The sequence below is a fragment of the Ylistrum balloti genome, unplaced genomic scaffold (genome assembly GCF_031769215.1).
Source record: "Ylistrum balloti isolate Yb309-2 unplaced genomic scaffold, AGI_CSIRO_Ybal_v1 Utg369614, whole genome shotgun sequence".
NCBI classification, from domain to species: domain Eukaryota; kingdom Metazoa; phylum Mollusca; class Bivalvia; order Pectinida; family Pectinidae; genus Ylistrum; species Ylistrum balloti.
The window spans coordinates 412,396-700,753 of record NW_026781888.1 but is presented as its reverse complement, the minus strand read 5'-3'; the positions used below and the strand labels follow the sequence as shown (position 1 = coordinate 700,753).

The 288,358-nt window shown below is 33.2% G+C and overlaps 4 protein-coding genes and 2 long non-coding RNA genes across 6 annotated transcripts in view; 1 reads left to right on the top strand and 5 right to left on the bottom strand.

Annotated features, from left to right (window-relative positions):
- Positions 1–2,793, bottom strand: part of LOC132547528 (uncharacterized) — a 4,179-nt gene extending 1,386 nt beyond the window's left edge. The window contains exons 1-2 of the mRNA XM_060211294.1: positions 2,658–2,793; positions 1,483–1,838 (exon numbers count right to left, since the gene is read on the bottom strand). Coding sequence (XP_060067277.1) covers positions 1,483–1,838; positions 2,658–2,793 — 492 coding nt within the window. The remainder of the gene's footprint in view (positions 1–1,482; positions 1,839–2,657) is intronic.
- Positions 2,794–48,515: 45,722 nt separating this feature from the next.
- On the top strand, positions 48,516–170,473 carry LOC132547714 (uncharacterized). The gene is made up of 5 exons (XM_060211521.1): positions 48,516–48,544; positions 104,584–104,852; positions 145,753–145,807; positions 168,984–169,043; positions 170,442–170,473. The coding sequence occupies exons 2-5, from the start codon at positions 104,640–104,642 to the stop codon at positions 170,471–170,473; spliced, it is 360 nt and encodes a 119-aa protein (XP_060067504.1). The 5' UTR covers positions 48,516–48,544; positions 104,584–104,639.
- Positions 54,854–57,152, bottom strand: LOC132547725 (uncharacterized). Its single transcript, XR_009554129.1, has 2 exons — positions 56,834–57,152; positions 54,854–55,446 (listed from the first exon to the last, which is right to left on the bottom strand). It is a non-coding gene; the product is annotated as an uncharacterized LOC132547725 (long non-coding RNA).
- LOC132547538 (mucin-2-like) lies at positions 162,791–165,634 on the bottom strand. The gene is given in 2 exon segments (XM_060211305.1): positions 162,791–163,443; positions 163,966–165,634. Coding segments are annotated over 2 exon segments (2,322 nt in total).
- A 572-nt stretch (positions 170,474–171,045) lies between the features above and the next one.
- Positions 171,046–172,043, bottom strand: LOC132547794 (uncharacterized protein DDB_G0273453/DDB_G0273565-like). The gene is made up of 2 exons (XM_060211601.1): positions 171,746–172,043; positions 171,046–171,620 (listed from the first exon to the last, which is right to left on the bottom strand). The coding sequence occupies exons 1-2, from the start codon at positions 172,041–172,043 to the stop codon at positions 171,046–171,048; spliced, it is 873 nt and encodes a 290-aa protein (XP_060067584.1).
- Positions 172,044–219,928: 47,885 nt separating this feature from the next.
- On the bottom strand, positions 219,929–250,169 carry LOC132548007 (uncharacterized). Its single transcript, XR_009554137.1, has 2 exons — positions 250,089–250,169; positions 219,929–220,885 (listed from the first exon to the last, which is right to left on the bottom strand). It is a non-coding gene; the product is annotated as an uncharacterized LOC132548007 (long non-coding RNA).
- Between the last annotated feature and the right edge of the window lie 38,189 nt (positions 250,170–288,358).

Below are 288,358 nucleotides of genomic sequence, written 5' to 3'. Positions count from 1 at the left end.
ACTCTGGCAACATGCGGCCGAGCATTTTCTTGATTGATGACTATGTTATGACGTCTGAAAAGTGAAAGGACATGTAGTTGGAGGATCTTGTCTCTATCGAACGGCATTGAGGTTTGGATTCAGTACCACTTAGGGGATTTTACTCCATAAAAGATGTCTTCCAAAACCATTACTGAATATATCGCATTTAACCACTCAAACATCGGCGAAACGCTCACCGCGTCTGCGATATACCCTTTTTCTTCCGTCTGAGCGATACAGACAGAATCTAGACTCGTCGGTGAACATTACACGCCTCGACAAGACGCATCCCAAATCTATTCAGGACATGTCTGCGCATCCAGTCAAGACGCACTTGCCGCCTCCGTGGTGCCAGAGGTGGCCAGAAAGAATTATTCTCTCGGCACGCAAGCGGTTTCTGACAGTTTGAGCACTAATGGGTCTGTCATGACTATCTGGAGTATGCGACACAGTCTCTACAGCAGTATTGAATCTGTGCGACGATCAAATGTCTTGTCTTGACAGCAATTTGGCTATGACCATCCATCAACATCACAATCATTCTTTCCCTCTGATTTTGCCTTAAGCGTGGCATCTCGTTCCATGGCGAAATCAAAATGCAAACATGGAAAATTAATGTGGCTGAACTTAGAGTATCCGTTGAAATTAATCGTTTGAAAAAATCCGGCTTGACTTGACCACGCCGATTGATTTGGACTAAAGAAGCTCACAAAGTCAGACAATGACGGCTTCATGCTTGGCTGATTTTCGGGTAAATTGTCGGGAAGAGAGATCATTCTTGATGTAATACCCGACCAAACATATTAGTTCCTTACAGCTAAGGCGTACTGCAAGGAGAATTTGTTAATTTCTTTTTTTCTTTTTTTTTTTTTTTTTTGTTAAGTATATCTTGAAAAAAATAATTATTGCAATTTCGTAATGTCGTTTTGTATTTTTTGAAATACCTAAATGTGTCGCATATTCTTAATTTACCTGACTACTATTGTAGGATTATCCTCTCAAATGTTGGAATATATCCTTTAACTCAATCCATAACATTTGCACAAGTTCTGGTAAGTGTAGATATGTTTAAGATATTACAAACCAACTGCCTTAACTGAAATACAAGCATTGTATCTGGCTTTGGTCGAGTTCCTGCGATGATGAATCGGGTCGCTTCTGGGATCAATATAATTGCAATTTTCTGTGTGTTCATCATCAAAATTCAAAATGTTCGCTGTACTTGCTGATAACAGAAATGTTGGCTTAATACAGTGACGTCCAATCAGATGGATATAGGCATAGACCCGACTGAATGTAAAACATGGTTCATTGAGAGTATATATTAAATTTTGAAAACTTTGTGTTACTTTGTTATTTGTCGGCAATGGTTGCCATGATCGCGTTACAACGACCTAAATGCGACGTCGTGTCTTGATGTTACGTTTTCACGACGTTGTGTGACCTCTGGAGTTATCGTACCTGCTGTTCTCCCGGACAACCACTGTTCAGGTCGGAGTAGCATCCCGCCCTTGCACAGTAGTACTGCCCGTGATGACTGGTGTCGTATGTTCCGGCATCGGGAATGATACTCATCATCAGGTTAAAGCCATCTACCAGACTCAGATCGTAGAAGTCTTGCCCTCCATAAGCGTCCAGTGTAAACTCTGCCAGCGTTGCTGGGGGTCTACCTGTACGGCCATTACATTGCAGACCTCCACAATCACCGGTCTGGCACTGTCCAGATTCCGTACAGTGAGTCCTCCCCCAAATACGTCCATTCCACCGATCAATCACATTAAACGAAGTACGGTCACCTGGGCGCATTTTCCACCCACCTAAAATGGATATGAAAACAGATTATGCATAGCATACCGCAGAAGCATTTCATTTAGGCGTACGGAATCCAATTTCCCAACCATAAAAAATATACATGCTTGCTAAACCACCTTTGTTTTCTCAATTCCCAACCTATACCCGATTTCTACCTGACCTACGCCATAATCTTACACTTAACCATTACTCTGACACTATACCTGACTTATACAAAATAGATATCACTCCTCAACATGACCTGTACCTGTCATATACGTAACCTGGCATATACCGGTTCTATGATATGGCCCTATTTTACCTGACCATTACCCCGGCCATCTCAATACCGGACAATTACTTAACTTATACAAGACTTTATACCACGCCATTACCTAGCCTATACATGACACTATACCAAAACCATTACTTAATCTATTCATGATCCTACACTACAAATACCTAACAAGTCTTTCCTTTTACCAGAGCATTATCTAACATAAACAAGCCCCTATACCTAAGCATTACCTTCCCTATACATGACCCTATACCTAACTATTACCTAACTTATACATGACATTATACCGGACCTATACGCAATCTGTAAATTGCCATTCAACTGATCTTGACTTTACCAATGTCATGACTCTATGCCTGACCTGTATCGCGATTCGGATCCATAACCCTGTTCCGTAACTATACCATGATTCTGCACATGTAACGGTCAGTTATAGGGCCATGGTATGGTTCAGGTATCCAATAACTGACCTATATCATGACCTTTCTTTGACCTTTACAGTGGTGTAAAGATGTCATAGGTTGAAGCGATGAAAACGGCCCCATACCTTGTAGCGGTGTCTGACCGTTGTTTCCGAAAGCGGCGGCCCACACATCGTAGGAACAGTGGTTCTCAATGTGAAAGGTGTGTGTCGCGGAACAGACGGCCGCTATGGCCAGAAGCAGGGCAAGGGAAGCAAGCATCTGAAAAGGATACATAGTTGAACGATCGGGATCAGTAATTAACACAAATCACAATGCCACTTCTCATGCATACATGTATGTTTTATTAGAAAATATACAACATTATACAAACGAGAAACAAAGCCATATATTTTAATATATAGTAGCAATTACCAAAACAAATCAGAACACAGTAACAAAATGTAGCAAACATCAGAACACAGCTACAAAATGTAGCAAATATCAGAATACATTAACATAATGTAGCAAACATCAGAACATAGTAACAAAATGTAGCAAATATTAGAACACAGCAACAAAATGTAGCAAACATCAGAATATAGTAACAAAATGTAGCAAATATCAGAATACATAAAAAATATGTAGCAAATATAAGAATACAGTAACAAAATGTAACAAACATCAGAACATAGTAACAAAATGTAGCAAACATCAGAATACAGTTACAAAATGTAGCAAATATCAGAATACATTAAAAAAAATGTAGCAAATATCAGAACATAGTAACAAAATGTAGCAAATATAAGAATACAGTAACAAAATGTAGCAAATATCAGAACATAGTCACAAAATGTACCAAAACATAAAAGAACATAGTAACAAAATGTAGCAAATATCAGAATACAGAAACAAAATGTAGCAAACATCAGAGCACAGTAACAAAATGTAGCAAACATCAGAACATAGTAACAAAATGTAGCAAATATCAGAATACATTAAAAAAAATGTAGCAAACATCAGAATACAGTAACAAAATGAAGCAAATATCAGAATACAGTAACAAAATGTAGCAAACATCAGAGCACAGTAACAAAATGTAGCAAACATCAGAACATAGTAACAAAATGTAGCAAACATCAGAGCACAGTAACAAAATGTAGCAAATATTAGAACACAACAACAAAATGTAGCAAACATCAGAACATAGTAACAAAATGTAGCAAATATCAGAATACAGTAACAAAATGTAGCAAACATCAGGGCACAGTAACAAAATGAAGTAATTATTCGAACAAAGCAAACAGTGACGAAAGGTACCAATATATCACTACACAGCCGTATAAAGTATCACAACATCAGTGCACAACAAAAGGCAACAAACCATCAACACATATCATAATGTACCAAAATGTCAACACACAACAACATAATGATCTAAAACATCATCATAACCAAAAAAAGGAACGACGCTAACAGCACATAGCGACAAAAAATATATGTGAAATAACATTATTTAAGAAAACATCACAACAAAACAACATTATGTTCCAAAAAAAAAAAAAAAAAACTTCAACACCGCAATGTGACAAAATATCAGCATACAATAAAATGTAACAGCATGTACAGCACGAGGTATCTAAATGGTATCACAAAACAGCAAAATGGATGACGATATGGAAGCACACCATCAAAATGTACGAAAATGGCGAATAACAGCAGAATATACGAAAACATCAGCACCCAATATCAAAATGTGTAAAAATACAAAAAAATGTATCAAAATGTCAACACATAACAATAAAGTGTAGTAAAAACATCACCACAAATATCAAATCATCTCATACATCGGCACAAAACGTTATGTACTAAAACATCATCTTACAAAAAATGAACGAAACTATTGGAACAGAAAAACATGAACATGATATACAAGGAAACAAGGAAATCGCACACATAACTGCATGGTGTATCAAAACATAATAGAATGTATCAAATTATCAGCACATAAAAATATAGCAAAACACCAGCGCAAAACAGTGTATTGTATGGAAACATCAGCACACATTATCAAAATGTACCAAAGAGAAGGCGAACAACTATAAAACATGCCAAAATATCAAATCTGAAGAATGAGATGTAGTTAACAACCACCACACAAAACTTAAATGCACCAACAAAGCGTTTAGATAATAAGTCGAGCGTTTTAGATAACAGATATTAAAAAAATGTTGATAATGTTCAAATTTTACCAACTGGGGAAAAGTGACATCGGTGCAAATAATAAAAATTTCGGAAACCAAATTTTAGCAAAAACACTCCAAAGACCCAAATGAGCAGTCCGCCTCGTCTTACCTTGATTTGATGAGTGCCGGTAATGTCTGTTGTAGATAAGGACATGTCCTTTATACGATATGCTTATCTTAGTCAAGAGATAAGATGTGTTTAAACGACGTTCACTATTTTAGGTCATTTAGGATTATATATCGATAAACAGAATTTATTCTGCAATTTCCATTTTCACGATATATTTATCCCAGGCCTTATCCAATCTTTAGCATTGACTTTACACTTTAAGGTTTTTGTTTTAAATTCTTGACAATATTTAGAATAAATACGTGATACTTACTTTGATTAATTTGTCTGTCTATCTGCAATCCGTTCATTTGAACAATTATATTACCTTATATTAATAAAAGAAATATCGTTTTAAGATGCTTACAATGACTCATGCACGATTTAGAATATACACATTCACATTCTAAAAAATATCACATTTATAAAAAGTACTGAATTTATTTAAGTATGGCGATGAATTATCCTTCCATCTAAATTTTGACATTTCTTTCGGTCATTTTGGTCGCCTTTCAGGCTTTAAAATCTAGCATCACTAGTAAGTAAGTGGACGAAACGGTTGTATGGTGTAGTTCTTAACACTATTTTTTTGTATGAAAAAGGTACTAATCGTTTATGTGTATTTTGTACAATCTAGAGTACCATACCAACAAAAATACCAATTTGGAAGAACATGCATTGTATAGACTTTGAATACATATGAGCAATGTTTAACCTTTCATTTAACAGCCGCTGTACATGTATTAGTGTCATTATTAAACAAATGCCATCAAAAAAGGGACAAGCTCACGCACCACACGGTATGGACAAGGAAACCTACGGAAGCGTTATCCGGCCACGTTGTGTTTTATTTGAGATAGCAACTCATTATTGTTATTTCGAGTTAATAATCCGAAATTTTGAGATATTAACCCGAAACTACGAGATAGCAACGCGACATTTTGAGATAGCAACTCGAAATTTAGAAATAGCAAATCGAATTTCGAGTTAAAATAAAACAAACCTGGCCGGAATACGCTTCCGTAGAAACCAGATGGTTGTTAAAGCATTATTGACCACGGAGTGAAAACGGTCTTGGACTTAGATATCAAATTGTTTCAAAAGAGTTGTCTCTGTGCACTTATGGTCAGACTGTTAAATGCTGACCCGTACGATAAGAATTAAAATGTAAAGGGAATCTGATCACCTGTGCCTACTAGATCACGTAATAGCACGTGCTAAAAGATTTATGACCTTACCTATATGACCAAACTCCTTCAATGCTGGGCTTTCCAAATAGTGTTTTATGTTTGGAATATTTATGAAATGGATCCAAATTTCTAACAAGTATGAATTTAGCTTTATAGGTGAAGCGAGGTCGAAAGGTCGTGAAATAATTAATTTAAAATTTTTTTTGAGATATTCTGAAATATAAACATAACATTATAATAGGCTAGAAAGCATGTTTAAGTATTCGATTTCGTGAAAAGTTACAAAATTATATTGCATCGTCGACCTCAAAATCTGTTTGACATATATATCCTTACAACCATTTTACGCAAAACACCTTACCCATTATATGTCTATTGTTATCCAATGTATATCGGTTTAACCTGTTACTCTGTATAGCATATATGGCATTGTATATCCGGCATCCATTGTATTCTTGTCGTGACAAACAGCAAACCTGATGTTTCCCACCGTGTATCTGTTGCTACCAATTCTGTACCAGTTACCCACTATTAAGCTGCTTGACCCACTCAGTGTACCGTTTAACCCACTATATACTGTTGTTACCCACTGTGTATCTACCGAGGGGTACTAGTTGATTGTTACCCTTTGTATATCTCTTTTCCCCTTGCATATATGTACTCACAATCCGAACTCAGATTCAGTACAACTAGGGCAAAATATGAACACGGAAACGCAACATTATTGTGCATTGCACTCGAGTTACCTCCCCTTGAAATCTGAGTGAACTCGTACGCTCAATGGTGACACCAAGCACGTTTTGTAAATATTTTATTTAAATGTTGACTAATATGTAATATTATTCCCATTACAACGAGTATGTATAAGTTAGTTGACCCATGCACATATTAAACTATGTTTTGTAACTATTACACAGTTAAAATACCGTAAAACAATTTCACAAAGCCAGGAATAGGCGTCTTTATATATTGCCTCACAGCAAGCAGTCGTGATGCGTGGCGTAAAAACCCCGATTTCAGTTGCATGAAACTTGACCAATCATCTATTACAACTAGCAACACGTCATCAAATAGTACATGATTTTATCCAATAAAATCGATTCAATTTTAAAATCGGTTTCACCCGTATTTTAGGAGTTTCCTTATGTAGTTTTCTAACCGGTGTAAACGGAATTAAGCACCAACGAAATTGGACCGGCTTGAAAAAAGTGAACAACGCATTACTTTCATTTCATTGCATTTAATACTGATAAAACGAATACCTTTCAAAAAATAAAATAAATAAAATGAAAATAATCAATAATAAAAAACATACATATAACAAATGAAAAATTAAACGTAAAAAATACAGACATTTGTAAGTTAGATATATGTAAATTGAGAACTTTTTCAAGCTCTTGTATCTAACATACATTTTTTGCAAATAATTTATTTAATACATCTAGATTTCAAACATTTTTTCAAAATACCCTAAGCTTTCAGAGTTATATTGCTTGAGGAAAGCAAAAGCAAACATGTGTTTCACCTTTTTATAATTTCATTTAAGGAGAGAAAAGGGGTCTTTTCTAAATAAATGATCACAATATTATGAACCATAAATGTGTACACTGGTAAATGAATGGATATTTCAATTACATGTATACACCAACGATATTTAAATGTGCATGATACAATTAATGCAATTTAAATTGGATTATCCAATCAATATCTAGAAAGCAATACCATTTTGAATGGATATCTATATCTTATGTAAAATACCATTTTGAATGGAGATGCACCATGCACATTTCCTGCCTAGAACCAGATTCAAAATGCAAAAACAAATTTGATCTCCTGACAACAAACGTTTTGTATAAATTCAATATTCATTTGGCATAACAGGTTTTGGAGTCATGGTCAGTGGCCATACATTTCCTACGCATTCTCCTTTACTCTCTTTTTATGTGAGAGAATTATGAGTCTGTTTTGCTTTTCTAACACTTGTTTAATTGAACACGTACCTTCGTGAGACGTGCCTCTGAAAAACTGCTTTGTCCCAATGTCGTTTAGCTTTGCTAAGCTCTGCTGGCTGTATCTGACAATAGCACCATGCTTTCTGATGAGTTCACTTACATATGAATGTACGTGGTGACATCTTTGGATTGATAACAACTTATGTACAAGTCACACCTCTACTTTGCTTTGTATTCTATGTCATCAGCATCTAATAAACATTAATAAACATGTTCAGCTCTCTAAACCCATCCCACAACTTCTGAATCTGAACAGCTTTATTTCGGTCATAACAAAACTTAGCTGCATCAAAACGTTCAAGCAGAAAAAGTTTCTCTGGACCAGTGAGCTCACGATACTCTATGTTTTTACTATCAACGTTTACACCAAGTTCAAAATGTATTCCCAACATTTGCAATACATTTTCGAGCTTCAAGACATTCTTTAACTTATCTTTATCTTGCACTGTAGAGGTAAAAGTAGAATTTTCTGTTATGTTTTCCATGCACCAAAGATCAGCAGCAAGAAGATTAAATAATTTGCCAGCAATGTGTAAAAACACGTGAAGGTGATCAATCACAACACGGTGGGGTGAAATTGTAGGGAATAAAGGTTTGTTTGACACAGAGAAACAATTATTGGCATTTTTTCTCCCTTTTTCCCTTGGACATATTTTGCCCTTGTACCTCATTGTACTTCTATTCAAGCCTAGCCCCTTGTGTAGTATCATCCATAGACCAAGTTTTTGACAGATCTAATTTCTCAGTTTTGCTACATTGCAGTAAAGGCAAAAGTATTGGCAAGCAATTGAAGGTATTCCACAAACTACAAAAAGAATTTTGTAATCACCCCCAAACCTTATTTCAACTTCGAAATTTCTTTCATTGATTGTCAGTGTAGTCCCCAGTAACTGGCCTACGTCTTTTCTGAGGTCATCTAGACCAATATCAAGGTCTTGATATTTCTCTTTTGTTCTTATAATAGCTAATGGGTAGTAACCCTGCGCAGAAGCACTCTTGTTCTCATTGATAATGGTAAAAGTCACATTTACCACATGAACTCTCTTTCCCACATTAGTGTCATCCCAAGAAATTTTTATTTTGATGTCTTCATCTGGTGTAAAGTTTTTGCTCATATAAAATATATTAGACAACAAGTGTTTTTTCAGAGATTGTTGAACACCAATGCCATCTGGAGTAATTTCAATATTGAACTTAGAATTTAATTCCGCCACAATCTTACTGATAGCATAATTTCTTGGAAGTGCTTTAAGTAACATACTCAATTTATAGTATGCTTCATTACTAATATTGAAAGTATACAAGATGTATATGAGGGAATTTATGTCATCAACATTTTGATTCAACTCTGAATTTTCTTTAGATTCGTAACCAAAAAGTTTCAAAACCTCTTCTTTGTTATTTCTCATAACTGTAACTGAAATAGGAGTAACCACATTTTCTGTCAGAAAACTCATTGCTGTTCTACACTTATCTGTGTCTCGTTTCCTAAGTTTTTATTGATACCCAGGCGTATATTCTGTGAATGGTTTGTGCTTCAAATTTTTCATTTCTCGAGTTTCTGTTGCTAAACTAAACTTTTTTCTTAAGTCATTGTTTTCTTTTTCCTTTTCTTCTAACTGCCTCTGACTGACTGCCTTTATTGTCTCAACTATTAACTGTGTCTCTTCCTTGTCAACCATGACATCCCAACCATATTTTGAAAACCTGAGTCCCTCCTTAAACTTCTTGATCTGATTCCCACCCTTTACTTTAGCTTTCAAAGCATTTGTCTTTAATCTGAAAAGCTCCGCTCTTAAATATTTAAGACTAAGGTTATTTTTAATATTGGACAAAACGTCTGCCCTTTCCAGCAGACTAATGAGGTTAAGTTCAAATATTGTTCGATTTTTATGACATTTAGTTTCTATCTTACTTGGACAATGTATACATTAATTGCAAGTTTGGGGTTGTTTGGGTGGGATATGTATCAGTTACAATAACTACTTGTTTGTAATGAATTTGTTTCGTGCATGTATTTCTTATTCTGAACTTATGATCATTCTGTTATAGTTCAGATATTCAGCTGCAGGAGAGGATATCAAAGAGAACGGTATAAACAGTTTTTTATATCATGTATATCATGTCACCTGTAAGTTGTGTTATACCTCAATATAACGATCTTACACGATACCAACAATATTACATCGCTCACCATTAGCGACATGGTACATAATACACTCTACGTACTTTAAAACTTATTCAGTCCTAAAAATGACAGTTTTACTACTAACCTCCAAATAAGAGTTTTAATGTTTCAACTAATTTTGATTTTTCTCTGCCGTCTTTAACCTTTGAAAATTTAGGCCTTTAGAATCACTCACTTAATGTACGAAGCAGCTGTGTGATGTAGTATTAGTACATTGTGTGAGAATTACTATAATATGTATTAAAGGTGTTGTTCGCTAGTAGATATTTTCCTCCAAGACTGCAGTAGTGTTTAGTCCATTATCATAAACATCAACAAACATAATCGTGCAAGAGTTAACATAGGTAAAACGAATAATGTTTATTTTATTTCTATATCGGTACTTCGTTCACAAACGGCCACAACATCGTCAACCCAAGTTACTTTACTCTGTCCAGCAATCTCATGGGTTTCCGACGATGGATCGTCCAGGGTTCGATACAATTATAAAATCGTTGATTATCCAATAGAAAGCTCAAACAAGGAAATTTGAGTTGCCTCCCTTGTAGTATCGTCATGGAGTGATGATGCATATGCGTTCAATAGGTAGACTATTATGCACTAAAGGGAGGCTACTCGTCTGACCATACTTCTATTGCGTTCATACTTTGGTAACTCCCTACAACATGAGTGGATTGGACACTTTGGTTACACTATACTACATAGTATGAGTTGACTAGACAATTATGTTACATCATATACCATACAATCCAACATAAGAGCGAACATTGCTGTTTGGTAACCCGATACAGCATAAAATGATAGAACTAGACACTTCTGTTACGTCATACAGCATTGCTTGAGTGGATTTGACTCATTTGTTACATCACATAGAGTATGTGTGAACTAGACACTTTGTTTGCTACACACGTCAAATTATGGGTAAATTGGACACTTTAGTTACTAATACAACATAGTATAAGTGGACTACACACTTTGGTTACATCCTTCAACATAGATTGACACTTACTTGCTACATAAAACAAAGTATGAGTGGATTGGACACTTTGGTTACTCCCTACAACATATTATGAGGAAACTATATCATATATCATACAGTTTGGTGACTATAAACACAGTAACTCTATCATGGGGGTAGTTTGGTGTATATATACAACGAAATTCTTATCATATGGACAGTTAATGTCTATACCAAACTCTATCATGTGGACAGTTTGTTGTCTATACCAAACTCTATCATGTGGACAGTTTGTTGTCTATACCAAACTCTATCATGTGGACAGTTTTTGTCTATACCAAACTCTATCATGTGGACAGTTTGTTGTCTATACCAAACTCTATCATGTGGACAGTTTGTTGTCTATACCAAACTCTATCATATGGACAGTTTGTTGTCTATACCAAACTCTATCATATGGACAGTTTGTTGTCTACATCAAACTCTACCATATGGACAGTTTGTTGTCTACATCAAACTCTACCATATGGACAGTTTGTTGTCTACATCCAACTCTATCAGATGCAGTTTGTTGTCTTCATCAAACTTTATCATATGGACAGTCCGTGCCTATACCTAACTCTATCATATGGACAGTTTGTTGTCTACATCAAACTCTACCATATGGACAGTTTGTTGTCTATACCAAACTCTACCATATGGACAGTTCGTGTCTATACCAAACTCTACCATATGGACAGTTTGTTGTCTATACCAAACTCTATCATATGGACAGTTCGTGTCTATACCAAACTCTACCATATGGACAGTTTGTTGTCTATACCAAACTCTACCATATGGACAGTTTGTTGTCTACATCAAACTCTACCATATGGACAGTTTGTTGTCTATACCAAACTCTATCATATGCACAATTCGTGTCTATACCAAACTCTACCATATGGACAGTTTGTTGTCTATATCAAACTCTATCATATGGACAGTTCGTGTCTATACCAAACTCTACCATATGGACAGTTTGTTGTCTACATCAAACTCTATCATATGCACAGTTTGTTGTCTACATCAAACTCTACCATATGGACAGTTTGTTGTCTACATCAAACTCTATCATATGGACAGTTTGTTGTCTATATCAAACTCTATCATATGGACAGTTTGTTGTCTACATCAAACTCTACCATATGGACAGTTTGTTGTCTACATCAAACTCTACCATATGGACAGTTTGTTGTCTACATCAAACTCTACCATATGGACAGTTTGTTTTCTATACCAATCTCTACTATATATGGACAGTTTGTTGTCTACATCAAACTCTACATCAAACTCTATCATATGGACAGTTTGTTGTCTAAATCATACTCTACCGTATGGACAGTTTGTTGTCTACATCAAACTCTATCATATGCACAGTTTTTTGTCTACATCAAACTCTATCCTATGCACAGTTTGTTGTCTACATCAAACTCTACCATATGGACAGTTTGTTGTCTACATCAAACTCTACCATATGGACAGTTTGTTGTCTACATCATACTCTACCATATAGACAGTTTGTTGTCTACATCAAACTCTACCATATGGACAGTTTGTTGTCTACATCAAACTCTACCATATGGACAGTTTGTTGTCTACAACAAACTCTATCATATGTACAGTTTGTGTCTATACCAAACTTTACCATATGGACAGTGTGTTGACTACGTCAAACTCTACCATATGGACAGTTTGTTGTCTATACCAAACTCTACCATATGGACAGTTTGTTGTCTACATCAAACTCTACCATATGGACAGTTTGTTGTCTATATCAAACTCTACCATATGGACAGTTTGTTGTCTACATCAAACTCTATCATATGGACAGTTTGTTGTCTATATCAAACTCTACAATATGGACAGTTTGTTGTCTACATCAAACTCTACCATATGGACAGTTTGTTGTCTACATCAAACTCTACCATATGGACAGTTTGTTGTCTACATCAAACTCTACCATATGGACAGTTTGTTGTCTATATCAAACTCTACCATATGGACAGTTTGTTGTCTATATCAAACTCTACCATATGGACAGTTTGTTGTCTACATCAAACTCTACCATATGGACAGTTTGTTGTCTACATCAAACTCTACCATATGGACAGTTTGTTGTCTATACCAAACTCTATCATATGGACAGTTTGTTGTCTACATCAAACTCTACCATATGGACAGTTTGTTGTCTATAACAAACTCTACCATATGGACAGTTTGTTGTCTATATCAAACTCTACCATATAGACAGTTTGTTGTCTACATCAGACTCTATCATATGGACAGTTTGTTGTCTACAACAAACTCTACCATATGGACAGTTTGTTGTCTATACCAAACTCTACCAAACTCTACCATATGGACAGTTTGTTGTCTACATCAAACTCTATCAGATGCAGTTTGTTGTCTTCATCAAACTCTATCATATGGACAGTCCGTGCCTATACCAAACTCTATCATATGCACAGTTTGTTGTCTACATCAAACTCTACCATATGGACAGTTTGTTGTCTGCATCAATCTCTATCATATGCCCAGTTTGCTGTCTACATCAAACTCTACCATATGGACAGTTTGTTGTCTACATCAAACTCTACCATATGGACAGTTTGTTGTCTACATCAAACTCTACCATATGGACAGTTTGTTGTCTACATCAAACTCTACCATATGGACAGTTTGTTGTCTACATCAAACTCTACCATATGGACAGTTTGTTGTCTACATCAAACTCTATCATATGCACAGTTTGTTGTCTACATCAAACTCTACCATATGGACAGTTTGTTGTCTACATCAAACTCTACCATATGGACAGTTTGTTGTCTACATCAAACTCTATCATATGCACAGTTTGTTGTCTACATCAAACTCTACCATATGGACAGTTTGTTGTCTACATCAAACTCTACCATATGGACAGTTTGTTGTCTACATCAAACTCTACCATATGGACAGTTTGTTGTCTATACCAAACTCTTATCATATACACAGTTTGTTGTCTACATCAAACTCTACCATATGGACAGTTTGTTGTCTATACCAAACTCTTATCATATACACAGTTTGTTGTCTACATCAAACTCTACCATATGGACAGTTTGTTGTCTACATCAAACTCTACCATATGGACAGTTTGTTGTCTATATCAAACTCTACCATATGGACAGTTTGTTGTCTACATCAAACTCTATCATATGCACAATTCGTGTCTATACCAAACTCTACCATATGGACAGTTTGTTGTCTATATCAAACTCTACCATATGGACAGTTTGTTGTCTATATCAAACTCTACCATATGTGTCTACAGTTTGTTTGTCTATATGGACAGTTTGTTGTCTACATCAAACTCTATGGACAGTTTGTTGTCTACATCCAAACTCTACCATATGGACAGTTTGTTGTCTATATCAAACTCTACCATATGGACAGTTTGTTGTCTACATCAAACTCTACCATATGGACAGTTTGTTGTCTACATCAAACTCTACCATATGGACAGTTTGTTGTCTACATCAAACTCTACCATATAGACAGTTTGTTGTCTACATCAAACTCTACCATATGGACAGTTTGTTGTCTACATCAAACTCTACCATATGGACAGTTTGTTGTACAGTTTGTTGTCTACATCAAACTCTACCATATGGACAGTTTGTTGTCTACATCAAACTCTATCATATGCACAGTTTGTTGTCTACATCAAACTCTACCATATGGACAGTTTGTTGTCTACATCAAACTCTACCATATGGACAGTTTGTTGTCTACAGTTCTATCATGCACAGTTTGTGTCTATATCAAACTCTACCATATGGACAGTTTGTCTACATCAAACTCTAATGGACTTTGTTGTCTACCATATATGGACAGTTTGTTGTCTATATCAAACTCTACCATATGGACAGTTTGTTGTCTACATCAAACTCTACCATATGGACAGTTTGTTGTCTACATCAAACTCTACCATATGGACAGTTTGTTGTCTACATCAAACTCTATCATATGCACAGTTTGTTGTCTACATCAAACTCTATCATATGGACAGTTTGTTGTCTATACCAAACTCTACCATATGGACAGTTTGTTGTCTACATCAAACTCTATCATATGGACAGTTTGTTGTCTATATCAAACTCTACCATATAGACAGTTTGTTGTCTACATCAGACTCTATCATATGGACAGTTTGTTGTCTACAACAAACTCTACCATATGGACAGTTTGTTGTCTATACCAAACTCTACCATATGGACAGTTTGTTGTCTACATCAAACTCTATCATATGGACAGTTTGTTGTCTACATCAAACTCTATCATATGGACAGTTTGTTGTCTACATCAAACTCTATCATATGGACAGTTTGTTGTCTACATCAAACTCTACCATATGGACAGTTTGTTGTCTACATCAAACTCTATCATATGCACAGTTTGCTGTCTACATCAAACTCTACCATATGGACAGTTTGTTGTCTACATCAAACTCTACCATATGGACAGTTTGTTGTCTACATCAAACTCTATCATATGCACAGTTTGTTGTCTACATCAAACTCTACCATATGGACAGTTTGTTGTCTACATCAAACTCTACCATATGGACAGTTTGTTGTCTACATCAAACTCTACCATATGGACAGTTTGTTGTCTACATCAATCTCTATCAGATGCACAGTTCGTGTCTATATCATACTCTACCAGATGGGCAGTTTGTAGTCCACATGAAACTCTATCATATGGACAGTCCGTGTCTATACCAAACTCTACCATATGGACAGTTTGTTGTCTACATCAAACTCTATCATATGTGCAGTTTGTTGTCTATATCAAACTCTATCATATGGACAGTCCGTGTCTATACCAAACTCTATCATATGCCCAGTTCGTGTCTATACCAAACTCTATCATATGGACAGTTTGATGTCTACATCAAACACTACCATATGGACAGTTTGTTGTCTATATCAAACTCTATCATATGGACAGTTTGTTGTCTACATCAAACTCTACCATATGGACAGTTTGTTGTCTATACCAAACTCTATCATATGGACAGTTTGTTGTCTATACCAAAATCTATCATATGGACAGTTTTTTGGCGATATCAAAGTCTATCATATGGACAGTTTTTTGGCGATATCAAAGTCTATCATATCGACAGTGTGTTGTCTCCATACAAACTCTTTCATATAAACACTTTGTTGTCTACATCAAACTCTGTTATATGGACAGTGTGTTGTCTATATAAAACTTCATCAAGGTTAAGGGGAAGTCACTCTGTTACAGCTCCGTTTTGAAAAGAGACAAATCAACAATAGAAGACATCTGGAATGAAAGAGATAATTTTTTTATTGATATTACAAATATTAAAGCATAATGTATGTCAAGAAAATGCGTTATATATAGATAATAACTTGTTTTTAGTCATTAAAAATAATACCAAGAATAGAAAAAAAAGTATCGTACAATTTACATAAATAAAAATTTATACAAAAGATTCTGATCCCAGACTGTAAACCCTTAGCAGAAATCAAATGGGAAGAATATTTTCAAAACAAAGGAGTTGAAGTAAAAGACTGGGGACAAATTTGGGAAAAATCAAAATTCATAGCAATATGCCAAAAGTTGAAAAAAAATTGAATGGAACTTCTTACAGAGAATAATCAATTCAGAAGCAAAATTGCAAGTCATTAACAGATCTGATGGGAAATGTCATTTCTGTAGGAATATTGAACCACTGTACATTTATTTTACCACTGCAATTATGTACAGCTGTTCTTTTTGAAAATTAAATACAGAATGTCAGACAACTCTCCATGGAAAGATGAACTTCTTGATGTCATTAGGACTGAAGATAAATTTCATCTTGGTAATTCTGAATACTATTGATGGGGAAACATCTCATTCTCTTACAGCCATGAAATATGTTGGTGAATGCAGAATTGCAATATTTATGTAAAGGAAAGTTAAATATTCTACCATGAAAAAAATGTTGATAATGCAAGTATCTATTTTATTGATATGCTAACAACACTAACAACGTCTATTGTTTTGACAGTGTCCGGTTTGGTAGGGCTCCTCCCATCCACTGGACATTGACACAGCAGAGTGTTTGTTTTTGTAAATTTTATATTTATATCAGACTTGGAGGTTGACAGTTTTTTTTTATGTTCCCAAGGGAGGTAACTCTAACAAGGAATGAAAGGAGAGTGTAAGAGGATGAAAGTAAACGTAAGTCGAGTGGAAGCCCTCTTGTATGAGGACACATAATGTTAACTTTTCATTTGCCTTTGCTTCAATAAATATTTTTTCTCTGAAAAAAAAACTATCGTATACACAGTTTGTTGTCTACATGCAACTCTATCATATGGACAGTGTGTTGTCTTTGTAAAACTTTATCATATTTACAGTTTGATGTCTATATACAAATATATCATATACACAGTTTGCTGTCTACATCAAATTCAATCATATGTACAGTTTGGTACTTATATTGTATGTAACTCAATTATATGCACAGTTTGTTGTCTATATAAACCTCCATCATTTTCATATTTCATATTCAGGCTTTTGTCTATACCAAACTCTATCATATTCACAGTTCATGTCTATACCAAACTCTATCATTTGCACAGTCCGTGTCTATGCCAAACTCCATCATGTGCACAGTTAGTGTCTATACCAAACTCTATCATATTCACAGTTCATGTCTATACCAAATTCTATCATATTCACAGTCCGTGTCTATACCAAACTCTATCATATGCACAGTTCGTGTCTATACCAAACTCTATCATATGGACAGTTCGTGTCTATACCAAACTCTACCATATGGACAGTTTGTTGTCTATATCAAACTCTATCATATGGACAGTGTGTTGTCTTTATAAAACTCTACCATATGCACAGTTTGATGTCTATATACAAATATATCATATGCACAGTTTGCTGTCTACATCAAATTCAATCATATGTACAGTTTGGTATTTATATTGTATGTAACTCAATTATATGCACAGTTTGTTGTCTATATAAACCTCCATCATTTTCATATTTCATATTCAGGCTTTTGTCTATACCAAACTCTATCATATTCACAGTTCGTGTCTATACCAAACTCTATCATATGCACAGTCCGTGTCTATACCAAACTCCATCATGTGCACAGTTCGTGTCTATACCAAACTCTATCATATGGACAGTTCGTGTCTATACCAAATTCTATCATATTCACAGTCCATGTCTATACCAAACTCCATCATGTGCACAGTTCGTGTCTATACCAAACTCTATCATATGGACAGTTAGTGTCTATACCAAACTCTACCATATGGACAGTTTGATGTCTATACCAAACTCTACCATATGGACAGTTTATTGTCTATACCAAACTCTACCATATGGACAGTTTGTTGTCTATACCAAACTCTTATCATATACACAGTTTGTTGTCTACATCAAACTCTACCATATGGACAGTTTGTTGTCTATACCAAACTCTACAATATGGACAGTTTGTTGTCTATATCAAACTCTACCATATGGACAGTTTGTTGTCTATACCAAACTCTACCATATGGACAGTTTGATGTCTATACCAAACTCTACCATATACACAGTTTGTTGTCTACATGCAACTCTACCATATGCACAGTTTGTTGTTTATACCAAACTCTATAATATGCACAGTTTGGTATTGATATTGTATGTGACTCCATTATATGCACAGTTTGTTGTAAATATTAAACAATATATTATAGCATATGCACAGTTTGTTGTAAATATTAAACAATATATTATATCATATGCACAGTTTGTTGTAAATATTAAACAATATATTATATCATATGCACAGTTTGTTGTAAATATTAAACAATATCTTATATCATATGCACAGTTTGTTGTAAATATTAAACAATATATCATATCATATGCACAGTTTGTAAATGTTTAAGCTGTTATGCTTCATTATTTGCACAGTCTATGTTACTGTACACCATCATGACAGATTGTTTTTTCTCGGTGACATCCTAACCCATGATTATTCTCCATACAAACTGGCGAGTTTTATAATAAACTCCATCATCATTATTACTAAAATCCTTCTATACAGTGATCTACTGTATCTTAGATAATGTGTGCCTTATCTCTTACACACAAACATTGTGTAGGACAGTTCTGTTATGTGACTATTTCACGTTTTATATAAAACTGCTTGATGAGGGAAAGAATATCTACAGTATATCATATCATGATGGGTCTGAAGTGGTAAGATGAACTTTAGATCTTGGTATTAGACAAACATACAAACCTTGTGGTTTTGAGGATGATTTATGTGATGTTGTATATCACGTGAGTGATTATTACATGCGAACGTGTGAACGTGTGTAAGTGTGTGTTTGTCCATGTACATCCGTGTTTGAGTCTGTATGTATGTGTGTGTTCGTCCATGTACATCCGTGTATGAGTCTGTATGTATGTATGTGTGTTTGTCCTTGTAAATCCGTGTATGAGTCTGTATGTAAGTATGTGTTCGTCCATATACATTCGTGTATGAGTCTGTATGTAAGTATGTGTTCGTCCATATACATTCGTGTATGAGTCTGTATGTAAGTATGTGTTCGTCCATATACATTCGTGTATGAGTCTGTATGTAAGTATGTGTTTGGCCATGTACATCCGTGTATGAGTCTGTATGTAAGTGTGTGTTTGTCCATGTACATCCGTATATGAGTCTGTATGTATGTGTGTGTTTGTCCATGTAAATCCGTGTATGAGTCTGTATGTAAGTGTGTGTTTGTCCATGTACATCCGTGTATGAGTCTGTATGTAAGTATGTGTTCGTCCATATACATTCGTGTATGAGTCTGTATGTAAGTATGTGTTCGTCCATATACATTCGTGTATGAGTCTGTATGTAAGTATGTGTTTGGCCATGTAAATCCGTGTATGAGTCTGTATGTAAGTGTGTGTTTGTCCATGTACATCCGTGTATGAGTCTGTATGTAAATATGTGTTTGTCCATATACATTCGTGTGTGAGTCTGTATGTATGTGTGTGTTTGTCCATGTAAATCCGTGTGTGAGTCTGTATGTAAGTATGTGTTTGTCCATGTGGAGCCGTGTGTGTGTGTCTGTAAGTAAGTATGGGTTTGTCCATGTGCATCCGTGTGTGTGTCTGTATGTAAGTGTGTTTGTCCATGTACATCCGTGTATGAGTCTGTATGTAAGTCTGTATGTATGTGTGTGTTTGTTCATGTGCATCTCTATGTGAGTCTGTATGTAAGTAGTATGTGTTTGTACATGTACATCCGTGTGTGAATCTGTATGTGTGTGTTTGTCAATGTACATCTCTGTGTGAGTCTGTATGTAAGTGTGTGTTTGTCCATATACATTCGTGTGTGAGTCTGTATGTATGTGTGTGTTTGTCCATGTAAATCCGTGTGTGAGTCTGTATGTAAGTATGTGTTTGTCCATGTGGAGCCGTGTGTGTGTGTCTGTAAGTAAGTATGGGTTTGTCCATGTGCATCCGTGTGTGTGTCTGTATGTAAGTGTGTTTGTCCATGTACATCCGTGTATGAGTCTGTATGTAAGTCTGTATGTATGTGTGTGTTTGTTCATGTGCATCTCTATGTGAGTCTGTATGTAAGTAGTATGTGTTTGTACATGTACATCCGTGTGTGAGTCTGTATGTAAGTCTCTATGTATGTGTGTGTTTGTTCATGTACATCCGTGAGTGAGTCTGTATGTAAATCTGTATGTATGTATGGGTTCGTCCATGTACATCCGTGTGTGTGTCTGTATGTAAGTCTGTATGCAAGTGAGTGTTTGTGTATGTACATATATATGTGTGAGTCTGTATGTATGTGTGTGTTTGTTCATGTACATCCGTGAGTGAGTCTGTATGTAAGTCTGTATATATGTTTGTCCAAGTACATCCGTGTGGTGTGAATCCGTATCCAAGTGTGTGTTTGTCTACGTACATATACATGTGTGAGTCTGTATGTAAGTGTGTGTATGTCCATGTACATCCGTGTGTGAGTCTGTATGTAAGTGTGTGTTTGTCAATGTACATCTCTGTGTGTGAGTCTTATGTAAGTGTGTGTTTGCCAATGTACATATGTTTGTGAGTCTGTATGAAGGTTTGTGTTTTTCCATGTTCATCCCTTTGTGAGTATGTATGTAAGTGTTTGTTTGTCAATGTACATTTGTGTGTGTGTCTGTACGTAAGTCTGTATGTAGCTTTGTGTTTGTACATGTACATCCGTGTGTGAGTCTGTATGTAAGTGTGTGTATGTCCATGTACATCTCTGTGTGAGTCTGTATGTAAGTGTGTGTTTGTCCATGTACATCTCTGTATGAGTCTGTATGTAAGTGTGTGTTTGTCCATGTACATCTCTGTATGAGTCTGTATGTAAGTGTGTGTTTGTCCATGTACATCTCTGTGTGAGTCTGTATGTAAGTGTGTGTATGTCAATGTACATCTCTGTGTGAGTCTGTATGTAAGTGTGTGTATGTCAATGTACATCTCTGTATGAGTCTGTATGTAAGTGTGTGTATGTCAATGTACATCCGTGTGTGAGTCTGTATGTAAGTGTGTGTTTGTCTATTAACATCTCTGTGTGAGTCTGTATGTAAGTGTGTGTTTGTCCATATACATTCGTGTGTGAGTCTGTATGTATGTGTGTGTTTGTCCATGTAAATCCGTGTGTGAGTCTGTATGTAAGTATGTGTTTGTCCATGTGGAGCCGTGTGTGTGTGTCTGTAAGTAAGTATGGGTTTGTCCATGTGCATCCGTGTGTGTGTCTGTATGTAAGTGTGTTTGTCCATGTACATCCGTGTATGAGTCTGTATGTAAGTCTGTATGTATGTGTGTGTTTGTTCATGTGCATCTCTATGTGAGTCTGTATGTAAGTAGTATGTGTTTGTACATGTACATCCGTGTGTGAGTCTGTATGTAAGTCTCTATGTATGTGTGTGTTTGTTCATGTACATCCGTGAGTGAGTCTGTATGTAAATCTGTATGTATGTATGGGTTCGTCCATGTACATCCGTGTGTGTGTCTGTATGTAAGTCTGTATGCAAGTGAGTGTTTGTGTATGTACATATATATGTGTGAGTCTGTATGTATGTGTGTGTTTGTTCATGTACATCCGTGAGTGAGTCTGTATGTAAGTCTGTATATATGTTTGTCCAAGTACATCCGTGTGGTGTGAATCCGTATCCAAGTGTGTGTTTGTCTACGTACATATACATGTGTGAGTCTGTATGTAAGTATGTATATGTCAATGTACATCCGTGTGTGAGTCTGTATGTAAGTGTGTGTTTGTCAATGTACATCTCTGTGTGTGAGTCTTATGTAAGTGTGTGTTTGCCAATGTACATATGTTTGTGAGTCTGTATGAAGGTTTGTGTTTTTCCATGTTCATCCCTTTGTGAGTATGTATGTAAGTGTTTGTTTGTCAATGTACATTTGTGTGTGTGTCTGTACGTAAGTCTGTATGTAGCTTTGTGTTTGTACATGTACATCTCTGTGTGAGTCTGTATGTAAGTGTGTGTATGTCAATGTACATCTCTGTGTGAGTCTGTATGTATGTGTGTGTTTGTCCATGTACATCCCGGTATGAGTCTGTATGTAAGTGTGTGTTTGTCCATGTACATCTCTGTGTGAGTCTGTATGTAAGTGTGTGTTTGTCAATGTACATCTCTGTGTGAGTCTGTATGTAAGTGTGTGTATGTCAATGTACATCTCTGTGTGAGTCTGTATGTAAGTGTGTGTATGTCAATGTACATCTCTGTGTGAGTCTGTATGTAAGTGTGTGTATGTCAATGTACATCCGTGTGTGAGTCTGTATGTAAGTGTGTGTTTGTCTATTAACATCTCTGTGTGAGTCTGTATGTAAGTGTGTGTTTGTCTATTTACATCTCTGTGTGAGTCTGTATGTAAGTGTGTGTTTGTCTATTTACATCTCTGTGTGAATCTGTATGTAAGATTGCGTTTGTCTATTTACATCTCTGTGTGAGTCTGTATGTAAGTGTGTGTTTGTCTATTTACATCTCTGTGTGAATCTGTATGTAAGTGTGTGTTTGTCTATTTACATCTCTGTGTGAATCTGTATGTAAGTGTGTGTTTGTCTATTTACATCTCTGTGTGAATCTGTATGTAAGATTGTGATTGTCCATGAATATCCGTGTGTGAGTCTGTATGTAAGTGTGTGTATGTCAATGTACATCTCTGTATGAGTCTGTATGTAAGTGTGTGTTTGTCTATTTACATCTCTGTGTGAATCTGTATGTAAGTGTGTGTTTGTCCATGTACATCTATGTATGAGTCTGTATGTAAGTGTGTGTTTGTCCATGTACATCTCTGTGTGAGTCTGTATGTAAGTGTGTGTTTGTCCATTTACATCTCTGTGTGAGTCTGTATGTAAGTGTGTGTTTGTCCATGTACATCTCTGTATGAGTCTGTATGTAAGTGTGTGTTTGTCCATTTACATCTCTGTGTGAGTCTGTATGTAGGTGTGTGTATGTCAATGTACATCTCTGTGTGAGTCTGTATGTAAGTGTGTGTTTGTCTATTTACATCTCTGTGTGAATCTGTATGTAAGATCTCTCTGTGTGAGTCTGTATGTAAGTGTGTGTATGTCAATGTACATCTCTGTATGAGTCTGTATGTAAGTGTGTGTATGTCAATGTACATCTCTGTGTGAGTCTGTATGTAAGTGTGTGTTTGTCTATTTACATCTCTGTGTGAATCTGTATGTAAGATTGTGTTTGTCCATGAATATCCGTGTGTGAGTCTGTATGTAAGTGTGTGTATGTCAATGTACATCTCTGTGTGAGTCTGTATGTAAGTGTGTGTATGTCCATGTACATCCGTGAGTGAGTCTGTATGTAAGTCTGTATATAAGTATGGGTTCGTCCATGTACATCCGTATGTGTGTCTGTATGTAAGTCTGTATGCATGTGAGTGTTTGTGTACGTACATATATATGTGTGAGTCTGTATGTATGTATGTGTTTGTTTATATACATCCGTGAGTGAATCTGTATGTAAGTGTGTGTTTGTCCATTTACATCTCTGTGTGAGTCTGTATGTAAGTGTGTGTTTGTCCATCTCTGTGTGAGTCTGTATGTAAGTGTGTGTTTGTCTATTTACATCTCTGTGTGAATCTGTATGTAAGTGTGTGTATGTCAATGTACATCTCTGTGTGAGTCTGTATGTAAGTGTGTGTTTGTCTATTTACATCTCTGTATGAGTCTGTATGTAAGTGTGTGTATGTCAATGTACATCCGTGTGTGAATCTGTATGTGTGTGTTTGTCAATGTACATCTCTGTGTGAGTCTGTATGTAAGTTTGTGTATGTCCATGTACATCCGTGTATGAGTCTGTATGTAATTGTGTATGTCAATGTACATCTCTGTGTGAGTCTGTATGTAAGTGTGTGTATGTCCATGTACATCCGTGTGTGAATCTGTATGTGTGTGTTTGTCAATGTACATCTCTCTGTGTGAGTCTGTATGTAAGTGTGTGTATGTCAGTGTACATCCGTTTGTGAGTCTGTATGTAAGTGTGTGTATGTCAATGTACATCTCTGTATGAGTCTGTATGTAAGTGTGTGTATGTCAATGTACATCCGTGTGTGAGTCTGTATGTATGTTTGTGTATGTCCATGTACATCTCTGTATGTAAGTGTGTGTATGTCCATGTACATCCGTGTGTGAATCTGTATGTGTGTTTTTGTCAATGTACATCTCTCTGTGTGAGTCTGTATGTAAGTGTGTATATGTCCATGTACATCCGTGTGTGAATCTGTATGTGTGTGTTTGTCAATGTACATCTCAGTGTGAGTCTGTATGTATGTGTGTGTTTGTCCATGAATATCCGTGTGTGAGTCTGTATGTAAGTGTGTGTTTATCAATGTACATCTCTGTGTGAGTCTGTATGTAAGAGTGTGTATGTCCATGTACATCCGTGTGTGAATCTGTATGTGTGTGTTTGTCAATGTACATCTCTGTGTGAGTCTGTATGTAAGTGTGTGTATGTCAATGTACATCTCTGTGTGAGTCTGTATGTAAGTGTGTGTTTGTCAATGTACATCTCTGTGTGAGTCTGTATGTAAGTGTGTGTATGTCAATGTACATCTCTGTGTTAGTGTTTAAGTACATGTGCATGCTTGTTTTTTCTTTCAATATTGATCTATTTTTGTGATAGTTTTCTCTCTATTTCTGTAACTCTTCAGCATTTGAAAAAAATAAAGGAAATAACAATTACACATTACAGTTTTATGAAGTTGAAATTACACAGAACTTTGATTCATTATATACTCTGTGTGACAGCACAAAAATGTCTATTGCTTATCTGATAATGTATATGTCATTTCTTACTTACAAGTCTATGCTATAATGTTTTATATATAACATAACGATAAAGCGGTGTATTTTATAGTGTTTTTTTATGTAATGTAGATATATTCATTCTTTGTTATATTGATATTTTATCTTACGAACTATCTAACAGTTTAACAGTATATCGAACCTACCACTAGACGTTTGATGGTTTTATCAAACCAAATAGTTCTATATTAACTATAGTAAGCTATTTCTTTCTATACTTTTTAAATGAAAAAAAAATGTATATATTTATATATGGATAATGAAATATATATATATAATTGATTCATACTAAGTTAAGGTAATTATTTTTCTCAAATAATAATTGGTAATGAAATAATGATGGATGTGATTCCTTTCTACGTATTTATTATAGTAATATTACTTTCAATATCCTGATTTTACGGCAAATATGCAATTGTCATAAGAACTGCATTTTTTTGTTATAGTTTTTGTAGATGCAAATCTGTTTTGTCAAATGCAATAGGATGTTAATAGGTTTCGTAAGCCAGTCTGTAAAACAGTCGCCCTGGTGCAGGCTGACTAGCTATGTAGCACTGTAAGTAGATGGCTGATGATATCACGTTCTCATACGTTATAATGTATACGAACACCTGCGATAACCAGGATCTTATTGTACATATAAAAGGGACAGATGACTGTTTCACGGTTCACTGACGAGTAAGATAACTCCTGTTATTTATCAACCAAACTATTTCCCTCCTTCATTGATTACGACCGAATCACCACCAAGCTCGATAACTGCCGGTCGCCCCGCCTTTTTGTTATACCACCACAAACATGTGATGTATTCCTACGCGTGGGTGACTCTGTAACCCTTTGTCTGACCTCCGGGTTTGGAACGTCTGGACCACGCCCCCTTTATCTCGCCCTCTTGCCGCGGTCGTGATATGTGTCAGGCGAGAGGCCCGTAACGGGGACAGAATAAATTCAATCCCACATGTACCATAGTTTGATATGTATACAACACTGAATATATTTTAAAATATTATTCAAGTAACATGCAAGTGTAGAAAAGTTATAGCTTTTCATTTTTCCAGACGGTTGCACGAAAAGAACACCTACTTAAAATACCAGACGCCGAGTTGTATCAACGCATGCGCAAAAATACACCAACTCCGGTCAACAGATTGGGAATCGAGACTAAAGAACCACAAGCCACTATCACCTGAGTATTCAGTTGATGAATATCGCTTCATGGTAATTTTCTTTCAGAATTCTTTTTTTTTTTTTAGCAATTGGTGATGTTTTGCATTATTTTCGATATCCCGCTTGTAACTTGTGACATAAGAGAGGCTGACAGATTAAACTGTACGGTAAAATTAGACATAGGCGTAAAGCTGTTGATATATATACACATATGTAATTTATTCGGCATTTTTCGTTACTGACAACTTCTATGATCTTGAGATATGTGTAACTGTACTACACAGCTTCAGTGAACTATTGTCTGATACCTATTGCCTTAAAATAGCCCAATGTGCGTGTTACAAAGGCCTTGAATTGTGTTAAATTTGTTCGGGATAATTTAACATTTTGACTTATCAGCATACTTATACAATATATAGAGGGTATTTACACGTTTTCAGTCATTTAATATCATATACATAATAACAGTAGGACATAAATATTATTTCTTTAACGCTTACCACGCATGATAAATATCTTTATATTTTGTTATACGAGTAGAATATATTTGATATTAATTATGGTTTTCAAAAAGAAACAAAACAAAAAAAAAAATATTGCAGCTTATCAACTACTATAAATCCCAACCTATCAGATGGAAAACATCCTAAATCAAGTAACAAGTTTTATCATATGAAAAAGGTTAAAAATATTGACAATGTATTATTTGACATATTCAATGATAAAGAAATGATGTGTAAATGTAGATACACAAAAACTATAATTGTCTTTCATAATTATATTTTCCCTATCAAATTGTAAGATATGAATGTGTGTGATTTTCAAGTGCTGGTGTTTGAAATGATTGTTTCATAATTTGTGCGTATTAAACAAACAGATAGTGAACCAAATAGTTACCACTCGACATAAATTTGATAAAACAATACAACGTCTGACAAAATGACACAGTTACAGCAAGCTTCTACAGACAATACTGATCGTGTTAACTTTTTACATTGGAAGCTGAAATGGTATAAAATTTAAAAAGAGTGATATGGAGACATGTGATGAAACGTTTTAAACAGTGGAAACAAATGTAAACTCAAATTTCTTTTATCAAGGCAGTAAAATAAAGACAACTATTTAAATCGTATATGTATTCATATTAATGTGATACAAGTAGATAAAAAGTTTTGGAGAAATCAACCAAAGGGAAATTAATACGGCGTTGACAAGACAGAAAGGAATTCTGAGTTTTCCTTGTTTATGACAATTTTGGTAACACAAAACCTTCACATATATGGCATATAGGACCTTATATGATTTTCATATGAGATTGATGAAACAAGTCTTTCCATTTCATTAGACGCTCGGTAACTATCCAGCTTCTGTGAGGTAACCGGTGTTCCTGGAAGAGTCTGTTTATTACATAATCATGAGTGCAAAATTTGTCAAAACAGAATTTTATCACACGGATGTAAAATCTAGATTTACAATATCGTCACTTCATTCTCTGACTTTGGTTACGTCACAATACAAATAACGACATTAAGTTTTGGTAACATGATAGAATCAATAAGAACGTTCAGCCAATCACAGCTCCGTTAGTTCATATAATGCACGTGTAACAATATAAAATATGTAAAGAGTGTTATTAAACAACAGAATACCATTTAGTACCATTATCAGAGTCCACATGGTGAAGAATTTGTATTGTTTAGCATGACGCCTGCAAGGTTGAACTGTTAATGAATTATCTCCCGTGTTTCACGACGAAGGTGATCATAACACAGATAGCAGAAAATAAAACATTTTGTTTCTTCATCCTAACACTTTCCCTCCTAAGGAGCTTGGTATGTAGTTTCTTTCCTCGTGAGATTCACAAGGTGAGATTATCGCAGCTTCTGAATCTTTCGCACAGCTTCATGGAGTCATTTTTATGATGATTTCTGATTTATAACTTATTGCTTTATAGTAATTGATGTATATTGTTATTATTGATGTATGTTGATATCTGCAGTATAAGCTTATTATTATTGTCATCTGAATGATATATGTGTATATATATACATTCCATCGGAATATCACGTGGAAATTAATTGCAGCGTCACAAACAATCAATTGAATTGTCTGATTAAAAATTGCAGTTCATTAATGATGTGTCATTGCGATGTTTCTGCTGACCTCTGACTGTTAATCCAATCGAACGGAAGTATTTGGCACCTGTGCATCTACTGATATCAGTGTAGCTAAGCGATTAAGACAACTTTCTAAATTTCTAAGTCTTTTTTAAAATGGCATATTGAATTTGTACTGATATCACCATAAGCAGATGATATGCTGATTTTTTGAAAATGTCTTCCATTTAATTATACAATTGTATTCTTTACTAATTAATAATACCTAATTGTTTTCGATATATTGCGATATGTTTGTCTACATAAATTATACGATAGAAAGTTGCTCAATTCAGTTATTTCTAAAGGGAACTGAAGGTTATCGGTTATTATAATTGTTAGAAAATCAAGAAAACGAACACTTGGAGGACATCAGTGCACTAGAAAAACAGCAAATATCACAAAACCCATCAACACCAAAGCATTACAAATATTAACCAGAAGAAAGTTGTGGTAATGACGACAAAAACACCAGAGAAAAGACAATAAAACAGAGTTAGAAAATTGAAACATAAGAGATATGACAATGATTATACGTAAGGTAAATAAACCTCCAGAGAAATGAAAACCACAAAAATGGGAACCTATAACCCGAAAAGTCAAGAGAAACATAATATGAAAGCACCAGGGAAAGACAACAGGACCTCAGAGGACGAACTGATAGACTAGGAGTTTAGGAGGCAAGGAAATTGACAGGAGACAATGAAAGAAGTTCAGAGGACATACTATCAAAACAATATGAACTCGGAGGATTAGAAAAAGACAGTCGGAGAATGTCTTGGAGACACAAAGGTAACAGAAAAAAACTAAATTAGGAACTCGGGAGACACCGACCATAGGCTAAAACGCCAGAATGATAATGTTGGAAGGGAGTGATATCAAGTACATTGGTGTCCGATTCTCCTTCAAAGTTCGTTCCGCTGATCAGAAACTGACCGCTAACAAACGCGTTCTAAAACGGCCATGGTATTAACAGTTCCATTTTCAAATGCTACCTTATGCTTCTTCAACGTTTATAACACTGGTGATTCCATGTCCTGGTTTGACACGGGAATCCAAAACATTATACAAACATTAATCTGGAATACTACTGATAACGCTCCGTATCACTAAAGGATTGATTAGATGTCGCTATTTGAGGAATTACTTACACTAATATTCATAGATCCCAAACACAATATCATCATAGTTATTACAAATATTAGACACCTGTAATAATTATTTTCGGTATAGCAATTTTTCAACATACACCGCTGTTTCAGAATTTGGAATAATTGCAAAACACTGTAGTAGTTTTCATGATACATTCTGCTTGTTGGTCAGGAAAGAATACATTATTTCGAACTGAGACATTATTATTGATACTAAGAAATATTTTGTGGTGCTTTCGTGTAGTTTTATTTCCTATACCTTGAGGTACTTCAACGGGAACTCTGAAGACTGTGTTACTTCTTCACTTTAAAGGTTAATCGTATTTCGCTTTGACCTTCTTTTTTATAACCAGGCCATATTATTGTTTGTGATTTAGTTCTAAGTCCTGATTTCTCAAATCATCGAAGCTGTACATTTTTTCTTCATACGCGAATCGGATGAACTGGAATTGACTGAAACTGAGCTGCTCAATTTTGATTTATTGAAAGGAACGGTAACTAAGCTGCTCAATTTTGATTTATTGAAAGGAACGGTAACTAAGCTGCTCAATTTTGATTTATTGAAAGGAACGGTATACTAAGCTGCTCAATTTTGAGCAATGATCATTTGGAAGGGACTGTAAATGAGCTGCCCAATTTTATGTATTGGATGGGATTGTAGCTGAGCTGCTAAATTGTATTGTATTGGAAGGAACTGTTACTGAGTTGCTTCATTTTGACCTATTGGAAGAGACTGTAACAGCGTGCTCAATTTTGATGAATTGGACGGAACGTTAAATGAGCAGATTCAATTTGAAGGAACGGTAACTGAGCTGTTTCATTTTGATCAATTGGAAGAAAAGGTTACTGATCTGCTCAATTTTGATCAATGAGCAATTGGAAGGGAATGTAAATGAGCAGCTCAATTTTATGTATTGGAAGGGATTGTAGCTGAGCTGCTCAATGTTGATGTATTGGACGGAACGGTAACTGCACTGCTTCATTTTAATCAATTTGAAGGAACGGTAAAGTATTACTTCAGTTTGATGTGTTGGAAGTTGATTGTAACGGAGCTACTCCATTTTGAGCAATTAGAAGGAACGGTAACTGAGCTACTCCATTTTGATCAAATGGAAGGAACGGTAACTGTGTTATGCAAAACATACAGATCTATAAATATTTGTGTAAAAATACACGGATTAGTTTTTGGGAAAAACATTTTAAAATCATAGATTTAACCTCGTTTAATGGATTGCTATGTGTGTACAACCCATGATTAGTACACATGCAACACCACGTACAGTGTCTCAAGGTTTTCCTTAGAGATCATTGTATATAGATCTGGCAATAATACATTTTGGTAAACAACGCTATGTCAAGAGTTTTTTTTCTCTCTAGCTATTTAGTTGATTTTAATTTTGTTAGAAATGACTCTCTTAAAATACTTACGTTGTTTCTTAAGTTTTATAATATTCAAAATATCATTTGAATTAAATATTGCAGGAACACAAGTTGTTGGTCAAGAGCAGAAAAAATAAAGCTTTATAGGTATTTTCACCGGAAGTAGATTACCTTCTAGTATGTAGGAAACTTAGATACATAGTACGTTTAATCGCAGACATCTTTTATCTACTTACACCGGAAGTAGATTACTTGTGAGTATGTAAGAGACACAGACACACAGTACGCTTAATCACAAATATTAACTTTACAGCGGTCAATGTCTGATTCATATAAACTTGTTCCGAGCTAGATTTTACTATTATCTACCATATGATATCACAACAATTGATGACTCATAATTGAGGAAGAATACATTGACCTTTACGATAAGGTCAGACAGCATGTAGTGCTCAACAATTACTGCAAGTGCATACTCATACATTTTCTTTTACAAAACGTGATTATCATGACCTGAAACTTGGCTTCATTCCAAACTCAAAAGAATCTTGACACACACACACGCAAACACGCATTTACAAACATTGCCGTCTATATACAGATTATGGTAACCTAGAATGTGTCACTTCCGACAGTGAAGAGAAAATAGCATTTCCAGCCAAGTTTGAACAACTAGTTATATAATTACCTTCGTCATAACTACAATGCACATCAAACCGTATCCATGACCAGAATATGCGATGGCATGTGATGCCTGTCTCCCACGTTTAACGCATTTTCAGTGGATTATCTCTCTTTGATTATCTATTGCCTCGAATATGTTCTTGCTTTACAATAATTAATCTACAATAATGAATACTACGTTATCATCTAATAATTCATAATGCCGTGTACAGTGTGAAGATGGCATTTTCCGATTATTCTTACGTCACAGTGCTACCATCTTAAATCTTAATCTACTGTCGGTCAGTGAAGCTACACATCTTGACATCATTTGCCAAATTGCACGTACTACACTTTGAAGACAGTTGGCGATAGAAAATATCCACTAGAGTATTTCAAGTGTATGGAGGGATCCACAAAATCTACAAAACATTATATAACATGACCACGGAAAACTGGTTTTTGAAGTAATTTGTCACTTTGTCATTACATAAATTAGCTTATTTAAAATATTTGTGTAAACATTTGTCTATTGAAAGTCACTGGCATTGCCACAAACGTACTAAACATTATTCTAATATTGAATTAAAACGTGTTTCAATCATTATTAATACATTTCTACACACCTTTTTTAGTTTCAGCGCAAGGAATATCCTGGAAACATCCTATTCTGAATCATCAATATCTTTATCATGCTTTCTCGCTTTTTTTCGATATTGTAGCTTAAATTTTCACCTATTGTATTTTACAAGTTGGACTAGGTTCTCAGAGAATACCAAATACACTTACATTTTGCCCTTTGCAACTGGTAATCCTGACCAAATCACCTCATGTTATACACGGTGTCATTAAACAATGTATTGATATTAAATGACCTTATTGAGACGTTTGGTCGTTATAAAAGATATACAACAAAACAGAGTTCAGATACAATATCAAACATCAGTGACTCAAAATTCCTATTTCAGATCTCACGTTAATCTTGTTTTGTTATAATAATGATAATGATTTATCTGGATGTCACAAGTGAGGCATATTTCTTTGTGTCATATCAGCGTTAACGGAACAGAAAACATTGTTTGGGAATGATACAGTATTTTTGTTTTGAGGAAATAAATATTCAAATCAAATTTAGAACAAATAAATTTTATTGTTCATTCAAAGTATTTATTGATTATCATATCATACACATCGTCAAAAAACATTATCCTTCAAAATAGAATAAATACACTTACGATTAAATATTAGTAAGATTAAAATAAAATAAGAAATATAAGTATAATTTTAGGCCCATCATCTGCGTTTTAGCACGAAATGTACAAACAATTTTCAAAAGTGAAAACAAAACACATAAATAATACATGTTTCTCATGACAATATTATATCCCCGGTAACATAACTTTGTAAGGTTCGCATATGATGGTATAGTTTTGTAGTATGCGTTGAGTGAAGACACTGATGGAAAAATTATTGAAATAAGTAAAATGGTCGGTGACTTGAACAATGGATTAAACATACGTTATAACGAAGATCTACAGAGTACATTACCAAGATTTATTTAAAGCAATGTTATGAAGATTATTATTTCTTTGTATTTTGATGTTCCGTTTATGACTAGATAAAGTGAAAATGTTTTGAAAATTAAATTTTATTTACTAATACGTTAATGTTCTATATAAAGTGATTCTCAATGTTTGAATACGGTAGCTCAGTGTATTATAGTGGATAAGACTTAAAACATTAATTTGAATTGATACTCCCGTCGAGGTAACGAACTACGTCTTCTAATGAACATTTTTGCGGTGTTTTGAATGAGAGACATTTTCGTGTGATGAACTGTCTGTGTCTACTCACTTTAAGGACGTAAACCGTTCGTCTTTAACAGGGCCAGAATTTATATAAATTATATCTTAACTTTTTAACTTAATACTTATTTGTTTTTGTTTTTTTGTTTTTTTGTTTTGTTTTTGTTTTTGTTTTTAGATCTTTCAACAACCAGAAATAAGACACTCGGGTTTCATTGCCGATAGTTACACATCATAATTGTACAAGCAACGTTTTAACTTCTTTATGAACATAATCCGGATTTAAATCAGAAGACCTCATATGCTAGACCGTTCGTAATAATCATCTGACACATCTATTAGCTAGGCTGAGCTACAGAAGCAAAATGCCCCAAATTATATAACAATTGTGTCGACACCATATCTAATCATATTCAAAGTAATGCTTCGTCTTTGTGTGGCCGTTCAGCATTATAGTAGGTAGTGCTCAAATGAGGTTCTACACGAGTGTTTTTTTATTCCAAAAAAACGTTAATTTGTGGGCCATCTTTATAAATAGTAGGTAAGAAAAATTGAGAAACAACATGTTTGATAAACAAATTGGCACAAACTGTTGGTAGCGTGAGTTGTATCTAATTAACATTTTAGACCCTGTGTTTTCTGCAGCAGTGACGAAAGCAGTAGAAGACACCATTGGAAGATATAGCATTATAAGGTATCTGAATTGTCGAATGCATCGAATTTTATTCTCCATGTCAAAATTTCGTAATTTTCTGATGGATTCAAACCCGAAGCAGTCCAAGGTCCTCTTTAAGAATCAAATGAATATCTTTATAAAAAACATAAAAGTCAAGGAGCCCAAATTTCTAGAAAATAAAATAAATTTAAAAAACACAAAAACAAATAAATCAAACTAAAAAAAAACGAACCAAGAAATAACTATTAATGATAATTTGTGAGTTTTGAAAGAAATTCTAAAAAAGAAGAAAATAATACGTTGCCGAGCTTTGCCTTTTACCACAGCCATCAGAATCTGTTTAATAGGACACAAATTATTTTTGTTTATTTCATGATTAATAGACATTCGTTCTCATTATCGGGATGATATTTTCCTTACGTAAATTATTTCTTTCTTTGAATTGTAACCGAATGATACTGAGACAATTGCAAAATTATACAGTAAACGTTGAGGTTTTCATTAGATAAATGTTACATGTTACATGTTAAATGCACATTGGTGTTAAAATTAGAAATTGGTTTGGTTCTTAGCTTTCCAATAAACAATATTTCGAAATCTACTTTTGGAAAGAATTTCTGTTTAATTGTGATAAATAAGAAACTTTTTATCGTCGATAAAGTGAAGGTTGATGTACTTTTACGTTTCTTTTTTTTTCAACTTCATCAAAAAATTATATTTTTCGACCAATCAAAATCGAATTTAAATTTGTTGACGGTACCTCAGATTCTCCAAACTAAGACGTCACATACGCAGTTACAAAATAAGATAAAAATACAAAATAATACCGAAAGAGAATTTCTACTGAACGTCCTATTGGCACAATAGATAAAACTTACATTGTATTAATAAAACTACGCTGGAATTTATTATTGCATTCAGTTCTGCTTTACTTTCATTTATTCTCACACTATACACTTTTAGCCAAATGATAATCGATATATATATATATATATTCGTTATTGTTATTAAATTTTCAAGTATTAACTGTCATCATTTGCAGGTAAGTTGATTATCTCAACGGTGTCAACACAAAAGGTCAAAACATTTATGTTTATATCAGGTGACATTAATTTAGTGTTGAGATATGCCGATCTTTAAATTACAAAGTTTTGTATTTGACTAGGTTAATCAAATGTTATACACAGTACGCATTACAGCGTTTTGTATTTGACTAGGTTCATCAAATAATATACACAGTACAAATTACAGCGTCTTGTATTTGACTAGGGTCATCAAATTATACACATAGTACAAATTACAGTTTCGTATTTGACTAGGGTCATCAAATAATATACACAGTACAAATCACAGCGTTTTGTATTTGACTAGGTTCATCAAATAATATACACAGTACAAATTACAAAGTTTTGTATTTGACCAGGGTCATCAAATAATCTACACAGTACAAATTACAAAGTTTCGTATTTGTCTAGGTTCATTAAATACTATACAAAAGTACAAATTACAGCGTTTCGTATTTGACTACGTTCATTATATACTATACAAAGGTACAAATTACAGCGTTTTGTATTTGACTAGGTTCATCAAATAATATACACAGTACAAATCACAGCGTTTTGTATTTGACTAGGTTCATCAAATAATATACACAGTACAGTTTACAACGTTTTGTTTTTGACTAGGGTCATCAAATTATACACAGTACAAATTACTAAGTTTTGTATTTGACTTGGTTCATCAAGTAATATACACAGTACACAATTCACATCAGTCGCATACTTATATCTTTCATTATAAGGTAATACCAATAATCTGTATGTTAATCAGGATCATTTTCCCATCTATGAATTAGTCAACTCTGCATTGCAACATTCCTGTTTTCCAAAGATTGGCAATTAATATGCTGTATGTTGTCTTTGATATTGAATAGTTTGTTCTATTACTACCATGTCTCTTCATTCAGAAATGGTTTTGAGAGATACAGATTGATAAAAACCTGTAATTTAAAATACAGTCGTCAGTTACAGATCAAATATGCTTACCCTTCTAGAGTACCTGGTTCTACTGTCCTTGTGTCTATTTAATGTGTTTAATTTTGCTGTCTTTGTGATCGTACTAATATGTCTATTTAGTGGTTCAGCTCTGTAAGATTTTTGGTTTATACGCCCACATTTCATTTTTGTATTTAATATATAAAATTTTTATCGAAGATCTTATATGATGTGTAATATAGAATTTAATGAGTTCGATAGGTTGATATGTCACTGGCCTTAAGATGAATGCTATCAGTTTACAAGTTCAATAATTCCGTGATTTGAATTACAAGAGGAATATTATACAGTGAATCTGTCTAAACGAAACACCTTTGGAACCAAATAAATTGGCCGGTTAGTAAAGAGTTCCAAATTATAGGGAATCCCTTGTTACAATATTGATAGAATTGGGACTTAATTATTTGACCGAATTATGTAGATATCTGGATTGCATAGAGTCCGGTTTAGATAAAGTCCACTGTATTTCTGGAAAATTAGTGAAAGTAAGTAAAACTCTTACACTGATATCTCTGTCAGACAAATATATTTTAGCGCAGACAGTGCATTTATGTGACTTATCTATGAAATTCATAATAGTGTTATTACACGTGTCTTATGATATTTATGACAATGCACAACAGACAAGTGTTCCTGAAAAAAGTGTAGTTGTCTACGAATCTTAAAAGTCAATGTGGCCATTGCGATTATTACAGAACATTAACCATAATGAGATACATAGACAGTATAATAACATAAACAAGATACTAATTGTTGTATTAACCAGAATTATCGCCTACACGTAGCGAATTCTAAACGTTGTATTAAAAAAGTAAGTAGAAAATAAGTGTATAACACCAATATCAATATATTTTGGAGACATAAAGTGCTTTCGATTAAAATATTATGATTATGTTACACAATGATCAATTAAGATAATTAATTATATAACGAATTATGTTAGTTGTGAGGCATAACATGATGACCACAAAAAGCTATGAACCATTAGAACAAATAGTTCTTTATCAGGCACATATTTCATGTAAACCTTAGGGATGTACTAATAAAGTTTAAAACATTGATACGTTCTATTCTGCTCTCAGGATCCTCCATTTTACAGAGATCCAAAGTGTCAGAATACAATGATTACACATTGTATAGTATCACTATATTGTCACTTCACTGAATTGTTTTACATATATAATATATAAACTATGATGTCATAAGTGTCCCTTCTCACTCTTCTGTCCAATATCACTTTACAACGTCTATCTAAACTAGAGTGACGTCACAATCTCACTTTACAATGTCTATCTAAACTAGAGTGACGTCACCATCTCACTTTACAACGTCTATCTAAATTAGTGTCACGTCACAATCTCACTTCACAACGTCTATCTAAATTAGTGTCACGTCACAATCTCACTTCACAATGTCTATCTAAATTAGTGTCACGTCACAATCTCACTTCACAATGTCTATCTAAATTAGTGTCACGTCACAATCTCACTTCACAACGTCTATCTAAATTAGTGTCACGTCACAATCTCACTTCACAATGTCACGTCACAATCTCACTTCACAATGTCTATCTAAATTAGTCTCATCTCACTTTACAACGTCTATCTAAATTAGTGTCACGTCACAATCTCACTTCACAATGTCTATCTAAATTAGTGTCATGTCACAATCTCACTTTACAACGTCTATCTAAATTAGTGTCACGTCACAATCTCACTTTACAATGTCTATCTAAATTAGTGTCACGTCACAATCTCACTTCACAATGTCTATCTGAACTAGTGTCATGTCACAATATCACTTCCCAATGTCTATCTGAACTAGTGTCACGTCACAATCTCACTTCACAACGTCTATCTAAATTAGTGTCATGTCACAATCTCACTTTACAACGTCTATCTAAATTAGTGTCATGTCACAATCTCACTTCACAATGTCTATCTAAATTAGTGTCATGTCACAATCTCACTTCCCAATGTCTATCTAAATTAGTGTCATGTCACAATCTCACTTCCCAATGTCTATCTGAACTAGTGTCACGTCACAATCTCACTTCCCAATGTCTATCTGAACTAGTGTCACGTCACAATCTCACTTTACAACGTCTATCTAAATTAGTGTCACGTCACAATCTCACTTCACAACGTCTATCTGAACTAGTGTCACGTCACAATCTCACTTCCCAATGTCTATCTAAATTAGTGTCATGTCACAATCTCACTTCACAATGTCTATCTGAACTAGTGTCACGTCACAATCTCACTTCACAACGTCTATCTGAACCAGTGTCACGTCACAATATCACTTCCCAATGTCTATCTGAACTAGTGTCACGTCACAATCTCACTTCACAACGTCTATCTGAACCAGTGTCACGTTACAATCTCACTTCACAACGTCTATCTAAACTAGAGTGACGTCACAATCTCACTTCACAACGTCTATCTGAACCAGTGTCACGTTACAATCTCACTTCACAACGTCTATCTAAATTAAAGTCACGTCACAATCTCACTTCACAACATCAAGATATTCTGAAACTTGAAAACACCAATATATATACTACAGTATTAATCAACAACATCAATTTATTTTACAGTATCACTTCCCAACTTCTATATAAGAAAGTTAAAATTCGCAGTGTCCGATACATATATAAAAAAACATAGAAGTTGGAAACATGTCTAAGCTGTAAAGCAAAAGAGATTTCATATCTAATCTTCAGACGCTTTACAATTAGTTTCTTTATCTCAGCAGATTTACTTGGTTGGCTACATAGTTACACAATATGACGTCATCAATAATGACCTTATTGTCTATCATGACGTCATAGAATTTGGAGGTAATAGTATATATGTATACTTTTCAATTTTGGTTTTGATGTGAATTTTTTTTTCTTTTTTCCTCCTTTTCGATAGATTTTCAGAAAATATTTTATGAAAAGGAAACATCTTAAAAGTTGTTTGTTCACAAATATCCAAATGTTACTTAAGCTATTGCTTTTTTGCGTATTTTGGTACAGTTGTTGTTTATGTACTTGAACCAGGGCGCTAAGATTGTTACCACTTTCTCCAATGAAGACTATATTGCTTCCAGAGAATAACATTACATAGATTAAGTTTTTTTCGATTCTCAAGACGTATTCTACATAATACTATAAAGTCATTCCACATCGTAAAAAATATTAAACAAGGGTGGTCGGCTGGCCTAACAGTAATGAGCTAGCCTTTCGAGTATATGACCGAAGCGAACATGAAACGTATTTCCCTAATATCCCGGTATCCTCTCCCAGTAGTACCACTCTCGCGCTCTTCCATATGGGCTAACAATTGTCGTGGTAATCAGTTGAAAAAAAAAAAAACTTGTTCTTCAATTCTTGTAAAATAAAGAGGGTTATTTTATTATCATTCCTTATATATACTACATTGTCACTTCACATGAGTCATGATATGTCACAGCATTATTTAACAGTCTCGGTATATATTAAAGTGGCAATACATACATTCTGTCTATATGATAGCCTCACTTAACAGTGTCAATGTATTATAGAGTGCAACTTCATATTGTCAATATATAATACAGTTTTCACATCACAATTATTAGATAATACAGAGCCATTATTTTTATGACATTACTTTGGTGTCACTTTCTGACGTCAACATGTGTTCCATTATTGCTTGACATTGTTCATAGATACTACAATGTACCTTAATTCCTTCAACATATGCACCAATGTCACTTTACAACGTCGATATATACTATTTGCAGTTTAGTTTTGTTTTCACTTTGACGACTGGTACTTGGTTCCCCTAACAGTGGTGAAGAGGTATTTGATAATCTGTCCTGCAACATGTGTTTCCAATGATTCTATGGTTTGATGAGATTCCTCGTTCCATACCGGTCAACATAAATGATTGATATAACTTGGAAAAACTCAATATATCATATAGTGATATTACTCAGTATCAAAGCATAGTGCAGTGTCACTTCATAGATTTCAATATATATGTTACACATTGTCAACAGATAGCGTAATGTCAGCGTTAATATACAACAAGGATATTTGTAGACTGATGTAATCATACTTACATAAAAAATATGTAATCATACTTACAGACTTACAGAAGAAATGTTGTAATCACACTTACAGACGAAATGTTGTAATCACACTTACAGAAGAAATGTTGTAATCACACTTACAGAAGAAATGATGTAATCACACTTACAGAAGAAATGTTGTAATCACACTTACAGAAGAAATGATGTAATCACACTTACAGAAGAAATGTTGTAATCGCACTTACAGAAGAAATGATGTAATCACACTTACAGAAGAAATGATGTAATCACACTTACAGAAGAAATGATGTAATCACACTTACAGAAGAAATGATGTAATCACACTTACAGAAGAAATGATGTAATCACACTTACAGAAGAAATGATGTAATCACACTTACAGAAGAAGCATTGTAATCACACTTACAGACGAAATGATGTAATCACACTTACAGAAGAAATGTTGTAATCTCATTTACAGAAGAAGCATTGTAATCACACTTACAGACGAAATGATGTAATCTCACTTACAGAAGAAATGTTGTAATCTCATTTACAGAAGAAATGATGTAATCACACTTACAGAAGAAATGATGTAATCACACTTACAGGCGAAATGTAACTACATTTATAGACAATAGGTTGTAATCACACTTACAGATGGCAGGTTCGATTTATACTTACAGACTACGTGATGAAGACACACTTACGAAAGTTTGGGATCACACTGAAGATCAACAGGTTGGCCTCATACTTGAAGACGACAAGTTGGAATCACGATCTGGAATCATACTTATAGATGATAGGTTAGGATCGTTCAGAAAAACGACACATTGAAATCACGCTTACAGAAGACTTTGTAAATGACTCATATATATTTGAAATCATACTTAAAGACGACATAAGGATTCACAACTCTCAAAGGAATATGTTTCTTTTCGAAAAAAAAAATCACTAGAAACATTATAAGATTGCAAAGAGAGGGATTTAACGTTGTTGTTTATAGCAAATTGATTCTATAAGAACGACAATCCGTTTTGGAAGCATTCTGTTCACATTTATGCATATGTAGCGTTTCCGTCTGTTTCAATATATTACAGGAACTAACATAGCTCTAACCTTTGACCTGTGGATGTCCTATGTAGCAATTCATCCCTAGTTTCGAAGACTTGAATATGGTATATATGGATTTACAATGTTAAGATATTCATGTGATTTATTGAAGCAATCTTATGTATGCGAAAAAGATTCATAATCAGTTTCTGACTTTTCTGTAATTTAGATTCCAAGACACGTTGAAACATTTCCAAATAAGGCTATGTCCTCAGTGCTTTTACCATATTTGGTAACGCAGTTTTTGGGTGTTTAACGTATAGCCTGCCGATTGGTCCAATGCATGGTAAAGGCAAAAATTACCAAAACAGGTTTTTTTCATTTTTCTTTGTAATTTTTTTTCAAATATTGCTCATTCAGTAAAGTTCTTGTTTTAAAAAGGAAAAAAGAAACTATCTAACTTGTGCTAATATGATATTATTTAATATGATATGGATATACAAATAACTAAAAGTTGTTAAACGAGTCAGAATGGTTGAAACCATTTGTTTGTAATATAAAGGAGATCACGAAAGGAAACATTTTATTGACATCTAGATTACAAATTATACAGGCAATTTCTTAACCTCAAACCCCTTTGAATTTAGTAAAAACCAAAACCAACGTTATGTCTTAAGAATCTATTTGTTATTTATAGCTGAAGCGTATCATGTAAATCGTGTGACATATAATTCCAATAAAGCAATTAGAAGTGAATAAGTAGTATGTTGAAATCAAGAAATGATAAGCTTTTGATTTTAACTGCATGCCACATTATGAAAATTACATAAACAGACATACATCGCTTTACATTTCAAAATTATAAAACAAATAAATATGAAAAATAATCAGGATTCAAATCTAAATCAGATTTAATGATAACTTTCCAAATACGCGTATGCTAAAAATCATTTACTGACTTTATATGTCATCAGCTAGTTACTTTTGTATGATGATTGTTCGTAGTATGTCTAATGCATAGTTTAATGATCGACAAAATAATATGTAAAATGAGTCCCTAAAAGACAAAATATTTGTTACTTATCAAAATAAGCGACATGGTAATACATGATCATACACAATGTCGTGTTTGCTATTAGAAATATCATTTCAATGGACAATTTAAGAGTTGATTTTTTTTAAAACTAAACGATTGAATAAAAATAAACAAAACAAAAAACAAAAATGATGACTCTGTTCCACAATTGTAATAAATGCATGTTTTTACAGAAACAATAAAATAGACACTTGAACTGCCAAACAAAGCTTAATTAAGGGAGAAACCTGATTCGCATCGTAACTGAAAATATTCTGATACTATAACGAAACGCAAATTTATTTCAAAAATTCATCGAAGAAACATTCTGATTAAAATCCGGTAAAAATATCAGTTATAAAACAATTATCCCTAATGCAGAATCCAAGCTTTTATGTCATTTTTGGGTTGGATATAATATAATTCTCTCTTGATCTTATTTGTTCAAATTTAAGGGGAAAAAATTGAAACTTATTTAAATCGTACAAATAAACTATTGTCAAAATTGTACATCATCATCAGATCGATTTCAATTAAGAATCAATATTTTATCGAGTTACTAGAGCTGTCCCCACACCCATTATTTTTTTCAAACACAGCGCTACTATTTGAGAATAAACATACTACATGTTTAAATTACAACAAAGGAATCGTCAATAGAATTTTGAGGTTTGAAGTGTATTAGATTTTCTAACCTAATGAAGGGTTTCCTTCACGATACCCATTTGATTTTGATGTCACCTTATTAATAATTACTCTGTATTTAATAATCATAATTAGTGTGGACACGTGATAGATGTGCGAATTGCTTTTTGCATAATCAAAAATAATCCTTAATTCTCCAAATTGAATTTAATGATTTGACAACTCATTGTTAAGATGTACCAAGTTACAGTACTTTGTGTATTTCTTCTTTTTTTCATCTTTTTGTCTTTAAGGTATTTTATTATAAAACAAAATGAGCTGTAAGCATATTTTGCGAAGATGAGGATTTTTTCTTTGCATTTTGCATCTTGATGATAGAAATTGATATTAAGCGTTCGAGATATGTGTATTTTCATCACAATCGTTTTGTTTTATATACTTATACAGGTTATAAATCAATTGAAAGATATAAGCTGAGATAGCACCATGGCAGAAGAAATCATGCTGGGAATACACTACAGAACTATGATTAATAAGCATATACAAGATATCAAAATTCCTAACGAATGTTTGTTGGAAGAATGCGTACGCATAATATATCAATCAGATATTTAACGTTTGTCAAAGCATTGAAAATATAAATGACAAAACATATCACTACACTCTGGAAGAAAACACTTTTATTGCAGAGCAACAAGACGTGATATTTTGTGTTTATTCGGATGTAATGACCTGAGGTTTTGACTATAGTTGTGATGAGATCCAAATAAGTAATGCTTTACATATGTGTAATAACGATATCTTATGACGACCTCAGATTGGTAAAGTTGTATAAATTATTACATTTATTGCATTTCTTGTTAAATATGTTTGTGGCAAATTCCATATATGATATCCTAATACTGAGGATATATACATTTAGATATGTAGAATATCATGTGGATATATCTATCTTAAAAGAAAACCTCAACCGTCATTTATTGATACATGAACCAAATGATATTAATTGTTGCTCTGCATATCCAGTTATTACAAATATGAAATGATGTAAATATTTAGAGTGTCTCATAAGTTTATTTCTTTTTTCTCTACTGTTCCTTATCCAAATTTGTATTAAGTATTAAATTGTGCTATACACCTGTGTGCCTTCTATACAGTCCTCTCTAATAAAGCTGAACATATTTTATATATCATATGATATGTATCTTGTTGCTGGTCATTTTTATGTTTTAAATATATGACGACAGTATTATAAAACATGTCTTTCATTATGTTATTATTGTATTAAATGTTAGATTTATGATATATTAATCTGATGGTGGTAATATGTTTATACTTGTGATTACTTCACGAAAACAATCCACTGGCATGACGTGGAAGTCATCATGTCTTGCTTGGCAGCTATTTACAAAACAACGCGTGTGATATTTGAATAGAAAAAATTGTTTGGATGTGGTTTTCATGACTAATTCGAACTTGAAATAAAAGCATAAAGGATTTCTCATTTTCATGGGTAGATATTTTTGTTTAATCAATTCTTTTCAATTTATCGCCTTCAACATTTTAGACAAATACTTAGTTTTCATTGAATTTTTGCAATATACACTTAGATATAGTGTTTCATGCAGTCTGTTTTGTCTTCTTTCCGCTGACACAGGGTACCTCCCTACTCCTTTCCCTTGCACCCCATCAACCTTCATATGTTTCTCATCCTTGTGACATACCTCCAATTAAAGTTACTGAATTGATTACATTCCTTCTATGAATGTATATATATATCAGATCTGGTTAGAGGTGTCCAAATGTCTGTGTGTTTTATTTTGTTGGTTAGTTGATTCAATAAGAATTGTTTTAAAGATTGAGAGATGTGTATCTGGAGCACGACAACAATGATGATATTCATTGTATGTCTCTCATGTTATAAAACACACTACATTTTATCCTAATCATTGATATAAAGACTACTGAATTGCTTCAGATAGAATCAGTTTCATATTCCTTAATATATACTCAGAATATAAGTCTAAAATTCCTGAAAGTTGTAAATAAATATAAAATACCATTTTGAAATCTTAATATTAATGACTAAATAAGACGCCGACAAACGCTATAATTATATATATATATATATATATATACAATTATCTTATTACAGATTGCAGAAATAACTTTAATCCGTCAGTTAACAACAATATCAATAGAAGAGTTCTTAATTTTGAAAAAGGAGGGCTCATAAATGGTCAGTGGTAAGACAAATGATTGGTGTCGATTTCTTTCTCTTAACCCGTTACTTTATGGTTGAGATATACAAGTTATAGTTTTGATTTTACAATTAATGTCTGATGTAGTGTTATCATCGAAGAAATCCTATGACGTCATATTTTCAACTGATATTATTAAAAGATATAAGTTTGCTTTGCTAAACAAATATTGGTTCTTCCATGGCCATTTTTAAAAACAGTATATGATTGTTGGTCTTTAATATATACGTTTGATATATGGTTTGCTGTATCGACTGTCGGAATTTAGAATAAATGCATTTTAAATTTGTCATTTTTCATTAATACGTGATATTGTGAAATTTCTGTTAAATATTTTCCAACTTTCCTTTCCTATATGCATACTTAAGATATGACAAATTTGTTTTTAAAATCATGAAAAACTTTTTTTCAAAGGATATTACTTCAACGCCTATTTTTTAAAAAAGATATTATTTTATCTATTTATTTTATTTCTAAAAAATAAAAGATGACGCTTCTTTTAATTCTTATACTTCATTTACGAAGTGAAAAATAAACAAACTTACCTGTTCATCGATTGATACGGTTGACTTCCAAAATAAAGATATGCTATAGCTCAAGCAAAATATGTGTTAATAACATATCATATCAACAGTTATGTCTATCATTATAATCACTCACGGATAATATCAAATACGAGAACGTAGAAATGTTTTTAAAAATTGATTATGTATGGTAAATATCTTATCAAAATAACAATATGATTTCATTAAAATGGTTATTTTGAGCAATTTAAGTCAATACCAAATAATGATATTTTTTCAATATCTTCAATATATTTTCGTTATATAATACGATGAAATAATGAAATGTATCTTGGTGTGAAATTTAATGGCACATGTATAACACTTATCTAGATAAGATAGTTTACGAAACACTTTTTTGTTGTTGTCATGTAATGCATACAAACAAGTGCCTTTTTATCAAAATAAATTAACATGTGAAACACAAATTTTGCATCCTGAAAATTGAGAAACAGACCAGGTATGGTGATGTTTTGATAACCAGAAAATGTTTTTAATTTAGAACGCGGAATATCCAAATGTTTTATTCTAATAGGAATTTTAAGTCACGTAAATTGTATTTATCAAATCAAATGCCTTAAATTTTGATGATCTTGCAAAGAGTATCTTTGCTTGCTCCTAGTTTTTTTGATAATCGATGGTTATAATCCAAGGCAAAATGTGGATGTCCGAACTTTTGGGATGAGTTTATCTGCGCCTTAATCACATGGTCTATCTTTTACTTTTATATATAAATTACAAAATTCACAGGAAAGTAATAAAATATCTATTCCATGGATATTCAATGACGCAAATATACAATTAAACATTTCAATGTTTTAAAACAAAGCGATCATATTTGCGATAAGAACGTAGAAATATCTTTCAAAGTTCGACGTAATTGTAACGTAAGGAGTAAACGCCCAATCAAAGCAATAGCTTAGTGTCATTGGAATGATTATTTTGGACAGCTTTTAAAACATAGTCAATGCCAAATTATGGAAGCTTCTTTCTTTTCAAAACAATTGAAACATAGAACAAAAAAGTTTCGTTGTATAATGAACTGAAAGCATCAAACCCATCTTGTGATGTAAAATTGAAAACGGAGGTTTATTTTCTTCTTAGTACATAGTTCCAAAATGTATATTCTTACATAAAAGGTGCATTAACTGAACAATAACAGATAAATAATTTGAAATGATGTGTGTAGCGGCTTGGTGATTATTGAAAAGCAGTTGTATAGATCGAGCCTGTTTCTGTTTCTGTTATGTTTGTCTTAGAAAACGCAAGACAAGGATATAATAATCCAAATGATTAAGTTTGCTTCACATTTTTGGAGTTGTAATGTAATGGCATACAATTAAATATCTGTAACTATAATGACAAGAGTAACACAAATCTAACCTCTAGAAAATTGAGAATCAGAATAATGATTATTTTCATTATAATTAAAAAGAAATTAATGGAAAATCAAAGGTATCATAATTATGAAGAAGATATTAAGTCAAATAAATTGTACTAATCAAATAATATGCCCTTGGTTTTGATAATCATGCAAAGAAATTACTTATTTCATCATTTTGTTTTGTTGGTTAGTGATAGACATAATCCAAAATTAAATATGATAGTCCGAACATTAGTAATCAGTTAATCAGCATTTCAAAATGCAGATCAATCTTTGTTAATCCCGAAATCTTGTGATAAAGAACACAAAATTTACGGTAGAATGATCCATTTAAAAAAAATCAAAACCACAAAACACCACATAAGATATGTATTCAATAAAGCATACTTACAATCAAACATTCCCAAACAGAATCGTCTCATTACGATATTAACGAAATCATTAAATTTGGATACGTCACTAAGATTTTATTAAAAAGGATTTTTATAGAATTAAATGAAGGAGAGGAATTTAGATTAACTTTCACACGGTGCAAGTAAAGCCGTTTGCTGAACTTTGACTGGTAGCCAATGATGGAACAACTTGATACGGTCTCCATCACCATTGTCCGTTGGTTGCTCACAGTAACTGTCCTCCCATCCAATGAAAAGCATTTCTATGAATCTATTAATATCTTGAATCTTAATTTAACTGCAGACGTTTTCAGCTCACACGGTCTTTTGCAGACAAGCACAAATATCGTCTCATCGGCGTTGCGAAAACTGAGATATTGTCAGCTGCGGCTGCTGCAGTAAGGAGGTAAGATTATCTTTTTTCGTGTATATATAGTTGAGGATATCAACTTTTAGACATCATCATAATCTTGCGTGTCTACACACGAGTCCTGCTCCAAATGAATTTGTCTATATGTCTATATGTATTCCCAATCACAACTTAAACAATCACCCAGTCCGTTTAGCTATATTCAGATTCCTCATCATTTACATACCGGAATTTAACTCAAAACTATTTATTTTTATTTCATATTATTCTTATAGTTTATCAGAGCTCGAGGAGACCAATCGTGCTAAGGTGTACTTTACTCTCAGGGAATCTTATGTACCGAAATGTCTGTAGACAATCATTTAATCAATATTCAATCAAATTAATCCAAATTGGTTCATTCCAATTCACATTTACTGAATTTATATTCATAGTTATCATATATTAACTAGACGTTATTTTTTTGCTCAGTTGGCATAGATATTCAACGTTTGTCTAGAAATTCTTTGATAGAAATAGGCAAGATGCCAATGACGCCCACAATCAAAGTATTGTATATTATTAAATGATGAAAAGTTATCATTTATTGTGTTTCCAATTGTTCTATGAGCACGAAATCGCCGAAAATTGGAGTCAATATCTAAATTAAGTTATTGTAGCTTTACCTCTGTTATTAATTATCTTAATATTTCTACAATGATAGTCTATTGACGTTTGCTCTAGCGAGCAGTTGTAGCAAATATACATTATATTGGCAGTAAATAAACTAGCATCAACTAGAAAAATAATTTCATCTTCAGATTTTGTATAGTTGTTTTGGTTAGAATATTGGTGTATGTTTTTCCGTGTTGGGGTATTTTTTTCTTCCTGCTAGAGAAATAAGACAAAATAAAAAAAATAAAAGTTATTATACAGATGGTAGTTAAAATACTTTCTATTACAGGCAGTTTTGATACGTTCTTGTACAGGTATTTCTCGTGTGTACTCGTTAGTGTAGTTTTTTTTTCTCTTGTACAGGTCGTTTTTATATCGCACAGTTTGTCGTAAAAACGTCTCCTTCTTATAACTTATCGTTTTGGTTGTCTTTATTAGTTCCTATACAGTTCCTACTAAGGTACTACGTTGATAAGTTCTTATGTAGGTGGTACTGAAACGAATCCTTCGTCGTCACTAAAAATGTCGTAGACATCAATTAGTCCGTAAGTATGCCTTGTTATGGACTAACTAGTTATCCGGCTGATATCATTATTTCTGCATTTTCTGGTATCAGGTGTTGTGCACGTTTTAACCTGAGACATTCATCAGTATTAGAATTAACTTTCCTCTTTCGCGTCTCCACGATCCGTTTGGTATAAGTTACGATTTACACAAGTTGGAGACATGACCAGGGCGTTTGTGGTGTGGTACCAAGGTTTTAGCTATACAAAGTACACTTCCTAATAAATAAAACCCAACCCGGATTAAAGTATAAAAATTCTTTACCATGTATTAAATGATGCCAACCTTGTAGTATTTAAAACAATACGTCAGAGAAATAAACCATATTTTTTGGCAAATCTAACATTGTTTGCAATGATTTTTTATAACGATAATTTTATTACCTTGAATCAGGGAGCAGGTGATTACTAGATGACATATAAGTTACAGTACAAAGTAATTGTTTTCATATATAATTAATATAGTATACATTGAAAGTGTCCGTTAACTGGCAGGATAAGTTCTGAGCTCATATTCCAAGGCATACTGACTATTTTGATTAAAGAAAACTATGAACATTGTTGGTATATATTTATATATACCAGCAAAGTTGCAGTTGGCAAGAAACATTCACATCGAATATCACTTTCATTTATCATATAAAGTCAATCAACGAAAAGTATTTCTTTGAGTTCTTTACGAATTATTTCATTCAGTTGTTTATATCAAGTATGACTGTACTAACTTGTTTTCTTTTTTAAGATTTACAGTAGAGTATGTGAAACAGCATTTGTTTTGCATTGTATCTATCATTTTTAATCATTTCCATAGTTCTTCTCGAACTGATAATAAAGTTCCTATCAAAAAGACAAATTATCAAGCATTCAGTTTTATAACATCAAACGTGGAAAAAGAGTAATCTTAAACCATACTAATATATAAGATATTTGGATGACTGACCAATACCTGAGGATATGTTGAAAGTGCCCACCAGGTTTTTTGCTATCTGGTGACAATTATATTACAACCACACAAAATATTCTCTACAAGTAGATGTTACAATTAACGATATAACGCTTTTATTGACACTAAGTCAAAACAGCAGTAAGACGAAAAATTCTTGACAGTCCAAAATTATATCAAATTAAGTAATCTTTTAAGACAATATTCTTGTACCAATTTTGTTAAAATGTGAATATTGTTTTGCAGTTTTAAATACTTGTATTTAGCAATGTCATGTAATTTGTATTTGTAATAAAACATTTAAGTCGTCAAAATGCACCAGTTTATATGATGTTAAAGTATTGTCAATCATTCATTATTAGATTGACGTTTCCGAAAATGTATTGCTTTTACATAATAATAATAATAATAATAATAATAATAATAATAATAATAATGATAACTGGATTGATCATTCCGTCATCAGTGACTATTTCGTTTATGTAAGAGGAGACTTAGTATGTTTTAAAAATGTTGTTTACCTCATATGTGTGATCATTTTTTTTGTATTGAAGTCTCATAAAAATTCTTATGATGAACGAAAATTTCGAACATTTTTCTATAGTGGTTTGTCATCAAAATCATAATCCACGGCGAGGACTGCTTCAATATAGATATATTAAACAACAAAAGCAAAGAAATATGTTTTTATTTTTAGTAATCGTCTTGCATCACCACTGCGAAAATTAGTCCGGTATAGATATTACTTTAAAGTTTAACCAAACTTTCATTCAGTATTAAAAATGTAACACACACACACACATGTATTTAACGGATGTGAAAATAGGCGTAAACGTTATATTAATTCATTTTCCGAGTACATGTACTCGGTTGTTTCCAAATTCAGCAAAGGTTTAGGATTACTCTAGCGAATTCACCATTTTTACCAATAGAAGGCCACTTGAAATTTTACAATGGTTGTGTTTTTTCCTCATTAACTGTGATATAGTCCGGTCTGGAAGTACAGTAAATTCTCTAGACAAAATGTCAAAAGCACAAAAGTGTACTGCCAGATTGATGTTAGTGAAAGTATGAAAGTCTTATAATTATATGGTGAACAATCATGTATTTTAACGTTGACCATGTTTTTCTAACAAGAGAATCCTGTGGAACATTATTTTTCTGTTGACAGGTTCTTCAATCCTCACGAAATATATTATCATTTTATTGTATTGTGGGAAGACATTATTCCTTCCAATAAGGTACAGAAAAGTATCTACTATATTTACTACGGTTTGATTGCAAATGATTAGGCCCTTAACATCACTGACGAGTCTTACAGAGCTGTTTATTTCATAATTAAGTTCTATGTATTAATCTTGATTTTGAATTTTAAAACAATCTTGATGGAATTGGTGTTTATAGTATTGATACGAAAGAGTCAATTTTGTTAAGACATTATTTTTCATTGATTTAATCCTAAGACACGTAGCAGATATCGGAAATTAATATATACATTCAAATCATGTACGAAGGTATACACCATGTTTATCTTTTATCAACTTTGTATTGACAGATCTTCAAAAAATGTACACAATAATCTATGCTTCATGCAATACTCAAACAATCTTTAATAATATATCTGTTATTGATGTGTACAACGCAACGTTACATTTAAAAAAAAGCAAAAAAAAATGAAAGGCAACCTTGTGGTATATTCCATTTTTTGATACATAGTAAGCATGGTTATATTTTTACTACAACAATACATGTCATCAAAAATTAACCAATGTGTTCAAAACTAGCATCAGGACATCATATGGAATGCGACAGATAGAATGTAAAATAGTCGTGAAATCAAAGTGGTTATGTCTGTAAAGTAAATTTTGGCAGCAATCATGAAAATATGTGTAAGTGACTCCCAAGATTATACAACAGACACACAAGTGATTAGCACTTTATAATAATAATATACTGCTTATTGTCGAAATAAATACAACATACATTTTGTCTATAGTCTGTAAAATAAATGTATCTACTGTTATATCTCATGTTAAAGCGATTAGAATATTTCTTTAGTATTTCTTAAAACCCATAAATAATTACTTGCGACCTAAAGTATTAAAGATTTAAGTGTTATAATGATTTCGGACTGCGATTAGATATAATATAAGCTTTCAAAATATAAATGCTATTTTTAATAAGTATCAAAACGAAAATTATTGCAAAAATAAATATACCTTACATTACAAAACCAATTTCAATTTATAAACGCTTGAACAGAATTGAAACTATCGCGACTGGTGATTATGTAAGTTCAGATAGGTGATAGCTGCCATGTCTAGTCCACAATACACATTGGGTCTGAAATGTCAAAACCAAATGGTATCAAGATTATCAGAGATGATTATCATAATTTTCTTTTTTTAAAACGTTTTGACAATTATGTGTTTCGGTTAGAACAAATCTAATGTCACCTGATTATATCAGTTTGTCATTCATATCCTCGATATTAGATGACAACATTTTTATAATGAATCACTTTTATCTGATATGATAATAACGTGCTTGTATATTATCTGTTTTCGATAGGTTTTTTTTGCGAGAAAATACTATTTGCAAAGCAAAATTGTTTTTAAAAAACGACATGTTCAAAATACATTTATACTTGTGTACTTATGAAAAGTATTGATGCACAATAGAAATCTTAGAAACATCTGCATACCCAAATCTGCCTTTTGCCATGCTTGGATATCTTTACTTAAAGATACCATCACTTTGTAACACATGTATTCTTGTTTGATAAAACCGAAACGTATTTCAACATGCGGTTCTTACAGTATAGGAATTTAGTAGCATACTTGTTTTGTAGACATATCATCACCAAATAAGCCATAAGGATCATTTTCAGATTATGACAACATATTGTGTGATATTGTTCTCAACAATGAATTGCAATAAGGAATGGTTATGACTGGAAAAATATCTGTTTCATTGGTTCAGTATAAAAGCTTAATCTTTATAGTAATAAAAATAATATTTTGTAGGTAGACATCAGTTCATATGATCGTCATTAAAAAGGAAGAAAAAACACCGATATATGCATCGTATTCATTCAAAAGACCTACTACTTTCTTATTCGTTACGTCTTAGGTATAACAACCACGTCGGAAATGTAACTGAGACAAGTTTTCAAGATTGCTTATATTTTAGAACCAGTGTTATTTAGAGTTTATGTTTACAGTCTTTTATACTGGTCAAGAACCATACACGTAAAAGAACAAATATATTTCATACAGATGATACATCCTAATTACTATTAAAGAATAAACTCCTTTTCTATAATCACTATTTGATTCTATATGTGTAATAGACCTCCTATTTCAGATATTGTGTTCAATAATGATTCAATCGCAGTAGTATCGGTACCTCCAGAGGTCGCTGCAATCACACACAGTGGTGCTGCACGTGCTTCTGTTCTAGCTTCTCAGACTGCTTACGTCATCAACTGTCTCTAGCCCTGTCTTCTTTATGTCAATGTGTTTCTACATATAGCAACATTACGTCATACCATCATTGTGTTGATGCAATCCCGAATATAAGACGCAACATTTCACTGAGTGATAGTACATCATAAGAGAGCATATTGAAATAATGCAAATGATAACGAATGATGGTGTATTTTAGCCGAGGTTTCAAATATTCCAAACTCATAATCCAGATGAATTAAAAAGGAAATTCTCTTAAATATGCAAAGATGATTGTTATGTGTACAGCATCCAGAATTTATCGTTTTTGATGTGAGAACGTACAAATTGTGTTTTCATTTTGTGTTTTAGCAGTTTTCTGTGTTTCTCAACCCTGGTTTTGTTTTCTATATTGTTATTTGTTCATGTTATGGGTATAATCTAATATATATATATATATATATTGTTGCTATAACAACGCTCAAACTGTATTAATTTTTGTCTTCTGTATTCTTCCCCGACCAGCCACCCTATTTTCCCCCCAAAATGTATTTATGATGATGCTAGGGGTAAAACATCTAAGATTTATTGCTTTTGCTAAAGACTGTGTTTCCAATTTGCGTTTTTCGATGTTTTCCCCTCATCCGTAACCAAGTATGTTTATCGATCTATTTTCTCCCAATGCTAATATACTTAAATCGGTTTATCAGCAATGCAATACTATATGTTTCCAAATATCTTAAACTGGGGTGAGTTGTTTAATTTCTTATTGTTATTTTTTTTAACAAAAACAAAGAAAATACCAACATGTCGATATAGACGTAATCCAAACACAAATTCAGTCACCCGTGCCAGGTAAACCTAGATTAATCCAAATAAATAATGTCAGGTTTCTAAATGAAAACAGAACCATAAATCAACCTAATTGGTATCAAACACGTCCAGTTTCATAACATACAGAGAAAAAAAATGTCAATGAAATCACTATCATGACTATAAAACTTCCCAATAATTTTCATCAAACTGCATCGATTGAAACTCTTTATGGTTAGTTTGTCAGTTGTCGACATCTTGAACAAAAATGATTATTTTAGGAAAAGGCCCTTCAATATCGAATCAACTGTTTCATGTTAACACCATCATTGGAGGAAGCAGTTATGCTGCTATCCAAAAATGGATAATTCACAATAGGGAAATCGAAATCATCACGTTTATCGTACAGCTTCGACGAAAGTTGTCCATTATGTCACTGACTTTCATTTCTGTTGGGTATATACGATGGGCGTGGTCAATGAATTTCTTGTTGTTTAAAGACAAGATGTCATCATAGATCTGAAAATGAAATTGAATGATGCAATGTAAATTCATTAATATGCTGTATACGTGAACGATTTTTTTCAGGTTGGTTAGTATTTTTATGACTGAAATTCATCAAAGCAGTAAGAAATTGACGTGTGGTGTTTTGCTGATTAAAGTCACGCTCTTCAGACAAAAGATCAGCAGTGAAAATGAAAATGAATGTGACAGCGTATTCACCGAAACGTCACACACGAATTCCTGACTGGTTGTGATTTAAGAACTTCAATTCTACACTACAAGCAATTGTCTAGCATCATAGACATTCGTTGTATTTTTGGCAAATTTTGATTAGATTGATTTTCAAACATTAATTATACCAAATATTTATGTTGTATGTAGATTACCGACAAATTTTGCATAGAAACTTGGAATATAAACATGCCATATAATTCACGATACTTTAAGATTTATGCAGAAACAAAGTGTGTAGTCTGAACATCAATTCCATATCGCTATGGTTTTGGAGCAACCATTTTGCAAAGCCGAAATACGTGAGTTATTGACCCACAGGGCATTGCGATGTGGCGGGATTATAATGTTATGTGAAAGAGAGCGGAACAGGCATTGTTTTTGTTATTTCCTGGATAGATAGACGTATGTTTTTTCTTTGAATGTCATATACATTTCATCCATCTGGTAGAAAATCACGTTGGTGAAATATATCTTTATTTTGCCTCACACGTGAAATATGTCTTTTATTCTCTCTTACTCGTGAAACATGTCTTTATTCTGTTTTAGTCGTAAAACAAATCTTTATTCTATCTCAATCATGAAATATATCTTTATTCTATCTAACTCGTGAATATATATTATTATTCTACCTGGATTGTAAAATACATCTTTATTTGTCTAACTCGAGAAATATATTATTATCTTTATTCGTATAAGTGAATAGTACCATTTATAATTCAGAATTAGATCTGTAGAGCCAGGCAACTACCGGTTCTGCCTTTCCTGATAACAACAATAGTTTCTCCCTCCTATATTTCTCACATATACCACAATTGTAATGATATGCAATAAATTGCTATAAAAAAACATTTTTGGTTTCCTGCCGGTCATTTAGGCACGTTACAGGTAGCAGTTATAGTAGTATATTATAGCCCAAAATATTGAGTTATTATTAGCGTTAAGATGTATTACGGCTTACATTTCGAAATTTTAAAGTTAACATTAAGGTGTGTTGTGAACATTAACGCCCTATAAATCTTACTGACACGGTATTGCTCTAGATATACATAAATCGTTATAAAATATTCTGCATGTTAAAAAAATATTATTAATATCTGAATTGATGATGAATAATCTTTAAAACCACATTCTAAGTGATAGTAATTATTGCGTATTAGATGTATGTTACCTCGTTCCTGCTGCTGTCCATTCAGATCTGTTCTCGTTGGTACGATTGCACATTGAGGTAAAGGTTAAATGTTATCTCAAGTGTTTTGCAACTATCTCACCATGTTTAAGTGGTTGTGGTTAACCAAATTAACCACCATAACTATATAAAGCTATTGGTAAAGATATCAATGATTTACCAGTTGTTCAGCTTTCTCCACAGATGAAAATTTTGGTTAGCGGTTCTGGCAAAGTCAACTGAACAAAGTGAACGTTGCTATCTTAAGAATTCTGATAATTAACCATTTACCACGAGCACAAATTGCCAAATAATAGGACTCGAGTTTGTAAGAATACTAACAGCATCTCCGTATAAAAAAATTCTCGCTCTAGTTTTGCTGTGACTGTCTTTAAGTAATACCACAGCATGAAATATACACTACCACGAGTATTCCTTGTACATAAATACCTAGACCACATCTTCAGCTAGTTTCTTATGATCCTTATATAATGGGGTTGCAAGGTTGCATCTCGTATGCTTCAGTCTGATGTGATGAAGAATACATCTTGATAATTATCCTCTCAAACTAATGTCACCATTGGGATGATTTTCTATCTATTTTGGAGTCTTCCTCTTGTATTTCATGTGTTGTGAATTCGTATTGTTTTTATATTACTCTATATTTTTTCTGACCTAGCTGTTTAATTAACAGCTTTGTAGGGCAATATATGTATATATATGTGTGTATGTGTTTGTTTGTGTGTGTGTGTGTGTGTGTGTGTGTGTGTGTGTGTGTGTGTGTGTGTGTGTGTGTGTGTGTGTGTGTGTGTGTGTGTGTGTGTGTGTGTGTGTGTGTGTGTGTGTGTGTGTGTGTGTGTGTGTGTGTGTGTGTGTGTGTGTGTGTGTGTGTGTGTCAAATTGCTATTGTTTGCTTGAAGCCATGTACACTGTAGATTAATGAAATGGATTAAGATGTTATTTGTTATTATCAAAATACCCACGTGAATCTGTAATCATTATATATAGACAGTTTATTTGCAGATACATTTGATTTGAATATAATTAAATATTAATCAATATAAAACAACTGGATAATAAGCAAACAGAAACGTTTCGACACTTCCTGATATTTTATCTTATCTAAAGATTCTGATGGTCTAATGCACTTACAACACAGGGTTCCGAAATGCATGCTGACGAAGATCATAGAGATGTTTTATGGTTGTCATGAGGATCTCTGCTGATGGTTTTGGTTGTGGTTAAAAACGCGATTCTCAATTAGCGAAAACTTAACTTCGTTTACTTGGATTGACAAGGGTAATATTGTCGATGTCTTCCGTGTAACAGAAGATCATTACTCTTACTGAACAGCTGAGAATGTTCTTTTCGTCAATATGTCAATATCGTTTTAGCGTAGTGATTGTCATAAGATGCCAAGAATCATTAACCGATTATCTCTATCATTTCCTACCACGAAACCAACATGGACAGATTTCCCTTGTGTAAATTTTCCATCTAGGGATAGTAACGTACCTGCATTCCCGACTTATTGTGCTTACTTGTCGAAGTCAAATCGATATTCAACGGCTTGTTCCATTTATCACTTATTTTTTTATTTTTGTGCAAGAAGTCGTCAACTGACGGACAAACTCGTAACACATGGTTTCAAATGATGCAAGTTGATAAAAACTATATGAACGTCATATTGATATTATACAGAAATATTCCTTATCTTTGTACGATATGAAGTCGGACGTGTTTGACACTCGTTAGTTTCCATGTTTGGTTCCGTTGTGGTATACCTTGTTCTGATATGAGAATGTGTTTGACCTGAATGTACATGGTGATGAAGCAGAAGACGCCTACTCTCCCGGATCATCTGGTCTTATTTACCTTATATTTTTAAGAAATCGCTGTGTAAATCTAGTTGAATGAATTTCAGCTTGGATTATGATAAGATGGACATCATAACCTTTTCTTTTTTCTTATTTTTTTTTTTTTTTTTTATTTTCATTGACTAAATTACTAACACCAGTGTAGGATTTCATTGGTAAGCTTAGCATTACCAATTCAAGTTGTAGATACCTTTGTAGCTGAGATGCAAATAATGACATATAGAAAGCGATAAGTTTTCTGTTTATAACTTCGAGAACGTCTCATATGATTTGTTTTGTTTAGAAGGTTGACAAGCATGACGGCACACGACGGATCATATCAACTGACATTGGCGTGAGTGGTAGAATATCTTCGTAACTGAATCGGGCAGGTGAGCGTATGTATCCTAAATTACAGATTCCGTAATATTTTAATTATATCACAAAATGAATGTATATATGGTTTCGTCGGCAAAATAGACTGATTTATAACATAAATTAGACTTACTTTGAAATTTTAATCCATTGCCCCTTTTCAAGAAACAATCCTCTTTAACACTTGCGGCATAATGCTCTCTTTACTTTTTGCTTCTTTTCCAAATGGAACACCAAAAATTGAGATATGTTGTCAAGCCAGGTGTCCTTTGTTCATATAATCTCAGTATAAACAACTCTTTCATGATGTATTTGTATTGCGCAAGTCTAGTCTTTTTTATAAATGACTCATCACACATTTTTCAAAGCACTTTATTTCATTAGTGTTGTATGATATGCTTATAAAGATGCATCTTTCGGTATTCACTGAAAATGATTTACAATTAATCTTACTGTAGACTTACGTAGTTACATCCATATATGTACATTGAAGCTGTACTGGTTCAGAGTCAATAGTCCTAAAATAGGTTCACAATTCATCACAATTAAAATTACATTATTATTCACAAGTTCATATTGGCTCTCGTAAACATAATCTTTGCGTTGTATGTTGCGCCATAGGGGAAATCGTAGAATAGGGAGTAGAATTCATCACATAACAGCCTATTGGCGCCATGGATATCTCTTTTTCAGACTAAATAATAAAATCCTACGACTTCCAAAACTGTAAACCATGTCCGTGGTATTCGTGCAAGGCGGTGTCAGACGGAGGGATCTGTCCTGCAATTAAAACAAAATAGATGTAAGCATTCGCTGAACATCTCAAGAGAAAATGCCTAGATCTATATCATGATTTTTTTTTTAAAATCAATTTTGAATGTAGAAAGTACGCCTCTTAATTCCTTATTGGTTTCTAGTCATTTATGGAAAGCGTATCTGTATTCTGTATCAGATCAATAACTTCGACTCTGATACTTTCCTATCTGTTAACCCTTAATGCTACATCTGTTCTGTAATATTGATCATACATAAGTCATCTAGCAACAGTTTAGACTTACGTCAGTAAGCTGCTTAACAAAGATATTAATTCTTTATCAACGTATAGTTCATGTAAGCAAACTTTTACTCTGTTTTTGCCAGGCGGAACATAGCTACTACGTACTGATGGTAATCTACCGAATGATCGATAAAGATACCGTGCCGAAGGTTATCTTCTTGCAAATTAATATAAATAAAGGTTGTGTTTTACCTGTTAAACACTTTGATACGGATTGAGTATTATCTGCCTGATAGTATAGATATTCATTTCACTGAACCTGGTACACAATACATTACGTATTGAGAGTTATTTACCTGTTGATCGATGTATGTTTTGGTGTTTGTGTATCTGATTAACATTATACTACAAACTGAAGGTACTAACTTTACTGTACCTGGTGACTATATATTACGTGCTGAGTGTAGTCTACTGGTCAGCCTGCCATGTATTGAATTAAATCTATTCGTTGATCTATATACTACATATTGAGGTTCACCACCTGGTGATCAGGATAATTATCCATTACAAATTACATGATTAACAATATACTACTTAATAAAGGTAATATTTGTAGTATACTTGGTGAAATCTATCTGTTGATACGTATACTATGTATTGAGTGTAACTTAGATGCTGGTAAATTCAATATCTGATGACTGTAATGTACCTGTTTATCAGTTTATTACTGTTGAGGGTGCTTCATCTGGACGTTTACATACTGCTTATTGTGAGTGCGCCATCTTGTTATCTGTGTTCTGAGTATTGATAGTACTCCATCTTGTTATCTACGTACTGAGTATTGATGGTACTCCATCTTGTAAACTAAGTACTGAGTATTGCTGGTATCCATCTTCTTATCTATGTAGTAGGTGTTGATGGTACTCCATCTTGCTATCTATGTGTTGAGTATTGCTGGTATTCCATCTTGTTATCTATATACTAGGTGTGGATGGTACTCCATCTTTTTAGCTATGTACTGAGTATTGCTGGTACTCGATCTTGCTATCTATGTTCTGGGTGTTGATGGTACTCCATCTTGTTATCTATGTACTGGGTAATGCTGGTACTCCATCTTGGTATCTATGTATTGAGTATTGCTGGCACTCCATCTTGATATCTATGTACTAGGTATTGCTGGTACTCCATCTTGTTATCTATGTACTGGGTATTGAAAGTACCCCATCTTGTTATCTATGTACTGGGTATAGCTGGTACTCCATCTTGTTATCTATGTACTAGGTATTGCTGATACTCCATCTTGTTATCTATGTACTGAGTATCGATAGTACTTCATCTTGTTATCTACGTACTGGACATTGACAGTACTCCATCTTGTTATCTATGTACTGGGTATTGCTGATAATCCATCTTGTTATCTATGTACTGGGTATTGCTGATACTCCATCTTGTTATCTATGTACTGAGTATCGATAGTACTCCATCTTGTTATCTATGTACTGGATATTGCTGATAATCCACCTTGTTATCTATGTACTGGGTATTGCTGATACTCCATCTTGTTATCTATGTACTGAATATTGTTGGTATCCATCTTGTTATCTATGTACTAGGTATTGCTGATACTCCATCTTCTTATCTATGTACTGGGCATTGACAGTACTTCATCTTGTTATCTATGTACTGAGTATTGCTGGTACTCCATCTTGTTATCTATGTACTAGGTATTGCTGGTACTCCATCTTGTTATCTATGTACTAGGTTGTGCTGATACCCCATCTTGTTATCTATGTATTGAGTACTGTTGTTATCCATCTTGATGTCTATGTACTTTATATCCTTTATATCCACGTCTGAGTGTTGATGATACTCCATCCTGTTATCTATGTTCTGAGTATGGATGGTACTCCATCTGCTGAGCTATATACTGGGTATTGCTGGTATTTTATGTTGTTATGTATGTACTGAATAGATGCTACTCGATATTGTTATCTACATCTGGGTGTTGATGGTACTCCTTCTTGTTATCTATGTACCGAGTATTGCTATTACTCCATCTTGTTATTTAAGTACTAGGTATTGCTGGTAATCCATCTTGTTATCTATTTACTAGGTATTGCTGATACTCCATCTTGTTATCTATGTACTAGGTATTGCTGATAATCCATCTTGTTATCTATGTACTAGGTATTGCTGATAATCCATCTTGTTATCTATGTACTGGGTATTGCTGATAATCCATCTTGTTATCTATGTACTGGGTATTGCTGATAATCCATCTTGTTATCTATGTACTAGGTATTGCTGATAATCCATCTTGTTATCTATGTACTGGGTATTGCTGATATTCCATCTTGTTATCTATGTACTGGGTATTGCTGATAATCCATCTTGTTATCTATGTACTAGGTATTGCTGATAATCCATCTTGTTATCTATGTACTGGGTATTGCTGGTAATCCATCTTGTTATCTATGTACTAGGTATTGCTGATAATCCATCTTGTTATCTATGTACTGGGTATTGCTGGTAATCCATCTTGTTATGTATTTACTAGGTATTGCTGATACTCCATCTTGTTATCTATGTACTGAGTATCGATAGTACTCCATCTTGTTATCTAGGTACTGAATATTGTTGGTATCCATCTTGATATCTATGTACTAGGTATTGCTGATACTCCATCTTCTTATCTATGTACTGGGTATTGATCGTACTTCATCTTGTTATCTATGTACTGGGCATTGACAGTACTACATCTTGTTATCTATATACTGGGCATTGACAGTACCTCATCTTGTTATCTATGTACTGGGTATTGCTGATAATCCATCTTGTTATCTATGTACTGGGTATTGCTGATACTCCATCTTGTTATCTATGTACTGAGTATCGATAGTACTCCATCTTGTTATCTATGTACTGGATATTGCTGATAATCCACCTTATTATCTATGTACTGGGTATTGCTGATACTCCATCTTGTTATCTATGTACTGAGTATCGATAGTACTCCATCTTGTTATATATGTACTGAATATTGTTGGTATCCATCTTGTTATCTATGTATTGAGTATTGCTGGTACTCCATCTTGTTATCTATGTACTAGGTATTGCTGATAATCCATCTTGTAATCTATGTACTAGGTTGTGCTGATAATCCATCTTGTTATCTATGTACTGGGTATTGCTGGTAATCCATCTTGTTATCTATGTACTAGGTATTGCTGTTACTCCATCTTGTTATCTATGTACTGGGTATTGCTAATACTCCATCTTGTTATCTATGTTCTCAGTATTGATGGTGCTCATTCATCTAAGCTATATACTGGGTATTGCTGATACTCCATCTTGTTATCTACGTCTGGGTGTTGATGGTAATCCATCTTTTTATCTATGTACTGAGTATTACTGGTACTCCATCTTCTAATATATGTTCTGAGTATCGATAGTACTCCATCTTGTAATATATGTACTGATTATTGCTGGTACAACATCTTGTTATCTATGAACTAGGTATTGCTGGTACTCTATCTTGTTATTTATATATTAGGTGTTAATGGTGCTCAATCTTTTTCTCTATGTATTGAATATTGCTGGTACTTCATCTTGTTATCTATATTCTGAGTATTAATGGTACTCCATCTTGTTATGTATGTATTGAGTTTTGCCGGTATCCATCTTGATATCTATATGCTAGGTGTTGATGATACTCCATCTTTTCATCTACGTACTGAGTACTGATGGTACTCCATCTTGTTATCTATGTACTAGATATTGCTGGTACTCCATCTTTTTATCTATGTCTGCGTGTTGATAGTACTCCATCCTGTTATCTTTGTACTAGATATTGCTGGTACTCAATCTTTTCATCTATGTACTGAGTACTGATGGTACTCCATCTTGTTATCTATGTACTAAATATTGCTGGTACTCCATCTTTTTATCTATGTCTGCGTGTTGATTGTACTCCATCCTGTTATCTATGTTCTGAGTATTGATGATACTCCATCTGCTAAGCTATATACTGGGTATTGCTGGTATTTCATGTCGTTATGTATGTACTGAATAGATGCTACTTAATCTTGTAATATACCTCTGGGTGTTGATGGTACTCATTCTTGTTATCTATGTATTGAGTATTGATGGTACTCCATCTTGTTATCAATGTACTGAGTATTGCTAGTACCCCATCTTGTAATATATGTACTGAGTATTGTTGGTACTCAATCTTGTTATCCATGTACTGAGTATTGCTGGTACTCCATCTTTTTATCTATGTACTAGGTATTGATCGTACTCCATCTTTTTATCTATATTCTGAGTATTAATGGTACTCCATCTTGTTATCTATATACTAGGTGTTGATGTTACTCCATCTTTTCATCTACGTCTGCTTGTTGATGGTACTCATTCTTGTTATCTATGTATTGAGTATTGATGGTACTCATTCTTGTTATCTATGTACTGAGTATTGAAAGTAATCCATTTGTTTATCTATGAACTAGGTATTGATCATACTTCATCTTTTTATCAACTTATTGAGTATTGATGGTACTCCATCTTGTTATCTATGTACTGAGTATTGCTATTACTCCATCTAGTTATCTATCTTCTGGGTGTTTATGGTACTCCATCTTTTTATCTACGTCTGCGTGTTGATGGTACTCCATCCTGTTATCTATATTCTGAGCATTGATGGTACTCCATCTGCTAAGCTATATACTGGGTATTTCTGGTATTTCATGTTGTTATGTATGTACTAAATAGATGTTACTCGATCTTGTTATATATATACTGGGCATTGAGAGTACTGCATCTTGTTATCTATGTGCTGAGTATTGAAAGTAATCCATCTTGTTATCTATGTACTGAGTATTGCTTGTACTCTATCTTTTTATCTATGTACTGAGTATTGCTTTTGCTCCATCTTCTAATATATGTTCTGAGTATCGATAGTATTCCATCTTGTTATTTAAGTACTGAGTGTTGATGGTACTTCATCTTGTTATCTATGTACTGAGTATTGCTTGTTCTTCATCTTCTAATATATGTTCTGAGTATCGATATTCACTCCATCTTGTAATCTATATACTGGTACTCCTTGTTGTTATGTATATACTGAATAGATGGTACTCCATCTTGTTATCTACGTCTGAGTATTGTTAGTACCCGATCTTGTTATCTATGTACTGAGTTTGACTGGTACTCCGTCTTCTTATCGATTTACTGAGTATTGATGGTACTCCATCTTGTTATCAATGTACTGAGTAATGCTGGTACTCCATCTTGTTATCTATATACCAGGTGTTGATGGTACTCCATCTTTTTATCTATGTACTAGGTGTTGCTGGTACTCCATCTTGTTATCTATATATTGAGTATTGCTGGTACTCCATCTTGTTATCTATATATTGAGTATTGCTGGTACTCCATCTTGTTATCAATGTACTGAGTAATGCTGGTACTCCATCTTGTTATCTATATACCAGGTGTTGATGGTACTCCATCTTGTTATCTATGTATTGGGTATTGATCGTACTTCATCTTTTTATTGATGTACTGAGTATTGATGGTACTCCATCTTGGTATCAATGTACTGAGTATTGCTGGTACTATATCTTGTTAACTATGTGCTGGGAATTGCTGATACTCCATCTTGTTATCTATGTACTGAATATACCTGGTACTCAATATTGTTATCTATGTACTGAATATTGATGGTACTCCATCTTTTTATCTACGTTTGGGTGTTGATGGTACTCCATCGTATTATCTATGCACTCTGTGTTGATGATACTATCATCTTGTTATCTATGTACTGGTTGTTCATGGTACTCAATCGTGTTATCTATGAACTGAGTATTGATGGTACTCCATTTTTTTATCTACGTCTGGGTGTTGATGGTACTCAATCTTATTATCTATATAATGAGTATTACTGGTACTCCGTCGTCTTATCTGTATCCTGTATATTGAGGGTTATTTATCTCACACTGAGTAGTGAAGTTGATTGGATTTTGATCAAACTTCAAATGCTTGTATCAACATAAGTCACTTTCTCCCCTAAATTATCCATCCTAGTGTTCTTGTAAGCTCCGTTCTGAAAATTTACTTCTTCCCATCGATATGGATGGAAATAGGATTTTGTTTGTATTTCAGCAATCCTTGTTTATTTAAGGGCATAAGCAACAACTTACACAGAAATATTTATAATTACCGTTGACTCCTGACTTTGTAAAGGCATTATCATTATACATGGAATATTCAAAATTCTCTCTTGCGCACTTAATGATATTACGGACTCCGGCGTAGCTCCTGCGTAAAGTTATCATATCACACACTAAAGTCCATTTGAAATATGGTTCTTATGCCAATTTTCGTCAAACTAAAGTCAGGGTTTGGCGAAATATCATGTTTATGTTATTGTTCTGATAAGTCAGGGCTAGTCTGAATATCGTGTTTATGTTATCGTTCTGATAAGTCAGGGCTAGTCTGAATATCGTGTTTGAGTTATTGTTCTGATAAGTCAGGGCTAGTCTGAATATCGTGTTTGAGTTATTGTTCTGATAAGTCAGGGCTAGGCTGAACATTGTGTTAATGTTATTGTTCTGATAAGTCAGGGCTAGTCTGAATATCGTGTTTGAGTTATTGTTCTGATAAGTCAGGGCTAGGGTGAATATCGTGTTTATGTTATTGTTCTGATAAGTCAGGGCTAGGGTGAATATCGTGTTTGAGTTATTGTTCTGATAAGTCAGGGCTAGGCTGAATATCGTGTTTGAGTTATTGTTCTGATGAAGTCAGGGCTTGGCTGAATATCGTGTTTATGTTATTGTTCTGATAAGTCAGGGCTTGGCTGAATATCGTGTTTGAGTTATTGTTCTGATAAGTCAGGGCTAGGCTGAATATCGTGTTTATGTTATTGTTCTGATAAGTCAGGGCTAGACTGAATATCGTGTTTATGTTATTGTTCTGATAAGTCAGGGCTAGGCTGAATATCGTGTTTATGTTATTGTTCTGTTAAAGCCAGGGCTAGGCTGAATATCATTTTTATTTTATTGTTTTGATAAAGCCAGGGCTAGGCTGAATATTGTGTTTATTTTAATGTTTTGATAAAGCCAGGGCTGGGGTGAATATCGTGTTTATGTTATTGTTCTGATAAGTCAGGGCTAGGCTGAATATCGTGTTTATGTTATTGTTCTGTTAAAGCCAGGGCTAGGCTGAATATCATTTTTATTTTATTGTTTTGATAAAGCCAGGGCTAGGCTGAACCTTGTGTTTATTTTAATGTTTTGATAAAGCCAGGGCTAGGCTGAATATTGTGTTATTGTTCTGATGAAGACAGGGCTTGGCTGAACCTTGTGTTAATTGTTCTGATGAAGACAGGGCTAAGCTGAATATCGTGTTTATTGTTCTGATGAAGCCAGGGCTAGGCTGAATATCATGTTTATGTTATTGATCTGATGAAGCCAGGGCTAGGCTGAACTCTGTGTTTATTGTTCTGATGAAGCCAGGGCTTGGCTGAATATCGTGTTTATTGTTCTGATGAAGCCAGGGCTAGGCTAAATATTGTGTTTATTTTAATGTTTTGATACATCCGGGGCTAGGGTGAATATCGTGTTTATGTTATTGTTCTGATGAAGACAGGGCTTGGCTGAACCTTGTGTTAATTGTTCTGATGAAGACAGGGCTAAGCTGAATATCGTGTTTATTGTTCTGATGAAGCCAGGGCTAGGCTGAATATCGCGTTTATGTTATTGTTCTGGTGAAGCCAGGGCTAGGCTGAACCTTGTGTTTATTGTTCTGATGAAGACAGGGCTAGGCTGAACCTTGTGTTTATTGTTCTGATGAAGCCAGGGCTAGGCTGAATATCGTGTTCTGATAAAGCCAGGAGGGCTAGGGTGAATATCGTGTTTATGTTATTGTTCTGATAAAGCCAGGGCTAGGGTGAATATCGTGTTTATGTTATTGTTCTGATAAAGCCAGGGCTAGGGTGAATATCGTGTTTATGTTATTGTTCTGATAAAGCCAGGGCTAGGGTGAATATCGTGTTTATGTTATTGTTCTGATAAAGCCAGGGCTAGGCTGAATTATGACACATGATATCGAAGCAATGAAGTTTTAATATCTGATTTCTTGTGGCTTGAAAGGTCGTGCATAAAAATGATATTAATATTTCTCTCATCTTTCTAGCTAGCAACTAGCATTTGTAAACTATTTCAGGAGCGGAAAAAAGAGAATGATTTTTCAACTTCTAGGTCTAAAATTGAAAAGTGGAAAGGTCATTCATATATGTTATAAAAAACATGTTTGGTAAATATCTAAGTTCTAATAATATGTTTATTTATTTATTTTTTATTTTTTTATTATTATTTTTTTTTTTTTTTTGTCCAATTTGGGTTTGGAATGTTTCGTTTTAGTATAACCTCGTAAAGGAATAATTGGATGTTATATCAAAAACATCCACGGTAATATAACTTTGGTATTTTTACTTGAATTAAAAACCTTTTCTGAGAGATTCGTGGTAAATTCTTAAAAATATCCTTAATGACAGGTAGATCCAACATGACTTAAATGTAGTATGCAGTTTTTTTATCAATATCATAGTAAATCTTAATTTACGTACTTAGGGATCACGTGATCGACATGCGTTTTAAACAATTTATAGCATACCAAAGCTAAAACTCAAAACGTCTATACAGAAAAAACAAACCTTTTTCATTATAGGTCTAATTCATCGCTAAAGAAGAGAGGCATGAAAAGTTTTAATTGTTCCTATTTTTACAGCGGAAAACAGCAAAAAGGGCGTTAACAGGTTAAATGTCTTAAACATTGAACGTAATACTTGTTTCATTTTTTTGTCTCATACAATTTGTATAGGAATAAATTATATATGTTGTGTTAAAGCAATAATGCCAAACCGACTACTAATTATTAATAATTAGATCGTCAATATACAATGATCACAAAATCATATTCCAAATAACACGCATCAATTCTGAGGGTATTTGAGTGATTTCGTCTGTTATGAAAAAAAGAATACGAAAGGTTAGGACATAAGACGAATTTATTTCAATTAATGAAAAATGTCATCATTTCAACTCATGAATTAAAACGAAAATATTTATTTGATAATGAATAAATCCTGTTATCGCTCGGCACAGAGACTTCGGAGTTTTCTCCCCTCTTTTTCAAATCTACCTTTATTTTGAGCTGGTGTTGATTATAAAATATTATTGCGATTGGCGTGTGGTATGACCACAATAAGTAGCCAGTGCTTATTTCTCTTCGGATTACCGCTATTCAAATTAGCGTCTGTCGACAAATCGATTTCCGTATATATTGCACATTATAACAATTATTATCATTGCAACAAGTTAACCGGAAATACGTTTTTTTTTATATAGCTCTTTATTGGTGTCCTGTGACACATGCTACTGTGGTCGGGGTGAAACATTTTATTAACAAAATGCATATATAAAATTATGAGCCAAGAACCTATTTTGGTACATATGATTTATTTGTGTGTTTTTATCGGTTTTATTTGAAAATATATAAAGAGAGAATGAGAGATGTATATAAAGATGTCACAACTGAGCTTTGAACGCATGAGTCACACAACCGATCATCTCGGCCATGTTATTTCAGAGCTACTACTGTCTCAATTATGCCTTTATTTCGCTATAACCTTACCTTGTCAATGAGGAACGTCCAATACAATTCATTCCTATGGGCTATATAACACATCTTTAAGTTCTATAAATCGAAGATATCCATGGTCAACAATTGTGTATTGCCTACTTACCATTCTACATGTTCTTATCACGAGTCAGGAAGTAGATGACGTTTTAAAGTGATTTCAGAACTAAAACTTTATTTTCCCTAAAAAGTGTTTTTAAATGAAAATGAAAATTGTAGATATTTTATTTTTATTGAATAAAGTGATATAGAGAAAAAAAAGTATTAAAAATCGATATGTTATGTTAGAGAGATTATATTCTGAACAGTATCGTTTTGAAGCCTTGCAATACTGACTCCTGGATTAAAGGAAGCGACCGACATATGAATTGGATATTACATAAAGTATACTTCGACACAAAAACTTTTTACGATGTCCCCCTGTGATCAGATAATTTAGCCATGATGTATTCAGATCAGATGTTGTTAAGCCGCTACGGTCACTAACATAAAACTAGCATTATTATATACCTATATGAATTCTAACCTGCTGATGCCGCAGCCATGACCATCAACCCTAAGGTGAAGAGATCGATTTTATATGTTTGTTTTTCTTTTCTTTTCCGTCGCCTAATGCAAAAAAAGTAATTAAGCTGACAACAAATAAAACTTCAATTTTTGTTTTCGGATAACTGGATTATTTGTTCATTGAAGGATAATGACCAAGAGAAGCATATTTGAAAAAAGCGAATAAAAATAATGGGTTTATTTCAATCAATGACTGTAACGTGATTCATACTTATTACAACCAGTAATTAAAATACCATTCTCACTTGAAAAAGTACTTAATACATTAAATACATAGTCCGTAAGTAAGGAAATAAAACTATTATACTAATATACCTTAACAATCAGGATTCTACGTTAAAAGACCTGACACTAACTAACTTGGACGATCAGGACTTCTATTTTACAGAAATAAACTTGATAGGTTACAAGCAGAAAAGACAAAAAAAATGATATAGAACAAACCTTATCAACCAGCTTGAGGTAAGTGAACATGATAACTATTTTGCTTTTGTTATGCTGATGAAGAACATAACTTCACAACCAGGACCTTACTTTACATTAATCATGTCTTCACAACCAGGACTTTACCTAACATTAAACATATCTTCACAACCAGGACCTTACTTTACATTAATCATGTCTTCACAACCAGGGCTTTTCCTAACATTAAACATATCTTCACAACCAGGACCTTACTTTACATTAATCATGTCTTCACAACCAGGACTTTACCTAACATTAAACATATCTTCACAACCAGGACCTTACTTTACATTAATCATGTCTTCACAACCAGGACTTTACCTAACATTAAACATATCTTCACAACCAGGACTTTACCTAACATTAAACATATCTTCACAACCAGGACTTTACCTAACATTAAACATATCTTCACAACCAGGACCTTACTTTACATTAAACATATCTTCACAACCAGGACTTTACCTTAAATTAAACACACCTAAACAACCAGGATTTTACCTTAAATTAAACACACCTCAACAACCAGTACTTTACCTGAAATTAAACACACCTTAACAACCAGGACTTAACCTTAAATTAAACATACCTTATCAACCAGGACTTTACCTTAAATTAAACACACCTAAACAACCAGGATTTTACCTTCAATTAAACACACCTTAACAACCAGGACTTAACCTTAAATTAAACACACTATAACAACCAGGACTTTACCTAACATTAAACATACCTTATCAACCAATATTTTACCTTATATATAACATATCTTATCAACCAGGATTTTACCTTACATTAAACATATCTTAACAACCAGGATTTTACCTTACATTAAACATATCTTAACAACCAGGATTTTACCTAACATTAAACATACCTTATCAACACAATACTTTACCTTATATATAACATATCTTTACCTTATATATAACATATCTTAACAACCAGGATTTTACCTTACATTAAACACACCTTAACAATCAGGACTTTACCTAACATTAAACATACCTTATCAACCAATACTTTACCTTATATATAACACACCTTATCAACCAATATTTTACCTAACAATAAACATACCTTATCAACCAGGACTTTACCTAACATTAAACATACCTTATCAACCAGGACTTTACCTAACATTAAACATACCTTATCAACCAGGACTTTACCTAACATTAAACATACCTTATCAACCAATACTTTACCTTATATATAACATATCTTAACAACCAGGATTTTACCTTACATTAAACACACCTTAACAATCAGGACTTTCGTTCAAGTGAAATAAATCTGATGAAGAGCATACCTTATCAACCTGAGCATATATTTTACGTCACTGAAACTAAATTAGAAAAAGCCTTAAACTGTTTTCTGGTGATGATTTTTTTAAAGGTTTGCTGTTAAAAAGTAGATTAAAAGCAAAACCATGAAGATGTTGCTTCACTACTTTGTACGTTACATGCATTAGAATACGTATAAGGTGAAAAACTAGTCCATATACTATTTGTAGTTCCGAAATAAGAGCTACTTCCTGGTATTTTATCGGCAGTCTTTCTTAAAAGTAAATTTTCGCATTTCATTGCAAAATACGGGTATGATATTTGGTTTTGCGAAAAACTTCGTGTGAAATGCTAAATTTTCATTTGATAAATTGAGTTTTTAACTGCAAATCAACCAAAAATGAAAATTTTCCAAAATGTCATAAATCTTTTATTTCCCCATTTCCTAGTATTTAACTTTTTTTCAAGATTTTGTGTTTTGATAGAGAAATTTTTGAGGATACTTGTTTTCAGGATGATTAAAAAAGAGGGAATCTGTGTTTTACTTTTTACAATTTTCATCGAAATAGCGAGTTAGTCCAAAATCAAGAAACCAGTTGAAAGATGAATTATGGGTGTTTAAAATCTGGAAAAGTGGTCACCAAGTCGGAATCCATGAATTTGGAAACTGTGTTTTGTAGGAATAATTTCTCAAAAATTTAGTTGAAATTTACCGAAGACTTCCAAATTTATACTCAAATGAGGTATCTTGGCAACCAAAGAACGTTGAAATTAGTGACTTTAATAACCGAATTAAGCCCTCAACCGTCAAAAATGTAGACAAGAAGCGAAATTTCTTTAAAACATCATTTAAATCGCCCGTTTTCAACTTATATTTTTACGTCTGTAAATCAAGTATAGAACATACCTTAGCCAGCAGGACTTCACGTATATAATAGTGATATTGAACCCTTCAACCATAACTTAACCTAAGTAAAACTGATGTTGAATATACCTTGACATATAAAACTGATAGTGACAAAAATATGTTCTCTACCATACAACGAAGTCCTTACATAATTAAAACCGACTCAGCACATACCTGAACAACCCTGTCTTTACATCAGTAAAACAGATAGAGAACATACATTTACAAACATGACTTGACATAAATAAAACAGATAGAGAACATACATTTACAAACATGACTTGACATAGATTAAACAGACAGAGAAAGTACCTGAACGGTCCTGTCTTTACGTAAATATAACAAATATATAACATACCTGAACAGACAGGTTTTACGTAAGTAACATTATATAAAACATACATAAACATAACACTGATTACTGTTTTCTCCAGTGAGATAAAGGAACTCAGTAATCATCAATCAATTAAGTATTGTATCATTACCATAATTGTAGATCGTCGATATATTATTTTTGACCAATCGGAGCGCTGCTTTCTAGATACTTCATTAAATTTCGGCGATTTTTCAGTCCGGATGCGGATGACTGAAAGACAGCATAAGTTCGTTTACTCTTAATCTATACTTAAAACATTTTTCTAAGCAATTCTTAATACACAAGAACATAAAATTATTAATTGCCATGTAAAGCATTCAGAACAAAGCAATGTGAAAAAACGCGCTAATAATTTCCGGATATTTGTGATCACCGTTTTATTTAATGTTGGAAGTTTTTTTTTTTTTTTTTGCGGTGTCGTGAAAAATGAAGATACACTGTGATATAAGTGAAATATACATGATATCAAAACATCTAAGTATACGCTACACATTTTACGTAACTGTAACTGATTCACGAGATACCACAACAGAACCACAATTTTACGGAAGAACAACTCACAAAGGTCATGCTTAATCATAATCAATGTATTTTAGGTACATTAAAAAAAAAGATTTATTTTACATAAATAAAATTGGTATATACCACGCCTAAACAGAATATTTGATTTATATAAATAAAGCTGTTATAGACCACGCCTAAACAGAATATGTATTTTACATAAATTAATCTGATAGAGTGCATACCCAAAAAAGAGCCTATATTTTAGATTAACGTAATATAGAACATACCTAATATGACCCTACAATCGAGGAAAAATGTATATAGACCAAGCTTAAACAGAATTTATATTTCAAATAAAAACCTATCTTTAAAACATACCAAAATAGAAATGATATTTATCACAAGTAAACCTGGTACAGAACTTTCCAAAACAGAACTTACATTTCACTTAAGTAAAGCCGATTTAACACAAACCTGAATAGAACCTCTATTTCTCGTAAAATCGATATAGACTTTGTCTAAACAGAACAAACAGTTTTACGTTAATGAAAAAAGATGAAATACACACCAAAACGGAATTTAGATTTTATATAAGTAAATCAGGTATAGAACATATCTAAACATTAACTACTGTTTATGTAAAACTGGTACAGAACGCACTTAAACAAAACCTACATTTTACGAAAAACTCATATAGACCTTGCCTTAACAGAATCTACATGCTACATAAGTACAACGGATATAGACCATACATTTACAGAACTTGTTTTATGTAAAACTGATATAGATCACACTTAAACAGAATTTGTTTTTATGTAAAACTGATATAGATCACGCTTAAACAGAATTTGTTTTTATGTAGAACTGAAATAGAATTTGTATTTTACATAAGTGAACTTGATGCAGACCATACCTAAAAATCTACATTTTACGTAAAACTGATATGAAACATACTTAAATAAAACATATTTCTGACGTAAAACCAATACAGAACAGACCTAAGCAGACCTTATCTTTTACATAGAACTGGTATCTTACGTTAAGGTACGTTCTACAAAACGTAAATCAATTTTACGTAAATTACAGAATCAGTTTAGTTAAAAAATTAACACAGGACATACATAAACTTATTGTGTATTATACATAAAACAAAACCTTTATTTCAAGTAAGTGAACCTGATTTAGAACAAAAATGTACAAAACTTTATTGAAAACTGTTTTACTTTTGGATGAACGCATCTCAACAGAACGTACATATTTCGTAAATATTATGTATATTCAACGTAGCGATTGTGATTATAGGCATATAAAAACATTACTTACATGCTGGTGTACAATTTTAATTTAAAAATATTCATGCTACTGTCATCTTTTCTAACAAATAAATATTCAATGTAAACTTTCAAAAATGTTCGCTATATTTTTTACATTTAACGACATTTATGAAACGGTTATCAATTCAGATTAATTAAAATTGCGCAAGGTTTGCGATACAAGTATCACTCTTATCAATTTTTTGTCGGTGAAATTTATCAATTAAACTAGAGAAAAAAAATATCATTATTGATGATACAACAATCAAACAGGTACTTTCTAGTCACTAGGCTGAATTTCAGCTATTTTCCCTATGGGACGAAAAGGTAGCAAACTGCGCCGGATGTTGAATAAATTGGTTTTCCTATGATTTTTTTTTCTGTGTACATTCCGGAATTTCTCTAATTTGCACTTTTCTCTAATTTGCATTCCAAGCAGTTTTGTAATCGATTCTTACCAAATTACAGTAGAAAATGGTAGCACACCACATAAAGCGGCTAATTCAAAGGTATGGTATCTTCTCGTAAAACGTAACGTTAAACTTCCCGATGTCATAATACGTGCTGATATTTTCTTGTGTTTGAATGTCGGTTTAATTTGTTGTTTGATCGTTTTTTTCTTTATTTATGTAAAAATGTATAAAAAGAAAGGTTATTAGTTTCCCATCAGATACATAATGTCACTCACATAAAAGACTATAATTTAAAGATCTATATGTTTAACATCCATAAAAATATAAATGATATTTCATACTCAATCGATATAAATGGTATTATAAGGGACGTCATTTAATATTACTTATTTATCACTGACATGGAAAAATTAAAATATATGTTATAGACTAGTTTCGCCAAATTGGAAAATCATCTCTATCTCTCGGGCGTCAATATCAGACGACATATATATATACTAAAGTCGATTTTCGAATATTTCTAATAAAATGATACCATAGTTTTTTTCCACAACCTACATATTCATCCTTATCCATCATTGGTATCTGCTGATGAAATGTTGGTACTTTGTGGAAAATGACGGCAGTCGCTGTCTGTTTAGTATATCATATTAGACTATAGAAGATACTAGGATACATACATATTTACTCATTTACTCATCCGTGTCCAGAATAACAAAATAAGATATTCTACTAAATAGGCAGTCAGTCACCCATGTCTAGATTTAACAATGTAAGTTATCATCATACATAGGCGGTCAGTCATCCGTGTCTGGATTTAACAATATAAGATATCATAATACATAGACAGTCAGTCATCCGTGTCCAGATTAACAATATAATATACCATAATACATAAACAGTCAGTCATCCGTGTCTAGATTTAGCAATATAAGATACCATAATACATAGGTAGTCAGTCATCCGTGTCTAGATTAAACGATATAAGATACCAGATTATATAGGTAGTCAGTCATCCGTGTCTAGATTTAACAATATAAGATATCATAATACATAGGCAGTCAGTCAGCCGTGTCCAGATTAACAATATAACATACCATAACACATAGACAGTCAGTCATCCGTGTCTAGATTTAGCAATATAAGATACCATAATACATAGGTAGTCAGTCATCCGTGTCTAGATTAAACGATATAAGATACCAGATTATATAGGTAGTCAGTCATCCGTGTCTAGATTTAACAATATAAGATATCATAATACATAGGCAGTCAGTCAGCCGTGTCCAGATTAACAATATAACATACCATAACACATAGACAGTCAGTCATCCGTGTCTAGATTTAGCAATATAAGATACCATAATACATAGGTAGTCAGTCATCCGTGTCTAGATTTAACGATATAAGATACCAGATTATATAGGTAGTCAGTCATCCGTGTCTAGATTTAACAATATAAGATATCATAATACATAGGTAGTCAGTCATCCGTGTCTAGATTTAACGATATAAGATATCATAATACATAGGCAGCCAGTCATCCGTGTCTAGATTTAACAATATAAGATATCATAATACATAGGTAGTCAGTCATCCGTGTCTAGATTTAACGATATAAGATATCATAATACATAGGCAGCCAGTCATCCGTGTGTAGACTTAACAATATAAGATACCATAATACATAGGTAGTCAGTCATCCGTGTCTAGATTTAACGATATAAGATATCATAATACATAGGCAGCCAGTCATCCGTGTGTAGACTTAACAATATAAGATACCATAATACATAGGTAGTCAGTCATCCGTGTCTAGATTTAACTATATAAGATACCACAATACATAGGCAGTCACTCATTCGTGTCTAGATTAACAATATAATAAACCATAATACATAGGCAGTCACTCATCCGTGTCGAGATTTAACAATATAAGATACCAGATTACATAGGCACTCAGTCATCCGTGTCTAGATTAACAATATAAAATACCATAATACATAGGCAGTCACTCATTCGTGTCTAGATTTGATAATCTTGATAGCCTTCAATATACGAACGGAGTAGCTATATATGTAATCAGTCTTTAATTCCGTCATCAAATCATGAATTATATTGGAAGACTCAGTGTTTGAAAAAGGAAACGATACTTATGATGATTTAGACCGGGAGCTATAAGGGGCCATTTAAGGAATAAAACGGAAAACCCCACGTATCCATAGGCGTTGCAGAATAACATTACTTAATAGTCTAATTGATCACCTTATGTTATTACGAAGTGGGCAACAAAATAAGATTATTTCCAAAAGAGGAAAACATATCCTGTTGTTAATCTAGGTCTTAAATATTAATTTCATGGTTTTCACTTGCTATCGTTGAAATGTCCTCACTTATATAATGTAGTAATATCAATCTTCTGTCTCGTTTTGCTGAATTCAAAATATATATGACTTCCTATCATCTTTGAGATTAATACTAAATAGATTACCTTAACTTCTGGTTTGTTACATTTGAAATACAAGTGGATTAAACCAATGAACCAGCCTTCATAATTGAAATGGTTTCCTGAATTTGGTGATATCGAAAACGATTTTAATTTTAAAATGAAATCGATTGATATATGGACAAAAAGAATCACATTAAGAGCTATATTTTATGCTAATACTGCGTTCATAGATATTTGTCATCTTAGATATAATTACGGCTGATACGTATCACAATTCTGTCATCAAAGATTTTATCTGTATCAATAAAATATGAAATGAAACACTTAACTTATTAAGATGATGTGGTTATTTTCAATATCAACTGAAAATATGTAACGATTAAATTATACAATAAATTATTAATTGTAACATAGTAAGTCAATTAATATTTATTTTGTCTGTCATTTAATGCAAAATGATTAATTTAACAAAATCAAAAATCCAATGAATATATTTGCATTTCAACACAATATTTCTTTAAAGCTCAGATGAAAATTTGTACTGTTACTAGGTTATTAAAAATATCTACTGATTAAGAACACATCGTGTCAGAGCAAATATTTTGTTTCATTGAAAACTTGGGTCCACTTCTGTTGGCTTTCCTATATGAATAACTTCTATAAGTTGAAGTTCTCCAAAATTATAAATTGTGGTATATATATTCTCACGATATAAGTAACTATATTCTGCACATAGACTGTTATGTCAATCACCTTTCAGAGTTATTTTATTACTTACCTATCACAGAAGATATAAGTATAGTTGAGCAGTACAACATTTATTAAGGTTTAGTGTTTTTTTTAATTTGATTTTGTTTGGATTTTTTTTTTCAAACAGCTAAAGGAATATCAACTTTCATTTTTTCATACACAATGCCTTTAAAACTGGGATGATAAAGTGCTTGTACTAAGAGCAGTGACACCTAGTATTATGTACTAGACTAAAAGACTGAAAAAAACTATGTTATTTTGTTCTAATAATGTAAAAGAGAGTCAACTACTCCATTCAGAAATACTGAATATATTTTTTCAACAAAACTTTTAAGAAAAATATTTTGAGATAATTTTTTAGGTAATTGATTATCAATAGTTATTCAAATTTCACTAAAGGAGAAAATTTTCATTAGAGTCTACAAATGTACAAACAGATATGTCAAAGTGATCTGTTTAAGATATCAAAAATATTGCCTGTAGTAAAATTGATATACATCATTTTTGATGTAGTTTTAAGATAATTACCAGATAAATTTTTAAAGGATTCATCATTCGCTCCATTTTTTTATCGTCACCAAGTTTATTCAATAAAGATCATATATATATCTAAAAGGAATATTGACCAAAAGAAGCCTTACACTTTAGAAAATGCAGCTGGTTTGAAGTACCAAGATACTAGAGTTTCGTCATTATGGATTTTTTAAGTATGTCCAAACAATATAAGAAACACTCCCAAATTTTCAAAGGTACATTGTGTAATGATGTTTTGATACATTTGTATTGGACGTACTAACCTCCTCATCTCACACCCCTTTCTTTCTACTTTAATTATTATTTCTTTAATCGTTTGAACTTGTCTCCTGAAGGGATGCATTTTACGGGACACTTCTTGTCAAGAAAAAAATATATGGTCACGCTACTGTTGTACGCGCGCAATTTGGGAATAGTGCTTTTGACATAAACTTTCTCATAAATTATAAGACTCCAATTTTTAAAAATTTTCTCTCATAAAAAACCATTGAAGTCATTGATAAGATAAACAACCACAATACATACCAATTAAAATGGCATTTTGACAATAAAACCTCTACAAACTTACATGTGAGAGACCCGAAGATGAAATTTAGCATACAATCTCATTTTAACTAAAATCATGACTTAAAAGACTATAGACAATTATTGATTACGTTTCACCAATGATTGCGTAAATAAAATTGACATTGTAATTGCAACACTATCGAAATAAAACTTACAACAGAATCTGAAGTAAGGTATAAGATTGGGAGATTGTGAGTTTTATCTAGTTCGATAGGTTGACTAAATGTTATAAAAATATCTTTCAGTCACATTAGTTAAATTCGGATATCGAGTATTCCGATTTACAAGAACCAGGAAGTAACATAATTCAGCGTTAACTTTAGAAACTGTACCCAGAATAATGCTTTTTTATTTCTGGTAATATAACAAAATTACTGTTGCGACCTGTGCTGTGATATAAAGAGCATTTTAACGCTTTCCTGTTTTTATCATATGTATTTCACAAGTCTGACAGAATATCTATACTTTTGAACCAGTTTTAAAAAATATAGTTATATTTTGTCATACGCGTTAATTCCGTATATTATTTTACTGAAAGCATTTAGTTTTTTTACGTTTTAATTTTAAAAGAAAAAGGAAATAAAAAAAGACGATACAAAAATACGATAAATCGTTGTCCATGTCCTAGCAATTTCGGGAAATGACTTTTGACGTTGGATAACTCGAAGTTAAAGCGAACAACCAGATGACGCATTTTGAAATGACCACATCGTGTGGCATTTTAAAATTTTATGTTGTTATCTGGAGAAGAATCGCTCACAGAACTGTTTTGAGTACATATGAGAAAAAAAAAATCTGAAAGGGGGAATTTCGCCGAATTATAATGCAGTGAATAGAAAGCGCCACTTTGATTGGTCAAATTTTCTATAATATTCGCTGGCAAATATATATTAAAGAAACTTTCAATTTTACTTTAATCTGATCCTAATTTAACATAAACTTATAAATTTTTATCCTCACTTTTTACATGTTATCTACATTTTTATATGAAATACACGAAATTCACATATTCCGTAAAAAATTACACTCGTTTGTCTTTATACTTATGAATTTGTAAGTATGAGATTATCAATAATGAAAATTAATGTAATTTTCCTATGTAGAAATAGTTTAATGTCAACAGTAAGTAGTTTTTGTATTTTCTTCCTTTGCGACAACACCATTTAATATGTCCGTGATATCATAGTTCAAAACTTACGTTCGAAAACATAAAGAAAGTACAATTCCGATTAACCAAGCAAAGCATTAAGTATATTATACATTAACTAATATATCCGAGATTTAACATATAACATATATGGTTTACCGTATATATCCATGTAAGATTTCCATCGCTCTTTCATAACAAAAATGAAATCCTAAATTTCATAATGAGATTTTACAAAACGAGTTCTGTAAATCTTCATATGAAACAGAAGTTACATTTTGACAGGATTTATAGTAAATTGTATTGGGCCGTTTTCAGTAAATGACGTCTATGACATTACAATCGATTTATCACTAGAGCAACCAATGACAAACGTTCTATGGTAAATAACAATAGTGATATAACTGCAAAAATATTCCGCCGGGAATTCAATTGATAACAGGTGGATCATGTTATTGCCGTATATCTCAACAAGAAATGTATACGTATGGTTCTCAATGGATTGTCAGGGCCTTCTTTCTTTTACTGCATTTTACAGTAGACAACATGTCCTGAACCATTTAATGTACAGCTCACCATTTGGGTCACCAGTAAGAAACATTTAAAATGGAATTATCGTCCATCCTAGCCAGGATTTGGTTTTTTTTTAAATACATATACTTACTTGTGTTTCCACTTTTAGCATTTAATTTGTCTATAGCGTCAATGACATTTTCAATTAAGGAAAACTTCAATCGTTTTCAAACAAAATGATAAAGACCAAATATAAGTAAATAAGATATATATTTTTTTTATATAAACGAGCTTATCACTTATTATGATAAGATAGTATTGTTTATATCTTATTACAGACATTAACTTAGTTCAGTCACATTTTATAGGAGACAAATATTCCATAACACAAGCCTATTTATTTCTTACTTTACCGCGTACATGATGCCATATAAAAGAGTACATTTCATTGCCTCGTTTCAAACTATTACAAGTATGTGATGCTTAATGACACTTATGCGAGAGCGAACAGGAAGTACAGAAATTACCCCAATTACAATATAGCTTTAATAGGTAGGGATTGCCTATTACTGATAACAAAAAAAAAACAGTACACAGAAATTAAATCAAAATATCTACTCGTCCAGTGCAATATGATAAACTAATACACTATATTATTGTCCGTCTACATAGGAACTGTAATTGAATTTTCTTTTATAATAAGAAAAATGGAGTTAAATATTCAAGAAGTGTCAAGAAAATGATAAAATATGTAATCTGTTATAAAACAGAGAAAACAGTTTAAATATTTTGATTAAATATGATGCCTGCAACAACGATTTAACTAGTATTTTAGTATAATGCGTGATATTTTGAATTATCATAACACTTAATCAGCCGATAAATCTGGAGAAGTCTTTTTTTTTAATCTTATTGTGATTTTTTATCAGACATTAATTTTAACGTCACCAAACTTTATTAAATGTGTTGTGTTAATACTATCATAATATCAGTTGTGTTATTTTCCATTATTTTAATACTCCCGTTGACTAACCTATATTAGGTTTACATTCACTTCTGATATTTCATATTTGTCTGACAAATTGCTGGATTCATAATTACAGAAATGTCCGATTTAATTGGCAAATCGAAACTTACTTTCATTACATCGCATCAGGCTTGGAAAAACAGAAATGTTGTTAACATTTATTAAATTTCCGATATCATTGCTCGACCAGAGTTGTCGTTCCTTACAGTCACAATACATGTAGGGTACCGCAATGCACTCTGGGAAAGATTGGTTCGATGGATTTAATTAAGTAATGGAACCGGAAGGAACAAGTATCAGCCGGCAAGAACAATGTTACCTCATAGTACAACGGCACCAGTTATACATTAATAAAGTTAATTGTGAGTCTTTTTATATACCACTCCGCCCATTTTACCAAACTATTGCTTCATAATAGCTACAAAGAATGACAAAGAAATAGAAATTTTGTAAATGTGCAAGGGCCAAATACATCAACAAACATCAAAATAAGTATATGATACAACGTTATAAACATTCACAACAAACGCTCTACCTCTGTGCAATTAAAACTATATAGGAAGTCAGTAGGACATTTTGAATCTCTTAAAAATAATTTTATTTCGTACAAAGTTCATGCGACATATCGGTTTAGAAAACTATCGAAAGTTTTTTTTAAATTTAAACACATTACATGGTATATAGGTAATACATGCGTAATGAGTTTTGTTTTTATAAGACGACGCTGGCAGTCTGAAGTAAAAAAAAATCACGACAGATTTCACAAGTTTCAATTTTCACTAGAAAACAATATGAGTAATTTGCTGGCTACAAACTACATTCCTTTGGCTGAAATGAAATGTAAACTGGCTCAACTCCATGGACCAGAGACACTACAGAAAGTGTGTATAGTTATTAGTGTCATTAGGAAACTACCAATCACGCTCACATCTAATTGAATAAAAGGTGTAGAAAATGAAATACTGTTATTATAGATGGTATAAAAATATTGATGAAACTTGAGAATGGGTTTCATGACATGACACTGTTGTCAAGGAGGATATAATATTGGTTTCAAATCAAATCTTGGATATAGTCTTGAGGTATGTTTACCTAAGACGTGGAATGAATGGATTGTGGATTTTAATGGACTTCATAACGCTCTAACCAAATCTTGCACATCCTCTGCTGATAAAACAGAACCTTCTGTAAGATTGTTAGGTATTTCAACTACTACACTACAATACCTCATTCCAAACTGAAGGGATGTCTTCATTTTCTGGTTGTGATTTTTCTTTTCAAGGAAAGATGAATGGCGGTACACTATATAGTTGTGAACTGGGGAGTACTGTCTGTATATAGTTGTGAACTGGGGAGTACTGTCTGTATATAGTTGTGAACTGGGGAGTACTGTCTGTATATAGTTGTGAACTGGGGAGTACTGTCTGTATATAGTTGTGCACTGGGAAGTACTGTCTGTCTATAGTTGTGAGCTGGGAAGTACTGTTTGTCTATAGTTGTGAGCTGGGGAGTACTGTCTGTATATAGTTGTGAACTGGGGAGTACTATCTGTATATATTTGTGAACTGGGGAGTACTGGCTGTATATACTTGTGAGCTGGGGAGTACTGTCTGTATGTAGTTGTGAACTAGGGAGTACTGTCTGTCTATAGTTGTGGACTGGGGAGCACTGTCTGTATATAGTTGTGAACTATGGAGTACTGTCTGTATATACTTGTGAAATGAAGTGTATTGTCTGTATATAGTTGTGAACTAGGGAGTACTGTCTGTATATACTTGTGATCTGGGGAGTACTGTCTGTATATAGTTGTGAACTAGGGAGTACTGTCTGTCTATAGTTGTGAGCTGGGGAGTACTGTCTGTATATAGTTGTGAACTGGGGAGTACTGTCTGTATATAGTTGTGAACTGGGGAGTACTGTCTGTATATACTTGTGAGCTGGGGAGTACTGTCTGTATGTAGTTGTGAACTAGGGAGTACTGTCTGTCTATAGTTGTGAGCTGGGGAGTACTGTCTGTATATAGTTGTGGACTGGGGAGCACTGTCTGTATATAGTTGTGAACTATGGAGTACTGTCTGTATATACTTGTGAAATGAAGTGTATTGTCTGTATATAGTTGTGAACTAGGGAGTACTGTCTGTATATACTTGTGATCTGGGGAGTACTGTCTGTATATAGTTGTGAACTAGGGAGTACTGTCTGTCTATAGTTGTGAGCTGGGGAGTACTGTCTGTATATAGTTGTGAACTGGGGAGCACTGTCTGTATATAGTTGTGAACTATGGAGTACTGTCTGTATATACTTGTGAAATGAAGTGTATTGTCTGTATATAGTTGTGAACTGGGGAGTACTGTCTGTATATAGTTGTGAACTGGGGAGCACTGTCTGTATATAGTTGTGAACTAGGGAGTACTGTCTGTATATACTTGTGAGCTGGGAAGTACTGTCTGTATATAGTTGTGAACTAGGGAGTACTGTCTGTCTATAGTTGTGAGCTGGGGAGTACTGTCTGTATATAGTTGTGAACTGGGGAGCACTGTCTGTATATAGTTGTGAACTAGGGAGTACTGTCTGTATATACTTGTGAGCTGGGGAGTACTGTCTGTATATAGTTGTGAAATGAAGTGTATTGTCTGTATATAGTTGTGAACTGGGGAGTACTGTTTGTATATGGTTGTGAACTGGGAAGTACTGTCTGTATATAGTTGTGAGCTTGGAAGTACTGTCTGTATATAGTTGTGAACTGGGGTGTACCGTCTGTGTATAGTTGTGAACTGGAGAGTACTGTCTGTATATGATTGGTAACTGGGGTTTACCGTCTGTATATAGTTGTGAACTGGGGAGTACTGTCTGTATATAGTTGTGAACTGGGGAGTACTGTCTGTATATAGTTGTGAACTATGGAGTACTGTCTGTGTATAGTTGTGAACTGGGGAGTACTAATTGTATATGGTTGTGAACTGGGGAGAACTGTCTGTATATAGTTGTGAACTGGGGAATACTGTCTGTATATAATTATGAACTGGGGAGTACTGTCTGTATACAGTTGTGAGCTGGTTAGTACTGTCTGTATATAATTGTAAACTGGGGAGTACTGTTTGTATATAGTTGTGAACTGGGTAGTACTGTCTGTATATAGTTGTGAACTGGGGTGTACTGTTTGTATATAATTGTGAACTGGGGTGTACTGTCTGTCTATAGTTGTGAACTGGGGAGTACTGTCTGTATATAGTTGTGAACTGGGAAGTGTCTCTTTGATAAACACCCGTCTTTATTCTCCCTGTACGTTTTCAATGCTTGTCAATCAAATTGAAAATGAGATTTTGTCATGTCGGTATTTCCTGGTTGTTTCAGTGACATTTTAACAGGGTAGATTAAGTGTACATTGTCAGCAATGTATAGACTAGGTTTGACAGTTACTACAGACGGTTGACACACTTGCATAATATTTCATTAGTTGTCTTTATTAGAGTTATTGTATAATAGATTTAATGATGTCGATAACGATGTAGCGTGTACAGAACTGTATGGCACCAATAGCAAGGGTAGGTTTATGAAAAAATGTACATGAGAAACTCCTGCAGATTAACCGATGCGAGAAAAGAAACAACGTACTGGTTCACATTTACTGTGTTAGAGTTGTGGTTTGTTGTAAGTATGATCATTTTTATCATATAAATAGTATATTTAGTCTATCTCTTAACAGAACCGTTCTTAAATTCTGGCATTACTTTTCCACTTTTTTTTAAACAGAGAATCTTGAAATATCATTAACATTTCGTTGAATAATTAAGTCGGTTACATATATAATACATGATATATGACCCGGTATTATCAGTCTGACACGCACACCCTGTTAACACTTGATACAGGTATACACGGATGTCTAGATGTTGGCCTATACTGCATTCTGTCTACCAAGGGAAACAACCTCTTGACATCGCTCGTCTGGCAGTTACTATGGCGGTATGACAGCTAAAAAATCTAAATACACATATCTTCACAAGACGACTTACATATGCATGAACACAAAACAGGATTCTGTATGTACTACCTGCTTATGTTTTCACATGTTTTAAGAATAAAATATTATTTTTTAATGAAAGACGAGTTATTTATAAAGTTGCACATTTTTTTAATCTTATCGGAATTTCAAATAATGTTTGATAATCAAAAGTAACGACGTATCTCGACGTTCTCATTATGTCAAAGTACGCATATTACTTAATGTATATTTGATTACATTTTAATAAGTTTGTTGTAATTTATGTAGATTGGAAAGCAGAATTAACATTCAATCATACAATTTTATGATGATAATTTTATATACATATATATATATAAATATATATATATATATATATTTTATAAATATATTCTAAAATCTTGACATTCATAGCTTCACACTGAAATTCAAAGGTGGATTTCACATACTGCTTTCATAAAGCTTTAGTTGATACTAGACATAAATGTCTTGAAGTAGATTTAGGTGGAAATCCGTGTATACATTATAACTGATACATAATACTGATACATACTGAACATTATCGCCCATTATATCTGATCTCGTTTTGGATTTACCAACCACTAAACGCTGTTCAAATGTGACATTATATTTAGTGTTGTAATTAATGTACAGTCTTACTAATTCTTCTAAAACACTCTTATTCGTTGGATGAATTACGACTATATCTTTTTCAATAATTAAACCGCATTCGTTATATCAAAGAAAATGAGTTGAAGCATAATATCATCGACTAGCAATCGTCAACGATCTTTACCTTAAAGTTTTTTTTTACAAAAATATTAGTAATTGTTATTTTACCTACACGTACACCGTCTATGTACGTTTTCTGTCAGGATGGTGTCTTCGTGTGTTTTCAATCACGACAAATTAAGCAGTCGTACAGAAGTCACGTAAATGAGGGAAAACATTTTGAATTTAATACAATTTAGCCGATATCTGAATTATACTGTATCGTACAGTTCGTTCTTCTGAGAATGATGACGTTCAGGGACTAAAATGTTAAAAGCATGGAAATAATAGATTGAAATCAAATTTAGCCGAAAGGAACGTCAGTCTCCATTCTCATGGCGCGTTCGTTTTTATATATTTACCTACCTTTATCTAAGTATCATACTGATTTTTGCAGGATTGGTTTCGATATATTCAAAACTGTCTACAACTAATTTGGAACTAATGTATAAGTTCTAGTACATTGTAATGTTTCAATATTCACACTGTTATAATGTTTTACTTTTTGAATGGTCTTCTTATAATTGTGGATGGTATACTTTTCAAAATATCAATTGATGCTAAAATATCTTTTATACAAGTGAGATAACTTCAATTATATATCTCGATCTGATAAAATGTAGAATTCAATACTGAAAAATTGAAATAAACATTTAACTTAAGTCAATTTTACAGGGGCGACGGATGACACTACTATTTTTGAGAAATTGAGTACTTATCAAACGTCGTTGTTGATAATCGTGGTTTTATAGGAAAATATCCGCCTCGAGGTTATAACAATAAAAAGGATATTGTTTTATAACTTTACTCAACATTTAACTGCATTTTAGTGATAATTCAATAAGCGGTACATCTGAACATTAGAAGAAATGTTGGGAAAGCAATTCAAATTCTGATGGGAGTTATTTTAGCTTTTTTCTTTTCTTGATTACTTCCTTAAAAGAATTATTGCAATAAATTTGAAATATCTCAGCACTTTGGCAATACTGAGTGGTATATAGATCTACAGTATATTACTTATCGTTTATTATAGTTCTCTATAATATTGTAAATGGTGCGTTCGACTCATTACAAGGCGTCAGTATACAAGGTATACGTCGAAAGTATCAGAGAAAAAATCGAAACAAGAATATATGTATTTCCTGAACGGTGATTATGATGATAAACAGATTAACAAGATACCTCAAAATGATAGCAAAACAGCATCACTTGAAACTTTGATGGCAAACATTAAATCATTACTTATTTGGTAAATAATTATGTTAAACAACACTTAATTTCATTGGTTTGCCTAACAGAAAAACCTGACCGATAACGAAAAAAGACTCTGAAAACTAAAAACCAGAGAGATCTGACTCTCAAAGACACAGAGATATGTGACTTTGATAATTAAGACATGGAGAGACCTGACACTGACAACCAAGACAAGAGAGATCCGACGTTGACACTTAAGACACAAAGAGATATTAGACTTTGATAACCTAGACGCAGAGAAGTGTGACTTTGACAATCAGAGAGACAAAATTATGACACAGAGAAATCTTTTCTTTGATGAATAAGACGCAGAGAGATCTGACTCTGATAACTTAGACACAGAGAAGCCTGACCCTGAAAGCTAAGACATACAGAGGCCTGACCCGAACAACTAAGGCACCCAGAGGCCTGACCCTGAAAGCTAAGACACACAGAGGCCTGACCCGAACAACTAAGACACACAGAGGCCTGACCCTAACAACTAAGACACACAGAGGCCTGACCCTAACAACTAAGACACACAGAGGCCTGACCCTAACAACTTAGACATACAGAGGCCTGACCTTAACAACTTAGACACACAGAGGCCTGACCCTAACAACTAAGACACCCAGAGGCCTGACCCTAACAACTAAGACACCCAGAGGCCTGACCCTAACAACTAAGACACCCAGAGGCCTGACCCGAACAACTAAGACACACAGAGGCCTGACCCTAACAACTTAGACATACAGAGGCCTGACCTTAACAATTAAGACACACAGAGGTCTGACCTTAACAATTAAGACACACAGAGGTCTGACCCTAAGAACTAAGGCACACTGAAATTTGTGGCTTTGATAACTTAGATACAGAGGAACCTGATTCTGAAATCTAAGCCACAGAGAAGTCTGACTCTGATAATGAAGACACAGATTTATCTGATAATTAAGAAATGGAGAGATCTGACTATGATAGCTTAAACATAGAAAAGCCTGACTCTGATAATTAAGACATAGAGATCTGACTTTGACAACTAAGACAAAGGAAAAGCCTGACTCTCACAACTAAGACAAACAGAGAGACCTGACTCTAAAAGCTAAGACATAGACTTGGTGACTATTAAAGCTTAAACACACAAATCTGACTCTGTTAATTACGTCACACTGAAATTTTTGTCTCCGATCCCTTAGACACAGAGAAACCTGACTCTGAAAGCTAAGACACACATGTTGACTTTGAAAGCTTGAACACACTGACTTTGATAAATAAGACACAGAAATGCCTGACTCTGAAAACTAAGACACAAAGAGTGATGACTCATGGATAATTCTGTCTCTGACAAATAAGACACATAGAGTCTTGAAGCTAAGTCATAGACATAGTGACTATGAAAGGTAAGACACACAGAGATCTTAGTCTGATAATTAAGACACACTGAGATATTTGACTATGAATACTTTAACACAAAATTACCTAACTCTGCCAACTAAGACACAGGGAAGCCTGACTCTGACAACTAAGACACAGGGAGGCCTAACTCTGACAACTAAAACACAGGAAGGCCTGACTCTGACAACTAAGACACAGGAAGGCGTGACTCTGACAACTAAAACACAGGAAGGCCTGACTCTGACAACTAAGACACAGGGAGGCCTAACTCTGACAACTAAAACACAGGAAGGCCTGACTCTGACAACTAAAACACAGGAAGGCCTGACTCTGACAACTAAGACACAGGAAGGCCTGACTCTGACAACTAAGACACAGGAAGGCCTGACTCTGACAACTAAGACACAGGAAGACCTGACTCTGACAACTAAGACACAGGAAGGCCTGACTCTGACAACTAAGACACAGGAAGGCCTGACTCTGACAACTAAGGCACAGGAAGGCCTGACTCTGACAACTAAGACACAGGGAAGCCTGACTCTGACAACTAAGACACAGAGAAGCCTGACTCTGACAACTAAGACACAGGGAAGCCTGACTCTGACAACTAAAACACAGAGAAGCCTGACTCTGATGATTAAGACACAGATGGATGTTACTTTGATAACTAAGACACAGAAAGGCTAGACTCTGATAGTTATCAGATAGAGAGGTACCTCACGCTAATAGCAAAGACACAAAGAGGCTAGACTCTGTTAATGAAGTCACGGAGAGATCTAACTTTGATAAGAAGGATACAGAAAGACATGACTCTAAAAGCTAAAAGGCCTGACCCTGACAACTAAAACACACTGAGATCTGACTCTGATGATTAATACAAGGAAAGGCCCGACACTGACAACTAACATACTAAGACGCCTGATCGTTAAGACACAGAGTTCTGACTCTGATATTGAGACACATAGAGATCATTTCTCTGATAGCTTAAGACACAGAACTGAATCTGATAATTTAGATATAGAGAGATCTGATTCTGATAATTAAGAAACAAATATACCTTACCCTGATTATCAAGACACACAGAGATTTGAATCTGATTATTAAGACATAGAAAGACTCTGACAACTAAGACACAAAGCGTGATGACTTATGGAGAAAGCTGACTCTGACAAATAAGACATATAACATCCTGAGTCTTGAAGCTAAGACAGAGACATGGTGACTATGAAAGGTAAGACACACAGAGATCTGAATATGACAACTTAGACACAGAGACATCTGACTCTGATTATTAAGACACAAAAAGGCCTGACTCTGACAACTAAGACACAAAGATATCTTAGTCTTATGATTGATAAGCAGATAGATTTCACTCTGATAACTAAGACACAGAAAAGCCTGACTCTGTAAACTAAATCCCATATAGGCTGGACTCTGACAATTATGGAGACACATAAATGCCTGACTCTGACAACTAAGACACAAAGCGTAATGACTCATGGAGAATTCTGACTCTGACAAATAAGACACATGCTATCCAGAGTCTTGAAGCTAAGACACAGACATGGTGACTATGAAAGGTAAGACACACTGAGATCTGAGTCTGATAATTAAGACACACTGAGATATTTGACTCCGATGACTTAGACACAGCGAGACCTGATTCTGACAACTAAAACACAGAGATATGACTTTATTTAATACGACACAGACAGGTTTTACTCTGAAAACTAAGACACACAAAGATCTGACTCTTAAAGCTAAGATACACTGAGACATTTGACTCCGATGACTTAGACACAGAGAGACCTGATTCTGAAAACTATGGCACAGAAAGGACCTACCCTAAATTAAGACGCAGAAAGACTTGACCCTGAAACTAAGACACAGACAGGCCTGACTCTGATTACTAAGACGCAACGAGATCTTACTGCTGATAGATAAGACACAGAGAGACCTGACTCTCACAACTCTCTCCTGACTTTACTCACGCAAACACATAAATCATAGATGTGAATCTTTTACTTAACACACAGAGATCTGACTCCGAAACAGGTAAGTAAAAACAGATATATGACTTTTATAGTTGTCTCATAGAGATACGACCAACAAGTAACACACAGAGAGATATAATACATTTATACGTTGTACTCAAAATTATATCTGTGGCCGATAATCTAACCATATTTCACTGAAAACTACCCAATACAGAGACGCTGGCCTGATATTTCGTTTTGTTCAACTATCAGTGCTACGTAAATTATACATAATGTATCCCAGAAGTCTGTGGTAAAATGAGAAACAATTCGTATACAAAGTATAATTAAATTATCATTTTCTTTAATTGTACCTACCATCATCTTCAGTTTAGCGTTATTTATACCGAGCAACCAAAAGCCATACTGTATTTAATCCAAAATAATATAAAAAAAATTATAATATATAAAGTTATTGGCTAAAATGTGTAAACGTGTTTCTATTTTTTTTTTTTTTTTTTTTTTTTATTGTGTTGTTAAGTTTTTTATTTTTTTTTTTTTTTTTATCTGAGCAGAGATCGATAAAATTATCAGCAAAAATCATTTGAAAATAGATATTCCTTAATGATTTAAACTTTTATATAAAATGTCAATATAGAAAGCTATTTATAGGTTTATTGATTAGATAATGCATTGTTCTAAACAAGATGTTTGGAATTATCATTTCTTTGGATGTCATTCAAATACAATATCATCTTGATAAGTGTGCTGGTCAGTTTCACCAGTAGGACGAGTATAGCGTAATAAGAATTTACATATTTAATGACATGAAAAAGGAGCTTTAACGAAAATGTAAACATTGAATGTTTCTTTTCAACAGAGACATCAACTCTCCGGAAACAAGAAAGAACAATTAGCGATAATATTTAAGATTTAATGTGGGTACTTTAATTAAGAAGCCGATAAAGTTACTTAGAAAAGTTAAGTCATTGCTTTCTGACAACAATTATGAACTCGGGATTTTACCTTTCTCATATACACACACCAACACACATACGTCTAGCCTTGATCCTGGATGTTGAGCTATGCAGATATGTTATATATACACTGACTGATAAAGCCGAGCAATTGTGTTAACATTAATTTAGCCCATATCACTTAGATTTAGTTCGTGGTAACAACGATTGCAACTTGCGTTTATCGTTCCTGAACGAGTTATCCTCTCATATGAAATCCGAAAAAAAACGTCCACACACTATACTTATTTTACCTGTACAGTCATTCTGTATATGTCATTATTTTTTTCTCAATATGGTAATAGATGAAAGAGGACTGTGGTTTTTCTTACTTTACCACTTGCCGCCTTCGTTATTAGTATATGATCGGCTCAATAGGCATACAGTGAGCATATCTGACGGCGTACCTGTCAAAGTCACATCTGTCTACATGCTTTGTTTAGAGTTTTCAGGATAGCATTAGGGATAAACTTGTAATCTGTTAAACATTAATGTCAAATGAAACCAGCATAAGTCATTGCCAGTTCTGTTTTTATTTCGTTTTTTAATAAATCTGACATTTAGCAATTTTTACCATTCAAATACATATATGGAGTGCCGTCGTACTCATTAATATGTCATTGAAAATAATACAGCAAGTATGCGATTTTAACAAAAGGAAAATTACAGTTTGGAGCAGTAACATTCATATTTGCAGGATTTTATATAAATGTCCATATTCGAGCTTATTTTTTGAGAGTTGTAGTCTTGAAATACAAATGATGACGTATCTTAATAATAATAAAATGCATGGCGTAACATAATATATATTGTACGTTACTAGATCTTACAACTATACATATATCGGTATGTTATACATTTTCTATGGCAGGTAGGATGAACTGCATTTCATGTATTTATTGAATCAATTTGCATCGTCTGTTAATATTACAAATACTCTATATAGGATCTTTGTGTTTTGTCAATGTTGTGATACTTGCTGTAGGATTGGATCGATAATGCATTACTACGTGTGTAGCACATGCTACGTGCGATTGATGCAAATGGGTACGTTAGTGAAGTAGAGAGGAGAAATGGTGTTTAGGTGTATCAAACCAACACTAAGGTATATAGGTACAACTAAAAAAACACTCATAAATGGGAGACACTTCATGACAAGACGTCAACCATGTTAATTGGAATTAGTGCAAATAGGCTATGTAGCTATCAAAATGATTTACAGTACAATCTTTAACTGTAAAATGAAATGAAGGTAAATTCAGAGGGAATATCGACTTATATAATTGTACAAATATTTAATATCAAACCATAGTTAATTTTTAATTCAAAAAGCAGCATTAACATTATTTTCCTTCAAATATTTGAAGGACGAAATTAACTTCTTTCATTTTATCAAAATATGACAAGGTGAATGATTATGTTTCAATTTTTCAAGGAACAGTCGACATATTTTTAAAAAGTTTGATGCACGCAAATACATTAGAAGATGTTTTTCAGCGAATTTTGTACTGAATCGTTTTTACCAGTAAAAATATATCAACAGTATACCTTATATGCACCTGTACATTTTCATAAGACATTTTCTTTGTGATAAGTATCATTATAACAATGATATATGTATTGTATATAAAACATGATTCATGCATGAAATGTTGTACTGTTGTCTTCATATGCATCTTACTACTGTCATTCATAGGCCTAATAAAGCTACTTTTATAACTATGAAAACGAAGCATACACCTTCCAATATGTAAATCTCTGATATTTCAAACGTATTTTGTGACTTTAATATAGAATATAACGAAACGTCATAAACGAAATGAAAAAAAAAAAAAACGAATAGACAAAACATGAAAATAGTCGTTAACTTTTGAACAAAATATAATTTCTGAAATCTGAGTAGAGAAAGTGGATCCTTTAGAAGCTATCATCTGTTTTAAAAAATGAATAAATGGCACGTGATCTTTACTTTATTATCGTGATTAATATTTTTGATAACCGGTCAATTACAAATTGAAACTGATTGATAAGTATGCGGTTATGAATTCAATACATGATGGCACTTTTGTCTCACTGTGGACTCGTTTCCATAACTCTTCATCAAAAATGATAAACCCGCAGATTACTTTTCCTATTAGTAACAATGATCTAAATAATAATTTTGTTTCATCGCGACAGTGATTTTGACATTTTGTATAGACCAATTAAATACATGCTTTCATTTTGCTGCATTGAAATCAGACAAGTTTGCAGGTCAATTACAAATGCAACACAAGTTGAATATATTTGTTTTAAATTCAATGTTATTGATTTTATCTGACACCATATTTGGTATTTTGAATTTAAATTTCTAGACAAGAACAGAAAAATGTTCAAGCAGAAAAGTTTGCTCAAAAAGACATATATATCATTCTGCATGAAAGTATTTCACCGTTTATCACCGGTTATTTTGTGCTGAATGCGGAATTTGCTGACATCTTAAATCCGAAATTTGAACTCGCAAATATCGACCATTGTTTTTACCCTTGAATGGAGTATCATTGGGAACACAATAATACTTGTGGTATATTCAATACTTACCATCCTGTGATAGATTCAATACTTACTATCCAGTGATATATATATATAATACTTACTATCCAGTGATATATATATATAATACTTATCATCCAGTGATGTATATATAAAATACTTACCATCCAGTGATATATATATATACTTACCATCCAGTGATATATATATATAATACTTATCATCCAGTGATATATATATAATACTTACCATCCAGTGATATATATATATAATACTTATCATCCAGTGATATATATTTAATACTTACCATCCTGTGATATATATAATAGGTACTATCCTGTGATATATATAAAATACTTACCATCCAGATATATATATAATACTTACCATCCAGTGATATATATATATAATACTTACAATCCAGTGGTATATACAAACTTACCAATAGGTATGTTCATACTTACATTGTTTTATCTGAGTCAACTTAATCCTCAAAGTAAGTCTGTTGATTCAGATAATTAAATATGATAATTATTAACTTTGCCAGCTATTTCCAAAAACGCATTATATAACAATGGGCATTAACGTTGGGAATTTTTCAGATATCTGTGTATACATCAAAGTATTTGATATCAAATATCAACGTTACGTTCGGAATATATATCGTTTAAAACCTTTATTTTCATTTCTCTGGATTTTGTCTCTAGTAAAAATGAAAAATGTAAAATATATACATTTTCGTGTGTGTAATGATGAAAATGTCATAAAATGATTTTAAAATATCAATTTTATTGGCATCTTCAATCGAATTTCATCTATTTGTGTATTCAATGTTTTGTTTTCATAAATATTTGTTTGGAAAAAGGAAAGTCCAGATTCGTATGTACATGTATGTGAGAATGTATTTTCCCCGAACGTGGTGGGGTTTTTTTGCATTAAAAAAATGTGATGGTTGCAAGGAAAATGAAAGATATATAAAACAGAAGCTTTGGGTATCTATAAGCATTCTTCTATTGCAGTAATCAATGTTATTTAAACTTTATAACATATAAACAACAGTCATGTGTGATTTGATGTTAAACGGACCATCCTCAAGCAAATCGTAAATAAGATGAACAAACAATTATTTGTATAATTTACTTTCACATCTATGTAAAAATATACAGATTTATTTGCGATAGCACATGCACAAAAATCAAAATCTGGTAACCAAAAGAAAACACAAACTTCAGAACGAAGGAGGGTACACGATAAAAAATAAAAAGGAATAGAGATTGAATTTTGGAATATTAATCTTTATAATGATGAAATTTACTAAATGTCTTTAAGTTTATCATTGCTGTATTACAAACTTGGTGTGTGAAATCCGTTAGAAACCTACATATTTACTATGAAGCAATCTTCAGTAAAAACAAACCTTCATATTTACTATGAAATAATCTATAGTTTAAACAAAACTACATATTTACTATGAAGTAATCTCCAGTTAAAACAAACCTACATATTTACTATGAAGTAATCTACAGTTAAATCAAATATCCACATTTACTATGAAGTAATCTACAGTTAAAACAGACCTATATATTTACTATTTAGTAATCTACCGTAAAATCAAATATCCACATTTACTATGAAGTAATCTACAGTATAACAAACTTACATATTTACTATAGGTAATCTACAGTAAAAAGAAACCTATATATTTACTATGCAGTAATCTACAGTTAAAACAGACCTATATATTTACTATAGGTAATCTACAGTTAAAACAAACCTATATATTTACTATGAAGTAATCTACAGTTAAAACAAACCTACATATTTACTATAGGTAATCTACAGTAAAAAGAAACCTATATATTTACTATGCAGTAATCTACAGTTAAAACAGACCTATATATTTACTATGCAGTAATCTACAGTTAAAACAGACCTATATATTTACTATGCAGTAATCTACAGTTTCACAGGTTGGTGAATTCATGTTTTAGTGGAAAGCAATACTTATCATGTCCAAGGTCTTATCAATTAATACTGGAATATATACCTGGATTAGTTTATCTGAGAATTTGTGAAGTTAGAAATATCCATGGACCTTTCCATGACCTCTGATACAAAGCAGAACTATTACGAGTTGTTTTGTATTTGTTCAGTTTCACTGTTGACAGATTTACATAGTAAAACGGGGCTTAACGCCATCTACTGCAACAATTTAAGCACACCATCCCGATTGTTGTCAATATGTTAATAGGCAACAAAATAATTAACAATACTATAATGTTATGATACGAAGTTTTGTTATTCTCAAGAAAACAGTTTCATTTCTGTCGAACCTGGACAGAAATGACAGAATATATTATTATAAATTATTTATGCCTCCAAATTTGCCTAAAAGAAATGTTATGACGAATGTTTAATACACTCTTATACTGTAAGAGTTTATAGGAAAATTAGACAAGACAGTCACGCAACACCGTTGTATATTTAAATGATTAAATTTTAATCGACAATTGACTTACTCATTTTTCCATGAAAATAATAATAAATTTGTACAGGTTTATTTGAAATTTACAATAGGTAGTGTTTTGACTTTCTTCGTTTGAAATAATCAGTATTCCACATGCGTTATGGAGCAGATGCTTCACTAAGTCTGAAATAAGATACTATGCAGTTATCACGAACGTTTTTCACCATATCACTGCATCCATTCAGACGGAAAGAACTGTTAACACGTTCGCATACACATTTATAAATTATCTCATCATAAACCCCTTTTTGACTAACACTGCTCACAAAACACATTGAATGAGAATGTATGAAAAATGATATACTTGGAAAATGATTGTGATTTGGGGATATTGGACCATTAATTACTTACTATCAATATATATTTAGTCAAGACATAACTTTACACATATAATCACGAAAGCATGTAGTTAAGATTTGATGAAATGTGTATTCACAATTAGTGGTTAATATAATTTTTTTTAGTTAACTCCGTTCATGGTATGCAGTGATATAACCCTGATTGATTATCTGTAAAATGTTGTTAGATATATATCTATTTTTATCGTTATTAATACGTCTTTAGTATGAATTAACCAGTTGCAATATATGCCTACTAAGAATTCATCGGTCGCAACTTTGAATTCACCATTATCATGTGTTCAATATGAATTTTGCTCTTTTCAATATGTGTCCACCTATATTTACCGGTTTTTATACATATTTGTGGGAGGGGTACGAGTTTGTTTGTGTGTAAGGTGATGAATGTGTGTGTTGTTTTACATGTCATTTTAACATTTCATCAGCAAACATGTCTTAGTCTAATTAGTTTTGCCTACATCAGCATCAAATATGTACAAAAGAATAGGGTTAAAAATGTAGTGTGCATTCTCAATATTTTTAATTGTCAACTCGAAGTAAAATTGAAGTTATTTTTAAATACACATCCTAATTGACGAATTTTGTTTATACACTTTGTGCTTCACTGAAATACCATTGTTTAGATTAAGTATACCACAATCAACATTTGAATTAAGTATACAACAAACAACATTGGAGAGGTGGAAATATAGGTAAATATCCCTATATAAGTATCTTATTTTGGGGAGTGATGAAAAAGCGATAAGTCATTGTTAACTTTCATAAATCAAGTGAATAATTTCAAGTGCACTTTTAAAGACAAAATATTCCATAATATAAGTAAAAAACGCGTACTTTATATTTTCCAGACACCTTCTGATCACAAACAGTCAGCTTCATCTCATAATAACCTGATATCATTGTGATCAACGCTTTATCCAATCATGTGGGAATCTAGGATTTCTCACAAAAATGAAGCAACAGTTATATGATAACGAATGAAAAACGCCAAAATATTTGTGATTTAATGGCGGAATTGAACTGACAATAGCTGTATATTACATGCAATTGTAAAAACATTTATTTGTGTGGTTCCTTACAAGAATATTTTTCATTTCAATTTTATCTCAAGTTCTGTTATCTCTAGGTTTATATCTCATTTTTTATTGATCATTTCAATTTCTTAGAAAATAATTATTATTTCCCAGGTCTTAATGATAACATTGAATCTCGCTGAGTCCATTTATAATTTTAAATCTTTGTAAAATGTGGTATATATAGATCATAAGGGATAGAAATAATGCGTGCAGTTCTCACCGAATCGGCAAATACAGATGAACTAATGGAAAAGTAACATCCGTACAGATAGACATTCTTTTTTTTAATTTTTGCAATATTGCGCAGAATGATAGCAGCTTGGTTGAGTATAGCGCAACAGTCTATATACTGCTCGAGTATCTGCACATGTCTTAGAGCAAGTTGAATAATTTTCATCTTATTGTCATAGATCAGGTTCGGAAACAGGCGTAACGTAAATTAATTTGTGTAATTAAACCAACAATTTTAATTTAAACGCTCAGAAGTTTATAAGACAACACATTCTAGACGCAAGCAAATTGTCATCATTCAGGAATGTTTCTCGACTCGGCTTTATATATATAACATACTTGATAAGACTGGTAAGTTCATAGCGACACTTTCAATATGATATTTTGACGTTACAATTGATTTAAAGATTTTGACGCTACAATTGATATCAAGTAAGATTATGAATCATCATTTATGACAGTGATCTAATAGAAGGAACACAAGGAGGGAAGAAAGTGACTGACAGCCAAATAATTATATGAAGTAATTATTGAACCTTGGAGTCAAAATATGCATTTTTAACTTCTAAATTAAACTGCAGATTGGATGAATTTAATCAAAGGTATTTAAGGTTTTAAGACTGACATCACTATACAAAAATATTTTTATGTCTACCCTAATTTAAAAAATGATTTTTTATGTATATAAAACCTTAAATAAACCTTGTTCTCCTCTCCTTTTCCTGTTATAATATCGCACTCACGTATGCAAAATATCAATTTAGATCGTGGTGTTCAAAGCTATTCAACCTTTGTATCAATATCAAGATGTATACTAACATTGAAAGTAGCATATTATACTGTATGTATGCTATGTCGTAAACTTCTTAAGTTTGTTATTCCATCACATGTGACTTGGTACTATACTAAAATAGAAAACAAAAAATATATTCGAAGAAACATTGTTAACGATAAAGTTTACTCTTAAACGGTGATTAACTTTATTATAATCAATACTTTAAGTAGCATTTTGTATAGTACAATAACATATCACGTTGTGTCATCCAACAAAACTGGAAGAAACTGGGAAATTGGGGAAAACAACTAATCACTTATATTACCATGGGTTTACATATATTTGACAAAACATATCCCGTTTTTACTTTTTATGTCATCATGTTCTGTTGGTCCGATTGATTTAATCAGGCCAAATTTACATTTAATATATATTTCTAAGAGGATAATTATTATAAGAAAATGAAAAAGTATATGAACAAATTTTGTATTGTTTTCGGAATTCCATGACCAAGGTGCTTCACTTTTTCTTTTAGAGAGAGAATGACCTTTATTATAAGTTTAAATGTATAGATGATTTAGAATAAGCATCAAACATTGATAATGTCCTAATAATGTTGTACAATAGTTGCATTTTTCTCTTTTCTAACTCAGATAAAATATCTAAATAGATTTTATATTTTACACATATGGTTAGGGCATAGCCTAAGTACGTCATTTTATCACTGATATTACTGAGATTTACTTACATCACTCGTAAACAGATATATTTATAATGAAAATATTGTATGCATGAGATAAAGACAAGAACAACAGTATAAAGTACTGCTTCAACTTATCATTATAACAATACTCCCCCTCTCTCTCTCCTGAAAGCTCAAGTAGTTCAGTTTTATGTGTAGCAGTCGAAATGACATTAATGACCCATGAAATTCCAAAGTGATTACTTAAATCTGGTCAGATGATTGGCAAGCAGGGTAGTCTCGTATTTTTCATCAATAGAAAGTATAGACATCAGGATCAACTCTAATAAATATATATATTAAAAAAAAACAAGGAAACGTATCTTTCACTACAAGAAAGCGTTATGTCCTCGTTTATGAGATCAGAAAAGATAAAAGATGAAATTAGAAAAGAAAACTAGGCTGATTAAACGTACTGAATCGTGATATTTTTAAAACGTTTCGAATGAATCAGTACATTTTTTAAGAACAACAATATATTGAGAAGAATTAACATTTTGATAGTCAGTTCTGTCATTAGAGAAATGCTGACAGTTTGACGTTCACTGAGACATATCATAATAGAACTTAAACGACTTTCCTACAAACAAAAGCACTACGTTTTGAAATTTTAAATATACAAAACGCTACATCCATTTAGTTGTTGACATGGGTGTATTTGTTTTTATTTTACAACATATAAGCTAATGACATGCAGACTATATTTTATCTGAATTAGCACGGTCTTCCAACAGGTAAAATTATAAATAAATGTTAACATAATTGTTTGTCTTATAATTGCCCCCATGATACCGACATGCTATCATATTATGTACACTGTATTACACTAAGATAGTGTGTAGGAGCATGCAGCAGATACATAAGATTTGTTTCAGCACGAATCACATTGTGACCTCTGTATTGCTGAGACCACACAACAAAAAATATACAACGACTATACCATCATTCATCTGTAACACATTGATTAAATCTTGCACTGATTTCTAACAGAACTGTACATACGACTGACATGCATATGATGAATTGACTAAAAATATTGATGAGTCCGTGTACTTGTAATCATATTCTTAGAACTGAACATATTTTAGCATAAACATGCATGTTATTTCTGTCTTAATGTATTGGGTATTTGTACTCACTATTTGTGTATATCTGTATATGTGCATATAGATGCGTGTTTTGGTTACTTTATCAGTAATATATATACCAGTATGTAAAGATAGTAACTCTAACACATGCTGAAATCACTTATTTCTGTAGATCCATCTTATTAACATATCCAAACACATCCAAATTCCCCAGGATTCAAAGCCGACAACCACTATCCTTTTTCTCCGTGTTATAATCTCTTGAACATGTTTGTGACTCCTATTTTAAGGAGATATATCAAATTCATGTGACGATCGTGATTACATTTTCCCTTTACTAGAACGTGCAGTACACTGAAGGTAATTGATTAATAAATTTAATACATCGTATTTAGAAATTATATTACACATAAATTAGGTGATGTCCAGGTTTCAATTATTTTAGTTGAACATTCTTTTACTGAATAAATCTTCAGTTATGGAAGCAAAGGCACAGGAAGACTGTGTGGAAACGAGCAAATATTCGCGGAGTAAAGAGGCGTCATTTCCAATGTTATTAAATAGAAATATCTGTTTAGATTTATCTACCTTTCAAACATTATGATCCAGTATCTAAATATATTGGTTATAATGTGATAACATTCAGTTCTCATACATCCCTAAGTCAGAAGTTTGTAAAGACTTGAATCATCCACACTTTGTATGCCAGTATAAATACTAATGTATATAATTATTGTATGCAGAGGTATATTTCTAGCAGAAATTATCATGTATCAAATGTGGTATTTGTTAATGTATGTAACTTCGGCCTTTTTGTAACTTATCAGACTAAATGGAATTCAACAGGTATATATATTTGTTGAAATATTTCTATTTATAAGATTTTTATCAAAATGTGTAACATCACATTCTGTGAAAAAATTACTTTACCATACATTTGCTATCAAGACAATCAGATTCAAACTATATGGATTTTTCAGTTGTTCACGGGTGATTGTATAATTATCATAAAGTGTATACATTCTGAAATGCTAATTGATTAGAAGTAACCTATCCCCCTAATTGTATACAGAATATTTATTTCAAATCTGGTACACAAACAATTCTTTATTACAGTTAAACATTTTACGATTATAACTCATTTCAGGTACAAAAAACACAACATATTAACATTCTTTGATTTTTTGAACAAATCTCAAATACTTTATTAAAAACAACAGCATTATTGTTATGATGATTTTAATTCATTTCGTCTGTTATATTTAATTCATTTCGTCTGTTATATTTAATTCATTTTGTATTTATAAGACATATGAAAACGCGATTTATCTAAAATTTTGTTTTTCTTTGTTGAGTGTCCCTATGACCGTGGTAATATCTCAGTACATGAAATCATAACCAACTTATCAGACAAAAAGAAACCACAGAAATGTTACATAGACCTGTTACTTGATCCAAATGACTTTTCGATCAAATGCTATTGTATTGACATAAAATAAAATATATAAGCTGATAGTTCGCGCCATTTTTCCATATAAATTGATTAACTTATTTATTTATAAGTAAATTATGTGTGTATGTGTACAATTCTCAATACTACAGCATTGCTAATATTTTAGTGTTGCTCTTGTCATACTTGCTCCTCCTTAGGTAGTTTCGTGCTCTTACGTAAATGTGTTATGTGGAAAATATGACTGAAATAAAGACGTGCATGTCATTTTGTTTTCAAGTGATCTGTACAAAAACGCTATTTATACTTATTTTGTCAAAAAGAAGAAAAATAGGCTCTGAATTAAAGTGTGATTACAACATTTTACTGTGAATTCAATATCTCTTACTTACTAAATTTGTTTTGTTGATTTTTATACTGGTTAAATGAATAATCACAGAGAAATAGCGTGGAAGTATATTCTATAACACTTTCGATCAAACTGCATTACGTTAAATTATATATATGAAAAAACAGAAGCACTTTGAAACATTTACTTGATCCACTTTCTGGACATATAACTAAATATTAATCAAATTCTACAATCATGTCTATGTTCTTCGTAATGAAAAGACATTTTTTTATAAACTATCATAAAGGACACGAAATAAACATGCATAAAATCTACTGATTTAATTGTGTATGTGTGCGTGTGGGCGAGGGAGGGTGTGTGTGTATATATAGGTTTTTTTACAATTTAAAAGAATGACAAAAATAATCTGAAATTCTGTCTTAATTAGATGTACTATGTTTATTTTTTTTAAAAATCGTCTTACGACATTTTACAATATTTTCATCTTTGTTTGAAAATTGCAGTAACTAAATGGCCTTGAGGGCGATTTTGAGTTATTCGAGGTCAAAGGTGAATGTGAATGGAAGCTGTGCAGGGTTCGATACGAAAGGCACCCCAGACAAGACGAAGTCCTCGCGCTTGGCGCGCGCGCCCAGCTCGTGAAGCTAGGCATATTACCACAGTAGTGGTTCGGCTAGAACGAGGAGAAGATCTTCTAATGCTAGAGGCAGACGAAGCTTTACAGGACCAAGGACCAGAGGAGGACACAAGACAGAATTCGAGCAAACATAAGGTAAGGCATTGTTTTTTTCTTGTGGCAATTCCTCTTAAATCTCAAGAGCATCGTATTTTTTGGAAAACGCGTACCGGCATCCTGCCATCATTATATGGCATTACCATCATACCGTGTCTACTCGATATATACAAGCTTATTTATATATATAGGTTCTGTCTTTACAAAATCAGCGCAAGACAAATCTGAACATATAAGGCCCGAAGTCTTTATTTCGTAGATTTGAAGGGTTGGGACATTATCGTGTAGTGCGTAAAAATAATTGCAATAGTTAGAAAATACACGTGTATTTGGTGATCAGATTTTAGCATAAATTTATAAAGTCTAACAGAACGAAGAACACGCCTAATTTATTATGTATTACGCATTGTGATTGGCTGTTGTTTGAACCTTTCTTCTTGTCGACGTCAGAGGAATAATTTGACCTTATCAACAATGACAAAATAAAAATCAAACGAGTCCAATCTTAAAACAATATCCCTTTAGCCTTTTGTTGTATATGATGATTGATTTGCAAGAAGCCTGCCAATATCAACAGTTTATACCGTCCATAAGTCTCCTGTGTTTTATCTATTAATTAATGTCTGACAGCTTAACACTTACTGTAGCATCCCTTTCGGCATTACAATATTCTTTTCTTCGAATATTTCATATTTAAGTGACTAACTGGACACACTTTCCTTACTAAGACTAATATACGAAAATTAAAAAAAAAGGATTGATATCGTATGAAGTGAACGAATTCTTCATGTTATCACGATAAAAATAGGACTCAGACGACCTGATCACGTGGCCACTGTCTGGATACAACTATGTCGTCTGCAAAACTGATGATCAATTTTACAGACATTATACTTTTGCATGTCATAACGCTAAGTAAGCGACTTTCCCCTTCACCTGCCTAAGACACACCACACAGAGTCGTCCTGACACGTCGGATATTCGTAAAGACGTATACACAACGGCGCGATCAAGCGTGACATTGCTCCACTAATATACGCTGTACAATGACTTGTCTAATTCCAATGTCGTTGTTGTTTAGCTGGAGATAAGCATAATTTATGATGAACCAAATTATATCTATACCCCATATTGCTCACTGTCACCTTTCACACCTACCCGCTACAGACGTAGTCGTGTAGTAAAAATCCTTTACGAATACAACCACTTAATCACATAGAAAACATCCTCCCTACGATCACTGGTCACAGTTACGCAATGTCTTTCTGCACCGCAGTCTGCACACTGCACAATCTGCTGCATATCCAATGCACAATTTCTGGTGAGGTGTACACAAACGCTTCTGCTGATGCACTAATGCAAATTGTGAGAGCTAATCGTAAGCAAGGTCAAGTACGGGAAGAAAATCTTAACAAAAAATATGGATATAGTATCGTAAATTTGTCGTGTTTAATTAATGATTAGACTGGAGTTGAGTTGCCATTGGGATTTATGGATGTCGATAATACATCGAATGCTGTTTGTACTCGTGGATATATATTATATGACCTGGTTGTCTGCACAATGTGCACACCCAGTGCAGACCAGTGTGTTTGTGTGGAGTCGACATGGAGTGTTATATCAGTATAGTGGGCTCGCCATACAATTCACGTTCGTTCTTATGTGCATGATGGCTGCACCGTCTAGACACAGGGATAAAGTGCATACTGAAACGAAGTGTGGATATCGGAGATGTCTCTCATACATGAACCACATTCAAAGTGTGTCCCTGAGTGATATTGACTTATACCGGGCTGTATCGTGTAAAAATAGGCATGGTCATTGTACGTACCAGTTTAGACATTACGCCAGAGTATATGGGAGATTGGAGTGATTATACTAATCTGTCTGAGTAGCAGACTTATGAATATTTTATGTGGTTTCACTAATACTGATAAATTCAGAATACGACCGCTGTTTACAAGGGAAGATTTTATGTTACTTTTTCAAATAAAAAAAACCCAAGACATTTATGAGTATTTTGGACGATTGTAACATAAATATCTTCTTTTATTAGAATGATACTGTTTAATATAAACGAAAACATAAACCTGTTATTATCTCGAAAAAAAAGCTTATTGTAAAACTTTTGTAATAAATTGGGACACTCGTATAAGTACATTGAATATGATTTTATTTCTATTTGTTGGAAAGACACCGTTTTCTTAATTTAATATATTTTGATAACTTGAACATTGATGATATCCTTTAAAATTATACCCATTTGATATAAAAACTTTAGCTTGTATTACTTAAATTATAAAATATACTGTTGACAATATTTTAAAAATTAGAAATATAAGGAAATCTACCTTCTTTGATTTTTCCTTCAAAATTGTGATATCTTTAGGGCACTAGTTCATTTGATGATCTTACCAATATATCTTGCATCTGCTGATACTAATTACAGATATTAAAAAAACGAATAACATTTTTGCTCATTCTGTTTCTTAACAATGCTTGATTTTTGACACATGTAGAATATAATTAATAGACAAATTCATTTTGTATAAGGAAACGGTTAAAAGTAAATTCATACTTGCCAGTCTTATGTAAAAGAATGGTATACGATATGATTAGTTTACTTTATGCAAATAATATGTTACCCACTGTAAAGTACTTATTTTATTATAAACGATTGTACACACTGTTACTAGTTTATTTTATTATAAATAATGGTACACAGTGTTACTAGATTATTTTATAATAAACGATGGTACACACTGTCATTAGCTTATCTTAATATACACGATGGTACACAGTGTTACTAGATTATTTTATAAGGCACACTCTTACAAGCTTATTTCATTTGTTACGATTGTACACACTGTTACTAGTCAAGTGTTTTATGTCCTTGTTTTGTAATACTGTATCGTCTCCTTGGGTATGTTGATATGTTAATGTCCTTAAACTGACAGACAATAGTCTGATGATAACGATTCTAACATGTTTGCGGTTATATATTTTGTCATCGTTACAACCACAAACTATGTAGAAAGTAAAAGGAATGATACACGTAGGAATTTTGTGGTAAATAAAATAACATGTGGTTATAGATTGAGATATCATATATGTAATGTAGTGTCTATGACCAAGTATTTGATCTTGGATCATTTAATGGTAAACAAAGAAATCCACTCCTTAATCGCGAAAACCTAACTGTATAATGAAAATATATAGAACTAATATCAATATGTCGTTTTTTATATAAATAATATCAGGCTTTAACCTTGACGAACTATAACACATAATATATAGGATGATATATATAAGTACCATATGTATATAAGTACGTTTATATATATATATATATACGTTTCGAGCTACAGATTAGATAAAACAAGCAGATATTTTGGCATGTATGTCATATTGTGACTATAAAACTGAGTTCACGGCAAGGTCATAGGACAGGTTCGCCTGTATCAGATATCGTTACTGATCGTAACCCTTCGAATTTCGAGGAGGGAATAAGACATGTACGTTTTAGTGGTGTTCCTATATCAGTTGTTCCCTGTGACTACGTGTGTCATGACAGGTGTCACTAGATGGGATATATATGGCACCAGCCACCCCTCCTCTTTTAATGATCTTCTAGTAATACATGATTGAACGCTTTTACATGTGATATGTCCATAATTCCCCCATGTCCTTTTATATAAATACTGTGTTGATGCAGGTGACGTACCTTTATATTTTAAATATGCCATATTTTAACAACCATTTCCACAGAATTCGATTTTCCTAAGTCGACCCAAATGCAGTCTAGGTCATTAACACCACTGACGAGGGACAAAAAGGACAAAAGAACAGTGTGATGTATTTGTTAATTAATTACTGGGCTCTACTGTATCTAGTTCATAAGTTGTAATGAAAGGGGCACTTGTAGGTATTTTGTAAAATATATTTATACGATGTAAAGTAAAAATTCAGTCACAAAATCAGTCCAAGACACATATCCCTACGTTTGCATTATGAAACCCTGTCAGTGATTACAAAACCTAAATTTGTACAATTTTGATTTCATCATATGATATTATAATGAACATGGATTTTGTCCTAGCGGCGTATAGCAATAATGTTTGGCATTTCGTTTATAGGACGGCATCATACGATGTACGGGAGCTTGAACTCCTTAACATTTTATGGTTTGTGGTGAGACCTGTTTGCGCAAAAGCGAATGCGTAATTGCATAATAATCATTTTATTGCTTTTATGATTTATCTTAAAAACGTAAACCAGCTAAAAATCAACTACGCGTTGAGGCAGTTAATACAGGGTTAGATAATAATTCTGTTTTAGTAGCTCATAGATGTTTTCTGGTATGTAGAATTTAATGCACTCATCTATGAATACATTAACCTGTAAAAATTGAATAATTGGTGAAGATGTCAAATATGCGTTCCGCTATAGGAAATGTGCTCTACATCAATGTACTAATATAACATTTTGGGACATTCTTGAAGTAAATGTTTCAACTTTAAAACAAATGAAGTTGATATTTTTCCTTAATTAATCGACCAATATTAACAATTATAAATACTATACATTACACAACGTGCTAGGGACATCTTGTAGTTAGTACGGACAAATCGATATATATAGATATATCAATATGGGCTATACATGAATATCGATACAAATAGATAATAGATGGTCGTTGGTTTATTTATTTGATATCATAATACTCTTAAGTTAACATTTTGTTATGACTTAATAACATTTCCAATGACTATGTACATATCATTTTCTCAATATACACCTACTTACATATACATAATAACATATTTCCCAACTTTTTATTCTATATATAAAATTTTATTTCAACATCCATATCAACATATAAGAATTATACTCAAAAGCTTTGCAATGATAATTGTTTCTTAAAGGATAAACATATTGTGAACATGGTTTTCATCAACATAACCTCGGTCTGTTTCTTATACTGTTTAAAGAGAAAAATATTCTCTAATATATTTATTTAATTTTCAAAATATCTTATATTCTACTTATTATTATTGACTTCAACAGCATGAATATCGTCAAGTTACTGCCATCAATATACACTCTTATTCCGTTCTGTTTCAGATAGGATATATACTCTATTCTGCTTTGAATTTTATTTGTAATTCAGAATAGTATTTAAGAATTGGTGGTAGCAAGTAGAACAGATTTGATGAGTCACTTTTACTAAAATCCTATAAAATCTCTCTTTGTAAACCTCGATTGTGCTATGACATTTATTAGAGATTCAGAGATGAGGAGATGAAACCCTGATAGTGTAGACTAAAAGAATACAATTCACAACAATTTTCATAAAATTTCGTTAAATGTATACCCAGCATACACAGAACCGATATTGTTTGTAGACAGGCGATGTATATAACAACCTTGGACTATATAACATGGATTTCCGTAGCCATCTGTTGTTTTGTGTTCAGGGCAAAGTGTTGGCATTCAGCTTGATACTTCATATCATGAAAAATAACAAAATTGATGTGTACGTGTTACATATGTCATTGCCATACATATCTATTACTTCACATATCCTCAACGATATGTATAATTCAAATTATCATCTTGTGTTGATATATTATACTGCAAGAAGATTCATAGCACAGACGTATCAAGCCAGCTTTAGAAATGCGACAATATGTGGATGTATACACATTTAGCGTCTAGACATCGCCTAAAGTGCACTCGTTTTAACTTGTGAACACAAGTTCCGAATTAATCATTTTAAACGTAAATACAGTCCCGATGTGGGCACTGTAGCATACACTATATAACAGGTATTATGATATACAACAGTATAGTTAAGTAGTTACATTTGGGTTGTGATTCATTTATAATCTGAAGTTACGTTATGCTGACTGTTCTCTATCATCTCTTTGTTATGTCCTTGATAGCATAAATAAAAAAACTAATTCACAATCTTTTGTCCGAGTAGGAAGAAATATGTAATATTTCATCTTTCTTTCAGTATCATTCACATGTCTGTGTATTAATCAGATTTTGGTACATTTTTACTTCTTATATTACTATATTTTGTTAATTTGCCAGTACAAGATTTGTCATAAACACAGTTTTCGTAACTCGAGCAGATGTATGTGGTCGAATTGATGACCTGATATTGTTATAAATAGATTACCTATGGCATGAAGTAGCGTCTACATCAAGGTAAACATAAGATAGGGTTAAGTTATAGTTTTTTTTTAGTTTTTTCCTACACACCAAAACCGGACCTTTTTCATTTCAAATGGTGCGTAATTTTAATAATATACTGCGCTATGTTATGGTGTGATTTATGTTGCTATAATAACATGACTTACCTTGTTTAACAGAATCGTGTTTATTTACAATGGCTGCACTCTCGAATAAAATCATCAAAGAGCTGTTGTTAGGAAAATATTTGAAAATACGTGATTTTCTGACACGCTCTTAATGGTGTGTGTATAGTTGTTACTTCAGTCTCATTTAGATATCAATCATTAGTACAACAGAGTTGAAAAAAATGGTTCATTAATTTTGTTATAACAGTCTTGAGAAAAGCTTATCAGACAGATAAAAAAATATTGAATGTTAAGGTAATTTGCATGTTTGGTAATTATACGAAGTTACAACATAGATACATTCTATCTAGTTAACAAATTTCCTTTTATTTTTCTTTGTACTGTGGGTATCAGCAACAAGGGTGTCCTGTAAACATTAAGCAAACAATGGTTAGATGTTACAAATAACATACAACGTACTAATATGTACTGCAGAATACATTATCTTCAAAAACCTGAAGAAATGTTTTGAATTGTTACAAACATAACAAATCGTTCAGACCGTAGGAGTCAGGGTATGTTAAGTTCATCTGCCGAGTTTACCATGCATACATGATCCTATATGTGATCAACTGAATGATAAATTTATCAAAAATAATAAATTATGTGTATTATGCGGGATTATAAAATCTTTCTGACAGGAAAGTCGTATTAGAGCTGAACTACGATGCCTTGGTCTGGCATTTCAAAACTTTAGGGAGTTTTCTCATATTTAGGATGTTTATTCTTTTTCGAAATATGTTTGAATTGAAATTCACTTGTCCTATGATCAACCTAAGTCAAGTGATTTTCAAGCACTCTGTCTAAAATTTTGACGGGAGTGATTTCTACTACCTACTGCTATACAAATAAAGGCTTATCCACGGATTGTCTGCCTAATCCTGACGTCATCAGTGTAGGGTATAGAATTTCCATTTCTTTTGTATTCTTTTCAGGAAACAGACACCATTGTCGCATTTCTTATGCTTATCAGACTGTTATCATTCTGACCCACATTCGACATGCAGTATGATGCATGCCAAACACATGTTTAGGTATTTGGGGCACTAGGTATGTGTCACGGTTTCGACAACACTCATGTATTTTGTTAGGGTTACTAACACTGTCTGTCTACAAGTCTAGCAAAAAAGGTAACAGTAGAGTATGTAGTGGTTGTGAATCAGACCTAGGTAAGCTGAGCTAGGATCACAATATATCACGTGAAGTTACTGATACAAAAATCAAATATCTGTCTTGGCTACTTATATCTAACCAAGTTTGGAAAAATGCATTGTTAAGATCTCAGTTATGGTTAAAAAATGGTGATATTGATTATATATACAATATATAGACGATTTCGATAAGTAAATATATATATAGCTTACCGGGATCTCTGAGTTACGTTTCAAATGCATTAAATGTATCACTACAGTTTAGTTGTACTAAAATGCAAATGTAAGTATACATACAAGCTAAGAATAACGTATTTCAAGCAGACAATAGCTTGGAGTTTCCATCTATGTAAATGTACTGGCTAATCACATTCAGTAATGCAGGAAAATGATACCGTTAATAGGATTCTGATCATGTTTTGTAAGATTCATTTTTTTCTATATGTATGCTCAGTTTTTAACCAAAGTATTATTAGATGTTTAGCAGAAAATCTTAATTGAACATTGAACATTCAGTATAGCTATGCTCACAGGAATAATTTAATAACAGAAGGAACGTTATCCTTAAACTTATCTAGATGGCAATGGGGACAAATATGGCAATAAGTTTATTGAATACCGTAATGTGCACAGAATGATGCTTTTTCATTCTGTTCGTGAAATATTAACATATAATGTTTTAAGTCATTGCGTTCAAATCACTTGAAGTGAATAGCATTTTTTCCATAGATAAAAGTTTGTTAAAGAAACCCTGTGAATCCTTTATAAAGATAAACTTAAAACTATTGGTCTAGTGAATAAACGAAATATATTTACTTACCATGCAGCTTATCAATTAATACATTCAATATTGATATTTATCAAATATTCAGGATGTTGTTGTATAAAAAATAAAATCATTTTACAACAAGTTACCAGGTTGAAACTCGATGTATAGTTTCTTAATCAATAAGTGAATACAATGTTAAGAACAAAAATACTTCGAAACATACACCGAACAATTCATGTTCATTTGTGTTGAATACTCTACTTCTTAACATTTTAAAATGGGTTTAGTAGTGGTTTAAGTGTTTTGGTTTTTTTTAAACGTGTTCATGTGTTTTGGAAACGTTTACAGATGCGAGGGATGATCTATAAATTTAACATTTTTTCTCTGTTAATATTTATTATTTCTTATAAATAATAAAATATTGATTACCCAATGGACGAAAATACAGATATAGGAATTTCTCGAAACATTTTCAGTCTGATTATATAGAAATAGGGATAATATCATCTTTTTATTATGGGTATTATTTGATTATAACTTAAACATTAATTTATCAAAATCGATAATATCCAAACTTGTACTCAAACGCAAGTCACCCGTAAATTCAAATCGGTTATAAGAATAATATTTCCTATTTCCTGATCCTTAATCACTACATATTTAAAGAACAAAATTCTGACCAAGTTATCTTCCTTTATAATTGAACGACATCTGACTTTATTGATAAGCATTCAAAGCATAAAAAAGTTTCAAATAAAATACATTGTTATGTGATAGATATTAACTTACATAATCATACGCTGAACTCTCAAAATGCCTTGATCACAAATGAAATATTTTGATGCACATTATCATATTTCATTATTACGTCAGAGTATGTTGCTAATTAATTATGTATTCAGACACTCAACAAAAATCAAAATGGCATCAATTGTATTTGTGTTATTATTAATTTTATCAAATTCTTGGGAATGTTACAACATACTTCGACTATAATAATTCTTTGCACTGGTAGCGTTTTGGTCATTAATGGCAAATCACAAATACACAACCAAGACCAAAATGTCACCGAAAAACATTATGTGATTATTTAAGAGAAAAATATGACACTATTTACTATGAAAAAGATTAATGTACTTATATAAATACATACAGAAACATGACAAAATCGTTTGTAACAAACAGAAATATATTATGTGACCATTCACTCTAACTATAAGAGGAAAAGATGACAATGTACAATCTACCAATCGGTGTGTGTGTGGGGGGGGGGAGAGAGAGAGGGGGGTGGGGGGGGGGGGAAAGAGAGAGAGACGGTGTGTGTGTGTATTTGTGTGTGTGTGTGTGTGGGAGAGAGAGGGGGAAGAGAGAGAGGGTGTGTGGGGGGAGAGAGAGGGGGTTGGGGGAAAGAGAGAGAGACGGTGTGTGTGTGTGTATGTGTGTGTGTGTTTGTGTGTGTGGGAGAGAGAGAGGGGGAAGAGAGAGAGAGAGAGAGAGAGAGTGTGTGTGTGTGTGTGTGTGTGTGTGTGTGTGTGTGTGTGTGCGTGTGTGTGTGTGTGTGTGTATTTTACCTCGCTTTGATTGGCCTAATCAAGGCACCTTCATTTGAATATTCGACCATCGCTTATTATTAGAATATTTTGGGTTTTTCTCTTGTTATTTGTTACTTTCTTTAACAATTTAAGGCTTTCAAATGTTTCATTATTTCGTTGTTAAAGATTAAACAATATGGCATACTAACAACAACTAAAACTATAATTTTCTCTTTGTTTTTAAATGCAATATGCAAACACCGCTATTGTGTGGTCATTTTCTCTCTATTGCAACATCACTAGTCTAGGCAGCAGGTGGGATAATGGTTCCTGTCTATACCGAAAAATCACCTTTGTTGATATGACAACACCCCATTATATGTTGATGGTGATAGATGGGATGAATAAGCACAAATTTCCCAACGAAGTAAATGCATATGACGTCGTGTCCTTACAAGAGAACCGATGACGTCATGTAATCAATGTAACATATATATGACATTTTTATGATGTTCACTGATATTTCTTTCCTATAAAACATAAAAAGGCATTCTTGGGTAGAAATTGTATCCTACTGAATCAATGAGCTAACTTAACAAGTCTTTACATTTAATTTTACACCATAATGTATGACGTTATTTTAGTTAACTGTCCATTGCTATGACAAATAATGTTTGTAAGATTCTTGCACCTATTAATGTATCTGTTCTGTTTATATGGGGTATATGTCAATATTTACTTTAGAAACTAGTATAACAAATGCAATAAATTGCGTTCTTCATGTGCAGTTTGCAATATAATACAGTGAATCACAAACATCTCATTATAGTTTCAATCTTTTTAAATATTTTTTTAATGAAATATCCAATCATAGAACAGTGAAAACATACCTGCATTACTGTTGGTGCGTATCCATGAACGTGAAGATCGTGAAGATAATATTCTATTAATAATCATAACACGATTCCATGAAGAATTAAACGACATTTTATACTATGAATTGCTTTTAATAAGAATTACAAGGGTTTTTAAATGACAATGGTTTAATGTGTAATATTGTATACTCTTACTTAATCATTTTGTGATTGTGGGCGTTTCTCTGTAAATAAGTGATTGTTTTGTTATGGATAATCAGTCTCTACTTTATTGTACGTGAACATTTTATTGTGTCTTGCCATCATTGATATAAGGACTGATAAACAATAAGAAATAATAAAGAAAGATTATAGAAGACACACATGTGAAAATCACATTTCAATGGAAATTTAGAATTGGATAAGAAATCTAACTGTTCTTCTAGAGCTCCCATTCAATTAATGTCAAGGACTTCAGTGATTAAAGTCGACTATGGGTACATATATGCGGTATGAGAGTGTACTAGGTAATTTGTAAGTTCAAACATTATTGTATACCACACAATTGTGAAGTAGAGATAAGACGTCTACATAATCGATAATTTGTAAGTGCAGATGATATGACTATGTCCTAAATAATTTGTCAGTACAAATGCTATGACAGTGTACTGCATAATCGCACTATATAATTGGTAACATATGACATAATTGTGTCATTACGGATGATATTAGATTGTACTAGATAGTTTATAAGTACAGACGATATGACTTTGTACTAGGTAACTGGTAATTACTGATGATGTGACAGTGTACAGATAATTGATAAATACAGACGATACGACTTTGTACTAGGTAATTGGTAATTACAGATGATGTGGCAGTGTACAGATAATTGATAAATACAGACGATATGACTTTGTACAAGGTATTTGATAAATACAGACAATATGACTTTGTACTAGGTAACTGGTAATTACAAATGATGTGACAGTGTACAGATAATTGATAAATACAGATGGTATGACTTTGTACAAGGTATTTGATAAGTAAAGACAATATGACTTTGTACTAGGTAACTGGTAATTAAAGACAATATGACTTTGTACTAGGTAACTGGTAATTACAGATGATATGACTTTGTACTAGGTAACTGGTAATTAAAGATGATATGACTTTGTACTAGGTAACTGGTAATTAAAGATGATATGACTTTGTACTAGGTAACTGGTAATTAAAGATGATATGACTTTGTACTAGGTAACTGGTAATTAAAGATGATATGACTTTGTAATTAAAGATGATATGACTTTGTACTAGGTAACTGGTAATTAAAGATGATATGACTGTACTAGGTAACTAGTAATTACAGATTATATGACTTTGTACTTGATAACTGGTAATTACAGATGATGTGACAGTGTACGGATAATTGATAAGTATATTTGACATTTTCATAGATAGTTTTTTAAATACAGATGATATAACATGGTGCTAGATAGCTAAGTACTTATCATAAACCCAATGAAACGACAGTGTAAGAGTTGCTTTGGAAGTGCAGGTGAAGGTTTTCTTAATCATTTGCATGAGTAGATGATATGACATTATACTAAATAATTGGTTTATACATATAAACAATATGACTATGGTAAAAACAAGTAATACGACTTTTAATTGGAAAGTACGGATCACATGGCAACGCAATTGTTTAGGACATATGATATGTCTGTGTATAAGACGATTTGTGAGCACAGACCAGATGAATAAGTATATGACAATATGTAAATGAAGATGATATTGCAATGTAATGGACAGATGATATGAGTGTGTTGGAAATAATTGAGAGTTTCAGATGATGCAACTAGTACTAGATAATTGGTATGTACAAATGAAATGGCATTATATTAGAAATTTTGTAAGTAAAATTGATATGTCTTTGTATAAGATATTTTGAAATATAAATGTTTGACTAATCGATAAGTGGTAAGTACGTATACAATGACTGTGTTTCAGATAATTGATGATTTTTTTTATAATTGATACAGATAATAAGTGTACTTGATATTTGGGAACTTGAGATGATATGAAAGTGTACTAGTTAAATGGTAAGGAAATGAAATGACAGTGTAAAAAATAATTAGAAAGTTAAGATCATATGGTAATGTAATAGATAATTAGTCAGTACAGATCGTGAGAGTTGGCTGTATAATAGATAATTAGTCAGTACAGATCGTGACAGTTGACAGTGTAATAGATAATTAGTCAGTACAGATCGTGACAGTTGGCAGTGTAGTTAGTCAGTACATGTCGTGACAGTTGGCAGTGTAATAGATAATTAGTCAGTACAGATCGTGAGAGTTGACTGTGTAATAGATAATTAGTCAGTACAGATCGTGACAGTTGGCTGTATAATAGATAATTAGTCAGTACAGATCGTGACAGGTGACAGTGTAATAGATAATTAGTCAGTACAGATCGTGAGAGTTGGCTGTGTAATAGACAATTAGTCAGTACATGTCGTGACAGTTGGCAGTGTAATAGATAATTAGTCAGTACAGATCGTGACAGTTGGCAGTGTAATAGATAATTAGTCAGTACAGATCGTGACAGTTGGCAGTGTAATAGATAATTAGTCAGTACAGATCGTGACAGTTGGCAGTGTAATAGATAATTAGTCAGTACAGATCGTGAGAGTTGGCTGTATAATAGATAATTAGTCAGTACAGATCGTGACAGTTGGCTGTATAATAGATAATTAGTCAGTACAGATCGTGACAGGTGACAGTGTAATAGATAATTAGTCAGTACAGATCGTGAGAGTTGGCTGTGTAATAGACAATTAGTCAGTACATGTCGTGACAGTTGGCAGTGTAACAGATAATTAGTCAGTACAGATCGTGACAGTTGGCAGTGTAATAGATAATTAGGCAGTACAGATCGTAACAGTTGGCTGTGTAATAGATAACTAGTCAATATAGATCGTGAGAGTTGACTGTGTAATAGATAATTAGTCAGTACAGATCGTGAGAGTTGGCTGTGTAATAGATAATTAGTCAGTACAGATCGTGAGAGTTGGCTGTGTAATAGATAATTAGTCAGTACAGATCGTGAGAGTTGGCTGTGTAATAGATAATTAGTCAGTACAGATCGTGACAGGTGACAGTGTAATAGATAATTAGTCAGTACAGATCGTGACAGGTGACAGTGTAATAGATAATTAGGCAGTACAGATCGTAACAGTTGGCTGTGTAATAGATAACTAGTCAATATAGATCGTGAGAGTTGGCTGTGTAATAGATAATTAGTCAGTACAGATCGTGAGAGTTGGCTGTGTAATAGATGATTAGTCAGTACAGATCGTGAGAGTTGGCTGTGTAATAGATAATTGGTCAGTTCAGATCGTGACAGTTGACAGTGTAATAGATAATTAGTCAGTACAGATCGTGAGAGTTTGTAGTGTAATAGATAATTGGTCAGTTCAGATCGTGACAGTTGACAGTGTAATAGACAGTTAGTCAGTACAGATCGTAACAGTTGACAGTGTAACAGACAGTTAGTCACTACAAATTGACTTAAAATAATGCCTCTTTACGAGATAGTTGTTAAACACAGATGATATTGCATAGTATTTTTTTTATTGGTGAAACAATTGTAAATAGGAATTTAGTATGTGTTTGCCTTATATAATCCATGTTAATCATACACCTCAGATAATTTATTATATAGATTAATCAATATAGAATATGAAAGTTAGCATACTTACACAAACTTCCCTACGAAAGGCTACGGAGCAGTCGCTCGTGAGATAGAATTGTTGAAGGTCATACTGTACTTTTTTTTTCTTTGTGTTCTGCTGACACAAAAATATGAAGCAATAAAGATGTAAATCGCTTCAGAATCAAGAATAAAGTAGATAATAGACGTATCTTGGGACTAGAGATCACCGAAGGATATAAAATTACACGTATTTCAATATTTCTGCATACGTCCTTTTCTTTGCAACGTAAACGAACTATATTTCAAAGAAAAATGCTAAAAATAAACTGCAGATCATGCATATTGCGTTACTTGATCTGTTTTTGGTTAACGTAATATTTATATCTGGAAAAAAACACAGTCTAGGTCTTTAAACAAATATAACAGAGAAAATTATTCTTAAATGAAGCAATGAAAGACTGAACTTTGTCGAAGACCAGTTATCGATTTTATGTGTTTCTTTTAAATTTGAAGGCATGTTAACGAGCCGATCACTCCGTTCAGTACATTCAAACAGACGTATACTGTCTGTGTTACAGCTGATAAATGTACACTGGGTACACAGAATATACAGTTAGTTCGAGGTCCCAAGCAAAGTCATCAACATACAAAGTGTATGCAGCTCTGTCTGCACACTGATATAACATATTATACATCAAAAGTTCAAAAGTTACAATATCAATGAGAATCTCTATATTATAATTCAAATGATTGTTCTGGACAGTACACAAGTACATTATATATGAAATGACACTTTTCTACGAGCTACATGTGTGATGATATCATATAACATTGAATAACATATTTTATGATTACCACAGATGGACTTAGTGCCCGAGTCATATAATTGACACGGTACATGCTAACAAACTTGGAATAGAACATGTTGGGATATTTTATCATGGACAAAAGGACATATTTTATCTGCGCTGCATTTTTTTTAAAATAAATCAATAAATTTTATTTCACTATAAACTACAATTCGTATCTGCAATATCAGCTTTCTTGTTAGTTTTTTTTTTAAATTTAGAATTGTATAGAGCCTGGTTTGAAATCTATGTAAACGTTTTATTTATTTAAGACATAAGTGTAGATCCTCCGCGAAGACTTATGTATAGTTTTCAGGTTTTCATGTCCCTTAGGTAAACTGAAGGCTGTCACAGATGTATTGACAACACATAGATTTATCAAGGGGATGGATGACAATGATTCTAAGTTATTTTAATACTAAATTTTAGTTAATTTAATACAGTAACGAGGGTAATGTCCTCTTCGGTCATTCTGACTAAGTCTATGATGTCGTTTGCTTAACTCTGGCGGCACCAATATCTTTTTTCGTGTCTTCAACGTCATATTAACATTGGCAAACATTCTGAGGTGTAGATTGATAAGGGATTATATGGCTTGGTTTTGATTATTTGGTTTTCATTCTAACATTGATAAAATTACAATAAGATAAAAGAAACGACAGGGACACTAGTACATTATACAAAAGAAATGAGATTTCGAATTAATAAAAAGGATTACATTAGACTACATTTTAGTCAAATGGAGTTATCAAATTACTACTGTTGGTTAAAGAACGTGGAACAATTACTTTTTTCTGTATATGAATAACAGGAAATATTACATACATACAATTTTTCGAACTTTTTATGAAGACAGGTATTCGAATGAATTTACATTATACAATTTAAGTTGTTAAGCAATATGTTAACGTACATGTATTCAATAGAAACTGATGGAGACAATGTAATGATATTGATTGGGCATGTTTTTTTCCTTTATTTTTGTTAAGACGACCGAGCAAATATGTTAATCATTACTTTAAACTGGTACATGTCGCCGTCTTAGTACGCTATACATTGTGTTCTAATATGTAGAAGAAACCTGCATGGTAATTAGATTTTAGATAGAATATGCAGGTAATGTAGTCACTGTGCGCATCAGGGTAATAAGATCAAACTTCTCGCAGTATTACACAGGATAATGCAAAATGTTGGTACCAAGGGCATAGGGATTAGATTATGATAACGAACCTACAAAAATGCAAAGGACACAAAACATATTACGTAATTTTGACGATGTCGATATGCTAAATATTGCAGCTCTTGATAGTAACATTACTGTTTTCTCTATCTGTTGCGGTCTTAATTGATTGTATATTCTTGAAATCGCTGCTAACAATAAATCCACATGGCTGTAAAAAGAGGTTTTCGAGATGCAGGTGGAATATCACGTTAATGAGTTTATATCATAATCCTTAGCATCGTCTGTATGCTAATATCATTTTTTATGTTAATTTTCTCTAATATTCTTTATATATTCTATTTTCTAATGTACTTTTTTATCAATATTCTCTAGTGTTCTTCGTATATCGATATTCTCTAGTGTTCTTTGTATATCAATATTCTCTAGTGTTCTTAGTATATCAATATTCTCTAGTGTTCTTAGTATATCAATATTCTCTAGTGTTCTTAGTATATAAATATTCTCTAGTGTTCTTAGTATATCAATATTCTCTAGTGTTCTTTGTATATCAATATTCTCTAGTGTTCTTTGTATATCAATATTCTCTAGTGTTCTTTGTATATCAATATTCTCTAGTGTTCTTAGTATATAAATATTCTCTAGTGTTCTTAGTATATCAATATTCTCTAGTGTTCCGTCTATAACAATATTCTCTAGTGTTCTTTGTATATTATATTCTCTAGTGTTCCGTTTATAACAATATTCTCTAGTGTTCTTTGTATATCAATATTCTCTAGTGTTCTTCCTATATCGATATTCTCTAGTGTACTTTGTATATCAATATTCTCTAGTGTTCTTAGTATAAAAATATTCTCTAGTGTTCTTAGTATATTGATATTCTCTAGTGTTCTTTGTACATCAATATTCTCTAGTGTTCTTTGTATGTCAATATTCTCTAGTGTTCTTTGTATATCAATATTCTCTAGTGTTCTTTGTATATTATATTCTCTAGTGTTCTTTGTATATCAATATTCTCTAGTGTTCTTTGTATATTATGTTCTCTAGTGTTCTTTGTATATTAATATTCTCTAGTGTTCTTAGTATATCGATATTCTCTTGTGTTCTTTGTATATCAATATTCTCTAGTGTTCTTTGTATATCGATATCCTCTTGTGTTTTTGTATATCAATATTCTCTAGTGTTCTTTGTATATTATATTCTCTAGTGTTCTTTGTATATCAATATTCTCTAGTGTTCTTTGTATATTATGTTCTCTAGTGTTCTTTGTATATCAATATTCTCTAGTGTTCTTTGTATATCAATATTCTCTAGTGTTCTTTGTATATCAATATTCTCTAGTGTTCTTTGTACATCAATATTCTCTGGTGTTCTTTGTATATCGATATTCTCTTGTGTTCTTTGTATATCAATATTCTCTAGTGTTCTTTGTATATCGATATTCTCTTGTGTTTTTGTATATCAATATTCTCTAGTGTTCTTAGTATATCGATATTCTCTAGTGCTCTTTTTTATCAATATTCTCTAGTGTTCTTAGTATATCAATATTCTCTAGTGTTCTTTGTACATCAATACTCTCTAGTGTTCTTTGTATATCGATATTCTCTTGTGTTCTTTGTATATCGATATTCTCTAGTGTTCTTAGTATATCGATATTCTCTAGTGCTCTTTGTATATCAATATTCTCTTGTGGTCTTTGTATATCAATATTCTCTAGTGTTCTTAGTATATCGATATATCTCGTGTTCTTTGTATATCAATATTCCCTTGTGTTCTTTGTATATCAATATTCTCTTGTGTTCTTTGTATATCAATATTCTCTTGTGTTCTTTGTATATCAATATTGTTTGGTGTTCTCTGTATATAAATATTATCTAGTGCTCTTTGTATATCAATATTCTCTTGTGTTCTTTGTATATTATATTATCTAGTGTTCTTTGCGTTTTTATCTTCATTATTTTTTGGAAAGTGGCAGAACAGGTTTTGGAACATTTTCTTCAGGTTGTTGATATCATAGAATAGAAGTTGTTCTAACATGTGACGTTTCGATGATTACACAGTCACCTTCATATGACAAATGACCACTGTGGAGCGTACAAGCAATGACGTACGAGGGCTGATTGTTAAGTTATAAGCCTTGTATAGACGAAGTTAAGCAGGGATGTCCTTTTCCATCTTTTCTATTCCATAACTACTTGAGGCTGTGTGTCCGAAAACTGGTGTCATTTGGTCGGCTAATGTCGAAGAGGTAGCATTCATAAGTAAATAACGTTTGCAAAATGGACAAAATCGCTGAAAGAGCAGTGATTCAATATTTACATAATAAAAGGTTAGCACCTAAGGATATCCATACTGATATAGTAGAAACACCATGGAATGATGCCCCTTCATACACTACAGTGAAAGGGTGGGTGCCAGAATTCAAGGGTGGCAAGGAGAGTCTTGGGGGATGCACCATTCTTGAAAGGCCTATCACTATTACAGCCATAGAAATGGTCAATAAAGTCCATGAGATTGTTATGGCTGTCAGGCGAGTTACAGAGAGATATATAGCTAGCACTGTCGGGTTTTACAGGAAAGAGTACATTCCATTCTTGCAATGAGAAAGTTTTCATCCCCTTGGGGGCTTGGCACAACAGACAGACTTTGTCGAGTGCTAATCTGAACCTTCCTGAGGAAGATCCACCTATTGTTCTGCAGAGGTTTGTGACTATAGATGAAACGTAGGTCTATCATTAATATAACCCAAAGGCCACAACAATTTAAACAATGGAAACACCCTGGTTCATCCCCGCCAAAGACGGCAAAGACTGTTCCATCAGCTAGAAAGGTTATAGCCTCGGTTTTCTGGGATGCTGATGATATTCTGATGGTAGATTATCTGCAAAAGGGACAAACAATCAATGACATATATTATGCATCACTCCTTAGTTAAGAGAAAATATTAAATTTAAGCGCCACGGAAAACTCGGTTAAGGTGTGCTGTTCCACTAGGACAATGCCCCTGTTCACAAGTCTGCCATTGTTATGACTGCCATCAACGATTGCGGCTTTGGATCGATTGAACATCCGCCTCATTCGCCTGATCTCTCTCCATTAGGCTTTCATCTATTTTCAGAATTGAAAAAAGGGTCATTTCCGGTACCCATTTTCGGTCGGGTGATGACGTCATACATGCGGTGGCGAACTTTCAGAACGATCAAAAATGGCTTCTTTAAAAGTTGCATTGAGGACCTCAATCATCTCTGGCATAAGTGTATAGGTACTGAAGGGGTTTTTGTATTTTATATGTCCGCCAAAATACAAGCCCTTGACTATTACGCTAACATCTTATCAATCAGTCATCGTACCTAGTGTACCAGATAGTAAGGAACTGACTAACCTTTTCGACTGTACTATTATCCTATGTACATGAAGGTCGAAAATAATATTAGAGCACAACCGCAAAAGTTGGACAGTTCCTTGTCATCTCGTACACTACATACGTCAGTGCTAGTACGCTCCACACGTGTCATTTGTCCGATGAAGCTGACCGTGTAGTAATCGAAACGTACAATGTAATCCTCTGCTGGTTGTGTTATAAAAACTTCTAATCTATTGACATTTTAGCTATATTTGCTTTGCTCTATCGATGAATATCATGATATTTCTTTCCTATCTGTACAACATGTTGTCCTAGTTGGATTGGTCGTGTATACATCTTGTATGTCTTAGTTTCATTAATTTTAAGGTAAATTGTGGTTTGTAATTTGAAATTATATTGTTTCCTTTAATAACTCATTTCGATAGAAAGTTCGCAATATGCATTGATACAGAGCTTAACACCATGAGTGAGATATGATTCAGCAGATCCTCTGACATGTCACAAAATTATACATTATGCGGTGACTTTGGTACAGAATGAATACGCCTTCAAGTTTTGCATATTATATAATATTCTATTTGGAACCTGCTTTAGCAAAAATAATGAAATGACAGATAACTGAAGCTTAACTCACAAATGTCGTGAGGAAATACAGTTTCAGCGTATGACGTCAATATCCTAGGAGAAATAAGTAAAGAATAAGTCACAAACGTTGCCAGGCAACAAAACTTAAGCAAAAATGTTAATTAATGTAATTCGCGAAACTTAGTTCAAGAGGTTCTGTATCATCAAAGATGGTCAGAGAGCAGGGAATATTTGTAAAATAGTAATAATATCAAAATTGTGTACAGAATTTCATAAAAAGAACAAAACACATCAATTAAGTGGAAATGACTGTATCATCGAACCTAGTTGGTATGATGACGATTACTTTCCTGTTAATTAGGATCAGCGATATAATACAAGCTAATCAATGTATAAGCTAAAACCAGAATTACAATATTTAATATATATAATATTATTTACTTGTATGCTTTAATTATGTGTAGTCTTATGAATAAGGTGAGAATGAACTGGATTATAAATGCCAACAAAAAAAGAGCCTTTAAATCTATTGGCGTTGCAGTTATATATAAGGCTATATAGAGGCTTGCTGACAATTGCGTTTTACACGCTACGTGAGATTCATTTAGGCTTATCATCTCAAGTGTTTGATTCAACGATTCATCCATTAGCTGCTAATAAACCATTTACCATAACTACGTGTGTTTGCCCGTAGGAATAGTAAGTAAAACTCAGGAAAATCTGGACACAATTTTACCTAAGGAATTAGTGATTGCGTAGAGACAAATGTGTCTACTTAAGTACGTCGCGGAATAACCTTACTTGATCAGTTTGTGACGATGCGATCTGTTTACACGATTGGTCAGCACCGGCCTGTTTGTTTTCAGTTGTTGCGGGTTTCGTTCATACTGCTATCGATATGGCGGATGTATTATTTCTGAGACCTAGTTAAGGCTGTGTACAAATTGAAAGACAAGCTTGAGAGTCGAACTATCAGTAATGACCACAACTGTTCGATTTTTATAAGAGAAAATAAGTTTATTTTGATCATACTAAATATCCCTTCAGACAGACGGCATTAGTTTGGGTTATATATTGTCGTTGCTGTTCGATATATAAAAACACTTCAGTCAAACTTATTTTCCAAAGTAATTGTATTTGTCTTATATTCTTGTGTCGGTGTGCACAAAACATCACATTTTGTTTTCAAAAACCTAAATGAAAGTATCCAAGTCTTTTTAAAAAATACTTCTGTTGCAAGTTTATTGATTTCCTCAATATTTTCGTTCGTTTGTCGAGTTTTCGTTGTTGCTCTGGGTCATCCTGGCCAATTTTTCAAATGTCAATTGCATTTTTTATTTGGGCTTTCGAGGAATTCGGTGATCACTGATAACTAATATTATTATTTATATTAAGAAAATCACAAACATTGACAAAATTAATTCAATATCATTGTTAAAACCGATAACGAAAGGAAATATCGAAAAACATTTATTCACGGGGATTACAATGTGAGTTAAATATGGAAATGGTAAAAAAATTTCCGCACAATGGTCAGGTGGTTTGATGAGTTAAAATGCTTTACACGTCCATTTAAACTTATTCATTACACAACAACTGCGAAACATGTTATTCTAACTTGTATAATCACTCCTGTATGGTCTGTATGTAAGGGCGAGAAAGGTGTTGAAGGAGGCCGGAGTATCAGGGGAAACCCTGTCAGGCATGTAACCGCATACCCTTTCATGTCCATTCGGTGATACATGATATATATATACTTTGTATGCTGTTGTTTGTACAATAAGTTAATAGATCCGCCGTATGTGCTGCTTTTTAGTAAACTAGATAATATATACTTTGTATCCTGTTGTTTGTACAATAAGTAAATAGATCCGACGTATGTGCTGTTTTTTTTAGTAAACTAGTTAATATATACTTTCCATCCTGTTGTTTGTACAATAAGTAAATAGATCCGCCGTATGTGCTGTTTTTTTTAGTAAACTAGTTAATATATACTTTCCATCCTGTTGTTTGTACAAAAAGTAAATAGATGCGACGTATGTGCTGTTTTTTTAGTACACAAGATTATATACACTTTGTAACCTGTTGGTTGTATAGGTAGTTAGCTGATATACATTAACCTGTAGCACGGCGGTCGTATATTAAATCAATAGATACGTTATGTGTCTTGTATACTGTTGTTTCGATTTTAAGTAAATGGATGGAATTTCCGCTTTGTATCCTGTTGTTTGTATAATTAATTAATAGAATAATTCTTGAATCGCATAGTTTGTAAAACAAGTTAATGTATGTGTTATGTACCTTGTATAATGTTGTCTTATTCTATACCTGCAATCGTGTTACTTGACACCGTTTTAATGTATATGTAATTCATACATATGTATTCTGGTAAGGTTAATACCAACTATTATGTTGGTTAACCAATAACTTTTAAGATAAATCATTGTTTGCGATAACCTTATTTTTTGTGGATGTTTTTCACGAGGAAAATTGTCTTGTATATGCACTCTCTATTAGAGTGCATGCAAGGCGATAGACTTGAATATTTGTTCAGGAAAAAGTCTTGAAATGTGATTCATTATTTATACAGGAAATATTTTGTTTTCGTTATATAACAATGCAACCTTCTAATAACACACTTCTAAAATTGTGCATTATTAAAACTTTCATATCAGAAAAGTACTTACATTTTTGGCAAGGTTATTACCATTGTGTGATTGATACTGTAGGTCTATCAAATATAGAAACACAGGAGTTTACGCATAATGTTACATCTCGCTCCATTGAATGCGACCTGTTACTCCAAACTTACAAAGCAGTTAGGTCATCATTTTGGCAAGCTTATTCCAGTTGTTCAAGTCTGCCCCTTTGAACATTAAATATGGCGGATGTCCAAATGAAAGAGGTGGAATGTGTGCGTGGTTCACATCCCATTTCTATAAATCTCGGTAAAACTCCAATCTCTTCTTGGCAGGGGATCTCTTCATGTGCTTTATCTCCATGAGGTTCTTGCTGTAAAACTTCTGAGACTTTAAGTCCGCCATTTAAATCATCCTCTCCACTTCTTCTGTAAATATTTTATAACGCAGTAGAAACATACTAATATATCTAAGTAAGACCACATGTTATACAACTTTATATGTATTTCGTTATGTCTATCATTTCAGCTTTTATTTGACGTCATAACATAAACATTACATATTATAACATAATGTGCATTATAGTTATAATAATGCATATTTCACTAATCTTTTCGTTTTATAATTATATCTTTCTATATTTCTTAAATACGATTATGCGTTTAGCTTGTAGTTGCGATATTTTTCATTTCAAAAATCGTGTCAAATAGATTTGATTATTATTGCTCTTCAATTTGCATGCTTGTCTAATGCTTTATTCTGTTAAAACTTATTTTGGGACTATAATAACATTACATTTCTTACAATATGACTTTTACTTGTCTGTCTATCATTTCCTTATTTAAATGCCATTTAGCATTTTTACTTAAAAGAGTCAATTGTGCAACAGGAACGTTTCGTTTGCCTTTGCACATTGCAGTATGTGGATATTATAAAAATGTGATCAAAACTAATATAGAAAAAGTAGGAAAAAAACAGCAAAATGGCGCGAAATACCTTTAAACAATTAGCATGATCACGTGTGAAAGATGAAACGAACTTCAGTAGCTTTGATTGTATTAGTAGAGTGAACACCACATGTGACGGTGCCTGTGACGGTAGAGTCTATATTGTAAAGAACAGGGAAAGATGAAATTCAAATAAGGACATATGATATCTGAAACTTAACAAACAGATACCCTTGAACATATGCAAACAGATGTCAGGTATATCGGAGACGAAAGAGTATTGTGCTTCACTCAAGTCCGTGGCTGTAATTTCTCCCATGGCGCTCATTGGGACAGGGCATTTTATTTCCAACAAAAACAAGAACATCGTAAAGCAATTCAAATAACACTTATTACAGCTATCATTCCAGTTTCCTGTGTGAAATTCTTATATTTATGTTTTCTCTCTTGTCTTTTATGTTGAAAATTGCCTGTTTTATGTAAAGATTAACTTCAATAAACTTCATTTTTAAAATTTACACATAGATTCAATTTCTTTGTTATTGGTATATCGTTTTTGTTAATGCTTTACATCGTAGCATTTGTCAATCAAAAGTAATTTTATAATATAACATCGACTTTTTTTATATATTACTGAAATTTTTGTTCTTCAACACAAATCTTTCTTTTATCAAATTTAGGTTACTGTTTTATTGGGATGATGTTTACTCAAGAACTAGAAAAAATATTATGTGGATTTTAAAGAACTCCAAAGGTCTTTTGACCAATCCTCCACACCCTCTCCTTAAATCGTTTCTTTTATAAGAATATTTTATTTTTCCGCTCCACACACCAACACAGCCATTCTGTACTGAAAGAAAGCATTCGTTCTCGTGTTATGATAGCTGTATTTTCAAAAATGGTGAATGACGTTGCAAATATCTGGTTGTGATGTTTGCCGAAGCGTATTGCATTAAAAAGTACGTCCAAATCTAAGACGCAACATACGGATGATGAAGTTATGAAAATGATCGAGTTTCTTGTTGACAACTCTTCGTCGAGTTTGATGATAGGATCTTTTAACAGACAATTGGTTGACTTGCTTTTGCTTTCATAAGCGGCTGGTTTTATCGAAGAGCTTATCAAGACAGGTCACATAGACCTTGCGAATTCGTTTAAGCTCAATGTTAGACATATTTATGACGTCTTATTTTTACATAATAAGAAATTTATGGACCATGTCCATCGTATATACCTACCAGAATTGGAACTCAAAGACACGACAAATAGAATTTTCTGTTTTTGGATAGCAACATTCCTGCATTCCCTACCTATGGTGTTGACTTGTTGCAGCTGATAAGATATTCAAGGGCTGCTGTTCCCATTATTGAACAAGACGTCGTCAATGGCGGAAATACGCGTAACAGGGATTTTTATGCAAGATGAAAATTATGGGGAATGTTTACGGCCTTCATAGTGATGCCATTGAGAACATTAATTCTATTTCGTTCAACATGTTTGATACTCGTTAGTTTGCCTGTTGGTTCCGTTGTTGCATATTTGAAAATCAGGCATTGCTTACTTGTAGTGGCCAAGGTTTGCATGGCGGGTGCCATCGATGGTCTTATTCTCCTTGTAATTTTTCAGGAGTCCAAAATTTAGTTGGGTTTTTTTTTCATATTCTGCCCTAAATTTATTAAATTTTAGTTTGGATTATATTTATGTTGACATATTGATATTTTCTTCTTGTTGTTTGTGATATATAGATGTAGAGTTACAACATAATGACATCTGTGTATTTGCCATGCATTAACATACGATAGCTTAAGCGATCGAGCAGAAATTCCCGGTTTTTTCTACCTTCAGATGAAAGGATTTCTAATAAAGAAAACACAAAGCACAGTAAAAAAATATGTTCAATGGAAAACAATAACGTATCAATTTGAGGAGAATCCTGTTGTACTGTATTGATAACGATAATATTAAGTATACTCAAAACCTAATATTGGTCAGGAAAGACCTATTGATTCATTAAAACTTATAACAAACTAGATTTCCATTAAGTAGCAATATTCTAACTAAGAAGATATATATTATTCATATTTCTTGTTTTTACATATCATAAGTAGGTAAAGAATTTCGCTAGCTAGACATTGGGCCAAATCATGGCTTCTAGAACTCTTTATACATTGTCAGTAGTGGTTAAGCTAAATATATAGAATCTGACATCTGACAGGTACGTGGAGTAGCAGAAGTAGATTAGATGTGAAATTGTAATAGTACATTATGACTCCTAACAGTAGATTAAGACTTGTGATAGTACATAAGGACTCCTAATTGGGGATTCGGACGTATAATGGCATATATAACGACTGCTGACTATAGATTAGGACTCGCGATAGTTTATCAGGAGAACTTCTAAGAGAAGATTAAGATACATGATAGTGTATAAGTGCTAGTAACAGTGGGCTAGAGCTCGTAATAATACATACGGACTCGTGACAGTGGGCTAGAACTCGTGATAATGCATAAGGACTCGTGACAGTGGGCTAGAACTCGTAATAATACATAAGGACTCGTGACAGTGGGCTAGAACTCGTAATAATGCATAAGTACTCATGACAGTGGGCTAGAACTCGTAATAATGCATAAGTACTCATGACAGTGGGCTAAAACTCGTGATAATGCATAAGAACTCATGACTGTAGATTAGGAATCGTGTTCGTGCATTATAACTCATAACTTTGATAGTCTGATAGTACTAACGACTCCTAACTCTCTGTATTCGAACTTCTAACTGTAGATTAGGACTCCTGATAGTGCATGAGGATTCCTGTAGATTTAGAGGAATCGAGACTGTAGATCGGGACTCGCGATAGATAGTGCATTTGGTTTCTGACTGTAGATATGGACTCATAATCATGCTTTAGGACTCTTGACGGTGGAGTACGACTCGAACAATTGCATAATGACTCCTGAAAGTAGATCAGAATTTTTGATAGTGCATAAGGGCTCCTGTCTGTACTTTAGGTCTCGGATAATTACTTCAGGTCAGTGGATTACGACTCGCAATAGTTCATTTGGATTCACGACTGAATTATTAGGACACGTATAAGGAAATTAGAAATTTTGAGGGAGGATAAGGATGCGAAGAAAAGGACTAGTGACCGTGGATTTGACCTCCGGACAAAGCCCCAGGACATCCCAATAGTAGACAAGTATTTTTGTTATCACTAATTACAGCGAAGTAGATCTTATGACAGTGAATAATGGCTTATAAAGCAAATGATGACTCGAGATCATGGATTAGGATTGGAAACAGTGCATTTAGACTCATTGCAAATAGGTAAGGGGAAAATTAGGACTAATAACACTTGATTATGGGGCCCATGAAAGGAAACTTTAACACATAACAGTGGATAAGGACTAGTAGCATTAGATCAGGGCACATGACAGGTAACTTCAACTCGTAACAGATTATCAGGACTAGGTACACTGGATCTGGGCCCATTCAAAAGGGAGTTTGTGCCTCTTGACAGTGGCTAAGGACTAGTTACACGGGATCAGAGCTCATGACAGGGATCTTTGTCTCGTGGCTGTATAATAAGGCTAGTTACTCTTGGTCAGAGCACATGATAGGTAACTTCTATTCGTAACAGAGGATTAGGACTATAGTTACACTGGATCAGGGCGCATGACAGATGACTTTGAATCTTGACTCTGGTGAGGACTAGTTACAATGGATCAGAACTCATGACAGGGAATTTTGTCTCGTGATTTTATATTAAGACAAGTAACTCTTTGTCAGGGAACATGATAGGTATCTTAAATTCGTAACAGATGTAAAAAGGGGACATGACGAGGAATTTGAATCGCAACTGTGCATTAGGACTAGTAACAATAGGTCAGGGCATATGAGAGGGAACTTAAATTCCTAACAGAGAATCGAGACTAGTTACACTGGATCAGGGCCCATGACAGGAATTTTAATTCTTAACAGAGGATAAGAACTTTGACTCGTGACTTTGAATAAGGAATAGTTATGTAGGGTTAGAGCACAGGATAGGTAATTTTAATTCGTAACAGAGGATAGGACTATTAACACTGGGTCCAGACTCATGACAGGGAACTTTGACTCGTGACTTTGGGTTAGGAAAAGTAACGCTAGGTTTGAAATATGATAGGTGAGTTTTACTCTTGATAGTAGATAATAACTAGTGACAATGGATCAGGTCACATGACAGTTTTACACGTGTATATGTAGTGTCAAAGTTATTTTAATGAAGTTTTTATCAATCACATATTTGCTAGGTGTTATCAAATGGTTCAAAATACAATAATGCACTTGGCGACGGGTCTTCTTTAAAATGGGTGTGTAACAGGATTTGATGAAGGCACCAATACGTCCAAAATTTGAACTATCAAGTATCATATTAATATGATATAAATAGATATTACAGTAATACTATGATGTAATACGTGTGACACAAAGGGAGTCACATGAGTTGGGATTATTAGCCCTCAGCTGATATCTACATCAAAGGTAGAAATTACGGAACAACGGAACACCATACACGTTTCATACTTTGAACAAATAGTTGATAGGAAGAGTACGTAGATGCTGTAAGGCCGTCAATCTGTCAAGATATTGGATTCGTTGATGCATATTATATATATACTCTGAACGAAAACCCTTTTGTGTTGATATAATTCATTTAGGCTGGACAGCAAGATATATGTAACTTAATATGAAGCTATATGTAGTCAAGGTCATACATGCCCTTCGCGCATCAACGAATTGCTGTCATTTTTCGATAAGAAATCGAAAATGAGAATGTAATTTTCGTAGTCAAAATTTACCTCACGCATTATGGACATTGAGAACTATGTGAAATTCTAGCCATGAAAGAGTGTTTTTGAGGTGGATATATTTAGTAAGTGATCCGTAATTCACTAGTTATAAGTTTTGAATCGGATAATCTTGGTAAGGAGCAAGAAAGCTGTTATAATCCCTGTTGTACATGTGTCCATTATTGAGTATATGTATTTGTTTTAATACGTAACGTTTGCCGTTCAATGTGGCTGTCCAATATAGTCATATTTAAGTACCACTGAGTGGTCATTGGTAACTAATTGGAGAGCCACAAAAGATTTCTCTATTTTCGACTTGATATATCGAATAATGATTCAGAGTTTAGATTTACTGATATTACATACAAACATTATTTGTGAAAGAAATTGCCAAAAGCTGACATCATATTTGGTCTCATAATATGCGTCCATTGAAAAGCTTTTTATATAGAATATTTAAATAGTAAACGAAAACTTCAACCAGGCTAAAGTCATCATTGTCATTCAACTAAAACACTGCTTAGTGAGTTTTCGCTCTCTATCTCAGGATCTTGTGAAAATAAACGCATCCCATTCATCCAGCAAAAACGCTTTCCAGCTCCATACTTTTTCCGCTGCTAACTTCAATTGCTCAAACCACCAAGGTTTATAATGGTATACATGAGATAATATGATGAAAAAGAAACATCGGTTTATATATGTAAAATATTGAGTTCCGTTTCTGAAGTATCACTGTTGAGTTTCGCAAAATACAATCAGATTGACAATTTCATGTCACTTTTTTGTTTTCAACTCCAATAAATGTTGCTGAAAGACACCAATACTAGTATACCAAAAATCGTGCAGTGTTAGAAGCTGCTGTTGTTTACTGTCCATCAAGATTTAGAGCGTCTCAAAACTAATGTCATTAAATGTTATAACTCTATATATTTATTTACTTATTTCGGTCTTTTTCATTGATTCGAGATTAACATTTCAATTCTTTAGGCCCCTAGCATTACAGTCGATCATTATCGATTTCCAAAACACAAGAATACATTGCAACAAAAATAAGAAAAACGCTTCCACATATGAAACAAGGGAAAACGTGTTATCCGTAGAACAGTACAAAAACAAGGATCTGTCACTTTATAAGAGAAAGTATCATCTGCACAATAGTACAAGAATGTGGATCAATCACTCTATAAAAGAGAAAGTATTATCCGTACAACAGAACAAAAATGTGGACTTGTCAAAGCCAAAGAGATAGCATAATTTGTTCAACAGTTAACAAACGTGCTTATTTCAATCAAACATGGAAAAAGGCACCTGTACATCAGTAAACATGCGTTGATATTTAAAACCAAACAAAACTCATTCCTTTAACAGTAGTAAACAAAACCAAAGAAAAAGCATTATATATGTTATAGTAAACAAAAGTGTGGACTTCATAAAATCAACTGCAGATAAAAACAACATCTTCAAAATAGGCATCAATGAACTTGTCCGAACAAAAGGGAAAGCATATTTTCCCCAACAGACATCGGGCGTTTAAATTTCAAACCTAAAGGGAAAACAGAACCCGCACAACAGGCATCAACCGTTGATATGTCAAGAAAAAACTAAAAATATCACCTGCACATTAAGCATCAACCGTAGACATGTTATAAAGCTAAAAGGAAAATAGCATCTGCACAACTGCCATTAGATGAGGAAATGACAAAATAAAATGGAAAATATCATGCGCACATTTATCATCAAACGTGGACATTCCAAAACTAAAGGGAAAACAGCATCTTCATATAAATCATCAAAAATAGACATGTCATATTAAAGGGAAAATATCATATTCACATTAATCACTAACGGTGGATTTGTCAAATCTAAACGGAAAACAGCATTTGCACAACAGGCATAAAACGTCGACATGTCATAACTAATGGGGAAATATTATCTTCATCTGCAAAAAAGACATCAAACAAAATGAGGACATACCAAACCCAACGGGACAATATCATCTGCATATTAATCATCAATTGTGAACATGCACATGTCAACATTAAAGGAAAAGCAAGATCTGCACATCAGACATCAAATGTTGACATGCCAAAAGAAAATGGAAAATATCATCTGCACATTTATCATCAACCTTCGACATTTCAAAACTAACGGGACAATATCATCTGCATATTAATCATCAATTGTGAACATGCACATGTCAACATTAAAGGAAAAGCAAGATCTGCACATCACACATCAAATGTTGACATGCCAAAAGAAAATGGAAAACATCATCTGCACATTTATCATCAACCTTCGACATTTCAAAACTAACGGGAAAATATCATCTGCACATTAATTATCAACCGTGAACATTCCAGAACTGACAAATACAATATCATTTACATTGTGAACAAGCACATGTCAACATTAAAGGAAAAACAAGATCTGCACATCAGACACCAAATGTTGACATGCCAAAATAAAATGAAAAATATCATCTGCACATTAATCATCAACTGTGGACATGTCAAAATTAAAGGGAAAATGTCAAACGTCAAAACGAAAAGGAAACTAACATGCACACATTACCATGAACCTTGGACATTTCAAACCTAAGGGTGAAAATAACATTTATAAGTCAATCATCCACCGCCGAAATGTCCAAAATTAATGGAACATATCATCTGCACATTATCCATCTAACGTGGACAAGTCAACACTATTATGAAATAATCATATCCACAAACATCATCGAAAGTTGATGTGTCAAAAGTAACGAGTAATTATCATATGCACAGAGGTCATCAGAAGTTGACGTGTCAAAAGTAACGGGAAATTATCAACTGCACATAAGTCACTAAAAGTTGATGTGTCAAAAGTAACGAGTGATTATCATATACGCATAAGTCATCAAAAGTTGACGTTTCAAAACTAACGGGAAATTATCACCTGCACATTAATCATCAACCGTGGACATTTCAAAACTAACGAGAAAAAATCTGTTCGAAAATTATCAACTGTGGACATTTCAAAACTAACGGGAAAAAACATCTGCACAAAACTCATCAACCGTGGACATTTCAAAACTAATGACAAAATATCATATACACAACAAATGAACATTAAAACTGAAGGAAATATAATACAAACGTAGATACGTCAAAACTAATGTGAAAATCAGCAATAGCTTGAAGACATGGAACGAAAATAAATTAAACAGTTCTTCACAAGAATGCACAATAACTTGTCTGTTGGATGTCACCATCCTATACTTACAGACATAGATGTGTTGCGTCAACGTAAGGGATAAGATAACGAAAACGCTCTCTGTTCCTAGTACAGGAGATTCGGGAAACTAGGTTTCAGCTCTGATGAGGTGGCATCGTTGTGTCTCTTGCAAAGAAATCGATCGTGTCTGAACTATCGTCTTCTCTGAAACACGTTACTATGCTGGGCAATGCATTTTGGCGGGATGACTCATACATTGGCATCGTCATATTAAAATGCAAACTTTTTGGTAAGGTTTTATGGACATAGAGCACCTTTTATCAAGCATGACCTGACGAGTACCTCTCACTAGTAATGCCTCGTTTGTCATATCACCCATAGACTCTATACAGGTGATTATAAGTATGTATTGTACATTTCAAGTATGCAACAAAAACAATGGTTCCGTGAAAAAAATACAAAAAACATTGATTACTTTCAATGTCCTACCATATTTAAGATAAGTATTTTAAGTTGCGATACAAATCAATTTGTAACGGAATGGATCTGAAGATATATCAATCATTCTACAATGTTTTTCTCATAATACGAAAAGAACAATTTTGCAGTGGGCCAAACATTGGGAGACCATGTTTTTCATTTATCAAATAGTTCCGTCCTTATATTTCTATAAAATCATCTGCTGAGTTATTATATGGAGACCTGTCCCGTTGTATTTCCCTCCCGAGTTGTCCCAACTGAAAAAGAAAATATATTTGAAACAGGGCGAGTGTGCTCGTAAAATTTCTCATCATCTGATGTCGCCGAGGTTGTAAAGAATACCCTGTAACCTAGGTACATTGGTATTCTTCACGAGTTGGGTATGGGGGTGGGGCTCACTATATTAGATTAATACACGGTGTTTGCTATGTATTTATCAAACGTTTTAATTCCAAGATGATTCCCACATTGCAAAGTTTATTATATAACTTACATAGTACATCACTGGAATCTTTAGTCTGAGACCCTTGTATCGCCTTACTTTACACAAAGTCTGTTTTATTACATTGCCATTTTGATGTGACACACATAGCATATATAAAGTATAAAAAATTGTTTTACAATTAAATCCTCTCATACATCATTTATATCTTTGCCGAAAAACAATTGGGAAAGACAATTTTTTTCACTTCTTTAGGGAAAAGTAAACTTTGGTATTTAACTTAAGTGGGATCACATCTCATATCATGTCTGACCTAGTAGCATACTGCTCGTTGAACCGGAGACTTTGGATGTTGCCAGCTTAATACTTCTTTTCGTCATAAACTAAAATTCTTAATATGTAAATTGCTTTTTATTTTCTTTAGGCTTCATATGACTTATAACCACCCGTTGATGATAATCATCCATAGTATTCAATGGGTGGCATCTGAGTTATGTCCCTTGGCTTTTATTTTGCCTTGATTCTGCTAAAAGGTCAATGTAATATTCAACGTTGGGTTTCATTTGAATTGTTTTCAATTGAGTTTGGATCATCGAAATATAATTGGGAATACATTTATATTTGAGACGTATTCTACTACCATACTTTCCTGGTGTATGTTAACAGGTAACATCATCCTTGAATGGCAAAACAGTCGGCTGTATTACACACTATCTTCTACAAAAAACTTTTATACTTAAATGTTGTCGTTTACAATCAACGTAAATATACGTTATGGATAATGTTTTAATCATCAGCTGCATGATGAGATTTGATTGAATATAGGGCTATTTTAATTTGTGATGGAACATGCTGACCACATGTATTATAAAACGTCGACGTTACTCTAGATTTATCTGATGTATGAAAATTACCATATTTGTTTAATCATGGGGCTGCTGCCCACCCACCCCCATCCCCACCCCCACCCCCACCCCATCACCCTTTGTATTTTGAATTTTCTTTCGATCGCTTTGGATTTGCCTCACTGGGCAGACTCCTAGGCTTTAAACTTTAGGCCCTTAGCATCACTGTAGATTCATCGTAGGACGAAACATGTGTGTGATGCGGTTTCATTCATTTTTGTCTCCACTGTATTACTTTGCTATTCTTTTGTGCGTTCTTTGGTAAAATAAGAAATTCCTGAATATCAACGGATTCCGATTTCAAACTTAAATTTGATGATTTTTTGGCAATAAATAAAGACTGGTCCCTGATTACAGTGAGAGTAAGACTAGGTTTTCAGGAAGAGCTAGTGTATTCCGCGTTATCGTCGTTACTTGCCATTTAATCCAAGTTAAGTCACGTTCCCAACTGACAACAAGCTCATGAACAACAACGGAACGACTAGACATGTTATTGTGATTTTTAACTACCTACCATATGTCACGAGCGTCAGGTGTAGTCTGCACTCAAGCGACTACAGCGTTAACTAAATACTTATCAAGGTATCGGGACAGGTTGAAATGTACCATTAACACAAAGGTCTATATAACAATACCAAGGAACATCAGACATATCCAACTTTCTATTGAAAATGAAAATAAATATCTTGAATGAGATATTTGTGACTGCCATATACCATCCCTTAAATCTTCATCAACAAGCATCTCGTGAAATCCGGTATTGTCAGTTACTTTGTCAGCTTTCGACCTCTTGCAAGGATATGATGATATTGGGAACGTGTCCTTGAACATCAAATCTACTTTTGGAAAGGGAAGTAGGGAGGTTGCTATCCAGAAATTGCTACGATCTTTGATTCTATCCAGGAATATGTAGTACATTTTCATTTACACGGCAACGCGACAATATAAATTTAATACAAAGATGTGTGAGTTACGATACAATAAATGCCATGTAACACGTGACAACTATGACAACAGTCTTGTGGACATCGCGTGACAACTATGACAACAGTCTTGTGGACATCACGTGACAATTATGACAACAGTCATGTGGGCATAAACACGTGACGTTCTATCAGAATGGACGTTCATTTCCATATCGATCAATAATGTCATGATAAATAACAGATCTAAGCTTAGATAACAAAAACGAGAATATCGATACCCGACCGGGAAAAAAAACGATTATGGCAAAATAAAAACAAGGGTAACGTAAATGAAATTATGATATACACATAAACAACAGAAAGTCACATGACAAAAATCCATGTGTTTTCTTCATAATAATGTGTTTATACAATTTGAAGTCCGGTAATGTTTTTGATAACTTCTTTTATATATAATTATTCCTGTTCTATTATGTTGACAACTTCTTGTCTGGTATGTATAACTAACCCTATTCTATTATGTTGACAAAGACTTGACTGACATATATAGATATTCCTGTTCTATTATGTTGACAACTACATGTCTGGTATATATAATATTCCTGTTCTATTATGTTGACAACTACATGTCTGGTATATATATAACAATTCCTGTTCTATTAGGTTGACAACTACATGTCTGGTATATATAATATTCCTGTTCTATTATGTTGACAACTACATGTCTGGTATATATATAACAATTCCTGTTCTATTAGGTTGACAACTACATGTCTGGTATATATAATATTCCTGTTCTATTATGTTGACAACTACATGTCTGGTATATATATAACAATTCCTGTTCTATTAGGTTGACAACTACATGTCTGGTATATATAATATTCCTGTTCTATTATGTTGACAACTACATGTCTGGTATATATATAACAATTCCTGTTCTATTAGGTTGACAACTACATGTCTGGTATATATAATATTCCTGTTCTATTATGTTGACAACTACATGTCTGGTATATATATAACAATTCCTGTTCTATTATGTTGACAACTACATGTCTGGTATATATAATATTCCTGTTCTATTATGTTGACAACTACATGTCTGGTATATATATAACAATTCCTGTTCTATTAGGTTGACAACTACATGTCTGGTATATATAATATTCCTGTTCTATTATGTTGACAACTACATGTCTGGTATATATAACAATTCCTGTTCTATTATGTTGACAACTACATGTCTGGTATATATAATATTCCTGTTCTATTATGTTGACAACTACATGTCTGGTATATATAATATTCCTGTTCTTTTATGTTGACAACTACATGTCTGGTATATATAATATTCCTGTTCTATTATGTTGACAACCACATGTCTGGTATATATAATATTCCTGTTCTATTAGGTTGACAACCACATGTCTGGTGTATATAATATTCCTGTTCTTTTATGTTGACAACCACATGTCTGGTATATATAATATTCCTGTTCTATTATGTTGACAACTACATGTCTGGTATATATAATATTCCTGTTCTATTAGGTTGACAACCACATGTCTGGTGTATATAATATTCCTGTTCTTTTATGTTGACAACCACATGTCTGGTATATATAATATTCCTGTTCTATTAGGTTGACAACCACATGTCTGGTGTATATAACCTTTCCTGTGTTAAACACTACATGTCTGGTATAAATAACCTTTCAGGTTTTGTCCACTACGTGTCCGGTATATGAAACCTCATCTATTCTCATTACTGGACTGTTTCGTATGGAATATTTCCATAATGATCTTATAATGATCCTGTTTACTCAAGAATTAAAGATGGGTGAACTTTAGACCTATCTTCTACAGAAACCTCTAAAACCATATTTCCCATAAGAACATTCGATTGTTCTAAACTGAAGTTTCGTTTTATTGTTATCAGACTGGGCAAAAAGAAAAATGAACGGCGGTACAGATATATGGATGTGAGCTTTGCCGAAACGTATTTCGTGAAACATACATCTAAATCAAAGAAGATATATACATACATACATACATACATACATACATACATACATACATACATACATACATACATATTTTTATGGACGACGAAATCCCAAAAATAATCTAATTTCTGATTGACAATACCTTCGTCAATTTTAGTTGCAGTAAAATGTATCTTCCAACAAATTGGGAACAATATTTGCCCTTTTCCTGACTGACGTGTATGTGTCTTTTTAACATACGTGGCTGCTTGAATCGAAAGTTTATCACAACAGGTCACACAGACCTAGGGAAGGCTCTTAATTTCACTTTTAGATATATTGGTAACTTCTTCAAAAAAGAAGATTTTTTTAACCATGGCAATCGCACATAACCACCAGAATTGGAAATCAAGAAAACAACAGACTCTTCTATATCTGCCGTGATGTATTCCTACAACGAAACGAGCTTTCCACCATAACTTGACAAGTGTGATGATTTCAACTTCCCTAACTTGAATTTTCCATTTCTGGATAGTAACAATCATTTACCACCAACATATCGAATTTGCATTAAGCGTTTTATTGGATATACTAGGTCCTGTTCCCAATATAACAATTTTTGAGAAAGAAATTGGCAACTGACAGGCAAATTCACAACAAGGGATTTCGAGAGTTGCAACTTGATGAGGATTATGGGGAAGTTTTACGGTCGTTTTAATGATCTTATTTCATTGTGTGATATAAAGTTGGACGTATTTGATGCGTGTTAGTATGGCTGGTAATTCCATTTTTGTTTACCTCGTTCTTGAGTGGAGGACGAAACACTACTTAATGGGAATTAAACAGATTCGCATGACGGATGACGGCGATAAAGCAAAGAACGCTTTACTTTCTGGAACACCTTGTGTTCTCTCTTTGTATCTTTTCATGAGTCTTCGTGTAAATCTTTTTCTTTTTTATAGTTCCATTGAATGTATGTTTCAATTTTAGAATGTAATGTCGGTGTTTTCTTTTTCACATTGTATTGTACAGTTATCTAATCAGAGACGTGAGAACGGCAATGCCTACAGAAATATTTATCAAAAACTTCTTTATCCACTTTCTGAGACTGTTCAATTCAGTATCCTATCGACAGATTTAGTTTGGACATTTTGTTTACTTCAATTGATTAGATAACATCACAACTAACTCAATTTTGGTTGTTATTTCTGTTCTTTGAGTGACATTAGATTCTTGGATTTAAGAACATGAATTAGATTGCATCATCATTGCTTTCTTTTCAACGAAAATTGTCAGATATTTGTATACAATATTACACATTTAACCTCGTAGACTGATTAAGGAAGTAAAAAGTTCGGTTCTTATCGAATTTGATTGTCAAACGGCTGATGACTGTTGAGTAGGCCACTATTTGTATTCGGTCTCACACCTGTTGAACTTGAATGAATATTTATATACTGTAAACAGATAACATACAACTCTCTTACATTATATGTAATTTCAAAACATCTGCACTGATGTGTACCTAGATGTTACGTAATTTTCTCAGTTTTATATGTCACTGACAATTCCAAATGAGGTCTGTACAAGTTTGTGTTCTATACAGAGAACATTTATTGTTGTGTGTAAGTAAAATAAATCATATAACACAATGTCTGTAGATGATAAAAACACCTGGCCAGTGCGAACACCAAAAGATAAATTCATCACATATGTTTATCAATCGTAAAAAGCGACTGTTCATCTCCTTGATAACACTGACGTTTCAGTACTGTTTAGTTCAAGTAACACAATTAACTGTTTTCTTTTATCAATTAATGCTAATTTTGATGCATTACCGTGGAAATTCGTGAAACGTTTAGCTTTGCAAATGCACACTGGCATTTTGTACACTGTTACATAGACATAGGTACAACTTGCTTTTTGGGCTGTATTTATGGGTAAACTTAATGGACATTCTTATTGGTAAACTTAATGTAATGCATATTTGTAAACTTGATGGGCATGCATATTTGTAAACTTAATGGACATTCTTATTGGTAAACGTAATGGAATGCATAGGGATAAACTTAATTGGCTTGTATTTGGTAAACGTAATGGGCATGCATATGGGTCAACTTAATGGGTATGCATATGGTAAACTTAACTGGCTTGCATATGGGTCAACTTAATGGTCATGCATATGGGTAAACTTAATGGGCATGCATATGGGTTAACTTTATTGGCTTGCATATGGGTAAACATAATGGACATTCATATTTGTAAACTTAATAGGCATGCATAGGGGTAAACGTAATGGGCATGCATAGGGGTAAACGTAATGGGCATGCATAGGGGTAAACGTAATGGGCATGCATATGGGTCAACTTAATGGGTATGCATATGGTAAACTTAACTGGCTTGCATATGGGTCAACTTAATGGTCATGCATATGGGTAAACTTAATGGGCATGCATATGGGTTAACTTTATTGGCTTGCATATGGGTAAACATAATGGACATTCATATTTGTAAACTTAATAGGCATGCATAGGGGTAAACGTAATGGGCATGCATAGGGGTAAACGTAATGGGCATGCATAGGGGTAAACGTAATGGCCATGCATATGGGTAAACGTAATGGCCATGCATATGGGTCAACTTAATGGGTATGCATATGGTAAACTTAACTGGCTTGCATATGGGTAAACTTAATGGCCATGCATATGGGTAAACTTAATGGCCATGCATATGGGTAAACATAATGGACATGTATAGGGGCAAACGTAATGGGCATGCATATGGGTCAACTTAATGGGCATGCAAATGGGTCAACGTTACGGGCATGTATTTCGGTAAACTTAATGGACATGCATATGGGTAAACTTAATTGGCTTGCAAATGGATCAATTTAGTTGGCATGCATATGGGTAAACGTAATGGGCATGCATATTGGTAAACTTATGAACTTGCATATGGGTAAACTTTATGTGCATGCATATGGGTAAACTTAATGAACACTCTTATTGGTAAACTTTATTGGCATGCATATGGGTAAACGTAATTGACATCCTTATAATTAAACTGAATGGGATACACATGGGTAAACTTAATAGGCATGAATATGGGTAAACTTAATGGACATGAATATGGGTAAACTTAATATTTAAGCATATGGGTAAATCTACAGGTGACGGTGTAAAACGAAGTAATATCATGATTTTGTAATGATTCAAGAATTAGCCGTTAATATTAAATATTAAATAAAATGTTTGACACCATATTGATTATGTTAAAACCCAAACTATCGTGTTGTTATGGATGTGGATATTTCCACTAGTTCTATTTCGACTTCCCACAATTAACGGCGAATACCGACCTGCATAATTAAATCAGAAAAATAGGTCTTACGTCGCTGTTGAAGATCCTCTTTAACGAATTTTATTCTGACTTTTGTATTGAGTTTTTACTATGGTAAAGTTATTGAATTCTGATTTAAATAAAACATATAGAAATATTATGATTAGATCTTAATCCTAGTCGTGATATTTTGGTTTCGTACCGAACCAGTTAACGATCAACTGAATCCAATGTACTGTTCACTTCAAATCATAAGATGTTTGTCAAACACATTTAAGCAAAATAAGGGAAAACAAATGCTTCTTTACTGACGGAAACGAAGGCAATTCAAAAATATTTTGTAACCATTTTTCGTAATAAATGCCTGATATTAACATGCTAATACGATGATCGCTATTCGCTGGAGTTCCAGCAGCATTATGCACAGCCAGCATGGACCACAGACATAGGACCCGTATAGAATTGACCTTCGGTGACCCACATGTATTGAAATGGTTTCTGTATCATTGTCCCCGTGATTCTTTGGTTCTCTGTCTTCTGATCGATGGTACGAAATCATGTGTACTATAACACGACCTTTGAACAGGCAAAGCTTTGACAGAAGCAGTCATCAGCCGTCTTGCATCCTACAAGATTTTTCCCACCAAAAGTAATGAACTCGCGTAGGAATACTAATCCAAATGCTATCACTGTAAAATGAGACGCTTCATCCGCGGAATATAGTCCCTGTGTGTTATTTAATTTTTATCCCTTCAATTATTGACGATCACGTATTTTGGTAACAGATTACAAATAGCATGCTTAAAGCAACCCATTAAGGTGGTAATTGTCTACACAGTCCGTCTGATATGTTAATTCTATTTTTCCAGACATCCCTTGTAGACTGTATGGCATTAATGAGAGGACAGAGAAACTTCTGTGAAGGTGAGTTTGTCATATTTTCAAAATGTCTTGGTATGGATATTACGCCTGCTACATCACTAACCAACAAACGCTTGCTTGCATGCTTGTTCTAAATTATCTTATATTACATTTTACGAAAAGATGCTAATTCAGCGTTTTGGTTTTGTTTGGTGAGGCTTCCGTCCCTGGTATGACGCGATATCTTGTGATTCGGGTAGCATGTTCAATTTCCTTCTACTAAAAATGGGCTGTGTTTCTACACAAACAATTTATAGACAAATAAGTCGATAAGATTTAATAGTTATATATAAAAAAATTACCACGTGGTCCAATATCGATTTTAAAAATATCTTCAACTATTTCTAGATCGGGTGGAATCCATTTTAAGTGGACGCGTTGGTTTACTGTTACATATACCGAGACTACATGAGTAGGATCGATCGCCGTTACATCATGGTATACACAACATATACATACACTCAACAAATGAAAAAGGCGGGACTACCCGCGTATAAATTATAAATTTCTTTTAGATTAATGAAATCGAGTCTGTAGCAGGATAATTAGTTAGAAATACTATGTATTTAGTAAAATACTATATTTTAGTATTATCTGTGCCTTTAATTAGCCAATAGTTTTACCTCTAGATAGTTTGTATGATCACTTATACAAATGCTTAAAAGGATCTTAATATCAAAATCATCTCTTCAATTCTTTTCAGTCTAAAAACCTGCAGTAGTTTCCATCCACCTGTATACTAAAGGTTGATTACATATCTATATCACTGGTATTGCAACAATAATTACAAAAAACCATCTCTGGTAATTTATATCGGATATTATAATGTCCGGGTTCAAAATAACAGCTCTTGAAAGCAGAAGCCGATTCTCACAGAATAAATCATCATAAAATTTGTTTAATGGTAACATAAGTAATGGGGACAGATTCTCTAAAAATTATCATTTTCAGTGTAAAACTGTATAATTAAAATTTTAAAAAAAACATCAATACCACTGTTTGTGTTAATGCCTTTATTCGACTAAATAATGCAAATGATTCTAAGATTATTTCTAATTTGATTTCTAAATTCTCTGAAATATGATCAATTTTTCTTCTTTTGAAATGTCTTTTATGTTTTAATTCAGTGATAAGTCACAAATATTAGTCATATAGCATTTTTATTGTTCAGAGAAACAGATGGTCGTATCATTTATATGTTTTTCAATAGCTTATTTATTTAATATATAACAGAGTTTTATTACAAGGATTAAATTCTTTATTGTGTTATGAAAAAATTGGAAAAAATTAAAAAAAAACAAATTAATACAACACAACCAACGGAAAATTTACAGAAACGTGAACTCGTAAGATTACATACCTTTAACGATTAATCAAGCTTACAACTGATTACTAATCAGAATTATCGATTTATTTGAAAATTGTGTCAAATAAAGTTTTTAGTTTAACTAATAATTTTACCAGACAAAATTAAATTTTTCACACCACTGGCATATGACCATTCATAAATTATTAATATGTTATTAATTAAGACAATATTCATGAGGTTTTATGATGTTGTGTTCATTTCGGGTTTTGACGATTAGAATAATAAATATTTCGATTTAGACATTTGGTACTATAAATATACTTATAAACTTGTTACATAACATGCTTGAAATTATTACATAGACAATGAAGTATATGATTAACTAACACCTTAAAACAAAAGCATGCCGTTTTTATTGTTACTTCTATTTTCTACATATTGGTGAAAATCGCAACATACCATGAAAGACACAACCAGTACATGTACAAACGTTAATCAATGTTGTAACACACTATTTGCAAGTAGCTGTAAATTCAAACCCATTTCGTAGATCGATATAAAATGTTCATCTCCTTTAATTTGTTGATAAACAGAAAACAAAAGTTGTTAATGAATATGAATATATTATGTTATTAGTTTGCATAAATCAGAGACAACTTATAACTTCTTTCAACTGAAAAAGATGCAATTTATTTTCACCTAAAACTGGTCATATTTAACTTGCTACAGTTTGTATTGATACCTATTATGTGTTAACAGCTTAAGCAAAGTTCTTTATTAAATTTTATTTTAAATGTTAAGCAAGGCGAACATTAAAAATATTTTTTTTAATTTTACCAAATTGAACATGAAACTGACATTAGTTATTGGTATAAAAATCTTCTTGTCCACTAGTGCAAGCCCTGTAAAATGATTAGCATAAAAGCATTATATTTGGCGGTCAGATTTCTTAACGTTTTGTCGGTAATAAGATAGATCACAATATTACAGCATTGAAAATAGCTAAGACATATATTTTCTTATATGTGCTGAAGTAAGCTTTAACAAATGTAGGGAAAAAATTACGGAAAATTTCGAGTCGTAAAAACATGTTAAAAGGACAAACAGACAAGCAATGGGACAGAAAAACCGAATTTCTAGCCGAAAACAGAGGCCGAATTCTCACCACTTCTGGGAAACCTAATGACTGTATATCGTTACCCAATCATGTCTGATATATGATAAGATACACATAAGATATCGCAAAATCCCAATTTTAAGCATTAGTTTTATTCTTAGATCTTATAATATATTATAGAATCTTTCTCAAAATAAAAGTAAGTGAAATAAAATCAAACGAAGGTTTTGATGAACTGGTTACATAATCTGTCCCTCCAAAATACTGAGGGCTTATTTTGATCATGAATATTCATTTTCAATACTTTCGTTTCATCTAGTGCTGCATGCGAAGTTTATACCCGTGCAATAAAGTGGAAAACAGAAAGTGCAATATATAATTGTTTCTATATTTCATCACTTAAACAAGTTATCTTTTTATACAGTTTGTACAACTTTCGTGTTAACATACAAAATTAAAAATAGATGTCATGTCTTAAGTTTGGATTCGGTCTCATTTATATTTAAAAGTTTTAATTGTCAAAACTATACAAGTATGACATTTAAGTGGAAAATTCAATAATTTAGAATAGTTGACGTGTGTTGTATATTCAAGGTTATATATAATAAATAGACAACAACATGCAGGTTGATTCCTCCTGTGACTAACAATCTCTAAAATCAAAATTATCTTATAAAGAATGAAAAAATATTTTAGAAACTTAAAAAAAAACATCCGAAACATGGAATAACAGAAATTTAATACAACATTATTAATGAACTAGCATCTGCTTATTAGATATAATGACGTCACACTAAAACATTTAATTGATCCACACTGCAATTCAATTATTTAACAAGTCAGATTAGAATGATATACGTAAAAATGGTAAAAATTGTTTTGTATTATTGGCATTATAAATTTTAAAGAAATCACTTACTCCACATATGAAAATCCGCAATTCAATGATTCAACAAGAAGTACATGTTAAATAAGATTTCAACAATATACAAGATGTAATTTTTAAAAATGTACTATTTTCATTTGTTACTTATATCTATTTGACAAAAGTTAAATACAATAAGTATGTATATAGGAATGGAATTCACGTTTCTATATCATAAAATGAAAATTAAATCTAGTAGACAATTTAATATTTCAAGATCTCCATATATACTTTCATCGAAATGTAAATATTATTCGATAATGCTTGAAATTAATATATTTTCATTTTTTTAATGCGTCAGGCATAATTTTCATGAACATTTGTCATATATATAGTACCACAATATTCTTTGTTAAAATGTGAATAATAAAACTCAACGATAATCACTATTTAAATACTTGGTTAAATTGTTCCTTTAAACATCTATCGGTTGTATTACGCTACTTAAAAGTTTATGTGTATCGCTTAAGTATCATTTTGTTATGAATTCGCAACTCTATGAATGACTAAAGGGCGATAACTCCTCAGTGATTAATACAAAATTCGGAAAAACTGAACTTTTAAGGCGTCATAAAACCAATCTTCGTGAAGAACATTCAGAAGAAAATGTTTGATATTTCTGTGCAACATACGAAAATCAGGTAATCTTAAGCGATGGTCAAATGCATGTAACACTGACCTATCTATAGCATACTGCAAAACGAAAAATTTATTGGGAAAAATGTCATCTATTAGGGAAGATGATTTGTAGGGAATGCTGTTGGAAAAATTTAACGAAAACTAGGGACAAAGGCTATCTTTAAGTCACCATAATCCCGCCAAAAGTAACGTTTCTCGCTATCTCTTTCATTAAGATTTACTTTCAGAGATGTTAAGCGTTAATTCAGCTGCCAAGTCAAAGCAATGAAAATCTGTCGTCTTTTTAATCTAGTATCGAAATGTTTACTTGGACATTTATGTATGCATAAGCAAAAAGACACAAACATATGACTCGCGACTTAGTTTGATTTTTATCTTATTTCACTTATAACAAAACAGGTTTAAAGATGATATCATATATCCTCGAATAATTGAATTTCTGATCAATTTGAAATCAGGTCATTATCAATGCTCGGAAACTACATTTTTACTTTATTCACACTAATAGTTCAATACCTACTTAATACAATTTCTTACATTATGTTAAAATTCAAACTTTACGTCATATCCTTATTCAAACACCATCAAACAGTAATATCAAATTAGGTTTTAATTTACGAAGAACACTACTTTAATTCACTGAAACACTCGAACCTCGACAGAGTGCCATCATGTCGATCTACTCCAGCATTTCTACTTGCTTATCCTAACATGAAGTAGGATTGTATACTTTGTGTCCATAAGATTCCTGATGTAAACATGCGCTAGTATAGAGCGGTCTAGTAGAAATGATTACATTTTAGCGGAGAACGTGTACCCGAGATTGTAAATTTATTTACGTTTAAGATTTTTTCCGCGAATGTAAGTGAGTTTCAGTTTAGGATGTTTTTCTGAAATTAAGTTTTAGTGTTCCCGAAGATGTAAATATATTTTAGCTTAAGACTTGGTTACCGGGATATAAAAATATTTTAGTTTAAGACGTGATCAAGAGAATGTAAATATATTTTAGCTTAAGACCTGGTGAAGAGAATGTAAATATACTTCAGTTTAAGATATCTTAAAGAGGATATAAATATATTTTAGGATTTGCCGTGGTCAACAGGATATAAAAATATTTTAGTATAAGAGGTGGTCAAGAGAATGTAAATATATTTTAGTTTTAGGTATGGTGAAGAGGATGTAAAGATATTTTAGTTAAAGACGTGGTCAAGAGAATGTAAATATATTTTAGTTTTAGATATGGTGAAGAGGTTATAAAGATATTTTAGTTAAAGACGTGGTCAAGAGAATGTAAATATATTTTAGTTTTAGATATGGTGAAGAGGATGTAAATATATTTTAGTTTTAGATAAGGTGAAGAGGTTATAAAGATATTTTAGTTAAAGACGTGGTCAAGAGAATGTAAATATATTTTAGTTTTAGATATGGTGAAGAGTTTATAAAGATATTTTAGTTCAAGACGTGGTGAAGAGGATGTGAATATTTTTAGTTTTAGATATGGTGATGAGGATGTATCTATATTTTAGGTTTAGTCTTGGTCATCAGGACGTAATAATATCTCTTTTAAGCCGTGATAATAGAGAATCTAAACAAATTTTAGTTTAAGAGGTGGTCAAGAAATGTAAAAATAATTTAGTATAAGACGTGAATAACGATAATAAAATTATATTTCAGGTTGAGAAGTGGTCACGAGGATGTAAATATATTTTAGGTTTAGATGTGGTCAAGAGGATGAAGATTTATTTTAGGTTTAGATGTGGTCACGAGGATGTAAATATATTTTAGGTTTAGATGTGGTCACGAGGATGTAAATATATTTTAGGTTTAGATGTGGTCACGAGGATGTAACTATGTTTAGAAGTGGTCACTAGGATGTAAATATATTTTAGGTTTAGATGTGGTCAAGAGGATGAAGATTTATTTTAGGTTTAGATGTGGTCACGAGGATGTAAATATATTTTAGGTTTAGATGTGGTCCAGAGGATGTAAATATATTTTAGGTTTAGATGTGGTCACGAGGATGTAAATATATTTTAGGTTTAGAAGTGGTCACTAGGATGTAAATATGTTTAGATGTGGTCACGAGGATGTAAATATATTTTAGGTTTAGAAGTGGTCACTAGGATGTAAATATATTTTAGGTTTAGAAGTGGTCACTAGGATGTAAATATATTTTAGGTTTAGATGTGGTCACTAGGATGTAAATTTGTTTAGAAGTGGTCACTAGGATGTAAATATATTTTAGGTTTAGATGTGGTCACGACGATGTAAATATATTTTAGGTTTAGATATGTTGGAGAGGATGTAAATATATTTTAGGTTTAGAAGTGGTCACGTCGATGTAAATATGTTTAGAAGTGGTCACTAGGATGTAAATATATTTTAGGTTTAGATGTGGTCACGACGATGTAAATATACTTTAGGTTTAGATATGTTGGAGAGGATGTAAATATATTTTAGGTTTAGAAGTGGTCACTAGGATGTAAATATATTTTAGGTTTAGATGTGGTCACGACGATGTAAATATATTTTAGGTTTAGATATGTTGGAGAGGATGTAAATATATTTTAGGTTTAGAAGTGGTCACGCCGATGTAAATATGTTTAGAAGTCGTCACTAGGATGTAAATATATTTTAGGTTTAGATGTGGTCACCAGGATGTAAATATATTTTAGGTTTAGATGTGGTCACGACAATGTAAATATATTTTAGGTTTAGATGTGGTCACGAGGATGTAAATATATTTTCGGTTTAGAAGTGTTGGATAGGATGTAAATATGTTTAGAAGTGGTCACTAGGATGTAAATATATTTTCGGTTTAGAAGTGTTGGATAGGATGTAAATATGTTTAGAAGTGGTCACTAGGATGCAAATATATTTTAGGTTTAGAAGTGTTGGAGAGGATGTAAGTATATTTCAGGTTTAGAAGTGGTCACTAGGATGCAAATATATTTTAGGTTTAGAAGTGGTCACGACGATGTAAATATGTTTAGAAGTGGTCACTAGGATGTAAATATATTTTAGGTTTAGAAGTGGTCACTAGGATGCAGATATATTTTAGGTTTAGAAGTGGTCACTAGGATGTAAATATATTTTAGGTTTAGAAGTGGTCACTAGGATGTAAATATATTTTAGGTTTAGAAGTGGTCACTAGGATGCAGATATATTTTAGGTTTAGAAGTGGTCACGACGATGTAAATATGTTTAGAAGTGGTCACTAGGATGTAAATATATTTTAGGTTTAGAAGTGGTCACTAGGATGCAGATATATTTTAGGTTTAGAAGTGGTCACGACGATTTAAATATGTTTAGAAGTGGTCACTAGGATGTAAATATATTTTAGCTTAATATTTGTTTCTGGGAATTAAAATAAATTGAAGAAAACTAATTTTGTTGAGGATGAGTTTCCAGATCTCCACAAATTAAAATCGGAATTGATAGAAGAAAATGAAAAGATTACAAACCATTCTTTCAACTTGGAAAACAGAAATTTACTTCAAAAACAATTGTTAAACGAGATGGCATTTAAGTTTCTAATCAAGTTTAAATGAAATAAAAATAATTAAAATTGTATAATGATCATAATGAAGAATTGATTAAGAAATAGTTTTTTGAAAGGTTGGTGATCAAAAACTGAAAAATGAAATAAATGCTTATTTACCTTAGGGATTTAAACCGTGTCAATACATGAAAAATCAGAGACAAGTTCTCTATTGAACAATGTTTATAAGACAGCTTCTAGGTATACTACAAAACGGTTTTAAGTAACTTAAAAAGACCAAACACTGTTATATCAGGACGATATAAAAGGGGAAGTATTATACTTTTTTACGATATAACGTATAATGTAGAGGAAGATGAATTACCAAGGGTGTTACTAATGATTTTAGAAGGTTTTGACTCTGGTTTTTTGTATATGTATTGATGAAGTATTAAACACTTTAACTGTGGATATAGCATTAAAAACTGGGCGGGGATTTATTTTACATGCAAATTTGAATTTAATCATAGTAAGAATCTACCACATTTCTTTGAGATCAAAAGGGGTTGTCGACAAGGGGGTCCGTTCACAGCTTATATTTTCATCCTCTGTTCAATGATTTTTGTCAGTTAAATTACTGCAAAACAAAACAAAAATAAAATGAGTGAAGTTTCATATTTTAATTACTCGGTATGCTTATGAAAACTTCTATAATTGTTGATGGAAGGAAACATCTGTAAGAATTTCTATAAAGGAGTTAAAATATTGAGAAGAAATAACTAAATAGCTTAAATGAATTTTGGAAAAAACACAAGTGGTTTGGTTAACGAGTGGTATTTGCAACGGCAACAGACAAACTTCAACTTTGGATTCATATATTGAGAGAGGCCTCATTCAAACTATTGGTCAGAATTATTTCCTTTTTTATGAAGCAAGTTTTACAAAGATTGATTTAGAAAGAGAGTGGTAGTAGCTAATGATAGAGAAGAGAAAGGATACCTTCTAAAGTTTTCTAGAATTTAAACAAATATACAGAATACAAGTAATTCCCTACAATATCAAAGTATTATAACATTTATGTAACCAACCAGACTACACGTGTCAAAGTATAAATATTTACATTTAACCCAAGATATTTACTAATAAGATTAATCAAAAATATAGTATTCAATCGTAACTGGTACCAAAAAATGAGATGGATATTTTGAATTTGAAAAAAAAAATTATTGGAAAATTATGTTCTATGTTCTCTTTTCTGAAACACTGAAGACAAAATCACAATGACGCCAACTCAGGATAAATCATGGCATCCTCACAGCAAAGTTTTATATTTTAAAGGTAGTGAGAACAATGAGTCATTAATGTGATCATTGTAACACAGAAACAATTGAACATATCTTACGGATTGGCGAGCAAATGAAAGAAATCTCAAAATTTACTACAGAATTCAGAAACTTTATTTAACTCTATACTTGTTCCTTTTGATATTAATAAAGGAAGCCTTCGTTTTTAAAGTTTATCATAGTGTATATAGAAATAATAACACAATAAAATCACATATATATGTGTGTGTGTATGTTTATGCATATGTTTCGAGAATGAACTTGTAGCACTGCAAAAACCATTGACCCAAACATACAAAGTCCAAAATGCACAGACATAAGTAAGGGAGATACTTATCTCAACCAATTTAGAAGATAATAGGCTAAAAGGAATAATTAGAAATAAAACAAAATAGATATCTATATTTATTTTCCAAGGTCTGTTCTTCAACAATCTCACATTAACAGAGGAATCCAGATATTACTTATATATCTAATAACCTTCTACCTTTATCATTATGATAAATTTATATGTAGTCAATTTTACCCTGCGCTTATAATTATGTGTATGACGATGTATGGAAGTGAGGGTATATGTGTGTATGAGACAAGGTGAGTGAGTGGGTGTGATGAGTAGTGAAGGGTATGTATGACAGTGTATGTGTTTTTGTTTAACTTCTGAAAAATTATAAACAAATTTTGGTTTAGGATATGTTCTTTAGGATGCAATTTTATTTTCAGTTTATGATGTCTTCCCGAGAATGAACGTATATTTTAATTGAAAGCGTGTACCCGAGAATGTAAATAGATTTTATCTAAGGACCTGTTCATGAGGATTTAAATATACTTCATAAAACCATGTGGTCATTTGTATATTCTGCGTTACTTAAGTTGACACAGATATCGATGTCTAATGACACACTAATATGTAGGTACCCAGCTCCATTATTGTTTTATTTTAAATACATTATAATGACGTCGGACACGGTTGCCTGATTTCCGAAAAAAAAAACTCCCCCTCCCCCCTCCCCTGTTTTTATCTTTGGCCTTAGTTATCATTTAATTTCGAACTACCAAAAGTTAAAGACATTTTATATACTATAATATGCGTATTCCAGAAATTTCAATCTATACCCAATTCCCAATTTTCAAAACATAATATTGCGTACAGCTGATCAATTTGATTGCAAGTTCAAAAAATATTTGCATACACCAATACAAGGAAATAGCAACTAGAAATCTCAACAATATTATTCGTTGATTAGCAGAGCCCAAATATGATTTGTTAATTAGATTAAAACCGTCATAAGCACTGTGTCATAATGGTTGTGTTACCTATTTTATTGTAATAATTATAAATCCTTGCCCTAATCAAGAAACGTCATTTGCTTAAAGTACGCAAATCACGCAGTATCTATAACAGTACAGTAATAAAAAGTAATATCTTGTCTGGCAGATCAACATTCAGATACATCGATATTTTACTATTATACTACATTATCAAGAATTGTTCACAATCCAAAAAATGGTTTTTTTTAAATCATTTCTACCAAACATTAAGCAATGCAGATCCTACTTGTTACTGTTATTTATTATAGACTAGCGGCTTCAAGCTGTAGTTTCAAGAACGATTATGAAAATTTCCCGAATTTATATACCAAATACATGCCTTCTACATGATGAAACATAAAGTTTAAAATCCTCCTTTTAACTTTTACATTAACTTTTAACTTAAGCCTGAATTTAAGCCTAAATAAGATTAAGTTGGTTCCAACACCACTATAACACCCTCTTATCCAAGCTCTGATGTCGATATTTCACCAGAAATATTCGTCATGTAGACTTGCAAACTACATAACTAGCATTTTATATTAGAGAGCATTCGATACGTACTTGTGGTCATTCTGAACAGTGACTTCTACTCCGTTCTGATTTTCGCAAGCTGTCCCTCGCTCGGTCGGTCTCTTTCGCGAATGTATTTAGAGAATCTGTTGATTTTCAAACGGAGAAAACTTAATATACCTCCAACTTCCAACATCATCTTCTACCGACTGTGGCCGTTTCTGGTCCTAGAGGTCAACTGATGAATATGTCTGGCAAGCAGATATGAGGTATCAAATGTCTGTATATTGTTGGCAGTCATCACACATGATTGCTCATTTGTCTTTCATTCCGCATTTTCGTAACGTTTCTAATGTTTTAATAAAAGAACAAGCGAATTGCAATTTTCAATACAAATTTTGTTAAAGATACTGTATGTTCCGAATGAAGAAATAACTGCACCAAACTGCTGACACCCGAAAGTTACAGAGTACCAGAAATTAGGACGAAATCAAGAAGGCGAATTATAAAAATAAAAAATCGACCAAATGTTTAAATGTAGATCGGAAGCTGCAGTAAACTCATACTTCTCAACATTTTATAAATTTTCAATGCTGAATTATGAAAATGAACCGTCAACTATAGTCACTGCTGTAACGCTATCAAAGGAACTAATTCTGAATTATTTTGGATGTCAGGAAGCCAGCAATTTTGAAATTTATAATTTGATCAAGTGATGATTTCTTGAAAAGTTAAACTTTAATTATTTTAAAGCAAATCTTCATACGCTGTGATACTTGTTTATGTGATGACATTTTACTAATAGCCACCGGGAGAATTTTTGTCTTAGACACAATTTCTAGCTTTCTTATTTTAAGTCTTAAAGAGTATTTATCATTGTCAAAAACTCCATCGTTGTTGGGCTTTAATGTTTTAGCTTTTTATCAAAACACCCATTTATAAATGATCAAAAAAGAAATATGGTAGAAATTACCCTAGGCAGACAGAGCTCAGATAGTCACATGGATCAATTGTCGAATATATATTCTCGTCGTCAACTGTCTTGTTAATTTTTGCCATATTGATAAAAACCATGCAAGTGAACTATTCAAAAAATATGCTAGTCAGAAATCAAATTACCTTCTTTACATATTATTCATATATTCTTCCTTTCTTTAAATGATTTTTTATGAGCTGATACTTAACCAAAATCAGGAAATCTGAAAATGTTTAACATTTCTCCCTAAAAACACTAATCTCATAACTGGATGGTCGCAGAATGATCGGAGTCTAGGAGGGCTTTTTTAGTAATGTGGAGGTTTTGTTAGTAATCTAGGGGTTTTGTTAATAATCTAGTGTGTTTTGTAAATGATTTGGTGATTTTGCCAATAATCTTGGTTTTCATACTTATCTGAAGTTTTGTTAGTTATCAAGTTACATCGGAGGTTTTGTTAGTTATCTAGTTATATCCGAGGTTTTGTTAGTTATCTAGTTATATCCGAGGTTTTGTTAGTTATCTAGTTATATCCGAGGTTTTGTTAGTTATCTAGTGATATCCGAAGTTTGTTAGTTATCTAGTTATATCCGAGGTTTTGTTAGTTATCTAGTTATATCCGAGGTTTTGTTAGTTATCTAGTGATATCCGAGGTTTTGTTAGTTATCTAGTTATATCCGAGGTTTTGTTAGTTATCTAGTTATATCCGAGGTTTTGTTAGTTATCTAGTTATATCCGAGCTTTTGTTAGTTATCTAGTTATATCCGAGGTTTTGTTAGTTATCTAGTTATATCCGAGGTTTTGTTAGTTATCTAGTTATATCCGAGGTTTTGTTAGTTATCTAGTGATATCCGAGGTTTTGTTAGTTATCAAGTTATACCCGAAGTTTTGTTAGTTATCTAGTTATATCCGAGGTTTTGTTAGTTATCTAGTTATATCCGAGCTTTTGTTAGTTATCTAGTTATATCCGAGGTTTTGTTAGTTATCTAGTTATATCCGAGGTTTTTTTAGTTATCTAGTTATATCCGAGGTTTTGTTAGTTATCTAGTTATATCCGAGGTTTTGTTAGTTATCTAGTGATATCCGAGGTTTTGTTAGTTATCTAGTTATATCCGAGGTTTTGTTAGTTATCTAGTTATATCCGAGGTTTTGTTAGTTATCTAGTTATATCCGAGGTTTTGTTAGTTATCTAGTTATATCCGAGGTTTTGTTAGTTATCTAGTTATATCCGAGGTTTTGTTAGTTATCTAGTTATATCCGAGGTTTTGTTAGTTATATAGTTATATCTGAGGTTTTGTTAGTTATCTAGTTATATCCGAGGTTTTGTTAGTTATCTAGTTATATCCGAGGTTTTGTTAGTTATCTAGTTATATCCGAGGTTTTGTTAGTTATCTAGTTATATCCGAGGTTTTGTTAGTTATCTAGTTATGTCCGAGGTTTTGTTAGTTATCTTGTTATGTCCGAGGATTTGTTAATTATCTAGTTATATCCGAAGTTATTTTAGTTATCTAGTTATATCCGAGGTTTTGTTAGTTATCTAGTTATATCCGAGGTTTTGTTAGTTATCTAGTTATATCCGAGGTTTTGTTAGTTATCTAGTTATATCCGAGGTTTTGTTAGTTATCTAGTTATATCCGAGGTTTTGTTAGTTATCTAGTTATATCCGAGGTTTTGTCACTTGTCAAGTTACATCGGTTTTGTAAGTGAATTATTTATATCCGAGGTTTGTTACTTATCTAGATATATCCGAGGTTTTGTTAGTTATCTAGTTATGTCCGAGGTTTTGTTAGTTATCTTGTTATGTCCGAGGATTTGTTAATTATCTAGTTATATCCGAAGTTATTTTAGTTATCTAGTTATATCCGAGGATTTGTTAGTTATCTAGTTATATCCGAGGTTTTGTAACTTGTCAAGTTACATCAGAGGTTTTGTTAGTTATCTAGTTATATCCGAAGTTTTGTTAGTTATCTAGTTATATCCGAGGTTTTGTTAGTTATCTGGTTATATCCGAGGTTTTGTTAGTTATCTGGTTATATCTGAGGTTTTGTTAGTTATCTAGTTATATCCGAGGTTTTGTTAGTTATCTAGTTATATCCGAGGTTTTGTTAGTTATCTAGTTATATCCGAGGTTTTGTTAGTTATCTAGTGATGTCCGAGGTTTGGTTAGTTATCTAGTTATATCCGAGGTTTTGTTAGTTATCTAGTTATATCGGAGGTTTAGTTAGTGAAAAAGTTATATTTATACCCAAATTGTATAACAATAATCAAAGAAACTGAAATTGTTTATCAATTAAAGACAGTAAAATTGTATAACAAAGACAGTAAAATTGTATAACAAAGACAGTAAAATTGTATCACAAAGACAGTAAAGTTGTATAACAAAGACAGTAAAGTTGTATAACAAAGACAGTAAAGTTGTATAACAAAGACAGTAAAATTGTATAACAAAGACAGTACAAAGACAGTAAAATTGTATCACAAAGACAGTAAAGTTGTATAACAAAGACAGTAAAATTGTATAACAAAGACAGTAAAATTGTATCACAAAGACAGTAAAATTGTATAACAAAGACAGTAAAATTGTATAACAAAGACAGTAAAGTTGTATTACAAAGACAGTAAAATTGTATAACAAAGACAGTAAAATTGTATCACAAAGACAGTAAAGTTGTATCACAAAGACAGTAAAATTGTATAACAAAGACAGTAAAGTTGTATAACAAAGACAGTAAAATTGTATAACAAAGACAGTAAAGTTGTATCACAAAGACAGTAAAATTGTATAACAAAGACAGTAAAGTTGTATCACAAAGACAGTAAAGTTGTAAAACAAAGACAGTAAAGTTGTATAAGAATCATAGAAACTAAAATTGTATTACAATCAAAGACATTAATATCGTATAACAATCACAATTTACATAGCAATCAAAGAAAGTCTAATTAATCAGCCACGAACTAAAGTCAAATTATTTAGCAATCGGGTTATTGTCAAAAAATATCACAATATCAGAACTTGCTATGTGTTTTGTATAGTTAAATCGTACAGCTATCTACCTATTATCAGTTGTCAATGTATGCATATGATATTGGGCAATCCCATACTTCATAGTCATACGGTATAGTATATGATTAAAGCGTATGTCACACGATAGGCATTTGTCTCTTTTGTCAAATTACATATCATGGTCATATTTTGTCACATTGTCAAATTATACATTTTTTTTTTATAAAATGACGTATTACTTTATCAAATTACATACCATACATGATATGTATTATGAAATACGGATTTTGATTACGCTATAATGAAAACAGTGGATACGACATTCCCACGAGTTAAATGTTCCATAACGAGAAGCTATATGAAACTGCTTCAGTAATCCAAGACACTCTGACCATTTCCAATCCCGGTAAAAAATGCCAGGACCTGGTATATTTTCAGGGTCCGTCTATGTCTGCCTTACCTTAAATGTTAATGTTTCGTGCAATTTTTTTCCTTCGTTGTATCTTGTCTGTAATGTATAGCCGTTAGGAATACTGACATTCACTTACCTCCTCAGCGGTGTCCATGCTTATCAGCTTATACTAATCAGTCCATATCTAAATATAAAATACAAAATAAGTTTAATATGCAATATTATTAACATAAGCGTGTATATAAGATATAAAATTACATCCATAATTCCCAGTCGTTTATTTAGTTAAACAAGATAAATAAAACTGCCAACAACAACAGGGATGTCCCTATACACCTGCACTATATCAAATTTCATCCGTCGCCGATTCGCTCTCCGTTGTCACATAAGGGAAAGGGGAAATAACTCTACTTTAATTTTAGAAGAAGCTTTAAATAGAAACTTAGTCATTTGAGAAAGAAAAAAATATTTAAGGGAATATTTTAAAACGTGGAACGAATTCGTTTTCGAAACGTAATCGATTTCGTCTGGCGAGCAACTGTAGTCGTTATGGCAGGAGTAAAATTCAGTGTTAGTGATTTATAAAGTTGAGTTGAATTTTATAAGACACATAGACTCTCACGTAGGAATTGTGTGAACGTACATGCATGCCTGTCAAAACAAGCCAAAAGCAGGCAAAGTTTTAATCATAGATATTTTAGTCAAAGACAAAGATCTTAGCTGGAATTGATTTTAAAACACAATTGTTACTTTCGATTGATAGATAATGTTTAGGCATAGACACCAATGTAAGAGGGAAAGGGGGTAATGTGATGAACTTTGGTCTTATCTGGAGAGGAATGTGTGTGGAAATCGTACTAAAAGCACAGTTGGAGATTTAAAATGTTAAAAAGATTGTATGTGAAAATACTCAAGGATTAGATCTGAACTTTAATGAAGGATATGTTGAAATAATACACTTGGCATAGACAATGATTTTAATTGCATGGGAAACTCATTTATCGTATACATAGAGACACTACCAAGAATCTCTCGGCAGACTCTCAGCCTACGTTATTGTTACTAGTTAGGGACATCGACTGTTAAAATAGTCCTCATAGTTATTACTTATACTTGTTAAAAATTATATTTTGGACAGGAATAATTTTCAATAGTTTGTCAGAATGAAAACGGAGATAAGATTTGTCCTACTTTCTGCATCACTTTCCGCAAGCTTGGAAGTTGGCAACACTAATTAGCTGGCGTGGGGTACAATGTGATTGAGGCCTGTGCAGAACGGAAACCGGTCAGACAAAATAAGGTTAAGCTTAAACGGGAACTTTTAGTTTACTCCATATGGTGGAACTGAGTCCATTCCCCTTACCAGCTCAACAACGAGACCACAGAGCTCTCACTAGCCGTTAAAACGATGCTTATCGTTTTAAATTAATGTAACATCTTATTCTTTGTGTGTAAAGATATATGTCCATTTACCATTTTGTAGAATTTACACCATAGATAAATTACTCACATGCCTACAGCGGCATTTTACATCACTCGTCATTTTTGTGGCGGAGCAGTAATCAACTGGTGGTTTTAAGACGGAAACCGAAGGAATAGAAATAATTATCCTCCCGACCTTCCATTCCTCTACATGTGTACAACATTAAGATAACACGTTGTGTATACTCATTATGGACCTCACAACACGTTCATAATTGTTGTCACGGTGCTCTATAAAAACATGTGCAGCTGATTCCTGCATCATAGCTAGCTTTTGTGGTTGTGAGGTAGCATTGTAAGCGTTGAAATTAGATGGACAGGCAACGGCGTGGACAGTTGGTGGACGGGTGACGGTGTAGAAAGTAAATAGACGGGACGGCGTGGATAGTAGATGGACAGATGACGGTGTAGAGGGTAGGAGGTGGGTGATCGGTGACCATCGGTGACCATCGGTGACCGCGTGATCAGTAATTGGACGGACTACGACGTCGAATGAAGTTGGGCGGGTTGCGGCGTGTCGTGTGATGGCACAGTAAGTAGTTTGAAAAATGATGAAGTGGACATTTGTTGACGGGGTGACGGGGTGGGCAGTAGTTGGAGGGGTGACGGAGTGGACAGTAGCTGGAGGGGTGACAATGTGGACAGTAGTTGGAAGGGTGACGATGTGGACAGTAGTTGGAGGGGTGACAGTGTGTACAGTAGCTGGAGGGGTGACAGTGTGGACAGTAGTTGGAGGGGTGACAGTGTGGACAGTAGCAGGAGGGGTGACAGTGTGGACAGTAGTTGGAGAGGTGACATTGTGGACAGTAGCTGGAGGGGTGACAGTGTGGACAGTAGTTGGAGGGGTGACGGAGTGGACAGTAGCTGGAGGGGTGACAGTGTGGTCAGTAGTTGGAGGGGTGACAATGTGGACAGTAGCTGGAGGGGTGACAGTGTGAACAGTAGCTGGAGAGGTGACAGTGTGGACAGTAGATGGAGGGTTGACTGCGTGGACAGTAGCTGGAGGGGTGACAGTGTGGACAGTAGCTAGAGGGGTGACAGTGTGGACAGTAGTTGGAGGGGTGACAATGTGGACAATAGTTTAGGGGTGACAGTGTAGACAGTAGCTGGAGGGGTGACAATGTGGACAGTAGCTGGAGAGGTGACAGTGTGGACAATAGTTTAGGGGTGACAGTGTGGACAGTAGCTGGAGAGGTGACTGCGTGGACAGTAGTTTAGGGGTGAAAGTGTGGACAGTAGCTGGAGGGGTGACTGCGTGGACAGTAGTTTAGGAGTGACAGTGTGGACAGTAGCTGGAGGGGTGACAGTGTGGACAGTAGTTGGAGGAGTGACAGTGTGGACAGTAGCTTGAGGGGTGACAGTGTGGACTGTAGTTGGAGGGGTGACAGTGTGGTCAGTAGTTGGAGGGGTGACAGTGTGGACAGGAGTTGGAGGGGTGACGATATGGACAGTATTTGGAGGGGTGACAGTGTGGACAGTAGCTGGAGGGTGACGATGTGGACAGTAGTTGGAGGGGTGACAGTGTGGACAGTAGCTGGAGGGGTGACAGTGTGAACAGTAGCTGGAGGGGTGACAATGTTAATAGTAGCTGGAGAGGTGACAGTGTGGTCAGCAGTTGGAGGGGTGACAGTGTGGATAGTAGCTGGAGGGGTGACAGTGTGGACAGTAGTTGGAGGGGTGACAGTGTGGACAGTAGCTGGAGGGGTGACTGCGTGGAAAATAGTTTAGGGGTGACAGCGTGGACAGTAGCTGGAGGGGTGACAGTGTGGACAGTAGTTGGAGAGATGACAGTGTGGACAGTAGTTGGAGGGGTGACAGTGTGGACAGTAGCTGGAGGGGTGACAATGTTAATAGTAGCTGGAGGGTTGACGATGTGGACAGTAACTGAAGGGGTGACAGTGTGGACAGTAGTTGGAGGGGTAACAGTGTGGACAGTAGCTGGAGGGGTGACGATGTGGACAGTAGCTGAAGGGGTGAAAATGTGGACAGTAGTTGGAGGGGAGACAGTGTGGACAGTAGTTGGAGGGGTGACAGCGTGGACAGTAGCTGGAGGGGTGACAGTGTGGACAGTAGATGGAGAGGTGACAGTGTGGACAGTAGTTGGAGGGGTGACAATGTGAACAGTAGCTGGAGAGGTGAAAGTGTGGACAGTAGTTGGAGGGGTGACGATGTGGACAGTAGCTGGAGTGGTGACGATGTGGACAGTAGTTGGAGGGGTGACAGTGTGGACAGTAGATATATGGGTGACAATGTGGACACTAGTTGGAGGGGTGACAGTGTGGATAGTAGTTGGAGGGGTGACAGTGTGGACAGTAGATATAGGGGTGACAATGTGGACACTAGCTGGAGGGGTGACAGTGTGGACAGTAGTTGGAGGGGTGACGATGTGGACATTAGTTGGAAGGGTGACGATGTGGACAGTAATTGGAGGGGTGACAGTGTGGACAGTAGTTGGAAGGGTGACGATGTGGACAGTAGTTGGAGGGGTGACGATGTGGACAGTAGTTGGAGGGGTGACAGTGTGGACAGTAGTTGGAGGGGTGACAGTGTGGACTGTAGCTGGAGGGGTGACAGTGTGGACAGTAGTTGGAGGGTGACAGTGTGGACAGTAGCTGGAGAGGTGACAGTGTGGACAGTAGTTGGAAGGATGACAGTGTGGACAGTAGTTGGAGGGGTGACAGTGTGGACAGTAGTTGGAAGGATGACAGTGTGGACAGTAGCTGGAGGGGTGACAGTGTGGACAGTAGCTGGAGAGGTGACAGTGTGGACAGTAGTTGGAAGGATGACAGTGTGGACAGTAGCTGGAGGGGTGACAGTGTGGACAGTAGTTGGAGGGGTGACAGTGTGGACAGTAGCTGGAGGGGTGACAGTGTGGACAGTAGTTGGAGGGGTGACAGTGTGGACAGTAGCTGGAGGGGTGACAGTGTGGACAGTAGTTGGAGGGGTGACAGTGTGGACAGTAGCTGGAGAGGTGACAGTGTGGACAGTAGTTGGAAGGATGACAGTGTGGACAGTAGCTGGAGGGGTGACAGTGTGGACAGTAGCTGGAGGGGTGACAATGTTAATAGTAGCTGGAGGGGTGACAGTGTGGTCAGCAGTTGGAGGGGTGACAGTGTGGATAGTAGCTGGAGGGGTGACAGTGTGGACAGTAATTGGAGAGGCGACGTGTTGAACAGTAGTTGGAGGTGCGACGTGGTAACAGTTGTTGGAGGTGCGACGTGGTAACAGTAGTTGGAGGTGCGACGTGGTAACTGTTGTTGGAGGTGCGACGTGGTAACAGTAGTTGGAGGTACGACGTGGTAACTGTTGTTGGAGGTGCGACATGGTGGACAATAGTTGAAGGAGTGACAGTGTGGACAGTAGTTGGCGAGACGACGTTTCTTTAATATCCTTTCCAGCTAAATATTAGAAACCGTGCTTTTGTGTTATTGGACTGTGATTCACCTGAAATGGAGGGTAAATCGTCGCCTGCATCTTACAGCTGAGCCACCACCTCATTTACATTTATTTCTAGCAATTCCTCTTGGATGTCTTAGGACACCAAATGTATGCGTATGATTACTAATTCACTCGTAAGCCAAAACTTTACAAGACTTTCCATCATTGTTTTCAGTGTTTCTAACAGGTTTTCGTATTGGAAAGTCCGGTTGTTCTGTTTTTGATGTTGTTGCATCTTGCTCTATCCTTTCTGCAAGAATTTATTTCGGCATTGGACTGCATTTTCACTCTGTGAATGGGATTGCTGGTGCTATTTTATTGCAGTTTGTCAAGTATTACTATCAGTGCTTTCCTAGTTAATTCATAATCTAGAATATTTACATAGTCGAAACTCGTTATCTCGAAATTCAAGGGAAAATATTTCAACTTATCCGTATTTCGACTCAAACGAAATGAATAAATAAGGTTTACGACATCAGTTGCCTGACGTTGACAGCGGTTGAGCAAAGTAGGGTTACGATAGCACTCAAACAGCGTGGTTTAATCTGATATTTTAAACGGCAGTAAATAAATTAATTTATCCTACTTTCTTCTTTTATTGTTTATTCATCTAAATAACAAAACATGTAATAACACATTCAATTAAATGCTGTTGTACTCACGTCGTTCCGTCCGCACAGGTGTACAATATCCTTACTTACCAAGCACGAATACATCATCTATTTTACGGAATGGCTTAAAACGAAATTAAAATTTGCTTTTGATACTCTACAAGAAACGATGTCAAAAAGACTTTATTATGAATATACAAAGGTATGAAAAACGCGGCACTACTTGCTATAGAAAACATGGTACAAGCATTAGACTTAACGAATCACGCACAGATATAGACTCTATCAATGAAAAATACTTTCAGCACTTCATTGTCTAAACACTAAATCTTACGAAGTGACCAATCTTAGCCCTTTAGTTAACAAGGTAAAATTAGTTTCTCTCGGAATTGTCGGGATCAGATTTCGTCAAAAAGTTCGTACTGGTTCGATGGTTTCGTGTTTATCGTTACTGAAGATGCATGCAACCAAGCTAAATGTTTTCATGTTTGGTGTAAACACGCTACTTTTTTTAACGGACAGGTAAATCACTTCTACAGAATGGTGACACTAATTAAGAAGCCAACCTTTTAATTGGATAATTTAACCGTTAATTAATCGCCAGTAATTAGCCATCTATTACGCACAGGTGACTTTCTACTCGTATGTATTGACCCATTTCGTCTGAAGACGTGCCGATGTTTTGACAAAAATTACTTTCGAGTCAACAAATGACTTTCACATTGCTTTACAATTGAAGGGACTGTAAAAAATCGCTTCGACTCAGCCGAAATTTCGACTCAATGAAATTCGAGTCATTTTAACTTAAATTACAAAGATATAGGGAAAAACTCGGGACTTGAAAAATATTTCGACTAAAGCGGAATTTCGACTCAAGCGATTTCGAGACAACAAGTTTCAACTGTATACAGTATATCGATAAAATACACCACAGTAAACATTGCTATAACTCGCCAACCTATATAACACACAAAACAGAGGAAAAAACAGACCTGGAATTTCAAACAGATAATAAAAAAACGTAAAATCATCCTAATTTTGGATTTTATTTTTCCCTTTTGCTACAACTTTATTTTCTGATGATCGTCTGATGATGCAAGGCGAACAATACTTATGATAAGTTCGCAGTTTCTTCTTTATTAGATATATATATATATATATTCATATTTACATGGCGTGTGGTTTACTTATAACACTATACTAACTTTAACAATATCGGTTTAAAACAGCACAACATCTTTTATGTTGGATAAAATAATGGACTGTATTGATTCGACAGGCATTTCCAAATAGGTACAGATATCTTTTAAGATTCTTTCATCTAACATTATGTATGTTCATCGAAGGTCATCGGTGGCTAGTTTCTGACAGGTACCCCGGATAGAGTGCTGGTTTCGTGGAAATAATGTTAAATTCTTGTTATGTCCGAGGTCAAGGTAATCAAATATCACAGAGTCCTATCCATTTCCAGCAGACGCAGAGTCCTGATATTTTGCCAGCATGTACAAGTAATGGTACGCAATGACGTTTCCTTACTCTTTCACCTTGACATTACATTATTAGCCATGGGGAAGAAAGTAAGGATTTTTCATGAAATCCAAAGGGTCCGGTCCTAATATATGTTTTACACACTCTCTCCTTAATCTATGGGAGATCCCGAATCCAGATATATACATTGAAATCCTATAGGAATGTCCTAAAACTACACGAGATAAAGGATCCCAATCTGTATATTCAAAGAAACTTTACGTGTGAGCAAAACTACAGGAGAACTACAGTGTTGATACCTATATTAAAAACCTTTAGGAATCCACCGTCACCCTCAAACTACAGAAGACCAAGGAACTGAATATGTATGTTGAAAATCTTAAGAAATTCCCCCTCTCCCCTCAAACTACATTAGATCAAGGATACTGATATCTATGCTGAAAATGTTTAAGAATCCCTACCCCCAACCCCCCAACCCCCCAACCCCCCTGAACCATCAAACTACATTAGATCAAGGATGCTAATGTCTCTGTTGAAAACCTTTCGGAATTCCCCCTCCACCCCTCAAACTACAGTAGATCAAGGATCTTGATATGTATGCTGAAAATCTTTAGGAATCACTCCCTCACCCTCAACTACATAAGATCAAGTGTCTTGATATGTATGTTGAAAATCTTTAGGAATTCCCTCCTCACCTCTCACCCCTCAAACTACATTATATCAAGGATGTTAATATCGCTGTTGAAAATCTTTAGGAATTCCCCCTCCACCTTCAAACTACAGCAGATCTAAGTTCATATCTTGCAGCAATTGTTGTGAATGAAGTTCCATAGAAATTCCCCATCAAATTTCAGTAGCATTACTTGGATTTTAAGATTGAAGGTGTCGAATATGTTCAGGAATTTAACCATTCTTTGTGTTATGTCACCATGACAACGTGTATGGGGCATAGGTAAAATTAAAAATAAATGTGGAAAATGATGTAAATGTGATAACTTATTTATAAACTTAGGTATAGCGAGAATTTAGGTTAACGTAACAGTCCGCGAAATAAAACAGAATTAATGCAATCTCACCTTGTTAACAGTACTTAATTATCGTTTTGCTAATTTCTTTTGTCTAACCCTATTTCCTAGTTGCAACACCTGTCTGCGAAGTGACTGCGACCATCTCATGGAAGGACATCATAGAAGAAGGTAAGCGATCCTGCTTTATATTGTCTATATAGATTTATCAATTAATGGATTGACGTCGCTATTACGCTGACCTGGTACTATAACTCTTCATCTGGTCACATCAGGGAGAAAATCCTTCGGAAGTAGCATAATGATATTCCATCAGTAAACATAAAAAAGTAAAATTATTCTTTGTTTATCCGAACGATATACAAATAATGGATATTTATATATTATTTATAAGGTTCTTGTAACTGTGAAATTAATGACTAGTAAACAGGTTCTCAATTTTCCCCGAGGAGGGGACAAAGTTAACTAATTTATAAATATTATATTCCGTTGGAAATTATGCAAACGTTGTTAGCTTATACACATTCGGTATTTGTAGTTCAGGTCATTTGCTATTGCTTTATGTCAAAAACAAAAATGACAACTTTTATAGAACACGTGTTACTATTCATTCTGTTTCTTTCTGTTATCATTAAATTTAAAAAGGACTAATTGTGTTAATGTATTATATAGTGTTGTTGCTCTCAGTTGTTTTCGACCAATTTTCCAACATGGCCACCACAACCTCTGATTGGTTGAAACCTTTTTTGTTATATTTTTATACTGCAGTCGTTTCATTTAAATTTGTTCGTGCATAGCTCCCAATCTACCCTGTAGTTTCAATCCTAACTGTTCCAACACTAAAAAGCCTTTCGATGCCTTATTCGGTAAAGTCACCGTCTTTGAGAAGTTTTTCCATAGAAAGTGGTAGCTCCTTTCAAACATTTGTCGCTGGATATCCATTTTTTACCAGTTTCGGTTTACTAACAGAAATTCTTTTTTCCCATTAAACAAAAAAGTCACCATAGAGATGCTGATAAGTATTTATGTATCGTCCGAAAACAGCAATATTTGGTTTGTAATTATTCATTATGACCGTATCCAGGCAGCTCCAGTGAGTGTATTATATTCCATTTATTTCATTTACAGGGGCAGTGTCCATTTACAATTTAAACCTATCTAGTTTTGTTTCTGATGAAAAATCTTTTAAAGATGCATAATTACTGGATTAAATCGTCAGTTATTTTATATAAGGCAAATCTACAGAAGCATTTACTTATTACTGAATGAGGAACCATCGATATCTTCCAATAGAGAATAAGTTGATGTCATCAATACCTTCATTAAATGTCGGTCACAAATACATGGACGTTTCATTTACGGTATGGAATTAGACACATATTTTGGTTTGAAGGGTATTTTATTTTCAATGTTTAAACATCACAAATAAAATTACAAATACTGAACATGGAATAAGAATTGGAAAACAAGCTGGATATTTGAAGTCTCAAGAAAAATAATCTACTTAAGTCGTTTAAAACATGTAGAACTTTTGAGTAGTATCCCTTTAATTTACCTTTGGTGTTGCAGACATGAAAAAAGATGCAGAACAGGATAGATAACGTGTGTACATAAACATTCATATCCTGCACCAAATAGGTATGTATGAATATGGTAATAGTTACTATGATATTTAATATCTACATACTTACCACTGTTAGTGAGTTACATTCTGTACACCTGCTGCTGTTAGTGAGCTATCATTCTGTACACCTGCTAGTATTAGTGAGCTCTAGTTCTGTACACCTGTTGCTGTTAGTGAGTTTTCGTTCTGTACACCTGCTGCTGTTAGTGAGTTATCGTTCTTTGCACCTGATACTGTTAGTGAGTTATCGTTCTTTGCACCTGATACTGTAAGTGAGTTATCGTTCTATACACCTGCTGCTGTTAGTGAGTTATAGTTCTATACACGTGCTGCTGTTAGTGAGTTATCGTTCTTTGCACCTGATACTGTAAGTGATTTATCGTTCTGTACACCTGTTGCTGTTAGTGAGTTATCGTACTATACACCTGTACATGTTAGTGAGTTATCATTCTTTGCACCTGATACTGTAAGTGATTTATCGTTCTGTACACCTGTTGCTGTTAGTGAGTTATCGTTCTATACACCTGCTGCTGTTAGTGAATTATCGTTCTATACACCTGCTGCTGTTAGTGAGTTATCGTTCTGTACACCTGTTATTGTCAGTGAGTTATCGTTCTTTGCACCTGATACTGTAAGTGATTTATCGTTCTGTACACCTGTTAATGTCAGTGAATTATCGTTCTTTGCACCTGATACTGTTACTAAGTTATCGTTCTGTACACCTGTAAATGTTAGTGAGTTATCGTTCTGTACACCTGTAAATGTTAGTGAATTATCGTTCTTTGCACCTGCTACTGTTAGTGAGTTATCGTTCTTTGCACCTGTAAATGTTAGTGAGTTATCGTTCTGTACACCTGCTACTGTTAGTGAATTATCGTTCTGTACACCTGACACTGTTACTAAGTTATTGTTCTGTACACCTGACACTGTTACTAAGTTATCGTTCTGTACATCTGATACTGTTAGTGAGTTATCGTTCTTTGCACTTGATACTGTTAGTGAGTTATCGTTCTGTACACCTGTAAATGTTAGTGAGTTATCGTTCTTTGCACCTGCTACTGTTAGTGAGTTATCGTTCTTTGCACCTGCTGCTGTTAGTGAGTTATCGTTCTGTACACCTGATACTGTTATAAGTTATCGTTCTGTACACCTGTTACTGTTAGTGAGTTATCGTTCTGTACACCTGCTACTGTTAGTGAGTTATCGTTCTGTACACCTGTACATGTTAGTGAGTTATCGTTCTTTGCACCTGATACTGTTACTAATTTATCGTTCTGTACACCTGCTACTGTTAGTGAGTTATCGTTCTGTACACCTGCTGCTGTTAGTGAGTTATCGTTCTGTACACCTGCTGCTGTTAGTGAGTTATCGTTCTGTACACCTGTAAATGTTAGTGAGTTATCGTTCTGTACACCTGCTGCTGTTAGTGAGTTATCGTTCTGTACACCTGCTGCTGTTAGTGAGTTATCGTTCTGTACACCTTCTGGTGTTAGTGAGCTATTGTTCTGTACATTTACCCAGTGTTTGTAAGCAATTGTTCTGTACATCTGCCTTGTGTTATTGAGCTTGTGAGTTATCGTTCTGTATACCTGTAAATGTTAGTGAGTTATCGTTCTGTACGCCATCTATTGTCAGTGACATTCCTTACTTAAACAAGGACCATGACATTGTGTACTAAACACGGATCATGACATTGTGTACTAAACACGGATCATAACATTGTGTATTAAACAAGGATCATGACATTGTGTATTAAACAAGGATCATGACATTGTGTACTAAACACGGATCATGACATTGTGTACTAAACAAGGATCATGACATTGTGTATTAAACACAGATCATGACATTGTGTACTAAACAAGGATCATGACATTGTGTACTAAACACAGATAATGACATTGTGTATTAAACAAGAATCATGACATTGTGTACTAAACACGGATCATGACATTATATACTAAATATGGATAATGACATTGTGTATTAAACACAGATAATGACATTGTGTATTAAACAAGGATCATGACATTGTGTACTAAACACGGATCATGACATTGTGTACTAAACAAAGATAATGACATTGTGTACTAAACACGAATCATGACATTGTGTACTAAACAAGGATCATGACATTGTGTACTAAACACGGATCATGGCATTATATACTAATTATGGATAATGACATTGTGTATTAAACACAGATAATGACATTGTGTATTAAACACGGATCATGACATTGTGTACTAAACAAGGACCATGACATTGTGTACTAAACAAGGACCATGACATTGTGTACTAAACAAGGATCATGACATTGTGTACATATATTTAGATCATTCATGTTTCTTTATTAAAATATTCTTTTGTTCCACTGTAAAGGAACCAAATATGATGTACCTGTAATAAGCGAGATTGTATTTAAATCCGATTTGATAATACTGGATAGAGAATGAATGAAGATTCCGTTACTTAATGTGCTGAAGAAAATTCCTTGATAATATGGTTCATCTATTTAAAATGTTTTAATAAAATTGCACCTTTACGTTTCTGTTATGTATTTATGGGAATGTTACTGACAATTACCATGGCCTTCTTTCAGATGCAGGCTTGGTCTACACGTCTATATAATCAATTAGCCTTTGTGCTTGGAATTTTATCCTTGTCCGGAATCCCTGTGGATGTGGCACGCTGTACAACACAGGTGATACCCGTCAATAGATACATATTATGATATTACACAAATCTGATATAAGATTATATATGTCTTCTCTGAATTTAAATTGTCGTATCAGTGTTCATTTTATTTATACCAATCGCTTGGAGTAATGGCAACATAGGTAAACCTGCTTCTGGTAAGGGATAATAGCGCAAAACTCATGTCAAATACACTATTTCAAGGTTGGTGGGAAACCATAGGAAACGATAGAGATAGCGAGAGGCAAGTGAAATGATAGGTGCAGTCAGACAGAATGAAGGAAACAGGCCGATAGACAGCCGAACGAGATACAGACGCTTGAATACCGGAAATATTGTCGTGAAGCGAATAGTATAGGAGACCAGTGAGGCCGTGCTGGTGTCTAACGTGTGTTGGTATGGCTGCGATACTCTCACACCCCGCTACAGCTCTATTTTAAATGACATAAATCTCACATAAATACTTCCCCTGTCAACTCAATATCACTTGATCACTAGGGCAGTCACGCGGACAAAATGCGTGCATATCATTGGCTACTGCGCCGTAGATGAGCCGGATGAAAGAACTTGCTATAGTTGGCTTACTGCCCTTGTCGGCCGTTTCCATTGGTTACAGATATCGATTGCTTATATAGATGCGTCGTCTTATCAAATTAGTTTTCCCGAACCGGTGGTAGGCGGAGCAAGCCACCGTCAAATGAACACTGGCTGCCGGAACTACTTTTTAGTGGCAAGCAATAAAATAGTCTTATCGACCAAACATCAGCCGTACGTTTAGACCTGGCTAGCCATTCAGATGGGCCCAGGGTGCGGTTTGCACGGTTAACCAATAAGAAGACCGAGTTTGTAGACGGTTAACATCACGCCATCGGGGTAACAAAGTTGAAAAGGGAAATCATGATGTTAATAAAAAAAAATCGACTCTGAATATTTAACAGGCAAAACGACTAAAACGCGATGATGTTTTTTTATTAGTAAAAGTATATAAACGCGATATATTCTATTCCAATAAGATAATTCAATAAGTAATAAAAATGATATTGTATAAATATATATGTGTGTGTGTGTGTGCGTGTGTGTGTGTGTGTGTGTGTGTGTGTGTGTGTGTGTGTGTGTGTAATTGGCTGCGGTGATGCTATCCTATCTGGGTAGAGATAGAGGTAAATATATCGTTTATATTGCTAACCGAGATTTGAGTACTTGCTACTTAAACAGACAAGAAAAACATCTTATGATTACTTTTACCTCCACAATATGACCTCATTCGTCCTTGAGCTCTCTAAATAACGCCGTTTCTTGGCATAGATGACTGAAACTCGCTACCATTACTTACTTTAAAAAAAAAACATTAAATTAAGGAGCTGGAATAGACAGGATTGAATTGAAATCAATCTGTGACAAATTTATACAAATCAATATCGTAAATTTTATTGAATAATATATTTTAAAGAAAAAGTCAGGTATCAATTTCTATAAAATCTATTTAGCTTACGTAAGATGTATACCATGTCGAGTCGATACAAATGTATATAGTAATTACAGTCATGTATAATGTATTACTTTCATAAGAAACAACGGTTTTCTCGAATTTAAATCACGGAATTTTTAACAAGAGCAAATAATACAATTGTTATGTATGCTTCAAATTTGTTTTCTTTGATGGCATGCTATGTATATCGCACAACTATTTGATTTACACAACCAGTTAACACTACAAAACATTAATGGAATAAAAGGGAAACCTCAATGTTAGGAAAACTTTGCTTAGAAATATAGAATGATTTTTTTAACGACAATAGCAGAAATGAAGCGGGCGTAGGTGATAAGAGAACTGTTCATTACTAAAAATGAAACATATCTTTATGGTTTAATATATATGTCATTTAATATCGCTCGTCGCGTTGCATGTTCAAATAATTAGTAATAAATTCCTTTGTAACACCTTTTCGTACAAATAAGTTTTCGTTTCAACGTGAATATATTGATGACCCACGTCACGAAGGTGAATGATGTCATCACCGTGATGGTATATGCTCATTAGTATCCAAATGTGTTCAAGTGTCTTATCTCCTCAATAAACACATATTATGAGAGGTCAGTTTTATCCAGGTTCTCTTCTGAAACTATTTAACTTAACATAAATACCGTACCATACTGTTTTGTAACAGAACTCAGGAAGAATTTCGATCCTTTATGTTTTTTCCTTATCCAGAAGTGTTTGTACATGATAAGGGGGACAACTCCAGCATGACTGTATAATTAGATGTGCAATCCCCGTTTTTGGAATGTGTTTTTTGGGTTTTTTTTCTGTTTAGTAATTTCAAACTTTAAACAATTACCTCCTTTTCTAACTCAGTGTTTTATAGTGGTCAGTTGTCTTCACTTGTATAATTTGCACCATGCTATCGCTGATCTATGTTTAGACGACTAAAAATAAATTATGATAATTTCCAGACAAATACCTTCCCGCTAGTGTCACCGTGGCAATAAAAACGAACTTTGTAACCGCTCTTTGATAAATACAAACGGTCTTTTATTTTCAAAAACAAATCTGCGCACTCATACTTGTAAAGTCACAGTCGTACTTATTCAAAAGAAACCCATTACCATGCACGCATATGAATTCACGTTTTTTTATATAACTCTTCATATGGGGGAATTGAAATTGTTTTCGTACACACCTATGCATTTACAATTGTTATCTTTCACAAGCTCACAAATACACATTTATACTTGTACATATATACATGTGTTCAGAATAATTATTGTTATAATTATATTTAACACGCGAGCAGTAACGTGTAGAATTACACCTATTTTGTAATTTATACAAACTTGTACACAATTACACAGTTGTGGTAATGCTGTCCTATAAGTTTACAAATGAAATTATATACACCATTGATTATATAAATGAGTAATAAATCGCACGTATTTCATTACATAAACAATTGAATTCACTCATGTGATTATACAAATGTTATACAAATCTATTATTATACAAATGTGTTAATTTAACCTATAATTATAAAATTGTGTTGATAAGACCCTGTAATTTGACAACTTTGTCAATAAAACAAGTAATTCTACACATATGTTGATACAAACATGCAATCATACAAATGGGTTGATAAAAACCCTACCATTTTACACGTGTTGAGACAAACCTGTAATTAGACAATGTGTTGAGACAAACCTGTAATTATACAATGTGTTGAGACAAACCTGTAATTATACAATGTGTTGAGACAAACCTGTAATTATACAATGTGTTGAGACAAACCTGTAATTATACAATGTGTTGAGACAAACCTGTAATTATACAATGTGTTGAGACAAACCTGTAATTATACAATGTGTTGAGACAAACCTGTAATTATACAACGTGTTGATACAAACCTGTAATTACACAAATGAATTAACACAAACATGTTAATACAAAAGCGTGTTAAGACACACATGTTATTATACAAAACTGATAAGAAACACATTTCACCATACAAACGTAGTGACACACACATGCTATTATACAAACGTGTTAAGGCACACATGTTATTATACAAACGTGTTAAGACACACATATAATTATACAAACGTGTTAAGACATACATGTAATTTTACAAATTTGATAAGACACACATGTAATTTTACAAACCTGATAAGACACACATGTAATTTTACAAACGTGTTTAGACACACATGTAATTTCACAAACCTGATAAGAAACAAATTCTACCATACAAACGTGTTAATACACACATGTAATTATACAAACGTGTTTAGACACACATGTAATTTTACAAACCTGATAAGACACACATGCAATTTCACAAACCTGATAAGACACACATGTAATTTTACAAACCTGATAAGAAACAAATTCTACCATACAAACGTGTTTAGACACACATGTAATTTCACAAACCTGATAAGACACACATGTAATTTTACAAACCTGATAAGACACACATGTAATTTAACAAATCTGATAAGAAACAAATTCTACCATACAAACGTGTTTAGACACACATGTAATTTCACAAACCTGATAAGACACACATGTAATTTTACAAACCTGATAAGACACACATGTAATTTTACAAACCTGATAAGACACACATGTAATTTTACAAACCTGATAAGACACACGTGTAATTTTACAATCCTGACAATACACACGTGTAATTTTGCAAACCTAATAAGACATACGTGTAATTTTACAAACCTGATAAGGCACACATGTAATTTTACAAACCTGATAAGACACACATGTAATTTTACAAACCTGATAAGACACACATGTAATTTCACAAACCTGATAAGACACACATGTAATTTTACAAACCTGATAAGACACACATGTAATTTTACAAACCTGATAAGACACAGATGTAATTTTACAAACCTGATAAGACACACATGTAATTTTACAAACCTGACAATACACACGTGTAATTTTGCAAACCTGATAAGACACACGTGTAATTTTACAAACCTGATAAGGCACACATGTAATTTTACAAACCTGACAATACACACGTGTAATTTTGCAAACCTGATAAGAGACACATGTAATTTTACAAACCTGATAAGACACACATGTAATTTTACAAACCTGATAAGACACACATGTGATTACACACATATTATATATATATATATATATATATTATACAAATCTGTTCCCACACATATATGTAATTATACAAACCTGTTCCCATACACATATATATATTATACAAACCTGTTCACACACATATATATTATCATACAAACCTGTTCACACACACATATATTATTATACAAACCTGTTCCCACACACATATGTTATTATACAAACCTGTTCCCATACACATATGTTATTATACAAACCTGTTCACACACACATATGTTATTATACAAACCTGTTCACACACACAGATGTTATTATACAAACCTGTTCCCACACACAGATGTTATTATACAAACCTGTTCCCACACACATATGTTATTATACAAACCTGTTCCCACACACAAATGTTATTATACAAACCTGTTCCCACACACATATGTTATTATACAAACCTGTTCCCACACACAAATGTTATTATACAAACCTGTTCCCACACACATATATATATATATATTATACAAACCTGTTCCCACACACAAATGTTATTATACAAACCTGTTCCCACACACATATATATATATATATTATACAAACCTGTTCCCACACACAAATGTTATTATACAAACCTGTTCCCACACACATATATATTATTATACAAACCTGTTCACACACACATATGTTATTATACAAACCTGTTCCCACACATATATATATTATACAAACCTGTTCCCACACACATATATTATTATACAAACCTGTTCACACACACATATGTTATTATACAAACCTGTTCCCACAGATATATATTATTATACAAATCTGTTCACACACACATATGTTATTATACAAACCTGTTCCCACACATATATATTATTATACAAACCTGTTCCTACACACATATGTTATTATACAAACCTGTTCCCATACACATATGTTATTATACAAACCTGTTCCCACACATATATATATATTATACAAACCTGTTCCCACACACAAATGTTATTATACAAACCTGTTCACACACACATATGTTATTATACAAACCTGTTCCCACACACAAATGTTATTATACAAACCTGTTCCTACACACATATGTTATTATACAAACCTGTTCCCACACACATATATTATTATACAAACCTGTTCCCACACATATATATTATTATACAAACCTGTTCCCACAAACAAATGTTATTATACAAACCTGTTCCCACACACATATATATATTATACAAACCTGTTCCCACACACAGATGTTATTATACAAACCTGTTCCCATACACATATGTTATTATACAAACCTGTTCCCACACATATATATATATTATACAAACCTGTTCCCACACACAAATGTTATTATACAAACCTGTTCACACACACATATGTTATTATACAAACCTGTTCCCACACACAAATGTTATTATACAAACCTGTTCCTACACACATATGTTATTATACAAACCTGTTCCCACACACATATATTATTATACAAACCTGTTCCCACACATATATATTATTATACAAACCTGTTCCCACAAACAAATGTTATTATACAAACCTGTTCCCACACACATATATATATTATACAAACCTGTTCCCACACACAGATGTTATTATACAAACCTGTTCACACACATATATATTATTATACAAACCTGTTCCCACACACAAATGTTATTATACAAACCTGTTCACACACACATATGTTATTATACAAACCTGTTCCCACACACAAATGTTATTATACAAACCTGTTCCTACACACATATGTTATTATACAAACCTGTTCCCACACACATATATTATTATACAAACCTGTTCCCACACATATATATTATTATACAAACCTGTTCCCACAAACAAATGTTATTATACAAACCTGTTCCCACACACATATATATATTATACAAACCTGTTCCCACACACAGATGTTATTATACAAACCTGTTCACACACATATATATTATTATACAAACCTGTTCCCACAAACAAATGTTATTATACAAACCTGTTCCCACACACATATATATATTATACAAACCTGTTCCCACACACAGATGTTATTATACAAACCTGTTCACACACATATATATTATTATACAAACCTGTTCCCACAAACAAATGTTATTATACAAACCTGTTCCCACACACATATATATATTATACAAACCTGTTCCCACACACAGATGTTATTATACAAACCTGTTCACACACATATATATTATTATACAAACCTGTTCCCACACACAAATGTTATTATACAAACCTGTTCCCACACACAGATGTTATTATACAAACCTGTTCACACACATATATATTATTATACAAACCTGTTCACACACACATATGTTATTATACAGACCTGTTCACACACACATATACTTATGTCAATGTGGTTATACAGATTTTGTTAATAAACACTCATCTAAACTTACGATTGTAATTATTCCCGCGTGTAACAACATATACTATTTATTAGATAGATGTGGGAATAATGAAAATAAACCAAAAGTGATTCCTGACAGTGTGTTATACGAAATTATAACGTATAAACCCTTTCTTAAACATTAACTTTCTCTATATATCTAAAAACTTATCATTGGGTTCTATATCTCAGTATCTACATACTGATCATTGAGTTCTATATCTCGATATGTACATACTTATCATTGAGTTCTATATCTCGATATATACATACTTATCATTGAGTTCTATATTTCGATATGTACATACTTAACATTGAGTTCTATATCTCGATATATACATACTTATCATTGAGTTCTATATTTCGATATATACATACTTATCATTGAGTTCTATATTTCGATATGTACATACTTAACATTGAGTTCTATATCTCGATATATACATACTTATCATTGAGTTCTATATTTCGATATGTACATACTTAACATTGAGTTCTATATCTCGATATGTACATACTTATCATTGAGTTCTATATCTCGATATATACATACTTATCATTGAGTTCTATATTTCGATATGTACATACTTATCATTGAGTTCTATATCTCGATATATACATACTGATCATTGAGTTCTATATCTCGATATGTACATACTGATTACTGAGTTCTATATCTCGATATATACATACTGATCACTGAGTTCTATATCTCGATATATACATACTGATCATTGAGTTCTATATCTCGATATCTACATACTGATCATTGAGTTCTGTATCTCGATATCTACATACTGATCATTGAGTTCTATATCTCGATATGTACATACTGATCATTGAGTTCTATATCTCGATATGTACATACTGATCATTGAGTTCTATATCTCGATATCTACATACTGATCATTGAGTTCTATATCTCGATATCTACATACTGATCATTGAGTTCTGTATCTCGATATCTACATAATGATAATTGAGATCTATACCTAAATATCAAAATATTGGTAAATGGGTCATATATCTTAATATCGAAATATTGGTTAATGAGTTTTATATCTAGATATCAGCATCAAGGACTGACTCCCTCTCTGTCAACATCAGAATCAAGAAATGTCTCCTTCTCTATCAACATCAGAATCAAGAAATGTCTCCTTCTCTATGAGCATTATTGTCAAGAAATGTCTCCCTCCATATCAACATCAGTATCAGGGAATGTCTCCCTTTCTACCAACATCAGTATCAAGGAATGTCTCCCTCTCTACCAACATCAGTATCAAGGAATGTCTCCCTCTCTACCAACATCAGTATCAAGGAATGTCTCCCTCTCTACCAACATCAGTATCAAGGAATGTCTCCCTCTCTACCAACATCAGTATCAAGGAATGTCTCCCTCTCTATCAACATCAGTGTCATAGAATTTCATTTCTTCATCAACATCAGTATCAAGGAATATTTCCTTCCCTATCAACATCAGTGTCAAGAACTGTGTCTCTCTCTATCAACATCAGTGTCTTGGAATATATACCTCTCTATCAGCATCAGTATCAAGGAATCTCTCTCTCTCTCTCTCTCTCTCTCTCTCTCTCTCTCTCTCTCTCTCTCTCTCTCTCTCTCTCTCTCTCTCTCTCTCTCTCTCTCTCTCTCTCTCTCTCTCTCTCTCTCAACATCAGTCTCACAGAATCTCTCTCTCTCTCTCTATCAACATAATATTCAAGGAATGTCTCCCTCTCTATCAACATCAGTATCAAGGAATGTTGGCCTCTCTACCAATATCAGTATCAAGGAATATCTCCTTTTTTATCAACAGCAGTGTCAGGGAATTTCTCTTCCTCTCAATATCAGTATCAAGGAATGTCTCCCTCTCTATCAACATTAGTACCAAGGAATGTCTCCCTCCCTATCAACATCAGTGTCACAACGAGGAATGTCTACCTCCCTATCAACATCAGTGTCACAACAAGGAATGTGTCCCTCCCTATCAACATCATTATCACAACGAGGAATGTCTACCTCTCTATCAACATCAGTGTCACAACAAGAAATTGCTCCCTCCCTATCAACATCAGTGTCACTACAAGGAATGTCTCCCTCCCTATCAACATTAGTACCAAGGAATGTCTCCCTCCCTATCAACATCAGTGTCACAACAAGGCATGTCTCCCTCCCTATCAACATCAGTGTCACAACGAGGCATGTCTCCCTCCCTATCAACATCAGTGTCACAACGAGGAATGTCTACCTCTCTATCAACATCAGTGTCACAACAAGAAATTGTTCCCTCCCTATCAACATCAGTGTTACAACATGGAATTGCTCCATCTCTATCAACATCAGTGTTACAACATGGAATTGCTCCATCTCTATCAACATCAGTGTTACAACATGGAATTGCTCCATCTCTATCAATACTATTCTTAAGGAATGTATCCCTCTATATCAACATTAGTATAAAGGAGTTTCTCCCTCTGTACCAACATCATTATCTAGGAACGTCTTCATTTCCATCAACCTCATTATGAAGGACTTTTCCCCTTTCTAACCACATCAGTGTTATGGAATATCTCCCTCTTTCAACAGCAGTGTCAAGAACTGTCTCCCTCTCTATAATAATCAGTTTCAAGGAATATCGCCTTCTCAATCAACATCAGCCTCATGGAATGTCTCTATCTGAATCAACACCATATTCAACGAATGTCTCCCTCTTTCTCAACATTAGTGTCAACGACTGTCAACTTCTTTATCAACATCAGTGTCACAGACTGTCAACCTCTTTATCAACATCAGTGTCACAGATTGTCAACCTCTTTATCAACATCAGTGGTAACGACTGTCTACCTCTTTATCAACATCAGTGTCAACGACTGTCTCCCTCTATATCAACATCAGTATCAAGGAATGTCTCCCTCTTTATCAATATCATTATCAAGGAATTTCTCCCTCCCTATCAACATCACTATCAATGACTTTAACTGTCTCAACCAACATTTTCTATCAAGGAATGTCTCCTTCTTTGTCAACATTAGTACCAAGGAATGTCTCCATCTCTATCAACATCAATGTCACAACAAGGAATGTCTCCCTCTCTATCAACATCAGTGTCACAACAAGGAATGTCTCCCTCCCTATCAACATCAGTGTCATAACAAGGAATTTCTCCCTCCCTATCAACATCACTATCAATGACTTTAACTGTCTCAACCAACATTTTTTATCAAGGAATGTCTCCGTCTTTGTCAACATTCTTATCAAGGAATGTCTCCGTCTTTGTCAACATCGGTGTCAGGGAATGTCTAAATCTCTATCAACATCAGTGTCACAACAAGGAATATCTCCCTCTCTATCAACATTTGTATAAAGGAATGTAAGGAATGTTTCTCTCTCTCTCTCTCTCTCTCTCTCTCTCTCTCTCTCTCTCTCTCTCTCTCTCTCTCTCTCTCTCTCTCTCTCTCTCTCTCTCTCAACATCAGTATCAAGGAATATCTCCCTCTCTATCAACATTAGTATAATTCTAATCCTATCCGTATATTCAGTATCATTTAGACTGGACATCGTAAATAGATCACCTCCTTGTTATCTATGTAATTAGTATCACTTATGCTGGATATTGTTCATATCTGCTTTCCATTTTTGATACCAATGCATTTTGAGTAAGCTTTATTCTTTATTACGGATATAAGCCATGCCCTATTTCGTCTTTACTCTATTCAGTCAACGTTCACTTAATACTTCAAAATAATAGAGTTATGACTTCAACGAATGTCTTTAAACGGAAGTTGTGTTTTGGAAATAGTGGAGAAAGACAAAAGTGTCGAGACTCTGGCAGGCCACTCATGTCTCTCTGTCCCGACCGTTATATCTTATGTCTTAATTTATCATGCAACATTGATTGAAAATCAAGTTATCGAAACTACAACAGGTGTTTTGTTTAATCATCGTTTACCTGACATTGAAGTTACGCTGAATTTCGCATGATGAATTTCACCAAAATGCATGTAATTTCTCCGTAAATATAGTTCCATACTTCAACAGACATAACAACAGTTTTAGGAATTACCAATAAACTTGTTTAAAAACTTTAAATCGCTTATTTAATATCTTATTTCGAATTGTATGTTGAGTGTTGTCATTTCTCATTCATTAACCACTATTTACAGAAGACGACTACCCTTCAAAAAGTCATATCGTTTATGTAATTGTTCATAATTAATATTTATTCTGTTCATATTTTGTCTTCATTAGTATTTAATTCCTTATTTTTGTTACAGTTCAATGTTGTACCTTTGATTTGTTTTAGAGAAGAACTAACGGAAGACGTGGACTGGACAAGAAGATAACGCCAAGTAGGTACTGTTTTTTTTAATCATCAGGGCCTTAGGGTCAGAGACAATGACACAAAAAGTGAGAAAATCTCAAAATTAAAACCTTCAGCGCTTATTTTGACGGCTTTAAGGCACTTTTTTACAAAAAAAAATTAATTAAATGATAATTGTTCATCATGCTTATTTGGACACTACTCTCTGAATGTTAAAATTCTCAGAGCTTGTGGATATCGACAGGTCAAACTAGGAAATTTGTATATTTTTGCCATATATACTCTCAAAAAAGAAATGTTAGCATGTTTCCTCGGCAAATTAAAGACTGATAAAAAATTACATTTTCGCAACATAAGAAAATGACTAGTTTACATCACCACTGATTATCACTTCATTGATGTATAAAAGTTCATTCTATATCATTCCTGTGAGGCAAATCTATCAAAGGATTGGTCAAAAACATGCAGGCCAATAGCAACATTCAACATGTATTTATACTGAGATATAGTAAGTAAATGAGGAACTGAACTGCATCGCAAAATTGTTGTAGAATTTGAAGTTCTGGCGTAACACTGGAAGAACTAGCAGCCGACCATAGAAAAGGTTGTCCGAAAGCAATGACAACATCTTATTAAGGATTAAAACTGAACCCATAGTTCATTAAATTTTATGATTTTCAAAATTGGGTTATTTCAAAGGAACCTCATGTGTAGATTCTCTTTAGAAATAGATTCAAAGTGTGGTATGCAGTGCTACTGCAAATCTCGAAGGTGTCCACCAGCAGTCTCTACCACCTGCAATAGAGCGAACAGTATAATGAGATACACTCGGATTATATTTGGTTGTTCTTATTGCTGGCGATGGCTATTTTTACATCACCCCCTGAATAACATACACAGGGAATGAAATATTTGTGTAGTGAAGAGTGAAGCTATTCTGGACATTTAGTGTATAAGTCGAGTGTATGGGCTGAGTGTTTTTGTTAAACTCGTTCTCATCTGAGAAGGTGACATTACCTTTGTGGATTTACCGATTTCAATATGGCGGAAGCAGAAGACATTTATCCTTCCGGAAGACCTGGTCTCCTCGTGCGGGTTTCGTTTTAAGATTTTGTTAAAGTCTCAGCGTTTTCTTGATTTTTTGTTTCTATTGAAGGAAGTAAATCATTATTAAAACAACTGAACGATAGTCTAACATACAAAAAACATATAGGAATACCTTGCTTCTAAATCAGTTGTCCTGGAGTATAGATAATAGTCAAATTGACATAGGTTATCTTACAGTATCGTTTGTAGATCTGTTATCGTGGTATATAGATAATAGACAAGTATCACAGTCTGATTTGTAGATCTGTTATTGTGGTATATAGATAATAGACAAGTATCACAGTCTTGTTTGTAGATTTGATATCGTGGTATATAGATAATAGACTAGTTTCACAGTCTTGTATGTAGATCTGTTATCGTGGTATATAGATAATAGACAAGTATCACAGTCTTGTTTGTAGATTTGATATCGTGGTATATAGATAATAGACTAGTTTCACATTCTTGTATGTAGATCTGTTATCGTGGTATATAGATAATAGACAAGTATCACAGTCTTGTTTGTAGATCTGTTATCGTGGTATATAGATAATAGACAAGTATCACAGTCTGATTTGTAGATCTGTTATCGTGGTATATAGATAATAGACAAGTATCACAGTCTTGTTTGTAGATTTGATATCGTGGTATATAGATAATAGACTAGTTTCACAGTCTGATTTGTAGATCTGTTATCGTGGTATATAGATAATAGACAAGTATCACAGCCTTGTTTGTAGATCTGTTATCGTGGTATATGGATAATAGAAAAGTATCACAGTCTTGTTTGTAGATCTGTTATCGTGGTATATAGATAATAGACAAGTATCACAGTCTGATTTGTAGATTTGTTATCGTGGTATATAGATAATAGACAAGTATCACAGTCTGATTTGTAGATTTGTTATCGTGGTATATAGATAATAGACAAGTATCACAGTCTGATTTGTAGATTTGTTATCGTGGTATATGGATAATAGACAAGTAACACAGTCTTGTTTGTAGATCTGTTATCGTGGTATATGGATAATAGACAAGTATCACAGTCTGATTTGTAGATTTGTTATCGTGGTATATAGATAATAGACAAGTATCACAGTCTGATTTGTAGATTTGTTATCGTGGTATATAGATAATAGACAAGTATCACAGTCTGATTTGTAGATTTGTTATCGTGGTATATGGATAATAGACAAGTAACACAGTCTTGTTTGTAGATCTGTTATCGTGGTATATAGATAATAGACAAGTATCACAGTCTGATTTGTAGATTTGTTATCGTGGTATATAGATAATAGACAAGTATCACAGTCTGATTTGTAGATTTGTTATCGTGGTATATAGATAATACTCTGGTATCATAGTCTTGTTTGTAGATTTGTTATCGTGGTATATAGATAATAGACAAGTATCACAGTCTGATTTGTAGATTTGTTATCGTGGTATATAGATAATAGACAAGTATCACAGTCTGATTTGTAGATTTGTTATCGTGGTATATAGATAATACTCTGGTATCATAGTCTTGTTTGTAGATTTGTTATCGTGGTATATAGATAATAGACAAGTATCACAGTCTTGTTTGTAGATTGTTATCGTGGTATATAGATAATAGACTAGTTTCAGTCTTGTATGTAGATCTGTTATCGTGGTATATAGATAATAGACAAGTATCACAGTCTTGTTTGTAGATCTTTTATCGTGGTATATAGATAATAGACAAGTATCACAGTCTTGTTTGTAGATCTGTTATCGTGGTATAAAGATAATTGACTGATACAGCAGTCTTGTTTGTAGCTCTGTTTTTATGGTATATAGAAAAGTGACTGATGCTGCAGTATTGTATGTAGATTTGTTTTCTTGGTATATAGATAATAAACTGATATTACAATTTGGTGTGTATATCTGTTATCGTGGTATATAGATAAGTGACTAATACTTCAGTCTGGTTTGTAAATATGTTTTCGTGATTGATATGTTATATTCAGATGTGTAGATATGTTATTGTATTATATAGTTAAGAAATGGATACTAAAGTTTTGTTTTAAGATCTCTTATCGTGATATATATATATTACTAATACTACAGTCTGGTTTGTAGAACTGTTATCATGATAAGTAAAATATGAATATGTTATCGTGGTATTATGATAAGTGACAGATGCTACAATATGTTATCGTGGTATTATGACAAGTGTTTGATGTTACAATCTGATTGGTGAATCTGTTATCGTAGTATTATGACAAGTGACTAATGCTACAATCTGATTAGTGAATCTGTTATCGTAGTATTATGACAAATGACTGATGCTACAACCTGATTGGTGAATCTGTTATCGTAGTATTATGACAAGTGACTAATGCTACAATCTGATTAGTGAATCTGTTATCGTGGTATTATGACAAATGACTGATGCTACAACCTGATTGGTGAATCTGTTATCGTAGTATTATGACAAGTGACTAATGCTACAATCTGATTGGTGAATCTGTTATCGTAGTATTATGACAAGTGACTAATGCTACAATCTGATTAGTGAATCTGTTATCGTGGTATTATGACAAATGACTGATGCTACAACCTGATTGGTGAATCTGTTATCGTAGTATTATGACAAGTGACTAATGCTACAATCTGATTAGTGAATCTGTTATCGTGGTATTATGACAAATGACTGATGCTACAATCTGATTGGTGAATCTTTTATCGTGGTATATATATGTGACTGGTGCTACTGTTTAGTTTGTATAATCCCTGAAAATTGTTACATCTGCTCCGTTTTAAAGTGATTAAAGGACTTACGTTCTTATTCGGGGTATTTGTGTTTACGATAGTTTAACTTGATCTGTACTGAAACAGGAGAATCACAATATTACAATCTTATGTCTTGAATATAGTATCACCTAATGACAAGACTGGACTGTTTTATCTTCGATCATATCACTTTTTTTTTTACAAACATACGGATTTATTCGTGAGCAGACTGGAAAAGCGAAAGCAATCCAGTGTAGCCTTACGTAATCTATAATTTTATATGTATATGGATTGCCTTTGTTCTCATTTGTTGGTTTAAAAGTACATAAATACATACGTGTCTTTTTAAATTTTTCAAGGTAGATATCCTTGTGGACAAATTATGAACTCGGTATGGACTGAAACAAGTTTTATGAACGAAAATTCTAAATTCACTCATAATGGTAGTTATATCGAATACTCCGCTATCTTTTTCATATTTCCAAAACATTCACTATGAATGAGACATTTACGGAAAGTTGATGTTATAAGATAAGATCACAGAAATGATCTCATTTCTCAAATTCTAACGTTACAAAATAACTATGTGTATATAATCTTACATATCTATCAGTTACTTGAAGTCAGACACATTATATTTTTATTTTAATTCAATAAGGTGTATATTGACTTTAAGAATTTACCGAAATGAAAAATAACCAATCTAAACAGTCTTCTAACGAACCAATGTGTATGCAATTTAAACATCTTAAAATTATATATCTTTCTTGTTGAATACGAAAATAACCATATGCAGTATCCATTTGTAAATATTTATGCAAAACATAAAAAATGTGAAAATTTAAGATACAGTCAAACTTCGGTATTTCGAACTTCAAGGAACCAAGTCAAAAAGCTCGATATAGCGGGACTTCGATATGTATGTATATTGACAGGTGTTGAGATAACACAAAAGACAAGGGATGGTAAACATTTAACAAAAAAGTTTCAAGGTGGTATGTATATTCACAGAACCCTACCGTGTAGCATACAATCAAACTGAAAGAATACTGAATACGAGATATCGTTCATATTGTAATGTTGTTGTTTTGTTTTCATTTTTGGATGCTTATACTTCATTTCTTAATCTTTCATGCAGTTTAGTACCTCTTTGATAACTGTAATATCTAATGTATTGATCTGGGAGGGGAGGGGGCAACTTCTGTGGCGATAACACTAACAGGTTTAGATCATGTCTGTCTGTGTGCGATATCAAATAACATGTATCTATTAATGTTTGTGTACTTCAAATCACATGTGTCTATTTATGTTTGTGTACTTCAAATAACATGTACACTATCTAGCATCATATATATATTGATGTCTGTGTACGCTGTCTAACATCATATATCTGTTGATGTCTGTCTGTGTACGCTGTCTAACACCATATATCTTTTGATGTCTGTCTGTGTACGTTGTCTACCATCATATGTTTATTGACCTTGCGAACAATATCTTGAATCCAAGTATCGTGAAAATGTATATAGATACCGGTATCTCCAAGGATATTAACAATATTCAGATGTATGAGCTTTGTGTCTTTCGTATATTCGTCCTTTTCCCAACCAACCAACCCCCTCCCCCCCATCCCCCCCCCCCTTCTCCTTTTTTATTTATTTATTTTTTTATCTGTTTTACTCAATAAGGATTAATCACGGTAAAATTATTTATTTGTTTTTAGTTAGTGAATCAAAATCTCTGAATAATGAACATCTTCAGGAATGATATCATATTATAAACCAAATTCGGATTATTTTGATGCATTTGAAATTGTCTGTGTCAGGAAATGGAAAGCGTTGAAAATTCTCGTCATTGAAACTCTTTTATCGCGATGCTTGAGTGACAAACATGTTATATTTTACTCTGAGAAGTAAATGATTAATATAATGAGTTAATAAGATGGTTGGTACACAAAATATAACACTTTGTAAAGTAATATTGTGTGTACACTGTTGTTCCGTTTAGGAAAGAAGATGTTGCATCTCGCGCATGTTAGCTCAGACAAACAACAAAGTATCGATCATGGACCTGTCTATTTGAACACTGCGGTCAGTGCTTTACACTCTTGTGTTGGCAAGGATCACGGTTTTCTCTGACGACATTAAAGGAACCCAATTTCTGACTACGTCATCACATTATGTTATCTTCATCTGCTGTATACTTTTTTTTTTTTTTTTTTCCCCAAATATATCATAACTGAATATATACTGCCTATCAACATTAATGCCATCGTGTCAAATATATTCATGCATGATTTTCGGATTTTAATCGTTCCTTTCTAGAATCTTATCATAGCATTGTGTCAGTTATTTGACTCAAATGTTGATATTTTTACAAAATAGTTTCGATTTAAAGTCGTTAAAATGTCCTTTGACTTTTACAGAAATGTGAGAGTTGGGTACTACAGGTCTTGATTATTACATGATGTACATTTGGTATGACTAGTAAAAGTTTTATAAATATTTTAAGATGATATGATATACTATATATATTGTACCAACATATATCAATATGAACAATAGAAAAAACAGCATTTCAAGAGTTAAATCAAATCTTAAACATAAAGGACAGTACAAACTCCAAGTCTCTCGTCATCAGCATTATTCGACAGGGAAAGCTGAAGTTACTGTATATTGCGTGCGATTTAGGAAATCCAGTCACGTTTATAACGCCCAAAGTGCTGGTAATTTCCACGGGCTAAATTTTCGCGCTTTTTATCTAAATGATCGAAGAATATTTTAGCAATATAAGATTTCCAGATCTGGATGTAAAATGACAGCTTATACACATCTGTCTCATTATTTCATGGACTATGGAATATATTTGTTGATTTCAATAATATTGTATGTAATGACCCTTTTAATCGAGATACATATCAAATTGTTTAACTAATTTAGCAAAATACGTAACAAATCCACACGAATGTATGGTTCTGTTTATCACATAACCAGTATTTAATTAGAACAAAAGAAAACTCTTTAAGTAAGTCCATTGTAAGACAGATTTATTTCTACGCGGACGGTACGGCTTTCACTACGGTGACAATCTTTTGACTCCTTATTTATAACGTCACTCTAGTGTTATTACATATGTGTCTACGAGATGTATGACATGGCTGTAGGAAATGACACAATAGGCTAGTTTTGTAATAAACACATAAATATGGTAGATAGAAAATTAATTAATTGTTTGATAATGAAGAAGCACGGTAAAGGAGCAAAAAAACACAAATGTAAGATGAAAATAGCATGCAAAAGTCATTAATTGGTTCAAAGATAGAATTTTTATAAGATATAATAAGCAATTCTATTTCTTTAATCTAAAAAAAATATTTGGTAATTCTTATGATAAATAAACCAGGTGAGAATTACTATTACGGATCAATTTACATAGACAGTAAATAAAACAATAATTACTAAATACTTCTTTAAGTATTCACACATATGTACCAACATTCTAAAGCTTATCTCATTCATTATAACAATAGAATGACCCAATTGCAAGAGATTACAAACAAAATACTGAAACCTTGTTTAAACGTTAAATGTAAAAAGTTCCTCGATCTTAATTCCTTGTATCGTTGTGTGTCGTCAAAGTTAAGGTTAACTGATGACGTCAACATGATAATTGATGACGTAACATAACCAGTGACGACAAATAAACATTCGTCCCGAAGAAGCTGAGGGAGGCCTTACAGTGTTGTGTTTTTGTCATTTTATGATGTATGAAAACAGATATCAAAAATAGGACATTTCTTTTTAAAATACAGAAAATCCTAAAAACAAATACCTGTTAAAATTAATACTGATGTCTGCTCTTAATAAATAATTTAAGGATAAGATCATGTCAATATATGTTAAGGCTGTATGCAGGCTTATCCAATAATCTCGTGCTTCCAATTAAGCGTAACTCATATATTGTCAAGAGAAATATAATATTATCGTGTTTTTTTTTTTTTTTTTGTTTTTTTTTTAATTACACATACAAGTCCAAGTTTTGTGTTAAATGGCAAAGAATGTCATTTTTTAAACTATACTCTACGCTACAATAGACTATGTCTTAGTAAAAGAGCATGTACAAGTTGTAATCTGGTCATGTCTATTGTTTTCTAGCAACATTTTAGGACATTTAGTGAAAATTAAATAAATACCAAACTTTGTATTCGGATTTGAGTTAGTAAAATGTTTGGTCTGTTGGTGCGTTATAAATTAAGATGTATTGTTACGTACCGAAAGAAAAAGGAAAGCAAATTGAGGAATATGAATGTATGGTGATATTTTCTTGGACTCGTTATAGAACTTGGTCACTAAACATATCCAGTTTATACAGAATATTCAATAAGTGAGTTACAGAATTATGGTTGTTACATTTTAAATTTGCTTTTAGATGCAATATATATCATACAGTGTGTCTGAAAAAAAAAAAGTATAATTCAGCATTTGATATTGATTTATAAACAACACAATATCTGTAAAAATGATATTCATGAGCATCGTATTTGGATTATTTTGTATTAAATTAATGCTGTCAGTATAAGTAGTGGTAGACTTCTGATCAAATATATTATGTCTTAGGTGCACACTGCACATGCTCAAAGGTCGGAATGTTTTCAAACCGGATTAAATTCAAGATATCGTTTATCATTTAAATGAGATTCATGACGTACAATCCCCGGAACGAGCTTGGCAACAGTCACCACAGACTGAATCTACAGGAACTGACGTCAAACATTATATACAAGTTAGTTTTAAACTCCTGATTTTAGAGTTGTCTAGAGCTTGTGTTTATGCTGCATATCCCGTGTCTTCTACCAAGTGTGTAAGAGATGTACAAACGCTTAGTCTACGATTATGAGTAATTTACGGGAACGAGACTATCATTGTGCTTAATTCGATATATAGTGGTGAAATTTTTTTTGTTAATGAACAATAGTTTTTTAGAATAACATGATTTTTCATAACGACGTACCTCATATGTATTATTTTTATAACATTTCGTATGACGTTTATTCAGAGGTTTGGCGATTCAACGTGTACAGAAACTTAGTGTCCAAGTATTATGTTGTATGAGGTTTGGTATGAGGAGGTCTGGGTTTCGATTTTGTATATTATACAGAACGACACCAATCCCTAAGATTATACAAAAGACAAGTGAATAACACTTTTCAATACAAATTACATATAGTAGTATACAGAAATACTGAGCTTTACCAGAATCACCTTTGACGATCTAGAGCAACTTACATCTATGTCGTAATTATTTTTTAGATGACTACGAAGACAAATTTTAAAATAAAATCGATATTTACTACCTTACGTAAAAATCAATTATTGGACTTTTACCAAGAAAATTGAACTGAAAATGTTTTGCCGAAGTATTCATTTTATTATTTTACATTCTAGTTACAGTCCTCTCCTTATGAATTATTGTGTGTCCTATTTGATTGTTATAACAAAATGAAAATCATATTTAACAGAATTCATCATGATCGAAGCAGGTAATAAACACAGGTATTACAATTAACATGACCTCGTTTATAAAACTCAACAAACTTCCTTTATACATAATGTTTCACATTAATATGCATGGATTTAATAGTTGTGATCATCAAAGTAGTAAAATGTGATTCTTAATAATATTGTTGACTGAGAAAAGAATTTGACGTAATATTGTAAGTGGAACAGTCACTCAGGAAGTTTGTACTTTGATGATAAGGATAGCATGCCTGATACTCATTACATTACATAGCAATATACAAGTAACTTAAAATACTACTAATTGTACGAGAAACTGAAGATACTAACATATAAGTTCATTTATTTCAAAATAATTACCAATTTATTATTCAAATTTCTACATCATGTTATTTTTTCAAGGTGAGAGTATATGTATGGAAGGCGGATACATCACCATGGTAAACCACATAATGACTTGAGGTTATCAGTTACTAATATTTCCTGCCAATGGATTCACGATAGGAATTGGCCTTTTTTAACGTACACAAATAACAGAGTAATTTCTTCGTCATGATAACATCAATTAAGTAGAAAATGTCGTGCATACCGGATGTGTCTACTAGATTCGTCATTTAGTAATATTGACCATTCAAATGTATTTCGATCCTTATATTCCAACACCGATGTTACTTCCAAGTCTGTTACTCAAGCTACAGTTATGTCAATAAAGATGTTTTTCATATACCATGTCAGATATAAAGTTTACTAAAAGCAACCTTTGCAGATTTAAATCGATAGTACATATATTTTTCAATAATCCCTCAATAAGTTGATATGACCAAATTTACGGAAAAGGAAATAAATTTTATAAAGTTACACAGACTCTAACAGAAGTATTTGGAATGGCTGCATTATTTTACAAATATTTTTTTCGTCTATCTATTTTCTGAACTAATATGAATTATGCATGTTGTTAATTATTGCATGACGCAGAGGTTCAGCTTACGATACGATTTTCTACTTCTGTCTCTTGCGCAATACTATGGCTGTCGATGTGATATTAGGATGAAGGTATTATGCTATATTACAGCTTAAAATGACCAAAAAAAATGTTATTTAAACACATGGGAATACATTGCACATTGTAACCTTTATCAATATCTTTAATGAATATGATAAAACTTCAAAACATATTGTAATGCCTAGAAAGAAATATAACTTGAATTTGTAATATAATTCCCAAACGTACGCAACTAGTATCAATGTATATGAAACGATAGATGAAAAATAAAAAATGAAGAATAACTGTCTTGTGGTTAGAATTTCATAAATTGCAACAACTTACGCAGCAACATTAATTGGCAGCACTTTAGACCTAATGGTTTACGTATCACAGAACACGGTTTGGAATTTGCAGAAAAGGACATTAATTAACAAACTGATTTCAAATGTTCGTTATATTGATAAACTTAAATTGTTTGTTACATAAGCTTATAGTAACAAAATGATTTTGATGATTCGTTTATTTGTTTCTTTGTTCATTAAATTGGTTATTTTTCTGGTATGTAATGTATTAAAGATAATATCTGTCACATTAAACTCTCTTAAGCACCCAAAATAACTTCAGTGTATAATTGAATGTCCTATTCTTATTCAATTGAAAACTGTTTAATTCCATTAAAAATTTATTACTAGCATATTTTATACACAAGAAATGTAAGTTGCTATTGATAGTATCAAATGAGTTTACATTATAATTGTTCTCTCTCTCTTTCCTACGCTCTCTCTCTCTCTCTCTCTCTCTCTCTCTCTCTCTCTCTCTCTCTCTCTCTCTCTCTCTCTCTCTCTCGGTCGCTTTTTATTTCCATTTTAAAACAAAAACAGCATCAGTATAAACACATAAACGAAATGTTTCATACTCTTGTTTTATTCACAGATATTCATGAAATATCAAGATATCGCTTCTCAGTAGAAAATCAGGAATTTATATTATTGAAATTATTTTTTTCGGTTTAATTGAATATTTTTCATGCTTTTTATACTGATTGCTTATTAGAATAAAAGTTACGTTTACAATTTATTACACCAATAAAGTTTAATCTAATTACATTTTGCCAACTTCGTTTTTATGTGCAAGGAAAAGATTTGTGCAAGCCGAAATGAAAACAGAAATTAATAGGTTGGACATTGACAGAATTTCTTGAAAGATATAACATTCACACATCTATTTCGTATTTCCTTACAGAATGTTACCATGTAAAGCTTATGTTAACTTTACACAAGATCCCTACAGCAACATACAATACACAAGGATTTCATTACACAGTATCTAACACTTGTAAGACAAACCCATGTTATAAGGAACAATGGCTGTTAACGATTTACCTTTGAATATTTGATTTAAATGTTTTATAAAAATATTTTTTTCTGATCTGTAGATCATTCAAATATTGGTTAGATTTATTCTTATCATTTTGTAAAGATTTAGCAAAATTTATATCAATTCTTGCAACTGTGAATAAAGCCTAAAAACAGGGAAAATGTATGCACGCATCTCCGTTTGCCTCTCAACCAATCAGCATTCAGAAATCAACATATTCTGTCTTGGGGTTCCACAAAGGTGCGAATATTTAATGAGAGATATTTTCTTCTGGTAGCATGCAACCTCGAAACTTAAAAATTGTAGTCGATGTCTAATAGCATGTTTAGAAGTGTATTTTTAAAAACGAAGGTTTTGAATAGTTATTGAATTTATTTAGATATATCGATATTAAAAGTCAAATTTTTGTGTTTGAAAGGTTTCAAGAAGTTACTAAAATCAAAGAGTTTCATAATATGTGTGTCTCGTTGTCAAATACGTCAAGGGATATTTTAAAATGTTATGAAGTACTTTGATATATAATATGGTATTAGCTTGCCATCTTCGTTATAGATTTAAATTTCAATTCATATATTTACCAACGGTTTTCACATTTCATTTCGATGGTATTTTTTTATCAATTTCTTAAAATGATAGACTTTGCTTCCATTGAATATAAATTTAACTTAAGGAACATTGAGAGACAAAATTCTAGTTTGTTATCAAATGTATCCATACGTTTCGTTTTTTTTATTTACGCAGGTTAAACCTATGTTATCTTTATATGGACTGCTCCATAAGCAAACACTCTAAATATTTGTTTAGTCATGAAGGATGTATGTTAAATGAAAACATGTCTCAAAAACAATAAATTTACTACTCTACAAAGATAATTGGTGATTTATATTTAATATGATCATTCTAACGCTTCATTTTTATAAAGTTAACCATGGATATTTTACAAATAGTTTGATAAGACATTGAAAATAAGTTAAGAAATTGTCACACCTTTTCAATACGTATGAACCAATATTTTAATTTATTGTGGTTTTTAGTGTTGTTTATTATTTCTAACAAAACTAATCACGTTGCTAATTAGCAAAATAATTTCAACTTAAACTGTACTTCATTCAGGGACAATTATGATTTTTAAGACACCCTTGTTTCAATGATATTAATCTTTCCGTGCAATAAAGTATGTTTTTTAACAGAAATGATATATTATTCATTTAAAGAAAAATCAAGATTGTTGCCTTTGTTAGGGGTTTCTGTTTTCACCTGAATTATTGAAAAATTAATCAGAAGTAGAGTACAGTTTTATTTGCTCTGAATTGCTATTTGTAACAACATGAATATCTGATATGCCCATTATTTTACTAAATCTAAGTTTCATTTGTTTTTTGCATAAGAATTGACCAATGTTAAGAACCGTAGTGTTGTCTCTTGTTTGCGGCATTTGAAGTATCTGCGACATTTTATTGGTGTTACCGTTTCGTGGTGATGTGTTAATTTAATGCACATATTTTCTGTGTCGAATAAGTCATCCTCCATTAACTACCTCATGTAAATACATAAATGTTATCGTTCCAACATATATGTCATATCTTTAACTTTTAAACAATACTAGCTGAACTATGCATCGGAAAATCGAACAATCATAAAATGTTCATCAAGTTATATAGATCTATAAAGTGTACATATGACATACTGTCACAGTTTTAGTTTTGATAAATACATAATAACATTTGATACCACATACTCAAATGAATATATAGCAAACGTGCATTGTATTTGGTTATGGTTGATGTGTGTTTCTGTGATAATCTTATATAACCTTGTATAACACTACAAGTGATATACGTTGTAGATTCAGTTTGATTATAATCGTTTCATAATTTCATCTTTGTTAGGAACAATTTTGAATAATTTATTATTGAATGCGTTAGTTAAAGACAACTGTTTCTGCAGTAATATATGTATATTACTCTTCATACGAACGTTTTGCTTCTAATAGTATCATACTAAAACAAAATCTTTTATATAAAATGACGGTTTAGTTTAACAAAAAATACTGTTAAATGATGAATCCTAGTTGAATGTCAAAAGATACTACTGGAGTGTATTGAGTTAAACGAACTTTATCGACTTAAGACAAACCTTAAAGTACTGCTATAGGATTTTGAGTAGACAACTATCAAGTAAATCAATTCCAATGTAATTTTGTCTCATGTCAAGATATGAATATGCTATCTATGTTCATTAACGACGATTTAAAGTCTGTATAGACTAACGAAATTAATTTGCATGTTGGATTGAACAGTGCACATACAAATATTTCAGAAACAAAGCTGGAAAACAGTGGAGGATTTTAGAAATCATAAATGATAAATCATCGATAGCTATGAATTTTAATCCTGTTAGGTAATGAGTCCTCGAAAAATTGACATATTTCTGAAACGATGTTGTATCTAATAGAAGCTGTAGCGTTAGAAATGTGCCACGTGAAAACATCATCTTTTTTATAATGTTTAATTCCTGCTAAGATATCAGAAAATAACGATATTTTCAGTCAAAGTAGCTCAAATTGTTTACTCTTTATCCATTATCTTTAAGATTCGTTTTAGATTCCTCGGTTTAATCATGAAAATAACATAACTTTTAAATATTTTTCAAAATCCGTAGGTCAGTATATCATCCTGATTTTTACAAAAAGACAAAGTAATAATCCCTCAATTATAAACACTTTTATATAAGAATCTAAAGGAAAGTCTATTATACGCGTGCAGATTATTTATCATTAATCCACTGTTTCGTACTATCTTCTTGCAGTTATACTGCAATCAATTATAATACTTAACTACGACTAGGTATTATTTTCACTAAATAACACACTTCTTTATACAAATGTTAGTTACTGAAAAACCGAAAAATAGACTTGATAGTACAAAATTGTATTAAAACTTATGAAGGGTTAAGCTGATATTTATTTGTATTTCTTGTTATAATTAAAGACATTATTTTTCTGATACAACTTAGCAAAATGTACCTTTGCTTAGTACATTAAGGTAGCCTGTATTTAACGGCTAACACTTAAACGTGTAACAGGTCATTCTATTTTTATACTATAATTTATAAACTATATAAAATATATATTTGTTGTTCAGTAAAGTGTGAATGTGACTTTATATCCATTTATTCTGAACTCAATGTGTATAGAAAGAAGAATTATCGGATTAAGTATATTTTCATATAATTCTACTTCATTATCTTGTATCTGTCGTGTTCATAGAAATATAAACGACGTCATAAACACGGGAACACGTTTGTCCAGAATGCTTATATGATATGGAATATGGATTATAGTATGAGAAAGACGGTCAATATAGAATTAAATTTAATCAACAGAACACAGATTGAAAATTGTTTGTGTCCCATGGCTTGATTTATGTTGGCACTGATGTAACATTATAAACCTACACCAACCATGGATATATTACTATAAGATGAAATGTCATTACAAAAAAAACCCACCAGACAACCTGTGAAAATAGTGTATGTGTAACAGATAAGTACTTTAGCACTAAAAACCAGTTAGGTAATTGAGATTTTGGGTTTCATTATTGCAATTTACTTGACACGGACAAGAAACGGAAGTAATGTCTAAAACATAACATTTATTCTATAATAGAAACCATAGGATAAAAAGCTTTCAAAATATCAGTTACAATGATTATTATGAAACGAAGGTAATCCTACTGAAGTATTACTAAAATGTACGACTTTCTGCCATTACCAGAAAATATGTCCATCAAATACCTAGATTGTATCACATCAACAAAAATCTAGGATGATTCCCTGCTTAAGACAGACTCATGTGTCATTGATCGTTTGTTGATGTAAATTCTTCAGGTCGAAAAGACCGATCGATCGTTACAGTCAGTGTCTTGTTCTCCTTTTTCAGTTTCACCTAACTTCCACAACAAGTATTGTATTACTAGTATCATGCTTCAAATGAGATATACTTGGCTTTACTCTAGTGAGCTCTTCCAAGTAAGTTTACCGGTGGTCTATATGAAGAACAAAAATCCAATAGTTTCTCGTTGGCGTAGTTAAGATCGATATTGCCAGAGAACTTCAACATTGATCATATACAGTTAATACATATATATCAAGACTTTTGTTAGACGATTTCGTGGGATATCACTTATGTCTACGATAGCAAATGGTCATTTCTCCCAAGTGACTCCACTTACTGGAAGATAAGCCTGATTAAGGTGTGTCACCAAGGTTACTTTTACACTTCGATAAAATTTAAATCCCTATTTTGGTTTTTTTTTTTTTCGGGAGAATAATTGTTTCTGTGCTCTACTGTGACAAGCATGGTGTCTAAAGGGTAATACACAATGTACGATTAAATAACAAGGATTTTGTTTGTTTTTTTCTGTCTAGTGTATGTAGCGTTATGACTAAATACCAATCAACGTATTTCTTTTTATTTGCAAAAACACTCTGAATTCCCAGAAGGAATAATGCTTCGATTAATACGATACATAAGGTGTCGATGACCAACTGCATCCTACCTGGAATGTCATATATCATGAACAATTATACAAAATATAATTACGATCAAACCTTTCTCTATCCCCTGTGCAATGTTCAATGATTGCAATTATTATTCATGATTGAATCGTGTAGTAATAGAAATGTTCATTCGATGCTAACAAAAAAGAAATCTAATCGAGATTGTCTCGATGTTCGATTATGACTTTTCGTACGAAATTCTACATTTTATAAGAGAAACTGTATGGCTTGATTCCATTTGTTTCAGTTTCGTTTTATTCCTACTGAATTTGTTTGGAACAGGATGGACTAGCTTTGACTATGATTATAAAACCAGTTCGTTCAATCTGATTTACGTGATTAATCCAACTTCCGTATGTTTAATAGGAAAATGTGAGAAGAAATTGAGATTAAACGATAAAAATATCCTCGATCAACTGTATATTCCAGTTGTAATCATACAAATGCTCTCTTTTTATGATTAATTCGCATTCTTAGTTCTATTACATCACCTGTTGTTTTTCTTCATGATATAGAATTATACTTTCAATCGAATCCTTTATCACTCCTGCTCTACTCATAATCCTAGCAAATCTATACTTTATGTGACTTTGAAGACTTTATATAATTTCATGTAATATAGTCAAGGTTATGGAATATTGATTCAGTCATTGGGGTGAGTTACAATTATACCATTTTCCTAATTTCAATTGATTAAAGTCATTTGAGTAAAAGAAAAGCTTTGCAACATTTTGTTATTTAAGTTTTTAAAAAACAAACAACAAACATTCCATTTTTTTCTCTCTATGTTTAAATGAAATCAATAATCGTAAATAACAATGAAATTATGGTACCAATTGACATTTATAAAACCATATCAATGTGTTAGCTGTACATTTCCCTTACATCACTTTCGACATAAAACGTTATAATTTCGAACTTTCAATCTAGAATCAAACCTAAACCATAAAATATTTGTAAACTTTTATTTTTCATTTTTGTTAAAAGAAAAAAGGATAGAAATTCACAGTTACATATCACAAATATAAACACGAAATACATATATGTTTATCAATTGCACGTCTTCGTGTTTCCTCGATAACAAGCATCCTTGTTTGATAAATTACAAATTATTGATTTGTCGCGTGAGATCGTTTCCGCAGACAGAAATACATTATGTTAATTTCACACGGACTTCCCACAAGATTCCTACACATTAAAGTGATTATATAAATGTTGATACTCTTATACAACCATGTGAAAATTATTTCTATAAGTCCCTTTTAGTGAAATGAGTTTATATCACTTTGATATACAAACATTGATAGACATGTATCGGTGGTTGTGTATTAGAACATATACATAGTTCTACATACATTTATTAACATAAACAAATAATCTATTACAGAAAGATGAAATGCTGTAAGATCTAAGAATAATATTCACAATTCCGGTGAACAATCCAAATATTAAACCAAGTATCATCACATGCGATGTATTTAGTAAAATATCTTGGAAATTTTGTACAAGAGATATTAAATTGTATATAACAAATCTATATTGATGTAGCTAATTATTATAATTTTTTTTTATCTTTTTTTTTCCATTTTAGTTTGCTATAAATATTTTGAACCTTTTTTATATGAAATATTATATCTAAAAAGTTCTAAAAAAACCTCGCGAATACACATACAACTTATTACGTCATAAAACGAATTCTGACTCAGAATTCAAAGATTATTTATTAAATCTGGATAATTTATTTAAAACTGATTACCGTATTCGTCACTTCAATTATCAATGGAATGTTATAATCTATTTATAAAAACATACATTTGTTTATTTAAATAATTCTAAGAATTTTCATCTGTGTTGAATTATGTTATTTCAATTCATATATGTACAAATACATATCTAACAAAATGTGTTGGCTTAAAACAAACTAGGCAATATAACATCATTGTTATTTTGAATAAGATATAAATTATTGCTTGTTTAACATCAGTACTACTCGTCATTACTTAAACAAGATCCTCAATTTAGAATCAAAGGAAAATTATAATAACATATGAACACATCCTCAGAAAATAAGTTACTTTATACGCAAAAACTAAATTCATGTGAATAAGATTATCTTCGTCATCCAATTTTCAATTTTTTTCGTGAACGAAAGGACTTTGGTTAGTTATTTCAACTATAGGTATACATAATATGACTAAGCTAAAATACGTTCCATTACCAGTCGATGATATCATACTTCGATTAAACTATAAACTGCTGTAAAAGTAGTCTTTTAATTAATACAGGTAGTATATTACCCAGTATATACATCCTTATATTGACTTCATGTATCTTTCGAGAGTGCAAACTGAGATAAAATGGAAAGCCATTAGATAACTATTTCGTTGTTTGAAGTTCCGCAATATCCCCTGCAGTGCCCCAGGTAAACCGTGCCGATCCAGATAATTTACCAGACTATTTCGTTTCCCGTCTGGTACAATATCCTTGTTCGCAATTTACATAAATATGTTCACCGAAAATTATGTATATTAACGGGATGTATAACTTCGTTGATAAAGTAGACAATGTAATCCATTTTCGTTGTTAAAAACTTAAAATTCAACACCACAGAAGCGAATATTCAGTAGAACGTCTCCGCCATTATTTTTTCTAGTCCATGTCTCAAAATCAGCCAATCAGAATTTTGCGCGGGCTCGGCAGCGTTCGTGACCTTTAGAGGTTCGACTGGCAATGCCGGATTGGGAGGAGATGGAGAAAAGCATGCGATTTTTCAGAGAATTGGTAACGTTGGTATTGTCTTTTAAACTTATTATATCATTTTAATTGTGTTTCAAAGCTCGCTATATCACGGTTGTAGTGGCGTGTGATTTCTGATACACGATGAAGTATACGTGATAGAAACATGGGGTTCATTCTTTCATGAGAATTCGGGGCGTACATTCTGATATAGACATCATTATGGATGCATCTTGGCTGATTCTGTATCATGTTAGTATGTTTACTCTTCTTATACCTAGTGTTTATCTCCACTTAAGTCAAGGAAAGGTCATCGAAATACAGGAAACAAGATACCCATTACAGTATGTTATACACTCGATTATCTCGGATAAAAACTCTAATTTAATCATCCGTACCAAACAAGGTTTTGTCTAACAATACAATGCCTTTGCACTTTCTCTCGTTTAAATGCGTTGCACAAGAGAATATGCTGATGTATGTTCTAGTAGTAGAGGGTCAGGATAAATGTTTGTAATATTACAATATATAATATTACAGTGTTTATTAATGATACCTTTTTTCTGTAGAATCGAAGAGAGACTAAACAGACACAACCTCATCTGAGTTAAATAAGCTATCTACAATGCATACATCGTATTAATTAGGGTTTTATACAAATATATATATATATATTAACCTTTTTAAATGCAGCATTTATACAAGACACAAATGATCGAGTTTAGTATTGTGTGTTACAGCAGCATGTATTGAACAGCGGTATCGATAACACCAAGACAGAAAGTCGGTGAAAGGGCACTCTCATTTTTTATGTTAAGTGTTTTACCCAGTGATGAAGAAGCTAGCATAGTCAGTGTTTGAACCCCAAAAAATATTTTTGTATAAGGTAAAATTACAGTGAACTGTGTAAGTGATACGATATGATCCGATCACCATCGTATGCACATTTCACATTGCAAATATATCAATCACATTAAATTTAAATAATTGATTAATTGTGTGCTTTCTTAGCTAAGCAAATATTTAATATAAATGTGTTAACAATATTGCAATTGTTCGTTTGAACGCAAAAAAAAATTTGAAGGAATAATTGTTAAGAGAATCACCATTTATTACTTAACGCATGCATTTTTTAAAGAAATTTTCTATATTTTGAATTATAAAAATTAATAAAATAATTCTGATATCACTTACAACAAAAAATTAAAAATCAATAATATATTTGGTCATTTGTGTTACGAGGAATAGTTAAGAACCAGGAGCTTTTATCAAATTATATTATTCCAACAAATAAACCAGCAACATAAGACAAGACGTTATATACATATCTACTAAATCAATAAATATTTCGTGAGATTCACACAGAAGGTAAATAACATTAATATCACCTGAGTAATTTACCCTTAAATATTTGTATTATTATATACTATTTTAACGAAGTGCACGTTTACCAGACATTGGTTTATTCGAAATAATAATTGTATAAGAAATTTCTGAAGTCGTTATATACATGATATATTAACCTGCACTTTTAACTCTTCATAAATGTTTTATTAAATTTTATTATATCGAAAAATAGGCTGTCTGCAGTTATATTATGAGAAAGAACCGCTCTTATCTAATGATGGACGTTTTTCTTACAAATTAAATGTTTTGCAAAATTTTATCTTTTTTATTCTTAATTCTGAAAAAACTGCGTATAAATCTATATTGTTTGAACCTATCAACGGTCATGATTTAATTTGTAGTAAAGAAGAATGAACAGGACCATCAATTATAAACAAATCTGTAAGTTTATTTCTTTAACTGAGTGAGAGCGAAATAACAAAAATATCTGTATATTTCCTATAGATTTAAATGTAACTTGTTGATTATTAAATGTTTCTATCTTATATTTATTTCTTTAACAGACTAAATTATAAAAAGTAGACATTTCATAAATAGCATTAAGCTCTCCTAGTATAAGAATATATTGTGTAAAACTCCTCCTGTGATACATAAATTAAATGAATCAGTTTTAACCACACTGGGATTAAACATAAGTATGTATATAAATTGCTATATCAACAAAACAATTATGCTAAACGAAAAAATATGACCATAGAAAACAGATCCCACACTAATGCTTATTCTTTATATGAATTTGAAATCACAAATACCGAATAGTAAAAATTCGGCCGTGTATATTTAATTCAACTCAGTTGGTCTGTCTTTAAAAAGATATGCAAGTATACAACATAAAGTTTCTGAAAGTTTATCTTAGTCGATATATACCACGAAAGTGAAGTAAGGCAATAATCCTTTTTAAGCGGCCAATATTCAATGTGATTTTTAAACCCATAGAATCGATTCGATATGCTATGACTAATCTAGCTGAAAAAATTGAAAAAAAATATTCTGTTGTATTTGAGGAACATGAATGGAATACACAGGGTGGCTACGAATCATGTATTCGATAGTCTGAAATTTAGAATGAAGATAATAAAAGCGCTGAAAATATAGAACAAGTACGACTGGAGAGGAGATGTTTAGCTACACAGATAAATCATATATGGATCACTTCATCGCAATGGATAATCCCCATCGAAGCATTTTATCGACGTGTAAAATGAACACGTTATAATTTATGGAGATTTTAATTTTAACTATAGACAATATGTTTAAATGCCCTTTATATACCCTGCAGTAGATAGCAATCGTCCCTTTCACCAAGGCTGTCATGTGTGAGCATTGCGTGTTGAAATACATAAAACACCTAAAAACTTATATGGGAAGCTGTGTTCCTCTCAAAATCAAGTGTTTTTTTTATATAATGTTAACCTACCTATCAGCAGAATAATAGGGTATATCAATTTTATTCGATGAATTGATAAGTATTGTGATCGTGTTCTCGATCACTAATGAGTAGATTCTGAGTTTGGTGTTTGATCGTGTTCTCCATCACTAATGAGTAGATTCTGAGTTTGGTGTTAAGATCGTGTCCTCTATCACTTATGAGTGAATTCTGAGTGTTGTGTTATGATCGTGTCCTCTATCACTTATGAGTGAATTCTGAGTTTGGTGTTAAGGTCGTGTCCTCTATTACTAATGAGTAGATTCTGAGTTTGGTGTTAAGATCGTGTTCTCCATCACTAATGAGTGAATTCTGAGTTTGGTGTTATGATCGTGTCCTCCATCACTAATGAGTAAATTTTGAGTTTGGTGCTAATATCGTGTTCTCCATCATTAATGAGTAGATTCTGAGTTTGTTGCTAATATCGTGTTCTCAATCACTAATGAGTAGATTCTGAGTTTGATGTTAAGATCGTGTTCTCCATCACTAATGAGAGGATTCTGAGTTTTGTGCTAATATCGTGTCCTCCATCACTATTTAGTGAATTTTGAGTTTGGTGCTAATATCGTGTTCTCCATCACTAATGAATGGATTCGGAGTTAATGGAAATGATCGTGTTCTTCATCACTAATGATAGGATGTTGAACTAATTGAAATGATTGTGTAATCAAACACGACTTTACATATTCTTATGAGTACGTATGGATTTCGTTGATGTGCATACAACGTAATACATAACTCGTATATGCTGACATAACCAAATATTTAAATATAATAATTTATTCAGATGAACTTTAATTACGTTATATTTATCTATTCCAAAGATTTGAATTGTTGCTTATAATCAATTAGTATATGCAAACTGTACAGACAGGTACAGCTCATGTTATCAAATTGCATGGATTAATAGAAATTCTACCACCTGTATTTACCTGTCGTAATTAATCCAGGTAGGTGTACTTCCCAACACAGAATAATCAACATATTGTGTCATCTATGAGAAAAAAAGTCTACGCAGAGTTGTATCGATGCCATAGTAATAGTCACGCGCTTAATTTATCAACATAATCCCAACTGTGAGAAGTCTGTCTGGTGAAACCGACATGTCTGAAATTAACAACAGCTTGTCGATCATTGCTATCGAAACGTACATCCGGGAATTCGGCTAAATGTTGTGTTTACCTATACTAGTTTTTCACGACCAATCTTTGGTTATGACACTATTATTTGAATGGGTTTTAATCACACATTGATTAGACCGTGCAACATTGAAATCCTATTCTCTGTTAAACTGATAAAGTACGTCACTAATACCAAGCGACAATTTCTACCAAGCGCCTTCCACGGTTTTCCCACCTTTCTATGTAAATTTGTGTAGGCTCCTCCTATAATGCAAGTAGTCTATGTTGATACCATGCTTTCATTCCTCCAAAACCTTCAAATATCCTTAAATGGAATGGTTCCGCTATACAGCTGTGAGGCCTGTCCAGACCAGGAGGTGGGTTTAAGCTTCATGAAGAATTAGGTCAAAGGTCAGAGAGGGTTGTTTAATGCTGTGGCGTATTATGCAGACTGTCTGCGCTGCAGTGTGTGCAGTATCTGTTGTTGCTGTTATAGAGTGTTGCATGATATTATGACCACATAATAGAAACTCTGTCACAACCGACAGGGGTGGTGTGTCGGGTATACTGAAGCTCCTATCATTTTTACTTAAGAGGAATGGAATCATCTACTCACATTTCATATTCTAATCTGGATTTATGCAAATTATTAATCTGTGTTGTGTGACTTTTCAAACTTTGTTATAAAAGGGATATACTTCCATATTTTTGTGTGTATTGCACTGTTTATAAAGTTATATGCGCGTGGGATGGTCAGACTGCCGCATTCATACTTGGATGTATACTGTTTCTGTGACTATCTACTGGTTATCAACTTTATGTCACTAAGCTGTATGTTTCGAATGTGATACTTAAATGAGCATTTAACCGGCTATAATACTTATTTTATAATTTTGCAAATAAATGCATCGACCGATTCCAATTTTTGTTAACTATATTTATGTTATAATTACCAAGTCTGTATGATATTGAACAAGATTAGATTTTAAAGATCAATAGGCACTCAGTTTTGTAAATGTTTGTAAATTTGATATGGGATACAAATCCAAACCTACCTGAAAGCTCTGGAAACTCTCAATTTTATCGTTTTTTTTTTTTTTATCTACTATCATAGATTTACTTTGTATTCTTACTGTTCGTTACGATACCTGTCTGTTCTGTTCGACAACTTAGTCGCAAGATGCAGATGATTTACGACATATATGAGAGTTCATCGCTGTGTTGCTTTTTCCTTCTTTGTACCTACTTTCACACCTGGGTCGTTCAAACAGTTTCCGTGCTGGTGTTCTTCAATTCTGCTAGTTTTCTTTAATCTGAAATCTTGTTTTATCTTTGTGTGCAGTGACTGTCTAGGAGCTTGTATAATTCCTCACTTTCTCAATAGTTAATTCGACAGTAGAAAATCATTTCTCAAGTCTTTAAACATCAAAAGAATTGTATGGAAATAGGAAAAAATGTTCTTTTCAGTAATTACAAAATTAATGAACATATCAAATCGTTAAAGGTTTTTAAATGTTTCTATATATAGTGAACGCTATTAATAATAACAACCCCTTCTGTATTGTTAATTGTAGACATAAATAATTCAACAAAACTTTCAAGTTACCAGCTATTCGGAATGTCAGGTAAGTCGATAAATACTCATAAAAGGAAAGTGTATTATTGTGTGGCATATAAGTTAAGTGATATCTGTGATTGTGTGAGACATGCGATGTTGTCGATTCTTCTGGTGATGGTATGGAACATCCCAAATGTGACGTATGAATGTGTGAGATTTTTCTGGTGATTGTATGGAACATCCCAAATGTGACGTATGTATGTGAGATTCTTCTGGTGACTGTATGGAACATCCCAAATGTGACGTATGAATGTGTGAGATTTTTCTGGTGATTGTATGGAACATCCCAAATGTGACGTATGAATGTGTGAGATTTTTCTGGTGATTGTATGGAACATCCCAAATGTGACGTATGTATGTGAGATTCTTCTGGTGACTGTATGGAACATCCCAAATGTGACGTATGTATGTGAGAGATTCTTCCGGTGACTGTATGGAACATCCCAAATGTGACTTTTGTCTTTGTGCGATTCTTCTGGTGACTGTATGCAACATCCCAAATGTGACGTATGTATGTGAGATTCTTCTGGTGACTGTATGCAACATCCCAAATGTGACTTTTGTCTTTGTGCGATTCTTCTGGTGATTGTATGGAACATCCCAAATGTGACGTATGTATGTGAGATTCTTCCGGTGACTGTATGGAACATCCCAAATGTGACGTATGTATGTGAGATTCTTCTGGTGACTGTATGGAACATCCCAAATGTGACGTATGTATGTGAGATTCTTCTGGTGACTGTATGGAACATCCCAAATGTGACGTATGTATGTGAGATTCTTCTGGTGATGGTATGGAACATCCCAAATGTGAAATGTATGATATTCTTGTAATATTTCATTCGATCGTCTCGGGAATTCGACAGTATTTCTATTTTATTGAGTATTTGAAATTCGAGATAGTATTATTAAGTTGTATTAATTTTGGGAATATTTAAAGAAGTGTTCAACTATATGTTTTGTTGTCCAACAGAGGCAATTATTCCACGTTCAGAATATGACATGTTGGTCATTCTGGGATTTTGATTCCCTTCCTAAAGTTCGGATTTATTAGTGTCCTTTATTTGTATACACGAGTTTCGATTTAATTTACGACTAATGAAACGAGTTTAAGAGTAAGAATGATTCATCACTGCTAACAAAAATAAGTAAAAAGACGTCTAACGTAATTATAAAATGGAAATTAATCCTTTTTATCACACGATCGATTAATCAAATATTGTAGCAAACGGACAGTTTCACTCCAAACTTGAAGTACTTAAGTAATCCGAAATTTTGGATTAGTAAGTCGAAATTTCGAGTTGTTATCTCGAAATTTCGGGTTCGACTTACTAAATCAAAATTTCGGATTACTTACTCGAAATTTCGAGTTGCTATCTCAAAATTTCGAGTTAGTATCTCAAAATTTGCGTAATTTAGCAAGAGAATCATGCGAAAAGGGTACTTTTTATCATGATAATAAGGGAATATAAAATATGATTTAATGGTGCAACACAGGTACATACGATCAACATCAGTACAGTACAAGTACGTAAGAAATTATATATCGGTATACAAAACAATACAATATTAATCAATATACAGATATAGTGTATTGTTAATTATTACAAAACAGGTGACTGAAAATATTACAAGTATATTGAAAATCTTATTTCTCCGTGCAATACAGGTAAATATTATTCATTTCAACGCTGGTAAGTAAAGCATCACTTATCAGATTAAAACTCTACAATACAGGTATATTAGATGTCACTTATCATTAAACTACAGTTATATAAAATATCATTTATCAGATTTTATGCTTATTCAGACACGCTCCGTCATTGTACAAAGAACGCGATAAACATGGCCACCAAGACTCTTCTACTTAATAGACAAAAAATATTAATGGTTTCCTGTCTAAAAGCATAAACATATTTCACGAATCCAATGATATGACTGTAAATTGGTACGATTAAGATCAGTTTTGTTAAAATGTTCCATACCTAAGTGAAATATTTTTGTTTCCTTTAAGATATTGTCCTTGATTGTTACTTACTACTAGTTTTCGTGAATAATTCAAAGTTTACCTATGATGAGAAACATTAGTATTTACTTAATGATAAAATAACGAAAGGTCGGTATTGTAAAAAGTTGTAAATAATTCAAAGTTTACCTATGATGAGAAACATTAGTATTTACTTAATGATAAAATAACGAAAGGTCGGTATTGTAAAAAGTTGTCGTAAATAATTCAAAGTTTACCTATGATGAGAAACATTAGTATTTACTTAATGATAAAATAACGAAAGGTCGGTATTGTAAAAAGTTGTCGTAAATAATTCAAAGTTTACCTATGATGAGAAACATTAGTATTTACTTAATGATAAAATAACGAAAGGTCGGTATTGTAAAAAGTTGTCGTAAATAAGGCAAAGTTTACCTATGATGAGAAACATTAGTATTTACTTAATGATAAAATAACGAAAGGTCGGTATTGTAAAAATCAGCGATATGTTTATCAAGGGTATATGTTAGATACTACAAACAGATACATAAATGTACTTGTGTGTAAATAAAAAAAACATGTCATTTAGACATCGCAGAACTTATCAAACAAATCCTTTGGAAAACAAGTAGAACTCTTTAAACACATAGTTTTAATTTCATTTTTATCAAAAAGGAAGAAAATGCAAAAATTAGTCAATATTTAACGTTAACATCATCGATATAGGTGAATACCATTATAATGTTAATGCTTCAGATACGTTTCAATTCATGAAATACATTTGTTTAACAAAGGTATTTGAGGTTTGTTGCCCGTATGACACTATTAGAGATTACAGACTCATTCCTTTGTTCCGTAGATACATTTATTTAACTTATAAAATTCTTACACAATGGAAACGTTTCCTTTACGTTATAAATGTCGTTTCGATACTTAAAAGAACCATTTAGTGGTGATGTGATGGAGGTTACATTTTCGAGTTCGTGGCTTAATATCTCATTAAACCGGTCAGCCAATCGCTGGATATTGATATACTCATCAGCGTTGTTCCCCTGAACAGAGATTTGACCATCATGATTATATTTATCTACAAATATAATCAACGAGGCGTGGCTATATTGATCAACAAACTTAATCAACGGGGCGTGGCTATATTTATCTACAAGTTAGGTCAACAAAGCGTGGCTTTATTTATCTACAAACATAACCAACCTGATGTGTCTATATATTTATCTACAAATATAACCAACCTGATATGACTATATTTACCTACAAACATAATCAACCTGATGTGTCTATATATTTATGTACAAACTTCATCAACGAGCGTGTCTGTATTTATCTACAAATATAACCAACAAGGAGTGTCTATATTTATCTACAAGCTTGGTCAACAAAGCGTGGCTTTATTTATCTACAAACATAACCAACCTGATATGGTTATATTTATCTACAAACTTATTCATAGAGACGTGGCTTTATTTATCTACAAATAAAACCAACAAGGAATGTTTATATTTATCTACAAATATAACCAACCTGATTTGGCTATATTTATCTACAAACATAATCAACAAGGCGTGGCTTTACGTATCTCCAAATTTAACAAAAGGGGCGGGGCGTTACTTATCTACACACGTATTCAACAAGTCGCGGTTATATTTATCTACAAAGTTAAAAGTATGACATAAAGAAATTGTTCTGTAGCGATATAAAAGTATGGAGTGATTAGAATTGTGTGTTGGGTTTTGAGTACCTATATACTGAATTTTGAGTACCATTAGCAACATGTCTCCACAATTCTGCTGAAGATTTCAATAAAGCGTTTGTATAATGATAATGCAGAATGCTGAGTACCATTTTAAGTATTGCATTTAATAAGGCTTCATAATTGCATATAATTGTTAATTAGCGTGATGTGTCGTGATTAGAGAGGATCAATTACACAGAGATTGGGGTTCTGTATCGTGATTAGCGAGGTTTGTCGACACAAAGATGGGGTACTGTATCGTGATTAGCGAGGTTTGTCGACACAAAGATTGGGGTACTGTATCGTGATTAGCGAGGTTTGTCGACACAAAGATTGGGGTATTGTATCGTGATTAGCGAGGTTTGTCGACACAGAGATTGGGTTATTGTATCGTGATTAGCGAGGTTTGTCGACACAGAGATTGGGGTATTTATCGTGATTAGCAACACAAATATTGGTTTGTCGATTACAGGTTTGTCGAGATTGGGGTATTTATCGTGATTAGCGAGGTTTGTCGACACAAAGATTGGGGTATTGTATCGTGATTAGCGAGGTTTTTCGACACAAAGATTGGGGTATTGTATCGTGATTAGCGAGGTTTTTCGACACAGAGATTGGGGTATTGTATCGTGATTAGCGTGGTTTGTCGACACAAAGATTGGGGTATTGTATCGTGATTAGCGAGGTTTGTCGACACAGAGATTGGGTATTGTATCGTGATAAGCAAGGTTTGTCGACACAAAGATTGGGGTATTGTATCGTAATTAGCGAGGTTTGTCGACACAAAGATTGGGGTATTGTATCACAATTAGCGAGGTTTGTCTACACAAAGATTGGGGTATTGTATCGTGATAAGCAAGGTTTGTCGACACAGAGATTGGGGTATTGTATCGTGATAAGCAAGGTTTGTCGACACAAAGATTGGTGTATTGTATCGTAATTAGCGAGGTTTGTCGACACAGAGATTGGGGTATTGTATCGTGATGAAAGAGACTCATCCACACGGAGAATGGAGTACTAGCAGTGATTAGCGAGACTCAATCTCCACCGAGATTGGAATATTTTATTATGATTAACAAGATTCATCTACACAGGGATAAAAATACTGTATCGTGATTAGCGAGACTTCTCTAATGGAAGATCGGAGAATTATATCGAGATAAGCAATGTTCATCTACACAGAGATTGGAGTATTGTATCAATAATTAGCGAGACTCAATCTACAGGAGGACTGGAATATTGTATCGTACTTAGCGAGACTCAATCTACACAGAGATTGGAATACTGTATCGTGATTAGCGGGGTTTGTCGACATAAAAATTTGAGTATTGTGTTGTAGCGAGATCAACTACACACAGTTTGGAATATTGTATCTTTTTTTCCTAAACAGATACAGAAATTTTATTATTGTGCCGTGATATGTGAGGACTATCTATACAGTGGTTCGGATATTATGCAACGGCGACTGAGGATTATATATCATGAGATTTTAATATAGTGTCGTGATAAGTGAGGGTTATCTATACAATGATTAGAATACTGTGTCGTGATAAGTGCGGGTTATCTATACAGAGATTTGAATATTATGTCGTGATAAGTGAGGGTTTTCTAAAGAGAGATTAGAATATTGTGTCGTGATAAGTGAGGGTTATCTATACAGAGATTAGAATATTATGTCGTGATAAGTGAGGGTTATCTAAAGAGATATTAGAATATTGTGTCGTGAGAAATGAGTGTTTTCTATACAGAGATTATAATATTGTGTCGTGATAAGTAATAGATTATCTTTACAAAGATAACCTTATTTTGTCGTGTTTATTGAGGGTTATCTATACAGAGATTTGAGTAATGTGTCGTGATAAGTGAGGGTTATCTATACAGAGATTTGAGTAATGTGTCGTGTTTATTGAGGGTTATCTATACAGAGATTTGAGTAATGTGTCGTGATAAGTAAGGGTTATCTATACAGAGATTAGAGTAATGTGTCGTGTTTATTGAGGGTTATCTATACAGAGATTTGAGTAATGTGTCGTGATAAGTGAGGGTTATCTATACAGAGATTAGAATACTGTGTCGTGCTAAGTGAGGGTTATCTATACAAAGATTAGAATACTGTGTCGTGCTAAGTGAGGGTTATCTATACAGAGATTAGAGTAATGTGTCGTGATAAGTGAGGGTTATCTATACAGAGATTTGAGTAATGTGTCGTGATAAGTAAGGGTTATCTATACAGAGATTAGAGAAATGTGTCGTGTTTATTGAGGGTTATCTATACAGAGATTTGAGTAATGTGTCGTGATAAGTGAGGGTTATCTATACAGAGATTAGAATACTGTGTCGTGATAAGTGAGGGTTATCTATACAGAGATTAGAGTAATGTGTCGTGATAAGTGAGGGTTATCTAAAGAGAGATTAGAATATAGTGTCGTGATAAGTGAGGGTTTTTTAACAGAGATTAGAGTAATGTGTCGTGATAAGTGAGGGTTATCTATACAGAGATTTGAGTAATGTGTCGTGATAAGTAAGGGTTATCTATACAGAGATTAGAGAAATGTGTCGTGTTTATTGAGGGTTATCTATACAGAGATTTGAGTAATGTGTCGTGATAAGTGAGGGTTATCTATACAGAGATTAGAATACTGTGTCGTGATAAGTGAGGGTTATCTATACAGAGATTAGAGTAATGTGTCGTGATAAGTGAGGGTTATCTAAAGAGAGATTAGAATATAGTGTCGTGATAAGTGAGGGTTATCTATACAGAGATTAGAGTAATGTGTCGTGATAAGTGAGGGTTATCTATACAGAGATTTGAGTAATGTGTCGTGATAAGTAAGGGTTATCTATACAGAGATTAGAGTAATGTGTCGTGTTTATTGAGGGTTATCTATACAGAGATTTGAGTAATGTGTCGTGATAAGTGAGGGTTATCTATACAGAGATTAGAATATTATGTCGTGATAAGTGAGGGTTTTCTATACAGAGATTTGAGTAATGTGTCGTGATAAGTGAGGGTTATCTATACAGAGATTTGAGTAATGTGTCGTGATAAGTGAGGGTTATCTATACAGAGATTTAAGTAATGTGTCCAAATAAGTGAGAGTGATGGTTCGTGATTTGTGAGGGAAATCAATAAAGACATTTGTTAATTGTAACGTGATTACAGAGTGTTATCTGTAAAGAGCTTTTGATATTTTGTCCCGTTTAGTGAGGGTTCTCTTTACAGAGATCTCATCATTGTGTCGTGATTATTGCAGGTTATCTATAGAGATATTTGAATAATGTGTCATGTCGAGTGAGGGTTTTTTAACGTTACTCGGTCATAGTATGCGTTATAGTCAAGATTTTCTTCCATAGTTTATGTCAAAATATGGATATCTCGAATTTTCCTCCAACGTCCTTACAACTATTCACACAGCATTGTATAAAATTACATTTTACACTGATGCCATTTTGGACCTACAGATATCAGACATTAACAACTAGTTTTTGTGTGACCTGAGGGAGACTAAGACGAACAATATGACCAAAAAAAAACAATGTGCGCACAGTATGTGATGTCTTTTTAAATCCTTGTGGGCAGGTGTCTGCCAGAGAAGACGGTTTGTGTTAAGAGTGCTGTCTCGTGCGTTCAGACTAACAATCAGATAAACTAAAAATAAAACAAATGTAAGCCCTGAACACACGCATCAAGTTAAGGAACCTAGTCAGACAAGACATAGTGAAAATCACGGAGACACACCGCTATACAGACACACGAGCGTTGACCTTTATCCTATGGGATTTAAAATCGTTAAACCTGTGTTATGAACGTAAAATTCCTCGTTTTCTGTCTGCTTGGAAGTATATATATACCAACGTGTCAACACACAACAGTAATGTCACCAGAGGCAACAAAGTGTCATCATATACAACAACGTGTCACAACATGGAACAATGTGATGTCATACACACCAAAATATCTTATGTCACAACATGTAACATTGTGATGTCATACACATTAAAAAATATCTTATGTCACAACCTGTAACTATGTGACATCATACACAACCAAATATCTTATGTCACAACCTGTAACTATGTGACATCATACACACCCAAATATCTTATGTCACAATATGTATCAATGTGACATCATACACACCCAAATATCTTATGACACAACCTGAACTGTGTGACATAATACACACCCGAATATCTGATGTCATGACATGTAATTATGTGACATAATACACACCCAAATATCTTATGTCACGACATGTAACTATGGGACATAATACACACCCGAATATCTTATGTCACAATATGTCACAATGTGATGTCATACACACCCAAATATCTTATGTCACAACATGTAACTGTGTGACATAATACACACCCAAATATCTGATGTCACAATATGTCACAATGTGATGTCATACACACCCAAATATCTTATGTCACGATATGTAACAATGTGACATCATACACACCCAAATATTTTGTCACGACATATAACTATGTGACATAATACACACCCAAATATTTTATGTCACGACATGTAACTATGTGACATCATACACACCCAAATATCTTATGTCACAACATGTAACTACGTGACATCATACACACCCAAATATCTTATGTCACGACATGTAACTGTGTGACATAATACACACCCAAATATCTTATGTCACGACATGTAACTATGTGACACTAACACAACAACAATATGTCACAACACGTCGCAAAGGAGAGGAGAATATGAGCACACAAAAAGGGTCACCATAGACACGAGAAAATATCACAACAGACAACAAAGTGTCACTACACAAAATATAGTGTCACCACAGGCAACAAATTGTCATCCCGCACAACATAATGTCTCCAAACAATACAGATTCACACCACATAACAAAGCGTCACCACATGCAATACAGTGTACACACACACACACACACACACACACACATAAACACACAAACACACACATACACAATAAATTGTTGCAGTCCGTATTACAAAATTCCGGGGGCTTGGATATTTTGCCATGCACCACAGCGACATCTCTCAAATAGATAATACATTGCAGGTTGACATCAAAGATGAAACTGCAGCCTAAATAATGTGTTGTGCTTCCCTATTCTTGAACAGTGGGGCCAAAAGATCGATTCCAGGCAAACTCTCTCTGAGGTAATCTGTCTCGAGACCGATACAAGCCTTAGCTAGCACGGATATCGCCCAAGTTTGCACTCGATGACCTCACAGGGACACGGCTGGTGTCGCTAATATTATCAAGCATCCGTTGCTTTCACTTGATGCTGTGTTTTACATATGTATATTGGTTTTAAACACATGATTTGATTTTGTTCGCATGATCTTGATAGGATGCAACATATTTCCGTCCCCTTTTCAGTACCAGATTGTTTTTGTGATGTCTGTTTGTGTCTGTCTGTCTGTTTGTGACTGTCTGTCTGTCTATCTGTTTGTCAGTCTATCTAAATCTGAAAAGTTCTCTGTTAGTACAAAACATGTAGTTTGGTGTCATTAAATGTTTAGAATCGTCATTTGAATAAAGGCATTAAGACGTTATACACAGAAGCGAAAAAAGGGGACGCCATTATTACTGAAGTTACTCACCTTTGCTGTCGGCGACACGTCATGACGCTTTACAGGTACATGTAGCACTAGTACAATGTGATATTTGATGTGATGTCGTTTCCTATTCCAATCGCATTGGTGTACCTTACCACTGCAGGTTGTTATAAAATGACGAATTCATATCTGATATGCATAAGCAGTGTTAGGTTTTATTTTATAATATTATTAAAATATACAGTAAATCTGTAGGTAAGTCACACACTTGAACATACAAGCAAAGACGATTTTCAATATTAATGATCTTACACGATGGTTTTGCTACTAGAACAATTGAAAAGACTTGTTACCTAGTCAAGGTGGCGACGATTATAGCGATAAGGTTTTAATTACCGCAGGACATTTGTACTAAGGATATGTCCATCATTATAGAACGTTTTCTTAAGTATTGGTTTACTTACCGCGCTATAAATCTATACCATCAGCACCATCATTCTATTTATAGATTTATCTCTCCTTTTCGTTACTATCCGGGTCTTTTGTATGTTTCAGGTAACCTTGTCGTACCATAGTTGAAATTAGGTAGTATGTGTCATATTCGGATTAATATCGAGGTTTATGATAAGATTCACACAATGTTATATGAATGGCATGGTAATAGAAATGAAAATCATATGGAGAAAGAGTGTTTTATTCGCGTTCTTGTCTGTACAATAACGCCATATTATTTCTAATATAAATGAAGGGTTCTGTTGGAGATCGGTCCTTGTTTGTACAATAACGCCATATTATTTCTAATATAAATGAAGGTTTCTATAATAGATCGGTTCTTGTCTGTACAATAACGCCATATTATTTCTAATATAAATGAAGGTTTCTGTTGGAGATCGGTCCTTGTCTGTACAATAACACCACATTATGTCTAATATAAATGAAGGGTTCTGTTGGAGATCGGTCCTTGTCTGTACAATAACGCCACATTATGTCTACTACAAATGAAGGTTTCTGTTGGAGATCGGTCCTTGTCTGTACAATAACACCATATTATGTCTACTACAAATGAAGGTTTCTGTTGGAGATCGGTCCTTGTCTGTGCAATAACACCTTATTATGTCTACTACAAATGAAGGTTTCTGTTGGAGATCGGTCCTTGTCTGTGCAATAACGCCATATTATATCTACTACAAATTATTTCTAATATAAGGGTTTCTACACAATAACGCCATATTATGTCTAATATAAATGAAGGTTTCAGTTGGAGATCGGTCCTTGTCTGTACAATAACACCACATTATTTCTAATATAAATGAAGGTTTCTGTTGGAGATCGGTCCTTGTCTGTACAATAACATCACATTATTTCAGCCCTGTTGGTGTTTGTTGGAGGTCGGTATTGTCTGTACAATAACGCCATATTATTTCAGCTCTGTTGGTGTTTGTTTGAGGTCGGTATTGTCTGTACAGAAACACAACATACAACATGTATGCCCACTTAGAAATTTTCTTTTTTTTTCATTTAATGGAAACAAGAATATGCATTCGTAATAAATTATATTACAATAGTTCTATAATTAAATAAAATTTTATAAGAAAAAAGCAAGAAAAGAAATCTAGTTTTTCATTTGCTTTGAAATCATTTTTATCCTTTCGCCTCACTTGACACACATTGCCGGCCTACTGAGGCAGTCCTTGATATCGAGGAAAGTGACGTATGTTTGCGGAGGACCAATATTTCTGTCAATTATTATTTTGGTTTCCGATAGACATCTAGATTTACTTGACATTTGTCATGAATATCATTAAAATCAATTTTAAGTTTATCGTATAATTACTTGACAAGTCTTTGACACTTTTTAATATTATATTTCAGAACTGATTTATCTAAAAAAATGTTGATGCACATCTGAGTTGTATATTCGCGATCGCGAAACGCACTTTTTTTTAGGATTAGTTCAACTCGATATTTAAATATCGACACAAAATTTAATATTTCAAATCAATAAAAAAAAATGCATTGCTATAGAAGAGAGGAAGTATTGTTAGAGATTTCCATGCAAGACGGTTGTATTGACTAGAAGGTTGATATTGTCAATTGTAAACGTTGATTACCAAGGCAACAAAATAAGAAATGGTATTTTTGTTGCAATCTTGTTTCGGTTGTAACCGTTCTTACTCCGTTGTAAACATATCTAGATTTGATCGATCACAACAAAACTCTGACAAATGATCCTGGTCCCGAACGTCAACACTGCCTGCTTGGACAGCAAGTTCAGAACATCAGCATTTGACCTTTCTGAAAAGGTCGATATCCAAATTATGTTGGACACTTCACGAACATCACGCTAAACTTTGAGATTTGCTTGGCCGCGGAGAGTTGTGTAATAACCCCCATTATTTTCTGCATGGATGGTGCATTCTATAGTCTTCATCCTGGCGAAATGTATCTGAAAATTAAAATTTAACGTTTAGATATTTACATTCGGTGTGTAACTGATCATTTTTAACATTAAGTTTCATTGTGTTTTCAAACAAGAGGGACAATTATTCTCCAATGTTCCAAAGTTGTTGAATATTTGTCTTTTCAAGTTTGTTTAGTTTCAAACCAGCTTTTTCCGTTATTTACATGGATCGTTAAATTTAAGAATGGTCTGGAGCAACTAGCCATCTTGATTCTAGATTTCTTCTGGAGATCGACAAAACATGGTGGACGTTTGTTAGATTTTCAGTTAGTGTAGAAAAAGTGATCTCACTCGTGTCATGAACCGTATATTTACAACATGTCAAAGATAATACTGGGGACGGCATAAAAAAAGCCGAACATCGACATTTCATTCGAGTGTTTAGTGTCACTTTATAGTAATCGATGACTATTTTCTTGTGTCTCTTTTTATAACTCATTAGAAGTTAAAATAGATTTGCAGCCACAACAAATTGTCGAATATGCCGAAAACAATACCTTTCAGTACCATCGGACATCCAAATAGGTGACTCCAAACAGAATGGTAAGGAAGTGCTCCCAGAAACGTGAAGTAGAAGTCGCCAACATCGTTGGCACTTCGTAAAGGGCGCTACACACTATTCATTGTCTATATAGATCGACGGCAAGACACCAAACAACATCAGCGAACTAAGTATCTACACTATCTTACCCTTACATTAGCTGGGTAAAGGCCGCATACGTGAAGTAATCACGTGATGTTCTAGGAAATCAATTCATAATCACACAGGCTCTTACAAAAGATGACAAAACCACCAAGGCGGTCGCGTTTTCACATTTTGGAGTACTTAGCATTGTCCTAGTGATGGTTAAGTGAAATTTTGTTACAAATGAGGACTACACAGACATCACGTTGATCACTAATCGTGTGCAAAGTTTAACATTTGTTTTCTAAGGTGTTTTACTGTAAAAATGCTTTGCAACAAGCACTATCTACTTGGTGGAAAAATACGCAGGATTTTGTCCTGTCCTCACCATACCTTTCATGTGTGTTTTTTTTTTCTGGTTTATGAGTCACTTGCAATCTCGATATGCTTTCATTAGTTCTAGTTTCATCTGTCTCATTGCAATTACCTATGTACCTTACTAGTCTATATTTTTGATGTCACTGTTGTGCTCTTTCGTAGCATGAAATATGAATTCATTAATGTTTGTGGACAATAGAAAATTGCTACTCTTGAATCACGTATTTTCGAACTTAATGATTTAGAAAAGAAATACTTCCGAATATCTTATTCCTGACTTACACACAAATAATGTCTGTGTTTTTACCCAAAGATATGTAATATCCTGACTACAATGTCTCTGTTTTAACCCTGGGGTGTTATATCCTCATCACAATTAACAATGCATGTGTTTTGACCTTGGAATTGTTATGTCCTGACTACAGTGTCTGTGTTTTAACACTGAAGTATGTTATGTCCTGACTACAGTGTCTGTGTTTTAACACTGATGTATGTTGTGTCCTGACTACAGTGTCTGTGTTTAATACTGATGTATGTTATGTCCTGACTACAGTGTGTTTAACACTGAGGTATGTTATGTCCTGACTACAGTGTCTGTGTTTAACATTAGGATATGTTATGTCCTGACTACAGTGTGCATGTGTTTTGACCTTGGAATTGTTATGTCACTACAGTGTCTGTGTTTTAACACTGAAGTATGTTATGTCCTGACTACAGTGTCTGTGTTTTAACACTGATGTATGTTGTGTCCTGACTACAGTGTCTGTGTTTAATACATGTATGTTATGTCCTGACTACAGTGTGTTTAACACTGAGGTATGTTATGTCCTGACTACAGTGTCTGTGTTTAACATTAGGATATGTTATGTCCTGACTACAGTGTCTGTGTTTAACACTAGGATATGTTATGTCCTGACTACAGTGTCTGTGTTTAACACTAGGATATGTTATGTCCTGACTACAGTGTGTTTAACACTGATGTATGTTATGTCCTGACTACAGTGTCTGTGTTTAACACTGAAGTATGTTATGTCTTGACTACAGTGTCTGTGTTTAACACTAGGATATGTTATGTCCTGACTACAGTGTGTTTAACACTAGGATATGTTATGTCCTGACTACAGTGTCTGTGTTTAACACTAGGATATGTTATGTCCTGACTACAGTGTCTGTGTTTAACACTAGGATATGTTATGTCCTGACTACAGTGTCTGTGTTCTAACACTGATGTATGTTATGTCCTGACTACAGTGTCTGTATTTAACACTGAGGTATGTTAAGTCCTAACTACAGTGTCTGTGTTTAACACTGAGGTGTGTTGTGTTCTGACTACAGTGTCTGTGTCTTAACACTGAGGTTATGTGCTTTGGTCATGTCGTTCATTAATTGATGAAGATGATTGAGTATTGCTGTGTCGTCTGGGTCTGATGTAGGATATATAACTTGAGATTTTTTTTTAATTTCCTCTCATGACGATAAGACATTAACAGAACCATATCATAAATGTATGCTCTCACCAATCATTTAGTAGACATGTTACTGAGCTCACACCTCGATCAACAAAAGCATAAACAGTCATCAAGTATTGCGTCGGCTGTCTCCTAATAACTTTCCGCAGCAGTTTATAGTATAAACTGGTATGTTTTAGTACAAGCTTCATATTAGATCTCGCAGAACACGAGCTTTTAGACGACGCAGTGAAACGATTTGAGAAGAAATTGAGTAAAAATGGAATTATGTTAACACTAACATAATGAATGGAGCTATGAAATAATGGAGATATTGTTGGGTGACAGAGACACACAAACGAATATAAACACTACACATAATAATGGAGATACGGTTTGGTGACTGAGACACACAAACAAATGATACGGTTTGGTGACTAAGACACACAAACAAATGTTAACACTACACATAATGATGGAGATACGGTTTGGTGACTGAGACACACAAACAAATGATACGGTTTGGTGACTAAGACACACAAACAAATGTTAACACTACACATAATGATGGAGATACGGTTTGGTGACTGAGACACACAAACAAATGATACGGTTTGGTGACTAAGACACACAAACAAATGTTAACACTACACATAATGATGGAGATACGGTTTGGTGACTGAGACACACAAACAAATGATACGGTTTGGTGACTAAGACACACAAACAAATGTTAACACTACACATAATGATGGAGATACGGTTTGGTGACTGAGACACACAAACAAATGATACGGTTTGGTGACTAAGACACACAAACAAATGTAAACACAAGTTAAAAGTCTTAAACACATATTGCATAAATAGATGAAGGCCTTAACAGATATCGGAAAAACGATTGGACAAATAAACGAAGCCATAGACACATACTGGAGAAGTAAAGAAAAACATACATCAATCTTGAATCAAAGAGGCATCCACACTAAGTGGACAAATAAATGAAGGATGAGACACAAATTAATGAAAAAAGGCATAAACACGAATTTGAATTAATTAAAGGAAGGCATAATGAAAAATTGGACATAAAAAGGCAGACATAATGTCTGACAAATAGACAAAGGAAAAGACACTCCTCTGACAAATAGACAAAGGAATGGACACCTATCTGACAAATAGACAAAAGAAAAGACACTCGTCTAACAAATAAACAAAGGAATAGACACTCCTCTGACAAATAGACAAAGGAATAGACACTCCTTTGACAAATACACAAAGGAATATACACTCCTCTGATAAATACACAAAGGAATGGACACCTATCTGACAAATAGACAAAAGAAAAGACACTCGTCTAACAAATAAACAAAGGAATAGACACTCCTCTGACAAATAGACAAAGGAATAGACACTCCTCTGACAAATAGACAAAGGAATATACACTCCTCTGACAAATACACAAAGGAATAGACACTCCTCTGACAAATAGACAAAGGAATAGACACTCCTCTGACAAATAGACAAAGGAATAGACACCTATCTGACAAATAGTCAAAGGAAGAGACGATTCTGATAAAAAAGTATTTACAAACATCGGACAAATAAACGGAGGAAGACATTCTTCAGGCAACCAAATGAATACATATCGGGTAATTAACAAAGGTTTAGATACCAAATAGACAAATAAATTTCTCGTGGTTTCCCACAGTACTCCGCTTTCCTCCAATAACAATGCCCATCCCGTGCTTCTAACCTGACCACAGGAGTGGTCGGTATAAGTTAAAATGAACACATGTTGTAGTTTTGTTGATATTAGAATGATATTAAGCGATATATACATGATGATTTTTGTATCTTTCCAGGATCTCAGGATAAAGACATTTCCTTATGGTAAGTCACGCTTATTCTTTACGTAAAAAACTAATTAAAAGTTCTCTAGACAGTAACATAATCGTTTCAAATATTGATATTTCTTATTGTTTATAAATTCTTTTAAGATTTCAGTGGATATACAAAAGGTAAGTGTCCTTTGCAGACGGAGATTGGTCAAGGTGTCCTCAGATACCTTTTGAAATTTAAATTAAATAAGACAAGCTGTAAACCAGGAGCCATTCACAGGGAAATCGACGTCGCATTAAATAAGACAAGCTGTAAACCAGGGGCCATACATAGGGAAATCGACGTCGTATTAAATAAGACAAGCTGTAAACCAGGGGCCATACACAGGGAAATCAACGTCGTATTAAATAAGACAAAGTGTTTACCAGGGGCCATACACAGGGAAATCGACATCGTATTTAACAAGAAAAAGTGTTTACCAGGGGCCATACACAGGGAAATCGACGTCGTATTTAACAAGATAAAGTGTTTACCAGGGGTCATACACAGGGAAATCGTCGTCGTATCAAATCCGACGACATGTGAACCAGGGGCCAAATCTACGTCGTATTAAAAAAGACAAGCTGTAACCCAGGGGCAATACACAGGGAAAACGACATCGTATTAAATAAGACAAGCTGTAACCCAGGGGCAATACATAGGGAAATTGACATCGTATTAGATAAGACAAGCTGTAAACCAGGGGCCATACACAAGGAAATTGACATTGTATTAAATAAGACAAAGTGTTTACCAGGGGCATACACAGGGAAATCGACGTCGTATTAAATAAGACAAAGTGTTTACCAGGGGCCATACACAGGGAAATCGACGTCGTATTTAACAAGATTAAGTGTTTACCAGGGGTCATACACAGGGAAATCGACATCGTATTTAACAAGATAAAGTGTTTACCAGGGGCCATACACAGGGAAATCGACGTCGTATTTAACAAGATAAAGTGTTTACCAGGGGTCATACACAGGGAAATCGTCGTCGTATCAAATCCGACGACATGTGAACCAGGGGCCAAATCTACGTCGTATTAAAAAAGACAAGCTGTAACCCAGGGGCAATACACAGGGAAAACGACATCGTATTAAATAAGACAAGCTGTAAACCAGGGGCCATACATAGGGAAATTGACATCGTATTAGATAAGACAAGCTGTAAACCAGGGGCTATACACAAGGAAATTGACATTGTATTAAATAAGACAAAGTGTTTACCAGGGGACATACACAGGGAAATCGACGTTGTATTAAATAAGACAAAGTGTTTACCAGGGGCCATACACAGGGAAATCGACGTTGTATTAAATAAGACAAAGTGTTTACAAGGGCCCATACACAGGGAAATAGACGTCGTATTAAATAAGACAAAGTGTTTACCAGGGGCCATACACAGGGAAATCGACGTTGTATTAAATAAGACAAGCTGTAAACCAGGGGCCATACACAGGGAAATCGTTGTCGTATTAAATAAGACAAAGTGTTTACCAGGGGCCATACACAGGGAAATCGTCGTCATATTAAATAAGACATGGTGCTTACCATGGGCCATACACAGAGAAAACGCCGTGATACTACTAGACACTATCAGTTCTATAGTTTTCCCTGGTTTCACTCTATTCTTGACATTTAGTTTGATTGATATAAATTGACAACTTGTTTCGCAATTGTCCTTAATAAATAAGTTGAGCGTAAATACCATTCCTGAAGTAAATCTCATAAACCTAAGTTTTTGGGAAAACAAACGATGATACTGCTTATATAACAAAGAATGTTGTTTATTTCTAACAAAGATACAGCAAAATTAAAACCGTCAACATCATCACTATTTATAACAGACGAACAGACACCCCGGACATAGATAGTGTATCATCACTATTTATAACAGACAAACAGACACCCCGGACATAGATAGTGTATCATCACTATTTATAACAGACAAACAGACACCCCGGACATAGATAGTGTATCATTACTATTTATAACAGACAAACAGACACCCCGGACATAGATTGTGTATCATCACTATTATAACAGACGAACAGACACACCGGACATAGATTTTTTATCATCAATATTATAACAGACTAGGAGACACTTCGGAGATATATTGTACATCATCACTATTATAACAGACAAACAGACACCCCGGACATAGATAGTGTATCATTACTATTTATAACAGACAAACAGACACCCCGGACATAGATTGTGTATCATCACTATTATAACAGACAAACAGACACCCCGGACATAGATTGTGTATCATCACTATTATAACAGACAAACAGACACCCCGGACAGGGATTGTGTATCATCACTATTATAACAGACGAACAGACACACCGGACATAGATTTTTTATCATCAATATTATAACAGACTAGGAGACACTTCGGAGATATATTGTACATCATCACTATTATAACAGACAAACAGACACCCCGGACATAGATTGTGTATCATCAATATTATAACAGACGAACAGACACCCCGGACAGGGATTGGGATTGTGTATCATCACTATTATAACAGACTAGGAGACACTTCGGAGATATATTGTAAATCATCACTATTATTACAGACAAACAGACACCCCGGACAGGGATTGTGTATCATCACTATTATAACAGACGAACAGACATACCGGACATAGATTTTTTTATCATCAATATTATAACAGACTAGGAGACACTTCGGAGATATATTGTACATCATCACTATTATAACAGACAAACAGACACCCCGGACATAGACTGTGTATCATCACTATTATAACAGACGAACAGACACACCGGACATAGATTTTTTATCATCAATATTATAACAGACTAGGAGACACTTCGGAGATATATTGTACATCATCACTATTATAACAGACAAACAGACACCCCGGACATAGATTGTGTACCATCACTATTATGACAGACGAATAGACACCCCGGACATAGATTGTGTCTCATTAATATTATAACAGACAAACAGACACCCCGGACAAAGATTGTATATCATCATGATTATAACATTGGTCTGATAATTGATAATGTAGTATTAAGTTTAGTACACTTTAATCGTATTTACTCAACCGTTAAATATTGTCTGAAGAAAATATGGTGTCCATAAAAAGTAAAGTTGGAGTCACTTTTGTCTAATCACCCTAGGATTGTGCGTGTCGTCACAATTTATAAATATGTAAATAAAAACGATTTTGTGACAGTTGACAGTTATTATGATGGCGTGATGGCGACAACTGATCATTGGAGGCGGATATTTCAAAGATGGTGGTTTTGTTGAAGAACATTAAGATTCAGACAATCTGACATGCTAAGTGGAAACTCGCTGTTACTGTCTCCTTATGACTATAACGTACCTACTGTTTGGTATCCACGAGTAACACACACATTATCTGCAAATAAGTATATATCTCATCGGGTTGGTGTCTATTTTGACCTGGTGACTTTGAGAGACACAAAATCATTATGAATGGAAATGAAGATGTCTTTGATACTAAAACACGTGATTACTCTGTCCACATTGAATATATATTATTGACTTCTTTTCGTTAAAAAATCATCTTTTACAGACCGATGTACGTATCGTCTTCATGAAGACGCGTCTTTCGAGATTCGTGATTTTCGTCGACACAAAAATCAAATTTGTATGTGTTATTGTCATCTTGAAGATATAATCACGTTTTAGAGATTAATCCCGTTTTTATGTCATGTGATTAAGTTATTTTTTCAGAGAATGGTTCAGATTATTTTATTACATCTATTCAGACGATACAGCTGATATCATTTGATGTACCAGTCTGCATATTCACCACAGGTATATAAAGTCACAGATCATAAAGACTGGGAAAACATGAACATTCCCTTTTTGATGTGGGCACTGTTATCTCAAGCGACAATAATTTGTTCATTACGCTATTAAACGTCTGCTGTAACCGATGCAATATTTTTATAGATCAACACATCCAAACACTTGATGTCTCCAGATTTTAAGGGTTCTTCAGAATTATAAATAATTCTTCAATGTTCAAATGCAGCGTGCTCTGTCAGTTTGGATAGATATATATAGTCGATACTAAAAATCAAACAATTTTTCTTTGGTTGTTTTTTTATTCGAGAAATTAGCGAATCATTTACGGCGATGGGACAATCTGACATTGGATTTCGATATTTGATACACAGCAAGTTTGTTATAAAATTTGACAGGTTGAAGATAATCGTAATATTTTGAAAAAACAATGGGCTAAGACTTCCTCTGGGAGTCGATAAGGGTTCAAAGCAGCATTCCCGAACTCTTCACTTTTTCATATTGGTAAATCGTCATTTCTAACATCTTTCGATATGAATGAATAACTAGACAATATATAAACGGTCCTATAAAAAGGCGCGAAAAGGGTAAATTAGTAAGTAACAAAACACGCTTTGTCCTATCCGAAAATGTGTAATGGAAAGATGACGGTTAAGTAGTTACACCTTTTGGTGATAATTTGAATTCAGATATCAATGATCCAAAGAATTTAAGTCGGAAATCTATATGTTACTGTCAGTGTGAACGTCAGAATTGTCGATAGATTCAGGGAGATGTATCAGGTTATCAACTTTATTTAACCACAGCTTAATATTTCAATTTGTTCTTCGTTTTGATTATTTCACAGCTAATACATATCAATAGTCCAATGAAGGAGACAAATACAAACTGACTGTCGACCATCTACTACAGTCAACTTATTATCTACAGTTTCCCTGTGCTAACCGATCATCCACAGCTATGTCTGGTATTGGTTCGTGTCCAGTACAATGTCTGTTTTGTACTGTTTCGTGTCCAGTACAATGTCTGTTTTGTACTGGTTCGTGTCCAATACAATGTCTGTTTTATACTGGTCCGTGTCCAGTACAATGTCTGTTTTGTACTGGTTCGTGTTAAGTACAATGCCTGTCTGTTATATTGGTTCGTGTCCAGTACAATGTCGGTCTTGTTTTGGTTCATGTCCAGAACTATTGCTGTCTCGTATTGGTTCGTGTCCAGTACAATGTATGTTTTGTACTGGTTCGAGTAAAGTACAATGCCTGTCTGTCATATCAGTTCGGATCTAATACCACACATATGCCTGTCTCGTATTGGTTCGTGCCCAGTACTATTCCTGTTTGTTATATTAGTTCGTATCTAGTACCACGCATATGTCTGTCTTGTTTTGGTTCGTGTCCAGTTCTAGTCTATCTGATATTGGTTATATGCCTGTCTGGTGTTGAGTCGAGTCCCCTTCTTTGTGTGTCTAACACTGGTTTCCACCCAGCATTTCCAGTACAATGTCTGTGTGGTACTGGTTCGTGCCCAGTACTATGTATGTGAGGTACTAGTTCGTGTCCAGTACAATGTCTGTGTGGTACTGGTTCGTGTCCAGTACTATGTATGTGAGGTACTAGTTCGTGTCCAGTACTATGTATGTGTGGTAATGGTTCGTGTCCAGTACTATGTATGTGAGGTACTAGTTCGTGTCCAGTACTATGTCTGTGTGGTACTGTTTCGTGTCCAGTACTATGTCTGTGTGGTACTGGTTCGTCTCCAGTACTATGGCTGCGTGGTACTGGTTCGTATCCAGTACTATGTCTGCGTGGTACTGTTTCGTGTCCAGTACTATGTCTGCGTGGTACTGTTTCGTGTCCAGTACTATGTCTGCGTGGTACTGGTTCATGTCCAGTTCTTTGTATGTGTGGTACTGTTTCGTGTCCAGTACTATGTATGTGTGGTACTGGTTCGTATCCAGTACTATGTATGTGTGGTACTGTTTCGTGTCCAGTACTATGTATGTAAGGTACTAGTTCGTGTCCAGTACTATGTCTGTGTGGTACTGTTTCGTGTCCAGTACTATGTATGTGTGGTACTGTTTCGTGTCCAGTACTATGTATGTGTGGTACTGTTTCGTGTCCAGTACTATGTATGTGTGGTACTGTTTCGTGTCCAGTACTATGTATGTGTGGTACTGTTTCGTGTCCAGTACTATGTATGTGTGGTACTGTTTCGTGTCCAGTACTATGTATGTGTGGTACTGTTTCGTGTCCAGTACTATGGCTGTGTGGTACTGTTTCGTGTCCAGTACTTTGTATGTGTGGTACTGTTTCGTATCCAGTACTATGTATGTGTGGTACTGGTTCGTATCCAGTACTATGTATGTGTGGTACTGTTTCGTGTCCAGTACTATGTATGTGTGGTACTGGTTCGTATCCAGTACTATGTATGTGTGGTACTGTTTCGTGTCCAGTACTATGCGTGTCTGGTGTTAGTTCGTACTCAGCACTATGTCTGTCTGATATTGGTTTGTGCCCAGTACAATGTCTGTCTGGTATTGGTTCGTGATTGTTCGCGGGAAAATCAATGTCAAACCAAGGTCATCTATGGTTGCGCTATCGCAACACAGTTACGCCATGCACTAAGCCTACTGGAAAAAATCTTATGACTCATACAGTGAAAGTTACAATTGAAAAAGGCAGGGAAAAAAGCAACCATAATGGTTTATATGTAGCATTGGGGATCAGTGTTAAAATGCTATAATAGAGATGCATATTGTATTTTCTTAATTATTCTTGTTCGAAGTTTCTTTGTTTCTGTGGGACTAGATTTTTTTCCGAAAAGATTTCGTTATAATTTGGTAAACCACACAACCGGTACTATGCGTAATACTATTAGTTGGAAATACATGTGACAAGACCTATTTCCGGACGTTGTGCTCGTGATTTCATTAGAAAGCTCACTAAAGATAAATTATTGATAATTTTTACTTATGATATTAATTCTAAAGTAAACATTGATGTATTTGGATCCATAGCAGGGACAAGAGTCCCATTTTATCAGGATTTGTGTCAATATAGGATTGACACATCGTATTTTAAGGAAAGAATGTTCGTATAAACGTACCATAAGAGGTGCCCCGAATAGCACGTTTTGATGTATATAATTACATACAGTCTAATAATAAACTACATTGTACAGATATTTCCTTTTTCTTGGATTCGTCAGCGATACATTTTTTTTAAAAATGAGGAAACTGAAAAAAATCTTCGAATTAGTCGAAACGCTAAAGCACAATGAATTTCGTTTATAACAAACAAAAAGAATGTGGATTACGTTTATGTTCTAAACATCATTTAAATTTATAAAAACTTGACACGAAACATGTTTTCGATTTAACTCTCTTAATGGTGAAAGTTGCTATTTTGAAAAGCTTGTGTATTGTTTATCAGGATGAAACTTCTGTATAGAGGTCTTGGCATCAATTATTAACAGTTTCGAAATATTGAAACGTTTTCATTCATTTATTACAAAGTTTCTTTAATTTTACAAACGTTAAAAACGAAACGCTACGAATTTCCGTGCAAAGATTATTCGACAAAGCAGATTGAAAATATCTTAGTCCAAATGCAGTTAAGTTAAGCTTTCTATAAATCACTCTTGCCTAATGGATATTGAATTTGCATAGGTATTTACGGAGTGCCTCCTGATCGCCCCTTCTCCCGGCTATATGCATTTTTAATACGAGGTATAAATCTACCAGACGGACGTTCTGTTAAATGTCTTCTTCCCTATCACACGCGTATAAATCAGCCCAGTCACATTGATTTTATTCTTGCGTTTCGTTTCTTGTATCAATCCTAACATTTTACTCTTCGTATTTTCCACACTTAGTGGAATGATCCCAGTAACGTATGTGGCGTCGTTAAATTGTTTAGTTCTTATTTTCTAACAATCTCCCGTCCGAGATGTGTCTAGCTAAGACGATTAGAAGGTTGTCTAGTCCTGTTAAATCCTAGTTAAGAATTGTTGTCCTTGGTAAAATTTAGCTTCCTTAATCTGTCCCAGGAAAACCTATCTAATTCAGATTGTCCCTAGTAAACCCTAGCTAACGTAGGATGGCCCTGATAAAACCTACCTTATTCAGGTTGTCCCTAGTAAACTCTAGCTAACGTAGGATGGCCCTGATTAAACCTACCTTATTCAGGTTGTCCCTGGTAAACTCTAGCTCACGTCGGATGGCCCTGATTAAACCTACCTAATTCAGGTTGTTCCTAGTAAACCCTAGCTAACGTAAGATGGCCCTGATAAAACCCACCTAATTCAGGTTGTCCCTGGTAAACTCTAGCTCACGTCGGATGGCCCTGATTAAACCTACCTAATTCAGGTTGTCCCTGGTAAACCCTAGCCAACGTCAGATGGCCCTGATAAAACCTACCTAATTCAGGCTGTCCCTGGTAAACCTTGCTAAATTCAGATTGACGTCTCTGGTAAAACATAAGTAATCTAGGTTGATGTCCCTGGTAAAATCTAGATAAAATATCTTGTTGTGCCTGGTAAAACCGAACTTATTGAGGTCGTCGTCCCTGGTAAAACCGAACTTATTGAGGTTGTCGTCCCTGGTAAAACCTTGCTTATTCAGGTTGTCATCCCTGGTAAAACCGAACTTATTGAGGTCGTCGTCCCTGGTAAAACCGAACTTATTGAGGTTGTCGTCCCTGGTAAAACCTTGCTTATTCAGGTTGTCATCCCTGGTAAAACCGAACATATTGAGGTCGTCGTCCCTGGTAAAACCGAACTTATCGAGGTTGTCGTCCCTGGTAAAACCTTACTGATTTCAAGTTGTCATCCCTGGTAAAACCGAACTTATTGAGGTTGTCATCCCTGGTAAAACCGGACTTATTGAGGTTGTCGTCCCTGGTAAAACCTATCTAATTCAAGTTGTCGTCCCTGATGTAACCTACGTAATCAGGTTGTCGTCCGTGGTAAAATCTTTCTTATTTAAGTAGTAGTCCCTAGTTAATCTTTGCTTATTAAGGTTGTCGTCCCGGGTAAAACCTAGGTAATTTGGGTTGTCGTCCCTGGTAAAACCTAGGTAATTTAGGTTGTCGTCCCTGGTAAAACCTAGGTAATTTAGGTTGTCGTCCCTGGTAAAACCTGGGTAATTTAGGTTGTCGTCCCTGGTAAAACCTGGGGGTAATTTAGGTCGTGTCCTAGTAATTTAGGTTGTCCCTGGTAAAACCTAGGTAATTCCCGGGTAAAACCTAGGTAATTTGGGTTGTCGTCCCTGGTAAAACCTAGGTAATTTGGGTTGTCGTCCCGGGTAAAACCTAGGTAATTCACGTTGTCGTCCCGGGTAAAACCTAGGTAATTTAGGTTGTCGTCCCTGGTAAAACCTAGGTAATTTGGGTTGTCATCCCGGGTAAAACCTAGGTAATTTGGGTTGTCGTCCCTGGTAAAACCTAGGTAATTTGGGTTGTCGTCCCTGGTAAAACCTAGGTAATTTAGGTTGTCGTCCCTGGTAAAACCTAGGTAATTCACGTTGTCGTCCCTGGTAAAACCAAGTTAATCTAGGTTTGTTGTCCCTGGTAAAAACTAGATAATTGACGTTGTCGTCCCTGGTAAAACCTAGGTAATTTGGGTTGTCGTCCCTGGTAAAACCTAGGTAATTCACGTTGTCGTCCCTGGTAAAACCTAGGTAATTTATTTTGTCGTCCCTGGTAAAACCTGGGTAATTTAGGTTGTCGTCCCTGGTAAAGCCTAGGTAATTTATTTTGTCGTCCCTGGTTAAACCTAGGTTATTCACGTTGTCGTCCCTGGTAAAACCTAGCTAATTTATTTTGTCGTCCCTGGTAAAACCTAGGTTATTCACGTTGTCATCCCTGGTAAAACTTAGCTAATTTATTTTGTCGTCCCTGGTAAAACCTAGGTTATTCACGTTGTCGTCCCTGGTAAAACCTAGGTAATTTATATTAGTTGTCCTTCATTACATCGTCTCATGTTCTCAACTGTATATTGTTACAAGGTGCCAGAAGTTTTATCTACATTTATGTCGTCGCCATACTCCACCCTCCTACATTTAAATTTAAACCATGTTTTCGTTCACATATGTGATATCATACCTTCCTTACACCACGAGACAGTGTAACAGAATATTACATTGTGTTGCCATGTGATAATTATACATTTATATTCCATTTATGTGACATATTCCCGTACACCATGTCAATGCCCATTGCAGAAACATCCCGTCTTAAACCCGTATTTCATTTCTTCATTCAACCTTTAGTTGATGTTAGTCTATGTTAAAATCGTATTTTATCGTTTATTCACCCTTCAGTTTATCTTGTTATATCTTAAAGCCATATTTAATTTCTTAATCCATCCTTTAGTTCACCTTCATCTCCTTTAGGACGTAATTCATATTTTAATTCACCATTCAAATTTTTCAATTAGTCTGTCTTAAAACCGAATTTCGTTTCTTTATCCACTCTTCAGTTTGTCTTCGTCTATAATAGGACGTATTTCATTTCTTTCAGTCAATATTATCTTTACATTGAACTACATGTATTTACGTGTAATTTTCCAACTGAACCAAAATATGACGTCATCACGCTTGATAATGGTATGAGGATTGGAGATTGTTTCACATTTGGCGACAATTTATTCAATATGGCAATGCCACCAATTTTTATATGCTTTAATTTTTAAGTCCTTGTAAATGAAGCTACCCCTTTTCCTGTCGGGAAGGAACAATTGCATTCGGGGGATACAATCGTTCTATAAGGAGTTATACTTTTATGCCGACTAGCGCAGGTTCCAGTATATTGTGATTCATGTGAACGTTATATGTTTATGAATCAGCGGGGGTTTATTGAAATCTGAAACTAAAACTTGTTATATCTATTACAAGGGGTGATAGATTTATATTGATTTTAGACGAATTCAACCTGTAGTACTTCGCTGTTTGTTAAATTTGTTTCCAGTCCAACACAATACATCACACAATGAAATCGACGAAAGCCAGATTCAGTCTTGGAGTGTAGTAAATGGGATATGTATAATGTTTATATTACATGCACTGATAACTTATTTTTACTGTCAGAACGTTAAATAGAAGTATGAAAAACAAACCAAATGACTTAAAACGAGTAAACCCAATAAAACTAACGTGAGAGTACCTTAGAACTTCCTCGATCAAAAGTTTATATCAATCATATAATAAAACTAACGTGCGAGTACCTTAGAACTTCCTCGATCACAAGTTATATCAATCATATAATAAAACTAACTTGAGAGTACCTTAGAACTTCCTCGATCACAGATTTATTTCAATTATTTAATAATATAATGTGAGAGTGCCTTGGAACTTCCTCGATCACAAGTTTATATCAATTATATGAAAAAAAATCATCTTTTTAGAATGTAGTTGCGTTTGAACACCAAATCGTTATAAACGTTATATAGAACAGATACGGTATTTCTGTAACGAAAAAAGTGTATCTTTAGTGACATTATGATTGTTTATGATTAAACCAGCATCATGTCTATCGTAAACAAATATTGAAAGTAAACCTACATGTTTATTTGTACACATCATCGAGCTATTAATCATATTTATACACTCAGTAAGAAAATCGATACGTAAGACAGGTATCAAAATATGGCTATGATTAAATCTTCAATTAATTTCCCTTTCATGTTAAATTTTCTCGAAAGAATTTTGCAATGACTTCAGTATTCTTACAATTAAGTACACGTACGTGTTTCAAATTCAGGGATATCATCCGTATTATCTTGATATCAAAGTATAGTACAAAACCGCCATGATCTCTGTAAGTTCAAAGACATTTTGTAGATGTAGGATATCTGTTTGTATGTAAATATAGTTATATAAGTCAATTATTGAAGTGTAAATATCGACATTTGGAATTCATATGTCGACAAGCGGGACAGTGGAGTCAAAGGACGAATCGACAAAGTCACGAAGTGACATATAAACCACGTGATTACTTATTAGGGGAGGTGAGATGTAATCTATTAATATGTCTATGCAGGAAAAGTATATGTGGAAGTCAGATACATTTTTCATCACATGGTTTTCTTGTTATTTAGTGAATTCATCCATGAAATATTTTGCAAATTCTACATGTAATACTACATATTGCGACGCCAGGCTTAGATAATAAATAATGCTAAGCACTCACATATTTCAGAACATTTTCGTGGAGTTATTTATATCAATAAAACTTCTAGTCACACTCTCACAGATTGTATTGTGACGTAACAATGGAGGCATTGGATACAGAGCTGACATGACTTCCAGTTTGATGTAGAAATGTCTGTTTCCTACAATATTGAATAATCAATCAGGTAATACCACAAAGGAACTTAAATCCGTTACCACTTAATATATGATTTTAACTCGCCAAAGGTTTACGGAAGCGTATTCCGACCACGTTGTGTTTTATTTTAACTCGAAATTTCGAATTAGTAATCCGAAATTTTGAGATATTAACCGAAATTTCGAGATAGCAACTCGAAATTTCGAGTTAATAATCCGAAAATTTGAGTTAGTGAGTCGAAATTTCGGGTTGTTATCTCGAAATTTCAGGTTCGACTTACTAACTCAAAATTTCTGATTACTAACTCGAAATTTCGAGTTGCTATCTGAAAATTTCGCGTTGTTATCTCTAAATTTCAGGTTAATATCTCAAAATTTCGGATTACTAACTCCAAATTTCGAGTTGCTATCTCGAAATTTCGAGATAAAATAAAACACAATGTGGCCGGAATACTCTTTCGTAAAGGCTCGCAGAAATTATAAATTCTTTCACACGTTTTACATATAGTACACCAACAAAGCGTGACGAGAGAACCGTCGAGATATTCTCTAGCTGTTAATATTTCATCAATCTAAATCTCACTTTGACATATTCAGAATATAGTATTATCAGTAACTCTAATTGTTTGTGTCCTGTAGATGTATCTCTGACTTCATTCACAGCGGCGACTCTTTGTTATTTTATAATCTTGAGAAATCACACATAAATGTTCAATATATCATCTTTAGGAATCAAACATTAACCTTTTTGTATATAATCTTTAGGATTAACACATAAATCTATTCTATATAATCTTTAGGATTAACACATAAATCTATTCTATATAATCTTTAGGATTAACAAATAAATCTATTCTATATAATCTTTAGAACTAACACATAAATCTATTCTATATAATCTTTAGGATTAACACATAAATCTATTCTATATAATCTTTAGGTTTAACACATAAATCTATTCTATATAATCTTAAGGTTTAACACATAAATCTATTCTATATAATCTTTAGGATTAACACATAAATTTATTCTATATAATCTTAAGGTTTAACACATAAATTAATTCTATATCATCTTTATGACTAACACATAAATATAGTCTATATAATCTTTAGGATTAACACATAAATCTATTCTATATAATCTTTAGGATTAACACATAAATCTACTCTATATAATCTTTAGGACTAACACATAAATCTATTCTATATAATCTTTAGGATTAACACATAAATCTATTCTATATAATCTTTAGGATTAACACATAAATCTATTCTATATAATCTTTAGGATTAACACATAAATCTATTCTATATAATCTTTAGGATTAACACATAAATCTATTCTATATAATCTTTAGGACTAACACATAAATCTATTCTATATCATCTTTAGGTTTAACACATAAATCTATTCTATATCATCTTTAGGATTAACACATAAGTCTATTCTATATCGTCTTTATGACTAACACATAAATCTATTCTATATAATCTTTAGGATTTACATATAAATTCAATAATCTTGAACGATAGAATACATTTTCATCTGTAAGGTTAAGTTTCTGTTTTCTACTAACATTGACTTTAGGTACCAGAAAAATCACTTCACTAGGCATGAAACACCGAGGTAGGTCTCTCCTATATACAGTTCAAGTTTTCCTACTCTCGTGTGTTTTCTAGTTGGTGTCAAAGTAGCAAATTTACCGCAAATACTCTAGTAGGGAAATAATTCTAGAATGTACAGAGACATGTAAAATGTTTACTTTGACGTCAATGTGACCAACACAGAGTGTGAAGACAACATAATATTAGTTCTAATTAGATGTATACGTCATAAGCCAAGATAATCTCGTCACCTTTAGATTACCTTTCCGTAAAAATAATGCCGTTTTTCCAATATTATGAAAATAAGTTTGGTATAAGTAAAACAACATATGTCTGGGGAAGGTAACAGGTCCCGAGTTGTTGGAAATATTTCAGTGAATGAACATCTTGTGTGACGAATAGATACAATAGGAATTGATAGTCTATGTGTGGAAATAAATACGTGGACGTATGGGATAGCTTATCAAAGAATAATTAAGGCTGGTCATATTGACCAATGATTAAAGCTGGTCATATTGACCAATAATTAAAGCTGATCATATTGACCAATGCTCAAGGCTGATCAATTTAACCAATTATAAAGTCTGATGATATTGATGAATAATCAAGACCGATCACTTTGACCAATAATTAAGGCTGATCACTTTGACCAATAAGTAAGACTGATCACTTTGACCAATAAGTAAGACTGATCACTTTGACCAATAATTAAGGCTGATCACTTTGACCAATAATTAAGGCTGATCACTTTGACCAATAATTAAAGCTGGTCATATTGACCAATAAGTAAGACTGTTAACATACTCGAATTCTGGTTAACATAATCAGTTACAAGAATATCTTACACAGAATTACACACTCAATCGTACTTCGAGATAATGTCATGTCCTCTGTCCGTACAGGTAATTTCGATAAATACATCACTTCGATCACTTTGACCAATAATTAAAGCTGGTCATATTGACCAATAAGTAAGACTGATCACTTTGACCAATAATTAAGGCTGATCACTTTGACCAATAAGTAAGACTGATCACTTTGACCAATAAGTAAGACTGATCACTTTGACCAATAAGTAAGACTGATCACTTTGACCAATAATTAAGGCTGATCACTTTGACCAATAATTAAGGCTGATCACTTTGACCAATAAGTAAGACTGATCACTTTGACCAATAAGTAAGACTGATCACTTTGACCAATAATTAAGGCTGATCACTTTGACCAATAATTAAGGCTGATCACTTTGACCAATAATTAAGGCTTATCACTTTGACCAATAATTAAGGCTGATTTCTTTGAACAATAATTAAGGCTGATCACTTTGACCAATAATTAAGTCTGATCACTTTGACCAATAATTAAGTCTGATCACTTTGACCAATAATTAAGGCTGATTTTTTTAAACAATTATAAGGGTTGATCAGTAAGAATGATCACTTCCGAGTACACCTTAATCAATGGAAAGCAGTTAAAGTGAAATTTCAGTAGGTTAAAAGATCCAACAACTTTATTCGTCATCGCTTATTTCTATATTTTTGTCTTTACCAGTTCTACACACTCTCAGACTTTTTTCTTTAACCTGACTTTTATATCAGACATGATCAAATCTTCTTGTGGTGCATTTATATTAGGTCTACCAGCTACCGGTTTAGTACTGCCTTTAACTGTTGCTTTCTCCTATATCCTATAATAACCACATGATAATTTCTCGTCACTTCATTTACTGCTGACTTTGTATTTTCCTTCACTATCTATAATGTTTTATACATTATAAACTTTCGTACGAATTTACGGTCATCCCTCTCTCTCTCTTCCCCTCTCTCTCTTTCTGTCTCTCTGTCTCTCTGTCTCTCTCTCCCCCTCTCTCTCCCTCCCCCCCCCCCCCCCCCCCCCCTCTCTCTCTCTCTCTCTCTATCTCCCCCCCTCTCTCTCTCTCCACTCTCTCTCTCTCGCATTGAAAGTTTAATTTTCTATCATGAATTAATTTATTTAAAACCTGTTTTAGCATAAAGTGATCCGGAATAATACAATTAAATTAAGACACTTTTTCGTTTAATACAGAAATTAAGAGCAACATGCACTCTATTATATTTGACAACGACTGAGGTGGTCATACTAGCTTCTAAAATACAGTAAAAGGATTATTGTTTTATACGACAACATTCTAAAGCTTTAAAGTGTACCAAGAAGAATATTTCTTCTGATATATTGGTAAGAGATGTGCGTTAATGATAAATGATAGTCCTTATCTGAGCAACATCAGAAAATGCTGAAAGAAAGTTTATCATAAACATCCATATATGAGGAATAACCTGTTAATCTGGTACTTGATTTCCTGTGAATTACGGAATCTTCACGGAATGTATAAATCTGAGCTTTAATTACACGTCACCCGTAAAGCCTATTCTAAGTCTTTGTCGATCAGTAAGCTAATAAACATGGTTTTCTTTTCGATTGCCATAAACCTGCACTAAAAAGATACACGTTCGCAATGGTGACCTGATCTCTAACTGTTAAATATCTCAGGATTTAACTCGTGGTCGCTTTGTCCTCATTTATTTTTGAACCACGCTATTAAGCAGCACTATTAAGCTGTACTTAATAGACAAAAAAAGACAGCATTTGTCACTTGCAGTGAAGGAAAGACTTATCCTTGTAAAACTTGCGTTTTACCATCGAGTTTTTAGGAATGCCATGACGACTTCCTGTCTAATTTGATGACACTTTTATGCTGACTTGAGTAGAGTCAGATTAGATACGTGTTGCATAGCTATCTATGACATCTCATTAACATGGACACTGTTTTTAATTCTATTTTACTGTTCCAGAAATGCGATACCCGACAAATACAGTGTTATTGTTGAACGCTCGTCTCTTCTATGAAACTAGACGTTCAATTTATCTATCTGTAAGTGCAGTGAAGATATTTTTGAACAGACTTGCATATTTCAATAAATGAGACAATAGATTCAAATTAATCATATTAGATTAATTAAGAAAAAATAATTCCATTATTTGATATATGTACAGACATATTAATCAACATAAATACATTTGATCTTCATGTTTTCTGACACTCATTTTAAATTAGCCATTTATGGAAAAATAAAAATAACACAATTATTAATGTTAACTCGATTGTATATTTCTACATAAGTATACAATACGTTGTTTTACTAATAACGAACTCAGAAGGCAGTGAACATGTATATATACGGAACTACTTATCAAGGCGTAGTGTTTTCCTTGGAAGACGGTAAAGCGGTGCCTGTCTGAGGTCATGAAGATATCACCGTCTCATTACAACCGTGAATTCGTATTCAAATATGCCACATTTTTACCTCGAAATAATAGTATTTATTGGGTTCAGGTTTGGTTACCGGAAGAAAAAATAATTGACATATACAGAACATAATATCGCCGATGTAATGATGAAATTGTAACACAGAATGTCATATAAAATCTAAGGCTTCAGTGAGATACAAGTAAGGGATAACATTTGAAGGTTATAATGTTGTTGGTTTTGCATTACTCCTGGTCAGTTCTAAATAGATAGTGTTTCTAGGTCATCCATGTTTCAGAATAATCTTTATGCTGACTTATGTTTCTCTTAAATTCCTTGTTGTACTACAAAATACCAGTCATTGCAAAAATCCCAATTGATTTACCGGCACGAAAAATATCCAGCATTTCACTTTGCTTGTTAAAAATTTCATTCTTAGTTTACAAAATATCTGTACTGTCTGTCATCTAACTTATTTTTGTTTTTTTTTATGATATTAAATGAAAAATACGATAGATTGAAAACGAATCTACTATTCAAGTAGTCAGGCAATATCGATAAATTTTAAAGTATTTGTCCCTCATTATATATCAATGAATAAACGCGTTTGTATTCATATTCATTTCTAACAACAATTCGACTTTCTTTATAATGAATCACAATTACAGATGGTAATCAGAAATCCCTCCATTTAATCATAGCTGAAAAAAATATATAATAAAGATAAATTATGATAGACATCTGTCAACTGTACTGATGTCTAAGGACTACAAAGACTCAAGTATATCACGAACCACAGGAAAGTTAATTAATTTCTCCATCAGCACTAGCGTAATTAATATACAGGTGTAACATAGTGGTTAGAAACACGATCAAAACTAGTATAATTAATATGTAGGTGTGACATGGTGGTTAGAAACACGATCAAAACTAGTGTAATTAATATGTAGGTGTGACATGTCGGTTAGAAACACGATCAAAACTAGTGTAATTAATATGTAGGTGTGACATGTCGGTTAGAAACACGATCAAAACTAGTGTAATTAATATGTAGGTCTGACATGGTGGTTAGAAACACGATCAAAACTAGTAAAATTAATATGTAGGTGTGACATGTTGGTTAGAAACACGATCAAAACTAGTAAAATTAATATGTAGGTGTGACATGTCGGTTAGAAACACGATCAAAACTAGTATAATTAATATGTAGGTGTGACATGTCGGTTAGAAACACGATCAAAACTAGTGTAATTAATATGTAGGTCTGACATGGTGGTTAGAAACACGATCAAAACTAGTATAATTAATATGTAGGTGTGACATGTTGGTTAGAAACACGATCAAAACTAGTATAATTAATATGTAGGTGTGACATGGTGGTTAGAAACACGATCAAAACTAGTATAATTAATATGTAGGTGTGACATGGTGGTTAGAAACACGATCAAAACTAGTATAATTAATATGTAGGTGTGACATGGTGGTTAGAAACACGATCAAAACTAGTAAAATTAATATGTAGGTGTGACATGTTGGTTAGAAACACGATCAAAACTAGTATAATTAATATGTAGATGTGACATGGTGGTTAGAAACACGATCAAAACTAGTATAATTAAGATATGATGTGTTTGTTTTTATTTTACGGATTTTTATACAAACTATTACGACCTTTCGGTTTTTCAGTTGTTCATTTCTAGATCCACTTATTTATACGAAACATTTAATTATCCTATTTATCACAGCATTTTGATAAATCAAAGTATAACACAGATATTACAATATCTCAATACTACGATACCAGTGAACGAGGGTATTATACACAATGTGATAATATATGTAATGACTCAATATGTTATAAAAAAAATCATTCTGTCTGTTTTTTGCGAAGAAAATAATTTGCTATATTGGTGATATTTGACATCGCTATGTGATTATGATATACACGAGGATTTTTAGATTGCAGATATTCTTATTAATAACAAATTCAAAATAAGTAACCTTGCTTTAAACAAAGAAAAAACTACTATAAAACATATTGAAGACAAGCATTGTACAAGTCATATCAATCGAAAGTTCCATTTCGTGTTAATAGCTCTGTTTGAGTATAAGCGTTAACAAAGATTATTTACTGTCGGAATACGTATCAGGCGTTAACAAAGATTATCTCCTGTCGGAATACGTATCAGGCGTTCACAAAGATTATTTCCTGTCGGAATACGTATCAGGCGTTAACAAAGATTATCTCCTGTCGGAATACGTATCAAGCGTTAACAAAGATTATTTACTGTCGGAATACGTATCAGGCGTTCACAAAGATTATTTACTGTCGGAATACGTATCAGGCGTTAACAAAGATTATCTCCTGTCGGAATACGTATCAGGCGTTAACAAAGATTATTTCCTGTCGGAATACGTATCAGGCGTTAACAAAGATTATCTCCTGTCGGAATACGTATCAGGCGTTAACAAAGATTATGTCCTGTCGGAATACGTATCAGGTGTTAACAAAGATTATCTCCTGTCGGAATACGTATCAGAAGTTAACAAAGATTATCTCCTGTCGGAATACGTATCAAGCGTTACCTAAGATCATTTCTTGTAGGAATACGGATCATGCGTAACTAATGGTATATCTGTGGAGAATGTGATTTGTAGGTAGTATTGGAATACATTATACATTTAAAAGCAATAATGTTGTACTCTGGAGATAAATCGTATTTTTGGATATGACAGGGAAATACAGTACATGATATTTAAGCAGAAATATACGGAAAGTGATTAGCCAGTTTAATGATGGTAGATATTTCTAATAATATTTACCTATTGAAATATCAACAACGAAATCTATCTTCATTTAGTGAAAAAATTGGATAAAGAGGTAATAGCCCTGAAGTCATACTGACTAGGTATACATATATCTAACCCTGAAGTCATACTGACTAGGTATACATATATAAGTCTGACGTCATACTGACTAGGTATACATATATAAGTCTGACGTCATACTGACTAGGTATATATATCCCTGACGTCATACTGACTAGGTATATATACATAGGTCTGACGTCATACTGACTAGGTATATATACATAGGTCTGACGTCATACTGACTAGGTATTTATATATAACCCTGACGTCATACTGACTAGGTATATATATCCCTGACGTCATACTGACTAGGTATATATACATAGGTCTGACGTCATACTGACTAGGTATATATATATATATTGGTCTGACATCATACTGACTAGGTATATATATATATATAGGAATGACGTCATACTGACTAGGTATATATATCCCTGACGTCATACTGACTAGGTATCTATATATAAGTCTGACGTCATACTGACTAGGTATATATATATTGGTCTGACATCATACTGATTAGGTATATATATAGCCCTGACGTCATATTGACTAGGTATATATATAGCCCTGACGTCATACTGACTAGGTATGAAGCCATACTGACTAGGTATATATAAAGCACTGACGTCATACTGACTAGGTATATATATAGGTATGAAGTCATACTGACTAGGTATATATATCCCTGACTTCATACTGACTAGGTATATATATATATATATCCCTGACATCATACTGACTAGGTATAGATATATAAGTCTGACGTCATACTGACTAGGTATATATATATAAGTCTGACGTCATACTGACTAGGTATATATGCATTACCATAAAATCATACCTATATTATATATAAAGACGTATTTTTCCTGAAAAAAGTTATAATTTCAATGTGAGTAAGATTATATTCAATGTGTCTTATGGTCGTTGGTATATTTGTTGGTTTCGTTGTTAGATGTGTCTGATGCTTGTTAGTATACTTGATGTTTCGTTGTTAGATGTGTCTGATGCTCGTTAGCACACCTTGATGTTTGGTTGTTAGATGTGTCTGATGCTCGTTAGTATACTTGATGTTTGGTTGTTAGATGTGTCTGATGCTCGTTAGCACACCTTGATGTTTGGTTGTTAGATGTGTCTGATGCTCGTTAGTATACTTGATGTTTCGTTGTTAGATGTGTCTGATGCTCGTTAGCACACCTTGATGTTTGGTTGTTAGATGTGTCTGATGTTCGTTAGTATACTTGATGTTTGGTTGTTAGATGTGTCTGATGCTCGTTAGCACACCTTGATGTTTGGTTGTTAGATGTGTCTGATGCTCGTTAACACACCTTGATGTTTCGTTGTTAGATGTGTCTGATGCTCGTTAGTATACTTGATGTTTGGTTGTTAGATGTGTCTGATGCTCGTTAGCACACCTTGATGTTTGGTTGTTAGATGTGTCTGATGCTCGTTAACACACCTTGATGTTTCGTTGTTAGATGTGTCTGATGCTCGTTAGTATACCTTGATGTTTCGTGGTTAGATGTGTCTGATGCTCGTTAGTATACCTTGATGTTTCGTGGTTAGATGTGTCTGATGCTCGTTAGTATACCTTGATGTTTCGTGGTTAGAGATGTCTGATGCTCGTTAGTATACCTTGATGTATCTGATGCTCGTTAGTATACCTTGATGTATCTGATGCTCGTTAGTATACCTTGATGTATCTGATGCTCGTTAGTTCACCTTGATGTTTCGTGGTTAGATGTGTCTGATGCTCGTTAGTATGCCTTGATGTATCTGATGTTCGTTAGTACATCTTGTGGTTTCGTTGTTAGATGTGTCTGATGCTCGTTAGTATACATTGATGTTTCGTTATTATATGCGTCTGATGCTCGTTAGTACACCTGTAGTTTCGTTGTTAGATGTGTCTGCTTGAGTCTGTGGGCTTTTTCATGTTTTCTTCTTTCGTTTTATTGTTGTGTGAGTTTGAATTAAGATTAAATTGACATGTGGTTACTTTCTTTATCATTCCTATATTTGATGAATCCGATGAAGTGAAATGTAAGAGTATAGGTATTTAATTAATATTTCACTGTGTTCTACTGAAAATATCATAGATGTCATTTATACACCCATGTATATGAATTTATTTGATATTAAGTTAGAACAATATATAGAAATGCTGTTTGTTATGTTACATGTGACATTAAGTAAGATTATGATACAAAATAAACGAATATAAACAAAAATCCCAAGGAAAGAGTTTACTGCCTCATCTTAAAAAAGACATATTGTTTCTGCATTTGTCTTGTATAAAGCTTTTAAATATAATATGTATGTTAAAACTTTCAATGTGTATTCAACAATTTGTAATAGTAGGATGGTTTCATAATACGGTTTTACAGTAACATGTTTCTGAAATTTGATAATAAAAGGCCTTAAAACCCATTTGTTTCGTTAAAACATGAGAAATATCGACATCTTTGTTTTTTTGGTAAACCGACGCTTCTTTCGCAACTTTCCCTCCCACTCACAGCTGTAGTTAATATCTTTAAGTGGATATTTTAGGCTAGTGATCAAAGTATGCAGAATTGAATACCATTTTGTAATAAATTCTAGAATTTTGAATATTTATCGATAATTTGGTCGATCAATAGCACAGTTCCACTTGAATGTTTGTATATATACAAAACGTTGCACAAAGTAATTATAAATGTAATAAATTTTAGTCTCTGAGGATACATATCTGTGTCACGACACTAATAAGTATACCTACTAACGGTTTTCTGGAGCTTTGTGATCTCCAATTTGAATCAGTCAGATGATTTTTGATATATTATTTATCTCAGGCAATTCAAGCCCAGATTTTATAAAAAATGATCATTTTTATTCCTAAATATTGATTACCTTTGGAAATAAATTGAACCTAGTTCTAATCAAAGCGACCGAATTATAGTGTCATTTATATTTAATCTTCTGCAAAAGTACAAATCGTTATATAATTTAAGGAATACGGGGAGAGCCATGAAGCGTGACGTTGATTATTTACATATATTTATATCGTGTATTGCACTTTATCATCTGATAATTGTGAATTGACACATTCATTTCACGTCGCGTCATTTTTTTAACGACTTGATTAAAATACCAGATATCATTTCATTTCAAAGGGACATTACTACCAACTTAGTAACATCGACTAAACATGACTGTATGATATCGAATATTGGATTTCGTTTCCAGAATACAGAGATAATATTGGACAAAGTTATCAAAGGCCGGCGCAATGAATATGAGTTACCTCCCCTTACCTCTGCCGTAGTGGCAGTCGTTACGTCAAGCAATCTTCAAGGTGAAATTTCGATGAGCGTCTGGTTGGGATATTTTAAACACCCTTCACGCCTGAATGAACATTGAGAACATTTGCTCTACATGGAGAGTAATATCTATGCTGGGTGGAAGCAAAGTAATGCACCTTAATAGAATGTGTGTGTTGTACCATTTATCTTGAGAGAGTGATTTAAAAACTTTTGTTTTTAATTATTTTGAGAAAATTTCCGTACGAAATTCTTTAAACGTTTTTGATGCCGTTGTAGCTTATTTCAGAACACATTCTACATTATAAATTTCTCCGCGATAATATATAATTTTTTTCTTTGTTTTATTATTTTTTTAAACACTTCAATATTATGATCAAGGTAATAAGCATACATTTTCAAATATTTCGATATCAGCATTTTGCTTAATGTTATACACATAACATTATTACAGTGAAAAACCATCCTATTCAGTGTAGACATATATATGTGTATGTTATCCATGTAATTAACTACAAGCATTAATTGTTTGATCAACTGTACTCTTCATTTCCTTATATGGAATAAATCGCTCAGTTGGTCGTTGGTTAGGAAAATAAATTGTCTCATAACGAACGCCTAGCAGACAGACAAAGAACCGATTAACAGACAGACAAGAAAAAAACATAAATTTACAAGCACAGACGTTCAAACAACGAAATACGCGACGAAAAAATATATACATGAGTCGGCCATATTCGTTGAAATATCAGGAAATTAAGAATGTCTCCTTGGTGTGTGTAATCACACATCCCATATTGTAACCATGTTGATGTTAAAAAAGATATATTGAATGTACAAGAAAATGATTTGAAGATGCTAAACCTACTAGTGTTTCTATAAATGATTGGACCGTTTTGAAATATCTTTCATTTGAACAGTAGTCCTTTGAAGCCAGAAAAAAACATGTCAGTAAGGCCAACCTGACACTAACGGAACCTAGGTTTGTCTTACATCTACTACACAATGTTTGTTAAATGTGTACGTAACTTATCACAAGTTATGAATGTGTGTGCTGTAACCATCTCAGACAGACATGAACATGTAGATACAAATCATTAACCGTGTCTTATCAGTCAAAACACACTATCAACTGAGATGGTAACTTGATATGCAGTTTGCTTTACAATGCACAGATGCATAGGGAAACTCCACGCTCATAGCCTTTGTGCATGTTGTGAAGGGCCCATTAAGGGGAACGCGTCTGTCACTGATTACATTAGGCAATGCCAATAACATATCGCATATTTAGATCCCTGCTTCGATATGATACCTTTCACAGATATATTCTATGGGTATAAACTTTTTGGGTTTAGTGATACTAAAGTTATATAAATCTACAGCTGCTTTAACGTCGTCTGATTTATAAGAAATTTGAAAGAGGTACAATCTGACATCCCCGTGTTTCTAACGATCCCTACGAAAGACCTCCCATCTACTTTTTCGAATACAAATAAATTCTGAAACCGAAACATATAACGGCGACCAAAATATGCCATTAAAATGGACACTTACATCATATGATGGTTCGATTTTGAAATTAGGAAAAGCTTAATTTATGCAAAATTAGAAATGTTTTTAGGAATAATTCGTCTACCTACTCACCTCTACGGATGGCGAGCCATGACAAAGTCTGGTGGACCTGACCTGCAGAGTGCAGATACAAGAGGACTCCAGCACTATTTCAGGTATACAGCCAACTCAACGGCTATGTATGTTAATTGAAGTGCAGGAATGATTACGTAATGATAACTAGACTGTCTGAGGTGTCGTTATGTCGTGTGTTTTACATGTGTGTTTGTGTGTGTGTGGGAAGTGAGGTGAGATTCTCTCCAGTTTAACTGCAGGGGTGCGTTTGATACTACACAACCTTGTTCTTCACACTATGTTGGAACTAAATTGTCGTATATGTTGCAGAATGGTGGGTAGTTTATCGTAACGTATATCGTTATTTGCTGTTGTAGGGCGGACATTGTGGTACGATTACCCAATATCTAGACCACAGGTCTGTAGGTCGAGTTATGGCAGGCGTTTGTGGTTTTTCATCATTTCAGACTTTTCTATCAAATATACCTGTATCTTCTCTCTACCCCGGGTATATAACCACAATACGGATTAATTATATGCCTGGTATGATTTCTAGGGCTTCCTAAAGCTCGTGTCATTGCATTATGTTAATATTGACAGAGATAGTAACATAATTAATTCTAGTCATTCACATTTCAAAGGATATTTTCGTTTTATCGAAAACATGTATTATAATTTGTATTGAAAGTAAGCAATCCTATTCTGTAAATGATGATAATATTTGTGTTTTGTGGGGCTGTATTATATGTTTATCAATATATCCTTTTCAACATTCACCATATATTCCGAATTAAAATTACATGTTTGATCTTAACGGAGCTTGCTTAGTGTAGTGTCGATTGTTTATAAAATTTGCTCGAATCCCGTTTGTAGGGCGATCGACACCGAGTTACACATAAACATAAATGTACTTATGTTAATGTACATTTCCCTATAATTGATTTCCTTTCTTACTTATGTAGATGTACGTTGCATAAGTAATTTCCATTTGATGGCACATGAAATAATGTCGAAATTATCTAAACTGCTTTGATGCTGTTGTTGCCAATGGGCACATAACACACTCACTAGAAACAGGTATATTTACCTTATATCTGTACATTAAAAGGACCATTTAAAATTGTTTACCGAGCTAAACAATACATTTATAAATTTCCCTTTTCAATATCATTTAAATTTTATAGGTAACTATGAACCAAATTCCATTCGTGTCTCCTCTAATCTATTGTGCTGTTATAACACGTTTATCACTTCCCTTTGCTTCTAGTAACAGCATAGATAGTTCAGAATATTATTAAATAGATTTTGTGATGAAAAATAATGAAATTTGCATAAGAGGAAGGTACGAAGTACATATTTTACCTTGGATATTATACCAGGGTTCAATAGAAATCTGGTTTTCTATATATATATTTTTTTATCCTACATACGGAGTACCAACACAAAATGTATTTTAATGTTGAAATTTTACACCAGTTAATAGTTAATTCATAAATGTGTCACCATACATAATTTTCACTAATTCATTTTTTTTTTTTTTTGTTCAAAGCAATTGTAAAAAATAATAAGAACGTAACATTATCATATTTACGAAAGAATATTCTGAAATATAGATAAACATGAGTTTTGTTTCAATATATGGAAGAAATACTTAAAAAATAAAGTATAAATACGTGCTGGAAATACGAAAACTTCACATATAAAATCATATTTTATTACGATGATAAAAAACTTAACAGTTATAAACCATAACAGGTATCAAACTGTGTTGTAAACGAACGTATGCACGATCAAGTGGAACTAAATATATGTATATTGATTTACACACCAATGCTTTTAGAAAAAATTATATATAAGAAAACATGTCTACCAACAAAATTGTTGTTTCGCCTTTCACATGGATAGGTGTTCACCGTTGTTTTTTTGTTTGCTTGGTAAACACAATAATAACAGTATGCAGTATATAGATATATGATTATATACACATGCTAAGTAAAATGATAGACCAGAGACTTATTTTATTACACTTAAAAACAAAAATCAACAGCTGTCTTAAAATGGTGCTTTCACGTGTTTAGAGGCTCTCCAGACTTATTGATATAAACAGTTTATAAATACACGTTGTTTATCAATGATTTTGAAGAATTATCTACTCAATTACTTAGTGGAGACGGTGAAAATCTAGATCTATGTTGCACAGTACAAAGTACTTGTGGTCAGTGCTATAGCTACATACACGTGTTAAGATATTTGGTAGATCAGTGACTTATGTTATACTATTATTTAATGCATTAAGCTTCTTCTGTGATTTATGTCAAATATTGTTGATTGTTAAAAAATATAACAGGTTTAATTAAACCTACCTGCGAATTGGAATTCATTTGAAGAGTGACATGGTTCTGAAAATACATATTTACTTTAAAATCTTTTGAAATTATCCAATTTTTTAATCTATCAAATTTATTGAAATTCGGGGACAGTTCCCCTCCCTACTTGATTTTTGACGTTGATTTCGACTATTTTGTTTGTTTGTTTGTGTTTTTTTTTTTTTTTTTTTTCATTTTTCTCATTCGCCTCCTTCAGGTAGGTCTCAACACCTTTGACAAGTCCTATAAGGATGAAAAGTAACATGATTTAGATATCATTTTTTTGCTTTGTTAATTTAAATTTAAATCTAGGGATCTACAGCGTGAGGTCACATCACGATCAAATCCACACAAGTTTATATTCCGTTCTTTGAATAATAATGATTATTATTAGAACGTCCCAGTTATGTTCATTTTTGGTCGGTGAATATATTAATATACCGAATTCACTGTTAAAATAGCTTTTACCATGGGTTTAGGAACCTTCAAACATATATTTCTTGTACGTTTTGCATTTATGTTATTCTGAAGTGTTATATTGAGAACATTCAAATCAATATTATTTCAAGGAATATCACGTGATTAAATGGTTAACGATATTGATATAAAAGAAACAAACATTTCCTCAAATCTTTTGATTTAGACAGCGTGTTCCTATTCGAGATGTCGTAGATATAGATAATTTATACAACGTTTTACGTTTTAAAGCCTATTAATCAATCAACTTCCCTGTATTGATTAATTGTAGTTAAAAATAGAGGTTAAATATGACTATTAAAATGAAATCATAATTTCAATACAATTGTTTTTGCTGAACATGGGAATGTCAGTCATACGTAACAGTATTTGTGTACGTAATATAAAGACATTGCTTTATGTTACCGACCAGTTGTGTCGCGGATGAAAACTACAAATAGGTATAAGTTATGATAACTGATTGTATTCCAGTTTCATCATATTAATGATGTACTAATATCATTTTGATAATTCGTCATTTTGAATAAAAACATGGACTGAGTATATAAAATGTTTGGTTGTTCAAAAAATAAAACAGAGAAATTCTGCCACAAACATTACTACCAATCAATCAAATATCCTTCCAAATCTGACATTACAGAAATATCAAAGATAGCTAAGTTCGAAAATAACTTGGAATCAAAATCTGATTAATATTCATATTTAATTTACCCGGAACAATTAGGATTTTTTCTTCTTAGAAATGTAATGTACAAATTAATCATCATTCATATGAAATCAACATGGACTCCGCGCATAAAAAAACAAAAAAAAAAAAAAAACAAAAAAAACAAAAAAAAAAAACTCAGACGTTAGGAAATATTCATAATGTACTGTTTGGGTCATCGATATAAGACAGCAAGGTTAATACTATTTGTTGATATCATATATGTTGTTTATTCTACAGTATTAAACAATATTACAATAATACCAACCTTTGGTTTTTTAAGTTTACTGATATTTCTATTTGTGTAAGTTATAATATATAATACATAGTAGAAAAAACAACATCGTGAAGGCAATGATCGTGTCTGAATAAATATTATGAGAAAAACATGATATTCTTACTATGTTGATTTAATGACACATGTGTATCCTTTGTTTGAAATATCACAACAAAAGGCTATAGAATTGAGAAGTGTTTTCGAGAAAAAGTTCTGTCGCAAACTTTTACTATTTCATTTCTATTACGCAAATATTCAAGAATTAAATTTTGCATTAAAATCATAATTTAACACATACATCAGACTTCCTTCAGAAGGTTCTATAAGTTCTATAAATATCTGGAAGCGATAGTGTATCAAGAAACATGTGGTTACACTTCCTTGATGACGTAACAGCGATTTTATATTCATATGTATAATTTACTGATGTTCATCATGTACATTTACAAGAAAATGCATTGATAAATTAATGAAATTAAACATAGGTAAATTAAATATAGGTAATTTAAATATAAATTGAAATTGGAAAATGAAAAAGATGCATTGAGCATGCCTTTAGCAGATGGAATGAGAACATTCCTTAACACTTAACTGATGTGCAAATAAAATTAATAAAAGATATTTTAAATGGGCAACCCTTATTTCAAAAATCTGAGAAAACGTCTTTCCCTTATCAGAAGTCTAAAAAAGAGACTCAAACAAGTGGTCATAGCAGAAATGATTGTTATACGATGAGTATATCTAACACATGAAATCACGGTAATATAAAATCTGTAAAAGCGAGTATAAGTTCACAGATGCCATATTTCGCAATTCAGAGAAGGTTTAGAAAATATAGAAGTAAAACATGCCATGATTAATAAACGAATATTATATATTACATAGTGGCAATTTACGAAGGACAAATTATATTAAAATATGTCATGATTAATAAACGTATGTTATATATTACATAGTGGCAATTTACGAAGGATAAATTTATGATAAAATATGTCATGATTAATAAACGTATGTTATATATTACATAGTGGCAATTTACGAAGGATAAATGTATGATAAAATATGTCATGATTAATGAACGCATATAATATTTTACATAATGATAAATTAAAATGTGGTAAATTATAGTAAAATATGTCATGATTAATGAACGTTTGTTATATAATGCAAAGTGGTAAATTATGATGTGGTAAATTTTAGTAAAATATTTCATTGTTAATGAACGTATGTTATATATTAAATAATGATAAATTACAGTGTGGTAAATTATAGTAAAATATGTCATGATTAATGAACGTATATTAAAGTTTATTTCATTGAGTTAAAATTTGTCAAGATACATGCACGTATATTAAATATATGAGTTAAATTACAATGTGGTAAATTATAGAAGAATATGCAATGATATATGAACTTTGAATTTAATGATATTAAGGATACAATTTGTCAGGATACTGAACGTACTTAAACTGAATACGATAGCTAGGTACGTTATACTTAAAACCCATGATCTAATATCTTCATGCCCAGTATTGCCAAACTTATGGAAACAAACTGTGGTCCTGTTTTAGTTGACTTGTTGTTTTTATACGAGGCTGAATTGATCGAAAAGTTTAAAAAGTGAAATTAAAGGAATTCGTTTGGCCTTTGTGACCTGTCTTAGGTCACAAAGGTCAAATGAATTCTTTAATTTCCCCCTTTTCACGAATATAATGATGACGTATTTATATACAGTAACTGTAACAAGATATTTTTGCTGGCCATGTTCACCGTATATAAAATTACCAGAATGTGACATCAGGTACACTTTCTTCATAAACCAATTACTTCAATGTTTACAACGAAACAAAAAGGCACAACTTTTCATGTAGCTGTATGATAAGCGCGATGATTTGCATTTTCGATCACGAAGTTTCCATTTCTAGATAGCAAAATCCCTGTTTCCAAACCTATAGTATTTAAATGTCGCAGTTGTTTTGTGCAAGATGTCACAAACTGACAAACTCACAACATTGGGTTTCAAGAGATGCAGTTTGATGAATATGATGGGGAAGTTTTATATTCGTCATAATATTCTTATTGAGAAACATTTCGTTTCTTCATGGGACATGTTTGATGCTCGTTTGTAAACTTTTTGTTTCCGTTGTTGTTCACTTTGTTTTTATTCGGGATCGTAACACTGCTTACTTGGATTGACCAAAGTTCACATTGCGGGTATTGTCGAAAAAGCAGAAGACGTTTACCTTCCGAAACACCTGGTCTTATTTTCCTTGTGTTTTTTCATGTTATTTTTCCCTCGTTTCATCGGATTTGTGATTGAAATATGATATCGTTACCATATCTGTATTTTCGGGTTTTTTATTTTTATTAACAGACCATAGTAATTTTTGTACCCCTATAATATATTACTGGGGCTTGTTATATTTTTGTGCGAACAACACAGTAGATGTAACCACTTATATCTCGCAGAATACTTTACTGTCAATGTCTTTCACGACAGACAATTTATGTATATATTTAAGGAGCATAGTAGAAAGGAAGGGAAATACAAATTTCACAACAACTGAAGGAATGAGTTGATATAAGATCGTTGTATTACATATCTGAACATTATGTCCCTGTTCTTCCAATCCATATAGTTTATGAGACCAGTATTTGTAGATCTGACCAAAGAACTGTACCACTGTCAAAGTATTGATCGTTGTACATATTTTTGTGATAAATATAATTAGAGTTTAACGTAAATAGCAAATTACAGAGTTCAGTTCAAAATGGACATTCCTGATCAAAATGAAGCTTTTGCTATACTATAAATTACAAAGTTTTCATATTGACATGAAATGTACAGTTTTGTTAATCAAAGTCGAATTTATCTGAAACAACGTAAATTTTGCATTTATATATATAAATTACTTTCATCGTCCAAAGCAGTTCGGGTTTGCAGGTATTGATTAAGTCAAATATTGGCCATAGCCTTTTAACGTAAGACTAGGACATCTACAACTAACTGATCGGTCTTATCTCATATGTTTACTTTGATATAAAAAACATGTAATATTATATCATATTTTAAATAGTTTATGGTGAACTAATGACGACTTTTCATTTCATGTTAATTTTTTTTAAAGAACAACCGTTATATATATTAATTTGGATAATCAATAAATACTGTGTCGACTTACCCTTTTTAAATTATGAAAATGGTAATAGTTTACTTGAAAGATCGTAGACAAGGTTAAGCTCATATTAGAGATATTAAATAACATATGACCTCCAGTGTGTATGATTTTTATTTTTTTTATCTATTTATTTATTTGCTATTTATTATATTCCTCTTTATATTTGCCAGTTTCATTATATTCTATTTTTCGTTATGAATGTTATATACCTGCCTTTGTCGCTAAATACCAATGGTATGCCTATCTACTGGACAACTGGTGCCTGTAATTTCTCCATAGTGTCAAACACACATAGATTCGTCACCATGTCTATCGTTAATGTATTTCATAACTTTTTGTGCTCATCTTTAAACCTGTTCATATTGTTAAACATTCGTCACACAAATAGTGGAGTTATAGAGTTATTTCAGTGTACGTTAAATCATGTGTGTATCGTAGATTGTAGAATGATTACCTCCATGACTATCAGCTCTCGACTTCCCTTTTACATACAATTTCTTTTGAATGATTCCAAACTTTTGATATATAAATGATGACAGCACGACCAGAAATGTAGTTAATCGATATGGTGAATGATGGATACTGTTTTATACTTGAAAATATGGTCAACGAAAAAACATGGGATAAAACATAACTTCTAAATAATATACCATTGTGGTACTGTAATGATGCACCGGTTGTCAGATTTGTCTTACATTTATCGGTGTGTGTTATACCTTGGCTAACCTACATGTCCAACATATCCGCTAAATATACAAAATATCTTATAACCAATCCATTTAGTCACATTGTAAATTCCTAAAAATCTTTTGTTAGTCTCCTTTCTTAAAAGAAAATGTAAATCTGAAACATTCGTGTTGTAACACCGGTCAATTGACCGAATAGCTACTTTCTTCGAGGAAATTACTCGATGACGTCACGGCCAACAGACACAACACGGTCAGTAAATAAAGTAGTTCTACGGATATACTAAAATATATTGTACCCTTTAATGACCAAATTAATTAATTATAAAAGTCAGCAAGATGTTAGCCAATAGCTAATCTTTCTGATTATTATGGTTATAATGCGACAATCAACTATATATATATATTTTTTTTCACACAGCAGTTGTGATAACAATTAAGTATATTATCACAAGTCACACCACTAATGTATGATATTGGTAAATAATACACATTTGGCGTCGTCGGTTCATATCGGCAGTATGCACTGCACATGTAAGTATTTTGATATGGCAAGAGTGTTACAGATAACACTTTATAACTCTTTGATACAACGATAGAACTACGTTGCTTAGATTTGTCACATTCCTGTTTCAAGGAAGACGTCATATTGTTGCTGGAATATTTTTTTTTTCTTTTCTGAATAAGTTGTTGGATAGCAAACTAATTAGACAGGCAATGGTCAGTATGTTAGGCAGTGGCCTGTTTAAACATGTCAAGTTTGGGCAATGTTTAGATAAGTCATGGTTAAGTATTAGTTTATTCACACGGGTCTTTGTTTGACTGTTGTCCGTTTAGACGTGCCGTTCTTAAACACTAGTTTCTGGTATGTTTCGATATAATGTTCTTAAGTTTTAAGCAAAGATCTGTTTAGACGATTTGTCGTAAAGCAGTAATGTTTTCGACAGGTGTTCAGACTTATCGTTATTATGCAGTATTTGCGTAGACGTGTCTTAAAACTGAGGTCTGTTTAGACGTGACATACTGATTTGGACATATTGTTGTCATGTACTGGGTTGCTTATACGTATCGATGTTAAACAGTAGACTGTTTGGACGTAATGTGGAAAGACAGTAGTCTGTTTAGACGTAATGAGGAGAGACAGTGGTCAGTTTAGACGTAATATGGATAGACAGTGATCTGTTTAGACGTTATTTGAATAGACAGTGATCTGTTTAGACGTAATGTGGAAAGATAGTTATCTTTTTAGACGTAATGTGGAATGACAGTGATCTGTTTAGACGTAATGTGGATAGACAGTGGTCTATTAAGACGTAATGAGGAAAGACAGTGATCTGTTTAGACGCAATGTGGATAGACAGTGGTCTGTTTAGATGAAATGTCGAAAGACAGTGGTCTGTTTAGATGTAATGTCGAAAGACAGTGGTCTGTTTAGATGTAATGTCGAAAGACAGTGGTCTGTTTAGACGTAATGTGGAAAGATAGTGATCTGTTTAGACGTAATGTGGATAGACAGTGATCTGTTAAGACGTAATGTGGATAGACAGTGGTCTATTTCGACGTAATGAGGAGGGACAGTGGTCTGTTTAGACGTAATGTGGATAGACAGTGGTCTGTTTAGACGTAATGTGGATAGACAGTGATCTGTTAAGACGTTATGTGGATAGACAGTGATCTGTTAAGACGTTATGTGGATAGACAGTGATCTGTTTTGAAGTGTCATTGTTAGTGACTTGTCTCGTTAGACATGTTGTTGTTAGGCTATGGTCTATTTAGAAATGTCATTTTCAGGAAGTAGTCTGTTAAGACATATCGGTGTAAGGTTATGGTTTTGATCTCGTGAGACGTGTATGGCCTGACGTATCTTTTTAGGCTATGGCCTCTGTTTAGACATCGTGTTTAGGCTATGGTCTGTTTAGACACATCGTTTTTAGGCTATGGTCTGTTTAGACATATCGATTTTAGGCTTTGGTATGTTAAGACATGTCGTTATCATGCAGTAATATGTTTAGACATATCGTTTTTAGGTTATGGTATGTTTAGACATATCGTTTTAAGGCTATGATCTGTTTAGACATATCGTTTTAAGGCTATGATCTGTTTAGACATATCGTTTTAAGGCTATGATCTGTTTAGACATTTCGTTTTTAGGCTATGGTTTGTTTAGACACATCAGTTTTAGGCTATGGTCTGTTAAGACATATTGATTTTAGGCTGTGATATGTTAAGACATATCGTTCTTAGACTATGGTCATTTTATACATGCTTTACAGTGATATGGTTAGACATGTTGTTGTCAGAAAGAGGTCTGTTTAGATGTCATTTTAGGCAATGGTTTAGTCATAGAAAACAGTGTTTTAGTCTGAGCCTTTTGCATGGTTCGTCTTTTTAATGTTATGTCAGTTGTTATATTATGATATCATAATTTTGGATTAGGTGATTTTGTGTGATATTGTTCTCTAGTAACAACGTCAAGAATCTTACCTCTGACACATTTAGAAACAAGTTTATTGATAACCTGAATACCTGAATCTGGTCTGCAATGCTTCACTGAGTTATTGGATAAGGGTAATGGGGATAAGTTTGGCTGACAGAAGTTATACTTTGTGGTTTCATTGAATGACCTGGCATGCTATCTATTTTCACCACAAATATCAAACAATGATTACACATACCTCACTTTGACATAAAGCGCCTCTGATGCTCTCAAATGAACGAAATGTGGAAGAGAAAAGTTTTCAAAAACAATTAGGTCCAAGAGGCTTACAAGAGGCAAAACATTTCTAAACCAATATCAATTAACTTCGACAAGTTAACTTTTTTCGTGAAGAAAAACAACTGTCCTCATGAGTTTATTATATTCAAACAAGAAATATCTTGCCAACGGTTTATTGTCTATGACTATACTTAATGAAACTAGGGAATTAGTAAAACAAATTATTCGATGTATCTATCTGAACGAGAGTCCGAGTCATTACAGTAAGATAGTAATAACTTTATATCCTCTGTGACAGAACTGTTTTACGATATATCAATGATCATCTGAGAAAGATGATGTGCCAAACAGTGTTATACTAAGGGCCAGGGAAACAAAGCTGTGGTCAAATAATTATACTCACAAGGTAGATAAAGCTACGATCAAAGAAATCAAAACTGGTCAGTTAGGCGAAAAAAATCAAATTTTAAAAAATGCGATCTAAATATTTGACAGTTTCCAAAACGAGACAAAAATAAAACAAAATAGCCACACAGGGAAATATTAACGGGTAGGATGCATAGATCCATACGGAGTGGAAATAAACCATTATTAAACCATGTCCAATACTTATACAATGACACATAAATCTAGACGCAATTAAAATAGGCCGTGATGAACTAATTTCAATATCTTACCGTCCAGAATAAATTTTTGATAATGTGTATAAAAGTCGTCCACGACCTCCTTGTACTTAATTTATTTCTTGTACGCTGATTTTTAATATCACTTTTTGTCACGCGGATTTCAAGTTAACATTGACACTAAGGGCAGTCATTAACTTCTGAAGAGGAATGTACTAACCTATTAATTGGCTGTTATGTAAACCTTTTACAAAAACTAAACGCAAGTATCACTTTTTTAGTGACGTAATCCACAAATATCTGTATCAAACAGATTTTTTCGTTCTTTTAGCGATAAATATATTGCTATCGGTCTACATGAATCACACCATATGGTTTTTCAATAAAAATTAATTGCCAAACTTAGATTACGAACAACCTTTTTCATACTATGAAATACATGTCATACGGCCGAGTAGAAGGCATTGTATATGATGTTCATAGTAGAACACCAAATGACATGAAAACCAAAAACCATAATAAATAGGTAAACTTTTGAATTATCTGATAATACTTTTATGTAATACTATGTCAAAGTATAGACTTACAGAAGACCAATGAACTTGCTCCATATTTTGTTTCATTTTTTTCGCTTTGCATATTTATTCAAACCACTAAGTAAATATTTGCAACACTTTCGCGTTTCATGAGAATTATGTTTCTTTAGTAGTATTTCTGCAAAGACATTCTAAGTACATTTAATTGATATGAAATGTTAGATATATTTTATCAATAAAAATATATTACAGTTTATTTCATCACACTGCATAGAATATGGACAAAATGACAAATGATTGGCATCATTTGATTATTTTAAGTATATGCTAATCTTCGATAAGAATAATTTTATATAACAAATAGTATCTTTATTGCTAACTTAACAATAGTTCTAAACCATAAATAGTGATTAATGTTGATGAAAACATCAGATCATGTTACACAATTATTTCATGTGGGCTGTGTGTCCTATATCCTTGATATGCCTTATCATTCTCAAAATCTTTAATTAAAAAATGGGTATTGATTTTTTACACAACATTATGTTGATATATACGTATGTCATTCCATAAATACAGGATAGTTACCACGGAAAGGTTTCCTAATCCATATAAAAGTTAAACCTTAGAATTATGTAGATGGAAAATAATTTGCATTACACATCAAATCCTGGTTGGTGCTTCATATGAAATTTCTTGAAATTAAGTTCCACGTGAATATAACAAACATGTACATTCTTATTCCTTCTCTCGATAGTAATATTTTGATTTTGTTACATTTCAATGTTGGACTTCATACAAATATTTTTGATACATTATTCTGGCCTCGAATTAATCTTCTATCAATATTATAACTAAACTGAGGCTTGTTAAATTAGACTATACATATACTACAGCACCTCCACTTAAGACATACGAGTAAGTATTGATGATTATGAATTATGGAAATAGGAAGGTAAAATTCATACACAGGGAAATGAAGCGTGTCTGCAGTAGTTCATTAGATCATCGCCATTTACCATCACACCACACACCAGGACACAACTGAGTCATTTGTTATAGATGATATGTAATTTTGTAGCATGTAGGTAAAGCAGTTTAGGGTGATATATAAACTATATATCGGGAATGCACAACATAACCACAATATTTTCACTTTCTATCAAATCAGGATGTTTGCATTTCTTACAATCACCTTTGACCTAAAACTTTAGCATTGCAACTTTTTTAATGGTTCTGATTTCACGAGGTAACATTTCGCTTTTACAAAAAAAAACATTTTCGAAAAAAAGAACGTTAAATTATTTTTAGAGGTTGATGAATATTTTAGTACTTAATTCACTGAACAACATGACTAATGATTAAAGTGGACTCTGTTATTACATATCGTCATGACCTGGCACACCAGGAAAACCACTCGTGTCGACTCAGTCTCGGGGTCGTCATTTAAGTGACAGGAAATCGACATATCTAGCCTTACATTGAAATGTTAACGTCATCCTGTCTATTGTAGTTGGTTTGCATTCCATTAGTATTTGAAATGCATATCATTCGACGATATATTAATGATTATTAACATGTGTCCTTGCACGAGACTTGATAACATTCATCTGATATTGAAATAGAGGTATATAGATGCTGAGTATTTGATATAAATCGCCGCATTGTGACGCACATTTCCATTCCTATTGATATTTCAATTCAAAATATCAATCTGATTTTTATTTTTCATTTTAATCCCATGATTGGTTTTATTTTGTTATTTATGCGTCGCGAACCATCGTTTCCTACAACTCGTGTGGCTTGATTAACTCGAAGCATCTATAACCTAATTCAAGAACTCAGTAAAAATATAATGTGACGTCACCAATGTCTACCAATAGCGATAGTATGATCGTACAAGTAACGGGCATTTCAAATAGGTCATGAACTCCAAAACTTGCAAATCATTATCATTAAAACTTCCACTCCAAAATCATCAAAGACAAATCAAAGTCTCTAGTTAGTTCACTCAAAAGTAAACTTAAATAAATAAAATTTCGGGGTAGTCCAGTCCTAAGTAAACTTATAAATTCAAAATATCTTATTAATCCACTCTAAATTAGCCATTGATTATTCAAATATTTTATTAGTCACCATGAAGTTGACATTGATAAATTAAAATATCCGATTCATTCATTATTGTCCATTTGAAAGATGTCATTGTTGAATAGTGATATTGAGCAGAATTCGAAATAAGCATTAATGTAAAACAATTAATTACCAAATAAAAAAAGTAATCACATAATAGTATAGACCAATATTGGAATACCTCATAAGTGAAGGTGGGATTTTTAAATAATTTTTAATCAGAACAGTAACATTTATATATTCATATGATCAAGATGTAGGTTAACATGAAATACAGAAAATGCTTTACAGGATAAACTACTTCTTTTCCGTTAATAGGCTCGTAATCAGTATGGTTACTCATCGGAACAACAAATGCAGCCATATTGATTATGTGAAGTCAGTTTTCGCACAATCCACGAAACCAGTGCTCGAGATTTGCTGTTCAGTTAACCTGACGTCAATTAAGTGCCGTGTGAATTTTTAAACATAGGAATATAAGTTGCCTATAATATGTTGTTTGTAACGTAAGTCTGACGTTAACAGTTGCATAATCTTCACAAATACTTTCGCATAAATAAGAATACTAGTATTATTGTATTTGTACTATCGGTACGTATTTTGGTTTAAAAGCATCCGAAAACACTCATATCATTGTTTAAATTTGATATAAAATCATATGGAGGTAATTTACCATTACAAACATCAATACAATACATCATATATTTGTGCATATGTGTGTCCGCTTGTCGTGGCGCCACTCATTACAAACTAGAGCGGAACGTGCAGGCAAGCTTTGGTAGACAACACACACTGTCATTAGCCAATTACACACATGCCCAGACCAATAGGTTTTAAGCTTTAATCACATCGCGTGGATTTCCGAAGCCATAAACATATTTTCGTCATATGAATTCCTTTTATCACTTTTATTGTAAACTAAAATAAAAAAATAAAACTATTTGTTGTGTAAACTCGTTTTTGAAACATAGGGATTTGAGTACATGGCATGGAGCTAATCAGCGAGTGACTTCTGGGCCAAGGGCCAGCCGGTTTATAGCTATATTTAGAGCCGACGTCTAGACAGTTGGGGGATTTGAATACACAAACCCTGTATAAGGTTGAGCAGCCTATAGGCTAACACACCGTTGCCCTCTACGCTCCCCTCCCTCCTCGTGTTAAGTGCCCTGTATGATGTTGTATGATGTCTTTCTGCTATAAATATGACATTAGGGCAAGGAATACTATCTCTAGACTTGTGTTATGCTGAGGCATTATAGACAATCGATTTTATTAGCGATCTCATAACGGTTCATTTATCCTCGTTTGCAGACTGAGTACAGCTTTTCTCGGTTTGTTTCCCTAAGTGTAAATTTATGTTTTAATGTTCCATGTCGCGTTGGATTTTCTGTTCACAAAGTTTCGAAACGGTCTCTTCCTTATCTCTTAAAAGTATGTTCAATTATCATTAAGCAGCCTTACATAGAGTTTGTAAAGTTTTATTTCAAGTTGATGTCAATCATCCTTTAATTGCTTGTGAAGTTTAAAAGAAAAGTTATTTTTTATTAAATATTGTACATTAGTGTTTAAGATATTTGTTATAAAAGAAATTTTATCGTAACTTACACGCCTTGTGTTACGGTATTCTCTTAAATCATAGCAACATCAACTGAGAAAAAAGAACTCAATATTTGCAAAACAGGTATTTTGCTTTATAAAAACAAAAGATACTCATATTGATGGGAGAAATATCAATGTTTATAGTACTGGATTTCTTATCACCAGGTATATCCTATAAATCAAATATGGCGGTAGTCTACTATCTCCGAATGAACAAACGTGCCCGACAAATTTTTTTGTATTAGATACCATTTAACTATCAAAGGTTTACAATATCTAACCCTAGCTTAACAATACTGCGTTGTATCACATGAAAAGATGATCTTGTGGCATTGTGTTACATTAAATTGCAACTGCTATATCGACTCTTTAACTTTGCAAAAAAATTAAAGCACATGCTAGTTGTAAATATATATCACACTGGGAAATTGAAAAGAATATACAAAATTATTTTTCATTGGTTTCCAACAAAATATATTCATCTTAAGAAATTACAACACGTGGTGTCCTTAGTGTTTTCATACCTGTTCAAGAGAGTTTTAAACCATATTGCATTGTTGTTTGCTGTTTCATTTTGATATAGCTAAAATTATTATCAATGGCATCTCAATTGACCATTGTGAACAACATAACAAAAATTGGTAAATAAAAATATTGCATATATCTGAAGATTTGACGTGAAGTATATGGTCTGTACTTAGTAATTTATCAGTGATTGAGTTATAAGAATATTCATCATTTATGTACCTGAGTTACAAATGTTAAAGTTGTTAATGTTATAGAGTGATAGTATTTCATATTTTCGGGTTAGTTTTCATGTTTACAACATATATTGGACACTGTTGGACAATTTTAATCAGCCAAACATTCTCTTTCAAAATTCGTTGCAGATGAAAATAACAGTCAGAAAATAATTCCATGATGAGAGAAGTTGAATACTACAGACATAATAACGTTTTAAAACTTATTTGATGATTGAAATTTTAAGTATGTGTCGGATACTTATATTATCTCCCATGATAATATAAATGGTATCTTTATTCCGATGGTGATCGTGTTCGGCTATGATCGACATAGGATTACTATCACATAAACGTAAATGTTTTCAACAGTAATTATTTTTTAAGAATGTATAAAGCATATGTCTGCGTTATCCTGCTACCATTGTCAAAATAACACTAACATTACGTTTTTATTATTTTTTAATTGAACAATTAATTTAGTAAGGTTAATCATACTACAGTGAAAATGATTAGTCTTAGTTAGGTTTATGATAAGGCAATGGTAATGTTGGGTCTAAGTAAGGTTAATGATAAGGCAATATAATGTTGTGTCTTAGTAAGGTTTATGATAAGGCAATGGTAATTTTGGGTCTTAGTAAGGTTTATGATAAGACAATGGAAATGTTGGGTCTAAGTAAGGTTAATGATAAGGCAATATAATGTTGTGTCTTAGTAAGGTTTATGATAAGGCAATGGTAATTTTGGGTCTTAGTAAGGTTAATGATACGACAGTGGTAATGATGAGTCTTAGGTTAATGATAAGACAATGGTAATGCTGGGTCTTAGTAAGGTTTATGATAAGACAATGGAAATGATGGGTCTTAGTAAGGTTTATGATAAGACAATGGAAATGATGAGTCTTAGGAAGGTTTATGATACGACAATGGTAATGCTGGGTCTTAGGTTAATGACACGACAATGGTAATATAGAGTCTTATTGAAGTTAATGTTATGACAATTGTAATGTTAGGTCTTGGTTAGTTTAATGATTAGACATTGGTAATGATGAGTCTTTGTAAGGTTAATGATAGAAAAAGGAAATATAGAGTCTTAGTAAGGTTTGTGATAAGAGAATGGTAATGTTAGGTCTTAAGTTAATGATAAGACAATGGTAATGTCGGATCTTCGTAATCTAAATGTTAAGATATCTTACACAAATGCTTTGTATAATATAATCTGCATGAAATGTAGATTTTATGTAAAACATCAAAATATGACCTATACGAAGCTGCTAACAGTATGATATTATTTATGTTTTTCGTGGATTTCTTTATTAAATACAAATTCTGCAATCTCCGTTATCTTAGAAAATGTTGATTTTCCCTTATAACTAGGTTTTATTGCTAATCCGTATGGCCTCTGGACTTGATCTCTGTGTTATTAGATTGTGGTTCCATGTTGATAATAAAAGTTCAAGAAATTCATTAATTATGCTTTTGATATCTGTCAAATGATCTTCCCAACAAAATGTTAGCCATTAAGACCTCTACCAGTATACGTTTAGATATGTGCCTCGAGGATATCTTTCGCGTGTTTTCTACATAATGTGCTAACTTCCTGTTGTTCCTTGCAACTATGTTAAGCTGGGGTAAATTACTTCAAATTCCAGATTTTTGTTTTTCAATTTAATTGTAGATCGACGGTAGAAAGTATCTTGAGTGACCTGATTACTTGAAAACCTAACTAGATGAGTTTTAAAAAGTGTGAATCTCTCACATTTTATCTATTTGCGACAGTATCGTGAATAATTAGTTATACTAGATAAACAAAATATTTTTAAGTGAATTTGATTCGTAATGGATTACAATTTAAAATTTATATTGTTAGTAAATATTAGCAATGTTTTCCTCAAATTTCATCGTTTCTCCCATGTTCTGACAATTAAAAATAGTGATCATCTTATATACAAATTTGAATTTTATAGCTAAAATCAACTAAGAGCACGAAAGCAAACAACAAAAGTATACTTAACTAGTCAGTTCATATTAAATGATTCATGCCATTTTCATCAAGACATTTTACTGTTAAGGGGAGGTAACATGCGCCGGTTTAAAAAAAATGATAAATTCTATACATTGGGTTCGTGCTACTTCTTTGTAGTATCTTAATCTTGTTTGTGTTCTTAACATTTGAACAAAATTAAATCTATATATTCCTTTACATTTCATAGATGAACGGATGCTTAGCATTACATACACATTTAGATAATTGTAAATATACGTATATCGTTATTATCTTGATTATTTCCAACATTTAGTCTGTATATATTATGTACTACTTATTCAATCTTATTGTGTTACCTACATTTTAAAATACTCAAATAACAATACAATATATAATTACACTCTGAAACAATATGTACATATAGCATATTTTGTTATAACATGTATATATTTACCGTTACAATATCAGTTAACATTGTTAATAATTGCCAATAAATTAATAATTTTTGAATTAGAAATAATTTGCTCTGAATATGACATGTACTCGATGAAAACCTAGTTTCTTTATCCTGAAGTAACACATTTAAAAAATAAATATTTTGAATTGAATACTGGTAAGCACTTACCATAAGTTCGTAATTATCGAAAAATTGTTGCATATATAAAAAAAAATTCAATTTCTGTATCACCGAAAATAGGCATCCTTTTTCTTTTTGTGTTTGATGAATTGGTTGTATTTTTAACAGTATGGAACAAATACTAGATGTATACTTATTGATTAATGTGAATGTTAGTCATTATCAAATATGGTAATTCAGACTTATTCAAGGTATAAAGATGAGTAGAAAAGGAGATTCCTCTTTTTTGCGATCGTTGGAGAATTTTTATTGAATATACCATTTGTTCAGTATAATTTTATTCTTACTCACTGTGTTCATGAATAATGCATATCTGCTGAAGGGAAATTCCCGAGAAGTAAATGAAATCATTTGATTGGACATCTCCTATCTTCGTATGGTAAACTGAAGGTCACTAGTGCGCGACGCACCCTTGACACAGTTTGTGACTTGTATACTAGGTTAACTTTGATAATCATAACGGAATGCCTTGCTATCCTAGCAGTACTTAAACAAATATATGGAATTGTATTTCAGGTGTCCATCTGACAAGTATACGTTAAAATTAGATAAGACATGATAGGAATATCCTCGAAATAGGACAGCTAAGATGAACAGTATTTAACTTGGTATTAAACAAGGTTATGTTACTTATTTGATTATCATTTTAACCATTTATAAAAACTAAACGAATTACTTATTATTCTGAAAACTATTATCACCAAAACCAGTATGAGCAATGAAATTGTCTGAACCTCTAACTGTATGATACCAAATAAAAATACATTTATTATATTGATAAGTATTTTGCAACATCTCAAATATATAATATGTTTGTATACTGGAAATGCGAGCATTTTTAAAATTCAAAAGGACTTTGTCGTGATTGTGTCCATTACTGATACCATATTCAAATATACAAAGCGTATATAGGGCATCATATAATACTTACTCGTATTCAATATTTACCTTGTAAATATATATAAACATGTAATGTATGTAATAGAAGGAACCGCCGTCTTGTTGTCATAAAACATTTCATATATCCAGATATACACCACATGCTATCATTAAGGACATAATTGCGTAATTATTAATTATTTTTAATAGAGAGTGACATGGCTGAATTTTTTTTGGTTTATTGACTTCATTTTATCAGTCTTATGTTTGTACAACACCATGTTCTATATTCTATCACTCTCTCGTAAAGCTAACAATTTCTGATAGATAACATGGTAAGCCTGTATAAAGCCATGTATGACTCTTTGTGTTCACTCTTTCCATTTTGAAATCACTACATCAAATTATGTTATTGACATTTTAAAAACTCTTTTTTATCATCTCATTCTGTATGTAAGGATACTATTTTTCTCTTAAAATATTTGCATCAATGTCTTGACTATACTGTCGATTTCATGTAACGGTAACCTTTTCTAGTAAATATATGTCATTCTTATCGAGTGCAGAGGTTACATGATGGCATGGGGAATATCATAAACGCTGCGTATATGTTTTCCAAACGTCAATGATCAGAGACAAAATTAACATAGCATTATTCAATGATCAGCGATCTGTCGGCTCTCCTACAACCAGTTATCATTCGGCAAGTCAGCTAGTTGGTCCTCCTACGGTCAGCAATTAGTCGGACCTACTACGATGAAAAATCTGCCCTCCTCCAACCAGTGATTAACTAGCAAATCAGCCCTCCTACAACTAGTGATCAGTTAGCCAGTTGGCCCTCCTACAACCAGTGATTAACTAGCCAGTCAGCCCTCCTGCAACCAGTAATCAGTTAGCCAGTCAGCCCTCCTACAACAAGTGATCAGTTAGCCCTCCTACAACCAGTAATTAACTAGCCAGTCAGCCCTCCTACAACCAGTGATTAACTTGCCAGTCAGTCCTCCTGCAACCAGTGATCAGTTAGCCAGTTTGCCCTCCTGCAACTAGTGATTAACTAGCCAGTCAGTCCTCCTACAACCAGTGATCAGTTAGCCAGTTTGCCCTCCTACAACCAATGATTAACTAGCCAGTCAGTCCTCCTACAACCAGTGATCAGTTAGCCAGTTGGCCCTCCTACAACCAGTGATCAGCTAGCCAGTCAGCCCTCCTACAACCAGTGATCAGTTAGCCAGTTGGCCTTCCTACAACCAGTGATCAGCTAGCCAGTCAGCCATCCTACAACCAGTGATCAGTTAGCCAGTCAGCCCTCCTACAACCAGTGATCAGTTAGCCAGTTGGCAGCCATCCTACAACCAATGATCAGCTAGCCAGTCAGCCCTCCTACAACCAGTGATCAGTTAGGCAGTTAGCCCTCCTAAAACCTGTGATCAGCTAGCCAGTCAGCCCTCCTACAACCAGTTATCAGTTAGCCAGTCAGCTCTCCTAAAGCCTGTGATCAGTCGTCCACCTACAACCAATGATCATTTGGCCAGTCGGCCCTCTTACGGTAAGTGATCAGTCGTAACTCTTATAACCAGTAGCCAGTTAGCCCTCCTACAACCAGTGATCAGTCGGCCTGTCAGCCCCTTACAACCAGTGATCAGCTAGCCAGTCGGCCAGCCCTCCTACAACCAGTGATTAACTAGCCATTCAGCCCTCCTACAACCAATGATCAGTTAGCCAGTTAGCCCCCCCTAAAACCAGTGATCAGTTAGCCAGTTGGCCCCCCTACAACCAGTGATCAGTTAGCCAGTTGGCCCCCCTACAACCAGTGATCAGTTAGCCAGTTGGCCCCCCTACAACCAGTGATCAGTCGGCCTGTCCAGGGATTAACTAGCCAGTCAGCTCTCATACAATCTGTGACCAGTAACAGGTCAGCAAGTCGGTCTTCAAACGACCAGTGTTAAATTGGCCACCGACTATGGCACCCGAGCTTAGAAATGCTGAACAAATCAACTAAGCAGTCGATTGATAAGAATAATGAACTCCAAACAATTAAAATTATGGGATGGCATTTAGACATGAATACAAGGTTACATAAATGACTAAAAGGTTAAAAGTGGAACTTTTGCTAGTCCTCCAGAGAGATTAAACGTTTCTTGCACAAGCCTGAAAAAAGGTTATATTGGTAGACTGGAAGATCAATTAATGCTGATATAAATCAGTAACAATATGGCTGTCCTACACATTGTATCATAACGGTTGTTATAACAAATCGTGTATCAGTTCTTTACAACAACACCAGTACAAGTGCAGAGAGAAAAAAAATGTTTTGTTAACATAATGTCTACTGTGGTCATTGATATCACTCTTAGGACAAAAAGGGGTACAGAAAAAAAGTGTTTGTGTTTTTAGAAAAAACAAGTCTCAAAGACGAAGGATAAATTACTAAACCAGAAAAATAAATTGATGACTATCAACATTTTCTGAGAAATGAAGTTTTATTGTTGTGTGGTATTTGTCGTCTACGCAGTACCAAAGGCTCTATAAAGACGTTACCAGTGAAGAATGATAAAACCTTTTTGTGGTCGTTGATGATATAAACAAACCAGACAGGCTACAATCAAAGTTTTTCCTTGACTTAACTTAATCTGTTGGGAAATGTTGTTGAAGTCTAGTGAACATTCGTGAAACCGCGTCAAGCTTACTAGTGTGTTGCTTGTTCACTAAATTAACACTTTCACTTACAATATTCGATTGGAAAGAGTAAATGAAAGTTAATGATAATTTGATAACTTATGACAGTAGTGACCAGGTTAATTAGGGATGTATCGGTTTGTGTTGAACCTATAGATTTGTCTATATGTTTATTTTTTATCAAGACGAGTCCTTAAAGCGAAGGAAGAGGATGGACACTATGATCATATGCTATTTCAGTGGTTAAACATTTCTGTACATGCTAGATCATCGACCTGCAATAGGAATGTGAGATGGTCCTTTAAATCTTAAGTTATCAGCAGGTGTGGAGGAATGTTAGTTTTATCCATTTCAAAGATCGGTTAATGAACGGCCGTTATTGTATGAAAAGCCCTGATGTCTTCTTTATGAGATGTAGGTTAAGATATCACTATATTTGCGCTGTGTATGGTTTGTACAGATATTCTCTAGATTTCTGTTTTGTATTACACATATCTTAGTGCTGTAAATAAATATGCCGGCATAACAAAGCTGTCCAAAACGTTAGACCGACCTGAACAATGAGAATATGATTTATCTCGTGTCGTATAGCTCCATCAAAATACATGCAATATCTTCAGTGAGATTATATACGTTTTCCCCCAAACCTGCAATGGGTACAGACGGATTAGGGGGAAAAGTTCACACTGTAATCCATGGCTATTGATTTCTGCTTATTTCTCATTGAAAGGTCTGCCAACGTCCGCTAAAAACGTTAGCTAGGCATTGAAGCGTTTGTCCATGCAGCCCAGTCAGCTTAATACTAGATTACACACGTACATACATATAAAATAGTTTAATGATCAGAAGAACATTACGAGAATAAAACAAAATGACTTTCAAACAGCAATAACTCTAATATATAGATATTATAGATAAACTGTAACATGAAAGGGATCATAAAAATGCAGGGTTTTACTTTAAAATAATCGTTAAAATTTCGATTTCTTTTCTTGGTCGTTTTGCATAAATATAATGTCATGATTTTTTTTCAATTAAGTAATTTCAGTAATTTCAGGTCCTAACTATTTATAACCTTCATTTATGTGTATGCACATTGGCGTATCCATGATTAGTGATTTAAAACAAATAACTATTATCTAATGATTTTGGAATGACAGGGAGTTTGATATTTTATCATTTTTCATTTCTATCACAACCTTCAATGATCTTCTCTGCTTATAGTTAAAGATAATGGACCTAACTATTCTTCCCGCACGACAAATTATTTCACTCCTGTGTACTGTAAGTAACTTAGCTATTTTTAGATTACGTAATGTGTATTGTTTTCAAACAATGAGAGGGAAATTTGGTCGTTGCACTTTTCTCATAAAAGTGAGTAAGTAAATAAATTTCACTTTAGAACTTATCAGTCATATTGGCCAGTGCCCAGCTATCGAGTCAGTCTGCACAATTATAATGAAGTCTCAGACAATAAGTGTAGGTTCTACAATGAATACTATCAGTGCTAGGCATGAGCTAGTTCTAAGTATGATGCGGGAATGACTTGTGCAGATATAGTAACTAAGCCCAACAAAATAAATACAGTTTTCCTGAATCCTCATTGTCTCACAATTCAATGAAATATTGTCAAAACAAATTAGGAGTAACTAACTAAAACAATCCTCTTTTGCGGCTATCAAGATATAGATGTCCAGGTAAACATAACTCTATAGATACAATTTTTGAACTAAACATATGTTTACATATGATAATACATGTAGACATGTATCAGGTAAATTTGGTGGCGAATAAAATATTACTGTAAACCAAATATTTGTTAAATAGGTATTGCCAGAAAGCAATTCTACCATTTATGAATAAGGCAAATGAAATAAGACACGGGATTTGTTCAGTTAATGTGTGATTTAAATTATGTTACTTGCATCCTTGGCTTAGAATATATTATTTTAGGTAAAGATCATTGTGAACCTGCATTCCGTCTGAACTAATGTATAAGTTTCCTCGCAATATGTGCAATTGTCTTGTAGTAAAATCTCATGTAAATTAGTGTATAAGTTTGTTGTCAATATGTATAATTGTCTTGTAGTAAAGTGTTTGTCTTGCTGTAAATCTCATGCAAATGCTGTCACCATTTGAGATAAAGAATTGTTATTCGTAAATACCATAATGTCACTGTCCTTGCTAAATGTGTACAAAGCACAAACGAATATTCTAAGAATATGTTTTTGAAGTGAAGGTCCATATATAAAGTGCTTGTGTAGATTAAGCTACAGAGCTAAACATCATTATGTTCATATAGTTATGGATTTAGTTTAACAGTTCAACTTGATTTTTTTATTTTCAATTCTTTTATAACTTTCGCCTTTACGGTCCATCACCAAACAAAATAAACAAACAAATAATATACAGCAAAACGCAATATAGCCAGTCAGTGAACCTATTTTGACTATATAGTTTAAATTTAAAGGTTATACAATTGCATAGAAATTTGTTGATATTATTTTTAGAATTATAAAAAGCAGATCATATTCTAAGGTTTTGTCGCGTATCGAGGAAATGCTAGCGTAAATAATCTCTGCACGTGATAATTCATTTTGCAGATATTTGTATACCGTCGTCTAACAATCTGACGGTCTTAAGCCTCATAACATCATAGATCTTAAATGTGATAAACATGAAACCCATCACAAGACATATAATATTATATGTAATATAATGTATGTTGTGTTAACATATTATCATCAGATATGTCATACGATCTCGTATTTATATCACATTACCAGATTTATCATTCTTTTTTATATTTTTATCCTACCATAAGATATGTCATATTTTTCGTAGTTATATCCCTTTACCAGATATGCAATACTGCTTCGGATTATTATCCTAACACCAGACATGTCATACTGTTTTGTATTTATATCCCACCACCAGACATCATATCACATCTAGTATATATCTACAACTAGATACAAAGAGTATGCATCTCGCATCTATATCCTGTTATATGTCTTATCACCACATATCTATACCATGAGTGATATAAAAAGACATTTTACCAGATGTGCTATACCCCTTATATAAAAATCCTACGAGTAAACATGTTATTGTTTCTGATGTCTATATCCCTTGAATGAACTAGAAGACACTTCACACTTGTGTTTATAGTTATATCATTACAAGCCATATCAAATTCCTAAATCCAGGAGACGTCACCAGATATGCCACATATTAACATATTGTCGCTGGACCTGCCATATCGTGTCATGTCTATGTCATGTAAATAGAATGAGACCTTCCCTCCAAATATGTCATAACATCTCATATTCACATCAGACTCAGGACCGGAATCCTGTATTTAATGAGAAGTTCTTTATATATCTAACTGATGTAACATAGTGTATTTCACTACCAACCCATTTTCTACTGAATTCTAAAGTGTGTTTTCCGAATCGGTAACATGTATGCTTGCTTATCAATTAAGACACTGTAATTATTACTACCTTTTCGTATAAGTCCAACATCTCTAACTTATCAATCTTAGGTGCACAGCACGTTACTAAACAATTCAATAGTTTACTTCACATCAGATTAACTTTGCAATGCAGCTGCGACATGATAATAAAAAAACGGAAGAAAATAATTCGAAAGTATACAATGTTTTATGAAGGCACATACATCTTGAGGGTTTAATAAAGGCATATTTTGATTTTATGGGTGAGGACTAAAGTACAGGTGAGATAGGAGGTTTAAGTACATGTGAGATTCAAGCTTGAAATATCCTTATTATGCATTATATTAATCAATATCTATCTTCATGGAAACTCTAGTGAGTATTTGTATAGGTAGGTGGGATCTGTAACCTAAAATTCAAATGAATGCACAAACTACTGTGCCGCATCGATTATGAGCACGCAGTCGAAGCTGACAGAGTTGTCGAACCTCAATTTCAAACCTTCATTTTTACAAGAGAATACTGAAAGTGCATATGATTATGTTTTTTTTTTATATTTTATGATAGCATAACAAATGTATAAAGAAAATGTTTTGGTTGAGTCACCGAAGTTACACTCGATTTGCATAAATGTTTTTTTCAACATTAAATTAGAATTAACAATAAAAATAAATATATACGTGTACACTATTGTATTTTAAAATAGCTGCCACTGTATAAACTGTATCTAATAAATAGATGGCTATATCAAATTATATTTAGATTTAGATTAATCTTGACCATGCAAATAAAATTTTGTATATCTGCCTTAATTTCGAATTTGTCTGGATACATTTGATCAAATCAGATACCAACAGCAGTAATTCACCACTGAATTATCATTTGATAATCGAAATTTCGAAAAGTCAGTATTAATTTTTAATTAGTCATTAAAGACTTGTAGTTTCTAGGTTTAAATTGCTGTGTAAAAGCAATGCTACGAGGAGAATATTTGCGATATAAAAATAAAAAACGTTAATTTACATTATTTATCAACGCATCTATCCTTTTTGCTTAAGCCAAATTGAATTGACCCTATTATCGAAAGTCTTTTTAATGTTTGGTTTTGTAAAGAAAATATGGAGAAAAAAATAAATAAATAAAAAATGTGGCAATATGATAGCTATTTGTATATGATAATTTCTTGTGTAATATGACAACTATTTACTTATCATGATATATGTGTAAATGTTGTAATAACCACTTGGTTTGTATATTATGTAACGTTTTTACGAATGCCAGGAGAAAATATGTCTGATATGTGTGGTTGTCGTGGAATCTATATATGGATGCTAACACTATCACATTAGTAGTTTGAGGAAACATCCTATTCAAATTACGATAAATGTATTTTTAATATTGAAATAAGAAAATATATAACTATAAACTTTTATTTATTTTACAAAAATTGCGAATAATAATTCTTAGATATTCTTAATAATAAATCTTAAAGGAAGTACGATTTTAACATTTATTTCCCTAGTCATAATATACAGCAAGGCTTTTTGTATTTCAAAATAATAAATTGTTTAGCTTATGATGTTAATGTTAGTGCTGCTAGTTTACAATTATAAATTCGCTTGAAAAAATGTTAAATTGCAATTACTAATGCAACTCGTCAAAAAATGAATAAGATTTTAGACTGGTGTTAAATATTACCAAATACGAATATAGGTATAACTAATAAGATGGAGTGAATCTCAAAAATTTAACTCCTGTGTTATCCCAGCTAAGAATAATTCAAACCTAAACGCGATCTTAACCGAGGAAATGATCCTGAGAAAGTGATATAAACTGAGAAAGTGATTTTTAATTAAGGAAGTGACCCTACGAAAATTATCCTTACTTTGGTATTGACTTTTAGAGTGACGAGAACTGTGACCAATTCCGAAAAATACGATTGTATCGGAGAATATATTCATAATCACGAAGAAATTCCAGACGATTGATCTTAAATGTGGTTCTAAACAGGATATAGTCAAACAAAATCTTCTCAAAATAATAATGTTGATATCAGGTCGGGCTGTTGAATCCTAACATAATACTTACCGTCAGTTTGATTTAAAAAGTTTATCATTAACACAATATGAACAAAATCACACTAATTCTAACAGCACGCCATAGAGTCCGCGTGATTATGTTAAATATTGCAATTTGTTTCCCAATCCACTTGATTTTATATTATGTCCTTAAGTATAACTTTGTAATTAAAATAGCATACACAATGTTCCACATCAAATGTAACATCTACAGTGATCTTGTTTATTTACAACAATATACATATACTGATAATAACGCTACGTCTCACTAAGGCAATCGAGTATAATTATGGGAAATAGTGGATTACTGCAGGGTCACTATAGCTTTACAACGTCAGCACGTCATGTAATATTGTAATGTCTTCTGGAGACCTTACAAATAATTTAATAGCAGAACTCTAAAATGGAAAGGATATGAAATGATTACAGGAAGTCGTCGCTCATCTATATATAATATGGTAAAATAAACAGTGCATAAAAAATGATAAAAAGAGTACTGACAATAAATTATTGATTAAATTATTGTCTTAAAAATCAATAAATTTGTTAACAAATGGGAAATGAGATGGTTTAAATTACAGTTAACTTGTATTGACAAAATTATTATTTCGGCGACGATATAGTAAGTTTTAACAATACCTATTTCTGTTTAAATACATACTTAACTGTTTATTATAACCTCGTGGAACATCTACAAGGAATACCAATTTATTAACTTAATCCAAACCAAACGCACCAGTACTTTCTGCAAAGATGGCTTTCTCGTGCAATAATTATAAAATAAGTATATCTAACCATTTGTAATAAAGTGTACGTACGAGGACCCTTACACCAAAGCACATACTTTTATTTTTTACATATAGATAAATTAGCTCTCATAAAAAATAATAAAAAATAAAAAACAAGTACAATTTCTCATTACACATGTCATTTTACACATTTTCTTGTTTATTTGTGGTTTTTAAAAATGTAAAGATAATTATGAGTCCCTCATACGTGTGCATTATGTGCTTACTACCGTGACTTAAAATGATTCAATGATTCCTACAAGCTGAAATTGCAATATTCATTCTGCCTCAGCAAATAATTATATTAATTAGCTATAGATCACTTTTGTAACTTAATTTACCGTCTTTATATAGATTTAAAAAATGCAAAAAGAATATTAAGAAAATAATAAGTTATTAATTTACCTTGCAAAAATATCAAAATCATATATTTTGCTTAATTCTACATTAATTTTAAACGACCTTGTACAGATATAGAATACGTGGAATTCAGTAAATAAAAGTTACGAAATATGACACAGTAGTAAAATAGTTTCACTTAAATATTTATTTTTCTGTGAAATCAAATGACATCGTGTAAAATTACCGTACTCACATAAATGAGATTTTCATCGACACAGAGTCAATGTGTTAGGTATAGAGGGTGGTTGCTGTGTTAGGTTATAGAGGGTGGTCGCTGTGTGAGGTATTGAGGGTGGTCGCTGTGTTAGGTTACAGGGTAGTCGCATTGTTAGGCATAAAGTGTGTTCGCTGTGTTAGGTTAGAGGGTGGTCGCTGTGTGATGTATAGAGGGTAGTCGCTGTGTTAGGTTATAGAGGCTGGTCACTGTTTTAGGTTATAGAGGGTGGTCGCTGTGTTAGGTTATAGAGGGTGGTCGCTGTGTTAGGTTACAGAGGGTGGTCGCTGTGTTAGGTTATAGAGGGTGACTAAGTTTGTATCGATAAATAATTCTGTCGATGTGGAAAATGAATAAAGCAATAGGATGATTAATGGACACATTTTACATTACCACAATTTGTATTTTATCACGGGAATATGTGTGGTTCCGAGGCTAAAGGTCGTGGTATTGATTCCTATCACGGATTTGACACAAAGGTAAACATTCCTTTCTGACCACAAGAAGGTGTTTCTCCTTCTGTAATGCCAAAATCAGAATTGTAAAAGCTGTATCTATTGTTAATCGCGACCCTATCTAGTGAAGTCGTTAAAAAGGTTAAATTTGAAAATATAAACTATTAATAAAAATCAATACGTATTCCAGGAATATATAGCCTTCTCTTATTTACAATTTCAGCTTCCTTAGAGTTATGTAGGGCTGTTAATAGATGTTTGTTTCACTTCAGGTTGGTAAGTCACATCTACCAGTAAGAATATTTGTCTGTGATATTTCTGCGGTCGTCTTCAACTCATCATTCTTTGGTGAAATCGCCAAAATTTAACATAAAATATCTGTGATATAGAATATTAAATGTATCTTTGTTAATACCTTTAGCTTATAATTATTGAAACGCGTGTAATGAAATATCTATTATTATTACAGATTTTAAAATCTTTGTGCCATGTTGATGTTTTTTATCATCAACGTATCGAGCCAATGAAATCCCAAACATCAGTCACATCACTTTCATGTTTTCGACAAATATCTATGTATTCAAATCAACAGTTGATATTAAATTTTAGGTAAATATATTAGGCCGTGATATTGACACATATCATTATAGTTAATGTTTTTTTTTCTATATTGATGCAACCGACTAAGAATTTCAAATATATACCTGTAATATATATGTACAAATTAGACAAACGTATTTGTAAAAAGCTATTCTGATACTTGTTCATGACTGCAGTATGTTGGTTAAAATCTTGATGTACACTTTGTGACTGAGAAGTTTGATAATATAATAACATAAATCCAGACTTAGACAAAAAACTTCCAGTTAACACACCTTCACTTTAATATTGTTAAACCGTACGCGAGATTCACTTTGTAGAGACTAAATTGTGTAGGATTTAAAATATTAGCTTTGTACTTATTTTATCACTAAACCAGTACTTACACATCTCCCTTTGTAAAGTTCATACTTATTTTTTTCACTTCAGGTGAGATTGTCGAACTATATATTCCACGTCCCAAACGATAAATAACAACGATCTCACATCCTCAAAGTTCACTATGCCATTTCATTTCACAAAAGTAGAATAACATTGTCCTTTCATTTCGCCTGATCAACTTGCTTCAGATGTTGAAAACTGCTCTCCTTTCAATAACCTCGTTTAACATCACTCTTCCTTTACTTGTCCACTACCGAATATCATACTACCAAGCTCCTGTCAATTCCCTTATATATAGAATTCCATTGTCCTTTCATTTTGTGAATGTTGAATCCCATTTGTCCTTTCACTAAATATATACTGTCCTTTTCTCCAAGCCTTAGTAGCATATTCCTAACACTACAATAAATCTCTTATAATAGAGATGACGTCACAACTGAAAAGCCTTCATATCATAAATAATTGGCCTAGGGTAGCCCAGAAAATTACGTACCTGTGTGCATTGTTATTGAAATTAGTATGTTTACTAGATAATGTCAAAATGCACAGTGAGTAACCCGGTAGTGCGTGAAAAGTAATACTTATTGATTTTAGCCTGGTAGGCAACCGGTTTTATTGTATGATAATCCTGTAAACCATGTCAGACACACGGTATATAACTTCACGATATAGGCATGATAAAGTGAAGATCAGGGATATCAACAACATTTACACAACATAATGTACACCACAACATATATACAATAGAGTATACACAACAGAATAAACACAACAGACTTACACAACAGCATGTACACACACAACAGAGCATACACAGAAGCTGTACACAACAGAATTACAAAACAGCTTGTAAATAACAGTATGTAAACTAAAAAAAAATATTTTTAAAAAACCATGTGGAAAATGTTATGTTTAAAGCCTACAGATTAATTGAAATTCTGTTACAATTGTATTTGTAACAGGGGAACCAGGAGTAATGAGTCTCCGTGTGCTATTGTTCATACGAAATATGATAGAATGGTATTCCCACGTGTTGTTGTTCTATGAAAATCAAACAAAATAGTATTCTCACGTGCTGTACTGTGGAAATCTAACAATATATTATTCTCACGTGCTGTTGTTCTGTGGAAATCTACCAAGATAGTTTCCCCACGTGTTGTTGTTCTGTGGAAATCTGACAAAATAATATTCTCACGTGTTGTTGTTCTGTGGAAATCTAACAAAATAGTTTTCCCACGTGTTGTTGTTCTGTTGAAATCTAACAAAATAGTATTCTCACGTGTTGTTGTTCTGTTGAAATCTAACAAAATATTACTCCCACGTGTTGTTGTTCATGTGAAACAAAGCGAAATAATTTATCAACAGGTTGTTGCTCATATGAAATATGACCTAATAGCATTTCTACGTGTAGTTTTTTTTCTTTAAAATATAGCAGAATACGTAATTTTGTCATAACAGTGTGACGCCCTTCATTGTTTCTTGTGATCTCACAGGTGATCGTAAATGTTTTACTTGGAGAATCAAGTTAGCAGTGATATGGGTTTCTGAGATTTGTATGTGAGTCTAATATGTGTTAGAAACTTGAAAATTACGTCTTTCAGGATTTTTTTTATAAGAGTATATACAAAATAAGCAACATGTAATTTTAATGGAGTTGTAAAATTTTTAAGCTTTCTCGTGTGCTACAGATAGATTAAGGTGGAGAACTAAGGAATAAAACAGACTAAAATAATAAGATAGAATACTTTGTGTAAAGTCTAATGCTAAAAGGTATGATTTGTCCAAATTAAATCTACATACCTGGTAGATCACATTTTCATTATATTCTTAATCGATTCAAACTTAAAGGCTGCATTATTCGACTGAATATCGCTAACAAGTGTGTATCAATAGCAATGCCTGTGAAATACACATATCCTTGTGGTTGAAATTCCATAACCGATTTATGCCAAACATCTGGTCTGCCAGACTTGATTGGGTCTGTGAGCACATGTTTTGTATTCTCAATAATTTATTTATAATATTGTATTAGACTGAAAAATATAGTGTACTAGTCTGTTCAGGTCAGCTGACAAAGTTGTATAAAATATGCAATATCTAATACTATATCAATAACATATATGTAACCCAAAGATAGGAAAAATGAGTGAAACACTGTACTTCAAAAAAAAGGTATTTAGAAGTAAAAAGAAAGCAACATGTACAAGCTTATCATACCTAAACATTTTTTTCTGTATTGTCTACTAATACATGCTATTTATAGACTTTGATCAACAAGATTTACCACTATATCCCTAAGTTGTATGTAAATCTACCTTCATCAGAGAAGATAATTTGTGGCATAGTTAGCTGTCGGAGCATGATTTTAGTTAAAATTTGATTTCATAATATATTTGCAATAAGTATTGTTTAGCTGAATTTTCAAAAACTAAATGTTATGATTTAATTAGAAAAAATTCTCACCTGTTTTAATTAGGGTTTTATTGCTAATAATTGTGGTTACAATTTGATATTAGTCTATATTTACAATGGCTTTTGGTGCACCAGAGAGAGTTCATATAACAGTATTTTAGAAAAATTGTCACAGTCTGCAACACACCTGGATCATTAAAACGTTGGTAACAAAACGGAAATTTAATCAATAACTGATAAAGCTTAACAGGGCACAAATTATAGTCCTATTTTATGTACGTAGAAAATTTATGACTGTCACCATTTTCCATAAATATTTGATAGCATTTCATATCATTAGCTGATTGTTGATTGGTGAATGTTTAAGAACAAATAATTTCCTATTAGAAACAATGATTTCTTCCGAAAAAGGTTGAGAACATATACAGTGTAACATAAGTTATAGACAGAAAGTTAAAGATGTATGAAGTATTTATCACAACATGATTTTACAGGTAAGTTGTATTTATGTACAGTGGAATTGTTTTGATTATGTAGATAAAATTGTACGTTGATCAGCGGGTTAAATAGAGCGAAACCTAATCTGCTCTCCAGGTATTTAAATCTATGAAATGTGAATAAAAACAGAGCTGAATATTAAAACATTATTAAATCTATCTTTAAAATATTATGATGTCTCGATGAAATACTGATCATTTTACATAAACTTGGTGATGAAATATTCAGTTCCATAAAATGTTACTGTTTTTTTAAGTGCATTATTTTCCCGGTACACCAAGGGGTGATTGAGTGGGAATATGCTCCACAGAAATATTGATATGTCTATTGTGAGGATAAATATGCCCACATGCATAACATTAACAATTTTATTAACGGGAACTTAAAATATATTGATTATAAATGTACTATTTAAAATATTTGGTGCCTATTTGTAAAACATTATATTTGTAAATAATTATTTCTAAATTGTTTAGACCGCTAATATTTAGAGATATAACTGCTAACAATTTTAAGTCGAGATTCGAATTTTAGTGATGGTAGATAGTATCAGTAATGCACCCAGCTGATAGTTGAGCCGACCAGATCGATATTTCTGGTACCTAGACTGGTCACAGGTCGCCATTTACACACAACAGCAACACGTGTATCATTGGTATATAAATGGGTAGACGCTCCCGTGTAAACCGATTGCTGTTCGTATTGTAACATAAAATTTTGATACCTCAGTTTTACTAGTATCCACCTATTGAACATTTACTTTTTTTAAAAATAAAATATTAAAACTAAATAAAAACGATGCCAAAAAGTAACGTAGACCTTTAACATTGTAATTTAAATAAAGATATGGATTTTATCAATAAATCAATAATCTTTTTGATAAATTCACATAGACATGCCTCTGTATTGAACTTAATTGTAACAATTATTAACACTCTATAACAAACACAACTTATCCCTGTAAAATGTCTGCTCTAGAATAATTTGTCCACGTGAAAAAATTCTACATGAAATAGATTTCCAGTGTCAGAATATTCCCTATCATATACCGAGTTATTCAAAATTAATTTCTATATAATAGGTTTGTTTTTACACATAAATGATAATTTATGAGTTAAATGACTACAATGCCTTGTTGTGCAGCTTTTGTTTTTTTTTTATAGAATCAGGGAATATTCAATTCAAACCACAAAAATAATATATGTATATGTATGGAAACGAACATGTAGATATTTCAATCATTAGAAGTTTAACTGATTCTTTTTACACAAGATAAATGGTTTATCAGCCATCCAGATACAGGTTTTGTCATACTAAATACAATTATGTTTTAAATTTTGCAAAAACTTTACAGAAAAAAAAACCCAGGGATGATAAATTCATATTAATCTTTCCAAACAACAACATTTAATTAAAATACATCTTAAGAATAAGTTAATATCTCACAATGATGTTATGAGAATAGGGTTTAGATAATCGCCATATTTAAGGAGTGCTTGTCTCAAATATGAATATATAAACTAACAAGTATGGTTTTGAGTTTAGACCGGTGTAAACTGCATCACAAAAGGCAAGTCCGAAAACATTAAATTGTTTTGTAAATGGCTACTTATCTCTATGCTAGAACACTTGATTGCTATTATGTCTGGAAATCATACACGTGGTTTGTGCATTCGTAGGCGTCAAGAAACGAGTCCTCGCTTCGTCAGTTTAAAATATCTTTTGAACTGCGTCAAATTTTCGATGTACAAATGACATTGTATCATCGACCCTGATTTTGTTTGTACGACACTGAACCATTAATAGCAGTCGATTACGTCGGCTATGCATTTTGGAAAATATTGTCCCTGTGTGTCGTGAAAGTGTCCGTTATTAAAAATCGACAGAAACCGAAAAACGTGTGGAAGGAACGGGAGCCATATCGTTATACCCGAAGATGACGTATCGAACCAATTTTGTGACGAGATAGATTCGCCATTTTGTGGCTTTATGATGTACATGGATGCAAAGTTTACGCGGGAAAACAATCGGGAAGAATGTGATGGGAGGCTCTTTCCGTAATATTGCAAACATATTGAAATCAAATTCTCTACAACGTAAAGATTGAAATGACAAAATACGTTTTACAATTGCAAAAATATTTTAAATGCCTTTATTTGAAACATGTAATTTGTCAATGTTCAACAAACTTTATAAATACTTTAACCACATGGTCTATATTTTAATCTCGGGAAAAGACTTAAAATGTCTTGCAACTACCGAAAATGGATTGATGTCTGGTAAGAGCGAGAGAATGATTGACATTCGTGTAAGTTTTAACCAATCAAAATGGAAATATTTCTTCACGCCTAGGAATTAAAATTATTCTAACCAATTGAATTCGGCTTACTTGCGTTAGCCCCGCCCAGCTGACACGGCAAGCATGCAGGTTGGGAGAATTTGTAATCCGTCTGCCGCAGAGCGGTCGAGGTCATTACTATACTTTTGTTCCATTACATCACGGGAGTTGGTTGTACGTATAAAATTGAAGAAATATGAAAGAGAATTTTTAGAAGCACGTGTCTTCAAAATGGAGGATATTTCTTAACGTTCTGATACTGTTCATTGAAAGGATGTTTTAGAGTGTGTTTTCTCACAATTCTCCATACAAGACGGAATACAACTCTGCCCGCCAAGCCCGGCTACTTATCGTTGGAGTGAGGGCACCTAGGGTCGCGGTGTTCTGACCAACATCGCTGGACCGAGATGACCACTAGCCCATAGCGGTCATCTACTCAGGTGAGCTATCCACACAGGTGAGAATGAGTGAGGACCAATGCATGTACATGCATCAACATTGCCGATGATAAGATGACTGAGAGTTGAACCATGGCGGTGTATTCACAGGCTAGGTCGTCTCGACTCGACCATGCTTGAAAGAGAAAATTGCATTTCTCTTCCATAACTGAATGGTCATTTATTTTACAAAATGACCTTCTACACTTTTCAATTGATTTAAATCACATTCTCGGTTTTCTTATCACTTTCGTTTAACTTCCTCTCCGATAATGAGGCTATGGACTCATTTTAAAGAAAACATGAAACGCACACATGTAGATCTAGGGTTCGATGCTCCATACAGATACTTGGGTCGGTATGGCCTCATTTTAAACACCACGTGTGTCGAATCTAAAAGCTCCGGTTGTCTGGCTGGGCTGAAGGTGAGCCACTGTCATCCATCTAAAACACTATAATCGCTACACACATCCTGTTCCGACGATAGTGATGGCACCTCGATCGTATTAACAAAACATTGAATTATAATCCACAATATCGGGATCACACTGAAGTTGAAATTAATTTCCGATTAAAAACATACATTACATTCCATAAAAAAAACACAGCACACCACTGAAAACATCAAGAAACACCAACTTGATCGTCCCCATTTCGAGGGATTTTGATTTGGCTAACATTTTAAAACCCATGATCCTTGGGTCTAAATCCATTTGAAATGTTGAAGTTGACAACCTGCTGCCGATATGATGGACACCTATTCCAAGAATGACATCGCGTAATTTTAGCCCAGAAAGACACCGTGTTGCTTGTAGGGTTTTACGGAAAAACAAATAATATCCTCACTGGTGCACCCTAGATTTTATAAAACGCTATTGCGTAACTCGAGTAAACAAGTCGGCTGCAACGAAATTGCATCGGTCTGCGCCTTTACCAAGGTCGGCGCTGTTCTTGCATCGGCTAGGGAAACTTCCTGCTAGCAAGTTTGCAAGACACATTGGAAGCATGCCTCTCCGAGGCATACACACATATGCAGTGCATCGTACGTGCAGACGATTCGAGATGCATTTTCGCTGCACCAGGTTGGGCTTTATCGATGAGGATTCAGGTCTGCATAACAACAGCTAGCGTTTTCACAACTCAAACGTGGATCGACCACAGACAATTTCAATCGATATTTTTGTAAATATGCACGGATTATAAATAAAACTAGTAGAGTGAATTCCCGCGCTTTCCAATTTATCCTCCAGCGGTGCACTTGCATTGGTGATTGAATATAGATATTCTTAGCAGCATGCTGTCTAGTGCTGGAGTGGGGCCCAGTTGCACTCGCATATCGTCACAAGACACGTCATGGTGTACGTGACCTACTTGTGGTAGTTTAAATTTAGACTGCAGATTTGTGCATGTGCACAGTCTTGTTGAATAGCGATCAGTAGTTAATGGCTCAGGATTCAATACTGATCGTTGCATAGACAGCTAAAGTGTCTAGACAGTTCAGACAAAACGGAATTTTAAGGCGGGACAATACACTTGGTGTTCATGTCACTGGATGTTTCAAGCCCAAAATATTTGTGTTACATTGGCAATTTGTATAGTTTTAATTCTTATTTTTGTTTTTATTTGCCAAAGGGTTTCATTGCCCCAAAAAACATTTCTAAAATTCTTATCCAGATTTATTTAGATGTACAATTTAAAGTCATTTCTCACTCTTGATGAACTTTCTAGCTGAATAATTGTAATACATTTTTTTTATATATAGAGATTTTTTTTCTGTTCCTTCCAAGAATTATTTCTGGTGCACATGTACTTACATGGGACTATTTTTTTGTTCACATCACGTGAGAAAATTGTAACATTGTATCAGAATATAATAAATAATGTGATATCCTTTTTTAACAATAAAAATGTTGAACTACAAAATTCCTGCCTTTTGCTGTTGTAGACAATTAAATACCTTTACTTTACAACCATACTTCCTCATTAATATTTTAACTATCACAATAAAACTAACA

Coding starts and splice junctions, on each gene's coding strand:
- LOC132547794 (XM_060211601.1), bottom strand. CDS start 172,043: ATGTACAGAACAATTGCTTACAAACACTGGGTAAATGTACAGAACAAT. Junction 171,621..171,745: donor TAAATTAGTAACAGTATCAG/GTGCAAAGAACG, acceptor AACTTATAACAG/TATCAGGTGTACAGAACGAT.
- LOC132547714 (XM_060211521.1), top strand. CDS start 104,640: ATGGAAGCTGTGCAGGGTTCGATACGAAAGGCACCCCAGACAAGACGA. Junction 104,853..145,752: donor AGAATTCGAGCAAACATAAG/GTAAGGCATTGT, acceptor CTATTTTTCCAG/ACATCCCTTGTAGACTGTAT. Junction 169,044..170,441: donor GAAGGACATCATAGAAGAAG/GTAAGCGATCCT, acceptor TTGGTGTTGCAG/ACATGAAAAAAGATGCAGAA.